At 41.7% G+C, this 288,358-nt stretch overlaps 1 protein-coding gene across 2 annotated transcripts; it reads left to right on the top strand.

Moving 5' to 3' along the window:
• Positions 1-92,096: 92,096 nt before the first annotated feature.
• ENOX1 (ecto-NOX disulfide-thiol exchanger 1) lies at positions 92,097-282,366 on the top strand. Of its 2 annotated transcripts, XM_040991044.1 has the most exons (16): positions 92,097-92,231; positions 150,006-150,179; positions 151,367-151,573; positions 155,162-155,395; positions 165,695-165,907; positions 183,472-183,578; positions 187,550-187,667; positions 190,237-190,254; positions 197,503-197,531; positions 201,872-201,881; positions 210,779-210,963; positions 241,663-241,770; positions 246,048-246,104; positions 264,517-264,619; positions 273,776-273,861; positions 281,399-282,366. In XM_040991044.1, exons 1-16 carry the CDS (start codon positions 92,141-92,143, stop codon positions 281,528-281,530), a joined length of 1,872 nt encoding a protein of 623 aa, XP_040846978.1. In that variant the 5' UTR covers positions 92,097-92,140; the 3' UTR covers positions 281,531-282,366. The 2 variants fall into 2 exon arrangements, with proteins under 2 accessions (XP_040846978.1, XP_040846977.1); XM_040991043.1 differs by lacking the exons at positions 190,237-190,254; positions 197,503-197,531; positions 201,872-201,881.
• The last annotated feature ends 5,992 nt before the right edge of the window (positions 282,367-288,358 follow it).

Raw genomic sequence — 288,358 nt, 5'->3', positions numbered from 1 at the left:
CCATGTTGTATAACTGTAGGCGTAGGGTATGGCCAGAAACGAAGAGGTTAGGAGCAACCTTCCGCGGCCCTCAGAGTCAAGAAGGGTTTTTGTGTCATTTTAAAGATCCAGATCTGTGCAGCCTCTGCATCTCACAGAAAAGATTGACTAAATCTTAGATAAACGGTCAGTCAACACACACATGTAAGAGAATACTGTAAAAAGTTCATGAAATGAAAAAAGCTTACGAAATGATTTATTTTGACACCACTTTTTAAAAAAATCCATGTATAGTTTCCTCACAATAGGATTTATCACAAAATTTCTAAAGACCCCTTCACATGTAAAGGCTGGAAGTGAACCCAGGCAGTATGATTCAGAAATTTAGACGCAGAATGATTTGTATTTTGAAAATAATAAATCTAAATTTAGCGTATTTAAATTTAATATGTTTAAATTTAATGTGTTTAATATACATCAATATGCACATTCACACTTGCCAGTTTCACGTGGCAGTGTTTCCCATGGAAAGGCTAAGCCTGGTGTTTTCCTGTTGAATCTTTGAGAACGCACCTAGGAGATGATCTCTGCTTGAAGCAGCAGCTGCTACCGACAATCTTCCCCTGCCTGGAGGGGAAATGATGCCCATGCATGGTCCAACATTTCCCCTGCACTTAGAAAGGATGAACCGGAACCAGTGAAATAGCATACTGCTTTATGTCTTATTTTTGAAGTTTTACAATTTTGTCAAACTACTTTTCCCAAGAGAATTCCTCGACCCAATTTACCAAGTTGTAACTGAAAGGTCTTCCTCGGAGCAGAGTGTGAGGTTCAGCAGTGGTGCATTGCTTTGTTTGGGGGTTTTTCTTTAAAAGCGTCGGTAGAAATCCAGGTCGGACTAATCTGTTTACATTGATGTAAACTTATATTTGGCTTTCAAGACTATTGGAGCCAGGAATCCATGCAAAATGTGATTGTGTAGACCCTAGCATGTGTACAATAATCCATAAGCAAAGTTATTCACAATAAAAATATTGTCTGAAAATGTATCAGTTACCAGGACGGAGAATGTTTCTAAAGCAAATCTCTGTGAAAATTAAAATTGTTTTATGTTTAAAGAAACTCGTCATACCCAAGTAACTTTAAAAGAATTTCTTCATGAAAGAAAACACATCTAGTACTGTACTTTGAAAAAGGCATAGAGACCCTGAGGCTGCCTCTGTGATTACATGCCACAACTCACACGCTAATTTATCCAAAACGTACACCTTATTGAGCTGTAGTTGCACTGCGCTCTTAAAGGAGCTAAGTATGTAGAAGAATAGTACATCAGGCTGAAACTTCAGAGGAATCTAGGAGCATAAAATAAAGCCTTAAGCTTGTAAAACATTAGTAGAAAAAAAATCACAGTGTGGATGCTGCTGAATTCCTTTATATTGTAACTCTGTATTCCTGCAATAATAGGAGTTGTAGCAGCAACACTAGCAGAAGCACTTAATGCTAATGTTGCACAAGAATCTGTTTCCAATGACTTCCACATGGTAATCTGTTTAATTCTCACAGGAACCCTGTAAATCAAGCACACTTATGATCTCTCAATTTATTGGTAAGAAAACTAAGCATAAAGATAGTATGCAACTTTCCTAAGCATACAGATAATAATTCATAAAGCTAATATATACTTGACAATTAGTACACTGATGGTTCATACACAGGAAAACAGGCTTTCCAGCTGATGCTCTGAACAACTGCCCTGCTTCACATGTCACCCCTAGGTGAACCTCATTATTGCTCAGTATCAGGATTCAAAATGTAGAGTGTGGCTTTGTCAGCTAGACACAACGGGGATTGGATTATGTGGAAGAACAACTAGACTCACATCTTAAAATGTTTAAGAATTTGCAAAGAAGTTTCTTCTGGACTTATTCCTTTGCTCTTTACAATGAATGTATGAGATAGCTGCTCATTTAAATACCTTTCTAAATACATTTATGTCTGACCCTCTTGTAGACAGTTGATGACTATAAACGAGACAATGTCTGTGTTATTAAATGTCGATTCTTACAGAACTGTGTAATAATTAGAAAATTAGTAACCACAATATCTTTATGTAAATGCATCTGACACAGGAGTGTGGAGCTGTCAAGGAGTCAAAACTTTGTTCCTACCAAATCCACAATGCCCATAAAAGCTTTTAGTGAGTAGTCTGCAGTTTCTTAAAGTTTCATCTGCAGTAAGATGGTTCTAGAAAATCAGTAGATTACTCTTTTTAAAAAATCAGATTTATTTATTTTTTTATTTGAAAGGCAGATTTATGGAAAGGAGAGACAAAGAGGTATTTCATTCTCCAGTCCATTCCCCAAATGGTCTGGAGTGGCCAGAGCTGGGCCAATCTGAAGCACAGGAGCCAGCAGCTTCTTCTTGGTTTCCCATATGGGTACAGGAACCCAAGGACATAGGCCACCCTCTGCTGTTTTTCCAGACTGTTTGAAGGAAGGTGAATGGGAGGTAGAGCAGCTAGGACATGAACCAGAATCCATATGAGATGCTGGGACTGCAGGCTGGAGGATTAACCTGTTGAGCCACCATACCAGCCCCAGATTAGTTACTTTTTTGATATACTAGTTAGAACATTTGGGTAATTTGGATAACTTTCCTAGTTAGATTTATATGATGTGTATATATGTGTTTCATGCACACACGCATAACAGAACATGGAATTCCATCTAGGTCTCCCATGTAGGCAGTAATGTCTTAGCCAAATATTTGGGCCCTCTTCCACTTCTTTCTTAGGAGCATTAGCAGGTACCTGGATTTGAAGCAGAGCAGCTGGGAATCCACCCAACATTCATATGGGATGCTGATGTTACAGGCAGCAGCTTGTGCCAGGCCTTTATTCCATTATTTGTATCACATTATTATAAGTAGTATCTGATGATTTGTAAGATAAGAATGTTATTTTGTTTGTTATAACTAATTGCTTTACATAAAATTTAAAAAGAACAGGAATTTATTTCACCTCTGACAACTGCAACGTCTAAAAAGCAGTAGTCTATGAGCAGTCTGGTCAGCACCTGTTCCATTGAGTTTAGGTTCTTCCAGCTAAACCACTCATGAGGATGCTGCAGCCCATCTCAAAAGGCTCTACCCTTTTTTCCTTTCTAATTTATTTCTGATTTTTTTAAAGATTTATTTTTATTATTTTTTAATTGGAAAGGCGGATATACAGAGAGGAGAGACAGAGAGGAAGATCTTCCGTCCGATGATTCACTCCCCAAGTGAGCGCAACGGGCCGATACTATGCCGATCCGAAGCCAGGAGCCTCTTCCGGGTCTCCCACGTGGGTGCAGGTTCCCAAAGCTTTGGGCCGTCCTTGACTGCTTTCCCAGGCCACAGGCAGGGAGCTGGAAGGGAAGCGGGGCTGCCGGGGATTAGAACCGGCGCCCATATGGGATCCCGGGCGTGCAAGGTGAGGACCTTTAACCACTTGCGCCACCACGCCGGGCCCTTATTTTTAATTTTATGATACAGTTCCATAGGCTCCGGAATTTCCTTTACTTCCTCCCCAAATTTCCCAGCTGATTTCCCCCTATTATTACAATAGTATAGTCTTTAATTTAAGTATGTCCTGACATTGCTGGTGCAGACCAGGGCAGACAGTCCAGCATGCTATTGTCTAGAAACATCAACAGTCTCATTGGGAGTCCTTCTTTGATTTGCAAGCTGAATGCATACTGTACCGTATCTTCACATCTGGATATATAAGTCTGTGTTATACCTTTACTGTACATTCCCTTAAATGAAAAGCAATAAAACAAAATCCTCAACAGAAATAAAGTTTTAAAACTTTATAATACCATGGATTAAATAACATGCTACCAAATAACTAATGTGTCGATGAAAAGAAAACAAAAAATAAAAAACATTCTTGGAGAAAATGGTGCTACTGTATGATCTATGAGTCAATGACTATTTAATAAGAGAAAATAAACTATTTTGAAGAAATGAAAGTAAAATCAAAATATCAAAACCCATGGATTGCAGAAAAAACTATTGAAAGGGTTATTAATCTTTTGCATAAAGTTAGGCTTACTTCAGAGAGAACATATGGTCTTTGTTTTTTTGTGATTGACATATTTCACTGAGCATAATGGTCTCTAGTTTGCACCATTTGGTTATAAATGGTAGAATTCCATTCTTTTTAATGGCTGAGTAGGATTCCATGGAATAGATGTACCACAGTTTCTTTAACTACTCTTCTTTGGACGGGAATCTGGGTTGTTTCCATGCCTTTGCTGTTGTAGATTGTAAATATAGGATTACAGATCTCCTTCATTTTCATTTCCTTTGGGTATATTCCTAGGAGTGCCATAGCTGGTTCATGTGGTGGGTTTATTTGCGGTTGTTTAAGCACTCTCCACACTGATTTCCATAGTGATTGTGCTGGCCTGCACTCCCACCAGCAGTGAAGGAGGGTCCTTCTCCCCACATCCACACCAGCAGGTGTTGTTAGTAGAGTTCTGAATGTAGGCCAATCTCACTAAAGTTAGGTGGAATCTCAGTGTTTTCATTTGTATCTTCCTAACTGCTAGGGAAGGCTTTGCCTCTTATTACCACAACAATGGAAATTAAGTTTTAACGCATTTTAGTATTTTCATATGCTACAAGAGATCCTCGTTGTGTCATCACAGGTTAAGACACTGCCTGTGACACCAGGATCTCATACAGGTGCAGATTTGAGTCCCGGCTGCTCAATTTCCCATTCAGCTTCCTGCTAATGTGCCTGGTAAAGCAGTAGAAGATGGCCCTAGTGTTCGGATCCCTGCTGCTCATGTGGGAAATCTGAATGAAGCTCCGGGCTCCTGGCTTTGGCCTGTCCCAACCCTGGCCATTATGGCCATTTTAGGGAATGAGGCAGAGCATAAAAGAGCTTTCTCCATCTTTCCCATCTTTCTCTGTGAAATGTTGCCTTTCAAATAAAACAGATTTTTCTTAAACTGAGAAGAAAAAACAAAAATGCTAAAAAATTGTACACTACAGAAACTGATATAATTTATTATTTATTTGAAATTATACTAGGAATTTAGTATTTGATAGAGTTATACACAAGTGTCATTAGTGATACAGGTACGCTTTTATCATTTTTTTTCTAGAATTTGTGATGCTTTATTTGTTTATGTATTTATTGAGTTGAAGACATCTTGGCATCCTTAAATACTTCTACCTGCTAAGGAAAGTCAAAGAAATTTTTAGAATTCTTTTTTTTTTCCCTGGATATCTCCCTTTGTCCTGGCCTGGAATAACTGGTACTTGTGTGTGGGTATCTTGTCTAGTATTGCTTTTTCCTGACCCACGCCATCATTTTTCACACTTTAATCTCATATATTGCTTAAGCATACCCCAAGAACCTTCTTAAGAAGTACATACATCTCCACACATCTGAAAGTGCTGTGATAGAACTGTTAGGTTAAAAATAACTTCACTTTGAATTCTGGAGACATTGCTTTATTATTATTATTATTTTAGCATCTAGTATTGCTGGGCAATATGATTCTTGGAGTGGGTGTTTGATGCAGCAGTTAAGGTGTTACTTATGCAGTCCACGTGTCCTGCTGCAGTGCTTGCCTGCGAGTCCTGGCTCTGCTTCTGATCCCAGCTCCCTGCTGAGTACCCAAGAAGACAGCAGAAAATGTCTCAAGTAGCTGGATCCCTACATGCGAGACTCAGATTTGAATTCTGCACTCTTGATTCTAATTGTGTCCATTCTCAGCTGTTGTAGGTATTTGGGTGATTAGCCAACACATGGGAGATCTGTTTGTTTTGCTGTCTCTGTCTGTCTCTACTTTACAAATAAAGTTTTAAATGATTCCGAATTGTCTTTGAGTTTATAAACTTGGCTCTAGGCTTCAGTGTGGTACAGCCAGTAAAGCTGGAGCCTACAGTGCCAGGATCCCATCTGGGTGCCAGTTAACAACCTAGATGCTACACTTTGTATGCAGCTCCCTGCTAATACACTTTGGATTGGAGTGAATTATAGGTCAAGTTCTTGGACCTTTGCCACCAACATGGGTGATCAGAGGAAGCTCCTGGCTTCTGCCTGGCACACTGTGGCCATCGTGGTCATTTGTGGAATGAACCAGTGGATGGAAGATCAATCTCTTTTGCTCTCACCTTTCTTTTTGTAACTGTTTTTCAAATAAATAAAAATTAAACTTTGATTTGCTCTAGAACCAAACACAAAACACATGTTCCTCCTGATGATGTTCACCGGTTAATGGATGCTTTCAGTTGGAAGACTGATCATTCGCTGTAGGAATTTCTTTTCAGTTGTTCCTTTAAATATTTCCTCTCCTGTTTTTGTTTTTGCAAATCTGTTTGGCATTTCTGGTACTTGGGTCTTCTGATTGGATTCTCTATGCATTTTGACATTTTCCTTGTGCTCCCATCTCTTTCTTTCTGCGGGGCAGACTTTGTGACAGTTATTTTCTTCCTTTACAGAATGTTTACTTATTGTGCTTTCAGTTCCTGCACTAGTTAATTCATTCTTCAATCAGTTCTTTTTTTATGGAGTCTTTTTATAATCTCTTGAGTTTCAAAAGTTTTTTTTCTTGGTCCCAGAATTTCCTCAGGAGTTGTTTTTGTTTGCTTATTGAAGGTCTCTTATTTTATTCTCACCTTTCTTCAAGTGTCTCTTAGTAGCTGTTATCCAATTATTTTCAAGAGTGAAAATTTAACTCTGAAGTGTGTATCATCGGGGGTGATAGCCTGAGGTTCTGCTTTTTTATGGTGTCAGAAATTGGCTCATTTAACTGTAGGATTCTTCCAAGTTTCTGCTTCATGTTAATCAGCGTCTGTGTCACATGTCACAGCTTGTATAAAGCTAGTAAACTAGCTTAACTGGTTTCTCCTTTTTCTCCCCCCAGAATTATTCTTGGATCTTGCATCGATTTTTGTCGTCTTAGACTTTGTTGGTTTGTGACCATACAGTTCCTTGTCTTTAATATTAAGAAGTACCTGAAAAGGCATGGGATAAGCTAATGTTACCTGTTTGCCATGTTCAGCTGAATGTGCATAAATCTCATGTCTCTTTACAGTTGCTTCAAAGCTAAAATGTGAAGCAATTTGATTGCTATCAGTTTCTCTTACCTAGTTATTTCCTGAGATTCAGTATTATCTCCTGACTTTAGAAGTCAGAATGGTTTTTTAAATATTGACCTTCTAAAAGTGTAAGGCAAGATTGAACGACATAAAAATGCTATATATTTACTGTATATAACTTGATTTGTTTGAAGATGAGTCTGTTACCTATGAAATCATCACAATAGTTTGTGCCATAAACCTATCATATCATGTATAAAAGCTGCATATCATTTTGGTATTATTTTGTGAAGTGACCACCCTCTATATTTTAAGTGAGAAAATATTGTTACCCTTGAATAATGCACCATATAGCAGATCTTTAGGACATGTTCATTTTTTGCACTTGAGACATTTTATAGTATGATGAGTACTTTCCCATGTTGACCCCAGCAGCCCCTTGCAGCCACCATCCTGCTGACTACATGATCTGAGTCTCACAGTGTCACATTTCTCTTTCTGTTTCAGGCTTATTACACTTAGCATAACGTGTTCCAGGTTCTTTCATGTTGTTGCAAATGGCCATTTTTCCTTATTTTTAAAAGAGGAATAATCTTCCATGGTGTGGTACATAGTACCCTTTCTGTATCTGCCTGTGGATATTTAAGCTGTTTCTACATCTTGGCTGTTGGTGGGTCATACTGCAATGACCGTGAGAGTGCAGACATTGCTTTTAGATCAGATTTCAATCCCATTGAATAGATACGTGGAAGCAGGATTGCTGCTTTATAGTGGCATTCTTTCAGTTATGCTGAGGACTCGTCCTGCTTTTCCATAGTAGCTGTATCAGTCTACATTCCTAGGAAGAATGTGTAAAGATTTCCTGTTTTCCAGATCTTCATCTCTATGCATTATCTGTTTATTAGTAATATCTGATTTGATAAATGAGTAATATATTGATTCACATACTTCTGGTAACTAGTGATGTTGAACACATCTTACACACGACTGTCTACTTTAGAGAACTGTTTTCATTTGCTTTGCCCGCTTTCATTGTATGTTTTAATTGTATTGAGTTATAGAAATTGCTAATGTATTTTAGATATTAACGTATTATAGAATAACATCCAAGAGGGTTTTCTAGAATTCTGTGGATTGTCTTTTCATCTTGTTTTTTCCCTTGAATTTTAGATTTTTCCCTGCCTTTTTCTTTTTTTCCAGGCTTCTTCCTTCCTTCCTTCCTTTACTTTTTAAAAAATGATTTGTTTATTTTTATTGTAAAGTCAGGTATATAGAGAGAGGAAGAGAGACAGAGAGAAATATCTTCTGTCTGATGATTCACTCCTCAAGTGACCGCAACAGCCAGTGCTGTGCCCAACCGAAGCCAGGAGCCAGGAGGTCTTCTGGTCTCCCACATGGGTGCAGGGTCCCAAGACTTTGGGCCATCCTCCACTGCTTTCCCAGGCCACAAACAGGGAGCTGGATGGGAAGAGGGGCCGCCGAGATTAGAACCATTGCCCGTATGGGGTCCTGGCACTTTTAAGGTAAGGACTTTAGTTGCCATGCTACTGAACTGGGTCCCCGTCCTTTACTTCTTTGTTCTTCTTCCTCATTCTTGTCTCCCTCTGCCCACCCTCTTCCTCCTCTGCCTTCTTTTTCATTGTTGCAGTATATTCCAAAGGGATTTTGATGGAAATTTTATTGGATCCATAGATTGCTTTGGATAGTGTAAACATGTTAGGAATGTTAAGTCTCCCGATTTTAACATAACATAATATTTTCATTTATTTTTGTAAGTTTTCTTTCATTAGTGTTTTATAGATTTGTACTTTGTATTTTCTCCTCCTTGGTTAATCTTATTGCTAAGTATTTATTCTGTTTTGGTATTATTGGAAATGGGATGGCTTTCTTAATCTCTTGTTCAGATGCTTTATTGTTAGTGTGTAGAAACAGCTGATTTTTTCTGATGATTTTGTAGCCTGTAACTTGTATTGAATTCATGTATCCTAGTAATTTTTGTGGAGAGCTTTCAACATGACTTTCAACATCAGCAAACAGAGACTTCCTAATTGTGATTTTTTTTTTTTTTTGCCTGATTGCTCTGGCTAGAATTCCCACACTCTGATGAGATGAAAGTGAACCTCTTGCCCATTTCTAAAGAATAGCTTTTTATCAGAGAAAACCTTTATTCCATTAAGGCAGCTCCTTTCTTTACCTAACGTGTTGGCTGATCTTGTGATGGAAGGATTCCGAATCTTGTTTCGTCATGTAGTTTTTCTGCCTTAAGATGATAATGTGATTTGTTAAGAATCTGCATTCTGGTGATGTGGCTTATCACGTTGATTTTCATATGCTGGGTCATAGTTGCATCCCCAGGATGGATACCGTTTAGTTTAGCACGTTTTAAATGCACTATTAAGTTTGGTTTGCTATTATTTTCTTGAGGATTTTTGAATCCAGACTCAACACACAAATGAGCCTGTTGTTTTGTTTTCTTGTGATGTTTTTGCTAGGTTGACTGGCCTTGTAAAATGAGTTTGGAAGTACTACCTTTTTTCTGTTTTTGGAGGCTTTCAGTTTTTTTTTTTTTTACATTTATTTTATTTTTATTAAAAAGTCAGATATACAGAGAGGAGAAAATATAGAGAGGAAGATCTTTGATCCATTAATTCACTCTCCAAGTGGCTTCAAGGGTCATAGCTGTGCCTATCTGAAACCAGGAGCCAGGAACTTCTTTCAGGGCCCCCACGCAGGTAAAGGGTCCCAAGGCTTGGGCCATCCTCGCCTGCTGTCAAAGGCCACACGCAGGGAGTGGATGCGAAGTGGGGCCACTGGGATTAGAACTGGTGCCCATATGTGACTGGTGCAAGCAAGGCTAGGGCTTTAGCCATTAGGCTACAGCACTGGGCCTTTGGAGACTTTTAATATTAGCATTAAATGTCTGATAAAATCCACTTGTAAAGCCATCTGGTATTGGGATTTTATTTGTTGGGAAAATTTTTAATGATTCATTTTGTCCCGTTTTTTGTTACTAACCTGTTTGGGTTTTCTAGTCCATGATTTTTTCTAGTAACCTGTATGTTTTTAGGAATTATCTCTTTATTTTAGCTGTTCAGTCTGTTAGGATAGAATTTTTTATAATAGTTCCTTATGATTTTTTTCTTTCTGTGATGTCAGTTGTAATGTCCCTTCTTTCAATTCTGATTGTATATATTTGAGTTTTTTCCCTTCTTTTTCTTCGTTTAAATAGGGGTTGTCGATTCTATTTATCCTTTAGGAATCTAATTCTTAGTTTTCTTGGTTTTTGTTAAGCCATGAATGATTCCCTTAGCTGATCGCTGACAACTGTTGTCTTCTTCTGTAATTTGATAACATCTTGTATGTAGCGATGTGCTTTGATTCTCTTCTCCTCATTTTTTTTACTTATTTTTTGCATCTACTAGAGATTTTTCTTTGTAATCAGCAAGAGGCCTGTTTCCAGCTTCTGTCATACTCTATTACAGGCGATAACATAATTCCAATTGTATACAGCAAGTATCTTCTTATTCTACAGATACACATATCTTATTGTCAGTATCCAGAGTTAGTTCTTGTTATATCCTCTAATGAAATTTTGTTATTTTAACTATTGTAAATACTTTGTTTCATTTTTGTAAACTAGTCTTAAACATGAACTACACTGTGACATCACAATATGTGTTCCTAGTCCGTCTTTTTTTTTTTTACTTTTTTTTTTTTTTTTTTACTTTTTTTTACTTTTGCCAGGGAGACTGCCATATTCTCTCATGTTTCGTATTTTTTCATTTCTCCTTAAAGAACTCATTTTAGCACTTGCTGTAATACAGGACTAGTGGAGACAAACTCCTTTGGTTGATGTTTTGCTTTTCTCGTGTTGTGACATCTTTCTCTGTCATTTGTTTAAAGAGAGTGTTGTGAGCTGTAGTTATCCCAATGACAGTTTTTTTCACCTGACGCTTGATGTAGGTTGTCCCACACTTTAGGCCTTCAGCAGTTTTGCTGAGAAGTGTGGTGGTTGTTTGGTGGAATTTTACTTGTGTTTGATGAGACCTTTTTTTCATCTTGTTGTTCTTGATATTTTCAGAATTTAATTGTATGTTTCATACTTCTTTAGGTTTAACCCGATAGGGTATTCTGAAATTAGGGAATCTGGTTTTTCTGGTTCTCTATCCACATCTGAAAGATATAATCACTGCTCCTCAATATAAGACCCTTTTCCTATTTCTTCTTGAATTTTCCATTATATGTATACTGGTTTGCCCTATCACATTCCATAATTCTAGCAGACTTTCTTCATTCATTTTTTTCAATCTTTTTTCTTTATGATACTCTATCAAATGACCTGCCTTTGAGTTTGTTGATTATTTGTTTTGCATGATCTCCTTTGATGTTAGCATTCTCTAAAATTTTAAATCAGTAATTGTTAGTTGAGTTTCAGGGTTTGTATGTGGCTCTTTTTGGTATAATTTTTATCTTTTTATTTATTTATTTATTAAAGATTTATTTATTATTGGAAAGTCAGATATACAGAGAGGAGGAGAGACAGAGAGGAAGATCTTCCATCCGATGATTCACTCCCCAAGTGAGCACAACGGCCGGTGCCAGGAGCCAGGAGCCAGGAGCCAGGAACTTCTTCCGGGTCTCCCACGTGGGTGCAGGGACCCAAAACTTTAGGCCGTCCTCAACTGCTTTCCCAGGCCACAAGCAGGGAGCTGGATGGGAAGTGGAGCTGCCGGGATTAGAACCAGTGCCCATATGCGATCCCGGGGCGGGTTCAAGGTGAGGACTTTAGCTGCTAGGCCACGCTGCTGGGCCCTATCTTTTTATTGAACTTCTAATTTTGTTCATTTATTGTTTAATTGATTCATTTTAATTTATGTGTGCTCCCTGGTGTTTTAGTGAACTTCTTTCACAGGGTTGTTTTGAATTCTTTGTCAAGAAGTTCATAGATCTCCGTCTCTTCAGAGTTGGTGACTTTAATTTTCTCGTGTTGATGGTGTGAAGATTACCTGGTTCTGTGTGATCCTTGTGATCAGACGTTGATGTCTGGACATCTTCAGGTCGCTTCTTCTGCTCTGTGTAGGCAGACATAGGAGCAAACTCACTTCTTTGGTCAGCTTGGCCTGAGATTCTGGGAACATACTTGACAGGTGAGTCATTTGTTAAAGTTCATGTGTAGGCCTGCTCTTGGTGTCCACGGGCAGATGGATGTACTGTTAGGGTCTGTTTGCATAGCCAAGCACCTTCATTAATTTGGTGGTACCCTGCATCCTTTTTGGAAATACTTGTCATAACTTGTCCTCACAGTGTTACTACTCATTCACTCCTGTTTGTCTTTTTTTCTGGTGCATTTATCAAAACTAAGAAATTAATATTGATACAATATAGTTAACTGTGGCCCATATTTATTTTGTTATATCTGTTTTTCAGATTTGTCATTTTTTGTTTGAGGTTTGAGCACAGAATTCCACAGAAATCCTATTCATGTTTCTCTAATTTCTGTCACTCTTTGGTCCTTTCACAGTTTTTTGTGACTAATGCTTTTGAGAAATACTAGTCTATTCTTCATTCTTTCCTTGAATGTGTTGTCAGAGTTCGGCTAGGGTTGTATATTTCAAGCTAAGGGTATCACAGAGCTGAAGTGTGTTTCTCTTCGTATCAAAGGCACAAAACTATCAATGTGACTTTTTTATGTGAGCTTTGATCACTTGGTTAAGGCTAAGGTGTCTGCAAGTACTGTTTTCCTTTTCCATGTTATATCCCCGTCAAGAAAGGATAGTACACAGTTAAAGAAGTTAAACTCTGTAACCAAGACATATATTAAAACCACCAAATGTAATTAGATAATATTTTAGGAGGGCTGCTTTGAGACTGTTTAAGTTTCTGCTTCTCGTTAATGTTTGATCATGAATTTTGGTAGTCATCATTGGATCCTTTCTGTAACAGTTACTGCTGGGTATTCTAATCATTGTTTTCCTCAGTCCTTTTATTTTATTCTTTGGATTACTGTGGTGCAGTGCTTCATTATTTGATTTCTCCAATGATTCTGTTTTTGGCTATTGGGAGCTCTTTCAGGTTGTGAATTCCTGTGAATTTCCCACCTTAATTATTATCCTTAGTGTTAACACTTGCATGTTCTTATCACTCTAAAAGGCTCATCTACAATGGAAGTTAAAATGCAAGAAGTAGACAGTTAAGCAATTCCAGAAATATTAATTGAATATAAAAAGATTGCTAAGTGCTATGGAGAACAATGAAATTTAAAATACAGTTTGTGGGCCTGGTGCAGTAACCTAGTGGCTAAAGTCCTTGCCTTGAACGTGCCAGGATCCCATATAGTCGCAGGTTCTAATCTTAGTGGCCCTACTTCCCATCCAGCTCCCTGCTTGTGGCCTGGGAAAGCAGTGGAGGACAGCCCAAAGTTTTGGGACCCTGCACCCACGTGGGAGCCCTGGAGGAAGTTCCTGGCTCCTGGCTTCAGATTGGCTCGGCACCGGCCATTGTGGCCGCTTGGGGAGTGAATCATCGGATGGAAGATCTTCCTCTCTGTCTCTCCTCCTCTCTGTATATCTGACTTTCCAATAAAAATAAATAAAATCTTTAAAATAAATAAATAAATAAATAAATAAAATATAGTTTGTGCCTTCAGGAATCCTCTGTTCTATTTTTCAGAGATTAAATAAACTAAGGAATGAAAATAAACAACAACAAAAAACTTCAGATGACAATAAGACATTGAATTAATAGTGATTGCTCTGAGCTCTGAGAAGACAAAAAATGTTGAACTTAATGTCAGATGAGAAGTCCAGGAAAGTAGATATGATGTAGTCAAGTGAAATGAAAGGAAAAAAAAAGACATAAGAATTGTTATAGGACATATGAAGCTGTACTAGATAACAAAAATTATCTTAGATGTAAGATTCATTTTTAGTGTGATAAAATTTACCAATGAGGAAGAGAAAATGGGATTAGCTCTATATTTTTAAGATAAATCCGATTTTTAATTAGAAGTTTCCTTCAAAAGAAATTCCCACTAATGAAAAAAAAATGTGAATGCTTCCAATAATTTTAGAATATAATAATGTTAATCTCTATCAAGTACAGAAATTACAGCTATGGAGAACAATTTTTAAGTTTACATAGTTGCTGGCATTTTATCATAGTGGGTTAAGCCACCACCGACAACTCTTAAAATATGGGCTCAGGTTCAGTTCCCAGCTACTCCACTTCCTATCTAGCTCCCTGCTAATTAACCTGGGAAAATCAGAAGAATATGGCCCAAGATTCCAGACACCTGTCACCCACATGGGAGACCTGGATGAAGTTCCTGAACCTGATTTGGGCCTGGTGCAATTCAGGCTGTTATGGCTTCATGCAGAGTAAACCAGTGGGTGGAGATTCGCTATCTGTTTCTGTCTCTATCTCTTTCTCACATAGTCACTGAAGTGATGTACAAAAACTACATTATGACCTATTTATATTTATCCCAGATATTTAAATATGTATTAATGTTTAAAATTAATTGCCATTAATATACTACCTAATGTTAAAAATCACATGATTATCTTCTATTTATGGAAATAGCAGTTGATCAAGTTGTATCACTTAATCAGTCAAGTAAATGGGTTCTTCTTTAATCTCTGTAAGCAAATAAATGAAAAGCCTACAGCAAATTATGTTGAAAACAATTAATGTTTTCCTTCTAACGCAGCATAAATGTGTGAATGTTTACTCTTATTTCAATCAATACTGTGCTATGTGTAGGTCTAGCAGTAGGGCCTGTAAAAAGAAATAAAACCATACAGATTGGAAGGGAAAAATAATAAACCTGTCTTTTTTCAAGTAGTAAATAGGAATTCTGTGTAGAAAAATAATTGTATAGGGCCCTAAGATGCAAGAATGAACTCACAATGAAATGACAGTCTCCTGCATGGTTGGGAGACAGTTCAGCGGCAGCATGATGGACTTGGGAAAATTTACAAAAGATACACATTGTAGAACCGGAGGGGAGAGCAGAAGGGAGGGGAGGAACCTTGGCGGAGGGTGAAGGGAGAGCCCAGTGCCAACTAAATTGTACCAAAAAGCAATAATAAAAAAAAAAAAAAGATTTATGTAATCAGTTGAATTTAGCAAGCCTTACAATTCAAGGTCAATATAAAATACCAATTTAATATCTACAAATTAATAAAATGAAAATTTAAAATCTATCACTGTGGTAGTATTTAGACCATAACATACTGAATATATTTAAAGAGTGAATGACCTACATATTGAAAATTATATTTATATGAAAAATTTGGGGAGGCTTAATAGATGGGGAGATAGAATTATTATACAAAGAAATACAATTAAAATGTTGTTTTTCTCAAAAACTGTGCAGTCCTAAAGGAAAATTTTAATTTTTGCTTTTAGTATAAATTGAAACATCTAAAATTTACTTAAGTAATAGAACAAGGACTTGAAAGTATCAAATCATTTTCAAATGAAGAATGACAATGTTGTGGGACTAAGCCCTAATTTTAAGACTTAACAACAAGAGTAAAGGAAGAATACATTAAGAAACTGTCAACTGTAATGAAATGTATATGTATGTGTAAATATAAAGACCGTAAACCTAAAAATGCTACTTTAATGTTTTGGGAAGATGACAGTTTTTCTTGGTATACAAAAGACAATTGCATAATTGAAAAAAAATGTTACTTCACAAAAATTAAAAGTTAATCACTTAAAGACTGTACGTAAACAAACTACATTGTAAAAAAAAAAATTCCCATACCTATTTATGACAAAGGAGTTGTATCCATAATACATAATCTCTATAGTTTGATTTAAAGGCAACTCATTCCCCTGTGGGAAAATTACTCAAGTAAAACCTTCCCAAATGAAAGTACAGAATTTTCTAATAAGCATCAAACACCTAATAGTGAAATCAGTAGACATGAGGAAAGTGCAGGTTTATGTACCATTTCATACCCATTAGAATCACAAAAACAAGATGACTAAATATTTTTGAGGCTGTGGTAATAGAGAAACTCTGATATAGTACTGATAAGAGGGTAAAATAATATAGACATTTTTGGATTGTTCCCTATAAACTTAAGCTTGTGCCTGTACTAAATCTCCTCAAACTCACACCTTGTTAAGTGAAAGCTTTGTATAACACTATAATGCCTTGTAAAAATGTCTGTGGTAACTATATTTTGTAAAAGCCAAATATGGAATTGTAATAAATTATCAGATGTACATGCAATGGGATACCACATCCTTATGCAGTATAATAATACTCATTAATTCATTGCTGATAAGTTTAACAACAAGGATGATTACTCTCAGACTAGCCAGACATGAACAAATATGTATTACATGATACAATTCTATGTCTTTAGTATTTGAAGACATGGAAAAATGTCTACAATGAGACAAATTAGAACATTCTGTTTGTTCTACGGGCTTGGTCTTCTGGGATGGTATAAATGCCCTTCCTCTTCCTCTTAACTTGAGTGTAGATACTACTAATATCAATGTGCCTTGTGGCCTATGAATTATACACTCACTGAAAAAGATTGGAGATACAGTCTTTGATATAGCCTATCAGATAAACCTCTGCTGAGTTCTAGAAATCATGAACATTGGAACAAGTGTGGCATTTCTCAAAGCAAACCAAGTTCAGAGCAGTCATGGCTGATTTGCACTCTGCAGTCACACACACAAACACTCATATTGGCCCCCCCTCTTGAATTTCTGCATTCTCCCAGGGTTTTCACAACTTCTGCAGACCAAGGCTCAAGGTAGTCTTACAGTCTTGAGCTGTGTTTTCTCATACTTCAATTTCATCTGATTGTGCAATTTGTTTTTATTCTCTGCATTTTTTTCTAGCCAGCCTTTCCTTTATATTCTCACTGCTGTCTAACTCACTGTTAACATTAATCTCCTTTTTTCCTTACTCCAGGTACTGTTTCTATATGTGCATTCAAAACACACTCCTCATCAAAAACTGTATAATACAAAAATACTTCTAATAGCAACAAGGCAATCTAGAGCAAAGTTTAGTATTTGTTATTCTTGAATTCTCATTCTAGTTTTATCCTCTAATTCCATAAAACTTCCATTTCAATCTCCAGTGTGCCATGATTTGTTTCATCTATATTTGTTAGCTCAGTATGGCAAAAGAATACAGTTTTCATGTTTATTTGTACCTTTTTAAAAGGCATTTAGAAATAATTAGAATCCAGTGTGATAAGTGCTGTGAAGTTGTCTCATCTCACAGTAGGTGTTGGTCAGTGCATTAGTCAGTTGTGATTATTGTGATGGTTGATTTTGGGTGGCAGCTGAACTGGATTGATACATAGACAGATAGCTGGTAAAACATTATTTTATTTTCAGTGATTTAGTAGGCACTGAGCCCATCTTTCTTCTGCTGGAAGGAAAGCCCAGATGGTTTGGCATTTGGTTAGAACAATTGGCTGTTCTCAGTGTGTCTGTGAGGGTGTTTTTAAAGATGGCTGGTATTTGAGATGGTGGACTGAGTGGGGAAGCTCTGTTTTCATTGTAGTTGAGCATCATCCAATCAGCTGGGGGATCCAGATGGAGCAAAAGGCAGAAGGAAGGCAAATTTACATTCTGTGTCCAAGATGAAGACATTTTTCCTTCTGCCCTTGCATGTCAAAAAAGGGTCCCAACCTTTGAGCTGTATGACTCACACCAGTGGGTCCCTAGGTTCTGGGCTTTTAGCTTTGGATGGAAGAGAGTTATCCCACTGGCTCAGTTGGGTGCTGAGGGCTTCACATTTGGACTGAGTCGTGCTGTGGGCTCTCCTGGTTCTCTAGCTTGTGGATGGTTCATCATGGGACTTCTCAGACTTTATAACTGAACATGCCAATTACCTGGTATATCCCACGCAGACACACAAAAAAATGGAAGTAAAGGTACTTTAAAGGGTTAGATAGCATGATTGTGATCAAATCTCGATCTGCTGGGTAGTCCAGCAAACTGGAGACACGGGGAAGAATTGATAAACTAGCACAAGTCCCACATGTCCTGATGGCAGAATTCTTTCTTTGCTTGGGGAATCCAGATCTGTTTTTTTGGTTTGTTTTTAAAGATTTCGGTTGACTAGGTAAGATTCATTCACTTTATAGACGGTAACCTTTATTGAGATTAAATATTATTCTTTTGGTTCAGATGTTAATTTCATCTATAAATAACCTTTATAGCAACAGCCAGACTCATATGACTCATATATCTGATCTAATATTTCAGTCCTCTAGGCCCAGCCAAGTAGAAAAATGAAAGAAACAATCCCAGTAACCTGCCCTTTACTTAGCTAGACCTTAGCTCTGGGTCTTAGAAGGCATTGGCAAGGCCCAAAGTCATGCAGGTTCAATCAGGGTCTGCAATCAGTTTGTTCCACTGTGGTAGATTGTATTCCACTTGTTGGTTAATGGTACGATTCAGTTCTTCGGGTTGAAGGACCAAGGACTTCTCTTCTGTGTCCTATTGACTGCAGCCTCAGAAACTTCCATCTGTTCCAAGGTTTATCCATAGAGTAGTACGCATCATGGAATCCAGCATCAACAGAGAAGGCAAGAGGCATTTGATTTTCCATCACTTTGATCATATTCTAATTGTTTAATCATCACTAGATCTAGTTAACATTCAAGGTACATGGGTAGGCAGGGTAAGTAGATACATGATGGGGTAAAAAGTTGTACAAAGTCAGGTAACAAGTAGTATATGAAATAGACTTCCTAGAAGACTTTGATTAATCTTGCCTGGAGGTGAGGGAAAAGGGGAGAGTCTTTTCCAAACACGAAGAATTACAGGTGAAAAAGCCCAGGGTTGAGAGAGGGCATAGCTGTAAGGATGGTAATTGTTCTTAGTAAAAGGAGGAACACTGTGTCCTCATAAGGCAGAAATATATGTAGCAGCACAGCTGTGAAATTTTGCAACTCAGTGGAGTTTGTGCTGTGTGATTTCTCCAGTATGTATAATGTATGCTTTTGCAGTGGTGGTTCAAGTTATTGAACCACAGCAGCCAAAAGCAGTTCTGGGGCACCTAGTAGTAAGGCAGATGGCCCTGTTCAGAATCTTGGAGGTCCCATGGAAGCCATGAGTTTTTTCCTTGAAATAACTCAAGGGTGTGATATTTTGAGATTGTGATGGCTGTAGTGATCTTGGCAACTCCCAGTCCTCCATTGTCTTGATTCCAATTTATGCTATCTAACATGCTTCTGTACCTCCTAATCTTGATACTGACTGGTTGTTTGCTGATGCTAGGTATTCCATCATCAACATTTTTTTTTCATTCTTTACATGATCAGGTTGAGAATTTCCCAAATCCTACATTCTGCTTCCCTTTCAATTGTAAGTTCTGCCAACGCATTTCCATCATCTTGCATTTTATAATAAGCAGTTAGCAGATTGTACAGAGCACTCTGAATGCTCTTCTGAATAGAGATGCTGTCTCAACCACATTTCTTAGTTCACTGCTCTTATGCATTCCAAAGAATTCATAATTTGGCTACTTAAACAAAACAACATTGGCTCTTCCTCCAGTTTCCATCATCCTATGTCTTGTTCCTGAGATAGCAGCCTAACAACCTTCATGTTCATATTTGTATCAACATTCTATTCACAACCACCTGAGCAATCTCAAAGAAGAATGAGCCCTGCTGTACAGTATTCCTTACCTCCTGAGCCCTATTTCTGCTTTCTCTATTGCTGCTTTCATCACCATGTGTGGCTGTTCCCAGAAATCATCTTAAAACTCATCCAGCCCATACCTACTGTTACCCAAAGTCATGCCACATCTTTAATTGTTTGTTATAATTGCATTCCATTTCAGTGGTAGCAGTTTATCTTAGTTCATTTCGTACTGTTTTGACAAAATATCATGGGATGGATATTTTACAAAAAAAAAAGTTATTTTCTCATAGTTCTGATGATTGGGAAGTCTAAGATCAAGGTTGTCTGGTTCGGATTGCTGTCTGATTCCAGATGATAGTGAGGTGGGAGGAATACTTCATCTCATCAGACAGAGGAGCAAGATACTAAGTACCAAGTGAAGCCTCTTTTATCAGACTGTAAGTCTTGTTGGGAAAGAAAATCTCATGACCTTAGCACCTTCTGAAAATTCTACCTCTGTGCAATAACACGCTGGCAGCATGTCGGTTTTGGAGGGGGGGAATTCAAAATATAGCACTGCCCTTGAGTAAGTGTTCTCGCGCTAAGAAGCAAGGCTAGAATTGGAGAATTTAAGCTTCTGTGTCTTGCTCTTCTGTCCAGTATAATGCTTACATGGGTCTCCAGGTTAGTACATCATTGTATGGATATGGCAAAGGCAATGTGGCTTGTCTCAGCCAGCCATTAAAAAGGGAGTGTATTCAGAGAGTGTGCATTTTATGTCTATAACTGGTGAAGTGCCTGTCAAGCTCCTTTTGATTAAATAGAATCCAGAATATGAAGGAAGAAGGAATTCACTAATGCAATAAGGCAACAATTCTAAATGACTGATGCTAAGTCAAATAGAGGTTTAGTTTTCTTGACTTGTAGAGAATCACAGCCATCATCATTTTGCAGTTCTGTGTTGGTAACAATACAGCGCATCTATGCCTTGCACTTTGTAGAAGGAAAAGGGTGTATGGTTTCTCTCCACAGTGACAGACATGTTTTCTTGAACAATACCCAGTAAAGGTCACATTGACGATTTGAGTCACAAGCTCTATGATTTAAATTTGAAGCTCAGTTTAAAAATGGTATGTGTAGGGCTTGCCAAGTTCCATTAAAAGCTATGGTGTCATTTTGGATTATAGTTGAATAGAACAGGGGCCTGTGGGACAATGCACCTCTCTTAGCTGCAGTACACAGCCCTTCATCTTTGCCTTGTTTCCCAGCTGCGTGATTGTGGTAGCAATCTATTTGTAGCACAAAGTTTTGTAAAATAATCTCTGATTTCTCAAACTTTTTTTGTTCCAAAATGCCTTATTTACTTACTTTTCCATTACCACCAGAGGATGCGTATTTGCTGGAAGTTGATCTTACACAGTGACTTCCTCACTGACAACCTGCTGTACTCCTACCTGCCCGGAAGCCCTAAACCATTTTTACCCTCTCTGCTGGCACATATGCTTTATGGTACAAGCAGAACACTACTGTTTCCTAACATCCCAAACTCTGTGCTTCACAGTCAGGGTATCTTACTAAATCCTCAAAACAGTCGCAAATGAAAATGTGTCATGTACCTGAGGAAGCTAAAGTTTAAAAACTCGAGTGCATTGCTGAAGTCATATGGCTAGGTGATGAAACCAGAGTACTGCCAACAGTCTGATTCCAAATCCCATTCTTTAAATACTAATTGGTACTAAATTGTGGTATCTTAATTGTATCCCTTCATAAGACAGTAAGTTGCTTTAGGAAGCATCTGTTTCTTGGAATCCTCTGACACTGATTTATTCATGAGTATCCAATAAATAGTGGCTGCTTGAATACTTGCGAATTACCATTGGGGTTTCCTGGCAAACAGGTCCTTTAGTTTAGACATAAAACATGAAACTTGCCTATACATGATATATAAAGAAAATTAACGTTAGTATATTCAATTTTAGGAAGTTCCTATATTCTTGCCACTTGGGTTATATTTTTTGGTACTTTGCTCCCCTATTTCTTGTCAGGATCTTCTTTGATGCAGAGGTAAACTGATTCTGTTTTGCTGTTTGTTTCTTTTTCTTTTCTTTGTAAAATCCCAGACTTGAGTTCTGCATAACTTGAAAAGACCATCAATCATTTTCCCCTGTATTTTCATGTTTTAAGCTTCTGTTGTGAAAAAAACAATGCACTCAAAATGTTAAAAGTTATGCATGACCTTCACAACTGTATCATTTTCCTGCATATTGTAGAAATGGGCTGCAAGTTCTAATATCCAGACAAAAGTCCAGAGCATAAAAAGCTGGGAAATTTTGTACACTTTGAAAATGTCTCATTGGTGAGCTCTGACCCTGAAACATACTGTAAAAGTACGTGTTGGGAGAGCTTCTTGGGGAAAGTTGTGGGACTGACCACCAGGAACATACAGATAATGGACTACAAACAAGAAGAGGAATCCAGATAGAACCCTGTGGTGCCGTGCTCCGTCACCTTCAGCCATTAAGACGGATGTAGCCACAGGGAGATGTGGTAAAAGCACTCAGTGACATCCACAGAGGATGTGGGCTTTGTTGCTAACTGCATTAGGAAAGCTAAGTGTTCTTTTCCACCCAAAAAACAGAGGAACTATGAGTCACATGTAGAGGCCAGAGAAAGGCGAGACATTTTCATTACACGTGAACTCTGATGTAGCACAAACCACACACTTGTGCCATATGCAAAGGACCACCTTGATTTCCAATGAGCCATCTCTCCCTACCTAAAGAGGAAAAGTGGGAGGAAAAAGCACACTACCTAAACCTGGAAGTTTGTTATTGTGCCTGATTGAACTTGACAATAATTTATATAAAATTAAAATTAGGGAAGATGATCTCTGCATTGATTTTGTAATGTTTGTGTTAATTGAATATATGGCAGCATTATCTGCTCGCTCATAAATTCTGTTTCGGAAGTATTTTCCTATGATCACTTACACCACAGTGGGAGGCGAAGGATTGAGCCAGCGTTAACTCCATTGACTTGAGTTCAGCCATCCTGTGTTAAAGTGTTCACATCTGTAAAACAGAGCCAGGGCTCTCAAAATTGAGGGCATTTGTGCAGATCAAAGAGTCCATGTGTACTAGGCAACAAAAGTAGTGCCTGTTGTGAGCTAGATACTCAGGAAACACTTGCTGCCTGGGTGCTCACGGACCCAGCATGATTAGATGGCGTGGGCACAGGGAAAGAGGAGAGGTAATGCTTTGTTACAGATGATTTCTCACCTTCAGAATTTCTAAATGCAATACCGAAGGGTTAATGGTTACCCTGTTGTTGATAGGGTTTGGGGGGAGGCTGTGGTACAAAACTAATAGAAGTTAATAACATCATGCATTAGTACCTTGGGAATCCAAGCAGTACTTTTTATTGTGATGGCTGGGACTGGGAGTGATGGCTAGGGCTTGGTTGTTTTCTAATGGCGTGTTTTTCTTTGCTTCCAGCAGCATCTCGCATGTCAGAGCTGCACTTTCTTCAAAGGGACTTTCCTGGTGAACAGCTTTCATCTAAAAGACTGCTATAAATAGGTTGTTTCAGTCAAGTCCCCCCAAAGCATATTTGTCTTCTGATCTTCCGTCAGTTGCAAGGTATGTATTAATTTCTTTTTTATTTTTACTTCTGTAGTTACTTTGAATTTTGGAAGTAGATTATTCATAGGTTCTAATCCTTTTATTTTATTGGGAGATAAATATAAATGAAAAGAAACATAACATTCTATTTGTCACACTTAATGTATAGTATTTGTGTTCATAAAATTTAACATGGTGGATTTACAAATTGGCATTAAGTTTCTACATAGATGATAATTTCATTAAGTTAATACCTTATGGATAAATTATTTCGTGACTATCAAAAAGGACAATAGTATTTGTCAATTTCAACCAGTCTTACAGTATTTTCCCAATTATGGAATCTCAATGGAGAAAATATTTTTGTTTGTTTCCACTAGGGTCCTTAACCTTATTTTTTATTAATGATGGAATGAGGTTGGCTTGGGTTTATGTGTATGTGTGAATTAACAGTTTAGAAAATAATAATATTGCTTAAGGAATAAGTCTGCTATTAGAGCAAGCATTTTCATTTTGGAAACGTGTTTGCTGTTGAAGTAGTACCAAGAGGAGCACTTTTATTTTGAAGGCACTTTTTGACAGACCTCACCAAAAGCTCAATTCACCCCATGCATCCTTCACAACTGGAGAAAGAGGGTATAGGGTAAGGTTTAGTGCGCTGAGTGGATGAGAACAAGATGAAGAACAAATGAGAAGGAACACGGTAGGTTCTAGCCTGACATGTCTTTCCCAAAGGCACTTATTTCATTTGGTGCGACTTTTATTCTGTCCACAGTGACAAATGTTTTCTCCCTTAATGGCCCTTTACTGTGGTTTTACTTTTTTTTATTTCTTTTATTTCTACAGAGAAATCAAAGTAGATTTTACTGCAGTGCTGGGCTAAATTCCAGGTTTCTTGCTGTACCCTTCCTGGTTGGGCTTCATGATTAACTCGGCAGGGAGTGTTTATTATGGGATGTGGTGGCTGGGAAGCGATGCCTCCATCTTCAGCTCTGCAGATTGTATCTTTGGTAGAATACCGCAGTGTGCACAAGCTGAGGGCTGAGCCCGTAGAAACACAAGGGTTGGAAACAGCTTAGGAAGCTACCTAAATGCTCTCCCTACTCTGTCAGTGAAAACGGTAGAACTGTAAGGCACCAGTAAGAATGTGCTTTTTTTTTTCATTTTATTTTTAAATATTTATTTTGTTTTTAATAGCAAGTCAGATGTACAGAGAGGAGGAGAGACAGAGAGCAAGATCTTCCATCCAATTATTCACTCCCGAAGTAGCTGCTACGCTTGGAGTTGTGCCAATCGGAAGCCAGGAGCCAGTAGACTCTTCCAGGTCTCCCCTGCAGGTCAGAGTCCCATGACTTTGGGCTATTCTTGACTGTTTCCCAGGCCACAAGGAGAGAGCTGGATGGGAAGTGGAGCCACTGGGTTCGAACCGGCGCCCATATGGGATCCTGGTGCATGCAGTGCAAGGACTTTAGCTGCTAGGCTACTGTGCTGGGCCCTGTCATTTTATTTTTAAAACTTTTGATTAAAATATAATATTATATGGGGCACAGTGTACTATCTTAATACATATATACACATTGAAGCAAATCAAAGTAGGCAACAAGCCTTTCCATTTGTTGATTATTTTTTTCTCTGCATGCAGAGCCTGCATAGGAGACTCCTAGCCTCCTCCTATTCTCCTTTTAAGATTTATTTATTATTATTGGAAAGGAGATTTACAAAGAGAAGAGGCAGAGAAAGATCTTCCATCTATAGTTCCCTGCTGAAATGACCACAATGGCCAAAGCTAAGCTGATCTGAAACCAGGAGCTTCTTCCAAGTCTCCTAAGAGGTACAGGATTCCAAGGACTAAGGCCATCGTCTGCTGCTTTCCCAGGGCTCAAGCAGGGAGCTGGATCTGAAATGGAACAGCCAGGACAGCAGCCATGAACTGGCATCCAAATGGGATGCTGGCACATGTAGGCAGAGGACTGTCCTGTTGAGCCATCACGCCACACACTTTATATGGCATATAATGCAGACTTTATTTCAATCATTCTGCAGCACAATGGGACACTGGAACTTGATATTTCTATCTTTGTTTTGGTTCTTGTTTATACAACCCCATGCCATCAGTGATAGCACCACCTTTTCCAACCTCTAGTAATCCGTATTTTAATTTGAATTTAACCTCCTTTTTTTTTTTTTCACTTCCAATTGAGAGAACATGCAGCGTTTATGTTTCTCTGTCTGGCTTCCTTTATTAAACACAAACATCTCCAGTTTCATCCATTTGGCTGCAGTTGTTATGATGTTATTCCTATTGTGGCCAAATAATACTCCATTGTGTATTTATACCAAACCTTCTCCATCCATTCATCCGCTGATGGACTTATAGCCTGATTTAGTACCTTGATTATGATGTAAGTGTTGCAGTGTACATAGGAGTACAAGTATCTCTTTGGTGTGTTAATTTCCATACCCTGTGAAATACAGCCAGAAGTAGAATAGGATGGTCATATACTTTACATGTTTTTAGTTTTTTGTGGAGCCTCCATACTGCTCTCTGTAAAAGCTCAAATAATATTCATTCCCACTATTAGTGTTTGTGAGCTCTTTGTCTACACATTCTTGTCTGCTTTTGTTACTTTTTGTCTTTTGGTAGAAGCCATTCAAACTGGAGTGAGTGACATCGCATTCTGATTTTTATTTCAATGTTTCTGATGTCTACTAATATTGATTTTTTTCTAACATATTAGGTTCATATTCAGAGTTTTTTTTAATAGAGTAAAAAGCAGGGAGTAAGTCTGAGTTAGTCTTGCACATCTGGATATCCAGTGTGCATTCAGGGTCCCTATGCTGTGCCTTTAGTCTGCTTGTCATTGGTATGTCAGTACCCTGTGTTTGGTTACCGTAATTACCTAATATGGCTTGAAACATTACGGTGTTGTGATGCCTCTAACATTATTCTTATTGTTCAAGGTTATACTTTGACTGAGGTCTTTTGTGCTTCCGGATGAATTTTTTATTGTTTCTCTATCAATGAAGAATGCCATTGGTGGGCCTGGCACAATAGGCTACTGGCTAAAGTACTCACCTTGCAACCATGTGGGCTCCAGTTAGTATCCCAGATACTCTAGTTCCCAGACAGTTCCCTGCTTGTAGCTTTTGTAAAAGCAGTAGAGAATGGCCCACAGCCTTGGGAGCCTAAGCCCATGTGGGAGACTTGGAAGAAGCTCTTGGCTTCTGGCTTTGCATCAGCTCAGCTCTAGCTGTTGCAGCCATTTGGGGAATGGACAGGCAGTTGGAAGAATTTTCTGTTTCTCTTTCTCTCTAAATCTGACTATCCAATAAAAATAAATATGTAAAAAAAATGCCGTTGATGTTTTGCTGGGCATTATGTTCAATCCTTAAATCACTTTGGATAATGTAGATTTTGTATCATATTGATTATTCTAAACCATGAACATGAAAAAACTTCCCATTTGTTTTTGTGCTTCGTGTGCTTTCTTTCACTATTGTTTTATAATTTTCATTGAAAAGGTTTTTCATGAACTTGATTAAATTTATTCAGTGGTGTTTTATTTTTGTAGTTGTTTTGACTGGAGTTTTTTTTTTATTATGGGTTCTTTCATAATATGTTCATTATTGGTGTATCAAATGCTACTAAATTTTATGTGTTTATTTTGTATCCTATAGCTTTACAGAATTATTTTTTCAGTGTTAATGCTCTCTTGATAGACCTTGATAGGCCTCTATTTCTCTACATACAGCATCATTTCCTTGGGAAATAGGAATAATTTCCTTTCTTCCTATATTTATGTCTTTAATTTCTCTCTCTTGCCTAATAAGTGCAATAAGAGTAGGCATCCCTGATGGTTCTTCTTTCATTTTTTTTCCTCAGTCATTGTGTTGTGTGGGGATTTTATATGTTATTTTGAAATATCTTCCTTCTATATATAATTAGAGAAAGTTTTAATCGCAAATGGCTTGAATTTTATAAAATGCTTTTTCTTTGTGTATTGAAATATTATATAATTTTTATCTTTCCTTTTGATGATTGTTTGTAATGCATGTCACATTTCTTGACTTATGTATGTTGCACCATCCCTACATCTATGGAAAAATAGCACTTGATTCGATGAATAATTTTTTCATGTTGTGTTGCATTTTTAATATATTTTTCTATAATGTGTATTTGGAATCTGTTGAATGAATGATTTTGCAAATATCAGGTGCAGTTGATTGATATCACGGTGAAACTCACATTTCTTTGTTGACTCTGTGTCTGGAGGACCTATCTTTTGATGAATGTGAAATGTTGAAATCTTCCCCTTCTATTGTATTGGAATTCATCTCTTCCCATAGGTCTAGTTCGTTTATAAAACATCCAGCATTAGGTGTGTCTGTTTGTAATAGTTACATGCCTTTGTCGGAGTCCTTGTTCATCATAAAAGGATTTTCTTTTTCTTTTTTTCTTTTTATATTTTCAGTCTTAAAGTCTGTTTTGAATTTAACTCTCCCTGCTTGCTTTTGGTTGGTGTGTGCCTGAAATATCTTTGTCCATTTTGCCACTCTCAAGTTGTATATGCTTTTACTGGTAACATCAGTTTCTTATAGATATATTGGATCTTGTTTTACTTATTTAATCCTGTCAGCCTATCTGTGTGTTTTATTTAGGAAATTTAATATATTTAATGTAAAAATTAATATTGATGTTATGATTTTTCTGCCATTTAAAACCTTTTCTTCCGTTTACTTTGTTGTCCTTTTGTATTTCTTGTGAGTTTTACAATGCCGTGTTTGCATGATGAAAAGTATCTTTCATTTCTATAAACTGGATTCCCTTAAGTGGCTTTTGTTAAGACTGATCTTATTGTGATAAATTCTCTCTGTTTTACTTGTCATGCAAAGTCTTTAATTCTTCCTGAAATATTGATTATTTGGAGCAGTCCAGAGATTCAGTGTAGTCCAAGTAATGAACATTTTAAAAATTTTTGAATGTTATTACAAACGATATTTTTTCTTAATTATATTTGTAGGCTATTTGTTGTCCAATATATTGTGTTGATGTTACATCCTATACCTTTGTTCAATTTATTTAGTAGTTCTAGTAACTACTTATGAAATCTTTAAAATCCCTTACAAATAGGATTCTTTCATTAGAATACAGAGTATTTTGCTTCTTCCTCTTTGGTTTTAATGTCTTTTTTTTTTTTTGCCCAATTTGCTCAGGCTAGGACTCTCAGTATTATGTTGTATAGATGTGGCAAGACTGTGTGTCCTTGTTTTATTCTTGTTATCAGGAGAAATTTTTCCATTTTTTTTTATGGTTTGGCAATAATGGTTGCTATGAACTTTCCCAATATGAACTTTATTTTACTGAAGTAATTTGCTGATATGCCTCATTTGCTGGTGTTTCTTTACTCATGAAAGAGTGTTGAATTTTGTCAAGGATTTCGGTGCCTCTATCAATATTGATATGTGATAATTATCATGCTTTGATGAACATGGTATAACTCAATGAGTAATTCTTGTATGTTGAACTATCATTATATCCTAGAAATAGATGCCTCTTGGTAATGTTATATGATCCTGTTCATGTAATTTTGAATTTGGTTAGTGTTTCCTTGGGGATTTTTGCATTTAAATTCATCAGGTATACTGTCACATAGGCTTATTTTCTTAAATGTCTTTGTGAGCATTAGTATCAGGGTTATATTGTCCACATATAATAAATTTGGGGGCATGACATTTACTTCAGTTGTTTAAAAGCATTTGAGAAGTATTGGAGTTAATTCCTAAAATTTTTCTTTGAATTACCCAAAGAAGCTATTTAAACGAAGACTTATATTTGTTGGAAGGTTTTTAATTGCTGATTTAGTCTCCTCACTAGTTACAGATCTATTCAGACTTTCTGCTTCTTCTTACTCAGTTTTGGAAGACTTTTGGTTTCTTGGAATGCATCCTTCGCATCTTAGTTGTTCAATTTGTTTTTGAATAATTATCTTATAGTCACTTTTAATTTTGGATATCAGTTTTAATATCTCTAATTTCATTCTGATTTTGAGGTTTATTTTTCAAGGAAACCTGTTTTGTTCATTTGCTTTAGTCTTCTGCAGAGAAAAATGTTTTGACCAGAGTCCACTTGCACCATAATAGACTGTTTTTGAATCATTCTTTTTTGGTTTGAAAGATAAACCCATTCTTATAAACTTTTCTTATAAAATTGTGTAATTCAAAATTTCATTTGACTTATATTCCTTCTTTGAGTCCATTAAGCATCCCATGTTGCAGATAAATTTGGTTAACTAGGAAAGTTGAGAAAGCATTAGAAGTTTATCTGTTTTAACTTCTCAGGACATTTCAGCATTTGGGATAGGACATTTTTTGTGATGTGTGTTTGCTTTGTCCATTGTGGAATGTCTAATAATAGACCTGTTTTTTAAGAAATAAAGGCCTACAGCTCTCCCAGTTCCCCTGTCCCCGTCAATGTGGTATCCGGACTCAAGTCTTCCTTTCAGTGATCCTGCAGAGAAGGTCTGCGTTCGCCCAGGCTACAGCCTCCTCACCTCAAGTTGGAAATGCTGGTGGGGAGAAGTCTAGGGTGAAGTTAAGGCCTAGCCTCTGAACTTTATTTTCCTCCCGCTCTCTCAGACTTCTATCCTGAGCTGACACTCATCTTCCAGTTGTTTCAATGTACATTAATATGCTTATAGAAATATACACAGAAAACTCTTGGAGAACTGAAAGTCCTATATTTGCTGTTTTAAGGAAATCAATTTCATTTGATACTGGAATTTGAGTAAGAAAAAAAATTAAAGTTCAGTACAGGAAAATGGCAGAGAAAAGACACCTCTTAGGATGGAGGGAAGCAACTGAGCCTGGATCTCTATAGAAGTGGGATTTATGCCACAACAAAAGCAGGTCAGTTCCTGAGAGTAGAAGGGGTGGGAAATCTAAAATCAGAAAGGGTTGATGAAAGGCAAATAATGAAGTGAATTTTTTAAAAATTTGTTTGAAGAGCAAGGAGACACGCCGGCTTCTACTGGTTCACTCCCCAAATGCCAGCAATATTTGGGGCTGAGCTGAGGCAAGAGCCAGGAAGCAGAAACTCATCCTAAGTCTCCTATACTGGTGATGGGGACCCGGATATTTCAGCCATCTCTGCCACCTCCTGGGGGCTGTACTGGCAGGAAGCTTGGATTGGAAATCAGAGCCAGGAGTCACAGCCGGGCGTTGGTTGTGGGACATGGGCGTCCTAACCACTAAGCCAGGTACCCAGCCCTCAAGTAGTGTTTTCATTACTTGCTTCCATCAAGTACCCTAATCACAACTTACTTCTCCAGGCCAAATGCTTCCTCAGAAATCCCAACATCAGTTTGTGGACAGCCTTAGGAGTCCTGGCTGCCAGCTGAAATCCTTTCCTTTGGCTTGCAGCATCCTTGCTTCACTACCCAGCCTGTCTCCTTTAGCGTTTCTGGCTCCTTCCTCTCTTGCCTTTTACTCCATTCTTCATGCATGCACAGTCTGGTCTCCTAATTGTCCCATGGGATCAAGGTAAATCATAAATTATAAGGAACATATGTAGAAATCCTCAGCATGAAAGTATTTTTTCCTGATGGTTTTGTAAGACTTTCATGATCTTGGGCCCAGCATGATAGCATAGTTGGTTAATTAATGTCCGCGCCTTGCATGTGCCTGGATTCCCATATGGGTGCCGGTTCTAATCCCGGCAGCCCTGTCTCCCATCCAGCTCCCTGCTTGTGGCCTGGAAGGCAGTTGAGGACGGCCCAAAGCCTTGGGACCCTGCACCCATGTGGGAAACCTGGAAGAGCTCGAGGCTCCTGGCTTTGGACTGGCTCAGCTCCAGCTGTTGCATTCACTTGTGGCGTGAACCATCAGATGGAAGATTTTCCTCTCTGTCTTTCTTCCTCTCTGTATATCTGACTTTCCAATAAAAATAAATAGATCTTTAAAAAAAAAAAGACTTTCATGATCTTGATATATTTTCCATTAATATGGGTGCAATCTCTCTGTGGAAAAAAATAAATTCTCATTCACTACATTGATCACTGTTTTATTAAAGTTTAATAGAAGATTAATTGAATTCCTAATGCAGAAGTTACTTAATAAGAAAGTGAGAATAAACATAATTTTAGGATGCAGTTCTAAGCAGTAGTGGTGGTTCAGTTTTTTATATGAGATTATATTTCATCTCTGCCGTGGTGTTACACTTGACAGTAAGTACAGCGTGCAATGAACTGAAAGAAACTTCACTCTGCCATCTAGTAAAATGAGGAGCCCTAAATGATAAGATTTATCATCTGTTAAAGGATATGTTTATGAAGACAGAAGAAAAATATTATCAAAGGGCTTCCATTATCTTGTCTTATTTAATTTATGAAAGCTTTAGGACGGAGTTCCCTGAGTCTGGTTTCTAAGATGCGGTCATTGTCCTGCCCTGTCTTCTTGACACCTAGGACATGAAGTTACCTTTGACTTTCTCATTTCCTCATACACCCTGCCTGCTCTATAAACATGGAAGAATAAATATTAGCTTTATGAGGACAGGTTCCCATGCTTGCTGAAAATGTGGCATATAATAAAAAAATAAAACAAAGTAATATTGAAAATTATAGATCGATTTGCCCTCTTACTCTGGGTATATATATCTAATCCTCACTTGCATATCTGCTTCTTCAGGCAGCTGCGTGCTGTGTAATGCCACTTGTGTCTGGTATATTTCTGTCCCTCCCATTTAACCGTATGTTTCAAGTGATTCCTGTCTCACTAGTGAAATATTTTAGGCTTATTTTCAACTAATTTTTTAAAGATTTATTTATTTTTATTGGAAAGTCATGTATACAGAGATGAGGGGGGACAGAGAAGAATATCTTCTGTCCATAGATTCACTCCTCAAGTGACTGCAATGGCTAAAGCTGCGCAGATCTAAAGCCTGGAGCCATGAGACTCTTCTGGGTCTCCCATGCAAGTGCAGAGTCCCAAGGCTTTGGGCCATCTTCGACTGCTTTCCCAGGCCACAAGCATGGAGCTAGATGGGAAGTAGAGGAGCCAGGATTAGAACAAGCACAAATATGGGATCCCAATGAGTGCAAGGCCATAACTTCAGCCACTAGGCTCTGTGCCAGGCCCTTATTTTCAACTATTAAAAAGCTGGTGGTTGCAATTGTTGGGTTGGTTCTGTTTCCATCCCTGTCTTCCACTGGAACCAATGGATGCCGCAGTCCATGTCATTCCTTCCTTAAATAAATGATTCAGAAAATAGCATTCTTTTGATAATTAAAAATGAACAAACAAAAAACCTTCTGGCTCCATACCATTATCCTATTAAGTCAAAGAATTCTACATGATTTGAAGTTAAAATGTTGAAATGTTTCTGTTTCCTTTCTACTAGAATCTGCCAATAGTCCACAAAGGAAACTCCTTGAGAGCTATACTAGAAAATATTAATTAGCGATTTTGAAAGAAAACCAATTCTTTGTGAGGTTGAAGAAAAATGTAACTTGTGTTCATTAATACTTAAATGTGTGTAGATTATTCCAAAACCCAGACTTCAATAATACATTTGTATAGGTAATGTAATATGACAGCCATTAGCTGTGTCCCTTAAACATTTCATTTATATTCCATAAGGACAGCAAAGAGTGGCCCACATGAGTAACTACATGAGTAGAAACATTCTTTTAATGCTAGGAAATTCAACAGAATTACGTTCACATAATGTGCTTCCATCTGGAAATGGCCATCCATTTCCCAAAAGTGCCAATGACTTCCCATATCAAGAATAGTCTTTGCTTCTACATTAGCCCTCTGATGCTCCTTTCTGAAAGTGGGAAATATTCAGCTTTATAGGTTCCTGCCTCCAAAGCAAGAAGGTTAGACTGTCAGAGGAGCTCCTTAGAATTGTCTAAATACCTACAGATTTCCTCTTTTAAATGACAAATTTTAAAATACATATGTTGTGATATACAGAAAATAAGGCTTACATATCCTCATATTTTAAAATGTTGACACTACCATATTTGTTTTTACAGTTTTTGGTTTTGTCAGTTTTACTAATTTTACTTGGATAGTCAAAAGTTATAAAGAGAGAAGGAGAGGCAGAGAAAGAGAGAAAGAGAAAGATAAAGAGAGAGATCTTCCATCACTGGCTTACTTCCCAATTGGCTGCACTGGCCAGATATGGGCCATTGTGAAGCTAGGAGCCAGCAGTTTCTTCCAGTTATCCATCCCACGTGAGTGCAGGATCCCAGGGACTTGAACCATCCTCCGCTGCTTTCCCAGACCACAAGTTGAGAACTGGATTAGGTAGTGGAGCAACTGGGACTAGAATGGGTTCTACTATGGGATGCCAATGCCGTCAGGCAGAGTATTAGCCTATTATGCCTCCTTGCTGGCCCCTACAGCTTTTTTAAAAATTTCTATTTTATTTTTAATTCCCTAGTTTGCATGATACAGTTCTTCAGACTCAGGGATTTCCCCTTCTACCCTCACCACCCTTCCTAATCTTTCATCCCTAGAGGACCCATCACTGCAATACTATTGTTTATTATTCCTTATTTAGATCTCTGTCTAGATTGATGGATGTATAGTATTCAGTTTACTTGCTTATTGAGAGGATTCTATCAAATAAATGTCTTTACATTTTATTTTCCCTTAATGCCATTTTAACAGAATTATCTGTATTAATATATTTCTGCAATAAACAAATATAACTCATTCATTCCTAGTAGTTAGTTGTTATATAGTTTTCGGCAAATGGAGTACAATATGTCTTAGTAGAACATCGATCAGCCTTTTGCTTTTTCTGGACAATCATTTGCCTGTCCCTCTATCACACAGTTGATGGTATTCACAGTTTTTTTTTTACTATGTTGTACTACTATATCCCACCTGCCAAGGAAACATCAGTCCTTTATGTCTTACTATGAAGTCTTCGGTTTACTTCTTCTTTACAAATTTTTTGTTCTGCTTTATTATCAGTGTTAGATTTGCCTCTACACTGTTTCTATTGATTTGTTTTTTCCTGGGAAGTTGCTAACATGGCTTCACCAGTTTCATGTAAATCAAAAATAATTGTGTCTAAAGAGTGAGAAATGACACAAGAATAGAAAAAAAAGAGGGAGAGACAAACTAAAGAACGTGCAAGAAAGAAGAAGGAAGAAGGACTTATGTCCACTCCATAGCTCTGGAGGATCCTCTGGTGACCAAAAAAGCTATACTTGTTGACGTTCCTTGGTGCATTCTGTTATACTCCATTATTTTGAAGGTCAGCTTGCTTTAGCATCTTTTCTCTTCCATTAGACCCAGAAAAAGTTGTTATTCTTTGTTTCACAAAAACAATGTAGAACCTATTTGTACGCTTTTAAAAGGTTGGAAATATTGAGAGGCTGCTGTGGTAGCTCTGGAGAGACAGAGTGGTTAGGAAGATCCTCCATCCACTGGTTCACACCCCAAATAGATGCAACAGCTAGAGCTGAGCTGATCTGAAGCCCAGAGCCAGGAGCTTCTTCCGGGTCTCCAGCACAGATACAGGTTCCTAAGGCTTTGTGTGGTTCTTGAGTGCTTCCCTAGGCCACAAGCAGGGTACTGACTGGGAAGTGGAGCAGCTAGTACACAAACCAGCACCCATGTGGAATTTAGTTACTAGGGCATCACATTGGGACCACAATTTTAAAATTTTCAAAGATTAGGGACAACCATTGGTGATGCACCAGGGTAAACTACTGCTTTGGACATCTGCAAATCATATTAAAAATAGTAGGAGACTCAGATGGAGATCTGGGTCCCTAATTTCAACCTGGTACAGCCCCTGGCTATTTCAGGCATGGGTCAGTGAACCTGCAGATGAGATGATGTGTCTGTCTTTTTCTCTCTCCCACACCTCTTCTCCCTATCCTCCTTGTTCCATCTCTCTCTCTCACTTATTTTTACTTTCACGGGAATTAAAATTAATAGATAAATTAATAAAACATTAAAAATATCAAAGAGTGAAAGGAATTATTTCTAGAATGGACACAAACATCACTGGATTAGATTATTGTTGTTTTCAGCTATTTATTCCCCCCTAAGACACTGGAAATTATTACAGTATGTGTGATTTTACCACTACTTAAGATATTTCCTAAGTAGAAATATTAATGAGTGTTAAGAACTGACTATGGTCTCCCCTTGTGAAAGCTCTGGTCCTTCCTGAAGTCAAGTGTATAGGATTTCCTCTCCCTTCTCTATTTTTGTTGTATTTGATGGAATTTTATGATGTTGAGATTTGTGTCAAGTACAGTTTTCAACAGACTTTTGTAAGTGGATTGAAGTCCTCAGAAAATACGGTTTCTGTCAGGAGTTCTGACACACGTTTCCTGTTGCTGTTTCATTGAGGGTTTTTGGATGTATGAAATCATAAGGGAAATGCTTTTCAGTCTTGGCTCAGGAATGTTTTAAGTAGAATTTGTTCCAGGCTAGCACTAATATTCCCAACAGGAGGTTATTAATACTACTTTCTCAGCTGTAAATTTCTGATTTATCAATATCATAATGATAGATCTGCTGATACCCTTGAGGTAATGGAATTCCCACAAATTAAAAAGTATACCTCTGGTGGGTTGTGCTGTAGAATCTCAGGTAGTTGTTCTGCTTTCAAGTCATTGCATCTGGATTCAGCTCCTCCTGTTACACCTCCTTGGCAGCCTTTGCCTGCTCTGTGGACCCAGAGTCTCAGTAGCAAGAGTGAAGGGGCTCGGGTTGGATACTAGGCAAGAAGACCAAAAGGTAACATGTCTAGTGATGTTCCTGTTGTTATCCCTCTCTCTTTATGTATATATTTTTTCCTTTCACTTCAGAGTCTATATGAACTTTCAAAACATGATAATACTCACACCACCAGTGGTTCAGCAGAAGGAAAGTTGACCATACTGTTGGATTATAAATTTTGCAAGTAAGATCTAAGAACATACCCACTACAATTTGGAATGTAATGGAAAAGAGTGAAAAAGCTAATCACAGTCCTTCATTCAGATTAAAGGGTCAGCAATTTCATTTTGAATAAAATAAAACCTGGATCTGGATGCTTTAATTCGGAAACAGCTATGCAAAGTTTAAAGACAAGCAATACGTTTTTCCCCAAAGTGTTGAGAACATAAAATTAGATTAACAGGTCTAGGCAGAAAACAAAGCTGGTAAGTGTTGGCAACTGGGAGAAATTTTCAATTTCAAGTGTACTTTTAACACTTGAGACATAGATATAAATAATAAAGACGAAGGATCTCAAGGGTGCTTGTGTGTGAGACAAAATTAATACAGAGAAGCCTCCCTGATTTCAATGAACGAGGGAGAAACACGCTTGCTGGAATTAGGAGGTGTTTGATTTCAACAGCAGTTGTGCACTTTCAAGTGAATTCAGCAGGATAACCTTGTAACTGATGAAACCTCAACAATAACAACAGAATATTCTCTCTCCTCAATGAATGCCAATTTTCTCCCTATTCATTATATTTTAAGATGATTTACACTGGGAGGAATTATACAAGTTTGGTCTTTTACCAACTTAAGCAATGGAAAAAAAATTAGAAAATAGGAAATTTTCCTAAAACCCATGGTGAACTTAATGTAATTTGGGGTCTTCCAATACATTTGTTTGACAATTTCATTATAATTAAAATTGAAAGGTTATTTTGAAAGTACAGTTGGATTAGCAGTGTAACCCAGAAAGATGAACTTAAAGGGACTGTTCTCACTCACACATGACAGTTGATATGCTCTTAAAAAGGAGAGGAATGAGGAACATTAAAGTGGAGGGTCTCTAATTCACTGCTTCTCTCCCCACTCAGAGGTCAAGGTTATCAATTGAGGGATGCCAACACCCCTAGCTAGGGAGAGATGAAGAGGAAGACAAAGTAAGGACCAAGAGAGGTGGCAGCCAACCCGCTTTCTCTTGCCTATCAATCCCATTCTCTAGCTTTTGTCTGTAGCACGGAGCCTGTACCATGTGTGCTACGGGTCAGAAAGAGAGCTCCTTTTGAAAGAGACATTAAGGCATGCGCGTATTTTTGTGAATATGTTGTTTCTAAATTCTTTCCTAAAATATGGACTACTCTTAAATAAATACTGTAGGTGAAAGTTTTCTGGATAAATTTTCTGAGACTGTTTCTATTCACTTGAGATTTTTCTCACAGGGAGACTGTTATTTAGTGAACAATGCCATTGCTGTTATAAATCCTATGCAAAATCTTAGTGGACAGTGGATGACCCTCCTCTGTCCCCTCCCAAACGATAAACTGAGAGTATGGAATGTGCTTTTCATTTCATTTTAAAAGGTTTTGTAATTCTGGGCAAAAATGCATTAATCACAGTTCCTTAGAATTACCCCAAGCGTATATTTTTGACAGCTCAGAGGCTGGTGGTCGCAATAGGATGAACCCATTTTCAACATTCTTTATCTCAGTATTGTTATCAGAAACATTATCACGTTGAGAGCAATTGAATGCTATGATCAGAAATTTCACTTGCATGGCAAATATCTATTTATGAAAGTGACAACCCCAATCCTGTAGAAAATATGATTTGTAAAACTACTCTCACTTATGCTCTTCTTAACGAAAATGAGTGTAACCCATGTAGGAAATTCTGGCACGTTTTTTTTTCTGTCTGAAAATTCCTGTTATTTGTGTAAGATATGCAGTTGCATAATCTGTTGATGGAAAAATGCTAAAGTTGTATCTTTGAAGCGAATATTGAAAAGGGAGGCCGCAAGATGACCTTCCATTAAGTTCTATTTACAAGTTTAGTTTTTCTGAAATTACCTTACTCAGTTTCATTTTTGCTGAAGTCCTGGAAGGCATGCATAGAACTTGGCTAAAATTAGGTTATGATATAAATGTTTGCTGAACAAATAAATAACAAAATTCATACTGGTGTACTAGAAAGGCAAATTTTCCAAAATCTCACAACTTGAAAGGGCTGAATGCCGGACAGAAAGGGGTTCTCCTTTTCTGTTTTGTCTCCAAGGCCCTACGCTGTTGATTCATGCGGCATCTGGTGGATTCCTTCCTGGGCCGCATGCTCCAAGTCATGTGTTAACATTGTCTTGGTATGAGAGTCAACGAAGTAACCTTTCTAAAAATATGTTTTGTGGGTTTTAAAAATATAATATTTCACTTCCAGCTCATTCACTTGGATCCTGGTAAATAAATTCACACAGAGAAAAGAAGTACCAGTGAATATAATTTTTTTTAAAGATTTATTTTTATTATTTTTTTTTATTGGAAAGGTGGATATACAGAGAGGAGAGACAGAGAGGAAGATCTTCCCTCCGATGATTCACTCCCCAAGTGAGCGCAACGGCCAATGCTATGCCGGTCCGAAGCCAGGAGCCTCTTCTGGGTCTCCCACACGGGTGCAGGGTCCCAAAGCTTTGGGCAGTCCTCCACTGCTTTCCCAGGCCACAGGCAGGGAGCTGGAAGGGAAGCGGGGCTGCCAGGATAGAACCGGCGCCCATATGGGATCCTGGGCGTGCAAGGTGAGGACCTTAACCACTGCGCCACCGTGCCGGGCCCAGTGAATATAATTTTGTGCAGCAAGTGGTTGTTTTAAGAAAGCATGGAAATCTTGTCCACTGTCATCATTGAGAAATTATACATTTTTGAGGTTTTATGACCACAGCCTTAGCAAAAATAGTAGCTAAAATATTCACTCAGTGTTACTTATACCAGGATCTGGTCTGTACATGAGTTAGCAAATTATCATTTAACAATCCTGCATATTATTACCTATAAGGTTACTTCAAAAAAATTTGTGGAAAAAGAGAATTAAAAAATATTTGTTCTAGTGCAAAAAATTCAAAGTCCACACATTGGTATTTCATAATACATATTTTACGAACTAATTAATGACTTCATTTATTATTTTTATTTTATAAAATATAAATAAAATATGCCTTGCTTTTATTTTTTCCTTTTATGTATTTTTATTGTAAAAACCCCTCCGTTTTTTAAAAAAAAATTCCAATATTATTTTATGAAAATATTTAACCACATAGAATATACAGGGCACATATATATATATAATATATCCTCCACTGTGCACTGTTCCATCTTTCTACTCATCCATTAATCCATTTTATTTGGGAGGCACTTTTCAAAGGAGGTGTAGACATCAGCATATTTCCTCTTTTAATCCTTTGAAATATGATTTCTGTAACTCTGTTTATAATGTTTAGATAAACTGTACGTATTATTATATACACAGTTCTTATGTGTGAATTTCCACGGTTCTGACAGAAGTACACATCCGTGCCACCCCAGTGAGACTCACTCTCATCCTCCTTCCTAAAAAACCTTTCTTTCCACACCAAGTAAGGGCTCAGCTTTGAGCTTCATGTTAATGGGCTGCAACATTATGGACTCTTGTGAGATTTCTGTGAAATAATGGCATGATGTCTTTGAGGCAAATGGTGAAATACTCATGTTTATGCAAAGCTAAATTTAATAAGATGTCAGTGCTCCCCAATATTGTCTACAGATTCATTGCAATGCCTACCAAAATTCATCCTGGCTGACTCTAATGTGTGTGCATGCACGTGCCTGCATTAACAGGAAGCTGAAGTCTAAAGCAAGTGGCAAGTCTTGAACTCAGAGCCTCTGGAATGGGATATGGGCACCTCAATTGCTAGGCTAAAGACCCTTTTGATAGCTTCTTTTTTTTTTAATTTATTTTATTTTTATTGGAAAGGCGGATATACAGAGAGGAGAGTCAGAGAGGAAGATCTTCCGTCTGATGATTCACTCCCCAGGCGGCCGCAACAGCTGGAGCTGAGCCAATCCGAAGCCAGGAGCCTCTTCCGGGTCTCCCATGCAGGTGCAGGATCCCAAAGCTTTGGGCCGTCCTTGACTGCTTTCCCAGGCCACAGGCAGGGAGCTGGAAGGGAAGCAGGGCTCCCGGGATTAGAACCGGCACCTATATGGGATCCCGGGCATGCAAGCAAGGACCTTAACCACTGCACCATCGTGCCAGGCCCGATAGCTTCTTTTTAAAAAGAAATTCATAGGGATATCTTCAGCTTCATTCAGAAAAGCAAGGCATTCAAAATAGTCACAACAATTGTAAAAAAGAAAAATGTTGAAAAACTCACACTTCCCAATTTCAAAATTTATTATAAACAGGTGTAATCAAGATTTGGTGATGCTGGCACAGGAATTAGACATATGTATAAATCACTGGAATAAGAATTGAGAATCCAGAAATAAAGCCATGTTTTCATGGCCATTTGATTTTCTAACAAAGGTTCCAGGATATCTTGTTGCAAGATGGGAAAAAACTACTTTCAACAAATAGTATGGAACAGCTAGGTTTCCTTAAACCAGAGAATGTTGATCCTTGTGTTGTGACAATTATACAAAAACTAACTCAAGGTAGACTGATATTTAGTAGCAAATATTCAAACTATGAACCTCTTATATGGTTGAATATGTCAGAACCCTGTTTAACAAAAATCAAAACAAAAGAAATCATACCCCATATAGGCAGGTGAATAAATACATGGGCTTGAATATCTGCTTAGAATCCTAGCACTTCTGTTGAGAGACTCCAGGAGCAGTGATACCCTGATAGCACTGAACACATGCAGTGCCCAGATCTTATTTTCTAATTATCATCCTCTAGTAAGAATAGGAACTAAAAACCCTTGGAGAAATGATTGATTCTATACTGGACAATAAATGACAAGATGATCCTGGAGCATCTGAGATGCCTTAAAAAATTAACATGCTCAAAAATCAAAAGGATAGGGCATACTAAAGGCACACAAAAACCACCCTGAAAGAGCTCCCAAAGGCCAAAAATAAGACGGCTTGGATCAGCAAATAACATGGTATTTGATTGCAAGCCAAAGTGTAAAATAAATGTGCATGAGTTCTTCGCAATGTGAATTAAGAAATAGGAAAATAGACTAGGAAGGACAAGTATTCTCTATAGAAGAATTCCTAACAGTAGAGAGACATGCCAGTTCTAGAAAATAGAGTATATCCCCCCTGTTGAAGTGTTGGACTCACATCCAAAGAGGAAAAAGAGCATGTTCCGGTGAAGAAAACTGGGAAACTCCACCTCATCCAAGAGTCGAGTTTTCCATCACCAGTCATAAGGCATGTTAAATCATTCCCTAGCTCCTGCTGTTACCCGACAATGGGTACCATGTCTGGGTGACATCCTACCCAGCCTTAGTCAGTGATGAGGAAAAATGCCAGCAGCCCACACAGGAAAGACAGGAGGTAAAATACTTAGCCCAAATTTCTCAATGTCTATGGGAAAGAAGGAAAGACAGAAAAATTGTCACAGACCAAAACAGACAGGATGAGTCATTACAATGTGAAGTTCTGAACTGGTTCCTGGAATAGAGAAAGGACTTGCACAGAAAGACTGATGAAATCCGGGTGAAGCCTTCAGTGAACAGTGATGCCTCAGCATTAGTGTCCTAATTGTGACAAGATGGTAGCATTAGGAGGATTGTGGGAGGGGAGGATTATATGGGAAACTTCTTAGTTATCTTTTCATCTTCTCTGTGATTCCAAAATTATCTCCAAATAAAAAAGTTAATTAATAATAATAATAAGGCGACCCAGTACATGAAACACACATTTGCCAAGCTACTGTGCTTGTGATATATTTGTACACCAATTGTCCACTGTCCCACCTCTCCTCGTTTCTCTCACCCCCTTCCTAGGCTGCCTCTTCCCATCCTGTCCTAGGAACCTAGAGTTCCCTGGAATGTTCTGAAAACCACTGCTTTTCCGGGTTAATTCTAAACTCCTTGGTTTGTCTTGATGACCCTTCATGTTCTCACCCTTGCCTGGCTTCTGTCTTCATCACCTGTTGACCACTTCTCTCCTGTGTTGATTTCCTTCCTGTGTTTGGAAGATGATTTTGTCACCTCAGCAGATGTGAGACCTTCCTGGTGATTTTGTATGTGCCTTTCTGTCAGCTCAGGAGACAGTTGTCAAGCTTATTCACCTTAGAAAACTCTTTAGAAATCATCTCAGAATTAATCTCAAAGTGAGTTTTCTCCCATTAAAAGACTTCCAGGTGGGAAACAACCCAGAACCATTTCTGCAATAGCATACAGTCCTTCTTTATCATTTGCTTGGGTGGTCCTTTTCTGGAATAGTTCACACATTCCTTAAGAAAATGTCATTTCTTTATGGCAAATGTCAATCACCATGCTCGATACTTAGGAATTATCCAGTAATTTTCAAACAAGTGGATGAATGAAAGCGAGGGTAAATGGACAGATGGATGGATCAGTAATAACATATTTGTTAATAAGACATTCCCTTTCATAGCTTTTAAATGTATTAGAATGTGGTTTTCATGAGACTGTGAATCAAATGTTATGGTAAGCAAATTGATTTCAGCCTGCAAGCTTAAAAAAGAAATGCATTGAGTTTTTAAAAATACAAAGTAGTGCTAATTCAGCCAGGATCTATATGCAAGCTGTTGAGGGTAGTTAGGTGTCATTCCTTGAAATAACGAGAAGTCTACCTGATGTGTAATTTATAGTAAGTGAAATAGATACAATATTCACACTTTCTTAGTTGGCCAGTGTTTGGAGGAGTTGTCAGTGAAGCTTCCTGCATACATTTATCTTCATTAGCTTTTACAAGGTGATGCTTTTTGATTCAGGTGGCCCATCCACTCTCAAGAACTTTAATTTGCCAATTGTACTCAGGGCCAAGAACAGATAGTTATTAGTTTCACATTTTGCTCACTGGGCAGCTTAATGTTCTTGTCACCTTACATTGAGTTTTAAATGTGCAGAGCACAAAGAATGTCAAACATGCTTCTGAGACTTGGGGGGGTAGGAGTCAAGCCTGCTAGCTTGAATTGCTTTAAAAATGAAAATAAAGGACTAGTGATTGATCAAGTTTGAAAACACATAATACCACAAACATGTATCTCGGAAGACAAGGGTGTGTGTATGCGTGTGTGTGTGTGTAAAGGCCTACATGTATCTTAATGTTCTTTCAGAAAAGCATCATTTGCTAAATTACCTTGCCGGTTTATAATACTATCAGATTAGGAGAGAGAGAGTGCTTGGATCTTCTTGATTAAATACCATTCAATGTTAATAGTGTTCTTCTTTTGGTATTCTAAAAAGCAAAGGTCACAAAAAACAGAGAATATGAAGCACCAATTTTGAGTATAAAGAATATTCATCATCTTATATATTTTGAATAGGTTTGCTTAAACTGTTATTCGCTAACGACTTTTTACAAAGAAAATTTATTTTCATAGAATGTGGGAACTTTCCTTTGGAAAAGTCAGAACCATATTTGGCAGTCTGCCTGCTGTTCTTTTGCTTAATTGCTGGGGAGTGAAGTTGACTTGTTTATGAAGATTTAACCCAGCGCCTGTATTAGCAGAAAAGATTATTCAACATTTTAAGAAGGCATGGGGAAATGTCAGGCACATAACATCCCAAATATAAACTTTATTTACTAGCCTCTTAAAGAATTTGTTTGCTTATAATGTTGCTCACACCACTGATAAGAGAAAATGTGCCTAATAACTACTCAGAATTAATATGCTGTTGTATGCATGGCTGCCTAATTTAATTTATCTTTGATTAAGCCTATTATGTTTGAGATCACTTTACAGAAGAGATTTTTTTTTTGCCAGCTGTAAGCTTATTTGAATTGTAATATAAGTTAATAATGTGTGAAATAATCAGTGGTGCCTACTTCTAAATGTTAATTTTGCCAGCTGACTTCCTGAGTTGATGCAGACTCAGACAACTCACTGGCATTTAGTTAATGTCTTATATGAAGACCAGATACTGAAATAAATATGAAAACTGTTTTAGAAGGCAAAGATAAAATGAAGAACAGTATTCTAATTCCTAGCTCCAGAGAAAACATCATTTTGTTACAAAGGGAACTGAAAAGCAATGCTCAGTCAATCTCATAATATGGTATACAAATATGACAATACCTATCTGTTTAAGATTTATGTTCTTAGTCCTCCAATATTCACTTATCATTGGCTCAGATGGAGTGGGTAGCCCATGGGCTTGTCAATTACCGGTGCAGTTAACACTCGAATGCTCGTGTGGTCATGTCTCTAGTGGGCCCCACCCATGAGTGGAAGAGCTTGGGCTTGGGCTGCTTAGGGGCTTGTTCTCCATCTTACAGAACAACATTGTTCTCACAATCACAGTGAATTTGCTGTTCCTTTAGTTGACTTATTCTACTTTTCAGTCTCCTGAATGGTTTTCCCCTAAAATGTGATTGGCTGATCATTTTCCCTTGCTCAACATTTGATCCCGTTAGAGAGCTTTGTGCTTCCTTAGATATAGTTCTCATTACTCAGTATGTGAATTTTATCATTTGTACGTATAATTAAATTTGGCAACCTGATTACGTCTTCCCCACTCTGAAACAGCTTTTCTTGGGCAAGATGCCTTTTCTGGCCCTTTAATTGAAATTGTAGCCAGTATGAAGGCCCTCGTGAAATCCTACCACTTGAGTACGGTTCTCCCAGCCATCTCAGGTGATGGCTGCTTCCTCTTCAGGCTCCTCTGGAGGACATTTGCTGTGATCACTTTATGAACTTTTATATATTCCTACTACATGCCACCTGAAAGCATAATCCTTGAGTTTTACATCTTCATTAACACACAGGACCTATCCAAAATGGTTTCATCTTTCTCAGAAAAGTCAAAGTCAAGTCAAAGTCCTGATATCAGAATGTAGATGTGATTAAGGAGGAAATTGTGTATATAAATACAGGTGGCACCAGTAAGGTATCTAGTGGCTAAAGTGGCCTTGCTATGAGATCCCATACTGGTGCCGGTTCATGTTTTAGTAGCTCTAGCTGTCACAGATGGAGGGTCTTTCTCTGTCTCTCTTCTCTGTAAAACTAACTTTCTAATAAAAAATAAATAAATGTGTAAGAACCTATGCGTGAGGGCCCAGCCTGGTAGGCTAGCAGCTAAAGTCCTCACCTCGCATGTGCCAGGTTCACATATGGATGTCAGTTCTAATCCCTGTGGCCCCCCTTCCCGTCCAGCTCCCTGCTTGTGGCCTGGGAAAGCAGTCAAGGATGACCCAAAGCTTTGGGACCCTGCACCCATGTAGGAGACCCAGAAGAGACTCTGGACTCCTGGCTTTTGATTGGCTCAGCTCTGGCTGTTGTGGCTGCTTGGGGAGTAAATCAGTGGAAGGAAGATCTACCTCTCTGTCTTTCCTCCTCTCTGTATATCTGACTGTCCGCTAAAAATAAATCTTAAAAAAAAAAAGAAAGAAAATATAGGTGAATAAATGTAAACACAGTTTGTATATTCTTATTTCTTTTTAAGTGTAAAGTAAAAACTTTAAGTGCTGTTTAAAGAGACCATACAGTGGATATCTCCTTGCTTTGAACAGCTTTGCTAGATATATAGCTAAAATTTTAATTTATGTAAAGTGATATTTCTTAGTGGATTACGTGAGATAGACTTGGGGACTTCAGACACATATGCCAATGACAGTGACTCACCTTCAGGCCTTTTAAGTCCAGGAAAAGTATCATTTTTGAAAAAGCTAACCTGATGATTTTAGTAAGAAGGCAGAATTGAGACTCACTGATGTAAATAAAATTTAAAGGTCGTTAAATTCTTTCATCCATCTGCTACATGATTGCTTTTTTATAGCTGTTTAGCCATGGAAGAAGACTACTTCTAATAGGAAGATTAAAATTGCAACTTTGTGATTCAGGTATCCATGGGCAACCCCAGGATTTCAGTCACAGTGCCACCAAGGTGACCCATCAAGTTGGTTTGCAGGGGGCCGTGCTGGCTTTATCATGCAAAGTCCCAAATGGTTTGAAATCTCTCAATCCTGGACAAACCAAGACCATTGGTCACCTTCCTACCAACCTACTCATTTCTTTTTTTTTTTAAAGATTTATTTTTATTATTATTTTTTTTTATTGGAAAGGCGGATATACAGAGAGGAGAGACAGAGAGGAAGATCTTCCCTCCGATGATTCACTCCCCAAGTGAGCGCAACGGGCCAATGCTATGCCGGTCCGAAGCCAGGAGCCTCTTCTGGGTCTCCCACGCGGGTGCAGGGTCCCAAAGCTTTGGGCAGTCCTCCACTGCTCTCCCTGGCCACAGGCAGGGAGCTGGAAGGGAAGCGGGGCTGCCAGGATAGAACCGGCGCCCATATGGGATCCTGGGCGTGCAAGGTGAGGACCTTAACCACTGCGCCACCGTGCCGGGCCCCTACTCATTTCTTTTTAACAGCACTGAGTTGAGTTATGACACATTTCCTTCTGAATAAAGGATGATGGCTGGCTTGTGGGGTGTTTGGGGGGAGGGCGGGGGGACGGTGATCTTGAGGTTAATAAAAAGATTGAAATAATTACAGTACTTTGAAATTTTTTCAGCCTTGAGGGAAAAGAAACAGACATATCAAGAGAAAAAAAGGAAGATATTGCAGTTGAAATGAAGGGCAGGGCTTATCAAAGGATAGCAAAATATTCATTTTGTTTCTGTTATATAGAAAAATTAATAATTATTTTGTGAAGTAAAATGGCATTAAGTGAGAAATATTACATTTAAATTACCTTCAGGATGATTTTACAAATGAGTTAGTGAAGGTTTGTTGAAGGCTACCCAAGTAGTTACCACCAGGACTGACGCTGATTCTTCCATCTTTGTCATGTAGGTCCTTTGTTTTTTATTTTCTCTCACCAAACACTCTTCTGTTTCCAGCAATATTTGGCAGCATCCCTTCCTTGCAAATAAAAGTTGATAGATTGAAAGGCAATGTGAAAACTTTTCACGGTTCAGTGAATGATGATAACCCTAAAAGTTATTTACCAGACATGTGTATTTGAGTTTTACTCTGATTTCCTAGTTTTGTCCTGGAACCTAAGAATCCATTGATTGTGTAGTTATTTCCAATTTTGGCCACTCCAGTCACTGAGCAGTTGGTCTGTTAGCTGCATGACAGATTCATTTCATTCATTCATTGCCCAAATTGCCAAATGTGCCCTGGTAATCTGACTGCGTTCATAACCAACTCTAATTAACTGTGCAGCAGTTCAACCAATGATGTAGTATTCAGCTATCTAAGATATTGATGGTGCCACACAATAACTGTACTTAGAAGCATCTACCTTTATTGAAATTATAGTGGCTTTTTCTCCCAGTCTAAAATGCATATGCAAGTAGGGAGGAAGCCTCAATAAATAAAATAGTTTAATATACTGCCTTGTTTCTCCTTAATGAAATATTTAACTAAAGTTATAAAAACTAGGGAAACTGGGACAGGCATGGTAGTCTAGTGACTAAAGTCCTTACCTTGCATGCACCAGGATCCCATTGGGTGCAGATTCATGTGTTGGCAGCCCCACTTCCCATCCAGCTCTCTGCTTGTGGCCTGGAAAAAGAGGCGAGGGCAGCACAAAATTCTGACCCTGCACCCGTGTGTGAGACCCGACAGAGGCTCCTGGGTGCTGGCTTTTGATTGGCTCAGCTCTGGCCATTGCAGCCACTTGGGGAGTGAATCAGTGGATAAAGATCCACCTCTCTGTCTCTTCTCCTCTCTGTATATCTGACTTTTCAATTAACAAAAAAAACTTTAAAAAGAAAAAACTCAGGAAGACATGCCAGAATAGGAAGTTGCAGATGAACTAACCCTGTATTTCTACAGTATGTTCAGAAACACTGCCTAAAAGAGAAAAAGTGAGCAGGATCTATTGTCAAATAAGTTTGCATAATGCTACAACCAAACGGATGCTTTGGATGTACTAAATGGATTATAGAGCTTTAAGCACAGAGCAGGGAATTTGATGTAGGAAGTGTGTTCTGAAATTATCTGTCTGCAGAAACCTCAACCTCCTGATTTTGTAGGCCAACAAACTGGATTCCAATGAGGTTAAGAATTATAATCAGAGTCAAATACATTTTAGTTTTTGTTTGTTTGTTTCCTTTTGTCCTGGCCTCCTTCTTAGCAGCACCCAGCCTCCACCCCACCTCTGCCATTCACACACTTCTGTATGGAGATACTATGTATGGTCTGTAAAGCACTTTCCCTGCCACTCATCAGAGGTTAGCTGACAAGTTGCTTGCTGGTGACCAGCTTACAAGGATGTGATATTTGAAAATGGGATGGAAAGACTATTCCTTTGGAAAAGATCTGCTTTCAGACAGTTCAAAGTTTCAATAGTGTCTCATGTTCTGCTTTCTATTCATTTAGCACCTGCAACTTGTCAGCTCCTTAATATGCACTGTGTGATTCAATCCTCGTAAAAACCTGAAAAACATCATGTTACTTGCTTTGCCTTATTGAGGAGTATATTTAGTCTGTAAAGGCAGAGAGATGGAAGTAAGTGAAAGGGCTGGGATTTAAAGCGAGTCCCCTATTACTTGTGTAGTGTGCAAAAATTTTCTCCCATTCTGTTGGTTGCTTCTTCACTTTGTTAATTGTTTCCTTTGCTGTACAGAAGCTTTTTAGTTTGATGTAGTCCCATTTGTTCATTTTGGCTTTGGTTGCCTTTGCTTTTGGCTACACAAGGTTTTCCAAATGATAGAGAGCAATCCTTCCAAACTCTTTGTGTGAAGCTAATATCACCTTAATACCAAAGCCAGATAGAGAAACAACAGAAAAAGAGAACTACAGACCGATATTCTTGATGAACATAGATGCAGAGATCCTCAATAAATTACTAGCCAACAGAATTCAACAGCAGATCATTCACCCACACCAGGTGGGATTCATCCCAGGCATGCAGGGATAGTTCAACATTTGTAAATCAATAAATGTGATACATCACATCAACAAATTGAAAAATAAAAACCATATGATCTTCTCAATAGATGCAGAAAAGGTATTTGATGAAACCCAACACCACTTCATGCTGAAAACCCTAAGCAAAATAGGCGTATAAGGAACATTCTACAATATGATCAGAGCAATTTATGAAAAACTCAATGCCAGCATCATACCAAATGGGGAAAGATTGGAAGCCTGCCCACTAAAATCCGGAATTAGACAGGGATGTCCACTGTCTAGTATAGCTGATCTCTTTCCATCATTTTGTCTTGATAGAAACTCACTGTTCTCTTGGTGGAAGAAGTGTACACCAAAATCAGTTTCAGGGAGATGCCACACCAGTTTGTGAATAGGACTGAGTGGAGGGAGACAGGGAGTGGAGGAAGAAAGGGAGGGAATTACACATGTGCACATTAGTGTATGCACAAATGCATTCTTTCCTGAGCCCAAAATGAAAACCTATCAGCACAGTAAAAATCAGTATTTAACTGGACAGAAATCTTGGGCATGTAATTTTGAAAATTTGTACAATAATATTATAATAGAGTTGTTTGTTGCTGAATGTGGTACTTTCCAAGAGTTTCTTGGGTACATGTTGTTGAATGACAGATGGAATTTGACAACTAACATTCCAAGCTGTAAATTGTTCAACCCTTTTCTCAACCAATGATCATTTTTTTAGAGTTATCCTAAAGCTAGGTGATTTTCTGAAAATTTTTCTCTTTGTTTAATACATACACATACATAGATTCTGTTAGTAAAGTTACTCTAGATGCATTGCTCTTATTGAAGACCTAGTTTTAATTTTTCTTATATCTGTTTCCCATACATCCCTCTTTCCTTTTTTCCCTTCCTTCCTTCCCATTCACAAATTGATGTGGCGTCTCCCTCAAACTGATTGTTTGCCTGCACTTCTTGAGCCAAGAGGACAGTGAATTGCTGTCAAGGTAAAATTATGGAAGGATGGCAGCCACACTTTGCCTAATGTTCCCTAGAAAACGAAAGGGAATTAAGATGATTTTGGCAATATATTCTCTGAAAGTAATTGTGAGGTAGTTAGTTGATCTTGAAAAATACATAAAGTTCTCTGGATGAGAAAACCAGACTAGGATGAAATGCATAATAAGCACAATAAAATAAAATTTTTAAGATGAGGAGCTTTTCATTTTATTAGGTTGAATACATGGTTTTGTCTTCCTGGTCTAGGTATTTCAATAGCGTAACAGAAAAGGTTTTCTTACATCCTACAACGCAGAGAAGCAGAATAAACAAGAGAAGACAAACATGCTGCTAAACAAGACGTCAGTCAGTGTTTGAAAGGTGGCAGTGATTGCCAAGGAGTAGCTGAGGTGACTGTGAAGCCCACAGGTTCATGTTAGGACACTGTGGAGGCCGAGATATCCCACTGTGAGAGACGACACTGGGAAAGGGTTAAGTGTCAGTCATTACAGAGCAGTTAGTCCTGGGGAGTGTCCAGGATAGGGGGTAGTTAAGCCCTCCTCACCATGCCACTAGTCTCTACTTGGAGGCTGGGAGTTAGTTTGGGGGCTGCATGGAATCAGAGATGCTTTGCCCTCAGGGCCTGGGTCCATGCATTCAGGTGAAACTCCACACAGTGAGCAGATGACACCCTTCTGGGCTATTCCTTGACATACCTCCCAGAGTGCCTACAGCTCCTAGGTAGGAGTTTAAAGGTTTTTATCAAGAGAAACTAAGTAGTCCAAACAAACCTGATGGGCATTTGATGTTTCTATCAAAATGTCTGCTTCCCTTCCCTGGCATCTCACTGGGATGCCCATCAGTGGAAATTGGACTTAATGTGTCTGAAGGTACATGTGTTTGTATTTGTTTTACCACACGGTTGTCTTAAATATAAATGAATAGTAAAGAGTCATCAGAAAGAATGGAACAAAAATAAATGTTGAAACGAGGGGTTGTGTGTTCGGTGCAGAAGTGAAGATGCCACTTCTGATACATGCATTCCATACCATAGTACCTCGCTTTGAGTCCCAGCTCCACTTAATAGTCTAATACACACACTGGGAGATGGCAGATGATTATTTGAGTATTTTGGCCCCTGATATGGGAGAGAATAAGGTTTAGTTCAATGCTTCTGGCTTCAGCCTGACACTGTGCTGGCTATTATAGACATTTGGTGAGTAAACCAGTGGATGGGAGTGTTAAGCTGGGCAGAGCAGGATGCTGGCCTGAGGCAGACTGAAAGTGAGTTCCAAACCCCAGACCTTGCCTCAGCCCACCTTGTCTCAGACACTGTGCTATAGGTCACTTGCATGTGCACAAATAAGGAGCTGACACCTTCCCCCATGCCCCGCAAGTAAGATGTATAAAACCCCAGTGCTGTATACCTTGGGTGGCCATTTCCCTCATGCGGTCACTCCACCATGTGGAGTGGTTCTAGGCCATCGCCTACAAGGGAGAAGTCCATCAGGCTATCTCCTCTAATTACTAAAACCCTTTTCCTGCACAAAAAACCTCTCTAGCTAGTCTGAGCAAATCCGACTCTAACGAAGGGAGTGCTCTGTCTGTCTGGTTTTCACAATGGCTCTGTCTCTAGGCCTTTCAAATAAATGAAATAAATAAATAATGAGTTTTAAAAGCATAAATTAGGAGAGAGAGAGAAAGGGATTAAGCAGATTCAAAAGTAGGGGGAGAGGACTCAGGAAACAAAAATATTTTCAGGTCTGTAATAGATACAGAAAGATGCAAAGCGCTTTTCTATCCAAATAATAAATGAGCATTCTAAAGAATAGTCTGATGATAAGAATGAGGTCTTACAAATTGAATGTATTTTTTTAAAATATTCAAAGGTGTAGAAGATAAAGTGAAGTAAATGTTCCAGAAAGAAGATTAATGGGCAAAGATGGAGATGGGCTAGAGTAAAGATAAGAAAGGTCACAGATCAGCCCGTAGGGTTCAGCATTTTACTACAGGAATCCAAAAAGAGAGCCAAGGAAAATCTATGAAATGACAAGGATCAAGAAGTAATGCATGGAAAAAATTCAAAATGGAGCAATAGGAATTTCCAGATTTAAAAAAAAAACTGGAAAGCTCCCTGAGCAGTGAATAAAGAAAGAGCCCTAACAGGATTTTTTACTGTAAAATTTCAAAGAACTAGGATTGAAAAAGAAGACTTCTAAACCCTCCAGAGAAGCAAAAACAGGTCACACATAAAAAAGATCAGGAATTTCTATGGCATGAGACTTCTCAACTGAAGATTGGAAGCTAGACAACTATGAAAGACAGCCTTAAAATTTCAAGGAAAAGTATGTTTTTAGTTTTAAAATTTTTTTCTAGAAAGTATGTTTTAATTAGTATCCAGTTACAAGCAAAACTAGCAAGCATGTATGATAGTAGAACCAAGACTTTTTCAGACACTTAAGGCCTTAGCAAATCTACCTTTTCTCAAGAAACTACTAGAGAATGAGCTTCCCAAAATAGAGGATATAAATCTGTAAAGAGGAAACTGTTAGGTCCAGGAAATGGGGACCCACTCAGAATGGTTTTCTCAAGGTGGTAGTAAAGCTGAGCCCCCAGAGAGCACCCCACCTGGAGAAACAGACTGGTCACATGGGGGGGGTTACTGGAGCTTGGGGTCGGGGGATGGAAAAGTGATAGTTACACTGACTGGCTTAATCGTGTAAAAACTTGTTTTTTTGGAGGGAGTTTAGTAGTCTTTTTGATAGTTCAGAAATAGTAAAAGACATACAAAAAGGGCCTGGTGTGGTAGACTATTAGTTAAAGTCCTTGCCTTGAACGTGCAAGGATCCCACATGGACACCAGTTGTAATCCCAGAAGCCCCGCTTCCTTCTACCTCCCTGCTTTTGGCCTGGGAAAGCAGTCGAGGACAGCCCAAAGCTTTGGGACCCTGTACCTGTGTGAGAGACTCAGAGGAGGCTCTGGGCTCCTAGCTTCAGATCAGATTAGCTCTGGCCATTGTGGCCACTTGGGAAGTGAATCAATGGATGGAAGATCTTCCTCTGTCTCTCCTCCTCTCTATATATCTGACTTTGCAATAAAAATAAAGACATCTTTTAAAAAAAGACATACAAAGAAGTAAGCAAATAAAGATAACACCAGGATAACCAAGATGAAAACAAATAGTGTGCTATCACACAGTGTGTCTCAGTTGTACACATGGTTGCACGATCATTGTAATAGAAACACAGAATGTTGACTGGACCCCAAATTTACTTTCCACTCACTGGAAAGAGGGGGAAGAAAGCTAGTTGGGAGGTGATGGCAATATGTAAATTTTCCTTGTTTTACATCGCAGTAACACATCAGATAATCTCTATAAGTGGTGACCTAAGAAACATCAACATACACATGTTGTGGCCTAGATTTAGGTCAAATACTTTTTTTCTTGTTTTTTACCTCTTAACTTAAAAAACATTTTAAGCATGGGTATCAACACAACTTAAACAAGTGGTAAAGTTTATTCAGGGAGTGAGGGCCATATTCAGGGAGAGTGAGCCAAAAGGGGAAAGGGTAAGAGATAGATATTGCTGTCTCTGAAAGCAAAAGAGCAAGCTGGTCCTCAGAAGGCCAAGAGCCTGCGTGGTGAAGCGTAGGACGAGGCACCAGAGCCAGAGCCCTAGCCCTATCCATGTTGTGGGCTTCAAGGGTCTTGGGAGAAGAGTGGTCACTCAACAATACAATTTCACACACACACCCCACCCCAGGTTCCAGGTAGTGATAGGTGAGCGTCGTATTACTCACAGCTAAGCAGAAAGAATTACATTGGTGGGCATGTGTGGCTTCCAAACTTATGACCCTGAACTAGCTGCTTAAGACCATATCAGATGTACAGAACTTAAATATAGGGAGGCAGTTATCAGAGTTACAAGTTATGAGGCCTATTTTCCCATTGGGGGATTTGACCTCCTGGCTGAGGGTCGGAGCTACTAGACAGTGAGTTTTCCTGGTGTGGGCAAGGTCATGGATGAACTCTAAGCTGAGATAAGTTGGCCTGGGCGAAAGTCCTACCTGCATTGGCAGTGAGTTACTCTGGATATTAAACGCTTTTCATTATAAAAGAGGAGAAAAGGGCTACTTCTCTGAGGAGCAAAGAGGAGTAGTGCTGAGCGGCAGAGCAGCCATTGCTGTTGTTGGTTATGTGCCTTACAATACTACTTACCTTTCAAATCTATGAGCATATAACACTTTGATAAATATTAAGCTGGTTTTAAAATCACTGGAACCAGAAATAGAGTTTATAACAGCAAAATTACCCTTCCCCCTCCCAAAAAAAAGCAGAAGCAGAAATAGGAAAAGGAGAAGCTTGTGGTACTCTTCCAGTTATCTTTCAGAACTCACTCATTTATCCCATGTCTAATAGAAAAGGACCCTGACCCCTCTGCCAGTCTGACTCCAGCCAACATTTCCTGTCTTTACCCATGCCCTATACCTGTTTTGCATTTTAGCTGTATAGGATTACTTCATGTTTTCTTTTTATTTTCTGTATTTTTCCCTTATCTGGACCTCTGATTGTTCCTCACCTTCTATTCACACACATTACCAACACACACACACACACACACACACACACACACACACACACACACACACACTTCCCCAGATCCTCTTGGACCACCTCCACCTGATGTTTACAAATGAGCCTAGCTGTCTCTTTTTCACTCCTGCTCTCTCTTTCTCCAAGACATCTATGAGGGCTGTAGATTCCAGCAGTCTTCGCTTTCTTCCCAGTCCTATTGCTCTTGGCACTACTCCCCACATACTGTTTGAAATCATGGTTGTCACTTGTCTGTCCTGCTTTGGTTTGGGGTGAGGAAGGTGACAAGGGCTGATGCCCCTTTGCACTGGCCCTGGTTCCTCCCTTGGGATCCAGCATAGGTTGGCTATAGCCCAGGTGATCCCTCTGATAATAATTAAAGGAATAAGATGATCTTTCATAAAGGAGAAATCCAGTTAGTAATGTGGACCAGGGTTAAATGTCTGGGTATCTGAATGAGTAAATATTACTGGAGGATCAGGATTAGCTACTAAGGAAGCCAATGAGCTTTCCTCCTAAGTAGGCAGATCATGATGTTAACATCAAACATCTCCCCAAAATGTCAGCCTGTGCTCACTTCATGGAGTATATGGAAAATTTACTAGCTTGAAAGGTAGTTTGTCTTGGACATTGCAAGGGTCCCAGGAAGGCTGCACTGAGAAAGAAAAGGTTGCAGTCAGATGTCACTTCAATCTCAAGTGGAGAGGTCCCTACACAACCCCCTGACCTGGGCATGAGCTCACTCTGCTTCTGGGTGGCAGGAGAAGGGAAACCCTCTCCTGAGGCTAGAATGCTAGTACCAACTGGAAGGTGCACAGAACCACAGTATGAGTGGGGCTGGGACTGATAGCTTCTCACACCTACTTTAGATGCCTTTCGATTTAATTAGGTTTTATACTACAAGCCATAAATCTCTTTACAGCTACTAAGCTGATCATCTTAAACATTGTCACCAGATTAATCTCAAGCTTGTGTTAAGGGAGTGGCAATGGGCATCCAGCAATGGATTGGGATGTGCCATGGAGGCTCTGCAAAGTCAGGTGGGTCTATGAGTCCTGGTGCTGTGAGGCCTTTAAAACATGTTGCTAAGGGAGAAAAAGCAAGTGTGCAGTAAGACAAGCTCCTTCCCAGCCTCACTGTGAAACTGCCTTATCAGTAGGCATCCCAGACTGCTATATAACTAACTACAACACTTGCTTCATTCCTAAGCTTTCCCTCCATCAAAGAGATATCCTGACAGCGTGTGAGTTTCACTTGTTTATGATCCATCTTCCCTGAAATGTAGGATGTGTGAGGAGTGCTATCTATTTTATCTATGGATTGCCCTGAAGTACCTTGGAATGACCAAATGAATGAATTGATAAGCAGGGGAAAATAACCCAAAAACATTTATTGTTTGCATAGAAGAATTCTGGAAAGCCACATAGATCTGTAATCATTATTTCTGCCTGATAGTCTAGGCGGATCAGAAGAGGACTAACTTCATCGTTTGCATTCTAGCAAAGGTGTGTGCTATTTTTTTCTTTAATAAAGCACTTGTTGAATAGAGGAATAAGGAATTGTGCTTAAAGACTGTGGTGGGTGGCTACACTGAGCCCTCAGTTATTTCATGAATACCTTTCCCCCTGGGCCTGCGATAGTGAGTTCTTTGAGTTGTCTTTCTTTCTAAAAATCAGTTTTGCATGGCCCACGGTTCAAAGCCAAGAGCACCACACTTCATGAGGTGTTTATTCACAAACACCTTTTATTTTCCATCAGATCAATGTCATCTGTGCATTTGAGGAGAAGTGGATTTTTAGGCTAGATGCATTTATATCTTCTGACTTTTAGCCAGATGCCCAGGGCTGGTTTACACTACAGGATCTCTATTCCCTTACCTGGGAAATTTGGATAAATTTTCCCCAAGAGCTAAGACTTGTAATTCAAGCAAAACAAGATCAAATGTGTTCTCATATGTTCCATGCGTAGCAGTGTCAGGCTCAAGGCAAGGCTCAATAAATAAAATAGGGTCCTTGCCATCTCTTTGAAAAAATGAACCAAAAAGAGGACTCTTTGTGATCTCTTTATCATTGACTGTTCAGAGCGTGCCTCTGACGAAAGCAGGAAGTTTGTTTGAAATGAAGAGCTGCAACCCCTGCTGACCTAATATTATGAAGAAAATTGATATTTCATACAATACCCACATGACCTCTGTGCAGTTAGGTTTGAGACATTCTGCTTCTGTGTTACTTATGGTAGTGTTCAGCCAGGCTTGTATCCATTGTGTATTTTATTTTCTGTATCTCATGATGTTTTATTGTCTTGTTTGGGGGGGGGGGCAGGGTGAGAGAGGGGAGCCAGGCTTTCCCAGACAGCTAGTTCCTGGAGAGAGCAGGTGACTTGCCCCTGAACTAATTTTGGGAATGCAAACCCAACAACTCAGAATCCTTATCTGCAGCCCCCTCCTAGTGTCAGATTCCTGCAGGCCCATATCACTGATGGCTACATCCTGCCCAACTCAGAAACCTCCCTAAACTGTGAAGCTGTCTGGAAAACAGCATTCAGATCAGCCAGTCATCCCTGGCCTTGCCTTTCTCCTGGAAACCAGAGGCCCTTCCCTGTGTTTTCCTTTCACTCTCTCTTCCTCCTGACCAACACCGGTACATTTTCTTTGGCTCTGCAAAGCCTTTTCAATGGCAGCCATCTCCTGAGCTGTTGGCCTCAGCACTTGTCAATCAAACCAGATCCCAGCACATTTGATGCCCCTTGAAGCATCATTCCTCAGCAGAATCCTCCTTGCAGCTGCCCTGCCCCCTGCTTCAATGCTGCTTCACCTGGCAAATACTAGGGCCCTTTGAAGAAGGGAGAAAGCTGCAGCAAAGCCAGATGCTGCCACATAGTGCAACTCAGGAGCTTTGACTCAGCCTGCTCAGAGGCCTGCGTGGTCAAGGGTAATCATACAGAAGGCTGTGAAGCTGCATTATGTGGCATGGTCATGTTGAATGCCAGCAGTACTCCTTAAGCTAAAGCTTTGAACACTTTGGAAACAGCTAGTATCCATGATTAATACCCCCAAGATAATGAAACTGTTAGAATTGAAACACACAAACTTATTTGTAATATTTGTAATATGATGTCCAGGAAACATTCAATCCTATCCCCGACCCCATTGGTTTCCCTTTGTAGCTTCTTCATATGGTATAGATGCTTAAGATGGGAAGAGCTCCAGCGCTGGGGGCATTCAGCTCTAATCTCTTCTGTTTGGGGAAGAATCCTGATACATGGAAAACAGCTAACAGCAGTCAAGGTTAATACAAGCAAATATTAAAAGAGCATAAAATTGACTATTCTTATGACTCTGAAGAAAAATCCAAACAGGAATATCTATTTCTGAAACACTCTGTGCTTGCCAAATAAGATGGTTAGAATAAAACACACCAATTTAATAGTGATCTTTCCCTGACAAAAGTTCTTTTGGTGGACATACGTTGGAGTATTGAGTTAAGTTGCCACCTTAGACACTGGCATCCTGTATGGACACTAATTTGTGCCTCAGCTGGTCTCAACTTCCAATCCAGCTCCTGCGTAAATTTCCTGAGGAAACAGTGGAAGACATTCCAAGCACTTGGGCCCCTGCCACCCAAGTGGTAGACCAAGATGAAGCTTCTGGTTCCTGGCTTTGGTCTGGCTGCCATAAGCCATTTGGGGAGTGAACTAGTAGGTGGAAGATCTCTCTCAGTCTCTCCTTCTCATTGTAACTCTTGACCTTCAAATAACTAAATCTTTTTAAAAATAAGTCCTTCTAGGGAGGGAGCATGATGCCTGGCACTTTAGATACCTGTGTCCCATATCAGGGTTCCTGGGTTCAGTTCCTGACTCTGGCTCCTGACTTATTTCCCACCAGTGGTGATGCTGGGAGGCAACGGTGATGACTCAAGTATTGGGTTCTTATCACTTCTGGAACAAGGGGAGCTCTCTTTATCTCCTTACCAGTCTGTCTCTACCTCTCAAAGTGTTTTAAATCTTATGAAATTATGGTTTTCTAGGTAATTAAAATGTGATTAACCTCTTCTGATTAGAAATATTCATAAGAAACTTTTAAAAACTGGTTTCTCACCTTCTAATTCATACCCACAGATTTGTTGTGATCATGGAAAGGAGATGCCTGAATTAGTTGCAGATGCCCTGTCAGGTGCAGCCATTGTCTCAAATTTGACCTGCAGCCTATAGGAATGATTGTGTTCCTCTGGAACCACAGGCTTCTCTCTAGTAGGTGTTTTGGTTTGATCACTCCTTGACACTTTTCCAAGAAAGCTCGTTTGCCCAAGGGAGTCTGGCACTGGAAAAGTGTGTTTGCATCTGCTTAGGGAAATATGCTGAAATAATGGCTTACTGGAAACCAAGAACAGATTGGAATGGGCCGGAAGGATAAGCTAGTTTGAGCAGGCAGAGAGAAACCCAGCCTTCTTTGAACCCTTATAAAGGCTCTGCGGCAAAGCAGTTGGCAAAGATTGAATTTGGCTAAACCCATCTTCATTCAAAAAACGTCTGGATAAAGCTCCACGTGCAAAACTCTTACTCTTACAAGTGCTGGAAGGCATGCTGTCTTGTTTCAAGTTTCACTTACACTTCTAAGATGGTGCGGATTTCTCGATTCAGCCCTGCAGACAGCTTCGTAGAAATCAATCTCCCAGGTATGTTACCCGTTTGGAACTCAGCCCCGTCCTTTCGATGACTGCGGAGTGCTGGCTGGTCCTGATGCTGCCTGCCTGAGATACAGGACTATCTGGGCTGCCAGGAAAATAGACCATTGTGCTGACACATGGGTCACCTGCAGAGAGGACTTGACTCTGCTTCTCCCTCACCTACTGAACTGAAAATGAACCAGATGTCCAAAGTAGGGAGCTGATATCTCATTTAGAGGAATGAAGAATGAGATGATGCCAAAAAAAGAAAAAAAAAGAAAAAAAAGGCAGAATATTGCCACTTCATGGCTTTTTGGTGCTATTTTTCTCCTCTTCATGTTTCTCAAAAAAAAAAATATAGTTCATTTGTTTTAATCATGGCCTCAGCACCAGGAACTCTGAAATGACAAGAAAGCTTCTAAATTAAAAAAAAAAAAAAAGGACCCAAGGTAGAATAGTTTCTGCTGTCATTTCTATCCCCTCTTTTTTCAAATGCAAGTTTTGACCATATTTAAATTTGCATGGTTAAGTAAGTACCAACAGGGTCTTATTTAGTTATGTTGGTAATGAGAGTTTACCTATTTTTCCGATTTAAGTGTATCTTTACACAATTAGCAAATTATTAAATGACCTTTCCTTCAAAGTTTGCAAGCAATCGCCTGTTTCCACTAATGCGAGAACATGTTTTACAAGGTACATGTTGATTAATTGACAAATGCTGATAAAATCAAAGCAGTGCTAAAATGCAGTGTGCCACACGCAGCATAAATTACATTTGTTCAATAGTGTTTCAAGGGGCTTTACGTTTATGGTTTACCTTTCAATAAATATCACTGTCTTAATTGAAACATCCATTATAGGAATTTATTTCCAAAGATGATTGTCAGGAACCACAGCTAGGAGTATAGGTTCCTGTGTCTGTGGGTACTTTGCTCCCCAATTAAAAGCATTGATTGCTGGGGACATTTTAGAAACAAATGCTTTGTGTTTTGCCTGGAAGGAATACAACCACATTTTAATACAGCACTTGGAAAGTCTCACAATTTTGGTTGCCCTTAGTGTCCCCTATTTTTCTAGCAGCTTCAACTATTTTAAAAAATTACAGATTTTGAACCCCTAACTTCACCCTGTGCACCAAGAGCACTGCATTGTTAGCCCATTTTCGCCCAGCAGCGCAGCAACTAGGATGGATTCCTGCGGCAAGCCTGTAGCTGACTGTGCTGTGCCTCTGTGTGTTTTGCTATCAGAAAGGCATGGCTAGGACCAGATTCCTACATTTCCACAGGACTGAGTTGCTGGCCAGAACAGTCTGCCCCAGAGGCAGCTATCCAAAGGATGTTAGCAGAAGAGGATTGAAGTGGGTCAGGGTGGATTGGAGTTCGGGATCACCAGACAGACTGTCCTCCAGCGTTCACACTCCTCTTCAGTTGTGGCCATTTCTCATGTCAGGTGCCCACACACACTGCCTCAAGAACACCAGAGCCTGTATATTTAGGGGCCCAACCAAACTGTCAGTTTTATTCAGACAGCACAATTTCCCTGCTTTATCTGTTCTCTTGGGAAATTGGAGACTTTGTCATGCTTTTGTAAATGAATGTCATCAATGCAAGTGCCTACCGAACTGTCTGGTGAGCCTTGGAGATAAGCAGGAGCCAGACATTGTCTCCATCATGAAGTAGCTTATACCATCCAACCGTATGTTTTAACACTTGCAATTTGCTATTTGAAGGATGACTACATGCACTTTTCCATTTTGTGGAGATCTTTCATTGAATACTAGGCTTGATTCTAGATGTTTGGTAAATAATATACTTTTTTTCTTTCTTTAGTATTTGTCAAAGGCCATGATATTTTCCTGACCCTATCAGGCAAGTCTCATTTCCAGTTTCCTGCGTAAGATGCCTCAGCTGCTGGTCACCCATACATAATAATACTTGAGATTATTGCAGTTGCTGAACCTGGGTGAAGACTGGAATTTGACCAGTGAGATTAAACAAGAGAATATCACTCTAAACTCTAGTAAAAGGGTGTGTTGTCCTCAGGTCTGGCATGAAGTTTGTGAGCAGAACATGGGCATGGGGTAAGGGAAGACAATTTGGGACCAAAGGGGATGAACCTGATTTGGGAATGTAGTTCCCAAAAGAGGCAGATTAAACTTTGAAACCAAGGCCAAAAGTTGGGCAGTAGTTGGTTGAAACTACTAAGTGGAAGAGTACCAAGTGAGTGACTAGAAGGTAAGACTAGAAGGAAGACTTGTAATGATGATTGCCAAGAGGCAGCTAGTCAGAGCAGATGATAAGTTAATAGTCTAGGAGCAGCCAGGACAGCAGTGAAACCACTGAAGGGACAAAGTGCAGATGCAGTGATTTCACAGCTTTTGAAAACTCTCAGATTTAAGGGCAGAAAATGAAGGAAATGCTTGCTCTGAGAACTTGGGTTGCCAGAAGTAAAATGTTCTCATGGCAGCTCTGAGCAGTACTTGCAGCAAGGTGGAAGGTTCCAGGTACTTGTGTGGTTTTCACCCCAATACCATTACGACCAAGTCTGGTGTGCAGTCACCCTGCACAGATATCCCATTGCACCAGCCTGGGTTTTGAAGAGTAGGCAAGTTCCAAAATGATCTGATTTTTAGATGGCAATATAAAAATGAAATTGCAAGGGGGAACTTAATGATGGAGAAACAGCAAGATGCAGGATAAGCACACAAGAGGAAGATGATGATTTGTTTCACTGATGTCTGCATTTGTCCCAGCACCTAGATTGGTTTCCTGGCTTGGTTTCTTTTCTTCTGGTTTGGTGCTTTGCAACAAGGAAGGCAGAACAGTGGAGACCTGAGCAGTTCTGAATGCACATTTAACTGTTAACTTTCTTGAAGACATTTTGCCTTGTGAGAGCATTTGGAAAAAACAGAAATGGCAAGAGAAGGATTTAAGCCTGTGAAAATCTCAGTGAGATGCCAGAATCTGGCTACATGGCTTGAGCTTCTTGTCTCCCATCAGCAAGGTGCATGCTATCCCTCAGTTGCTATCTCTTGGTCTCTACTGCTGTGGGAAGGTGATTGCTGACAGAGAAAATAGTAAGATTGGTGGTTCTTTGTAACCTTGAACAAAGTACTATTGTGCTGATGTCCTCACTTCAGACACCAAATTTGTAAAAGAATATTTTCAAAAATGCCCAGGTTCATTAAGTTGGGTCAGTGGGATGTCAAGAAGACCCCCATTTGAAGCCCCTAGCCATGAAAGACTGAAATACCACTCCTCATTCTGTGATCCTTAACCAGCATTCCCTATATAGACACTATATAGACACTTTGTTGTTATTGCAGTGATTCATAAAAGTAGTAAATATGTCAAACTTAGAAGGACAAAAAATTCTCTGTAGGACATAATATAGTTGTATAGAATTAGAATATCAAAGTTGGAAATAGTCATGAAAAATGTTTCATCCAAAGCCTTAGTTTTTTGTACATAGCTGAGAAAGCTGCAGCCAGCCCAGGTTCGTACCGTGAGTCAGATTCAGAGGAACTAAGTGTAGTCCCTCATGACAGTGCACCCAGGGCATTCAGGGGCCACCTAGGCCTAAACACACCACCTTGGTTATGTGGAGAATAATGACAGCATCCAAGGCATGCCCTGCCTGCATTCCTCCTACAACCTTACTACATGCACATGACTGAAAGTCAGCAATGAACACAAGCCAAGCGTAGTTTATTATTTTATTATTCACACACACACTCATATATATGAATTAAAAGAATACCCAGGTGAACAAATGAACTTTTTTATAAAATGTGAAGAAGCAAAACATAACAAATATAATAAGCAAAGCTAGCTTTGCCTCCTTTGATTTAGGTTTAACCCTAGGCTTGTTAGCCTATAACTCTGTGAAACAAGTCAGCATCAGCCTCTGCTGATCTCTCCTACCATTCACCGACTGTGTTCACTTGGGCACTGGAATCCCAGGGGCTTCCAGCCTGTGCCATTACATTCCAGCCTTTGAGTAGAAGCCAGCAGAGAAAAAATGATGTCTCAGCACCCAGGAATATCCCAGAATGCCTTTCCTTCACAAAGCTCACCCAGGAGTCCTTGCTTCCCTCCCCCCCATTCCTTTTCCTTTTTTTGGCAAAAGAACATGATCCACAACATGAATTCTGCCACATGCAGATTAAACGCCACTCAAGATATCAGTGTGATTAGATTTCAAGATGACTGGGTCCAGCATAGAGCAGAATCCTTACAGATGCTGTTGTGAAAAACCCTTCCAGGACATTTTTTCTTTTTAAAAGCAGCTGTTTCTTCTTAGGAAGATTAACATAAGTTGTGTCATAAATGGACTGAGAAGGGATGCCACTACAGCATGCACTTTCTCAGCACTGTAAACACATCCCTCACTTACAGACCTACCATGGTTCTCCTGATCTTTATTTTGCTTATTGAAACATTCTTACTCTCTCAGTGTCTATCAAATCACTTTAACTTCTCTCCTCTTTAATTTTTATTTATTCTCACAGTAATTTGGCCAGGCTGAAGTTGGGGGCTGGAAATTCAATACAATATGCCCGTGTGGGTGGTGTACTTGGTCAGTCACCTGTCTCTTCATAGGGTATCAACAGGGAGCTGGAATTAAGAGCAGAGCCAGGGTTGGAACACAAGGCACTCCAATATGGGATCCAATATAGGACGTGAACATCTTCTGCCTTTTAGCTAACTGGCTAAATGCCAGTCTCACTTCTTTCCTTCTTTTTAGCAACATGTTCTTTCTTAAACTTGTGGGATTCCTGGAAAAAGTACAGGCAACTCTTCATGAAGCCATGCAGATTGTAATTTTTTTTCTTTCATGTTAGATATTGTAAGCTTATACCTTTTTGAAGTCCTCACTTGAAAGTCTGATTTGAAAAACTTGCTGTGTGTGGGCAGAGCAGGCTTTTTCCTTACTTGCAGTAACTCCCCCAAACCTACCTGGATTAATCCTGTTGCTCCTTTGAGATCCAACTGAAATGTCACCTCCCCACTGAATATTCTGCCTTTTCCATGTCCACATCTCCTTCTAGAAGCCTCATCCTTAATTCTGTGCTCCCAGAACACCCCGTACCAGTAGTGGTTAGCGTTTGACTCTAGTTCATTACAGTCAGCTGTGGACATCTCCCTCCTTCCCAGCAAGAAGAGCACGGGATGGTGCCCGTATCGTCCTGCGTTGCGTGTGCCCAGCATGGTGGATGAGGTGCTCTGAGAATTCTATCCATATTTATGGGGCTGAAACAAATCGTGTGAACACTGGCTCTTTTACTGTATCAGCTTTTGGAAGGTGTGTCAAAGGAAAGTGTAATTTAGAAGTCATAGTCTTCTGAAGTCCTTGAAGGGCTTAAATTTTATATATTCTTATTTTAAAGGTAAAAGTGTTACACAAATCAGGCATATATTACTACATATATGGGGATTCCAGTCATGTATTTGTTTACCGCATTTGAATGGAACAGGATGTTTTTGTCACAAATTTACTTTCTGCAAAAGATGTGTACTGGATGAATTGTATGGAAATGTAATGTTATAAGTCTGATTGTCAAAATGCACCATGAGTGGTGCTTAAAAAGAACATTTCCAAGTGAACAATATTCATATGGAAAGAATATTTTCTGAACTTACCAAAAAACTTTCTTTCATAGAATAATATTTTTTTTCTAGAATGTTAAAGAGACTTCTGTAGTCCAGTCAGAATTTTCCTGGCATTACATTTTATGCTTTTCCATAATGTATTTAAAACACTGGGCTCAGGAAGAGTTTTAATTTATGCAACAGGTATTCTTGGCTTACTAAAGTTAATAACTCCTCTTGCTATCATAAAATGGTATGTTATGTGTATTATTTCTGGTTCAGTTAATAAAAAATTACTTGTGTGGGCATATAATGGTTTTAACACAAATATTGTTTGAAGGAAGTCATATATTATTCTCTTGATTTGCAAGAACTGAGGGCTGATGTGAACAAATGTTGGTGCTGTGTCAGAATGTGGGAAAAGACATGAGGCAGAAATAGTGAGATGCTTACTGCCAGAAAACTCTTGTGCTTACAGCTGAAGTTTTATGTAATTTTTATCTGTTTCTGTTTTCGTTATATTTGAAGAGTGAGAGGGTGGCATGGAGGGGTGTGGGTGGGGACATCACTGTTAGAGTTTACAGAATGAGAGGCAGCCCAAGTGTCTCTGCATTCCAAATGCTGGTCAGTGCGGCCTCTTCTTCCTTCTACCCAAGGTGGGCACAGTAGAGGTCTTTTATTAATAATGCATTCACAGAGTTGAAAAATAATATTCTTGGCTCTAGACCCACATATTTAACATATTCTCAGCATACACCACATGGAAAAGCCCAGTGCTTTTAGACGGAGGTTCTGCTGTGCATAAATAAAACACTGGAGTGTTGACCTTTCTTGGTAAACAACGCTAGAAATGTTGAGTGCCTTTAACATTCAAATGCAGCTTTTAAAATGGGCTCTCATTTTTCTGGACAGCTGAGACCTGCCTGCACTAATACCCAGTTAATCTGAGGTCTTGCAAAGAGCTCGGCAATCAGTCAGACTCGGCTCATCTGTGCTTGTTTTAGCTCCACGTGCACGGACTCTGGGTCCCTGTGGTTCCCTTCTCCCCACACCAGCGTGCGTGTTAATTTCCCAGGAGAGTCTCCTCGTGTCTAAGCATCTGCATTGTGAGCATCACATTTGGACCTATAGATATGCCTCCACCCAATTTTAATGAAGTAGCAGAGCTGATCTTTATTTATTAGAATTTCAAACATAGCCCTCCTCCTACCTCTACATTCAAAAATATTTTATTGGCTGTATCTTCTCTTACACCTTCTCTTTCCTCCCACCCCCTCCTAATTGTGAGGGCTCATCCAACTTCCCCTACTGGTTCTTGAGATCACAGTTTGCAGACCTGAGATGCTGAGTGGAAGTGACGTTTACCCAAAGGTGACCATTACTAGGAGACCAGCGGTCCTGCAGGGGGCAGGTAGGTTCTGGGAGGTAGACTGCAGGTGGAAGAGTGACATCTGACCTCTTCCACTGGATTAAAAATTAAAATCTATTAAGAAGCAGGTCTGTTTACTTGTAGCCTCGAGCATCTAGAAATTTCTGAAGCCAGCCACATATGCTTGAAGGGAGTGGTGTTTTCTCACTTCACTGGTCCCTGCTTTTTGTTTGACTTTTGTCTGTCCTCTTGCTTGGATGATGAAAATAGCCCTGCTACTTGTAATAATCAGAGTTGAGAGACTGATTTAGAAAGAATACAACTTTGACAAGAAAGGACAGATGTGAATTGTGCTTACTGCTGTGGAATTCGCCATCATTTCGTTTATTTAATAGGAGATTCTGTTTTGATTATAATCCATTAGCGGGAAATTGCAAATCATAAAGAAAAAGCAGGTTTGCCTGATAGAATTTAGCTAATACTTTCGCTGTAATGTGGAATTACTCCAGTTTCTCAGTGCGACATGTATGTATTGCGTGCTGGGTGTTGCTATGCTTTGGAATCTCTGATCTGAATGCATCTGATATATCAGCCATCAGTACTACAGTCCTTCACTCTTTGTCTTTCATGATTAGTATTTGTGAACAGCAGCAGTTATTCTGTAGAATGTACTGGATTTTGGTTTGTCCCATATTCTCTCCCGATTAAATTGAGGTTGTACAGTTTTGACCAGAGTACAGCTGATGTGATATAACCTCAGGCTATCCTATCAGAAGTCACAATGTATCAGTGGGTCCTGTTAATGCTGTCAATATTTGTTGGATAGCATCAATTAAAAGAGGATTTTCTTCTTGGCTAAATTATATCATTAATTAGAACATTGTATTGGCCTGCCATTCTGATGGTTGAGGTTCATGTGTTGTATTTTATAATTTGTATTTTCATAATTCTACATTGATAACATGGAATAAATAATGTTTCAGAAATGTTTGTTATGAGTGACGGTTTGAATAGAATTCCCTATTGCAAAGGTGGCTCTGACACTTAGTTTCCTGAAAGATAAATCACAGTTTGCATGAGATTCTTAGGAGATAACTCAGGTGAAAGTGGATAGGAAGCAGTTTAGTTGCCTGATGTCTGCTAGATTTCATCATTAGATACACACTTCTAGGCTGAGGCCTCTTCCATCTAGATAAGGAGCCAGGAACAAGTTTAAAATTTCATTTCTGTGGCTAAACACTTGTGTCTGTTTCACCATTTTAAAATATTTGTTCCATATTTTTCATGTGATTTTTTTTAATGTAAAGTGGTTCTTATATCAAAGTTTCAAGAACCAAAGAGGTTTAAAATTGTTTTTAAAAAATGTCTTGTCTGTAGCTGTATGTTTTTGGCTTTTTTTGAAACCATGTTTCTGGATCTGTAGCACTCAATTACAAATCTGTAGGTGTATTGAAAGTTTTTGTGGTGCAGCCTATAATTTCTTACAAGAAAAAAAGCTGGCTCATCAATTTGTCTACTCTCTGAACACCTGTCTTTTCCTAAGTAGGTGCTAAGTACACAGTAGTGAACAAGAGAAAAGGAATGCCTGCCTCCATGGGACTTCTGTCTAGTAGGAGGGCTCGGCACTGTGGAGAAGGTAAGAGCAAGATATGTGTGCATAGTACACCAAACATAGGCAGTTAGTGAACCAGCTTCTCTAAGAGGATGGGCATCACTAAGACACGACACAAAGGATGAGATTCATGGAGTCACACCAGTGACCTCCTAGCCATTAGCCCTGTGCTTAAAATGGGGAGACAGGAAAGGCCCTCATGCACATATCCACCAATGCTCTAGCAAGTATGGAAGGTCATCCAGCATCTTCTAAAATATCAGAAAGCCTTCACTACTTCCCTTCATCCTTTTAATTCACCAGTTATTTGTTGACTATATACTACAATGAATATCAAATCTAGGTGCATATCTGATACTCCTTTGATGCTCTTGGTAAAAATGCCTGGTGTTGACATCAAACACACTGAAGTCAAAGTCTTGTGGGGAGGAGAGCTCCATATGTATTTGTAAAGCCCTTCCCAGGTGATCCCTCTCCTGTCCAGCAAAGGTTGCAGCCATCATATGGCAGGCAAAGGACCCTCTTTGTCACCACAGAAAGAAACAGCCCCCTTGGGATGGAGTATTGTTGTTTGTCTGTCTAAGGTTAGTATGAAAATACTTGATTGCCCTATAGAAAGCTCACATTTTTCTTCTGAACAATATTTTTTTGTAGCTTATGCCCTGGAAATCCCCCATTTTAATCCATCAAATTCCCTGAGAATTTTACCTAAAAATCATTTCTGAATCATTATTTCTGGCTCTATCACACTTTATTCTCTCCTTCTCACTTCCCCATTCCAGCTGTGTGCCAAGTCCTTTCTGTTCTATTTCCAGAAATAGCTCTCAACTCTGTTCCCTCTCCGCATGTCCATTGCCAGGGCCTCATCTTGCCTGGTCTCTGGTAATCACCTCCAAGTATGTTAAATCTCTTTGAGTTTCTCTTCCTGTAGTACCTTTCCTCGTCATTCTCAATGACAACTTGATCCTGTCCATCATAACTTAAAGTACTGTGTTAAATGCTGTGGGAATGAAACTGTTTCAACATCAGCCCCCACCATGTCACCATTTGCCCCTTAAACTCTTAAATGTTAGTCAAACCAAAACCCTCATTTTCTGTGACATGCCACACCCTTTACACACCTGTGTGCTTTTAATCTTTATTGTATTAGTAATCCAAATGCTTTTATATTCCCTTCGAATATTCCTCTTTGTCAACTTTTACCTTTGTTGATCCCTCAAGAAAACATGAGCTCACCTTCACTAGTAGTGTTCTGTGGGGCCCTTTCTCTGGTGTGTCTGTTACCTGAGGTTTAATAAATCTACTCGTTTATTTACATAGCTGCCTATAATATGCTGCTCTCTCCATCTGGGTCTCCCTTCTCTGGACTGCTACACATGGTAGAAACTAACTCACTCTTAACTGAATTGATGGAAGGCACAGTGAATGAGCCTAAACCTGTCTTCTGAAACCCCTTCCCCACTAGTGCTAATTCCATGCTTTGGAGTTTTGCCAACCAGTCTAGTAGGCCTTCTGCTGCTACTTCCCATTGAATAGCCAAAAATCATTCTACTACATCTTTCTCCCCAGGCCACAGAGCATCAGTTCGAGGCACTGTTATGGGCAGCCTCTAACATTCTGTCAAGTTCTCAAGGTCAAATGATGAGATCCTTATTTACTTGGTTTAAACTCAAATTTTGAAAAGAAAAACCTGGGAAGCATTTAGCTCAGTGTCACATTATGTTAGCCTGTGCTGGCTTGTTCCAAGAACATCTACTGGGCTCCCCCCTCACCACTACCACACTGCGTGGCTTCTACCCCTCCTCATGTATCCATTATTTTGCTTGCAGGGGTAGACTCACAAAATGACACGAACAATTCTGCTATCTTTACTCTTCTTGATTAATGGCCTTCAAAATCATTGCTATTTTTTCCTCCTTTTTCATTGCTATTTGATCTTCCTAATGGATTGTTCTAAAATATGTACCAGCTTTGGCATTTCCATTGAAATGCTTGATCACCTTCCTTCAGGAGTCTTCCAGGAATTATTCCCCCACATGTATAATAATTCTATTTCCTTTTGTGGTCTTCTTTCCACTTGGATTTGTCCCTTTAGAAGCAGAATTCATTAGAGAAATTCTTGTAAAGGTAATCATTTCTATTGTAGCTCCCTCTTTGTCTTCTACTGAGATCGTATCAGTCTAGTTATGTAAAGTTATGTAATCCAAACATTGTTTTTATGAGTCGTCACTTATTAGTGCTGACACCTATGTGTTGATATTTTATTTTCTCAAGCCAGTGGTGACATGATGAGAACTAATGTTCTCTATCTTTACCTTTGTGTTCCTTGGTCATAAGATAAGTTTCTTCTGAAAGTCTTGTCTTCTTGCTTTTTTTGCTGACTTCTATCTCAGCAAGATAGTATTAAGGCTTTCATATAGTTCTCCCCTGTCTTCGATGTACGTGAATAGACTCCTGTCCTTCCCATCCTGATTTAATTAAAGCATTGTAAATGTGCTGTCTAAGATTTTATCTGAAGCTCTCAAAAATATATGGCTAGTTGTATGTTGTTTTGGTCTCCCAGTTAATGATTTCTGGAATGACTTTTCTGCTCTAAAAGTGCGCTTTATCTTCTTTATACTAAAATGATTCCTTTTATGCCTTGAGCAGTAAACCCTACTTTTAGCATCCCTTGAGTTGGTAAATTCATGTTTATATTGTCAAGGCTTCCCTAATCTTTCCAGTCAATCTTTTATAAGGGAGCTGACTTTAAAGGAGCGTACTTCAGTTTCCTCATTGATAAACTAGCATCTCTATATCAGAAAACAAATTTAAATCTCTAAACATTGTCCCAAAGTAACATTTTGGAAAATAAATCTCCTATTGCTGTTGCCTGTGTAGAGGGTGTAATATTACTTGAATACCTTCACTTACTTGTAGCATAGTAAAGAAGAGGCAGCAGTGCTGACACCATGCCATTGCAGGGTAAGGCTCTGCCTGCGGTTCCTGCACTGACCGCCCATTGGACACTGGTTCGAGTTCCAGCGGTTCCACTTCTGATCCAGCTTTCTGCTTGTTTGTGCAGGAAAGCAGAGGAAGATAGCCCAAATCTTTGGGGCGCTGGGAGACCTAGAAGAAGATCCAGGCTCTGGGGTTTCAACCTGCTTTGCTTTAGCCACTACAGCAGTTTGTTGGAATATCTCTTCCTGTCTCTCCTCCCTGTCTGCAGATCTACTTTTCAGATACAAAATTACTAAATCTTGAAAGAGGTGAGGAGGCAGCTGTGTCCTTTCAGCAGAATCCAGTGCCCAAGCTGTGCACACACATGGGATTCCTGTTGCCTGAGCTTCCCACCCACCTTCCCCCAACTTTCCACTGATCATTGTTTCTGCTTTTGAGACTCAGCCTACATCCTTCTGTTGGTGTTGGTTACCTGACACCCCAGAAAAAGAAAAAATTTTCCTATCCTTTAACCATACGTGTCTATGGGAAAAGATTTTTCTTTAATATTGTTTCTTTCAACTTCTAGTGCTGACCATGTACCATGGCAACACTCCACTCTACCCAACTGTATTCCTATCAGAAATACAAACTGATTAGTAGTCAGAATTTTATTTTTTTAACCACCTTGTTTTTTTTTAAAGCATATGTGACAAAACGTTTCATAATCTGGGCAACATATTGCTTATATATAAGTGAAATCCATAGATGGTGTAAATTTTACTAGCATTTTTTTTTAAATATGTGAGTTCTCATTATCTCTGTGCATTTCAACGGATTAGGACATCATTTAGTGAAGGATGGTGTTAAACAGAAGCTGTGGCTCATTGCAGGGGTCAATTGCTGACAGAAAGGGCAGATGCCCACAGGATATCACAGGCAAGCTGGCTTCCTACAGCCTCTACTTCCTCACCTTGACATTGTCAGCTGAGATCTGGAAGGAGAGTATAGGTGCTATGCTGCGAAATAGAATGCACCCAGATTGCCAGCCCATGTTGTAATCTACAGATCATGCTACCTCGCCATGGCCAAGCAAGAACCCAAAATGCAGAACTAATAGGAATTCTGTGTTTTAAAGTGTTCAGCGTGGAAAGCTTCCTGGCGTGGAAGGCACGCTCCAGTGCGTGGCCCATCAGTTTCCAAGGTTGGAATGAACAGAAAGGGAAACGGTTTCTGGTGAAATGTCATCATCCTGGAAGACCAGGCAAATGCTGATGATGGTTTGTGTGTAGAGTAGAGAATATTTTGCCCAGAGGTTGAATAGTTAAAATTGGCCCTTGCCTCCAGATGTCTAGGGAACTAGTTGAAGTGGAAAACACAAATATAAAGATACTCAAAGAAAATAAGCACAACACCTCCCTTTCCATCACACGACTTCCCGCCACAAGGCGGTCCATGTCAATCAGATACTTAGAACACTGAAAAGTTGTTCTGTTCAGCAGTTAATTGTGGATTATGAGCTTAATAATTTTTGCCATAGCCATACCATCAAAAGGTAAAATGTACCATCAAAATGTCAAAATATACTTATTTATATATGCCTCATCTTAAGTAAGTCACTAAAATCCTTTGATTGTCTTTTAATGCATATTTTGCTGGTACATTATGAATTTGAACTCAATGAAACTGACACTATTTGACATTTTTTAAAAATCCACAGAAACCTTAGTTTCACTTGGCTCAAATAATGCTGTCATTAGAAATGAAAATGATAGTTATGCGTTTCATGTGAAATCTCCTGACATACCACCCTTGGGAAGCTCTGATGGTTTGAACGAACAAGCATGGGTGAAGAATTGATCTTGTAAGATGTCTTAGGGGAGGTTGGCCTAGAAGGAGAGGTATACTGAGAAGAAAAGGAAGTAGAGTCCCAGGGGAGCAACTCTTGACAGTGGTGTGGGGGAAGCATTGTGTGCAGCAGCCATCAGGGGAAAAGCTGGCCGACTAGAGCGAGGACCCCTGCCTTGTTTGATGAGAATCCTCATACTTGCATTTACTTGATGATATTTTCAATGCGTGTGAGCCCAGTTTTGAGACCTCTCTGAAATCTCCTGGAAAGTTGTTCTGTCACTGTTAACTGATACCTTGGGCAGGGTCATAGATTCCTGCTGTAGAGTGTGTGGTTGTTGCCAGGCTAGTTGTGTTGGCGAAAGCTTTGCAATGGAAGAAGGCATGCATCTGACTGCCCGCGGACAGCTGCACAGGCTGTCATATCTCAGAGAAGGCACTCCTGCCACTGTTAGCAGTGGAGAGGGCTCAAAGTCCCCGAGCCCCATTCTGGAAGCTCCGTGAGCCCTTGCTCTGGACTTCTGTATATCTTTACGGTTCATCTTGATACAGACTCCAGCATCCAGCCAGGTGCAGGTAGTTGGTAACCACTTGAAATGTGCCTCTGAGCTCACTGTGAGATTCACCAAAGAACAGTTTCTTAGGATCAATTTCTACAATTGCCACACCCTTCCCAGGCCCTGGTGTTAGCCATACCCAAAGTGTGTTCTAACAGAGAACATTGAGCCATCCAACCAATGGTCTGTGAAAGAACATGAGCTATGTTTTCAGAATGAAAAGAGAACAACTGTGCTATAATGTGCTGGTTAAACTCATTGAGTGCTTCAAGTAATGAAAATATGTGCTTGCTATTAGAAATTGAGGGTGGAATTTATTATCAGGATTCAATGTGTATGTGTGTGTTAAGTTTAGGAAAACATTGAGAAAGAAATGCTGATAAGAAATTACATTGTGATATGCCTGTCATATCAAGAGAGCATTGTACATTTTCAACCAAAAAATGCTAGTAGAAGGGAATTTTTAAATGTTTGCACCAAACAGAAATGATGTTTGTAGAGACAGATATATTTACCTTGATTCGAACCTGTATTAAAATCTCCTCACATTACCCCATAAATATGTGCAATTCTTATGCCTTCATTTAAAAAAAGATATTGTACAGAAAAACTGGAAATTTGTCTGAAATTTCTGTTCTCATTATTAATATGTCCTGCTGAGTGATGCATTTACTTACTGTTGATGAATCCACGTTAGCACTTCATAATCCAAAGTTCATAATGTGTACACATTTTATTGACAGTTTGATGATTTTTGAATCTAAGGCTAATGATTTGTTTCTGGGGAAAAGGATGTGTTAGAGTTGCTCCTTTTAGTTGGTGGTGTCTAAATTCAGCCAAAGCAGTACATATGTTACTTTCAGGACTGAGAGAGGACTTATATTACATAGAGGTCTTTGAAATGTCAGAGTAATTTTATTTCTTCCAAATATAGGGAAGCTATAACTCCTGTTGATTATGTTTCCTTTTTCTTGAAGACATCATCAATATCATTTGTTATTTGAGTCACCCAACAAATTCATGTTTGTATTTTTAGGTACAGTTTTATTATTATTTAGATTTGGTAAGCCCATTGAAAAAGATACCTTGGGCCCAATGCTGAAGCCTAGTGGTTAAAGTCTTTGCCTTGCACCCTCTGTGATCCCATATGGACATCGGATCTAATCCTGGCAGCCATGCTTCCCTCCAGCTTCCTGCTGTTGCTTGGGAAAGCAGTCAAGGATGGCCCAAGGCCTTGAGACCCTGCACTGGCGTGGGGGACCTGGAGGAAGCTCCTGGCACTTGACTTCAGATCAGCTCAGTTCCAGCCAGTGAGGTCACTTGGGGAGCGAATCAGTGGGATGAGGATCTTCCTCTCTGTCTCTCCTTCTCTGGATATCTGACCTTTCAATAAAATAATAAATCTTTTAAAAAAAGATATTACTTGTAGCTTCCAAGAACAGAGCACACACACACTACACCACATGGGTACCGTGTTCTCTAGGAAGCTCCAGGTCAGGAGTGGTCAGAAGAGAGGAAGTGAGAAGAAAGCATGTGCAAGGTTCTTCATTGTGGTTTCTCTGGGAGAGAATGGGAAGGCTCTGGGTCTGGCTCCAATGGAGAACTTAGAGGAACTGTAGCATGAAAAGGCCGTCCCTTGCTGTCTGATAACTGGCCTTGGCAAGATGAGAGCAAAAGGGTGGCTCAGCCGGTGGGAGCCCAATGAAGGCAAAGGCTGGGGGCTGGGTTGTTTTGCATTTGAAGAGGGCACTCCTGGCAAGTGGTTTGCTATCTCTAGGCCTGGTCAGCCCTGGGAAGAGCTAGCACTTCAGTGTCAGCAAAGCCTAGATGCTAAGGCTTGAGAAAAACAGAAAAAGTGTGTGTGTGTCTGCCTGTGTGTATCCCTGTACACTCAATGAACTTGTGTATGTAAGGGTGGGAGAGTGTATCTATTAAGATAAGGCTGGTATTTTTGCCCTTGTGTGAGTATGTCAGGAATTTTTTTTTTTTTTTTTGCTCAATGATTAGAGTTAGTCAGCCCATATAGAAAACTGCCCTATCAATGAAATAACTATGTAATGAAATCTCAGATACTGAGAAATTTTGTGGAGAAAAATAAGGCCTGTGGAGGGACCCAGGTGAACTAAAGTCACTATTTTGAATTGAGGTCTGTGGAAGTCTCCTCATGGGGGTGGTATGTCTGCAGAGAAGGTTCTAGTGAGGGGGCATGGTGGTTGTCCAGGTGTCTGTGAGACTGCCAAAGAGCATCTCCTTCCCGGCAGGCTCGAGGGAGAATAACCAGCCTTGTGTGCTGTGAGCACTGTGAGCAGAGCCGCCTGTGGGACATGAGCTTGCAGAGGTGACCAGGAGGCAAGTCCTGAAGGACCATGGAGACCAGCTAAGAACGCATGCTTCTGTGATGCTGGAAACTTAAGGCATTCTAAGCCCCAGGAGCTACAGTTTAGTCTCCAAATGCAAAGTAGCTATCACTCCAGTCTATTTTCTTATTTTCTACACTATTAAATTTTTCATATTCTTTTGAAATGGTTTCGTTTGCAAGTGGGGAATCCAAAGATCTTTCCCCATGAAGATCTACATTTAGAAGTGATTTCCACAGGTTAAAGCAAATCAAACAAATAGAAGCTTCTCTGTACTCTGTGAAAACTTCTCCATACAAAGGAAAGCTTTCAGCCTTGACTCTAAATGATTTTCTGCACCTTTGAGTGCTTTGGTGTATGTATGGCATTTAAATAAAATGAAACACAATTTTAAAACCTGCCACCCTTCTATAAATCTAGAAGGAAAAAAAGACTACGAACAATCATCAATTGACTTTTATTTTCTATTAAACTGTTGTTTTTTTGCATTTGGTATCACTTACTGAATGCCAAATAAAATCCACCCACACTCCACTTACTGTAAGAGCGCTCACAAAAAAAATCTCATTTCAAATCTAATTGTGGACATTGTTCCTTCATTAGAAATTCATAGGATTTGCGAATATGTTACATACATACTAGAGTCTCCATTATTTTTCCAGCTCTTTTCCTACCATCAGTTCTAATCAGAATTTTAAAACAGTCATATCTAGAAAGGTGTTTTCTAGAGAACAACAGCAGAAATAACCAAGCAGAAAAGAAAAAAACCCATTAAAGTAAACAGAAAGCCATGATGACCAGATATGCTAGTTTCCTGATTGCGTTTCAGTAGATGTAGGAAAATGGACAGGGGCAACCGACCTTCCGTTACCCTCTTCATGCTGTTATTGCTATGAACTGCTTCCTCTCAGTACTGATTTAATTAGTATCTAATCGGTTGTTGCTGATTTAGGTAGAGAGAAAAAAACTATTAGACTTGGTTTCTTCTCTGCTCCAGTTCTGATGCCTCCTCATTCACATCAGTCAAACTTAAGACCCCTGCCACCATTAATACTCTGTATAATTTTTTTGCTGCAATGGACAAGATATGCAGTGTTATGCAGCCAAATACTTCAGTTAAGGTTCTTATTATGCCCCTATTGTTCATATTGTATATGATATCATTGTTTTTTGATTTGCATTGAGAATCTGTAATGATACTGCAGTCTTTTTTGGTCACCACTGGCCCCTCACTATAAATACATTATGGTGGTTTCTTAAGATAAAAAAGGTGCTGAAAAATTCCCACCGCCACTAAGTAAGCCATCATAGTATCTTAGCGTAATGCAGAACTCATATGTTTCTAGTGATGCTTGTGTAAACACACCTACTGCACAGCTAGTGCAATACTGTACAATATGTCATAGTATATTTTGATTGTCATCTTAGAAAATATTTCTTCTACTTATAAAAACATGTGCTATAAAGTAGAATGCCATGATAGACTGGCAGTAGCTTCATACATTGTATGTTGACCCAGTTTTTTGAAAGCAAAAATATGAGGCCAGGTTGAACAATTAACCTATGCCAGGAAGATATTCATACAGTGAGAACAATCTTCTTAAAACACATTTATCAAACCATATTCCCATTGTCAAGCAATACATGAGGATAAGAAAATTGTGAATAACAAAATATGAATATGTAACAAAATTATGATCACATGGCCTAGAGAAAATACATTTTTCTGTTTTATATATAAATTTGCAGTAATTCTGTTATGTTTTAACATGTTCCAGAAATCACACTTTCTAATAATATAAACATGTTTTTACAATTTAACTCATCGGGGAGCTTACAAATTTGTAAACATTTTCAGGTCCATGAGCCTCTAATTGGGAGGACACAACTGTAAACCCTCATTTTATTCTGTAGCAGATTTGATATTTTTCCCTCTTTAAAATATGTGTATTTTTTCATGTGCTTGAAAAGCAGTGCAATAGAGGAGGGAGAAAGAGAAAGAAGGAGAGAAGGCTAGAGGAAGAAAAAAGTGGGACTGTCTTTGTATCAACTGGCTTACTGCCCAGCATTCCCCTAAGTGCCCCAAATAGCCGGGGTTGATCCAGGCCCAAATCAGGAGCCAGAAATTCCATCAGGATCTTTCAGTGGGTGACAAGGAGTGGTGGGGGCCAAGCATTTGAGCCATCACCTGCTGTTTCCTAAGATACATTTGCAGGAAGCAATATCTGAAACAGAGGAGCCACGATGGCACCAGTGCTCCAGTATGGGATGCTAGCATCTCGGGTGACATCCCACTGTGCCACAATGCCTGTTAAACATGTTCTCTTTAACCTGCTACCCTTCCTAATGTGGCCTGCTCATGTCCTTCTTTCCTAAGTATGTAATCTATCCAGAAGGTCCTCATCATTGCTGGCCATTGCTCTTGATTTAGGGAGCTGAATTAAGACATTGTCTCTCCCTCTCTTTTATGTGTTAGGCTACAGGAGGAGTTTTTAATGGGACCACAATCTACTCCCTTCCTCCCCTCCCACACAGACACTCCAGCAGTCTACTTACTTATTTTGCTCTCATCTGTGCCAACAATGAAGCAACCCGGAATATAGAAAAAATAACCTGAAGGACCAGAATAGATTATTTACATGGGGGAATCAATCGCTATGAAGATGCACTTAGGAAACTACCCTTGGTGGGGCTTTTGCTGTAGTTGCAGCCAACAGCATTCCTTACAGGGGACCTGGCTTATAAATGTCAAATTATCTGCCAGTTGTGCCAGTAATGTTTCATTTTTTTCTCAGCTTCTCCAAAAGACATTCTATATCAACCTCTCCAATGACTTGTGAGATGGAATTTGAAAGCATAAAGTGGAAAAGCTCGGGAAACTAGCCCTCGGGGAACTTGTGACAAGAGCTCTTCTCTGGTATGCAAATTGTGCTACCAAACTGATTTGAACATTTCACAGATGAGGCAGGGAAAGCCATGTACCCTGATCAGTCCTTAGGGTTTATCTTTGGGCATGAAACCGAAGCTGCCAAAAATGGTAATGACTCTGGGACATACAGTGTGGGGCCCTAGATGCAAGTGCGTCATGCTGTAGTGAATATAGACAGACCCTCATGCTTTCAGAATCTCCCAAATGTCAGTGATCTTGGGAGTAGGATGCATAGGGGGTCTTCCTGGTTTGTTCTGCTGGGGACTCTGGCCAGCTGTACCATGCCTCCCATTGCCAGTTTCTGCAGCTCTTATTCACTATATTAGCTGGAAAAGAAAACTGAATTCTAGGCTCTTGCCTCATGGCCAGTTGCCATTGTCATGACATAACTTGGGTTAGAGATATTGCACTGGGTATAACCCAGTACAAGATAGAAAGGAATTTGGCTGAGAGGAGGCAGGGCAACAAAAAGTAACAACAACCCAGCTACTTCCCTACATTCTCACCCTGACAGTCTTACTGTGGAACTGTGGCTGGGGTGTGTGGGAGCCCCAAAGTCACATGGGGAGAACAATCATGGCAGTCCTTGATGGAGTGCCACTTACACCAAGCTCTTGCCTTGAACCATTGTTTTACCCTCAGTAAATGTCAAATTTTTAGAAAAGCTAGGCCCAAATTTGGCTGCAGATGAGCCCCAAGTAGAGACGTTTTGCATTTTTCTCTTTTTTTTTGACTAAATTTTTCCTTGTTGCTCTAAGGAAAAACGTGCTTCTCAAGACAACATGAGTCCTAGCTTGCTTTCCAGGAGTGAGTCCCATGATTTTGCCCACTTCTCACCACTTTCTTAATTCTATGACTAAGTAGGAGGGTCAGAGATGCTAACAGGGCCAGGGCCATGTCAGAATACAGCGAAGCTCCAAGTCCTGACTGCCATGAACACAGCTCCCGGGGCCTGGTCTCATGTTCTGGCATTTTCCTTCCAAGCACCCAAGTCTTTATTTCGCTTTTCACTCATGGCTCGTTCTGCTAGTGTGCTCAATTTGTCGAACATTCAGCCTGCTATGTTCTTTATATTTTCTTTCTTTTAGTGGGGATGGAAGGCCTTAGAGCAGCTCATTTGCAAGCCTAGCAATGCATGAATACATAGTTTGCTCCAGAATCAACATGTTTTCTTGCAATAGGCATGCTCCTGAGAGCATCTAGTTCGATACAGGGGTGCAAGCTCAAGTTTTTCCCTTTTCTTTGTGGTTCCATTATATTCCTATAGACTCCATGAGGGTATGGTGCTTCCTCACGCTTATGTTCTTGATATCAAGCACAGTGACTTGCCTACAGGTAGCATTTAAGAATGATCTACAGAGTGAAGGCATCAGCAGGCAATGGAGCTAATCCTTTACTCAGGATTCCCCTGTCTTCAGGTGCATCTGGCTCTTACCTGGAGAAAACCCTACCTCCTCCATTCATCAGATATGTAAAGGCCAGAGGGCCAGACTAGATCTCCCTCAATCCTAGGCTCTGTCGTGCAGGAGGTTTCTGAGCTTGGGGAAATGATCCTATATCTTAACAAGCCAGACCTTTGTTTCTTTCCATTTGTAAAACATTCCTAATATGAGCTCTCTTACAGGTGGTGTGAGTTTTATTAGTGAGTTCCAGGATGTAGCTGCCTCCCACATGGACTGTTAGATACTGAGTTGATTTCCCAGTGGAGGCTGTGGGGAGAATGACTGGCTTTGGGAGAAGTGGAGAAGGGAAAGAATCGTCCCTTTTGCTTAACAGACTTCAGCTTTGTTTGAACTCACTGCATGCATTAGTGTTAATATCTTTAAAATAAAGATCTCCTTATAAAAATATTAGTGGCATCTCCCTACTGTATATTAATGCTTATTCTCAGATTGAACTGTGTCATTGCATTTCCATACCAGTTTTTCCCTGCTAACATAAAAAATGACAGATGAATTAGCCAGTAACTAAGAATGGTAGCAAGTGTCTGAGAGTGTGTTTGAATGAAGAAAGGTTTGAGACATGTTAGGAGATTGTGATGTGGGAATCTGCATTTTGGTTTATGTTGATTATGTATCTTACTATTACCTTTTTCTTTATGTTCACCTTATTAATAGAAGTCCATGTTGTAGAGACCATGTTGATATGTTGAATAAGTGCTACAAGCACATGCCTGTTTCATTACGCAAGTAATAAAATCATTATTCTAATTGCCATAATAGCCAAGGCCTGGTGGATCCTTGTAGTTGACAGCATTGCATTTCCCAGATGCCAGCACTTCATACATTGCACTGTTTAACCACCACGAGTTGCTGATTATTTTCTTAAGTCATTATTTTACAATAAATATTATCATAAGCCATAAAATTTAAAATTGCTCATGAATAAGGATATCGAAGGCCTTTAAAGCAAAAGAATTTTCATTAAGATGAGAAAGGGAAAAATCTGATGACAGAAGTGGCAGTTTTTAAAAGAATATTTGTTTAGGTTGTGTTTAAGCCATCTAGCTGTGAAATAATAAAGCCTGGCAGCAGTAGCAATATATTACCATTCCCACAAAGTATATTCAGCATAATTTCTTTTTTATAAATAATAAAACCATAAATAAATATGGTGACTCTAGGCTAACATGAAATTCTGTTCAGTACCATGGGCCAGATATTTTCTCCTCTATCTTTTTTTTAAAAGTGTTTTTATTTGGCAAGAGAGAAGAAGAGACAGGGAGAGAAATCTTCTATCTGCTGGTTCACTCACCAGATGACCACAAAGGTTGGAGTGGGGCCAGTCCAAAGCCACGAGCCAGGAGCTTCTTTCAGATCTCCCACGTGGGTTCAGGGGCCCTACTATTTGAGCCATCCTCAGCTTCTTTCCCAGTCCAATATCAGGAAACTCAATTGGAAGCAAACAGCTGGAACACAAACTAGTGCCCATATAAGATACCAATGCTGCAAGCAGTTGCTTAGCATACTCACGATGGCACTGGTCCCCATCTTTGTTTTCATTGGTCAATTTTGGCTTACTCCTTCTTCTGCTTTCTCCTGATGGTTTAAGTAATGTATGAATTAATAACAGGGCAGCATTTGATCCTGTTACTGGAGATAGGCTGCTCAGAGGATCTTGTTTTTGTACAAGAAAGAATTCAGAAGTGAGACAGTGAGTAGTAGTCACACCAGGTAGGAAAGTTTGATGAAGAAAAGTACAGCAGAGAGTAAGGCTGGTTTCTCAGTAAAGGATTGAGTGTTGTTGGCATTTAGAATGGCGCTTATAAGGGAATAGCATCCAGCTTTCCTGATGCTTTTTCTTCCCCTCCTCCATCCTCTGGACAAACGATTTGCTGGTGGCAGTAAGGATGGTTCCTCTCAACATTTCATTACCCAGGAATATCAGACTGAGTAGCCCACATGGCCCCTGGCAAGGGAGATTCTTCTAGGGTCCCACTTTTTGTTGAAGGGGTAAGGGAGGGGCTGGGACTACCTGTAAAGGTCCCGGGGTATGAGTAAGACTTTGTAAAGTGCTGAGTTTCTTTCAAGGCTGCTAGAGGCTGCCACGTTGCTTCCCACAGAGGCCTCTGTCATACAAAGGCTAAAATCTTCTATCTCATAATCATAAACTGAGTTTGGTGCCCTTGAGAAATGGAGCCTTCTTTATCTCACACATGGTAGGCAGGAAGGAACCAGAGAGTACCTCAAACCGCAGCCCTTGAAACCTGATGTTGGCCACCCCAGCTTTCCTTTTGGAAATCCCATCCCATAACACATCCAGCATAGGCAGTACATTCACATCCAACATTCAATATAATTCTGTCTGTAGGAACATTAGAAAGCATTTTTATAATTCCATTTTCAAAATGATTTGCCCACCAAGTTATTCCTTTTGCTGTACACTAGGCCTGCTATCTCCAGAATGGTACAGACTAAACACTGCCTGGCAAGTGAGCAGGCCCACTTACAAAGGATTTCCAAGTGTAGATGCTTTTATCAGAATGCTAAATTTGGTAGTGCTGTCACAATACTACATGTGTGGATGTTGAACCACATAATTACTTTAGGTAACATGTTTTCACAAAACATTTTTAGTTCTCCAACATTACCACAGACCACTTTGCCTCTAGTCCCTAATTAATAATGTTGCTGTCATTAGAATATATCAGCTGGTTTTCCAGAGGCAGACAGGTCCTTTGCTCTGGAAGACTAGTAGGGAAAGACATTCTGTTGGAGAAGCTCTGGCCTCCAGATGCCATCCCCTTGATGAGTGAGCCCACAGTTTCGTGTGATGTCCTGATGTCCATAAGAGACAGAGTCTCCTCCTGATGGCAGAGCAAGTGAATGTTGATGGGCAACAGTGGAGGTGGAGGGGAGGTGCTTCTGCAGTTTTTTGTGGAAACGGGGGCATTTCTCTAGATGGAGAGGGGATAGAGGAAGCGCAGCTGTAACAGTAGTATTTTGTGGTGACCCACAGCCCTGGAAGACTCAACATGGGATATTTCTGACTTACTGTGACCTCCCTGAGATCACCATGTGCCAACAATCCTGACGATGCCAATGCAGTCAGAAGTAGAGACTGTCTCTGGATCCTGAATTTCCCTTGATGGTAGAACACTACTCTGTCCCTCCCAGCTTTCTAATGAGCACCTTCATTTGTATCTTGCTAAAGGTGCCCAGGAACACCAGGGGTCTGATTCCTTTCGTCAGAAGCTGCCTGCCAGACAAGAACTTTCCAACTGGATATCCTACGACATATACTTTTTCTAAATAGCCCTTTTGCTTCCACAAATCTTACAGTAACTACCCCCAGTCAGCCTTAAAGGTCACCACATTGCCAGACCATGAATGAGGCCACGAGGCACAATAAACATCATCCTGAGAGGACCTGAGGCTCCCGCTCCTTGCTCAGAGATCCCCAAGAAGGAACAAGGGATGTGGATGTCACTAGGAGTGAGAGGAAACAAGGTCTGTGGCCTCGTCCAACACATTGGAAGAAGATAGGCCCTACTAAGTCTTTAAGGCCTGCAGTGCTAATGCCTTATTCATTGGGGTGCAATGATATCATTAAGAACACATTAGTTTAAAGAGTAACCAACATGGGTTTTGTAACCCTACCTAGAGAAAGGTTAAACAGGATGAGCTACTGGCTCAGGCCGGTTGTGGTAAGAACTAAGTTTTATTGCGAGCAGATTTCCATGGATGAAAGGGCTGTAATGGAGGCCTTTTGGAAAACAGATAACTCATTTACTAGAGTTTGCAGCCATTTATGGGTCAGTTATTTACCCACAACAATCCAAATGTTACACTCTGTAGCTTAATATGTTCTCCATGGTTGAGTCCAGGTGTAAAATGAATACATAAAGAAAAAACTGAGCATGAAACAGCACAAATTTTAGATTCATTTATTGTCTTCTTTCCTTTATTTAAGAAGGTAACAACATTTACAGAAATTCATTTTTGTATTTCAGTGTAGCCAAAAAAGACCGGTTTGAGACCAGTAGTGCCTTTCTATATCATGCATTCATTAAAAACAATAGGATTTTTGGCTGCATCCAGGGTTTAAAGACTTGACCTCTGCTGATAGCTGCATCTTTGAAGCCTAGAGGACAACTAAAGTCATGTTCCAGAGCCATTCTTCTGATTTGCAAATGCGTTCTTTCCACTGACGACTCTTGCTCTTTCCCAGCAGTCCATAGCTTATTTTATTACATTGTTCTGTTTACTTCACTTTCCTCTACTGAACTCTTTTTTTAAAAGATTTTTAAATTTTTATTGAGAAGTCAGATATACAGAGAGGAGGAGAGACAGAGAGGAAGATCCTCCATCCGATGATTCACTCCCCAAGTGACCGCAACAGCCGGTGCTGCGCCAATCCAAAGCCAGGGGCCCAGAGCTTCTTTCAGATCTCCCACACGGATTCAGGATCCCAAGGCTTTGGGCCGTCCTCGGCTGCTTCCCAGGTCACAACCAGAGAGCTGGATGGGAAGCAGTACTTCTGGGATTAGAACCAGTGCCCATATGGAATCCTGGCACATTAAAGGCGAGGACTTTAGCCGCTAGGCCACCACGCTGGACCCCTCTGCTGAACTTTTAAAATGTAAATGTGAAGAGGAGAGTGCAGACTTAGAAAGGAAAGATGATGGCCTGTCAGTTGCCCAGAAGCAAGAATTATCTGGGATAACCTTAATCCCGTTCACACATTTGTCTTACCTAGGTGACAGTTAAGCCTTACTGGATCTATTCTGGAAATGAAAGAATCATTAAATGACCAAGCATCACTGTAGGAGTAGAATTTGAGGACAGAATTCTTCTGTTATCCTCCAGATAAGGGTTCCCACAGAGGGAGAACTGCCACGTGTGTCTTAGAGACATTGGAATTGGTGGACTCCTAGCTTTTGACCAGTTGTTCCAAAGCCTTGATGCTCCATGAACCTGAGTGTTCTGGTCCTGAAATCCAAGGGCTCAGAAAAACTTGGCTTCAAGAGAGACTCTGCTAGTTTTAATGGATCTACAGTGAGATCATCAGTGGTCTTGCTGCCTTTACTAACCTGCCCACTAGCACAGTGAAGCAATGACAGGTTTTCCTGTAAGAGGTACATTTTAGAAGGTAGAAAACAACAAGGTCTGACCATTGAATAAGTGGCTGATCCATTATCAGGAGGAATGTGTTGGGACTTTACATATTTCACAAGCAGTCTGCAAGTGTAATGTTATTCCTCCTAGAAAATCTAAAGTAGTCTAAACGAGGCAGATACTGTATTCTGAAACCTGTCTATAGAAAGACTTTGAAATGACCTGTTATCACACTAACAACAATGCCTGCCTTCTTTGTTCTGTTCCTAATGGAAAGAGTTATATTTGGTCTCAAGATTATTCTTTTAGTGTACATAAATATGTAGATATGTACTTTAATAAATATGTACAGTATTTTTCTGCCAAAATTATGCAGCATTTTTCTGACAAGAGCAAAGATTTCTTGAGGAAAACCACCATTTTACCTTTGTTATTTTTCCACATTTATGTATTTAATGTATAAATCCATTTAAGTGCTAACATTCTTTTTTGTTGTCTGTGAAGATAATTGCCTTCTATATTATCCTGATCTTGCTGATTGAGTTATCTTTTGGGAAAATTTGTTAGTTTTGTTTGATCGCATGGTTTCAAAGGGAGGTTTATCTCTTTCTCTCCATCCTCCCTCTTTGGGTGCTTTTTTAAAAAGTTCTCTCTCTTTTTCTTGCTCCCTTTAATCTTCCTTTCCTTCCTTCTCTCCCTCTCTCTCTTTCCCTCTCTGGAGTTCTTTGAAGACAGACATGTCTTAGGTAAGAACTGATCCATTCAGTAACCAGCTCTTCTTAAGAGGCAAAGAAGATAAATTACAGCTTAAAACTGGCTGCTAGGCAAAGTTAGAAAACCAACGATGTAATCACAAACCCATAATGGGATTTTGTGTTTGAGAAATGACTAGATCTGCTTTGTGTCTCAGTGGTGCGTTGCCAAATTGAAACTTCTCCTTTCTTCCAATGATTTTACTTCCCTAGTACTGTACATATATGCCTTTGTTACACGAATACACTGCTGAATGGGTCTGGAGATTCAGTTATTTATACATTTCAGCTCAAAGAGCAGCTGCAAGAAGATTCACAAATGAAGAACAGTGCTGTAATCTGTTTATGACCCTATATCAGTTGCTAGGGAGGGGTGGAGTAGAATCTTAAATCATAGGGTATGACTTGTTAAGTACACCAAAAGCTTATCTTGAAGTTTGACAGTTTAGGTTGTCTGTCTTTGATATTTGAATTTCGTTTGTGTTCTGATTTCTAGGATAAATTTTCCTCTCTGTGTTATCTTTCAAACGTTAAAGCTTTAAAATTGATCCCTGGAACTGAAGTTTTATTTTTCTTTTGGTGCCTTTATTACTTCCTCTTTTTTAATTTCTTCATTTTTACCTTGCTCCATGAATCCACTTTAAAATACATAAATTTATAATCCATACACGGCTTTTCATAATGTTAATTTGTCATGAAATATTTAACTTTTCTTATGCAGTGGTTTCAGAATTTATTGCACCAAAATGAATTTGAATTCTCATCATATACGCATATATATGTATTTGTGTATATTTAGAGCAAGATAAAAGTAGAGATAGATAGGTATGGATAAAGAGTACCTGTCACATTCTAGGTACTGTGCTTTTGCAAAGATGGTTGGTATTTTCTTAATTATCCTAACCTTGTTGTTTACTAGAGAGATAGAAGTAAACAGCTTACTGAAGTGTGAAGCAACAAGTGGTACAGAAAAAGTGAAGGATGCTGTGGGAACAGAGGAGGGAGTCCCCTTCTCTTTTGTCTTGCTTTACAGAGAAACTGAAAATACAACTTTAAACAGAAGTGATCTCTTCTTAGTTACACTGTGATGTGATCTACATAAAACCATGACAGTTTTCATTTCCTGTGAAAATCACTTCTTTGGTGATTTTATAAATATGTGAGTACAGGTTAGATTTTTTAAAAATACCTTTTGATCTCATGGGTTTGCTAGAAAGTATCAGAGTGACTCCTGCCTGAACTTACTACTTTTGCCAACTGCAGGCTCTGTCCTTACCATTCCTTACCATTCCCAAGAGGTAACATATCCCATTATCTCTCAGTTGGTATGTGTTGGCTTCATTTGGGACAGGATTCCTACCTGGCCATCCTCTGACCAGAAATTTCCCATCACCTTGTTGATTTCAGTTTCTTTCTTAAAACCTAAATTCTATTCTTACTTAAAAATTAGATATTGATCATTAATAAATAGAACCTTATGATAGATTTGAATATGTTATCATGCTTTATTATATAAATTCTCAGATTAGGCCTCTCAATTTTCAGCTACTTCTTCATTATTTTCTCAAAGCCGTCAACTCAAATACAATCCCCAGTACTCAAGACTGTGTTCCTAAGATTTAAGGAACAATGTGGACTTGAGGACATTTCTGTAGATGGACACAGGAGATGATTACAATGTAATTTCCCAAAGGAGACTTTTTCTGCTGTTGTTTCTTATTATTTCTGTAACCCACTTTTTTATTTAAAAAAACATTATTTGAGAGGCAGAGAACTAGATAAACAAGGAAAGACAGAATCCCATGTAATGGTTCACACATGTATGCCCACAGGGTTGGAAACAGGCCACACCTAAGCCTGGGAGCTGGGAACCCAGTGGGTAGCAAGGATTCAACAACTGGAGCTGCCATTTGCTGCCTCCCAAGGCACACATTAGCAGAAAGCTGGAATTATGAGCTGGAACTGGGAACTGATGCTGAGAATACTCTTGATATGGGATACATGTGTCCCAACCAAGTCTTAACTGCTGTGACAAATGCCTATCCCTATATCCATTTTTGATAGGAGTCTGTATCTTGAAAACAATTACAGATGGGTTTTATTGTCCAGAATGTGTATCTTTGGTTTACTTGTAAATATTTCAAAGATTAAGAAGTGTTGCCATTAAGAGTGAGAGCAGTCTTTTCAATTTTTTAAAGCTAAATACTATTTTGCACAGGTTTTCTAGGTTTCAAAACTATTTGCCACATTAAATTAGTCTAATGAAACACTAACTGTAAGTATATTTTGTTGAATGGTTGTGAAATTGGGCATGGTTTTGTGAATGGATATGTCTTAGCAAAGAACAGGCTCTATATCCATTAAGCCCCGGACAAAGCTGTTCTGTTATCCTTGACATTTTGTACAGCTGATTGTTTTGTAATGATCACACCACACTAAAAGCTGAAAATAGATGCTGCCAATTTCATAATTGGTCATGAATCTCTTTGAAAGCTTTTATAGTTGCGTAGAGGGAAAAAAACCAAGAGGGAAAAAAAATCATACATCTTTTAAATTGTATTAGATGATTTCTAAAAGAATTGTGGAAAATGAAATTCTGCTGCAGTTTAGGTATGGCACAAAAAAACAAGGCAATACTTACTTTTGGAAATATCAAGTGTTATTCACTCTTTTAGAATTAATTACATAATTACTCACCAGAATACAAAGATCCCAGGGCACCCTAATGGAAACACTACACTTCCAAATAAAATAATACTAATTATCACCTACTATACTCAAAGTGCTTTATTAGCCATAATTTTTAACTCCCCACATCTCTGTGTGTAAATAAACATCATTAAGAATATTAATCTTCCCTCTAGTTTAGAAATAAGAAAACTAAGGCTGAGAAATTGATTTCAGTGGAGCCCAAAAATAGCTCTTCCAACTATTCATAAATGACTAGGTAGTAATTAATTTAAAAGTACTACCTTTCTTCAAAGATGATTGATCAAATTAGATTAATTTTTGTAATGAGTGTCATGGCAGTCTTAAGACTATTGAAAATGCCCAAGATTTGGCAGAAGTTATCTTATACTCACTCTCTTAGATACATGGTAACCACATGAAGTTCATGCCATTAAAGCTATTAGATTGGGAGATTAAAAAGTTGTAACAAATTGAATGTTACAGAATCTTATTAGGGGATAATACCAGGTTTACAAACTCTATCTTATCATGAGGACATTGCTTTCTTTTTCTTTCTCTGAGGAAACAATTGCTGTTTATTAAAAAGGCCATGAAAAGTGCTAGTAGAAGGCAAGTGTTGCTGGGTTATTTCATGCCCAGTGTAGTCACCACTAGGGTGAGAGCTACCACTGGAACACGGTTACAGAGCTACAAAAAAGGAGCATCCTTAAAACATCGTAGCAGAAACTCAAGGAGAAATGTGACCCTTTGTCTCAGGTCATAAAGCTCACTTTTTAAAGGATATCCTGTGATACAGTGTCCCAAGTCTGCAGGCTTATTAGACAAGACAAAGATGTGATCAAAACTCATTTGACAAGAATTGGATTTCAGAGAAATCCAACTGATCAAACTTGGGATGAGGAGACCAGTAGGACAGTGACCTTGCGGATATTCAAATGTCTTTACCTCAGGACCATTTTTAGCAGAAGGAAATCACATGCTAGCCTGACTCCGAACAGAAGTGGGCAGGAAAAAAATGCTCTAAAAATTCCTCATCAAAACATAGCTGGTCAGTGGAGAGTTCACAGGGAAGGCATATAGGTTAGCTGTGCGTTTCTCATGACAGTGATTTGATTTAGGTGGTAAGAGTCTCTATCTGATGGTACCCATGGCTTATAATAATTGATGGATAAAGTATGAGCAAGGTGTGACTGCTTTTGGGTAATGGGATTGAATGGCTAGTGTAAAGAATGTTTTTTCGGGGTATAATTTGCACCTAAATTTAGAATCATTCATTGCTGGAAGATGATGTTCCATCCTCCAGATAGACAAACAGGAAACGATCCTCCGCAAGGCCTATCTAGTTGGAGCCCAGAGACAAATGGAGCCCACAGGAACCGTTTTCTTGTTACCCATCTAGTCTTGAAATATTAAAATTTGAGGTACCATGTGAACTAAACTTTGGCTCAACTGGCAAGAAGTTCTTTTTGATGGTATGGTTCATAAAGGATTGCTTGTTCTTGCACCCAAGAACCAAAGAAATATAAAACTTGCCATATAGGATTCTAACTTCACCTTGAATATAGTGACAAATTACCATAACATTTAATTCTGAAGTAGTCATTCACAGAAACACAGTTCAGAAAAATTCCTAAATACCTCCTTAAATGAAAATAAACATTTGATAAACATTGTTATATGCAGGGTGCTTTGTCCCATTTTTTCACACAGGGTTTGAACTGGTGAAAGAGCTCTTAAAATAGGAATGCTCTGTGTTTTCATATTGTCCAGAGCAGAGAGGAGTTGTAGCATTTTATAAATAGTGTGAAAGCAGTGTAACTTCATTTAATGCTTTATTGTTACTTGCATTTATTAGAAATATGCTTTAAAATATAATGGAAATTCATATGTACATGCTGTGTGAATCTAAGGAAAATTGAGACCAAATGAATTGTGGCCATTTAAATTTATCTTTCTGTAGAGCTGAAGAAACAAATACTTGCCTGCTTCCTCAGCCCTCTCGCACTTCTTTCAAGAACCACACGCTATTCTATTCTTCCCCTTTGCTTTTTCTCACCATTGTCCTGGTGGAAGTGCCTTCCATTTCCAGTCTTACAGTGAATCAGTCCTTGCTTTTTTCTTCTTCATCCCATTTTTTTTCTTTGCCTTCCTGAATATATTTCACAGACGGCCGTCTTCCAAAATAACAACATCAATTAATTTTTAACTTAAAAAAAATCACATTGAGCCCTGAGTCTGCCCTGCCATTGATGTGTAATAAATGGAAGAGGCTGTGCAGGGACTGATAAGCCCCCATTTGTGCAGGCTCTTCAGAAGGAACCAAACGCCCGGTGCACTCACACGTGCCGCTGTCTGCTCAGCCAGCGGGGCTGTGGGCTTGTGTGTAAGTTGACCTACAAACCTCCAATGTGAGCCATGATACGGATGGAAGTAACTTTGCTTGGGTGCCTGAGACTGAAAGTTGTTGGCATGTTTTTATATTTGCACAGACAACAGCTTCTCCCTTGAAGTTTTCTCCTGGGTTAACTGGGATGGTGTATCACAGCACACCTGTTCCCCTTTTGCAGAGTCTGATGATCTCCGAGGGAAACTTGCACCCGGCCATCAGAGCACTCCTGGCCCTGGAGAGGCTCACAGTTCAGTGGTAGATGCAGGTGGTGTTGAGAGCATCACCCATTGTCCTCCGAAGATTCCTCAGATGATGGCTGCAGGTAAATGTGCATCGTCCTCACGCCTCACAGACAGGGCACTGTAACCTTCCGGATGGCACAGCTTCCTCCGCTGTGGAATTGCGCACTGTCCTGGGAATCTGGACCCTGGAACAAATCAGGCCACGGGGCCCATGTAATTCAAAGAGCATGAAGGCAAATTTCACACGCTCCATGGTTCTCTTTGTTCCTCTCTGATATTTGCTTTTTAATTTTATTTATTCATCATGGTTTGGTTTATAATAAAAATCAGTGCTTTAAGAAATAATTTGGAAAAAAATTTCTTTAGGCAGACATCTGCATTTTTTATGTAAATGTTTTAAAAATTAGTTAAGGTGTTGGCAGGGGCAGACATGGAACAGAGTATCTCTTAATAAAGCCGGTGGGGACTAGTTCTACTAGTTGGTAGTTGTCCTTCTGTTCGATAGTTAGAAGCTGTGCTACTCCAGAATTACACTTGGAAACATGGCTTTATTTATTTTTAGTTCACTAAGGCATCTGACTTGTTTTTACCCAGAGGGTGTTAACTGCTTTGTCTCTCAGCCTTGTCATTTCTGTGATGTTGCCTCACTGGGAGAAGGAAGCGATCCTTCAGGCTTTTTCTAGGGGTAACTTTGCAATGGCATGCTGTGTATATTGTAAACTACATGTCATTAAGTTCCCTCCCAGAAACTGGGAATGCTTTTATATTTATATCTGCAGGAAACACTGCTGATGATTATAGTGCTTTAATTTGTTTGTGTGTGTGTCAGGGCGGAGGGAGGTGGGGTGGGCTGGATTGTGCCACATGAAGCCTCAAGTCTTCAAGAAGCATGATTTCTTTCAAAACATAGCATCCTTGCTTATCGATTCTAAATCTCAGTTTCTTTTCCCCTCCGGCAGCCGATGGTTTGGGGAGTATAGCAATAGACACGACCCAGCTCAACATGTCTGTGACAGATCCCACAGCCTGGGCCACAGCCATGAACAACTTGGGCATGGTTCCCGTGGGGTTGCCTGGACAGCAGCTTGTGTCTGGTAAGCTTTCCCTTGGTTGTGGGGTTGCCCGAGGCAGTGCCAGAGGGTGTGGGTGACAGGTGCCCGGTAATCTCTGCACTTGGTGAGCGCTGCCCACACAGCCTGAGATTTATGACTAGGGCGCGCTTGGCAGATCATGCTGGGAATGCTTCTACACATCTCCTTGCTCCCCTGCCTCATAACTGTTTTCACAAAAAGTCGCCTTCGCTGTTACTGCAATGTTGTTAATCCCTGTAACCCTGAAACCTCAACTATGGTTTTAAATTTATTTGGTTAAATACAATGGCTAGTATGTGCTGGCCCGTTTGCAAAACCTATTTATTTACATTATTGTATTGGATAGCACAGTCTTGCCTCTGAAATAAACACAAACTTAGTTTTGTTGTTGCTTATGCTAATGCTCTGAGTTTACAAATTGGGACCCAAGACTATAGTTTAGACGGCTTTACCACCAGTGAAGTAGCCGCACTTAAAAGCTCAGTGCATCTTCTGCAAAAGTCTTTATTTTGTCTTTGCCAAACTGTGAAATCATAATACAAGACATTCCCTAACGAGAATGTTTAGAAATATCACAGCTTTGAAGGATTTGTTGAGGATTTTGCTTGCATCCTGTAGAAAGTGCTTTGGAAAAGTGTGTCTGTGTGTGTGTCCCCTTGAGGGGCATGTTTCCCTAAATTGTAAAGAAAGAAAACAACCAGAAAAAAACAGCAATAAAAACAATGTGAAGAAGCAGGTGCTAAGTGGTGTAGGAGACCGCTAATGTAATAATTTCTACTTCAATCTCTAGGGCCCAGGGGTGAAAGTGGAGCTGTGTCTAGGGGGATAAATAGGATTTACATATTCACTCCCTTATTCATTGCTTACACGTGCCAGATCCAGGTCTCCAGCAGTCAGCACAGCAGGTTACATCCTCCTGGAACCCGCCCTGGGGGAGGTGGCAGGCATTACCTGAGGTGCTATAATGGCAGGAAAACAAATTCACCTATAACCCTAAGCTAGGTGAGGGCTGATGGGCCTAAGAAGCCAGTGCTTTGGAAGGTTTCTCAGTTCTGCCACACAGCAAGCACAGCACACTCTGCTGAGTTAGCTAAACATTTAGTTTCTTGTTTCTTTTTACTTTTCTGAACAGAAGTCATAGATGAATAATTCTAATTTAGCTGTAGTACATTTCGGATAGGCAAAATTACTCCATTGTGGAGTGTGATGAAAACTTCCTGCGTTGTACTTTGAGGATTCAGTGTAGGGATATACCAAAAGTCTTCAAAAGAGTCATGCAAATGCATATTATGAAAAGCTATATACAGATTTCCAAAAATTACTGCGTGAAAATAAGCACGTCTTTAAAATTTCTATTTATTTAAGAGGCAGAGAGTTAGAGCGACACAGCCTGCAACTGCTGCTTCACTCTAGGGCTTGACTAGGCCAGGCCAAACTCAGAAACTGAGAACTTAATCCAGGTTGCCCACAGAGGTGGCAGAGATCCAGCTACTTAAGCCTGTACCAGCTGCTTCCCAGGGTGTGTTCTATCTGGTCCTTGGAGTTAGGAGTGGAGCTGGGGCTTGAATCCAGCTTGTAGGATGTGCTCATCTCCAATGGCATCCTAACTGCTGTGCGAAAGCTAGTTGTGAAACATGCACTTCAATTGTCTTTTAATTCCTTTTCCACAGTTTTTTTTTTAAGACTTATTTATTTTTATTGGAAAGGAATGTTAACAGATACAAAGTTCTTCCTTTGCTGGTTCACTCCTCAAGTGGCCACAACAGCCAGAACTGAGCTGGTAGAAAGCCAGGAGCCAGGAGCTTCTTCTGGGTCTCCCATGTGGGTGCAGGGTTTCAAAGCATTGGGTCATCCTTGACTGTTTTCCCAGGCCACAAGCAGGGAGCTGGCTGGGAAGTGGAGCATCTGGACACGAACTGCTGCCCATGTGGGATCCTGGCACATGTAAGGCAAGGAATAAGCCATGAGGCCACCAAGCCAGGACCTCCACAAGATTTTTGAGAAACTCTTCTGTATGCACGCTCATATATGACTCTGTATATATATAAATCCATTTGTGTGTATGTGTGTAAGGTTACTTGCAGTAACATAAAAAAAAAAAAAGACCATGAGATTGGACAGGAAAGAAGGTAAAATGAGAGACAGAGAAAAAAAGACAAACATTGGATTATAGGGCCCAAAGTGATAGCCTAGTGGCTGTTAAGTCCTCATCTTGCTCGTGCTGAGATCCCATATGAGCACCAATTCTAACCCCGGCAGCTCCACTTTCCTTCTGGCTCCCTGATTGTGGCCTGGGAAAGCAATCAAGACAGCCCAAAGCCTTGGGACCCTAGCACCTGTGTGGGAGACCTGGAAGAAGCTCCTGGCTCCTGGCTTTGGATTGGCTCAGCTCCAGCTATTGCAGCCACTTGGTGATTAAATCAATCGACACGATTTTCCTTTCTGTCTCCCCTCCTCTCTGTATATCTGCCTTTCCAATAAAAATAGATAAATCTTTTTGAAAAGATTGGGTTATAAAACATACTTACAAGGTTGACATTATGGCATAATACATAAGCCACCACCTACAATATTGTGATTCCTTTTGGGCAACTTTTCATGTCTCAGCTGCTCCCCTTTTCAACCAGCTGCATGTTAATGCACTTGAGAGAGCAGCAAGACAACCCAAGTGCTTTGGCCCTTGTACCCATGAGGGAGATCTGGGCCTGCCCCAGCAAGGCTATTGGGTCCATTTACAGAATGAACTAGAGAATAAAGATGTCTTTCTCTTTCCCTCAGTTCTCTGTAATTCTGCCTTTCAAATAAACAAATTAAAAAAAAAACCCACACACTTAGGAAATTTATAAAAGGCTCCCAAAATGTTATAAATTTCATACAGTTGAACATCAGTCTACTTCCAGGCTATGTGTGTACACATAAATAACATTTTCTATGGTTTGGCTATGTTTATCCAGGCTCTTTTATCCTAAAGCTGATCTGTCAGATTCGTCCTTCTAGTAACTTGAAAGTAAAGATTTGCATTTTTTCCACTCAAGTTTTCCCAGTGCCTAATTTGAAATATTCACATAGCAGAAATTACTTTACACATCTCACCTCCCACTTCTGTCAGAGAATGTTGTGTGACTTCTGGAATAATCCAAAAAAGCTCAATAATTCATTTTTTTCTCATAATTTTGAGCCTTCTCACATTTTAACCATGACCAATTTATGATTTTCCCAGCAACTCACCATGAAAAGAATTACAGCCCTCCTTGTTATAGATGATTTGCTGTATCTGCCCTGAATTACAGTCCTTATCTCCTGCATTAGCCAAACTGTTGAACCTGTTTCTGAGCCTCTCGGGCTCTAGATGGGCGTCCTGCAATCATTCCCACAGCCTGTGCTTTCACTGTAGTTGGTTTGGTATGCAGGGGCCCCACTGACTACATTTGTTGGCTTGACCTCAGGGTCAGGGTCACGTGTGTGTGATTAGTGAGTACTTATTTTCTTCCCATCTTTTCACTACAGAAATGTTTTCAGTTATACAAAATGTAACATCAACTATACTAAATGTAATTTCAGTTATACTAAATATAATTATAACTATGCATTTTGTTGTCATCCTCAACTGCTTTCCCATTCTAAAATTTTAGATTAATCATATGCAAATATCTTCAGTAGTTTACTTAACCACTGTACAGTTTAATTTAGGCTGTTTCTCTTTGTTGAATACACTAGTGAAATTTGTAGAAACTCTAGCATCTCTAAGTACATGGAAATATCTTACCTTTTCTTTTTGCCTTAAGCACTTTGGTTTTTTTTTCTATTTTTTTTAATTATTTTTTTATGACACAGCTCCATAGGTTCTGAGATTTCCTTTGCCTTCTCCCTAAATCCCCTCCTACCTCCCACTGAGTTCCCCTATATTATTACGATAGTATGGTTCTTCATGAAGTCATAAAACCATCACTGATGGCATGGAAAATGGCAGAGTGCAAAATCCTATTGTCAAGATATGTTGAATAGTTTCATTGAGGGTCCGTCTTTGATCTGGAAGGAGAGATGCATACTACATTATATCCTCATATCTGGACATGAGAGTCTCCATTACTCAGTTATTATACATCCCCTTAATTGAAAAGTCATGAAACAAAATCAACAACAGGAAGAAAAATAGAAATTTACAATGTCATGAATTTAAATAACATGCTACCAAAGACTAATGTGTCACTAAAGAAATGAAAAAAGAAATCAAGAATATTGAAGAAAATGATGCCACTGTGTACCTGTGTTCTGACCTTCTTTTTTCTGCCTCCTTCATTCTGTTTTGGAATTTTCCATAGAATTTTTAATTTGCACTGTTGCATCTTTAATTTTTAATGATTTGGCTTGATTTTGTTTCAACATTGATATTTACTGTGTGATATATTCCTTAAACTCTTTAAGTTATTGTATGTACTTCTGATTGTTAACAAGAAGCTTTATAATGAGTTTTCTGAATGCTGTATCCCCCATTTCCTTGATGTATTCCTCAAGTAACTCTGAAATTGGTAAAGGCTTTTGTTCCTTCACAGGGGAGTGTTCAGTAATACTCAATGTGCCTCTGTCTCCTCTTTTGCTTTTGGTCTTTGTACTTCTGGTTAGCATATTCTTCTCCATGGACCATGTTTCTAAGGTGTGTCGCCCACAGATCTACAGTTCAATTTTGCTTTATTGCATGTGGGTACCCAGTTCTTTGTTTGCAGTCACTTGTGCCAGTCCCTCCAGCATGTTTCAAGTCTGGGCTCTTGGTTTAGACTTCCACCACAGTTTCTGTAGCCCCAGCTCCTGGCTCACCACTCTCCATCTCCTGTGATCCTCTGCTTTGGCTGCACCATTGTCTTTACAACCTTTCTCCCACTTCCAGTTCGAACAGTTCTCAGGAATAGGGAGACACCAGTTGTCCTGCATAACCAGGTTACTGGTGATGCTGATCTTGCCAGAACCTGCTGGCCATTAGATCTGAGAGTCACACAGACCTATTTTGAATCATAGGGTGTCAAAGTTGGTAATATTTTCCTTGTTGAACCAGTGCAATGCTCAGAGCTGAAAGTGAATTTGCTCCTAGCTCAGCGTATGTCCACCTCACTGTTGCCACTGCAGTCTCAGCCTTTGCCACACTGTGCAAAATTGTGCCTGATGTGCCACTTGTAGAGTTCTGGATCTGCTGACCACTACGTTTGGGGTTCTATCCAGATCATTTTGGGTGGAACCTGTAGGATGCCACGTTCATGCACTTCACTGAGCCGGAAATGAGTTTATTTCCAGGTTAGTGCATGCACAATCCCATTCCACAGCCTTTGCCTCCCTTTTCAAAACAGCAACAGATGCAACTTTGTTGGGGTTCTAGACTATGAAATCCAGCCTATTCCCATACCGCCTGTTTGAGATCTGCTGCTCTGTCTTTGCTTCTGGTCAAATCAAATTAACAGGACGGGCAGTTCTTGGTCTGGGTTCACCTGCTGAGCTCCTGGTGAACCCTCCTTCCACCTGGTTGCTGGTGGAACTCCAGCTGACAGTGGAGCTCAGTTTGTCATTCACTGACTACCATGGGGTATCTAGTCACTGCAGTACCACACCATTGTCTCTCCTGCTTTCCTGTGCCTGCCAGTTTCCAGGTGCCCCTCTGCCTTCAACCTTTCTTCTCCTATTTCCTGGAATGTGCACTGTGCTTCACCCTGGCTAATGATTCTCCATCTGTTTAAACGTGCCGTTACTCTATTCTGCCATCTTAATTTTCCAGTATCTTACATTTTCTATGAAGTAATTATCCTATGTTTTTCAGATTTCTTAAGACATACAAATGGGATAACTTATGTGAAATAACATATCATAACTGCATATAATAGGCATACATTAAATAGTAGTTCTCATTCCTCCCTTTACGTTTGTTCTTATTTTTTACAAGTATTATTATAGTGAAAACTTTTATTGCTAGTGCATTTTAGCACTTTTACTAGTTTTTCCAAACTAGTAGAACAAAATAAATAAACATTTTATAGTTTCTTTTTATGTAATGGGCAGTTAACTTTCTAAGACATTTGTATGTATATACATATGTGTGTGAGTGTGTCTATATTTAATATTTGCTAATTTGAAATGCAGAAATAACATCCTGTTAGTTTACCTTAAATTCATTCATAGCTATCCTTATTTATTTTTTTGGTTCCCTTTATTTTTTGCCCAGATCTTCTCTTTTGTGGTGAAATTTTCATTTTAACAGCCTATTTATTTATTTACTTATTTGAAAGTCGGAGTTATTGAAAGGATGGAGGAAGAGACAGAGAATGTCTTCCATTTGCTAGCACACTGTACTCATGGCTGCATTGGTCAGGTGGGGCCAGTCAGTAGCCAGAATCCTGTAACCCCATCCTTGTCTCCCTTGTAGACGACAGGGGCCAAGGCAGTTGGGATATCTTCTACTACTTTCAGAGGCATATTAGCAGGGAGCTGGATTAGAAGTGGAGTGGCTGAGATTCTACTCAGGTTAATGGGATGCTGATGTCTCAGGCAACTGCTTAACCCACTACATCACGATGCTGGCCCAAGTACAGAATTATCTTTTGCTGTACCCATTTATCAGCTAGGATATTTTGTCATTTTAAAAATTGGGTTGTATTTGGTCATTTGTGACATATTTAATCATTGGATGTTTTAAAAATATTTATCTAGACTTCTTTGTCTCCTGATTGGCTCTTAAATGACTCTCATATAATTTTGTTGAATTTCTTCTTTATGAATTATCACATTCTAATTGCAGATTGGGTTACTGGTTTTGAAGTTGATATACAAATATATGCTCAAATTTCAATCTCCCCCCCCCTTGATTTAGTTTTGTAGTTTTTAAAGATCCATTTATTTTTATTGGAAAGACAGATTTACAGAGAAAAAGAGAGACAGAAAAGATCTTCCATCCACTGATTCACTCCCCAAGTGACCACAATGGCCAGAGCTGAACCAATCCAAAGGCAAAAGTCAGGAGCCTCGAGCCTCCTCCAGGCCTCCCACGTAAGTCCAGGGTCCCAAGACTCTGAGTCATGCTCCACTACCTTCGCAGGCCACAACCAGGGAGCTGGAAAGGAAGTGAAGCAGCTGAGGTGTGAGCCAGTGCCCAAAGGGGGTCCTGGAGCTTGCATGGGAAGGATAATCCAATGGCGCCTTCCCACCAGGCAGCTACTTCTGAGTTTTATTGAAGTAAAGTTTGTATGTGTATATTTCTTTTTCCAGAAAATCTGTTATGTACCACTGACCTGGTTTGGCTTTAGCACCGGATTGTTCCCATACTTAGACTTCTGTGATACAGTTCTGTGAAGTAGCTTAGGCTCTTTTTACTGTACCCAAGGTATAGCACTATTTATGTCTTTTCAAGAAACCTAGGATTTTGTTCAGTATGCATGCTGGCCACCCGTGGTGTTTGTCATTGTAACTGGAATGGTAGAGGCAGCCTTTAATATTTGAGAATGGACTTACAAGATTATTTAGTGTGCATTCCTTCCAAGAAACCAGCTCTAAAATGTCTCTGACAGGATTATAGGGAGCTGTGCTTTATGAGTAGTTGCCTTTCTCCAGAAGTTTCTTATATTTCTAAATGACCAGCCACTCTTCCCATATTTGTTAAAATTAAACTGACACCAACTCCCATTCCTCATTGCTTCTTCAATTTATTGAGAGATTAAAATTACCAGTAAAGTAAAGCATACATTTTTCATATCCTTTGATTTTATCAGAAGGATTGCTCAGGAAATCAAACTACTCATTACTGTCATATCATGCCCTTCTGATGGGCTGTTGTGTGTTATAAATACACCCCTTACGTTCTCCTCCCCTCTTTTCATCACAAAATGTTTTCCACCATGATTCCACTCCACTTTCAAGAGCTTCCTGTTTCTTTTTATGAAGTGCTATTTTAGACCCTTAATCCAAATCTCCTTTATCTGCAACACACCATTGTATTGTTAAGATCAGGCTTAAATCTCATACTCAAAGATCTTAATTTCTCTATGAGTTAATTTGTACTACCACTAAAGTTTCATGTTTGCTTTATTTTAATTTTTAAAAGTCCCTTTTAGTTTGAGAAAGAGAGAAGGAAAGAGACAGAGAGAGAAAGATACCTTCCATATCTTCCATCTGCTGGTTCACTTCCCCAAAACCCACAATAGTCAGAGCTGTTTCAGGTAAAAGTTAGGAGTCCATAACTCCAGGAGGACCTCCCCCCTGGGTAGCAAGAGTCTGAGCACTTGAGCCATCATCTGCTGCCTCCCAGGATTTTTCAGAAGGAAGTTGGTTCCGAAGCAAAGGATTCCAAAGTCAAACCAGTAGTTCAGTATGGGATGCAGACATGCTAAGCAATGTCTTAACATACTATACCACAGCATCCACCCAATTCTTTGCTTTAATATTGTGAAGGCTTTTTTTGTTGTTGCTTCTGCTGCTAATTTGTTCTTATTTTGAATACTCTGTAAATTGGTATAATTCAGCTTTTTAGAATTTATTTTTTGAGATGTTAGAGTACTACAGTTATTGTCAAATACCACGTGAGTATTGGTTTTGGAAAACTCTGAGTTAAACACGGGTTTCCTTTCTTTATGCGTTTTCTCAAAACCTTCACAATGCTAATATGCAATGTGCAGTTTTCAAAGAATAGGTTCACTACGTGAGATTCCCCAAACCTAATTTAGCCTGAGAAAAAGCACATGCTAACATCTACCAAGAGATTGAATTATCCTGGAACTCTTGAAGTTTTTCTCCATCCCGCCATTGACTGTGCATAATACCCTCTGCATGACCTGCCTGACAAATTTGTCTTTTGTGTTTTAGTCAAATAGCATCACTCCCTATTGTTAAGTTTCAAAAAGTTTCTTGTGGTCAGAGATCACTGAAGCTCTTCTTGGTTTTCTGTGATGAACATTGTTCATTTCCAGGAGTCCCTGTCTCTGGCATCATATGCCAAAATCTAGAATATCAAATCATGAGCTTTGAAATCATATCTGCGACCAGCTTCTCTGTCTGGATACCCTGGAAACCCAGGATACCCAGGATACCCTGATTTCTTTTGCAAAGTTTTAATCATTTGCTAGAAGGAGACCTGAAAAACAAGAGCTGGTCCCCCATACTTAAAATCTCTATCCAGACCTGTGTGGAAGTACTTTCTGTACATTCCACGGGTATGACCTTGCTCTTCTCTAAACTTGTTAAAAATCTCCTTTCCTAATGCCAGCAGTCCTCCTTCCCTTAACTGTTACTGACTTCAAACTGACATTTATCTGTTACCCCAAGTTTCTTAGCAAGCCATTAGTCCTACTTCAAGTACACATTGCAAAAAAGCCATCACACTTCTCTGTTCTCTGTGATGGAATGATTGCTTCCAAGATAGTGAGTACCCAATCATGATCATTGATTCACTGGGAGCAAATACAGGACTACTGCGTGCTTACAGGTGTCTAGTAGCAGCTTTCATTGTTCTTCTGGCTCACACATGCTGTTTCTCCTTCTCAAGCTCCAAGTTCACTGTTACTACTTGCTTCTTGCTACTCTGAGAAAAGCTTAGCTTTCTTTGGGGGCAACTAAGATTGTCACATTCCCTTCACTGGTGCTCTTCATGGACTCTTCCCAGTCATTGATGTTTCCACTCATTGTAATTCTTCTGAGCTTCCTTTGAATAGCATTTTTTAATATATTGGTTTCTTTCTTGATTTGTTTAATCCTCCCAGGAACACCTTGATCCTCTTTAATATGCCCAGATATGATGAGGCATTTGTTAAATCCTTTCATCTCCTCAAGCATCACTCTTTTAACTGGGATTAACCGCACCAGATGTTGTGCTGAGCACCAGGAATGCAAGGCCTTTCTGTCATGTTTTTGAGTAGGGGTATACACAGAAGAGTTGATAAGCAAATGCAAATCAATATGATAAGTGGTTAAACATACTTAATAAATAAAGGATGCAGTAGGATGTTACTGCAAAGTAAGAAGCAGAGGAGCAGTAGAATTGGGACTGTGTGTATGGTGCATTTGTGTAAACTTTACAGACACCTGATGGGGTTGTGGAGAGGTGGGCAGCAGGAAATGAGATCAGAGGCCAAAGAAGATAGGCTGGCAGTGCTGCCAAGTTGTGATCCTGTGAGTGCAAATGCAGTGATGGGCGGTTGACTCCTGAAACATTTATTGGTGGAAGCAGCAGGAATGGATGAAGTCCACACGGATTGTAAGGAAAGCGGGGAATCAACATCACTCTCTCTCAAGTTGCTAACTTTGTACGTCAGACAAGTGGCAGGGTGACTTGCTGAGAAGAGTAGGTAGGGAACCTAGCAATGATGAGGTGAGGGAAGAGAAGAGACTGACTTCTTTTGAGTTTAAGTAATCTGTTGACAGGACACATGTGGTGGGCAGTCCAGTCTGTGCTGCTCGAGCCCAGGAATGTAGCGTTAGCAGCCACACCAAGTGGGCTGACATGGATGTTCTAGGGAGCTTTCTGCCCCACCACACTTGTGCTGTGAAATTAGAGTCCTCAGATACGTGCTTGACCACGTATCAGTCTAACCTCTGCTGGTCACTCCACATCTGTCCTTCATCTATTTTCCTTCTTCAATCCACTGGGCTCTGTCCATTGTTGAGCTCTAAGGTGTGAACTAAAAGATGTGGGGAGAGAGAAAAATATGTAATCTTTTAAAAAATTTACTTATATAAAGTGAACATGTTTCATGCATTTCACCATAGTTTTTTTTTTCAAGATTTATTTATTATTTTTTTTTTATTGCAAAGTCAGATACAGAGAGGGAGGGACAGAGAAGGAAGAGCTTTCATCTGTTTGTTGATTCACTTCCCAAGTGGCCACAACAGCCAGAGCTGAACCAATCTAAAGGCAGGAGCCAGGAGCTTTTTCTGGGTCTCCCATGTGGGTACAGGGCCCCAAGGCTTTGGGCCGTCCTAGACGGCTTTCCCAGCCCACAAGCAGGGAGTTGGATGGGAAGCAGGGCTGCCGGGATTAGAACCAGTGATCATATGGGATCCCAGTGCATGTAAGGTGAGGGATTTTAGCTGTGAGGCTACCTCACCAGGCCCCCTTACAGTACAGTTTAAGAATACAGTAATGTTTCCCATTCTCTCTCTTGTCTGTGCTCCACCCTCTTTCCTCATTGATTTTCTTCTTGATTTTCATGATGACATGCTTTAACTTTACTTCACAATCACAGGCTGAACTCTCCATTAGGTAATGAATTCAACAAATAGCAAACAGAAAAAAACACTGTTTCTAAAGAGTGCAAAGGTTATAAACAATATCTCAAAATGTCAATTCTGTTCATAAACATTTTTTCTACTCTGTATATTTCTTAGTCAAGATCAAGGACCATATGTATTTGTCTTTCTGGGTCTGGCTTATTTCACTAAGCCTAATGGTTTTTAGTTGTATCAATTTTACTGTAAAGGACAGAAAGGATTTCATTCTTTTTAATGGCTGAGCAGTATTCCATAGTGTAATATGTACATTTTCTTCATCTAGTCATCATCTTACAGATATCTTAACTGATTCCGTGTGTTAGCCATTGTGCTTTGATTTGCTATAAACATAGGAGTGCAGGTGACTCCCATATAGTGATTTCATTTTCTCTGGGTGAATTCCCAGGAGTAGAATGACTGGGTCATGTGATGGATCTATTTTCAGATTTTGAAGCATCTCCATACTGTCTTCCATAATGGTTGTACTGGTTTACATTCCATCATCAGAAAATTGGGGTACCTTTCTTCCTACATTCTCACCAGTATTTTCCCCTCATTTTTGTATGATAGCCAGTCTACTGGAGTGAGGCAAAATGTCATTATGGTTTTTATTTGCATTTCCCTGATGGCAAGTGACATGTATCAGTTGGCTATTTGGATTTGATCCTTTAAGAAATGCCAGTATATATCCTCTACCCATTTCTTAGCTGGACTGTTGTTGTGTTTCTTGAGCTCCTTACAGATTCTAGATAATAAATCCTTTAACAGCTGCATAGTTTGCAAATATTGTTTCCCATTTTGCCTGCTGCCTCTTCACTTTGTTGGATTTCCTTTGCAGTGCAGAGGCTTCTTAGCGTGGTATGACCCCATGTGTTTGTTTTTTCTATTGTTTTGTGTGCTTCTGGATTCTTTCCCGTGTCTCTGCCTATGCCAGTGTGTTACAGTGTTTACCCAGGTTTTCCTCTAGTCATTTGATGGTGTCAAGTTTTAGATTTAAAACCATGAGCCACTTTGAATTAAGTTTTGTATAAGGTGTGAGCTAGGAATCTTGTTTCACACTATTGTGTTGTGACATTGAATTTTTCCTGTACCACTCATTCAAGAGACTGTCCTCTTGAGAGACTGATTTTACTTCTCTTGTCAAAGATTAGTTGGTTGCAGATGGATGGATTAATTTCTGGGGTTTCTCTTCTGTTCCATCGGACTACGTGTGTGTGTGCGTGCGCGCGTGTGCACACACACGCCAGTGCCAGGTCATTTTGATTATTACTTCCTTCTAGTTTGTTCTGAAATTTGATATTGTAATGCCTTCAAATTTTTATTTGTTTTTTTAAAGATTGCTTTAGCTATTCAGGATCTCTCGTGTTTGCATACAAATAGCATAATTTTTACTACAGCTGGTATTTTTATAATTTTTACTATTGCTGGTGTTCTGACTGGAATCTCATTGAATCTATAAATTGCTTTGGATATTTGGGGCAATATTTGATATTATTTCTACCAATCCAGGAATATGAGAAATTCTTCTACTCTTTTGTGTCTTCTTTTATTTCTTTTTAAAAAATATTCTGTAATTTTCTTTGTAGAGATCTTTCACATTCTTGGTTAGACTTATTCTAGGGTATCTTGAAATCCTGCCTGTACCATTACTTCAGTTTACTGAGACATTCATGAATCTGTTGAGAACTCATGCCACAAACCTGTTTTTAAAATTAAGGTGGTACCAGATTTGCATGATTCCTTGTATGAGTCCCTTCAGACATTTCTGGTGACAATGACACAAGCATGGTTGAGGGGCTCCAGACGGCCTGGAGGGCAGTGGGATGACAGTGGAGCTGCCTACAAGATGATGCTCTGAGCTCCCACTTGTCTTTATTTTCCATATTGTTGAAAGATTTCTCATTATCCAGTGCCTGCAAGCAAACAAGCCATTGAATATGTTTCACACCGTATCAGCCTGATTCCCCGTATTTTTGATAGTTCGCTTATACTTTGCAATTTTTTCCCCTCTTCTCTGTAAAATCAGAACAGAACAATGGTAGATTATTCATTCTTCACATTATTACGAAAGGCTAAAAAAATTCAGCCTATTTCACAAAGTACTAGGAAAATAGTGGTTTAGTTTACATGGCAGAGGTGATGCTTTTTGGGGCATTTGTGTTTCCAGAAAAAGCAGATGTTACCTGAATAGCTGTGTGATTAGAGGCAGTTGTGATATGACGAGTAAAAAGGGAAAGCCTAATTTGGCCTGGAGATATGGGGTGATGGTGCTTCAGAAAAGGTTCCTCTAATGATATCATTAAATGTCTATCTTTTAGTCTAAGATCTAAAAGATAAATACAATTAACCAGGTAGAAGGCAGGAAGTAGGACAGAAAGAGAAGTTTGTAAAGATAAGATGATCCTAGAAGGAGAAAGTGAAAAGACCTAAGGTGTCAGGACCTTACAGAAAGTGGAGAAAGTGAGTTATGTGGGCAAGAGGTAGTGGTTAGAATGGCCTCAGATGTATAGGTTGATGCCTAACATAAGTCTGGAAATGTTGCTTTGGGCCATATCAGGCCTTCCGATGTTTGAAGTACAGATATTACTGGAGTACAAATGATGGAAATATTTGAATTCTGACACACTTGGAAAAAAATAGTCACCCATTTGTTTTACAGGGATTGGACTGGAGAGTGCTAAGATGAGAGGCTGAAGGTCCCCATGTAGAACTGCAGGTCCAAAAAGGGATTTTGACAGAGGGTTCAGATATGTCCGTTTGGGCCTGTAGCATTGATCTGTTGGCAATACACATGCTCTCTAGGAACTTGCATTTCATTGCTGTCCTTAGGATGGATTTGTCTGCAGAAATTCTCATAGCAACAGAGTTGGTGGAAAATTGTTTCCACAAAAATATTTGCTTCTTTCTGTACCATGTTCTCAGTAAGGTAATTGACATCACTTAAAACAAGTCAAGGATTGCTCTCAGATATCTCCCCATAAGTGACATTGGCCAGATGTTACAAAATGAAATTCCTTGTCAAATCCTTAATATAATTTAATCCTTTGAATGCAATATAATATAGCCATTTTCTCTCTCTTGAATGAGCAAGACAAATTTGTTTTGTATTCAATCCTTCTGAGTAATGAATGTGTATTTTAGCTTTCTGTACATAGTACCACAAATATTTCAAAAACTTTTTGCACAAGTTTTTACCTCTTGATTAATTTAGTCTTTAATTTAGGCTTTTTGTCATGTTCTGGCATATGTGCTACATACTAACCCTTAGAACTATGCTAGTCACTTTTGTTACCAACATAACAGAAATCACAGAAAATATTTTTAGATAATTACCTGTGTTTATATATGCATATGTAAAACATCAAAAAGTTGTTGGAAATGGAATTGAAAGATAAATTCATTCTTCAAACAAAAATGTTTAAAGTCCATGAATATTTTGGGTGTGAGACATATTTATATTTAAAACTATTTATTTTTTATTTTCCACAATAGTTTTATAAGTATAGGGGTTCATCCCTCCCTGTCTCCCCCCACACACTGTGTGTCCCCATGTCATATATGTTTCACGTGAGTGTTTTGAAGAGCCAATGTATTTATATATATATATATAAACATATATATATAAATAGATAGATAAATAGATAGATATTCCATACACTCTACAATGTGTAAGGATGTCTACACATCAGTCACATACATTCACTGAGTTTTTCTTGTTTACTCTACAATAGAGGTGCTTCCACATCCAACAATTCTGTAAGCAGAGGGAAAATATTTGCAGTGCACAGGAGACAGCTGGATCCTTCCCTCAGAGTATACATTAGAATTCAGCAAAGGACAAAGAAGAAAAGCCAAACAGTTAACTTTGCATGTTAAAATTGCATTTGCATGTTCTCATTCTGGTGTGTGTGTGTGTCTGTACCTTATAATATGTTGGATTTTTGTCCTAGACAAAAAGAAGCCAAAGATTTTATTTTTAATAACTTAATTGCACACTTGACTTTTCTATCACTTGTTTCCTTTTTATTATTCTGCAGCCTTAGCATTTACTGTGTGTTGCAGTGTTCTTGAGTCTTAGATCTATCATATTCTGTGTGCATATAACTGTTCTATCATTTATGTAATGGACTTTGCTTGGCACCTTCTATGGAAAAAATCCCGATGTAATTTATCTTTGCATTTCTTCTGTCACCAGTAGCAGAGAAAGGTGCTCAGTAACTCTATTGGTGAATGAATATACCATTCGATTCATTTCTATAAATCCTTAAATGACAGCATATTGTATTTGGAAAAGTCCTATTTCATACCTATTTTTCAGACTGTCCCGGAATGGAGATTGTATGTCTTTAATCATGGCTAGGGATAAAGCATAACCACTATCCCCACCCCCCATTACTTGACATTTGTAATGTATTTTTCTGGTAATTGAGCATTATCTTTCCAGACGACTTCTGTTTTTTAAAATAAAAAGAAGATGTATCTTGACTGCTCCTCCTTTATCGTGTTTATGCCGCATCTGCCTTCCTGTACATGTGCCAAATGTTTGTCCTGTTTCAGTGTGCTTGTCTACTAATTCTTTTACCCATGACATCTCTAAGCCTTACGATTTTTCTTTCTTTAGTGTTCCACTGCCTCCATCTCTTTTTGTGCCTGTTAATTTTCACAGGTGCATTTAGTGTTGTCATAATTTTTCGATAGGTTTTTTTAGTGAATTTGATGTCAGGTGCTGTGTTTTTCTGTATTCCTCAAAGTATCTGGGAGATTGGTTCAGAGATGCAGTCAGGTTCTGCAGAATATCCCCAGGCTTGTGTGGAGGCTCGAGTCATTGGTCCAGCTGGGCCTGAAACCCAGAGATGACCCAGTCCAACTGGTCCTCAGTATGTGTTAAGGTTTCTGCTCTTTGGCTGTAGGGATCTTGACCTGTCCCCAGTCCACTGGAAGCCCCAGCAGTCATTCCTACTAGCTGTTTCCTTGGGGCTTGTCGTCAGACTCAGCCCTTACCTTAATGTGCCTGTCCTGCTGAGGCATAGCCAGAGACTCTGGGGAGGAACTCCTGCGAGTCTTGAGGGCTCTGGCTCAGTTTGAGCTCCTTCCTCTGAAGTATGGTGTCAGACAGACATGGCCCTCACTAACGTTGAACTCAGGTAGATCTCAGGCTGCATTTAGTTTCTCTTTTTTGCAATAAGTCCTGCAAGCTTTCGAGACCATGACACAGAGCCTACTGTAGGGCTTAGTTCATCTCTTTTCCTTCTCTTAGTAAAGACTGCCCTGCACCTCTTGTTTTCCTGGGCCTGAGAACTAATTTTGCATAATTCGTGTGATTTCTTTTTTTAGCTGCTGAAGGCAGGGGGATAAATTCCATTCCTGCTACTTTCTTGTAGCTCAAAGCAGTTTTCAAGGCTTTAAAAAATGTTTGTATGTATTTCCTGGAGGTACAATCAGAATAAATCTGAGGCTATAAAATGAATGACTTACTAGGAATGCAAAGGAGGAGTAATAAAACCTATCAATTATTGAGCACCTAATATATGCCAAGTACTCTTAAGTATCTTGCTGCATTTAATCTTCTGAGAGTCAAATATCAAGAACTCCATTCTGTAGAAGAAAACTGAGCTTGGGTGACATAACTCTCCCACAGTTACCAAGGTCAGAGAAGGTAGTGCTGAAATTGATACCCAGATCTGTTTTCCCAACCAGTTTGCACTAGATTAGAACTTGGGAGAGAAAATCACTACAGCCAAAAAAAAAAAAAAAAACGCCCTGCATTTTTGCCTCAGGTTAGTCTTATATTTTACATAAAAACTCCTTTGATAGAAATGTATCACTGAAGGGGAAACCATAGACATGTTTATATTATATTGAGATTTGAAAACATTTCAGTGCTTAAGCTTTTAACACTTGTCATTTTTAAATCAATTAATTTTAGTTATTTAAGAGAAGATTTCATGTATTCATATTTATTAACCTCATAATGATATTTCCTATCCTCCCTCTTCTTCCTCCCATCCTCCCTCCTACCCTCCCTTACTTCTTTCCTCTCTCTCTCTCTCTCTCTCTCTCTGTCTCACTCTCTCTCTCTCTCTTGCTCTCTTTTAATTTTTGTGGCAACATACTTTCAACTTATTTTGAAGTCATAGGCGTGTGCTTGTCGTTTTTTATTTTGCCTGAAATCTGGAGATTTCTGTGAAGGCTCAATAGTTTTGAATCTGGATTCTAATGATGTAGAACTTGTGCTAAAGCTTAGCCAAGAACAGTTTAGAAATATCAAGTAGACTACCAGGAATAAGACCATGAAAGTAACCAAGAAAAAAAATTTTTTAATTATGGAGAGGATAGAGACATTTCAGTCTAAAAATCAATAGAAAGATCCAATTTAAAGAAGAATAACTTATAGTTAACATAGTTAAGATGGACTTGGATCAATTCCAGTAATCACTGCAGGGATATAGAAGTGTAGAACACGTGGGCTTGGTTAGCTACCTACTGAGAGAATTCGTAGTGGATGACCTCAGTTTTTTAGAAAAATAGGAGGCAAGATCATCTGCTGAGAAATGGGCTGGTGGCGAATGGAGACTGTGACAGGGGAGAACCCTTCAAGGCAGTCGCTGGGATAGGAGAGAGAAGCCAGACAGTGAAGTATGTAGTAAGGCTGCTAAAGATTGCTGGAAGTCCTACTTGGTTTGTGACAGGAATATTTTGTCTGTTCAGGAGACAGACACAGAGAAGGAATATGGGTTTTATCCAAGATTGGGTTCAGTACTCATCACTGCAGTAAAAGGATGGGGGTACAAAGATAGAAGGCCACATTTACAGGAGGGAAATAGCAGAGCTGGACTCCAGCACAAATATGAGGTGGAGAAATGAAGAAAGGGGAGGGAGTGGTAAAGGCAATGGTGACAGCAAGCAGGAAGCTAGCAGGGGAGGAAGGCAGGAAGAAGGAGGTGCGGTAGCAGTGATACAGGGGTGAGAGGACTTGCTGTGATATTTGCAGACGAAATAAAATTTCCCATACATGTTGAGAAACTGTTTTCAGGAGGCAAAGATGACCCTCAAGCCTGAACTCTTAGATTTGAATCCAAACTCCTTCCCTTACCTATGTAGGCTTGAAAAAACGATTTTACTTCTCTGAGTTGTTTGTCTATAAAGCAAGAGATGGTAATGTCAATATTAGAGAATTGTTGGCAGTTTCCAAAATGAGTAATAAAAAGTATAGCACATATTGTAGGCAATATGTTAGTTTTTCTCAGATTGAAGAATAGTTTAGGAAAAAGTATGAAAGGGAACAAGAATAACCTCTTTTAAAAAGATTATTACTGATTTGACAGATGCACTGTATACACACACACAGAGAGAGAGAGAGAGAGAGAGAGAGAGAATGAATAGAAGAGAGATTTTCCATCCTTCTGGTTCACTCCATGTATGACCACAATGACCAGGGCTGGGCCAAACCAAAGCCAGGAATCAAGTCTCCCACATGGGCAGCAGGGACCCAAACACTTGAGCCATCTTCCACCGCTTCTCCAACACAATAAACAGGGAGCTGGATTGGAAGTGGTACAGCTGGGACACAAGCCAGAGCACGTATGCAATGCTGGCACCACGGATGGTGGCTTTATCCTCTTTGCCACAATGCTGTGCCCCAAAACACAGTAGATGATTGCATTATATAGTATGAACATCTTAGTAATGCTAATTCTTCTAAGCCAATAACAAAAGATACCTTTCTGTTCGTTTTGTATTTGTCCTTGATAGCTTCATTCATTAGTATTTTATACTTGTCATTTCAGAGATCTTTGACTTTCTTAGTTAAATTTATTCCTAAATATTGGAATTTTGGGTGGTAGTGTAAAGGGATTTTTTAATCTCTCTTTCAGCAAGATCATTATTGGTATATAGAAATGCTGCTGTCTGTATTTTGGGTTTGTATCCTGCTAGTTTAATGAATGGGTGCATTAGTTCTAACAACAATCACATTTTCCTTCAGCAAAATCATGTCATCAACCAACATGAATATGTTGACTTGCTCCTTTCCAATTTTGATGTCCTTTAATTCTTTCTGTTCTCTAATTATTTTCACTAACACTCCAAATACTTAATTGAATAAGATTGGCATAAGTGGACAACTTTGTCTTGTTCTAGAAATACAAGGAAGTGCTTTCAGTTTTCCCCCATTTGGTATGATGCTGGTTGTGAACTTATCAAATAAGATTTGTTGAAATATGCTGTTTCTATGCTTTATTTGCTGAGATTTTGTTGTTGTTGTTATGAAGACAGTTATTTTTCTGCATTTATGTATTGTTTTATTTTGCGTCTAACATGCTTTTATTCTTCATTTTGTTGATGTGATTTATGATACATATTGGGAATGTTAAACCACCTCTGACTCCATGGGATAAATACAATTCGACTGTGATGTATCATCTTTTTGTGTAATGTTGAATTTGTTTTCCTAATATTCTGTGAATTTCTGCATTTGTGTTCATTCAAAATGTCAGTGCATGTTGTGTGTGTGTGTGTTGTGCCTTTGTTGGGCTTTGGTATCTGAGTAAAATTGGCATCATAAAAAGAGAGATTGGCAAGTTTAAATCCTTTCTAATATTTTGGAATAGTTTATTAAGTATTAGAATTAATTCCTCTAAGTCTTTTATAGGCTCCGTGAGTAAAGCCATTGGATCTTGAACTTTCCTTTGATGACAGATTTTTATTTATTTTTCAGTCTCATTACTTGTGTGAGCGATCTGTTTTAATTTTCTGCATCTTCCTATTTAGTCTTAAACCATATGTATGCAGCAATGTAGGAATTTGCCTTTTTCACAGCGTAGAATTGTTCATAGCAGTTTTTTCTTTGTATTTCTGTGTATTTTTGTGATGCCTTTTTTACCTCTGGTTTATATACCTGGCTTTCTTTTATTTTTCTTTTTTCTTTTTGTTTCTCAGTTTGGGTAAAGGTTTGTCTACTTCACCTATTTTTTAAAAATTAGATCATTGCTTGATCTTTTTCAGTTTTTTAAATTTTGATTTTATTAATTCCTGTCCTTATGTTTATTATTTCTTGCCTTCTGCTAATTTGGGATTTGTGCGTAAGTGGTAGATGCAAATGCTTTCAAGTCTTGTGTGGAAGATCTAGTTTGCTCAACAATTATGTTACGGTCTATATGTTTATGACCATTCAGAATTTATCATGGAATAATAAAATAAAGAAGTTTTTAAAATTTAGCTGTGGAATATTTCCTCACAGGTGATATATTAGGACATGTGGTTCTTTGGGTGGTGATTAGGTCAGGAAGGCAGAGGCCCTGTGAATGGGATTAGTAACCTGTGTTCTGGCTGCTCCAATTCCCTGCTAATGTCCTGAGAAGATAGTAGATAATGGCTCAAGTCTGTGGGCTCCTGCACCCATGTGGAGATGCTGAAGATTCTCCTGGCACCTGACTTCATATAGGCTCAGCTCTGCTATTGTGGTCTCGTGGGAATGAATCAGTGGCTGGAAAATCTCTCTGTTGCTCTTTCTGTACCTCTGCCATTATAATTAAAGAGAAGAAAAGAGAAAAGGTGAGGGTCAATCAGCCATATACCTCCCTCCCTCGCCTCCCTTGATAGGATATAAAAAGCCGAGGTCATCTAGGAAATAGACCTATACTAGTCATCAGATCAGCCAGCACCTTAATGTTGTACTTCCCCATTCCAGAACTGTTTAAAAAATCAACTTCCAATGCATATAATAAGCTTACCAGGCTGCGGTGTTTTGTTATAACAGCCTAAGCAGACTAAGACACACTGTACGTAAAATCTCTTTGATTCATTTTAACCTTGAAAAAAGATGTGTTGAGCACCAAGACATGCATTGTGTAGCTGTAATAAATTTTGTTCCTTTCTCATCAGGACCCCGGCTTTGCTGTCGTAGAAGATACAGTTTTCACCTTGAGCCCTTGCTTCTAGAAGTTTATGGTTGCAGGGTAGAGGGACACTTTATCCTTAAGGGGAAGGAGAAATACTGTAGTCTTCAAGTTCCATTAAATCTTTGTGACCACAAGGGCATCTTTAAGGAAATATTCTTCACTTCACTGGATGGCACCCCTGTGACCTCCACTGGTTAATGCTTCCTAGTCATTTATTCCATCTCAGCAGGAAAAACAGGCCACGGCGCCCTAACGGGAGGCGACTAAAGTCTCCACAGGGAACCCCTCACACAGAATGAATCATTGCTGATGAGGTTCTAACCAGAGACATTTTTATGAGCTGTGCAATCACTCAAAAACGCTCGTTTCAGATTTTCAAGTCTTAGTAGCCTCTCTTCTAGAAACCATGTATTTGAGAACATTTCTTTGAATTTCTTCATCCCCGACTGTGAGAAAATACTGCCTAGTCATGGGTAGCAAAAAGGCAATTTAGAAAAATAATAGAGGAAGATGATGATTTCATCCTTGTCTGGGTTTTCTGTCATCCTTGCTGCGACTTGGCCAGGAGAGGTGCAGGCTGGAGATTTGGCAAGAGCAGGGCCAGGAGTCTATTGGCAATGGACAGAGAAGACTTGGAATGTGCAGGAAGGGAGGTAGCTAGTAATGGCTCAAGTAGCTGTGCTCCTGCCATGCACAGGGGAAACCTGAATTGGCTTCTGCGATCCTGGGTTTCGTCTGGACCATTTTGCAGGCTTTGAGTAATGACTCCTCATATGGAAGTTTAGTTTGTTGTCTGATTCTCTTTGTGTGTGTGTTTCTCTCAAATGAATAAACAAATAAACTTGTGTTTTAATCCTAACATTCTATGACTAAGGAAATTGTAATCAAGGATACCAAGCATTTTTATGTACGGTGCTGAACTGCCTGGCATCCAGCACTGAGGAAATAAAACAAAATGGTAACTTTTAACAGCAACCCCGGAAGATTGTCATTATAATTAAGGCAAGCTTCTTGGTGTGGTTGGTGGTGTGAGTGTGTATGTGTGTGTATTCTTTAATGAATTCAGAGAGCCCCTGCTGAGTTAATCACACATAGGGCCCTGTGAGTGATGTATCAGTCACCAGGAGGAATTCTAGTGTGTCTGGGCTTTGAAGGAGCAAGTTACAAGAAAAGGAAGGACACAGTGCTGCCCGTTTCAGGGTTTGGGTTTTGCAGTGATAGTCTACCGAATAACAGACAGACGGAAGGAGAACTGATGAGAGGCTCGCAGCTTGAGCATCTTCCATAAAAGGTGGAATCCGTTTCTTACCAATAGAAAGTAATGAGGGCACAGACTATCTAAAATCCCATATAAGCAACCTTGGATATTTTTGTGTCATTGCCATTCATCATCACTGTGACTCATTTCTGTATTTATAATTTTCTTAAGAAAATTAGAAACTTTCTTAAAGTACCTGAGTGGTAAAAAAAAAAAAATGATAGTTTCTCATTTTCTTCCATTTACTAAGTTCCTTTTGGTGGTATTATTATTATTGTTGTTGTTGTTTGCTTTGTTTTGGTTTGGCTTTTAGGAGGCACAGAGAGAAAGAGAGATTGCTCCCATCCACTAGTTCACACCTTCAATATAGACAACAGTTGTATCTGGGTCAGACTGAAGCCAAGAAACAGGTACAAGTCCATGCAGGCAGCAGGGACTCAGCTTCCTCCCTGGCTATACAATAGCTCAATGTTAGAATTGGAAATAGAGCTAGAACGTGAACCCAGGAACTCTGAAACTAGATGCAAGTGTCCCTGGAATAGCACCTTAACTGCTAAGCCAAATTCCTGCTGAACTTGACTCCATGCGCTAACCAAAGATAAAGCATCTAGAACATTCTTTGAAGTCCTTAGGTGATGGGCCCCTTTGAGGATGAGTAAATGCAACATTCTGGCCTTAAGTGACCTCCTGCTGGCTCTATAACAAGGAAGAGTATAGGAGATCCTGCTGCTTCTGATTTCTTAATGAGAAACCTGAAGGCCAAGAGTAACTGAAGCACAAGTGAGGAATCTTTGTGCTATAGCATCTACTGTGTAAGCAGCTAGGGTTACAGTGCTTCACAAGGTTCATGGAAAATGGAATTAAAGGTGTTTATTTTAGTGCAAAAGTGTTTTTAAACTTTCATTTCTGTCTTTCTCAAACTGATACATTTTTGTGAGCTTTTTGAAGACCTCTCAACTGTATGGATTTCAAAATGCTTTTGCACCTGAATACTGAAAAATTACCTTTTTATTTCATTTTTCACATACCCTTTGAAGTCTCCTCACAGTCTTAGTTCAGTGTTAGTGGAAATCACCAGATTTAGGAGTTAGAAAGCACTTGAGATAAGATGTCACACCGATCACTATTGAACACATAGGAACAGTTTGCATTGACAGAAAGCAATGTGCTCTGTCCTGATTTTGTGATGCACACTGGGGTTTTAGTTCTGTCTGTCATTCTCTCTCTCTTCACTTGGCAATACTGAGAACCAACTGTTGGTAAGTGACAGTTTTCAGAGAAATTCAAGCAACAGTATCCCATTTAAACCCTGGCGTTCAGCTCCACAGACAGCAGGTGCCTGGTGCTCTTCCACACACAGGGCAGGTAATGCCTACCTGTCAGAGGAATACACTTTGCTCATGAGTAGGGTGTGTCCTTACCAGCAGCCTCAACCCATAGACATGTGATGCCACTGGGAGCCCAGGCCTTCCCAGCAGCCACTTTCCTCCTCTTCTCCCTTGCTGATCTAACTACTGTCTTACAGACCCTAAGTAGTGCCATGGCATGCCACTCAGGAGCAAGCCACACCTCTTTCCTGTCAGTCTCCTGTGGACTTGGTGTGCTTGGTGAGGACCCCAGAATGGCAGCTGTGTCTCCTGAGCTCACGCATGTTGATGGTCCCCTTGTAGGGGTGATGCGCAAACGTGGTCCCAGTTCCTCCATGCTGTGGCCCTTTTGTTCTATGCATGGAGACAGAGGTGTGGAGAGGGCTGAGTGACTGTGTAAAGGATGTGCCTTGACCACCTTCTCCGTTCTCAGTAGGGTTGAGAGGAATACCTGCAAGCACTGTTACCTCTTCCCTTGCATGCCTGATGAAGAATGGACTGGGCTTGCCAGTGCTTTTGTAGTTTTCACTGAAAAATCAGAGTGGCCAGAAAGGAACAGCTGAACCCTAACTGGCTGCTTTCACACAAGTTTGAACAAAGAGAAGTCTACACTTGTCATTCACTTGCTGTAAGAATGTTTTAGACATTGAAATAAAGGAAACACCTATGGTTAATACATAAGGCCAATGAAGTGGGAATCAACTTAATCAAATTGCTCATTTCTTCACATTCATAGTCAGAATCTTTGTAACTCTCTTTTGTTTCATTTCTAACTCTTGCTAACTTCTTTTTGGTAGAACACCGTACTTCGTCATTTATTCTTTTTGCTTCGTGCTGTATCTATCTGTTTGTCCCTCCATCCATCTATCCTTGGTATCCTCAGTGCAAGCCTCTTACAGGAAGGGGACAGCCATGTGTCATCCCTCATTGCTCCCCTTGTGCCTCCTGGCACAGTTACAATGAGGAATTGGTATTCCAGTACATAGGCATTAAATGAAAGAATCATTTGCTTTTGGTTCTGACCCTGCCACTCACTCTTTTTTTGTTTTACTTTGCTTTGCTTATTGGATGGTAAAAATCGTTTGTTCTTTTGCTCTTCAATTTGAAAACAGAAAAATTTAAAATGCCTTCCTTAAAGGCTTATGATTACTTTTTGTTGGAGTTTAGGCTGGAGGACAGATAGCAGATGTCTCCGGGAAGCAGTGAAGTTGTTGGAGCTGGTTGCTCTTGCTTTCAGCCGACTACATGTCAGAGGGGTGAAGTACTATTTTGTTTTGGCTACAAATTAATTTTCTAAGAGCAGTAACTTAAAAACGCAAGCTGTTTCACGTTGTTCTCTCTTACTAGTTGTGGTTCACCTTTCCATACGAATTATTTGTAGTGACTAACGTAAAATACCAGAGCTACCTGCAAAGGCATGGCTGTTTTTGTCTGATAGGCTCAGAGAGGAGAGTCACCACCCTCTAGCAGCTTCACACCAGTGTTTGCTCTTCTGAGGACCAAAGAAAGAGAGGCAGACATAACTTATCTAAAGCACTTTAAGGGGGTGTCATTCATTACACACTTTGAATGAAAAGCATATTTGTAAGGAAATTATTATTTTCAAAAGGAAAACATTATATTAATGTGTATATAAAATAAAACTAGTATATTTGAGAATATTAATGGTAAAATTTTATTCTCAAGAAAAATAAAAGTATTTTAAAGTCATGTTTCATCTCTTCTCTTCAATTTTAGGTTTCCTGCTAGTTTTCTTAATGATTTGTGTATTTATTCATTTACTTGAAAGGAAATTATGCAGGAAGAAAGTTGTCTTCCATCCACTGTTTCACTCCTTAAATGCTGTATGTATCATCTGGAGCTGGATAAGGTTAAAACTCGGGGACCTGGACATCCATCCAGGTTCCAGGAGCCTGAGCACTTGAACTTTCCTCTGTTGCCTATCCTGGCACATTATCAGGGAGCTGAATCAGCAGTGGAGCAGCTGGGATTCCAACCCGTATTAAGATATGGGATGCTGACACTGCAGGAGGTAGCTTAAGCCCCTGCCCAAGCCGGTCCCAGGGTTTCGTACTGTTTATAATTTCAAAGCTTGAAGAAATAAAGTTGTCTTTCTCTCATGCAGTCATACTCTGATAGCAGTGACAGATAGGAAGCAAATAAACAAGGGTGCCAGAGAGACCACAATCATGACCATGAAGGAGGTCATACACATGCTGTGCCATGTCAGAACAAAAACAGGCAGTGCCCCAGGAGGCTTCAGTGGACCCGCAAGACAGCATATAGGCTGAGACCCTGTGGGGTGGGAGAGAGCCAGCTCTGGAGAAGGTAGACTGAAGAGAGCATGGAAGGACCCCAAAGGTCAATAGGCTTTTTCAAAGAAATACAGAGGACTGGTTGGATGAGGTAGAGTTACAGTAGCTTGAAGGGGCAGCTAAGGGCCAGGTAAGTCTTAAAAGAATTTGAACTTAATTCTAAGTTTAATAATTGAAGGTTGTTGAATTATTCATTCATTTCTTTCAGAAAGGGGTTTTGTGATTGAATTAACATGTTCAATGATTACATTTTTAAGAAGGAGATGGGAATAAAAACTAGAAGGCCATGTTTTTTTTAAATTTATATATTTTGCTTATTAGAAAATCAGATATACAGAGAGAAGGAGAGACTAAAAGGAAGATCTTCTGTCTGTTAATTCACTCCCCAATAACCACAACAGCTGGAGCTGAGCTGATCTCAAGCCAGCAGCCCGGAGCTTCTTCCCGGTCTACCGCAATGCAGGTGCAGGGTCCCAAGGCTTTGGACCATCCTCAACTGCTTTCCCAGGCCACAAGCAGGGAGTTGGATGGGAAGCAGGGCTGTTGGGGTTAGAACTGGTGCCCCTATGGGATACCAGCATGTACAAAGTTAAGACTCTAGCTTCTAGGCTATTGCACCAAGCTCTGGGAGACCATATTTAGCAGGAAAAAGACCAGCATGGTTTTTATTTCAGAAAATTTTAAGAAATCTGAGAAATGAGGACAAATTTAAGGTGTGAGACTTAGGACTTTATAATGGCATGATTTCAGATGAATCTTGGATTTCTAGCTGTTGCAAAGGAATAAATGGCAGAGTCATTTCATAAGATGAGATATCCAGTAGGAACAAGTACAGGTTGAACATGGTGAGGTCTGGAATCTCAGATGTTTTGTGCATTGCATGATGCTCAAGATAGTTTTGATTTCCAAGCATTTGGGATACTAGATTTTCATAGAGATGCTCACTTGGTAAAGTACATACAAATAGTCTGCAAACTGAAAAATTTTAAAATCTGAAACACTTCTGGTCTCAAGAACCTTAGTTCTTTCTTTCTTTCTTTCTTTCTTTCTTTCTTTCTTTCTTTCTTTCTTTCTTTCAAGATTTGTTTTTTTTTTTTGGAAAGGAAGATTGAATAGAGAGAAGGATAGATAGAAGGATCCTCCATCCACTGGTTCACTCCCCAAGTGGCTGCAACAGCTGGAGCTGAGCCAATCTGAAGCCAGGGTCCAGGAGTTTCTTCTGGGTCTTCCACGCAGGTGCAGGAGCCCAAGGTTATCAGCCGTCCTCAACTACTTTTCCGGGCCATAAGTAGGAAGTAGGAAGCTGTATGGGAAGTGGAACAGCCGGGACATGAACCAACACATGCAAGGCAATGATTTAGCTGCTAGGCCACTACACCAGGCCCTCAAGCATTTTCAGTGAGAGATCAACCTATGCAGTTGGCAGTGAGGTAGAAGGCAATCATGGCAGTCGCATGTGTGCACTTTTGCATCCAGGCTTTGAGCTCCTATGAAGACTCTGAGTGATGATATTTCCTTAGCAGTGGGACATCCATGTCTGCAGGAGAAGCCCGGTGGGCCAGAAACATTGGTGTCTAGAAACAACTGTTCATCAGCCTAGGGAGCAGTAATGACACTGCGAATATGGGTGAGATGGCACAGAGAACAGAGGGAAAAGAGGAGGTAAGAGCAAGCACTTTGCAAGCTCCTAGCAGTTAAAATTGAGGCATGTGATATGGCAGCAGAAGGGAGTGACAAGTAGCAGACTGCCAGAAAATTAGAAGGAAAAAGAAGTGTGCATTGTCACAGGACTCAAGGCACTTATCTCAGGCACATAGCAGCCAGCATGACCGATTCAGTCCGAGAGATAAAGCAAAAAAATTGTGAGGGAAGAGGAGGTCATAGATGAACATAACAGGAACTATTTGAGTGGAGTTGCCAGGGCAGAAGGCAGATTGGTAGGCTCAACATGGAAGAGTTAGGGAAGGGGCAAGTATGATAAGGTACAGGGCAAATGGGCTACAACAAAGGGTGAATAATTATACCTTTGTGGTACTAAGTGATTCATCATTTTTCATTTTTGTTTCACATTAATTGTAGAACAAGTCTTTAAAAATCAAATAAGAGATAGCAGAAAGAGGAAGAATAATAAAAAAAATTAATAATGCCTTGAATAGGCAATTCTTGAAGTTACCTGTCCAGAAGTCTGGCAGACAAATTGAAAGGTAACTTGAGGGGGGTATTGGATCAAAGACAAACTAGAACAAGCTAGGATATGCTGTACACTTTGCAGAATGGGCCCTGAGATAGAGAGAAGTGTCTGATTTAGGACCTTGGGAAGAAAGAGCCCCAAACTCTGTTTCCCAGCACATCATAGAGACAGTCAAATCGAAACAGAGCAATAAGGAATCCTTGGAAGAGGATCAAATGACAAACCCCTGGGAGTAGGGGCTCTTAAAACTCAAAACGAAATACACTGCTGGCTGACACAGCCTTGTGCTTGCCAACATTCTGTGTACTTACTGAATTTTTGCAGGTGTTGTCGTTGATAAATAATTGAGCACATATAATAAGTGTCCACTGAAGTTATTATTAGGCACAGCCATCTGGAGCAATCCTTCTCCTTCCTTTTGAGTAGCCTCTCCTTCTGCAGACTAAGTATACATGTCTAGAGCTCATTTATATGCCATGATTTCATATCTTTGTGCTGGAACTCACTCTAAATATTTACTTTAGTTAATTAATTGATTATTGAGAAATCCATTGAAATCCACAGGGCTTTTCAAAACAAGGGGAAGTTTTGCTTCCCCTGCTGTGAAATTAGAATGCCTCACTTGCCTGTCTGAAGCTGCTTTGCAAGTCTATACAATACCTCTGAGTAACACCTCCCGCCCTCCTCACCTAAGCACCCTTCCTGCACCTTGCATTTCCATGTAAGTTTATTTTTATTTGTTTCTTCGCACAAGCTGGGTTGGAAGACTAACAAATCGCCTCTTTCTCCTACTCTCTCCCCTTCCCTGCATCCCTCCGGCCCCACCCTACCACTTCTTTACTCCTCTCCTTCTTTTTCTTTCTGCCAAGTATAGAAAAACCAGTGCCATCATCCTAAGGGAAGAACGGAATGCCATCTGTTGTTTCCTAGACCCTACTGATATGCTCCCATGAAATGGGGTTCCGTGCCTAAACGAGATCTTTTCACATAATCTAGATGACTGTATTGGGCCTTTGGAAATGCACACCTTCTTAGAGTGGAATACTATTGAAAGATTTTAGTTCCACTTGTTAGGAATCTGAACATAGGGATGGTGGAAAGTAAATCCTGTGACTTTGAACTCTAGGTTCCTCACCACAAAATGGGCCTTTCAGAAGGTTTTGTGCCAAGATAAATTAATGTTTTAGTTCCATTTCTCCATTGAGTTTTTGAAGTACCTCTGATTTTCATTGCTTTGACTACTTTGCCTTTTGAGTTATCCCCAATTTTCAGAGAGTATAAATAACTCTATAATTAGTACCTTTGGCTTTGTATTTCCCATTTGGATTGCTTCTCTAAGATCAATTTCCAGGTCAACAGGTGCTACAGTCATTTCAATTCACAAAATTACTTCCTGGAGGATTTTTTTTTCATTTAAATTCTGTGAGCAGATTTGTCTATTTTTTTTTATAGCATAATTGCTAAATTGTGGTGTTACTTAATATTTTTTTTGCTAGTTTAGTAAATGAAAGTTGTTTTTGCCTTCCTTTCATTGTCCAGGATTTGCAGTTTTAAGGACCTCCTGGGGCAAGCATTTGGCATGGCACTTAAATGCCTACTTGGTAGGTCAGTGTCACATATCAGAGTACCTAGGTTTGAGTCCAGGCTCTATATTTCAGTCCAGCCTCCTGCTGATGTGCACCCTTGATGGCACAAGTGCTTGGGTAATACACATATACAGGGCAACTGGATTAAGTTCCTAACCCCTGCTGCAGGCCTGGCTCAGCCCAGCTGTTGTGGGTATTTGGAGAGTAAATCATAAGATGACAAATATCTCTCTCCTCTCTCTTTCTGTCTGCTTTCCAATAAAATAAAAATATATAAATTTTAAAATAAAGGCCCTCCTGATGGCAGTGCTGCCTGATAAAAGCCTGGTAGTGACACCATTGGCTTGTGTTCTCCTCTGTTGCCTGCTAGTCAGTAATTGGACAATATTGCCTGACTCATTGTTAGAGCAGAGAGCTGCTTGAGTTCTGCTGTTGATTAGTCAGCAACAACGTTCTCTGCCTATCCACCTATCTAAATTGTGTCAGCTCTTCCAAGGGCAGGCTCATGCCCCACCTCGTTAGCACAGCCTTCCCTGGTATCCCCCAGCCAATTTCAGCCATGCTCTTTCCTGCCCAGCCCAAAGCCATTACTGCTCACACTACAGTTTGACCCTAGGCTGTAGTCAATTTGTTCCCATCATTTGCTGCGGTGATAGGATTCTGTAAGTTGGACACACTCTACATGTCAAGTGGTGATCACATCATGTGTTTTGTCGTTAGGTTTCAGTCTTTATGAGTAGAGGCACTGCTAGCACAGCGCTAGCTGCACGAAGGTGTGCTGTTGGTCCTGTCGGTCATTTCTGAGGCCCCTGTCAAACCGTTTTTACCCAACTTGGAAATGGGAGTTCCTATGAGAAACACTGTTCTGTCCCCTGACAGGGCATCTCTCGAGTGTTGAGTAAGCACGCCAGAATTATTGCGATGCTCAGCTTTCAGGTGGGATCATTTTCAAACTATTGCTGATGGGGCTTTTAGCTCCGTTACCCTAATGGTCTCTCCCTGTTTACTTCTATGGCCGATGCCCGGGAGCAGGTTAGTTTCTCCTCCAACAAAAATATCTCAGGCATTTTCACACAGGGGATTCAGTTTCCTACTGTTTATGCCATGTTTTGCAAGTGATGGCAGTCCGCTTCGTTCTGGCTGCTTTCATTGTTGATACTGACTTGGTCTCTGATATGAGCGCTTTTTGACCCTGCTATTCTCAGAATATACCTGTTCATGTCATTCACCAGTCTTTCATCTGTAGCATTGGTTTCATTGACATAATGGGCTTCTCTAACTGGGAGAAAGCTTCTGTTACCCTACCTACCAATGGCCAACCTTGGCATGAAATACTTCCAAGTCATGAATGTTCGAGTTCACCTCCTGTCTCCTGCCCTATGAGGGCCAAGCCTCTGGTTCACAGGTGTAATCCTTGTCAGTTGTTCAGAAGCACCTGTGTGCTTGTGTGTGTCTGTTGTATATATTTGTGCATGAATGTATTTACATATTACAAATTTTGTGTGTGTGTGTGTGTGTATCCTCTAGCAATTAGAATAGACTTAAAGCAATGGTGATTTTGAAATTGTTCTTTTTAACCTGAGAACTGTTTGGAATGACTACTGAAACAGAAAGTCAATAAGAGTAAAAGATAGTGATGATCCAGTTGAATCATGGGATTGAGGAGGCCCTTGGGAGCCCTCACCTGAGCCTCGTATCTCTTCACTGTGCCCTGACCCACTAGCCTCCATCTACACTGGCCTCCTTTCACTTCCATAACATTCTAAGCTTTTTCTTGCCCCTACTCTCACCCTGGTAAAAAGTGGCCTTTGATGAATGTTGATTTTTGTCAACTTTCTTCCACTTTAAAGAAATACTGAATTGGACAAGTTATTACATGCAACTTTTTTTGGGAAAATAAGCATAATATTGCATTGTGATTTTTTTTTCCTTTCATTCTTTTATTATGGAGAAGTTTGCCCGTGCTGAACTGTACTTCAAAAAAGTATTTTCCATAAAAGCTAAATTTTCCAGTATAGCTAACAATCCAGTCTTTAATGAACCTCTTGAGAAAACAGCAACAATATGATCTCAAAGTGACTGTGGCTGTGCTCTGTCCCAGTGACAGAGGGAGGGCTGTGTAGCTGGCATCCTGCCTCACCCACTCACAACCAAAGATGCTTTTGCTATAAATGTGCAAACAAATGTTTTTAATTCTTTTTAAAATTGTATGCTTTCAAACATTTAGCTAATGATGATTAAAAAAAAAACTTTACTTAATTAAGAGAAGAATCGCAGAAGGAAGACACAAGACATTACCCCATCTACCGTTTTCCTCCCCCTAAGGCCTGTACTCCTTAGGACAGGGACCCGTCAGAGCCAGGGGGCTGTAGCTTAACTCTAGGTCTGGCCTGTAGGCAGCAAGGGTCCCTGCACTGGTGCTATGCCCTGCTGCCTCCCCAGGGGTCCGGAGCAGAGCTTTGATTCAAACCAAGGCACTCTGTCCTGGATGTCTTTTTTGCCACCTTGACACCTGCTCACCCTTGTTCTTCCTTTTTTTTTTCTTTTACTTGTGGGGGAAAAATTACTGAGGTTTTTTTTTTTTCACATAAGCACATAGTCTTTGGATGTGCAGTGAACTGAGCCACACGAAGGAATGGTTGATGACTTAAGTCCTTATTAAAATTACTACTGTTACTTTTTTAATTATTTGCGTTCAAGATAAAAGTGTCTTGCTTTATCTGAATGTTTTCAAGTCTTAATTGACCAGATATTTTCTCTCATATATACTATATGGATTTTTATTTTTTTACTTTGTCTTGAAACCTCTTTTTACTTTTTTTTTTAACTTTTGGTTTCTTAGAGTAATTTGCATGTTGAAGACTTTCCCACTATGCAATATGACATATATTTTGATGCTACGGTCATGTTTTACTGGTTTGGGGCTTAAAGTTTTTTTCAACTGTTGTGCTTTTTATAGAATTGTAGCATAAGATCAAAGTTCATCATTCAGTCTTCCTTCAGAATTTATCTCGAGAATATTCCAATAGTTTATTGCCATGTTTAGATAAAAATTCTCTCCTGCTTATGAGTCCTTTATAACTTTCCCTCATGTCACATTCCTAAGCCTCCCCCCCTGCTAAAAAAAAAGTCAGGATGTTTAAAAAGGATGTTTCTCTTTTTGCCAACAGCAGGGTATGTGGCTCCAGGTCTAGATGCCCCAGTTTTTCAGTGATGTCTTTGTGGCACTGGGAATGCCACATATTTCTTGGCACTGAGTAGCCTTTTCTGAGGAAGTGGGCACTGAGCAACCATGCTGGCTTGCATTTCAGTACCAACCAAAGGACAAGGAAAAGCCAGTCAACAGTTGGTTGTCCTTTCGGGTGGATTACCCTCCTGGCTAAAGGTGACCGGCAGTACTGCTGGTGATGCCTTGCCTCAGGTGCCACCCAGGAACCTGTTTGGTGGACAGCTTACACCTGTCCTTTCAGTGGTTTCCAAGGACTGAGCCCCACGGGAAAGGCTACCTACCGACAGATTTACTTTCCTCCTGAAATGCCTTTGCTTGGAACATACCACAGCCTTTTGGACTAAAAATCCTCAGGGCATCATAGAAAAAAAAAAAACACTGTGAGGCAGTTCTGTCCCAGGAACAGTCTTACAAGCCATGGGAAATGAAGCAAATAATTAAAGTTCCCTGCAGCTCAGTTTGTCTCTCTGGAAAATGGGAGTTCTATCATCATTTTATGTAGGGGGTTTGGGGTTTAGTAAGATCATGTGTATGATGCTCTTTCTATGCTGCAGCGTATGCAGAAGGCACCGAATAAATAGGTGGCGTTGCTGTTACCTACTGCTGTGGGACACAGTAGTCTTATCTTCTCATTCCCAGATGATTCTGCTGAATTGTTGAAGAAAGTGCTTCTGTTTCTTTTAACCGTGCTGGCTATAAGGAACTGGTTCTGAGTTATTGCTATCATCATCCTTGCTTCCATGGTTTACAAATGCTGTTGTGTCAACCAAGCTGTGTTTAAGCAGCGCCGCTTGTGTTGAGTTTGTGGGTGGAAGTGGGGGTGGTGGTGTTTTTCTAAGCATCTTATGGTTATTATCTTACCTAATCTGCACCCAGTGAAATAGTTACTATTATTATCTCATTTTTATAAACAAGCACAGCCAGGCACAGAGAGGCGAGGTAACCTGCTGGGAGTCACACTGCTGGTGAGAGGCACAGCCCAGGTGTGAAGGTATGCAGCTAGCTCCACAGCCTGTCATTCTCTGTGTTTCGCTCTCCCTGTAAAAGCAGCCTTTGCATTCCAGTTTGCTTCACTTAGTAAGGTGTGGAAACACCTGCTGGAGGGAGAGAAGATGGATGTTTAGTATTGAGCGGCATCAACCTGTGGGGAGTGTCCGGAAGGAGCACAGCCATTGCCAAGCAAATCCCTGCACTCTGCTAACAGTGACCTGGCTTTGGGTTGCTTCTGATAAAGAATTGCCACGGTGCCTGGAGAGTTCCTGGTGGGGGTAATGGTGTCATTTCTTGTGTTGCTGAGAACTCTTTGTGTAATTGCAGTGCTATAAACAGCAGCAGCAGGAGGCCACGGGGGAAGCCTTTGTGGATAGAACTGTGGGGTCTGTCGCCTTTGAGTAAATAAACAGGCCTTATTTATTAAGCATGTAGAATTTAAAGTATCAATTATGAAAGAAGCCATAGAAGGATGCCTGGATTTCTTACGAGTTGCAAACCAAAAAATAATAAGTTTGCAATTTTTTAACATCTAAGCTAGCTTTGTGTTAATATTCACTTTAACACCCAAGATGATGATATTTCTCTCCTCAATTCCATTTTAATCTGAAATGCAAACAGCTTAAGTTTTACTTGCCTTGAATCATTATTACCAGGAGGTTGAGCCATCTGTGTTTTCCTTATTCTGCTCATGGCTCCAAGGAAAAGTCTTGAAATTTAACAATTTGAAAGAACAATTTCTGTGGCGCAAATTCAGATACACACTGACATCTAAAACCCTGCAAGTCTTTATGTCCCTTAGGAGGCATTTTCTCTCTCTCAGATTGAGTTGAAAGTGGGAATTAATCTTATCCTACCCAATCATCTGCAGTTCTCAAGGCCTTTAGAGGTCTGTGATCATGTTTCATGCTTAATGTTGTTCAGTTCTTGCCCCAGTATGCTTCTTGCTGAGTTCTAACATTAAAAAATGGGTGCATAGTTGATTTTTTTTTCTTTATATTAAGGTCTATTGAAGTCACTTTTTGGGAAAGTGACAAAGTTTTACAGACACAACTGGTGCTTTTACTGGTGTCACAGAGGACAGCCATGTCCTCCTATAATACATCCTCCCTTTGTTGAGAACAAGACCTTAACTGGATTCCAATGTGATTCACTGTGGTGCTTATGTTTTTACAGATGCCCTAAATCATCTATTTTATTTTACAGTATTAATTATGCATAATTGGTAAACAATAAACAATATAGTTAAGTTGTATAACTTGATGCCTTTTGACATATGTATGCCCTTGTGATATCATCAGCATAATTAATGTAAAGAGCCTATCAGTCACATCAAAATCTTTCCTGTTCCATTTATAATCTCTTCCTCCTACCCTTTCACCCTCCCCAATCACCCTTACCCCCCGGGGGACCACTGATCTATCTATCTCTAGATGATTTTGTATTTCCCAGAATTTTATTTATATAAAGCCATATAGAATGCACTAGATTTCTGGCTCCTTTGATTTATATACTTATTCTGAAAATCATCTGCTTTATCACAAACACTGATAACTGAACAAAAGCAGGAACAGTGTGTTACTTGTGTCTGATGATTTTTGGAAACATCATTAAATATCAGAATATATTTGGGTTTTATGTACTTTGCCTCTAGTGAGTTGAATTTTCCACAGAATTTTAGTTTGCTAGGAGAACAAATGTTGTATTTTATCAAGTGTTTTTATTCGTCTGGCAATAACAGTCATGTTTTGGGGGCTGGCGCACTGGCATAGCAGGCTAATTCCCTGTATACAAGTGTCAGCATCCAATTTGGGCACCAGTTCATGTTCCAGCTGCTCCACTTCTGATCCGACTCTCTGCTTACACACTGAGAAAGCAGTGAAGGATAGCTCAAGTCCTTGGGTGGCTACATCCACATATGAGACCGAGAGGAAGCTCCTGGCTTCCTGGCTTGTTGACCTCAGATTGGCTCAGCTCCCAGCACTTGTGGCCACTTGGAGAGTAAATAAGCAAATGGAAGATTCTCTCTCTCTCTCTCTCTCTCTCTCTCTCTTGTTCGCTCTCACTCTCTCATTCTCACTCTCTCATTCTCACTCTCTGTCTTTCCTTCTCCCTGTAAAAACTGCCTTTCAAATAGAAGGTAAATCTTTGTAAATCAATCATGTTTTAAGTCTACTGCTTTTCTAATTCTTGATTGCTTTTTAATGTTAAAACAGCTTTCATGCCTAGCATAAATCCTCCTTGATTGTGATCTGTTATACATTACATAGATTATGAGATTCAGTTTGGCAATATTTAATTGAAAACTTTGAATCAAAATTCATAACATATATTCTATAAATGTCTGCAAATATATTTATCTATATTTGCTCTCAGAGCAATGATAGAATCGTGAGGTGAATTGGGAAGTATTTTATCTTCTTCAGACTCCTGAAACAGTTTGTGTTGAATTAGTATTATTTTTCAGGAACATTTAATTTCTACTCTGCTGAAATTACCAAGTTTAGTCATCTGGGCTTGGAATTTCCTGGTGGGAATAATTATAGCTACAAATTACAAATTCAATTTCTTTAATAGAGGAAGGGCTATTAGATTACTTATTCCTCTTACACTGAGCTTGATCGCTTGTATTTTTTTAAGGATTTTCTTTCATCTAAGTTGACAAATAACGTATAAAGTTTTCATGTTATTCCTTTACATTTACAATATGTAGAATCTATAGTTTTACTGTTGTTCTCATGCCTAATATTATCAGTTGGTATCTTCTCTCTTTTCCTTCCTAAAGAATGCTAGAACTTTTCTCAGTTTCATTGATCTTTCCAAAAGAGTTCATGTTTAATTTCAGTGACTTTATCTATAGATTTCCTGCTTTATATTTCACTGATATTCTTTATTTCCTGTTTTAAATACACGAGGCTTAATTCATCCTTATTTTTCTAGTTTTTAAAGATTTGAGATCTGTCTTATTTGTGAATATGTTATTAGTGTCATAAATTTCTCTTTAAGTGGTATAATTATACCGCATGGATTGTAAATTTCTATTTGCACTTAATTCAAAACATTTTTTCCCATTTGAACACTCTTTGTGTGACTGCACTCTTATAAACAACAGCAGGATATTATTCATGAATTTATTATTTAGTTTAGAATTCCCTGAAATGCTCGGGTATCTCTGAATAATTTCTTATTGGATTTCATTGTGGATCCAGAATATGCTTTGTGTGATTTGTGTTTTTTGAGATTTTGTTGAGATTTTATTTATCCCCAGAATATGGCCTCTTCTGGTAAAGGTGTCATGTATACTTGAAAATAAAGTGCTTTCTGTTGTTGGATGAAGCACTCTGTAAATGTCAATTAGATCACATTGGCTGATTGTATTATATAATTTTTCTGTATCTGTAGTGACTCTTTCCTCTAGCAGTTACTGAGCAAGGATTGTTGAAACTTTTTACAGTTAGAGTGGACTAGTCTAATTTGTCTTTCTTTTCCATCAGTTTGTACTTCGTGAATTTTAAAGTCATGCTATTCAGTGAGTACACGTTTGGGGGTTTTATGTTTTCGATTTTTCTGTTAACCTCTTTTGAAAAAAGATTTTTTTTTTCATCTGAAAGGCAGAATTACAGAGAAAATGAGAGACTCAGAGAGAGAGATTGAGAGAGATTTTCCATCCACTGGTTCACTCCCTAAATGGGCGCAGCAACTGGAACTGAGCCAGTCTGAAGCCAGGAAGCTCCTCCAGGTCTCCCAAATGGGTGCAGGAGCCCAAAGACTTGGCCATCCTTTGTTGCTTTCTCAGGCTGTAAACAGGGAGCAGGATCAGAAGCGGAGTACCCAAGACACGAACCGGTACTCAAAGGAGACCTGGCACTGCAAAGCTGAGGATCACCCTGTTGAGCCATTGTGCCAACCCCAAGTTAACCTCTTTATCGATGAGAAATGATGTTTTTATTCCTCTTAATATTTTCTTAGGGCAAATCAGGATTTCCCTGATAGCAATAAAGCCCCTTTCAGCTTTGTTTTAATTGGTGGTAGCATGGTTCACATTTTTCTTGTCCTTCCATGTTAAAACTATTTCTGACTTTTTACATTAAGTGATTTCTTGTAGATATCATATACTTGCATCTTAATTTTATAACGTCAATCTGATGATCTCTGCCTTTCATTTGGTAATTTATATCACTTATATTTAATGTGCTTATCAGTATGTTCCAGTTAAACAATTTTACCAAGTGATTTATGTCTCTGTTTCTTATTATAATTGTTTTATTTTTCTGCCTTTTTTGAATTGAATATATTCTTGATCACTCTTTTATCTCAATTGTTAATTTATTACTTCATGTAGCATATGATAATTATTTTCTTGTACTATGTGTTCTTTGTTGTTTTATATTTTACTTCTATAAGTCCAAGATATAAAAACTAATGCTTTTTTCAATCAGTTATCTTTTAGAAATTAAAAATAGTGTAAGACTTTTATACTTAGCAACACATTTGGGCCCAGCATGATGGCCTAGTGACCAAATCCTCACCTTACAACCATCAGGATCCTATATATGGGACCTGGTTTGTGTCACAGCTACTTCACTTCCCATCCAGCTCCCTACTTGTGGCCTGGGGAAACAATAGAGAATGGCCCAAGTCTTGGGATCATGCACATTCGTGGGAGACCCAGAAGAGGCTTGCTGGCCCCTGACTTAAGATAAACTCAGGTCTGGCCATTGAGACTACCTGGGGGAGTCAGCCATCAGACAGAACATCCTTCTCTCTGTCTTTTCTTTTCTCTGTAAGTCTGCCTTTCCAATGAAAATAAATCTACCTGTAAAAATATATTTTTATTCATTTTTGAAGATTTAGTTTTACATCTCATATCATTATGTCAGAAGGACATCTTTTTTGTGTTAGAGTGTGGATATGCTGTTGATGAACTTTTCAAGTGTGTGAAAAAATCTTATCACTTTTACTTTTGAAAGATGTTTTCACTGAGCATAGGACCAACATTGACTTTTCTTTTCAGTTCTTTAAAGGTGTTAAACCAGTATCTTCTGGATTGATTGCATTGTTTCCATTTTTATCTTCTTCCCCCGTATGTAATTCTCAGCCTGTTTCTAAGAGTCTGTTGGTGGTTTTAAGTATCTGGATTCTGATGTGCATTCATAGAGCTTTATTTATGGTGCTTGTAACTTATCTTCTTGAGTTCCTCCAACTTCTGAATTTATAGTTTAACTCAAATTTAGATAGTCCTCAACCATTTTTCCTTTAGCTTTTAGTCCTGCTCTTTTCCTCCGTTAAATTTAATTATAAATATATTCAGCTGCTTGAAGTCAATTCAGTTCTCTTATGGTCTTTCTATTCTATTATGATTATTCTTTTCCCTTTCTTTCATTTTGGGCTATTTCTGTTCAAGGCCACTAATCTTTAAGTAAAATCTCATCTTGTGTTATATCTTTATATCATACACCAACCTCTTAAAGTTGATTTTCAGCCTCTTTTTAATCTTCCATGACTATGTATAGTTTGTTCAGCCTTCTACTTTCTTGAACATATGGAATATCACTACCTTCATTCAATAGCTTTGTCTACTGTTCCTGTGGTGTTATTTATGGTTTTCTTCCTACTGATTGATTATTTTCCTTACCGTGGCCATGTTTCCCTACTGCTTGGTTTGCCCAATGTGTTGATTCTTATTCTCCTATTACTGTAAAGAATATTCACGAATTCTGTGGCCTAGAAAAATATAAGTTTATTACATTGTAGCTGTACCTGTTAGAAATCTATTATGGGTCTCTATGCCATCAAGGACACGTTGCTTCCTGGGACCCAAGAGAGGATCTAACATCTCTAACTTCTAGCAGCTGCCTACAATTTTTAGCTTCTTTAAAACCAGGAGTAGTAGATTGAATGACTGTCATATCAAGTTAACTCCAGCGTTCTCTTCTTCCTCTCTCTTTCTCTTTTAAGGGCTCTTGGGAGTACACTGGGTCCCATGGAATAATGCCACAAAACCTGTAAGGAGGTCAGTGGATTACCGATTTTTATGCCATCTAGAACTTTATTGCTCTTGGCATGTAGCACAGGATATCCTGTTTTAGGATTAGTCTATTACATATTGTGATTTTTCTTGCTGGTTGCCAGAAATTGTGACTTGTACTTTGTTAGGTGATATATATATATCAAAATACAAAATATATATATTTTGTATGCCTATAAATGGTAGTTGAGGTTTATTCCAGGACACATTTAAGAGAGTGGGAAGCAGTCTGACCTTCAGGGGCTTACTCTGAATCTTTCTTGTACAAGATCAGAGCAGCCTGTAGTCTAGAACTAATTTTGCCCTATTCCTAAAGTAATGCCATGTTGAGGGATCCACCTGATAGCAGAGACGTTAGGAAAGATTTATCCCTTCCTTAACTGATGAGAACATACTTTCTTCCACACCCTTTTGTTCTCCACCTAGATTATTCCTTCTAATCAGGTGCATGGTTTTTCCCAACAGCAGCCTTGTGTGATATTCCACTCCAAGCCCTCAGCTTTCAACTTAAACTTGAGGCAGACACCCTTCTGAATGGAAGATGTATGTGTGTGGGGGTGGGTACACGTGTGTACACACACATGCATTCACAGTTCTTTCTCTGGTTCTGTGCCCTGTGAATTCCACCTGCTTGGGCTTCTCTAAATTGCTAGCCATGTCTTTCTTTTGGGGCAGGGCATCAATGCCAGGAATGTCCAGGGTTCCTTCTCACAGTGCTGCAGCCTGCAGCTTCTCCTGGCACTAGGCTGCAGTCAGTCAGATGGTCCACGTTGGCTGCCCTTTGCCCAGGAATCATCATCTTGCATTGCTTCATGCCCGTTTCTGAAAGCTACATGCCATGCATTCTATCTGTATTTTTAGGTGTTTCAGTTCTGAAGAGTGTATTTGATTGCTATTACTATCTCCTTGCCAGAAGTATAAGTCAAACATTTACTGTTTGCCACATATTTCACTCTGATAAGGTAACAGTGATACCCAAATATTTAACAACTGGATAGGTCTTGGGTTCTGACCAAACAGAACAGATGCTGGCCTGAAACAGTGATATGCCACACTAGTGTTTACCAGCTGAAGATCAGTCCTCCCTGTCCTGTGTAGTGGCCAAACCCCATAATCCATCCAATTACACATTTGTCATTGGCTGCCCTGGTGAGACAAAACAGGCTTTGCATTAGGACTGATTTTGATTTTCATTCCACTTGACTTAAATTTTCTTCATTTCCTGAGTTCCTCTACAATTTCAAAGAGAGGAACAGACAGACATAGATTGCGTGTGCACTGGTTCCCTTCCCAAAATGCTGATAATGGCTCCTGGCTGGAGGCTGAAGCCAAGAGCTTAGAACTCAGCCCAGGCCTCCCAGGTAAGTGGCAAGGCCCCAATTACCTTGTGCCATTACCTGATGCCTCCCAGGATGTGCCTTAGCAGGAAACCACAGTCAGGACTCCAATGCAGGCACTCTGATATGGGATGTGATGTTCAAACTGGCTGCAAAATTGCTGTGACAAATACCCACCCCATCCTCTGACTGTTATCATGACGATTCTATAGGCAGGTATGTTAAAGTGCCTAGTGTCTTGACCAGCACCTAGAAAATGAGGGAAAAAGAATGTTCTTGTCCATCCCATGTCATCCTCCAGGAGCCATCTGCAATCCCCATGGACAAGCTCAGTGTCACTAACACAGGATTTTGTTCAAAAAGTGATTATTCATCCAAAGAAAAAAGAGAGGCAGACTCAGGAGCTAGCTCCATGTGTGGGGACAAAATCCAAAAGCATCACAGCTGTGAGGTGGAAACATTGAACGCTGGGCACCATAGCCAAAAGCTGGCCTCCAGGTCAGCTTACTGTGAAGGCTAACAGGGAGCTGTTGTCCACAGCCAAAGGAGAGGTCCATGCAAGTCAGGCAGCCCTGCAGGTGTGGGCAGGCCAGCAAGGGGAGAGATGGCCAAACTTGGAAGAGCTTGGTGGGATCTATCTGAACCAGCTTCCTCTAGTCCTCCCTCTGCTTCCTATGGTGACACCCAGCAGGGTTGGCCTGGTACTGCCCAAGGACCACTTTATAAATGGTGCCAGAGGGAGCAGCGAGAAGGAGACGTGGCAAGACTTGATTCTTTCACACTGTCCTCTGGGATCAGGGCTTTCTTTTTGTAAGTGATGGTGGCTCTATCAAGCCTCTAATTCTCAGTATATTGTTAGCACTTTATTCTAGGATTTTATTTTATCTGTATATCGAGATGTCTTTATTGTTTATGTTACTCACATTGCTTTTGACAATCTCTTCCCCATCCAAGCAAGAAATCCAGACACTCATTTTCAACATTGGGTGCTTCTGGCACCTGTGATGCCTGACTACATGAGCTTCTAGCTGACAGAATCTAATGAGAATATTATGATTGCTCCTTGGTATGCAAGAGGGATCGATGCTAGAACCCCCTAATTGATGGGCACCAATTACAGTTCCAAATATAAAATATTACAGTGTTTGCATAGAACGTGTGCATATATTCCTGTATACTTTGAAAAGCATCTTTAGATTCCCTTTTCCTGCAGGATACAATGCAAATGCTGAGTAAACGCTGGCATACTGTATTGTTTAGGAAATAATGGTGTGGGAAGTCTGTATATGTTCAGTACAGGTGCATTATTTTCCCAATACTGTTGAACTGTGGTTGTTTGACTCCATGAATACAAAATCCACAGATACAGAGCCCTTGGACACAGAGGGTGAACCTGTATCAGGTTCTGTGCTCAAGAAAAGAATCTCAACAGGAAGGAGTGCAGGGTGCATACACTTGACACACACTTGATACGTCCTCCTGATTTATTCTTTTTATTTTCCCTTAACTCAGCTCTGTTGAACAAAAATCTCTACTGAAATGGTTCACTTCCCTCGTGTCTCAGCCCCATCACTGTGTGAGGCAGGGAACTTAAATACTTGCAGTAGGATTTTCAGATCCTTTTGACTGACTGACCAAATGTATTTGGGGGAAAAAACTGTGAAGCTCAGATTTTTGTTACAGTCAAAAAAGCATAATTGAAGTAGGGCATGAATGCCCAAGCCAACGTTTGTATTGCAACTTTTCTGGCATGTGTAAATTGCCTGTTTGGTTGCAGCAAGAAGATGTAAATTAGCCGGCTCTAAGCCTCTGGTCCAAGAACACATCTGCCCTCAGGAATGACAATCCTAGCCACTCTGGGGCTCTTTTGACGTACAGCAGCCTGAAAGAAGCATGCTGACCCGGGGTGTCTCATGTTGAGAAGACAAAGGAGGGAGGTGTGATGCAGCAGGCTCAGCCTTTCAACCTTGGCTTTGGACTCCCACACCTTATAATGGAGTCCAGGTTCAATTCTAGTCATTCTACTTCTGACCCAGCTTCCTGCTAAGTACCAAGGGAAGGAAGCTGATGATCGCTCAAGTACTTGGTCCCTGCCACCCATGTGGGAGACCCAGATATACTTCCTGGCCCCTGGCTTTGACTTGGCCCAGCCCTGGCTGTTTGCAGTATTTAGGGAGTGAACCAGTGGATGGAAGATTCTTGCCTTTCTGTGCCTCTCTACCTGTAACACCCTGTCTTACAAACAAATAAAAAGAAAAGTTACACTATTTTTTGAAAGAGGGGAAAAGTAAATAACAATACAGATAAAGATAAGAGGCAAAACATCCACCATTAGCTTCCCCCTGGGAGTCCATCCATGCTGTGGTTACATGTCTACAGTCATCCCAGCTTCAACTTTCTTATTCATGTATAGGTAGGGGAAAATAATCCTGCAGGGATATTATGAGGACCAGACAATTAAATGGCTGAAAAGCTGTTTGAAGAAACAGCAGTATATAAAGGCTTACTAAGAACTCAAAGCTAGAAGTTTCTGGAAATAGGAAAGGGATACAGGTCCCAGATCAAGAACTAAAGCATTTTATGAATTGATGTAAGTGGGCAGAAAATAATTAAAGTGAAAATCCAGCTAATAATCTCCATTCCCTCCCCCGAATTGCCAGTAAAATAATGTCTGTGACATGTTTTTCATGCAGGAAATTAGTCCCTGTGTTGAGGGATTGATGCCAAGAGGGAAAATGTACACAAACAAGTCGCAAAGGAATGTTTCTCCAAGTACACCGCTCTTAGCCCAGAAGGCTAAATGACTCCTAATGGCAATTTGGTAGTTAGATTATTCTGCCTTAGTTTACTGCTCTGAAAAAAATAGCCACTGAAGTTATTCAGGATGCTGCCAGACGTGACAAGCTGTGGGAGACCGTGGGCGGGCATTGGCACTTGCTAAGGAGAAGGCACGTCACCATGTAACCGATTGAGTCTGACCAGGCTCTCATACATACCGAGGTATTGTTAAAGTCTGCTGCTACTTAATCTTAATTGGCTAAAAAGACATGCATGTCTGCATGCAAAAAGACATGTTCATTTAGATGAATGAGGTAGGACTACAGAGAGAAAATGAAATTTAAGGGGAAAGCAGATATGCCTAACATAGAGATGAGCACAGCTGGCATGTTTGGATATAGCATTGAATATTTTCTGGTGGAAAAAGCAGAGCAAACAGCTCCAAATGCTGTGACGCTTGTTTCCAGGCACAGGAAAGCATCTTGGACCCAGTGAGGGAAGGCAGAGGAGGAAGAGGGGGTGGTCCTAGTACTAATCTCTTAGAGAAATTTCTCCTGAAGGGAAATGGTATGGCACTGCCAGCTCTGTTGTTCTCCTGGAAGATGGCCTGATTTCTGCCTTTCAGAATTGCTCCTTGAAATTAGGCAATACAATATCACTTTATGAAAGTAGCTGAGAATGGGGATTAGACAAAAGAAGGGCCCTGAAGCCATGTTGTTACATGGAAATGAATATACCTATGTTTGTAACCCCCATCAAAGTGATGGCCACGATGCAGCAGATTCTCATGAGGTGGCAGGCACTACTTGTAGCTATGGTGTATAAGCCTCAGAACAACCCTGCTAGAGTCAGTGATCCTTTTGGCTCTCACTTTTTGCAGGTTGCAAGTCGAGGCACAAAGGGACAGTGAGCAGGGAAGGGGAGGGGGAGCCCTGCAGACGGTCCTTCCCTTTCCCTTGCTACCTTTCCTGCAGCTACTCTCTTCTTCCCCTTGCTCCTAATTTCTACAGGGAATCAAAAGTTTCTATAAAAACAAAACAAAACAAAACAAAAATGTTATTTTTACTTCAATTGGCCTCAATGTAGAATTGAAGACGGCGTTCATGCTTCTTTTAAAATGCTGTCATAGGATGCTTAAAGATTTTTTGGTTTTTCTCTGCTACAAGCCTGTTTCGGTTAGGTCATAGCTACTGCCGTTGGAGAGTGGAATTCACTTGTCCTGTCCTGGATATTTTACAAGTGCCCCCACACAGATAAGTAATGATTCTATGTGATATTTGTAAAAACAAACAAAAAATATTTACTCATTTGATGGCAGAGCAGCAGAGAGAGAATGGAAGAGATCGAGAGATCTTCTGTCTGCTGGTTCATTCCCCAAAATGGCTGCAACATCCAAATCTGACCCAGGCTGAACCCAGGAGCCAGGAACTCTGATTTTCCCAGGTAGAGAGATTACAGGGGCCCAAGCTCTCAGTTCATCTTTTCATGCATTCCCAGACAGTTTAGTTGACAGCTGGGTCCAAAGTAGTACTGTGGGAATTTATATAGGATGCTGGTATTGAGGCATTGGCTCATCCAACTGCACAATACTGGTGCTGTGTATAGATTTAAACAAGATTGTATTTAGCCTGCTGCCTCTCTGCCTGCACCTTTGGGATCAGATCTGTGATCTGGTAGCCAAGAGCCAGGAGAAGGGGAATATCTTGTATGGAACAACTAAATACTGCTTTATCTCATCCCTTTAGCATGACTCTAAATTCTGTGAATTTGCAATTTTTTGTATTAAATTGACCAATACTAACTGAAGGCAACATTGTATGCCAAGGTAATAGTTAAGCTTCCCACTTTACCTTGCCTTCCCATTCTAATGGAAAAATAAAGTCAATGTGAGATGAGTCCATGATGTGGAAACCACACATGGCTTGCAGGTTCCTTGAGGAGCGCTAAGGATGTTTACTCTCCACATTAAACTCTCTGTTCTCTCCACATCCATGGAGCTATGTTGATCTTATTTAAAGGAGAACATCTCTGTGTGATTTTAAACCCTCCAACAATAAGGTTAAATTGAGACAAAAAGTGTCTAAAAATAATGTGATATGAATTTTTTCTGTGAAGCAAAAACATGGAATACATTTTCCTTTGTTCTTTTCCAAATATGGGAGATGCTATACATCTCTCAAGTGCCTTACTAAACTGAAATCGAAGTTGTTAAATGAAATCAAAAGGTTAGTCCCTAATACTACATCACAGAGAATCAGATTTAAAGGGCAAGATCCCTTTAGAAGCAGGTGCATGCTGTGAAGTGTTATCCCTGCTGTCTTGGTCAGCTCACTTCCCGACTTTCCGTCAGTGCCACATCACCCAGACTTACAGCAAATGGAGTAAGGAGCAACAAGAAGCAAGGAAGCATTGAATGCCAGAAAGAAATATGTTTACATAGTTACTTAGTGTTTTTATATATACTCAGGGAATCCTTGCTCCTTAGAAAATTAGATAAAAGGACAAATAGATGTTCAAAAGTTAAAAAGTAACTTTAGGGGAACATTCAAAACTATTTCTCCATATTCAGTACTTCTTTTTTTGCCTCTTTTGTATGCTCCTGTACTATGAGCCTGTCAGTTAGGACAAAGCCGAGAATACCAAGAGCCGATTCAGGCCTTTTTTTTCTATCATTATGTAACAGTCCTGTTGCACAAAGTCACACAACATCGTACAGAGAGAAAATTAATCATCGGCTAATGAGATAGGGATGTGAAAAGAAGTTTCAAAGAAGTTATTTAGAAGCCCCAATTAGGGTCTATTCTTATGGGCCTCCCATGGGCATCTGTGGCTGATCCCGGGTCCAGGGATGTGAGAAGCGCTTAGGGGAGGAAAGGGAGAAAGATGGGGAGGGAGGAGAGAGCTCTTGGGAGCAAAAAGAAGCTTTTACAGAGTGCCAGGTGAGAGCTATGGAGCACCTGAATTAGCAATTGGAACAAAAAGATGATGATACACAGCTCCTTTCAGAGGTGGGTGTGACTGTGAGGGCGTGCACATGGCCACTTAGAGAGCTTTTAAACTAGGAGCTGAGCACAAGGGCCATTGTCATTGGAAGAAACAGACAACCCTGAAGTTCTTTCACCTGCTTGGAAGTGTTTAATGGGAAAGGAGTGGGATGAAGAGTTCGCAGTTCAACCCATTCAGAGGGAACCAGGAGCAGGGAAAATAACTTGAGTGTGTGTGTGAACTTCTGACATGACCCTGTGTGTGTCCCTGAGATGTGACGGTGACCCTCGGAATAGGAGACCAAAGACAAAGGATCAGAAGAAAGAACCTCACAGAATTTGCCTAGGAAGGTATTTATTTTTTGAAAGATTTATTTTATTTCTATTTGAACGGCAATTATAAAGAGAAGAGGAAAGAGGAAGATCTTTTGTCCGATGGTTCACTCCCCAAGTGGCTGCAATGGCCAGCACTGAGACATTCCAAAGCCAGGAGCCCAGAGCTTTTTCTGGGTTACTCATGCATTGCAGGCGTGGCTTAACCCATTGTACCAAAATGCCAATCCCTGACTGGCTTCTGAACCTTTTCTGGGCTTTAGTTTGTCCTCAACAGATGAGTGTGAACATGACCTATCCCTGCCACAATACAGGAGTGTCCCAAGACCAGCTGGGTGAAACCTAGATATCATATGTAAGTGTGCAGAGCTCAAGTGTGCAGATGCACCTGTCACCATGTGCATCCTGGATCTCCCATACCCTGGCTGTGTGACCTCAGGAATGTAATCCTTCTAAGCCTCACTTATCGTCTGTAAGATGCAGTAATAATATTTGCCTCTTAATGTTCCTGTGAGGAGGAAATGTGAGCTCAAAAACCTAAAAGTGTTTAGCATAATGTCCAGCATATGGTAAGCATTCAATAAAGGGTAGCAATTACATACAACATTAATGAATGCATTTATATGTGTAATGAATATTTATGTAAACTTCTATAATGCTGTTACCACTGAATGCACATAGACGATCATAGTGACGAGAATGAAGTGTTTCATTTAACAAACACCTGCATGCCTAGTAGGTGTCGGATATTTGGCCAAAAAGCTTGCCTCCAAAGACATAACCAGATACCAGCCTTTCCTTCATGGGTATGGTAGTTCAGTGACAGAAACAGCTTATCAAAAAAATGACGATACTGTATGATGGCTGTCATTAGACACTGAAACAAGGAGTGATATAGAAGGGAGACAGCTAAGCCAGCCTGGGGCGATTTATGGTATGGGTTGAATGGTGCCCTCCCAAATACACTCCCTACATTCTTGCTAAAATGCCCCAGAGATTAAAGCCCTAAGCTTTTGCATCTGTACATGTTACTGATCCTACCTGGTTGGAAATAGGGTTTTTGTGGATATAATCAAGTTAAAATGGAGTCATATTTGGCTAGGAGGGGATTTGTCTAATGTACCTTGTATGCTTATGAGAACAAAGAGACACAGACAGACGTGGGGAGAATGGCATGCCACGGCCAAGGCAGTGAGTGAAACACAGTGAACCCCCACAGGCTGAGAGGAAGGCAGGGGCAAGCTGTTCACTAGAAAGAGACCCTGTCGCCCAGCTCAGGCATTGTGGTATGGCAGCCCTTTGCACATGGAGTGGGGTAGTGTTAGGGAGATGAGCCCAGAGGAAGAGAGAATGCACCAGCTCTTTGACAGGATGACTTGCGTCTAAGCAATGGGTATGTAAAAGAGGTCTGTCTACAACACACTTCCTGGGCTCCTGACTACAAAGATGCTTCTCTGTGTGTTCCTGGAAGCACCGCTCAAAGCCGATCCCCTGGAGGCTGAACTGCTCTCAGATTTTCTCCCTCTGTGAAAAACCAAACCTCCAAAGATGGCTGCAGATGTGTGGGGGAACAAATCAACCACGCAGATTCTATGTTAACATAAAAGAGCATTTTATGAGACAAGTGGATGCCTACAAGCAGGAAGGATCTTTAGGAAGTGAAATTGAAAATGCTTTTGTGATTTTTCCAAAGAGACCCAAAGGCGCAGAGGTAGGTGTTCCATTTAAACACAAGACGCACATCCAGAGCGAGCTCCTGGAGCTTTGCCATGCACACTTCATCAACAGAGACCTCATTCTATCAATAAAAGCCTCCGTCTCTGCTGACGGGAGATGCAAGGCCTGCATAAGGGAGGCACATCAACATCAACTGCTATTTAAACACGGTTGACCCAGGCAAGGGAGATTTGTGTCCGCACTCCAAAATACGACATGACATGAACTCAAGATTGTTTCAGAACCCCTGACCATAGCAGGCTCAGAGAAGAACTGATTGCTCATAGCAGTCTCTAAAATGTGCTGCACATCTTGACCCCCAAAGGGGCTCTGGTTAGCAGGACATTAAGAGATCTTCAAAGGTTCTGGGGGAAGGGCCCCACACTAGGGACCAGGGATGCCAGAGGAGTCTGCACCCTTGTTCCTCATCTGCCACACTCAGAACAGGCTGTGTCATGTTGTCCTGGGCCATGTGAGACAGGTGGTGGTAGACCTCCCAGCTGAGGTATGACAACCATGCTGGCACACACTGGGCAGGCATGGTGGGGTTTGCTATGCCAAGGAAGCAGTGAACACAGGACATAACCAAGGAAGCAATTTCAAAGCAGAAAGACTTGGGCATCGCCTGGTCCTGCCGTCTCAGTTTAGAGAAAAGGAGAGTGATGCCCAGAGAAGTTCAGGAACTTAGCTAAGATTAGAGCTTTAGCTGCAACCCAGCGTCCTGCTGCTTCATCATGCATTTGAATTCCTAGACCTCCCAACCAGCCTTCCCCATAGATCCCTCTAGGGATGGTGCCCTAATTGCCACCTGCCACAGCACAATCCACTTCCTAATGGTTTGTTCAGTGACAAACCTGTCTGCATAGGGTTTGGAACAATGGCTTAATTTGCTAATCTTCCACCTTCAGGAACTGGGATCTCATAAGGGTGCTAGTTCATGTTCTGGCTGTTCCACTTTGCATCCAGCTCCCTGTGTGTAGCCTGAGAAAGCAGTGAAGGATGGCCAAAGTTCTTGGGACCACGTACCCATGTGAGATAACTAGGAGCAAGCCCCTGGCTTCGGATTTGTTCAACTTCAGCTGTTGTGGCCATTTGGGGAGTGAACCAGCAGATGGAAGAGCTTTCTCTGTCTCTCTTTCTTTCTACAAATCTGCCTTCAAATAAAAACACATCAATCTTACAAAAAAATCTGCATATCTTGACCCAGGCCCCCGTAAGCCTTGGCTTCATCTAATGTCCTGTCTGCTTTCATGAGCTATACTAACAAGTATAGTTCATTCTATCTGTCTGTCTGCCTCTCCATTTTTCTCTCCTCCAATGGCAGTCAAATGTATGAAGAAAACTTTTGGAAACACCTGAGTCCTCAGTTGGTACCAGCAGCCTGTTCTCCCAAGTCCTTCTTTAAAAACCTGCCTCTTCTTAGGTCCAGGTATTCTTAGGAAAAGGCCAAGTAGAAACTGACCAACTGGTCAACTATAGTATTAACCTTTCTTCATTATAAATCCTGTATTCTTTATTTTAAAGCAGTTTATGTAATAGAGAAGCAGAGGCAGACAGACAGCCTGCCTCAGAGCTCGCCTTTGGAACCATCTTGGGGTGAACCAGCAGAGGGAAGATCTCTGTCTCTGTCCCTGTCTCTCCCACTCTAAAAAAAAAAAATAGCTTTTTATAAAAAGAGTCAAGAAATGGAGAATATGTAATGACAAAATAATCATTGTTTACAAACTTGACAAAGAAAAAAACTTTACAAAGGGCTTGGGGATTCAATTGGAGACCATTCTAAGACAGTTGCTTCATCCTAAACCTCCAGCAAACTGAATGCCATCATGTACTACCTGGCCTCTTGGTAGAGTGAGGATCAGTCATATTTTGATCAGGAGAAGGAAGTACTATGTGTGTGATGGAGCTCCTGCAGCCTGTCTCTTGCCCCATGTCCTCAGCAGCTCCTTGGACTTGACCTCCCATCTGGACTTGGACAGGAGGGAAGAGGCCATCTGATACTTGGCCTCCAAGTGACCTTGATGCTGGCAGGTGCTAAGAGCTGGAATGAAGAGAGAGAAGTATGTGCCTCTTACCCAAATTCAGCCTTCACTCTTTGTGACTGGGTCCTATGTTAGGTGACCTAAAAGGTGGCCTCATCTCTCAGTGTGTGACCCCAGGGATGTTGTTACCAAACCCTATTTCCCCCTGGACTGAGAGTGAACTCTGGACCAGGCTAATGAAAGTCCAGTGACCTGTGGTCGGGTTTTGTGTGTCTGCTGCTAATGATCTCTGTATCCAGCCACTTCATGAGGGTACCCTGGGTGCTGGACTTTCTTACCATCAGCCTGATTGTGGACTTTCTTGTTATTCTGTTAGAACAGTCTTCTTCCTTCTGGACAAGATTTGTTCCTGGCTCCCATGACTTAATCTCATTCGCTCAGCCCCAGCCCCCACACATACCTAAAAGCACACATCCAAGCCTTGTCTAGCAGGAGAATCCTGCTGCCTTTTTTTTTTTTTTTAGCAAAATCTGAATCTCTTCTCTTATTAAGACTGTTTCCTGAGGCATCATTAGGAAAGAAACACTCCACTGCCAGTGGCAGCAGACAGAGAAAGGAGGCTGCAGGACCCAGATGGTGTGGGGTCTCTGGGCTGCCAAGTAAACCTCTGACCTTTGGGATTTGTTGCCATTTCTTAAAAAGATTCATTTATTTTCATTTGAAAAGCCCACTTTTCAGAGAGAGAAGGAAACACGGAGAGCATGTTTCACTTACTGGTTCTATCCCCAAATGGCCACAGCAATTAGAGCTGAGCCTATCTGAAGCCATGAGCCAGGGAGCTTCTTTGGGTCTCCCATGTGAGTCCAGGGTCCCTAAGCTTTGGGTCATCCTCTGCTGTTTTCCCAGGCCACAGGCAGGGAGCTGAACCAGATGTGGAGCAGCTGGGACACCAACAGATACCCATTAAGGATGCCAGCACTACAGGGAGAATATTAGCCTTAAACACCACCCCACCAAGCCCTGGCGCCATTTTTTTTTTTATTCCCCAATTATCCCTGTGACTCCAGATCCTCATAGTATTACATACCCAGGAAATGCTGAATGAACTAGTGAATGAATTCACTGATTAATGAAGCAATTTAACTACCATGTCTCTAAAATCTCAAACAAGCAACTTCCCAACCCCTGGAAGAAAAAAATGTGCATCTCTTTGAAAAAAAAAACAAAAACTCTGCCCGGTGAATCAGGAAGCAGGCTTTGTGTTTTGTCTTTGTCTCCTCCAGCCCAGAGTGAATGTGCCGCGCCAGAACCTCTGCCTTTGATCTCTGGGCTCAGAGCCAATAGTACAGGGAGGAGCAAGACCAGGCCACAGTGTGCAGTGAACAACTTTTGCTCTTCTTCAAAGACAATGGGCAAAAAGTGCTTCAGCTCCTTTAACTGTGTTCTTCCTTACTGCCATCCAGGTGGCCCTCCTCTTCCCCTAAGTAGAATCCTAACCTATTAGTTCTGAAGCTCACAGGACAGATTTCCCACACAAGGCAAGCAATCAACTCCTAGGGCTTGTGATGTTTCTTCAATCTCCTCCTGGGTATGTCTTTCTCAAGGTCCCCCCCCCCAGAAGACTGTATTTTTGCTTTAATGATGTAGTACATAATATGCTCTTATGTTGTTGGAGAAAACAATTTCCATCTGTTCATATATTGTTTTTTTTTTTAAGATTTATTTTTATTATTTTTTCATTGGAAAGGCGGATATACAGAGAGGAGAGACAGAGAGGAAGATCTTCCGTCCGATGATTCACTCCCCAAGTGAGCGCAACGGGCCGATACTATGCCGATCCGAAGCCAGGAGCCTCTTCTGGGTCTCCCACACGGGTGCAGGTTCCCAAAGCTTTGGGCCGTCCTCGACTGCTTTCCCAGGCCACAAGCAGGGAGCTGGAAGGGAAGCGGGGCTGCCGGGATTAGAACCGGCGCCCATATGGGATCCCGGGCGTGCAAGGCGAGGACTTAACCACTTGCGCCACCGCGCCGGGCCCTGTTCATATATTGTTAAATGAGTTCTTCTTCTTTTTTTTTTTCCAAAAAGTTCTAGGACCAGTGGTGTGGTGCAGTAAGTTTAACCATCACTTGAGATACCTGGATCTCATATCAGAACACTGATTCAACTCCCAGCTGCTTCACTTGGGAATTTCTGCCCTGTTAGTGCACCCAGGAAGCAGTGGACAGTGGCCCAAGTGCTTGGACTTCATAAGCTGCTGCTTACATAGGAAAAGTGGGATGGAGTTGCTGACTCCTGGCTTTGGTTTGGCTTTCCCAGTGGATGAATGGATGAAAGATCTCTGTCTCTCCTTTCTCTCATCTTTGCCTTTCTATCACTCTGCATTCCAAGTATATAAATGCATCTTTTAAAAAATACTTATTTATTTTATTGGAAAGGCAGATGTACAGAGAGGAGGAGAGACAGAGAGGAAGATCTTCCGTCCAATGATTCACTCCCCAAGTCACCACAACGGGAGGTGGAAAGCCAGGAGCCAGGAACTTCTTCCAGATCTCCCACATGGGTGCAGGGTCTCAAGGCTTTGGGCCATCTTCAACTGCTTTTCCCAGGCCACAAGCAGGGAGCTGGATGGGAAGTGGAGCTGCCGGGATTAGAACCGGCACCCATATGGGATGCCAGTGCATTCAAGGCGAGGACTTTAACCATTAGGCGTTATCGCACCGGGCCCTACAAATGCACCTTTAAAAATTTTTTTTCATCCTCTCCCACCTCCTCTCCTGGAATCCTAAATCTTATTTCCTTTAAGGCCCAGCGTAATTTAAGCATTAATTCCTTCCTAAGCTGTTTTCAAGTTACTGCTCTCACCATGCAGATTGCATTCAGCCTCATAACCTCTCCACTTCATTGTGGAAAGCAAAGTAACACTTGGTATAGAGTAAAATTTTCTGCTCAAGAACAGTGTCTTTTTGTCCCCACTTCTGACAACATGATGTATTTATTTGGCCTTCAGAAAGAAAACAGAATTCTCTTACAATTAACAGAGAATGCAAGCTCTGAGCTTCTCATCTCCTTTGTAAGAAAACATCTGTTTTTTCACAGAGCTCTTATTCCATGGTCTGCAATCCTAACAGATTTCAGCCTTAAATTATCCTGGGTTGGAAACCAGCAGTGAGGGCCAGGCCAGGGAAGACACAGACGAGGCTCCTGTACAGTGTGAGATAGAACAGAGGCAGAGGCAGGCCAGCATTCCCACTGTTCATGTTTCTGCTTCTGATGTGTTCACCTCAGATGCCCAGATGTTAAACAAATGATCACGATGCTGAAAGTCACTCCATCTTGCAGTATGATGTGCTCTTAGCATCTGGATCAGCAGGAAAATCTGTGAATTGTTTTCTATTTGGGAGACAAAGTAAATGTTTAGAAGTAGTGAAATGTGTTAGGTGAATGATCAGGTTGGGTCATCCAAAGTGGAAAGTTTTGAAATAGTCCCATGTGTACTCAACTGTATAAACATGGAGCCAGGGAACTGGGCCTAGTTCTGGCTCTGCCATGTGTTTGCTTTATGCAGTATGAAAATTTTCACTGAACTGCTTTTCTTTCACAGATTTATTTTTATTTTATTTGCGAGGTGGAGTTACAAAGAGGAGAGAGGGTTCTCCCACCTGCTTATTCACTCCCCAAATGGCCTCAATGGCCAGAGCTGAGCCAGTCTGAAACCAGGAGCTTTTTCCAGATCTGCCACATGGGTGCAGGGGCCCAAGAACTTGGCCTGTTCTCCATGGCTTTCCCAGGCTGTTAGCAGGGAGCTGGATGGGAAGTGGAGCAGCTGGGACTTGAACCATATGGGATGCCCATACCATTAGAGGAAGTATAGCCTGTTAGACCACAGTCCAGGCCCTTCACTTAACTGTTTTTATTCTCAGTTTCTTTTACCATAAAATAGGAATAATGCCTGTCAGAATTTTTGAGAATTTGATGAATAACCAGAGTGTGAATCTTATTCTAGTCACTTCTAAGCTTTGATGTTTTTTGAGTTTTGGAATGCTGGTACTCAGAGGAGTCACTCAATCACATAGCCCCATGTTACAGAAGAAACTGAGAATCAATATTATAGAGGGAGGATCTAGAATGTACACACACACACACACACACACACACACATATTTTGCATTTACATTTACAGTTGGGGGAAAAAAGACCCTCGTTTTACAGAGGTTACAGTTGTATACTTTCTAGAAAATGGGACCCATTTCTTCTTCAGGGTGGGTATGAACATCACACATTTGATTCCATTCAACCCAGAAAAGGAGTAGAAATGTCCATATTAGCTGGAGCAATGCACCAGAGCATCCCATCCCAGGAAGGAAAGGTGTGGGACACACCTTCTACATCCTCTGGAGTTTCTTAGTGAACAGAGGGTATAGCGGTCCTATCACCTGACCCTGTACTTACCTTGCAACTTAGGTTAAGCAAATAGTGTAGCCTATGCATGGGGGGGGGGGGGATGTTTTCTACAAACAGAAAAACTCTCAGGAGAAGAAAGCCCCTATGTCTGCACCAGAAACTCAGTACAGTGTTTCAACATCACCCTCTCTCCTTAGCAAGGTGTTAATTTTTGTAAGTTTTAATTTATGGATTAAGATGACATAGGCTTCTTGAATGCAACAAGATTTCTTGGAAATTCTTGTAAATTGTAGATTGACCAAATCTTGCTCATAAGAAAATGTACAACTTCTCAGTTAACATTTCTTTTTGTGGTGAGAATACTGATATATTGTTTTTGTGTGTTTCAAGAATATAGTATCTGGGTCAGGTATAATGGTCAAGACATCACTTGGATCTACAGCATCCCATGTCAGAGTACCTAGGTTTGAGTCCTGCCTCGTCTTCTAATCTAGCTTCCTGTTACTGTGCACCCTGGGAGATAGCAGGTGCTTGCTCAGGTGCTTGAGTTCCTGCAGTCCCTGTGGAAAACCTGCATTGATTGCATGGCTCCTGCCCTTCAGCTACAGCCAGCCTGGCTGTTACAGCATTTGGAAAGTGAACCAACAGATAGATGGACGATCTCCCTGTGTGTACGCCTCTCTCTGCCTTTCATGTAAATAAAAATAGAAAAGTATACAATAGCGCCATTACTTATGGCCACATGTACAAAAGATCTCTTAATTTAATCCTCCTGTCAAATTGTAATTATGTAGCCTTTAGCCAATATTTTCCCAACTCTCTATCCCCATTAAATTCCCCAGCCTCTACTAGCCACCATTCTACCCTGTCCTGTGCTTCCATGAGATCAACTTTTAGAGTCCACATATGAGTGAGATCATGCAGTGTTTGGCACTCTGTGCCTGGCCTATTTTACCCAACAGTGTGTCCTCCAGTTTCATTCACATTGTCAGAAAATAAAATCCCTTCCTTAGTATGGGCAAGTTGTATTTTACTGTCTACATATACCACATTTTCTTAATCCATTTATCTATTGAGAAGCACATAGGTGATTGCATATCTTGACTTTTGCAAATACATTGAACATGGAAATGACCATGTTATCTTTGATTTCATTGTGTTTGCTATATGCTTAATGGTGACATTGTTGGATCATTTTTCAGAAACTCTCTATTTTGCACAATGGCTGCTATATCAATTTACACTTATGCTGACAATCTCTAAGGGTTCCCTTTATTCCATGTCTTCACCGACACTTTTATCTATTATCTTGTTTTTAAAATAATAAACTCTTGTATATAACCTTTGGAATTACTTCATCATCATGCTGAAAAACAATTCTATATTTCTGCTGAAAAGTTGATGCTTTCTGTGCCCTTTTCGTTTGCTTTCATTTTTTTTTAAAGTCATACAGATTTCAGGAGGATGGGCTAATGGTTTGTTGATTGAATTATAAGAAAGAAGTGTGATTAGCCAAAGAATTAAGAAATATACATAGCCAATTTCATGCCTGTACATATCTACGACATGGTAATTATAATCAGTCATTGCCCTTCCCTGCTCCCCATGTACCCCAGGAGAAATAAGTTAGGTAGGATTTGAATGCATCCTTATAAAGTATGTACATATATATTAAACTTTCCCAAATGTAGGTCACTTGGCTAAGAAGACTCCTGTTATAAAAACAAGTTCACTATTAAATTCGTAGGGCACTTCAATATTAAATGATATTCTCTCCACATTCTGGGTCATAAGGCAATGTAAACAACACAGGACGTGAAGAAACAGAAAGTGGCATTCATGGTAATAGGGAAGCTTCACGGTGCATGGTTTTACACATTAACACGCTGTGTTCAGTTCTGCTGTGTTAGTATTTTAAGTAACATAATTTCCTTTTTCATGTAAGTTTAGGTTTGTCTTTTTTCTCTCACTCTCTCTCTCTCTTCTTCTGAATTAATTTTCAGTAATGCTGTATCTTATGCCAGGAGCAATTCCTGAAAAAAATAGAAAATGTAAAAATCAAATAAATTTTATGAGAAAACAGCAACAACAAAAACGACAACAGATTTAAGATTACCCAACCATAATCTCATCCTGTGTTCTTTGCAGACTCAATCTGTGTCCCAGGCTTTGATCCAAGCCTCAACATGATGACTGGAATCACCCCCATCAACCCAATGATCCCAGGCCTGGGGCTAGTCCCACCACCTCCACCAACCGAGGTGGCTGTGGTCAAAGAAATCATCCACTGCAAGAGCTGTACTCTGTTCCCTCAGAATCCAAGTAGGTAACACTGAGCAGAAGCACTGGCTCACATCTTACACCCCCTTTTCTTTTTGAAAACTGGAAATAACATTGCACTCATACTGAGGTATGGCTCATAGAAAACTGTACAGAGGAAGAGTGCATTCTATGGAACGCCTCTGTCACTGGATAGAACACGTGTACACATGTGCCCAAGGGTCTATCCAGGAGCTGAATGATCAACTCCGTGAAACCCCATGCAATACAAGGAAAGATCATTGAGAATCTTTCTTTTTTCCTACAATTTGCTACAGAACCTGTTGTGAAATATAGAAGCCATTGCATCCGTCTTCACATGTGTGGGAGAAAAATTCTAAAATGTGCTTTGCTGGATAGCAAATGGAATTAATTTGGCAGCTAGCAATATGGAGGCGGGGGCAACCTGCTTCCCAGAATTTCTGGACCAAATTGCATTTGCTTGAAGGACACATATAATTGATGAAGCCAATGGGCCTTTTTTTTTCTTAATTTAGCCCCAGATACTAAGTGTTTGGGTTTCTGAAGCTAGGATTTTTTTTTTAATTCCTATTAATCAAGTGTATTCTCTTTGAAGTGGACTTTTCAGGAGATTGCTTTAGTAATCTACATATAAACTAGGTAAAATGTTGTGACAATGTGCACTTTTATCTTTTTGTGCAGCCTCCCCTACATTTAATAGTGTGCGCATTTAAATGTTAATAATAACAAAGTGTTTTTTCAGGCGCGGTGTTTCACAGCCAAGTAAGTATTGTGTGGCTTCCCTGGGTTGTGCCTCCCCTGTTGCTGGCTACCTTGCTGCTTCTTTATCTGGCACCAAGACAAAGCCAAGAGCAAGCCGAGGTTCTTCATCATGTTGTCATTTCACCACGTCTTGTAGTTGAAGTTCCCTGCTCTCCCCATATTCCGGCTTCTGTGTGACTTGCACGCACACATGCTCATTGTTTGCAGACAAGTATAGCCCCTTGCTGTACAAATGAATATACTTAGCAGAGGTTGGTAGGGGTGGGCAGAGGAAGTAGGGTGGGAAAGCCAGTAAGCCAGGCCTGGGACAAAGGTGAGTTGGCACAGAAACCGAGCCAGGCTCGGGCTGGAGCATGCTGCCCAGCAAGGCTACCTTTTGTTGGGGACCCGAGGAAGAAACCCCAAGGCATGCAGGACAAAACTCTCTGCTCTGCTATGATTACCAGATCTCCCACCTCCGTCCACAAGAGAACGACCTCCTGGGTGCAAGACCGTGTTTGTGGGAGGATTGCCTGAAAATGCAACTGAGGAAATTATCCAAGAGGTCTTTGAGCAGTGCGGTGACATCACAGCCATCCGGAAGAGCAAGAAGAACTTTTGCCACATCCGCTTTGCAGAGGAATTCATGGTGGATAAAGCCATTTACCTTTCTGGTACTTTGCATCCCTTTAGGGGTTTTTCCAGGCATCCTGTTTGCTTTGTGATGTTAATATAAGCATGTATCCCCTTTTGCTTTAATGACAGAATAAAGTCCTCAAAGTCTGGGACTGAAAAGGGAGGCATTGTGCCTCTTCTCTTGGCTGCCAGAAGTACTATGAAAATCTGCAAATGCGTACCTCTCCTCAGGTTTTCCACCACCAGTCTTCAGAAATTCCTTTGTGTTTCTAATTAATGCTCTGGAGTGCTTATTAGAGGAGAAGGTTTATCATGAATACTGAGTGCCATTATTATTATTACTGGATGTCAACCTCTTGGGCATGGGGAGTGAAGGACTGGCTCAGAACAGATTTTCTTTTCCAGAAGGTGGATTCACCTTCTAGACCCTAGAGTACGAAAGCAAGAATTCCCCGTGGGAGAGCAGTTAGTTCCACGTTCCTCAGAAGGAGGTTCACTATGGCACTCAGCATTGGGTAGTTCAGTGATCCTACTCCCAGCCCAGCCTTGTTCCTTGGTGCCAGTTTTTGTTAAATGTTGAATTCGGGCCTGATGCTATTTGCCATTCCATTAACATTGAAGCAAGCTTGTAGAGTCCATCACTGAGGCGTTTGCCAGACTTAAATCTTACAAGGCTAATACTGACTGGTGGTGTGTGGTTTTGGAAGGCCATAGTTTTGCATTCTAAGTTTTGTTCTACCTGCACGTGCTCCAGCTACAGTCCTCAGATCATCACTCTCAGTATTCCACCTCCTTACTCTTGAAGCTAATGGAGGAAGGTGGGAAAACAACAACAACAAAAAATCTGTGCTTCACTGCCAGGTTTACTGTTTTTCATCCCAACATTCTGAGGTTGTGCCCAAACCATAGACTTCCCTGAGTTAGAACATGAAGCAGAGAGCTTCAAAAGGCTTACTGCAGTAACACTGTAAGTCACCATCCCCAAAGCTAATTCCAGCTGGCCGGTGGTTACAGCAGAGTCAACAGCTGCTGCTCAGAGAGAGGATGTCTCTTAGAGTGACCTCCTGGAGGAAGGACTCTGGGGTCCCAAGTACTGCACCTCTTCCAGTGGCAAGCCAGCAGGGCAGACTTTGATAGGAGAAAGGGCAGTTGGTGCCAGTAAAGAAGACAGTGGATCACAGGTGAGTCATTTGTTAAATGTCTGAAAGCATTTCCAAAATGGAGAGATGGAGACAAAGCATGCGCTAGACAATTTATAGCACACAGATAACCACTAGACAGTTGGAGATTCTGGTGAGTACATGGCAGGAGATTTCTCCCTGCCTTGGTCTACCTAACCTGTCTGCCAACCTTCCTCCTCCCATCTGCAGAATGGAAAGAGTCAACAGCACTCCCTTGTAGGCTTGTTGGGAGGAATCACTCAGTTGGTGTTACAGGGCACCTGTAATGCATGAGCCAGTCTGTTAGTGGCTAGTTTTGAACAATGTTAGCCTGAGGAGGAACTGATTCTTGTTTCCCTGGGCACTGCTCTCAGGACCTGGGCTCCAGTTTATGGCTCAGAAATAAAACCGTTCCACCTGATTCAGATGGAGAGTAATGGTAGATCAGAGCTCCTTTTCCACTCTAACCCAACTAATCTAACAAGGTCGAGTCCCACTCAGAAGTCCCATGAGACTCTGAGAAGGATCATGAGATTGAAGCATATAGAAAGTAGCCCTTTATTTGATGCTGTGCTTAAATGCTGTGCTTCACCCAGCCTGGGCCCTGATGATTCTGCTTCTCTCAGCAAGGCTGCCATGGATCCTGGGTCTGCCCCATTGGAGCATGAGGAGATGGCAGCAAAGGTCTCACCTCTGATCTCCTTGCCTAGGAGTGGAGGAAAGCCTCCCAGCTCTTCCTTGAACCCCTTCCAGAGACTGCAGCATTGGTCCTGGGCTGTCTGAAAGGCAGATTAATTGGAGGGGCAGGCAGGAAGGAAGGCTGCCTCTCCTGCCTGCCAGCACTTGCTAGCCCAAGCCCAGCTGGAAGGAAGGCCTGTCTAATTTTAGGATGGCATTCACGTGGAAGGCGGAGCTAATTTTAGTCTCAGCTTCATCAGGGTCTCTTTTAAGGCCTTAATGATGATGTTTTGTGAAAGAGAGGCCGCTTCTAGAAGGGGAAATGTTTGGAAAGTGACTCTCCAAATGTGTGCAGGCTATGTGACTTGGACTTGGTGGGATGCCTGGCCAGCCTCCACCTGCTGTTATGTATGCATCAGCATGGCACACACCCAAGACACGTTTGGCTTGAGCATTAATCCTGTTCAACTGTGAGGACATAGTTGGCTTTTGATTGGTACTGCTATATCTTTTCACGTTCAGATAACACTGGAGAAGGGGTCAGTGGCTTTGGAGGGATCCGAAGTGAGATGTGTGTCTTCCTTACAGTGTTTCAAAGGTATGAAGTGCCCTACTGGGGAAAAGCAAGGCTTTTTCACCATGCTTTAACTCAAAGTGCTAAGCGGATCATCGAAATCTACCATGAGATCTTGAACACGAGTGAAGCGTACCCTAGCCATTTTACAGTTGTATCTCATTTGCAAAGCTCTACACAGCAAAAGTGCTTATTTTGTGCTGTCTCCTCTGGCAGCCATGTTCCTGCTGGGACCTGCATTTATGCTCTGAGAATCCGAGTACCCCAAACTGAAGAACGACCTCAAAGTCCACGCTACTTCATTTGAAACTAGGCTGGCTGGCTGGTTTCAGTTCTCTGTTGATTCCTCAGATCATGTTTTTGCTCCTAATCTTTAGGAGTTAGGCAGCTCACAGCAAATCCCCCAAAGATTTACAGGACTTTTTTTTTCTGATCTTGCTCTGGGCTCTTGCAAGGGGCTCCTGTGGCCTTCAAAGATTGCATGGACAATTTGTGTGGTGCTGCATGCCAGATGAGGTGCTGCCAGGCTGCAGTAGCAGGCAGCAGTGAGGCCTCTTGATTGAAGGTGAAATACTCTCCTGCGTGTCCGAGAGGATAAGTGGAAATAAAGCAGCATTACAAAATTGCCCTGGTAATTGTGGCTTTCGCAAGCTGCTGAGAGAGCCAAAGAATCAGGAGACAGCATTTTCTGGGAGAAGGGAGTGGTAGCCTCTGAGTGAGTTGTTCTGGAATGTGTGTTGTCGCTCTTTTTAAACATCATAAACATCCTTTATTTACGCGTACATCTTTTTAAGTGGAGTTTAAGAGGGCTTCTGCACTAGAGTCACAATAAATGGGAAACAGAAAATCAAAGCCATGCAAGAATAGAGAGGAAGCAAACAAAAGGAACCAGCCAAAAATGTTTCTGAGCTTCTTAGCAGCCAAAGAGAAGGAGTTGTGATGATAATTGCCCGTTGTCTTGAGACCTTCGGCAGGTGTAGTGGTTTGGAACTTAAGGGGCGCCCTCAGAATCGCCCAGGGTAGGTTCAGCCTCCCATCTGTAACAGGTGTAGCTTCATGTTTCACAATTGCTCCAGGCAAGGGTAACTCATCCGCACCTATGGTAAACATGGCTTTCATTGGGAAGGACACTTAGCCAGCACCTTGAAGGCCTGGGGCAAATCAGGGTAGCTCTGGAGTCAGGGTGCCATGACCAAACTTTCTGCTGGTTTCAGGTTACCGGATGCGATTAGGTTCCAGCACCGACAAGAAGGACTCAGGCCGCCTCCATGTGGACTTTGCGCAGGCCAGGGACGACTTCTATGAATGGGAGTGCAAGCAGCGGATGCGTGCGCGTGAAGAGCGGCACAGGCGCAAGCTGGAGGAGGACCGGCTGCGGCCGCCATCGCCTCCAGCCATCATGCACTACTCAGAGCACGAGGCTGCCCTGCTGGCAGAAAAGCTAAAAGGTAGGACGGCCCTGGCCTGACTTCCTCCCATCCTGTTAGCCATGACCTGCTGTAGGAGACATACAGGGATCCCCTGGCTCTAAATCCAGAGCTGCTTTTCTCCTCTGTATGCTCGTGTCAACAGGCATCACCTGAAACCTGCAGACACCTAGATTGCTGCCTCGTAGTTGGTGCAAAGCTCCAACTGTCTCCCGCGATGGCACCCCTGTGCTCCTTGTTTGTGCAGTGTCATTCACCCCAACTCACTGAATGCCAGGCAGAGGGTGGGCAGTGCTAAACCCAAAGGCAGGTGGCTGTCGACTAACCCCAGCATCCTAGGGTGAGCCGAGCAAGCATAGCTGCCCCGGGCAGCCCAGGATTCCTTGGAGCCTTGCTGAGAATTTGCAGGTCCTTCCTAATACACTTTGGATACTATACTGAGGTCCATGGCAGGTGGCAGAAGATGCCTACACTAGGATTCCTGTCTTCAAAGATGTGATTAAAGTGACACTTTCCACACCTGCGAGGGTGGCTACCCACAGAGAAGCTGGTGTTTCATCCTTTCTTGTGTGTTTGACAAGTGGAGGCTAAAACACCTGTTGCAGGGGAGTCAGTGATGCCTGGAAGGATGCTGGGTTTGGAGGATAGGACAGTTTGTGTGTGTGTGAGAGAGAGACAGAGACAGAGAATGAAGTTTTGTACTTGACAAAAGTTGCATGAGCCGAGTGACATCTAGGTATTTCAAAGGTAAGTGATGGGCAGACCTCCACAGGTTGTTGCATGCTGTCTGGATTTACTGAGAGAGCTCAGTTCACACTTGCTAGGCCATGCAGGTGCCTGTGAGTAAACATTTGACTATACTACAAAGTGAGTGCTGAGACTGCCAACCCAGGTGTGTACAGCCTGCTTCCGAAACACTGGGATAAGGGCAAATGGTTATGAAGGCATCAAGAAAATCTTCACAGAGCAGACAGAATCTGAACATTGCAGGATAAGTCTTTTTTTCCCCAGAAGCAGAAGGAGCACAGCGGCAGTCTAGTTAGAGACTGCACTCTAGGAATAAAGACACTTAGAAATAGGCAGGCACTGGACAATGAAGCTGCGTATCTGGAACACAGTGATTCTGGGAAAATCCTGGAGGCCACTGTGAGTGGTGGAGAAGGCACAACAGATGGCTGGTGGGAGGAGGCTGGGACCGATCCTTCCAGTGTTCTGCAGAGTAGGTGCTATTGATGGCAGCATGTCAAGTGGGTTGGAAGTTTTCATTCTAATCCGTGTATGAAAAGCTGGCCAACGCCTAGGTTAGGGAGTTAGGAAACTGACATTCTAGGCTTGAAAGGCAGCTTGTGAACTCCAGCCCTCATCCCAGGCCTGACCTTGGACACTCCCCCATCCACCCAAGCACTGTTCACCTGCAGTTGCCCCAGAAATTCTTCTACCGTTTCTTGCTGATGCTCTCATTCTGAGAAGGCATGTTTCACACGTGCAGATACACAGTCTGTGGCTGTCCCTTTAACAAAAAGCATCTACAATGCAAATTTGGACAGACTCTGACTTTATTGTTCAGCCCAGAAACCGTAAGGAGTGACTCAAATGAGAAAGAGCAATGTTCTTAGGTATGACTGTTCCCTGGAACACAGCATTTTGTTTTCCTGAATGTCCAGTGTGTGGTGTGATATTATTTTATGATCTACATGCACTGAACTGCATTTAATTGTATGCACACCTAGCAGTGAGAGAACTTTGACCTGTGGCCTCATAAAGGACTGTCTTGTAAGTTTGGCATTGAAATTGCTATTTTTAACAAATGGACACAGAAGTGTCTATGCTTATGTGAGGTGGATGGCATTCGCCACTCCTTTCCAGAAGATAGCAGATTGGAATGTCAGTTTGGTAAAGCAATTTGCAAGCCTTGCCATTTCAAAAATATATATTTATATAGAGGAGTATAATTTACCGAATTCGGAAGCTGCACCTCTGCCAAGTGCTGTGTGATCCCTTGAGGAGAGAACAGATTGGAAATTTTAATAGATGGCTGTTACAGTAGAATGAACCAGCAGAGGGTATGTCTTAGGCAAGAGTCAGGTAATATCAAGCTTGACTATTTCAAGTCAAGCACAGAGTTTGGAAAATTAGCAGCATTTAATTGCTTAGGAAATTGGTTGCCTCGAAGAGGAAACCCACCCTGTGTTCCTTATAACGTTAACACACCAGGCAGGAGGAGCTGAGAAACTGCTGCCCTGAAGATGGTTTCATCGATGTGAGGATATAAAATGCAGTCGAGACCCAAGGTAAAGAAACGTGCGTACGAGAGGAAGGGCAAATGCAATCTGAAAATACTTAATTGGATTTGATCTCTTTCCCTCCCCCTGAGAAATCTTACTGTTTTTGGTTTATTACAGACACATCCCTCCAGCACCCCACTTCCCATTGTACTTTTCACTCTCACCATTTCTGTTTGAATAATCAGCTTTATTCTACAAAAATCTGTATAAGCAAAGTCTTTATCATAACCCACAAGGCTGTCTTTGTCCCTGCTAGTGTGAAAATCTTGCAGGTGCAAAGTAGAGTCTTGGTGCATTAATGCATCTTGTTCTTCAGTTGTGTGGACTTGTGAACTTACTGAGTCTTTGGCTAGTGCCGTCTCAGGGTGAGACTGGATGTATGTGAAGGTGATACAAGCATGGCCGTCTTGGCAGTCACTCCAGAAGCAGCTGATGGGCATTATTACTGTATGACCAGCACCATACTCAGCCCTGGTGGAAGGAAAGCAAACAGCCCACAAAACCCTGCTCTGGCCCAGAGTGAGGCATCTTGAGAGGTGGAGCCACAACCAAATCACTCTGCCCTTGCCACCCACAATAGTGAGGCACCATAATCACATATGTATGACAATCCTACTGCTAAAGGTGAGAAGTGCCAAGTGCTGACCTGGGAGAGAAAGTCAGCTGGCCAGGGCAGGGCCTGAGTGAGAGGGGCACCATCTCATGGGATCAAGTCACCCCAGTTCCCTGGCCGCTTGGCTTCCTGAACTCAGGGAGGCACCAGTGTCTGTTCCATTAGCACACATTCTGAAAAAGACAATGAGCAGGTCTCCTGGTGATTCAATAGATATTGTTTTGAGACAATTGAGCTTAATGAAGACTGACTGGGAAGTAACTGCTCTCACCCTAAAGTGTATAGCCTGGCTTGGCAAAAGTGAGAAGGAGCTCAATAGCACCATAATTACACTTTATTGGAAACAGTGGCACCAGGCAGATGAGATAATGAATTTCCATGTGGCTGACACAGGCCTTCGTCCTCCCCTGGAGAAAGCGTGCGTCTGGACTGTGGGGGAAGAAGTAGATTGATTAGACAGTAAGGAAGGATTATACCGCACTCACGGGAGAGCGGCTTTGGATAAGGGCAATGAGCAGGTTCCATGTACATGTCCCCTCCCGCCCCCTTTGAAACACAGCCTTGCTTCACGTGATGGCATCAAGAGTTTCCTCTGCATCAGGTGAGGACCTGACCAAGCTTCCCTGGTGAGACATTCCTGGACCCTGAGTGGCATTTGGAATGACCTAGTGTCAGTCTGCTGGAGGGAGGACAGAGTGGAAGGGACCGGTGTGGTGCTCAGTGTTTCCGTTTCTGTGAAAGTGAAACTGAAGCATGAGATGAGCCAAGTAGAAATCCCATTAAGTACAAACTAGGCTTCGTTTTTAGGGTGAGGGAGCCTGTTCAAGAATTCCCCTTCCTTAGGAGTTGTTGACCTCCAGAGCGGCAAGATAGGCCATGTCATCTAGCATCATTTTTGCTTCACCCAAAAGCAGGAATAATCAGTATATTTTTGGTATCCCCAAACCCTTAGTTTTCTTACTTTTGTTGATACTCAGTAGCTGGGGAGATGTGTGTATATTTGGTGGAAGCTGGGGTCAGAGGAGAATGTTTAACATGTTGTCTACCCTCTTATCTGATCTGCTACTTGATTAATAGGTGATTAATTGAGCAGCCAGAAAATGGAGACACATGTAGGGAAACATGAACTTTGGGGGATACCTCCATTCTCTTGGAATTCCCAACCTACTTGGTTAGTAAGTGACTATACTGTGTAAGAAGTTCCCAGCTATGATCCAAGCCAGCGATTAGTTCTGCTGAGGCAGATATTGAATGTAGCAGTTTGGATTCCCTCTGGGAAGCCAGGATTGCATATCCAAGTGCCTGTTTCAAGTCCCAACTCCACTCCATTTCAGCTTTATGACAATGTGCACCTTCAAAAACAACAATGTTGGCTCAAGCTATTAGCTTCCTACTGTCTGTATGGGAGATCTGGGTTATCTTTTAGCTCTGGTCTTTAGTCTGGCCCAGCCTCAGCCTTTGTGTGTGTTTAGTGAATAAACAGGCAGGTGGTAGTGTGTGTGTGTGTGTGTGTGTGTGTGTGTGTGTGTGTGTTGCTGCCTTTCAACTGAATAAAAATGAACATTTAAGAAAAAAGAGTATCTAAGTATATAAATGCCCCATTCATTGAGTGTGTGTCCTTGTTTCTTTGGAAAGAATAGTATTCTGTAACCTCTTTTTTTTTCCTCTTTCTGGAAATATGAAATCTCTCCTTTTATTGTCCCTTTACAAACCCTTCTGTAAGAATATTAGAGCCCACCTAAACCTTAGACTCAGTGCTCATGGCTCACTTGTATTCCATCTGCTGTTCTAAAACCCAAGACTGAGTATCCCTATACACATAAAGGAAGAAGAGAAAACACCTTTCCAGTTTGTTTCAATTCCCCCACCAACCTATGAGATACATACATACATACCAACATACATACAAAGATGTAGAGATAGAGATCGGATTAAATTTCGGCCGGGGTCTGTGATTCTGTAGCCCAGCCCCACATTTAGAGATGACTGGCCTGGGCCCACCTTTGAGGAACATTGCTGTTCACTAGTTGTTAAAGAACACAAGAATGGTGAAATTGTGACTGTCTTAGTTATATACAGTGAAAGTATACCAATGATGTAATGCATTAACTACTGAGGGAACTAGCAAGATATTAAAGTTGACTCAGAAAAATGTGCCTTTTATAATTCATTTATATTGCAACCTGTCTTTGGCTGTTAAGAGTTCTCTTCCCACAGGGTTGGAAAGTAGCCTAGTCAAAGGTTTGAAGGTCCCTACTCCCGGAAGGATCTTCCAGTCCATGCCCAGCATCACTTTGCAGAGGCGGAGGGAATCTCTGCCCATCTCCAATTTAGGCATCTTTTCCCCTGATAATTTCTTTTTACTGTGGTTGGAGTTTAGGGCCATTGCATCACAAAACTCTTAGGCATCATATCAAAGCTTCTGATGCTCTCCATCAGCTTGGTTACTCTTTGACATTTGAGGTTTTCATTATCTTTCAACCTGGATTTTCCGTCAGCCAGAATACTTGGCCATCACTGATTCATTTCTTCTAGTGTTTGTCTTCATTGTGCATGAGTCATCTGGAGTAAAATGCAGATTCCCAACCAGGAGCTCTCAGAGAGGGTCGCATCTGCCTTTTTCACAAGCTCCCAAATGATGCTCACACATGTGGTCTTTGAATAGCAAAGATTTTCCTACCTTTGGTGTTTGAATGCTAAGTATATGCCAGCCAGGTGCTCACTAAACACAGAAGAGGGAAAAGTAAGTTGTCAAGTCTCAGAGCCCGGGAATGAAATAAAATGGGAGAGACTGAGAGGTAATAAACCCTTACAATACTATCCATTCATCACAAAGCTAAGTAGTGCCCACCACTTTCCCAGAATGGAAAGTGCTTTCAAAAATACTTTTGAATTACTTTGATAAGCTGATTGGTGCCTTACTCCAGAAGGCATTTGCTCCTATGGGATTAGCTGACAGCGCTGTCAACTTGATTCGCTGGTGGTAATGACCACCAGGACCTGAAAGGTGAAACCTAGTCAGCTTAAATGCTGTGGGGGCATTTAGTTCTCCAACAGACAATGGCCACTGGGAAAATACGCTTAAACATGAAATTAAAATGCTTATTAACAACTGTGCTGCTTACCAACATTTAACCATTAAATTTATAGTATCCTGGTACCAATCGCTGCAAATCTATCAGAAGTAGAGTGTAATAAAATGTAAACAATATAAAGGAAAAAACTCAGAAGGTTGAGGTTAAATCTTGGAAGTTTTATTAGTCCCTCGGAATGCTGACACCTGGTTCAACCAGGGTGCAGAAGGGTTCCTCGATGAAGGAGCACTTCAGCTGAATCCAAGCAGAGCCTGGCAGGTGGCCAGGGCTACAGGACCGAGAGGGCATGACCCTAGGGTGAATGCAAGGTGTGCATGCCCATTGTGTTGAACGGATACCATACCATACGGGTTGGCACAGGAATGAGGAAGCATGTGAGGAGAAAAAAAACTGTCAATCAAAATGTCAGCCGGAGAGGAGGGCTGCTAAGCAAAGGTTGGTGGTAAGCCAGGTGAGATGTTGAGAGGCCCTTATTAGAAAACACAGGGCCATCTCTCCTGAGTGGCTCCTGTTTACACCATTCCATCTTGGGCTGCCCACTTCTTCCTGCATGTGCCAGTTCCTAGACAGCACTCCTGTTTGGAGATACACCTGAGCCTGTTCACCGGAAGTGTTTGGAATTTTTGTAAGCGCTTCTTTAATGTGATTTTTATGAGCAGTGTTAATTTCTTTCCACATGAATAGCTTTAATAATGCTGCAATTTAAATCCTGTTTAAATTAGTTTATATTGTTTTCTACTTTCCCAGTGATCTTTCCACCGGATACAAAATTGAATTTATAGTTGAATACCAAAAATGACCTCTCCCCATATGCTCCTACCACCACACAGAGGGAGCTAGTGGCTTAGGCTTAATTAAAATAAATTAAAGTGACTTCTTACATGGCAACAAATATTGACTGGAGTTACCAAGCATGCCTTAACTAATGTTTCTGAAATTTAATTTGAATGTCAGTACATCAATCACACACTGGCCTGTCAGTTTCAGACAGTTCAGAAATGAAGATGGAATTTGAAGTTTGCACAAGTATATGCTTCCTTTCAGCTAATGGGATTCTGTTATTAACCTGAGAAGATATTGGAAACTCCAGGCTATTTGCCTCTTAAAAATAGTACATTTTCTCCCTTTTGGGGATTCATTTGTAGATTGGAAAATCAGTTATACAGAGAGAAGTAGTAACAGAAAAAGAATACTTACATCTGCTGCTTTAATTCCCAGATTTCTAGGCTGGCCAAAGCCAGGACTCCAGTACTTCTGGGTCTCCCATGTAGATGGCAGGGGCCCAGCGCTTGGGTCATCTTCTGCCTTTCCTATGCATATTAGCAGGAGAACCGATCAGAAGTGGAGCAGCAGGATGCAAACCAGTACCTTTACAACATGACCAACAACGTTGCAGGCAGTTTAAGCATCATTGTGCCTCAGTGCTGGCCACATTGTACAATTTTCAACTGCTTAATCCTAAGGATGTTGATCCCCCTCTCTAAAAGCTGTAAATTATTATTAAGCTGCTGCTTACTAGCCAGCTGGTCCTCTAGGTCAGTCAGTGGTGAGGAATAAAGGAATAAAATGTGACTCTCAGGCCCCGTGAACACACTTTACACACTTTTTATTTTGTAAATTCAGGTACCATCTTTCTGACAATAAATTTTTTAAAGATTTATTTTTTGGGGGGCCCAGCGCAATGGCGCAGTGGTTAAGGTCCTTGCCTTGCACGCCCAGGATCCCATATGGGCACCGGTTCTAATCCCAGCAGCCCCGCTTCCCTTCCAGCTCCCTGCCTGTGGCCCAGGAAAGCAGTCGAGGACGGCCCAAAGCTTTGGGACCCTGCACCCGCGTGGGAGACCCGGAAGAGGTTCCTGGCTTCAGATCGGCTCAATAAAAGGCAGATATACAGAAAGGAGAGACAGAGAGGAAGATCTTCCATCCGATGATTCACTCCCTAAGTGGCCTCAATGGCCAGAGCTGAGCCAATCCAAAGCTAGGAAGCAGGAGCAGCTTCTGGGTCTCCCAAGTGGGTGCAGGGTCCCAAGGCCCTTGCGCTGTCCTCAACTGCTTTCCCAGGCCATAAGCAGGGAGCTGGATGGGAAGCAGAGCCGCCAGGATTAGAATTGGTGCCCATATGGGATCCCAGCGTTTTCAAGGCGAGGACTTTAACTGCGAGACTACCATGCTGGGTTCTAGATTTATTTATTTATGAAACTGAATGAAAGCAGGCACAAGAGAAGGGGGAGTGAGTAGAGAAGAAAAGGAAGAGGATCAGCACAGCTCTGTTCTCAGAGCCCCATACAAATGAGAGTGTCATGCTTTCTCCTTGCCAAGGAGCCAAGGGACACAATAAAAGGAAAACTCCCAACACAAAGTCTGTCCTCTCTGTTTTGGTGGTGGTATTTTTTAAGAAAAAGGGAGGACGATGTCTTGGAAGCATTTGGTTTGTTTTTGCCCTCTGTGCCAAGGTCGTATTGGCAGAGAGAGGAGCATAGAGTGCAGAGGGAGGCAGGGTTTATTCCACTTACAATGGTTGTGGCCAGCCTCACAGATATAGTGCAAAGTTACAGTCTGTCCCAGGGGCTGCAGGAGGACTTGTCTCACTAAAGCCATTTCGGTCCTTGGAATGAGACAAGAGGCTGCCCGCTGCAGCTAGAGTTCATGGAGGTTCAGTTGAACTTGGGCTGAAATCCCAGGGGATCAGCAAATGACACAAGCGAGCCACAAACCCCCAAGCAAGTGTGTGCCCATGGACAGAGACATTCAGGGAGACTCAGGGCTTCCACTGACAAGAGAGAGTGTGGGCGTTTCCAGGCCAGTTTCCTACTGTGGCTAAAGTGTGGGGGCTGAAGGGGCAGCATGGCTACGAAAAGAAAAGCAGCTTTGAGGTTCATGTCCAGTGGGCAGCTGCTTCAGCCAGGAAAGAGCCCGGCATGCCAGCATGCTCAACAGGACCTGGAGTTAGGCTGGGTCCTGCTTTCCCTCAGTGCTCCTGCCTCCTTGGCAAAATAGCAGCCACACTATAGAGATTGCGCCTTAGTCCAGGAGGACGTCTCTGGCAGACTCTAAGAAGTCCTCAAGGTACTTGGGCAGCACCCTGAGATGTTTTAAAAATGTGCCACAAATGGAATACAAAAGGCAATCCTATTTTTGATTTTTAAAATCCGATGAGTAAAATGAAATGCTCTCATCCCACATGAGGTGGCCTGTTCTTCTGGAGCACGTACCTATTTCCAGAAGTGTAGACAGAGTGTGAGGATGTCTACCAGACCATGGGCGGCCATAGTGCTTTGCACACAGCTGGTGCTCATTATTTGTCCAGTGGGTAACAATCTGCGCCCTCCTCATTTTGCTGCTGATTGGTAAGAGTTGGGAGTCTCTCTGATTTACTTGGAGGAAAAAAAATGTAACTCATTATTCCTAAGTCACAGGTTTGCAGGGGTAGAACACAAAAGCAAAGGCTTCTCCCCTCAAATTTGCCTGGAAACCATGAAGTGAACCTTCAGCAGAAGAATCGATTGGTGTTGTAATGGCTGGCATATAGCTTCTAGCCCTAATTCACTTTGTCACCCTCAGCCTTGCTTTTTCTTCACCTCCAATCTTCACAGCACAGGTTTCTTCCTAGTATGCGTCCCCCCAGCAGGCAAGTCACTGTGTGTTCAATAAACTTTATTTGCAGGTGAACCGCGTGCCCGCCTTCCTATGTCACCCCTCCCTAAACACAGCCCAAAGCAGCCTCAGTTGAGCTTTCCAGCAGCCATCCAGTGAAAGACTGGCCACTTTAGTGAAAAGATCCTGTTGTGACAGACAAAGCACTATTTTATTTTCCAACATAATTAAGTGTGCATATTAGCCTTAAAGTGAAATCAGCCTTGAACTACAGTTGAACAAGAATTTACATATTCCTAGCCTGTCTCAGGAACTGGTTTTTAAAGCAATTTATTCTGTCGTCCCGATTAAAGGTTGACACTTAGCTGACTTTGCAAATCAGAAAACAGGTATCACTGTATAATGTTTCTGAAAGAAGAATAAGGAAATGAGTGGAGATCAAATAGGATAGTAAGAATTCTTAGAGTTCATCTTAAAGAGAAATTAAGGTTTGATGGAAGAATGAGGATGTATCTTCTAGAGTAAGAATCCCCACACCAAGTATCCTAACGTTGGCCTGCTCAAGTTTGCAGGTTAGAGGGTACGCCATCTGGTGCCATGGAGTTAACCAGAATTCTCCGGGAAGGCTCTGGGAAACTGGTGGAGCTCAGCAGATGCAGCCCTCAGCAGAGCTCAACTTTTGGAACCAAAATAAAGTGGTCTGATCCATATTGGGCGGTTTTTCCGTTTCCAGATGATAGCAAGTTCTCTGAGGCTATCACTGTGCTGCTTTCTTGGATTGAACGCGGGGAGGTCAACCGGCGCTCTGCGAACCAGTTCTATTCCATGGTGCAGTCGGCCAACAGCCACGTCCGGCGGCTCATGAACGAGAAGGCCACCCACGAGCAAGAGATGGAGGAAGCCAAGGAGAATTTCAAAAATGCCTTAACTGGAATCCTCACTCAATGTAAGTAAAGTTTTGGGAGCCATCTCTTTTGATTTTTTCCCCCTTCTCTCTCTTTTTTAAATATTCATTTTATCTCATTTTTTTTTGGTTGTTATCATTTGGGGGTAAGTAGTTCAATAATCTCCCATTTTACCTCATATCGAATGCCAACCTCATAACCTATTTCATGTTCTGTGGCAACTTGGAGGACTACGGACCCTTCCCCGAGAGCTTACTTCTCAAGGTGAGCAAAGTTTCTGTAGCTTTTCCTCAGGGCACTGTGCCTGGCCCTCAGGACGGGGCAGCCAGGTGCACCTGTGCTTGCAGGCCAGGTGCGCACACACACACACACATACCCCCACATGTGCTCCCAGTGCTGGCGGTGGCAAGCAGGCCCTGACCACAGTGTCCTGGGGCTCTCTCTGGGAAGAAGGTACCGTCAGAAAAACTTCCTCCTCGGGATCCTCTGTCAGAGGTGAGCGGTGGCTTCCCACTCGGGCAACTCAGACTCAGGGAGAGAGAATTTTTTTTTGTACTTTCTTCACTGGGAGAGCAAATTGCCTTAAGTACTTAATGCTGGTGATTTTTCATGTCCAGATCCCAAACTGGTGAAAACGGAGCTTTCTCCTTGAACAATAGTCAGGGTAATTACCCAGGGCTTTACTGAGGAAACAAAAAAAAGGGGTGTCTATGTATTTTGTGGACACTCTGTCTGCATGGTTAATGTCACAGCTGCCGATGTTCCCTTGCTGGTAAAAGCCACTGACTGGCACTGTAACAATGCCGGGCTCCATTACATACCAGGTGCAGGGGCCCATGCACGATAGCGACATATGTAATTTCCATATTCATTCTACGGATAAGTGTTATTTACAGGGATAAGATGTGCCAAACGCCTGTCACCTCTTTCATCAGCGAAAACCTGCAGGATAATGTGTTGATGGAGGATGGAGCAAGAGACAGGCGTTTGAATTCCCTAGAGTCCGTCTTTCCTGCAGCACAGTGACATCACAGGTTCCCAGCCATCACCCCTGAGAAGGGACCAGAAACCCACTGCAAGACTCTTCTGGCTACAGAGAAAAGGAATAGGCAAAAGACAAGTGCCACTTGGGCTGTCATCAGCCACACCTGCCCCAGCTGAGCCAGACCTGTGAAAGGGCCCAGTGTCCAACCGAGCAGGCCCAACAGTTCCAACATTCAGGTGATTGGAGAGAGAATAAAGGAGACTGACACTAGCTTCTGAAGGAGGGAACCCCTGACTAGATTAGCAAATGGGCAGAGGGCAAGGAAGGGTAAACTGGCAAGAAAGAAAAGTGACGGCAAGACAGTTCAAATGATGCAGGTCACACCAAGGTACGGCAGGAACACATATCCTGGGACGGTAGAATGATTAAGTTTGCCTGTCACTCACTAGCTCCAGCTTTGAGTAAGTTCTCATTCCACACAGTTTGCAAACCTACCTGGCAGAGAAGACTAAGCCTTTAAGGGTAGGAGATCAGACCTGGTTGAAACTAGGAGAAATCTTCATTTGCTTTAGCAACAGCTGTTGGAAGAGGCACCTCTGAAAAAGGCGTCTCCTGTGATACAGCAGGAAGGAAAACAAAGCTCTTTATGCAGTCATGAGTCAGCCCAAGTTTGAAACACCTGAGACAGACAAAAGAGAAAAAAAAATTCAAGTGTAATTCTTCAGGATTCATATACCAGCTTTTGCTTACTGATAAAATCAAATTGGAAAGTGAGGCTCGGACATGCCATGATAATGAACTTCCTACTGCTGAGCTGTGGGACTGAGCTTCCAGTCTCAGGTAGTTCCGAAGACCACAGGCCCCTGAGCCCTGAAGCAGAAAGTAGAAGGGTGCAGGCTGCAGCAGGCTGGCTTGCTCGGCCCAGAGAAGGAACGAGGGAGAGTTGCAGTGGGCTCAGTGGTGCCCCTTGGAAACCACAGGAAACACCAGGAAACACCAGGACTGCAGAGTACCTTAGCAACTACCCTTTCAACACCTCAACTTGAAAATACCCAACAGAGGGTTCTTGCTTTTAGTCTTCAAACGTGTTCCTTTTCTGGTTTCCTCTTCCCATCTAAATACATTCTTAGGCCAAATTCTTTTTCGTTTTTTAAGTTTTATTTGAAAGGTAGAGCAACAGATAAAGGAGTGTGAATGATCTTACATCAGCTGTTCCTCTTCCCAAATGGTGCCCATTGGCCAGGCCAGGCTGGGCCAGACTGGAAGCAGCAACAGAAATCACATCCTGGTCTCCCACAGTGGACGGCAGGGCCTCAAGCTCTTGGGCCATATTCCATTGACTTCCCAGGTGCATTAGCAGGATGTTGGTGCAAAGGCAAAGCAGAATAGCTGGGACTTCAACTGGCACTCTGGTATGGGATCCTGGTGTCATATGCCACATGGCTTTAACCCTCTGTGCCCCATTGTCAGCCTCTCCAGCCAAAATCTTAGGAATAACACCTAACAGTTCATACCACCAAACTCTATATCTATCATTAAGAAACTCTTTGTTTTCTATCTTCAAAAATCCATTCCTGTTTGGCCCACTTATCTTAATTTTTAACAGCTCCCACTCGAGACCCACTGGTCTGAACTACTGTCACGGCCTGGTGGGTCAGGTGTGGCACCACTTAGGAATCACAGGAAACTGCCAAACTGTATCTTACAGGGAACATTTTGTGGTTTCTGCCATGTGCAGAAACCCTGTCTTTTCTGCTTTTACTTGACTCACTCAATCGCACATCATCTGATAGAAATCAGATTGTGTCTTTTCCATCACTCAAGCAGCTTCCCCACGCTCAGCATCAGTTTCCCTGTGAATGTCCTTGGTTTCCTCTCCTGGGGTCCCTTCCCTCTGGTCTCAGCCTTCACACCTTCTTGTCTCTCTTCCTGGGATGCTGCTCTTGCCTTGACACTTTGTGAGGATGAATCTTTCTGACACTCTCAATCATGGCTGTAAGACCAGCCATTCAGACAAGTGTCTCTGGGTCACTCTTCTGGTAGATTCACCATCATTGTGCATTATTAAGGTCCTTTGTGGCATTTATCCAAATGTGTAATGACTTTGTGATTTACCTGCTCTTCATCATCTTAACATGTTTTTTCCCCTCATTCATATATATCAAGTACCTGGAACACAGAACTGTTCCACAAACATTTGGTGGACAAATGAATAAACTGGAAGGCAGGGAGGAAGGAAACCTGAAGCTCAGTTCAGAAATCTCTGGTGACACCATGGAGTAGTTTGGCACCAGTGCTGCCACCACCCAGAAGCCATGGTGTTCCAGCTAGTGTGTGTAATGAAGCAGATCCACTGCAGAGCTTAGGACCTGCACTTTAATGAGGGAAATCGCTACACTTTGCATTGGTAGCAAACCAAGGGATTTTAGGAGAGTTGGCGCCAGAAAGTTAACAGGAAAATCTATGTCAGAACATCCTCACTTGCTCCCAACAACCTTCACGTGTATCATCTACCTATTCTTGTTGGAGAAATGTCCAGCATCCTTATCATTTGATGCAGGGAGTTGTTTTTCACAGGAGGTAGATAATCATGGGCGATGGTGAAAAATCCCACTGCGCTAGCTGAGGGATGCTGTCCTAGCCATGTGCTGAGTGTTGGAGAGATCATCAGTGGTGTCTTTGAGGATCAGCCTGGGGTGAAGTGAAGTCTGTGAATTACAGCAGTACCAATGCATATTTTGGGAAGCAGCCTCAAAATGTTCTTTTCTCTCCCATGTGCTTTCAGACATATAAGGGATAGCCAAATTCTAACATCTGGGGTGAAAACACAAGGATACTTCAAAAAGCTTACAAAAACAGTGGAGTTAAAAATGCCTTAATTTTGTTGCCAGGCTAAACTACACACATGGTCTTTCTTATAACATACATTTTCCATGAGCATTTTTGAAAGAGCCCTCCCCTTAGCAGAAGCCTGACCAGTGTGGAAGTTATACACACCTTTCCTCAAACTGTGAATTCAAAATATGTCTCATTTCCTGTTAGAACTGTCTCAAGTCTTTGTGTCTCAGCTGCCTTTGCTACTTTCCCCAGCTTGGTTCAGAGACTTTGGGCTGCTTAAGGCCACAGTGATGGGCACAGTTGCTGTTTTTCCAAAAGCAGAGCCATTTGGCTTGTGTTAATAGTCCTGGCAAATAGCATGGAGATCACATTTTGCCTTTCTCACTTAGAATGAATAAGCACTCATCTCCAAGAATGGCATCCCAGCTGCCTTGCTCCTCAGCAGTTTGGTATCTCATGGGTTTTTACCATGGCCCTGAGAAGCACTTCCCATACAGAAGGGATCCATGGTTTCTGGGCCATCATTTTCAGTATTTCACATCAGCCTGCTCAATAGCAAAAGTGACTTGAGGCGTGTTGCAGGTAGGTGAATCAGCACATTAGCTTACAGCAAGTAGAGTAGAACTGGCATCTTAAACAAAGCATTCATTTCCCATGCTTCAGGAAATGTGAGTCACATTGCATAATAATAGCATGTGTGTCTCTTTATGGATTTTTCTGGAAATGGGTTGAGCAAAATAACAGAAACTTCAGATATACACCATGAAACTAGAATAAAATGCAATATCTCTTTGCGTTGCTTGTAATATCTGACCTTGCTTTCATCTGAAAAGCATCCATTTGCTTTAAGCGGGTTTTCTAGATGCTCTCTCTAGTTGTCAAGGGAAAAGTAAGTTGAGACACCATCCCTGAGTTTTTAGGGAAAAAGTAAATCTAGGGCCATTAATGATAGCCGAAAGAACAAGTTGTGATCTGTTTCAAGGTTGGTATCAAAACCTAACAGTTCCCTCCCAGGCTTGATGGTTTAGTATTGCCAATATCTATGTGAGTTCTCACCATCTTCTTATCTCTGGTCTTCAACCCAGGACCAGCTCTCAAACTCAGTCCAGTAGACACTGCTCTCATCTGAGCCTTGGCTTTAAATATCAAGAAGCAGTGGCTAAGTCCTACCAGGAATTTAGGGGTGCAGCTTCCCTTCACTTCTATGTTTAGGGTAATTTCTCACGTTCAACCATTGATGCAGAATTCTCAAAGATGCTAGATGAGGACATTGTCCTGGTGTGGTCCCTGGGGTCTTCCCTCCCTTTTTATGCTTGCAGGATCAATTGCATTTGCTGCACACAAAGCAAAGACAAATCATTTGCATCCCTGGTGAATCATCCCCTCCTCCTGTCAGCTCATCCTCATCTCATCTTTACGTCATTTCTTAACCTGACAGCTTGGCAGACACTTCCTTGGGTTTTCCAGCTCGGAGACTTTTGGGTTTTGATCTTCCCAGCTTTTTAAAAATGTATGCTCCCTGGGAGCTCTCCACAAGCCTGCCCACTTTTAGTTTTTCAGTTACGAGCAGAATGTGTCATTTCAAAGCTTAGGCAGCAGATGTTTATTAACTTCAGGAAACATGTACCACTGTGCCTAGTTATTAATGCGCATGCCAAGGTGATCTGTGCATGCCTTGGTATCTCTCTCTGTCTCTCTCTCTCTCTCTCTCTCTCTCTCTCTCTCTCACACACACACACACACACACACACACACACACACACACATGCATCTAATAAAAGTTTAAACACCCCATGATATTCCCACCTTGATATTTTCCCAACAAACTTCCTGGTCAGAGAGATAGGAGTAAAGTGGAGGAAAGGCAATTGGGAAAGTGATGGAGGTGGATGAGGGTCTATCAACTTGAGACCACATGCTGCAGATGTAATGAGGGCACATGGAATACCAGAGTGAGTAGGGCCATCAGAGACCTATGCATTTTGCAGATAAGGAGATGGACTTGGGAAGCAGACCTGATAGGCCATGCTCACTGAGCAAATTTTGGGCAGATTAGAGCATGAACCCTGTCTTCTTGTGTGGTTTTCTTCTTAAGACAACAGGATCTTTTTTTTTTTAAGATGTATTTTACTTATTTCAAAGGCGATTACAGAGAGAGTGAGAGATCTTATATCTGCCAGTTCACACTCCAGTGACTGTAATGGCTGAGGCTGGGCCAGGCTGCAGACAGGAGCCTGGACCTCCTCCCGGGTCTTTCTCATGGGTGCTAAGGTCCCAAGTACCTCGGCCTACTTCTGTTGCTCTCTCAGGTCCATTAACAGGGAACTGCATCAAATGCAGAACAGTGCTCATATAGGATGCTGCAATTGCAAAAGGCCCCTTAATCTACTGTGCAATAATAGTAGTCCAATTTTTTTAAAATGAGATGAAAGTGACCAGAGAAAGATATTGAAACTGTAAATCTCCAGCTAATAGAGGACTGAGAAGATGTGCTGAAATCACACTGAATATGATTTTCTTCTAGCACTTTCCTATTTCTCACTTTCTCACCATCACCATACCCTTTTCTCCTGTCTTACATAGCACTTGTTAGCATCATACACTGGAGTGCTTAATTATTTACTAATTATTTTATGAGCATGAAGCTTGTTTGTTTTTTTCTAAAGATAAGATTTTAGACTAAATGTAGATATGGATCATTTCCTAATCTGTTTTTCATATCTCAACATAGCATACCTGAGCCTGGCACAATTCTTATAAGCACAGAGAAGAGCTGAGTGGAAATATTGGTCAGTCAGAGATGGAAATGAGAGTGTGATTAGAAAATAAGCAGGAACCTAATAAATGTAAACCTACTCCTTACACACTGCACTTTTGCATAACCCATAGTCTTAACTGACATCGCTGCTATGCCGTTCTGTTTTGGGTATGACATGTAGAATAAACTTTTGCTGTGAATTTCACAGCAGCAGCATAAAATACTGCAGTTAATGTTAATTCATCCTGGATATTGTATATTGTGCATAATATCAGCCTCATCTTAAGTCTTAGAAACAGCAGAAGATCAATGGGCGAGGATGCAAGGGCTCTGACTGGACACCTAGGCTGCTTTGCCATCTCAGGCTTTCATTGGCCACGAAACTTTGGGAGAGCATTCTAAGCTCCTGGAGTCTCCATTTTCTTCTCATCTCTTCAGAGAAAAGGCTTGACCCAATTATCCACTAAGGTTCTCTAAAACACTGGAGTCTTCATCCCACCAACGGCTTAACATCCTTTCACATCTCTGGATATTTCAATACGACAACTGTGTGTCCCAGGGCCCAAGTGTGATGTCAGAAGCTCCTACAGAGATCACAGAGCAGAGAACTCGCTGCCCTGCCTGCAGAAGTCCCGCCTGCAGAGCCTCAGGGCCTGGGCTGCATTGTGAGTTGGGGAGTTGCATTTTCACTCCGAGTAGGCATGTGTGTGTGCGCGCGGCAGCCAGCAAGCTTGGTGAACTGGTAAGAGTTATTGCCAGAGACGGCTCCGCGGGGCCCTGCCACTCTCCTGTCACGTCCTTATCTGTCTTCTCAGCCAAAATTGTAAAAACCTGAGTGTTTGAATGAATGATTAAGTCTGTTTCAAAAATATTTTTTGAGTGTCTTTTAAGTGCCAGGTCATGTGCTAAGTGCTGGTGCTGGAGTGAAAGAGGGAGGGGTGGATGGTTTCTGATCTCTGCAGGGGTGGTGAGGCGAACCCCCTTCCAGTCAGGTTGGTGTCATCTTCCACATTTCTTCTGCCTGAAAAGCTCTCTCCAAGATCATTTACTTCTCAGAACATCTCAGCTAAACATTTTTTATTTCCGCCAAGGGAAATTTGGCTTCTGTGTCCCCTGCTGTTGAAAAAGAGTTTTATGGAGTGTTAGAATGTTTTCCCATGTCTGGAGTAGTCATTGCTGTAGTTCATCCATGAGAGGAAGAAATCTCTGCAACTGCTTCAGCAACTGGAAGATTCCTGTTGCGCCAAAGTCATACTGACTGGAGTGCTGGAAGCATTAATTCCACATGGTTGGAGGAGGGGAAAGCATGTATTTAGTGTAAAGGAATAAACATCCAGATAAAATCATTTTTTTTTCTTTTTCTTTGAGAAACAGAGATGAGGAGAAAGGAACAGATAGATGGACAAACTGACAATCAGAGCCCCAGACTGCTAGTTGGATCTCCCAATGTCCTCAGTGGCTGTCTGGGGCTGAGGCTGGGGCTCGAGCTGGGCCAGGATGAAAAGCCAGGAACTCAATCCAGGTCTCCTATGTGGATGAGAGGAACCTGAGGACTTGAGCCATCACCTGCTGCCTCGTGGGGTACACATTAGCAGGAAGCAGGAGTTGAAAATGGAGCCAAAGCTCAAACCAGGCGCACGCATGTGAGATATGTGAATGCTGACCAGTGGTCTGCTCAGCCACTGGACCAAATACCTGCCCTACAAAACTCATTTTTAATAAAACCTCTGAAACCAAGAATGGGCACAAAATGTTCTGTTTCAAGGGCCAGCTAAAACTGAGCTGAGTTTTAGGTAGTTTTCTTCTTTTCGGTTTCACCCTACCACCACCACCAAAAGAATTAAAAAGTCTACTCATAAATCAAATAATGATGTTAGCATTTTACAAAGGATTTTAATGAAACTAGGATGCATACTCTAGAGCAGTAGAAAATTGTGGAGGGCTAGATTACAAGATTTAACAGCAAGTGTTGAGTGGAATATAGTAATTCAAGAAGGATAGAACTTCTTGAGGCTAAAGATGAAAAACCTGAGCCCCTGACTAGGGACTAGAAAGCAAGCAACCACCAAGTGTCAGGGAGCGAGGGTATGTACTGGTGGGGAACTGGACCGTAAGAAACAGTGTCTGAGCTCTGTTGGACAGAAACCACACAAAACACCATTTCATACCATTGTATTTAAAGTCAAGCCACCTTGCAATCAAGGAAAAGTGAGCTGTCAGGAGAGTAGCTACAGGCAGAGATGATGTATTCTTGATTCCATAGGCTGAACAAGGAGTCCAGCTTGGAGTCTTTGATCCAACAGGGAAAGAACAACAGCAACAACAACAAGTCCAAGGCAAAGCGAGAAGGCAGAGGGTCCCCACTGAGGGAGGCTGCGTGCTCTGTTTGCAGCCATCTCCCCCAGCAGGGCAGACACAGCACCCACCAAGCCCCAAGTGCTTCCCCTTCATCCCTTGTGGAGACGTTGGCTCCGCTGCATTAGAGCCTCAGAGAGTAGCAGTCAGGAGGGATTCAGGATTGCCCGGTGTAGCCCCCTCAGTTTTGGGACTCAGCTTGACAGAGGATTAGTGGTAAAGACAAGACATGATTCTCTTTCCCCTCTCATAGTCCCCAGAATAGCATAGAGTTCCTGAAAGCAGCCCCATGGTTAAGATTCCACTGCTGGGGCTTATTACTCAATAACTTCCATTTCAACAAAGGTAAAACAGGATGTGGGACTAGAAAGAGAATAACAATGAAGGCTGAGAATCCCTTTGTGGCTTTCTCTAGACACTCTCATTCTTTGGCCCTGTGGCTTGGATTGCTCCATAAAACGCTTGTTAAACATTAACTTTATTTGGGCCCTGCGCAGTGGCACAAATGGTTAAGGTCCTCGCCTTGCACACCCGGGATCCCATATGGGCGCCGGTTCTAATCCCGGCAGCCCCGCTTCCCTTCCAGCTCCCTGCCTGTGGCCCTGGAAAGCAGTCGAGGACAGCCCAAAGCTTTGGGACCCTGCACCCACGTGGGAGACCTGGAAGAGTCTCCTGGCTTCGGATCGGCATAGCATCTGCCATTGCGCTCACTTGGGGAGTGAATCATCGGACGGAAGATCTTCCTCTCTGTCTCTCCTCTCTGTATATCCGCCTTTCCAATAATAATAATAATAATAATAATAAATTTAAAAAACATTAACTTTATTTGTTTGAAAGAGGCACAGAGGAGACAGAGCTTCCATCCTTGGGGTCACTCCCCAAACGGTCACAACAACCAGGGTTAGTGGCAGTCCAAAGCCAGGAGCTTATATGCACAGCAGGAATCTGAGGGCTCTAATCACCTGAGCTAGTGTCTGATGCTTCCCCAGGCATATTATTAGGCAGGAGCTGGTTCATTTATAAAGCAACCAAGACTAGAATTTGTATTCCAGTATAGAATGCTTGTAGCACAAAGTGGTAACTTAACCTGCTGTACCGCAAGACAAGCCATCCTCCATACAACTCTGTGAAAAAGTAAAGGCGGCTTCTCAGTCTGTCTCAGACTCCGACTCAAAGGGTCGGAGTTTGCATTAGAAAATGTGATTGGTTTGCAAGCCTCAGCGGAGAGATCGTTTAAGGCTTTCTGGCCTCCGATGGCATGCTCAGCAAGCATCCTTGCAGCAGTTCTCATGCTGAGATTCAGGCAAGTTCTGGTGCAGAGCTGGTTCCTTCCTGGGCCTGAGCCTGAGGACTGGCCGTATCTTTGACTACATCATGATTCACATTGTCTGGTATGTCATCTGGCAGTATACACACCATAGTGTTTCTGAGATGTGGGTACCATACAGCGGTGATAAAGGCATGATTTGAAGTTGGACACATGCAGTTTCCATTCCCAAGTTCATCCCTTCCTCAGTATGTGACCTTGGACAAATAGCTGTTCCTTTTCATGCATTTCAATTTCTTGATCAGTGAACACACAGTAATAATGGCATTTATCTCGGAATATGGCTAGGAAATTCAAATGAAATAATATTTAAAAGTAGAGGTTTGGAGGGCTTGCTAAAGCACAGTTTGCAGCCGCCCCCCTCTTCCCAGGGTCTGATTTGGTGGTCTAGAGGCTGAGCTTGTACACTTCTAAGGAGTTCCTGTGTGACTCTGGGGATGCTGCTCTTGGACCATGCTTTGAAAAGTGGTGCTTTTAAATAATCAAACATAGCACCTGGCCCAGCACATGCTGAGAAATGTGAAATAGTCACTCACCATGACGTGATTTTCAAAACCCCAGCTATCTGGCTGGGGGAGATCCAGAAGAAGTCAGTCATTGGTGTCAGCAAGAAGAGATACGCAAGAGGCCAGTGTTGTGGCACAGCGAGTTATACCTCTGCTTGGGATGACAGCTGGTCCAAGTCCTGGCTGTTACACTTCTGACCAGCTCTCTGGTAAGGTGCAGGGAAAGGCAATGAAAGATGGACCAAATATTTGGGTCCCTTCAACCCATGTGAATGATACAGATGAAGGTCCAGACTCCTGGCTTCTGTCTGGCGCAGGTCTGGTTGTTGTACTCAGTTGTGGAGTGAACCAAATAATGAAAAATCTCAATCTTTCTCTCTTCTCTCCCTCTCCCATATATCCCTTTTTTCCCCCTGTCATTCTGCCTTCCAAATAAATAAACCTAAAAGAATAAAAAAGATCCCCAGAAATCAGACCTGTCTGTGCCCTTGCTACTGGATGTCTGCTCTTAACGAGTCAGCTGTTGATGAAAGAGCCAGGTTTGTTTCCATCACTTGCAGTGGGAGCTACAAACATTGACACTGCTGGTGCAGGGACTTGGCTGCCATATGACTGCTGCCTTTTCTTATCCACCAGGAATGCAAAATGAAATTTGATTATCCACTGTTGGCACCAGGCAAACAACACTGAGTAGGTATAAATTGGGGTACAATTTTGTTAGGAGCTCTCAAAATTAGAAATTTGGATCCTCTTTTATCTTCACTGCTGAGGACTTTGTAAAAAGTTCTTTGGAGAAGGGTGTCAGAAGGTGTGTCTGAGGGTGTTCATTGCAGCTTTGTTTAAAACACACAATGACAGACGTACACATCTCCAAGTGAAAAGCAACTGGGGCAGAACAGTGTAGGAAACACAGAAACAACAAACACAACGTATTCTCTAGGAAGTTTTTCTCTGGATGGATTTACTGCCATCCGTTTGCAGTGATTACTGAAAAGAGGAAGCGACAGGAGGCTCAAGATGGGAAGGTGGATGTATGCTTTCCCTCCTCATAAGCTCATATTTTATTTAGTCAAGAGGGATAATCTAGGCAGGAGATTCATGGGATTTGAAAAGTCCAAGAAGCGTTAGGACTATAATCTCATTGATTTTTGTTTTGTTGTTTTCCGAAACATTTGTACATAGGCCCTAATAAGGGGATTTGTAGTACCCTTACCTCTGCTGAAATGTATACAAGTCTCAAAAAAAAATCACTATCTGCCAAATGTCTTTGTGCTTGAACAATTGGATCATTTTCTGTTTGCCTGGAGTTTGCTAAGACATCATGTCCCTTTTTTTTGACAGTTTGGTCACAGTTTGATCCTCTTTCTTTGGCCCACACCCCATACCCCTGAAGGAACCAAATGTCTGGCCTCATCTCTCAGGGAAGTGCAGAAATACTCCCAGGCTGCTATTCCTGTGTTGGCTGTGAATTCAACAGGCCTGTAATGTCACACAGTGCTCCTTTTACTCATCTTGAGACAAAACCCCAGAATGCCTTCTTTCCTCCTCAACTTGAAATTCCAGTCCATGCTTCTGTTCCCTGGGCTTCCCGCCAGGCGACTTGGCACACACTCCAGGCTGAGGACTCAGCCCAGAGGGAACATGCAGAAGTCCATCCGTCCTGGAGTGTCTTGTATAGCAGCTTCCTCCGGTGTCTGACAATTACCACACTCCTGGACCTGTCTTCTCCGGATGTCCCAAAAGCTAAACCCTTGCTGCAATCCCTCTGTCATTGTTCTTCAGGCCCAGCACTATGTAGAATGTCGTACAGTTTCTTTGGTTTAGAAACAGCTGGACCAAGCTGGGTTGGGAGAGTAGCTATCTCATTTGTTGTATGTCTTTGAAAATCTCACAGCTTTTCAGAGAGGATTTGGAAAGATGTTGTCCCTTAAAGGAACAAAATAAAGTTTCCTCTGAATCCTACAGAGTTAAGGCTCTCTCACAAGCCCAGAATGCATTAGAAACAAGACTCCAGCGTGGGAGATTTGTTTGAGGTGCTTTCCTTAGGCAGCCTACTGCCTGTAAGAAGTTAATCTGTTTCTCTAGATATTTGGGACACTAAATGGATTTAAGGATCTTTCGCAGCTACTTAACTGGAATGAGAGATGCCTGAGGTACAGAGGCCGGCAGAAAGAATGCAGTGAAGGAGAAAGGGCTGTGGATGTTCTCTGGGCGAGCGTAACCCTGCGCTGCCACCACTTGCAGTGCTCTTCTGTTCAGAGCTCACGATGGAGCAGCAGGTGCAGCCCAGCACTCTGGAGTTTTGTGTTTGGCGGCCTGCTCTGTCCAGAGAACTTGTTGAAGTGTGATATGTTCCAAGAACAAAGACAAGTGCTTCTTCAGGTACTTCATAAAGTTCGCCAGCAATGAAGAAGCACGCTTCAACTCAATACATGTCCAAATGTCGGGGGTGAGGGAAAGCATATTAAGTTGTTCAAGTACTTAGTTTTGTGAAATTTAAAAAATCTGAAGCATAGATACTTGTATGTGTGTTCTGTGGGCATGTGTATCCACACATGTTTATGTATAAGCTGATAACAGTGCATGGCAGGGCTCTGCAGCTGTGCAGTGTTTAGTGATGTTGTGTCATTCGCACCTCTGCATGCATAAGGGGCCTGTTTTTGACATCTAAGACTAACGTTCATGCAGACTTTTGAAGAAACATCACTTTATCTTGTGATGCTCAAATTATCTAATTAAGGCATAATACTGAAAATAGGACTGGGGAGGGATTTGTAAGATATGGAAGGGTGAAGTTACACCTGCTGACTGCTCTTTCTGCTGATACTTTCAAAGCCTTTGAGTATTCTTTCTAGATCAAGTGTTTCACCATTGCAGAATAGCCTTGATCCTTTTTAATCTAATGCAGGGCTAGGTGAGCCTCCCCACTGCTATTCTGAAAGTCACCACGGTGATAAACGCCTTAGGGAGGGGGACTGCCTGCAGCATAACTTGTATGAAAGCTGGTTTGCTTTTCTGCAATGGATGTCAGTGTCATTTTGTTTCTGTCTTTGAGAAGCAGAGTTCTGAAGATATTCTTGTGCTTTAGTTAGTAGCTACTTGTAGCTTGATTATACATAGAAGCAGTAGTATAAGTTATACTAGAAAAGTCATTAAGTCATGTCCTAATTCTCTGGTGTCTGTTACTGAAGACAGTAAGGTAGGGTCTCTATTGGTCACATCAATACCAGCAATCCACAAAAAAACAAAAAAACAAAAAACAACAGTCATCCTGATTTATGATTTTTAAAATGTGTTGTCTTTGAATCACATTCATTAGGGCATACTCATGGAGGTGGTTTTCCCCTAATGATGATGAATACATGCTGATCCAAGCACTCTTTTCAGAGTCTCTTTATTTTTCTCAGGAACTTTCATTTGCAAGACAAATGGCTGGCTCAGGGGCACTCTGCAGAAGTGGGAGAAGTACATAGGGCCATGTAAATATTGCAAGAATATCTTTCAAGCCTATTTGATTTACAAGTATGTGAGAACAAAGTATAAAAGTTCCTAAGAAAACAACATTCAGTTTTGCTGGCATTGTTGAAAAGGATACAATCATAAGAAATAGAAAATGGCCCAGAAAATGTCAAACAACTTTGCCATCCTCAAACCATATTTCAGCTCCATTCAGATGACCAAAAGGCAAGCTTTAACTCATCATGTCCAAAAAGCAAATTCCTCTTCTACTTTCTCTGTCTTTGCTCCCTTCATTCACTTGATCTCTGCCATGCTGTCCATGCTCCAGGTCTGCTGCTCTCCTTCCTCTCCCCTTCAGTGCAGCCATGCCTTGGGCTGTCACCTCTTCGTGTCAGGCGGCCGTTTGTTTCACCTTCTACTCTGCCTTAATGCAGGTTGACACAGCCACTCCTCACTCACTGCAAGCAAATCCAATTCATGTCTCCTGACCTAGGATATTAAGGTCACAATCTGTATTAATAGCCAGCATTAACTTCATCCTCCACCAGCTACTTCCTTGCAAAGTCCTTTCACCACTCCTTGACAACCTTTGTGTAAGTGGCTTCTGGAACACATTGCCTTTTCTGGAGATTGTCCCCTCATTCTACAGTTACTCCATCCTCTGGGTCTCTAGAGCTCTGACCCCTACCTCTCTTGCATAGATTAGTGGTCTGCTTGTCTTTCTTTCTCCTTGGAGACTGTGATTCCATCACAGGTAAACAATATGCCCTGATCATCTATTTCTAGCCATCAGTCAAGCCTCTAGTACCTATTAGGACCCCAGATATTTGTTAAATTAGTGAGGAATGAATTAAACTCATGCCCTGGAATGTGTTAGTCACATGAGGCACTTACCTCAATCAGGGAATATCTGCAACATGCATATGGTTGGAATAGATATTAGAGGATCTATTTGACCCTTGGCCTGTGCATTATTAGGCCATTCGGTTTGGGGAATCTAAGTATCTGCCCTTCTGTCATCCTCCATATGCCTTACTAGTCTCTTGCCTTTACACACACACAGTTTATAAACATGCATGATTTTCTCTTCAGTGTCTTCTTTATTAATAGCTTCTCCTGAAAGAATGCCCAATTTTGGCTATCAGTATCCAGATAGTTTGCCTCAACACTCAGTATCCTTTCCCTTCTGTCCTGGTATCAAGACACCATTGCTCGTCCTCTTCTCAGTGACAGCAAATGGCTCTGCTGAGGCAGGCATCCGGCATACGGAGAAGATGCTGGTTGGAACGTTCACATCCCATGTCAGCGTGTCTGAGTTTGAGTCCTAGCTTCACTTTCAAGCCCTGCTTACTGCCACAATACAACTTTGTGAGCTAGTATGTGATGGCTCTAATAATTCGGTCCTTCTCAATCCCTTGGGAGACCTAGGATTGAATCCCAAGATCCAGGCTGCAGTTGAGCCTAACCCTAGCTATTGTGCGCCTTTCGAAGAGTGAACCATCAGATGGAAAATTGATCTTTCTCTGTCTCTGCCTTTTGTAGCATTAAAATATTTGATTTAAAAAATAGCTCTGCTATTAAAAGCAGGAAACTTATTTTTTCATAATCTTTCATAATTTTATGACTACCACCATGCCACAGACAATCTCATCTGACAGTGAATTTAGGGTTGCAAAGAGCAGTTGAATTCCTCAATGATCCCAGCATGCGTGCAGACAGGCAGCATATAGAAAGTCTAGGTGGTGGAGCCAGACAGGTTCTCTTCTCCGCTAACCATGCCGCACCCTGAGGGCTGGTGGTCAGGTGAAGTTCAGCATTTTGGAGCATCTCAAGGTGACAAGTCTAGAAGTGCGACTTCCTCTAGGTGAGGTTGGTGAAGGGAGAAGACACATGCACTCAAAGAGAGTACAAGCTAAGGTGGAGAAGTCTCCTGTTCAAATTGGATGAACAACTTCTTGTGAGATAATGATGAAGTTTGCTGAATAAGGACAACTGGAGTTGGGGTTTTTCTGAGGTGGAAAATGGGCAACATAAAAGCCTCTTGAGAAAATTACCTTTAGAGCTTGAGAAGTAGTTGCATAATAGCATTTTAAGATTTTCATTGTACTACTAGTGAATAGAATTTTCCTTTCTCTCTCTGCTCTGTCATATACTTATTTTGTGTGCTAGTTTTTAGGATTGTATGAGCATGTGTTATTTTTCTTCCATGGGGATTATTCTATTATTCTGTAACATTCTTTGGATACTAAAAGAATTTTTTTAGAAGATCTTTGATGTCCTTTTTATGAGAGCCCTGGGAGTCAAAGATTTATGTTGATGGGAGTTAGCATTTATGAGACCCTAATTTCACTTGTGCCTTTCTAAATATTGAGAGTCTCAAACTTAATTATATGATTAGTTCAGTACTCTAGTTTTCTTAATCCCATGCTTGCTAGATCAATATCTGCTTAAGTGAGATCAAGTTGGTTTGCCCAACCCCAAACATCCATTACTAAGAATCCATTCCTTTTCCTATATAGTTTTGTTCACAACCTGTACTTGAAAGCATTGGATGCACTAAATGAAATGAAGCTGATAGAACTGGAACTTTAAGTGACTTTAAAACCAGAGGGGAGCTTATTTAAAGTGATAATGGAATGATCCCAGATACAAATGTTGGGTGGTACCTAAGGGTATTGAAATCAGACCTGGTTGCTCATTGTTGCTGGTCGGGTGAGCATCGTTCAGTTTTGAGGTGCATGTGGAGGCTTTTGTTCTCTGCCAGTGGGCAGCAGCATTAGCTGGAGTTGGTGCAACAGGAGAAGAAAAAGGACCCTGGAGTGAGAACCGATCCCTAAGGTTGATGGGATGTATGATGATAACTGTCCATTGCTCTTGCTTGGAACCTAGACTTGATACTGTCTTGAGAGAGCTATAGTGAAGTCCTTGAGATGGAGACCAACCATACAAGGGGAAGATTCCCCACTCAGCCACTATACCACAGTTTCACTTCTAAGTACCCAATCAGGCATTGCTTTCATGCATTTATCTATTTCTGTATGCCCACACTACTGACTGTGTATCCATAGTTCTAGGTATATAGATCTGTCAAAACACACTTTAAAGCAAGAACTAAACAATGCTTGGAAGTAAATGCCCATAACTTTTTCCCAGACATGTCTAGAATTCATTTTAACCTAAAGTTATGGAGACAGTCTTGAAGGGAGACCTCCCCAACCTTGCTAAAATGTAAGTACAAAAAGACACAAATGGGATGGATATTGATGATGTTGCTTCACTGTGACATCATCCATAGACTCCTCGTGTCTTTGCTTTGCTTCCCTATGGTGATCACAACATAAATTACTTGTCTTGTTTGACTTCCTTGTTCACCAAAGTTGAGCAGATTGTGGCCGTTTTCAACGCTTCTACCAGACAAAAAGCTTGGGACCATTTCTCGAAAGCCCAGCGCAAGAACATAGACATTTGGCGAAAGCACTCTGAGGTTGGTGATTTTATGATTATTTTTTAACCACCATCACACAGCTGGATTAGCAGGGAGTAGCATGGCTGTAGCCCTTAGGGTTTCTGTTACAAGGGACAGTCTCCTTGTCATTGCCCTGTCTCATGGTCAGCTCCAATTCCAGCTCAGATTGATCCCTTGTGCAGAAAAGCAGCTGACTTAATACATAAAGGACAGAGCATGTTTCTCCTCTGCAAAGGAGGAAGATAATCTCTTCCATTCATCGTATAGAACTTGAAGATAAGACACTTTGCTTAATACATTATTTTGAAGAGAATGTAATTTAACACAGAAAGCCAGTGTTTTAAGTATCAGAGTTTTTTTTCAATGTCCTGTGTGATGATGATGGTTTACTCTTTGGGCTAGAAATGGCAAGTATGCCTTTCCATCTAAGTCTTCTCATTATTCGCAGTGTGCTTCCCACTGTGCTAGCCATTATGTCCACCCTTTCACTCCCTGCCCAGAGCAAATGCCTCATTGCATGTGTGAAGTGTGAGTATCTACCCCCAGGAAAGAGGACAGACTCTGACCTTCATTGCCACCTAGAAACACCAACATGTGCCGTTAGCCATGGTCATCCAGCTGTTATTTTTAACTCCACAGTGTAGTGTACGCATTGAACCTGTAATTTAAAAGTAAGTATACTGTCTTTGTTTGCTTGTTTTTTTACTTTGTAATGAGAGAATGTTTTTCATGTGGGTGCTTCTCCATCTCTGAGCTTGTTAACATTAAAGTTCTCTAAATGATAGTCCCCTCTTTCAAAATCCCAAACTCATAGAAGGTAAGGTTTATATATCTAATGATTTTTCCTCATACTGGCAAAATAGTGTTTTATATTAAGTTTGAGGAACCACAAAGTCTTGTGATATCAATCATTTGGGTGGCATTTTAAGTACCCATTTACTAATGCTAAATTACAGTAGAATACCAATGGCACTAGTATAACATCCACATGAATACCAAATGAATTCCTTATTATCACTGTTGTCATGGTACATACTGAGTGAGTTCACAATAATGGGACACTTAAAATGCTAGTGCAATTTATTGTTGAGAACAGGATTTAAAAAAAAATGTTCACTAATGCCAGAGAAGTTGATTTGGTGATTAATATAATTCTACTCCTCCATTCAGGATTATGAGCTAAGGAGGGGTGGGAAATCTAGTTTTTTCAAGGACCAGAAAAAGGAAGAGTTCTTCCCTGGATTTGAGACTCACACTAATCTTGATTTAAACACACATCTGCACCTATGACATGAGACACAAACTGGGGAATCATGAAAATAGAAAGCGAAATCCATAAACTTTTATCTCATTTGGGGATGATCAATCTATGAGATGCTTACATATTTTTTCCACGTCACATAAAGCCAAACATGGTTAAAAGAAATACCTAGAGAAAGGCAGGTGACATGATGCTGAATAAGCCCCAAGCACAGGAAGGCCATCATTAGTTAATGAGTGTCAGTTTATGTCTTGAGTCCTGGCCTGCGTCACTCAACTTCTGCAGTCCCTTACTCTGGCTCACCTGGCATTGGTATTGTCCGGAGAAGGGCTTGAGAAGGCTCGCACTGGGGTCTGAGGAAGCCTGCCAACTTGCCCTGGCACCAAGAGGTTGCAGAGGAAGCTCAAAAAGAACGGATGGTTTGCAGTCTGCAAAGGTGCGCCTGTAAATGGTTCTAGCACCTTCCTGCCACTTCCAAAACCTCTTTTGATACATGTTAGGAATTCTCAATTACCTTTGATTTTCTCTCCTACATGTTGCCTAATTGATTAAATACCTGCTGGCAATTTAGCATTGTGGATGATTTCTCAGTTGCATATAAGCTTGATAATTGGCTTGATTATTTTTTTTACTGCATTCCCATGTACAGTATCTGCTAATTATCTGCAACACCTCTACAGATGTATTAGAGTGTGCCATGATTTACTGCTGAACTGGAAGCACTCTGTGCAAACACCCTCCTTTTATTGTCCTATTTTTCCCACTTCCTTATACCCATCCCCCACAATAACTGCAGTATGGCAGTTGTTCGCTCCTTGTGGGGACTGAGCAACAGATCCTTCCAAGCTTATTTCTTTCCCTTTCACTTGTCCTTGTTTCCAATATTTCTAAGCCATCTCCATGGGGATTGGGCTCTTTGTCAGTGGAAAACTTAGCTGTCCACAACCTAAACACTTCTCTACTAATCACAGGTGGCACCTGCTTCCAAGACCAGAGGGTGTCAATGAGGGCAGACCTGGTGCCTCCTGCCTCTGGGTGGTACAGTCCAGTAAAGGGGCATTGTCTGTCCAACCAGGGACCTCTCAGGACTTCCCAGTAATTAGTGTCCCTGACCCTACCCAACCCAAACTTCGCCTCTTGGCCTTGTCCCCTTCCCTGACCTCAGCCATGGTGAGTGCCACAGTACAGTGTTAACTAATCAGATACTGCTCACAGTAAATAATCTGCTTTCCACCATGCCGCCATTCCAATCTGTACACTCAGGAGAAAACAGAATTGAGAGAACCTCTACATATATGCACAACCTTGAATAAGCTCTGTATTTAAAATTAAGTTAAGTGAGGTAATCTAGGTTTATTGTTACTCGCAAGTGTACTTATTATAGTGATTTTTTTTTGCATAGACTTCAGTTTAAAAATGGGAGAAGGAGTAATGGAGCTTCCTCCCTTTTTCAAATCTGAGAATAACATGTAAGAGGACAGAATGAATAAGGATGCACAAACAGGAGAGTACTCCCAATGCCTCCTGGAATTTAAAAAAGAAAGAAACATATTTTGGCACTAAAAATATTGATATCCATCCATCATTTTTTTCAGAATATACATTTTCTGTGAACCCTTTGAAGTTCACATTATTTGGTACAAAATAATGATAAATAATTTCAATGTCCTGAATTTAGGGACCGTAGTGAAAAATCCACTGCATGATTGTAATTTGTACAATGAATTTTCACATATATTATTACATGCTAATTGCCTTGTAGTTATATTAGTGCCAATTCCCCATCCAGGATGAGTTGCCAGTCTCGGAGAAATAAAATGGCTTGCTTATGGTCACACATCAATAAGTAGAAAAAACAGGGAATGTCCAAAATCTATGGCTCTTAGTTTAAAATTATATTAAAGCAGCCATTACCACAGAAATCAGTAGCCTTACGTGATAGCATGGGAAACAAAAAAGAAGTGTCTGTTTTTGTTTTGCTCCCAAACACTTTTTGGATTTTCAGCTTCAGATATCTGAATGGTCTGTGCATTTTAGGTGAGTGTTGAGGAGGCAGTGTTGTGATCATGTACAGGCACAAACACACATGCAGGGGCACTCTGTGTAGGTGACAGATAATAGTGGCTGACAGCAGCTTAGCAGGCCAGGTGTCAGACTTGATGCTACGTCTCTTATATGCATTCACTCATTTCATGCTCAAAATTATCACAGTATTGCACTGGGCAAAATGAGGCCAAGAGAGAGGAAGTTATTATTGCACAAGTTACACAGCAGGTCAGTGGCAAACTATAACAGACCTCAATAAAATTCAGTTGCTCATCCACATTAGCTGTGGGTCCTTCCGGGGTGCCAGCCACGTAATAGGCCTTGCTATGTGAACCTTGGGATAGCCCCTCTAGGTGGATGCTGCTATCTGCTTGCTGACCAATGAGGAAATAGAGGCTCAGGAGAGATCAGCAACTTACAGTGAGGAGTCCTTAGCTCATTGCAGATGAGCAGGGATTTTTCCCAGGTGTGAATCTTCCCAAGGCCTCCATTTGTAACTGGGCCACTACACCCCTCCCCCAGCAGCCCTTCATTCCACATTAGATGAGGCAGTGTTGGGAAGGTCAAGACTTAAGGCTTGTCAGCGATGCACGGTCAGTTGTAACATGTCCTGAGACCAGTGCGAAAAACCTGCCGAGGCATGTCCTGGGCTCTGACAGCGCTGTGTGTCCTCTGCTTTCAGGAGCTCCGCAATGCTCAAAGCGAGCAGCTCATGGGCATCCGCCGCGAGGAGGAAATGGAAATGTCTGACGATGAGAACTGTGACAGCCCCACCAAGAAAATGAGAGTCGACGAATCAGGTAACGCCCGTCACTGCTCCATTCCCAGGAGGTATCATAAGGATCTTCCACGCCTCAGATGGGGACTGTACGTTGGGAAATAGCCACGTCACTCACTTTCATTTGAGTTACACTGAACTTTCATCTTGGAGCTACTCTGCCTTTTATTAATAGAAACTCGAAGCTCCTTTTAGGAGTAGGGAGACTGAAATTGCTCCGGTTGTTTCCCCACATGTTTTAGCTGGGACTCTGATCCATTTCTCAGGGATGCCTCCCTGTCCCATAAAAATCCTTTTCCAGAGTGTGGCAGTCGCAGTTGCGGCTGAAACACAGATAAAATTTGGTTTCAGTCATTGGACTTCTTATTTAGGAATGACTTAATCCCTAAAGAAGCTTTCTAGCTTCCGAGCCAGCATGCTGGAAAATTAGTCATTTTTTCCTGATAAATTGGAGTTCACCTAACCGGTAATCGAGGGGGTGGACTCCCTTGGTTCCGAGTGAGGGCTGTCCCTCCTGGAGTGGTGAAAGGGAGAGAAACTGAGAGGATCTTGCTTTGTGTGCTCTCTCACACCTGGGATGCTGATGAAACTTCTGTGCTGGACTTGGAAATGAATTCCTTGGTAGGGCAAACACAGGCAAGCTCATTCCCAATGGAGACACCAAGGCAGATTGATGGCTGGGTCAAGGGTGCCATGTGTTGAGATGAGGGAAGAGTCACGGTTGCCACTGTGGTCAAAAAAGAAAACTATTCAAGTGAATTGGATCTATCTCCTGTCTCGGGGTTTTTAACAAAAAGACTGTAGTTGACCATGAGGCTGCTTGACTCACTTAGTGGTCAGTGGAAGAATCAAGATGGCAGAAGGGTGAGCTCCCTGCAGCTGCATGTGGTCAAGTTGCTCTGCATCTCTAGAGCTTGAGGAGTAAATGCCAGAGGTATCAGTGAGGCTCTTGGGAGAAAGCTCTTACAGACCTTCTTTTTAAAACTGGGGTCCCCAGCCCTGTAATAGGAGTGTCACCCCAGAACTCATCAGGAAAAGAAATCCTCAGGCTCCACCCAAAGCATGCTAAACCAGAAGCTTCTAAGGATAGGCAGTGGAGAAGTGAGAAGCAGCAACGTGTGAGAACCACTACTATCCAGACTTGCCCTTCATCCTCTGGTTCCATTCATTCAAGTCTTCTTTTCCCTAGGGGACTTGAAGTGTTTATTATGCGAGTGGAGAGGCTTGCTCCTTCCAGTTGGCCACTTTCCCTATAGAGGCCAAGACACTGCTCAGTCTGTTCTACTTCTTGGTCAGGATGTGTGTCGGCACCCTTTCCTTGATGAACTTGAGGGCCCATTTGTTCTTATAGACCTTGGACAGTTCATGGCTCTGCACTCCTAGGGGACAAAGCCACACACATGCCAAATGGCATCCTGCACCAATTTAGTGTCCTTGGTACAGCACCCACACCCACGCCTGCTGGCAGCACCTATGCCTCTGCTGGCTCCCATTCTTGATCACCTTTTGTCCTTTGTTGAGGTCCATGGCCATAGGGTTGTGTGTAGCCAGAGTTGCTGCTTCTCTGTGATTGCTAGAGAGGAAGTCACTAATTTAAATCCGTTGGAAACTTAGCATCCAAGTGAGGTTATGTCACTGCTGTCTGGAATCATGTGTATCATTTGTCTGACGGCTAAACCCACCAGCATCAGTAAGATCGTCAGATAAGTAAATATGTTTTTTTTTTTAAAAAAAAAAACAAAACCTGACTATTTTCCTGATGTTTACCTACAGGTAAGTGGCAAGTAAGTTTACATGAAGCTTGCGTTGATTTCCCAAGTAGAAATTTCATGTGATTTCATAGCCTGCCTTGAACCAGAATAGTAATGGCCCTGAGCAGGATGCCCACTGAGAAGATGTGATGCACCATGACAACAAACATGTAGCTGCAGGATTGCCACCACTGCCCCCTGTGCTACAGAGGCATGCAGGGCAAGTCAAGGACCCCACAAATGGCAGAGACCAGAGGTCCTCCCTGGAGGTTTGATTCCAGAACCCTTCTTCCCAGCCCTCTAGTGGTTCACTCCACAGGCATCTGCTGAGAGCCAGAACCAGATAAAGCCTGAACTTTGTGAAACTTCTGCCAGGCTTGTTACTTGATTAGCAGAATCACTGAGCAAAATACAGCACGTGTCATAAAACCGAGTGTTATAGGAGCACATGAAAGAACGGGAGTTCAGAGTCTTTTCTTTGCTCTTCTAAAAGAGGTGGTCCAGAGGACATGGTGTGTGGTTTCTGTAGAAAGCACAAGGTTGGCAAAGGGGAGGGAGAACGGCTGACCTTATTTTTAAATCTGTGTGTCCCAAAAGATCACACCGATAAGCCGAACAGTTTTCCTTTCCTTGTGGTTATGGAGCGTGGAGGAAGCATTTGCAGCCCTTCTTCTGACCACACGGGGAGACAAATCCCTGCTACCTGCTGCTGGAAGCCAGGCAAAGAAATCCTGGCCTGAGAGATACTCCTCTCAGCTTTTCTCACCTTTGCTACTGCTTAGGGACCAGTTTCCAGTCACAGATAAAGGAGCAAGCCCCCAGGATGCAGGAAATTGTCAGAGGCTACAGTGGAAGGATTTGCTCAGAGCTTTAGGAAATTCTTTGCCTATGTTTGCTCTTATCAAAACCGTGAGATTTTTGTCTCAGGTCCCCCTGAGGAGTAATTGACCCAGAATTCTGAGGAATTTCAGAGAGAACAGTCCATGGGGTGGGGAACACTTGCATTGGCAGACTATGGTGACCGCTCCTTCTCACACCCCTGGTAAGACTGCTGGTCCAATGCCTTACAAATACCCCTGCATGCCTTTCATTTCGTGGTAAGAATTGACCTGATTTGGTTTCTATAAAAGGCACAATTGATGATGTAGGAACCTGTAGGACATCTTGACTTGGTTCTTTAGAACAACAACAACAAAAAATCAGAGTTTTGTAACTGTAACTCTGTTGAACATCCTCCTAGACCATACATGCTCATTTACAACATGTCTGTGGCTGGAGATTTCCAGGGCCACTGTGGCTGTAGTTCTGGATAGACTATTCTCTGCCTCACTCATTGGGTCTTGAAGGGGAGAGGGGATTTGGTGGAGCAGAACTAAGATGCTCGTGTAAACAAACAAACAAAAAAAACCCATATATTTTCTTGATAAATTTGAAAATCACAACAGGTTTATCAAAGCCCACTCAAAAAGACTGGCATTCACCATGACCATAATTTTTTGATAACTCGAAGTTGCTGTTTAGTGTTCCTCTTCCTGAAATCTAGCCAGAGTTTTCAATTCAGACCTATTCCTTCTACCTACCCTGCTCCTCTCTCTTCCACTGCCTGTCCTCCTCCTCCCTCGTCTTTTACTCTCCCCACTACCACCCAACCCTTGCTGGTGGGAATACATTGTAGCTATCAACATGTGGGGAGCACTGTGTTGGTGTTTCCTCCTTTGTTATATTGTATTACGTTCCTGAAATGGGATGTATGTAAAGAGCAGAAGTTTATGGAGTTCACAGTAGTAAAGGTTGGAGAGTATGGTGCCCTAGTCAGACCCTCCTGGGTGCTGCCGTCACAGTGAGGGCCCTTCAAAAAGAAATGCCATCACAAGACCAGACAACAGAAAGGGTCAGCCAGCCTTGCTCTTACTCTTAGCAGTTCTCTCAAGAATTTTGCCAGAGATGATGTTTCCTTCCCTCCTAAGGGAAGGCCCCAGTGATTTGGCCACTCCTATTGGACCCTGCCTCTCAAAGACTTCCCCATCTGTAAATCACTGGAGACCAAGCCACTGAAAACATGAACCCTTGAGAAACAAGCCACATGCAAGCCCGTAGCAGGCACCTTCTGGTGTCCAGGGCTCTATGGACCCTGGAGGAATGGCACTCCCTGCCCTAGAAGGCATAAGACTGAAGAAAATAAACATTTTAATATAAACACCATCTCTAACATCAAAAATATCCTCAAGGCAATGAGTTAAATTCACTTTAAACCAAAATGAATGTCGTTGCCTACTGTATGAGTGTGTGAACATCATCCAGTACTTGATGAGGCAGACAATGAACACAAATTTCAGAAGAATAAAACTTAAAAGGCCCTGACTTCATGATTGACAATCCTCAGACCACTCTGTAAAACATAAACAGATGTCCTTGGATTTTAATTTACATCTCGTTTAAACCCTGGGCTCTTTAGAGGAGCAAATATTTTCAATTTTGAAGACTTATTTCCTAGGTTATTCATTTTCCATGGAAATTTGCCACAATACCAGTATGGATTCTGTTTTTAAAATTTCCATAAGAAGTCATAGATTTTCAACATCTTTCATCCAACTAAATCTAAGTAGGGACCGTTAGAATTAGAGGTATTCAGTCTGAGCAGTTGGATATGTAGCTGTAAGCCTTTGGTCAAAAAAAATTGTTAAGACTGACTGTGGCTGTCCTTTCGATTTCTTTGCTACAAGGACTGCCTAATTTTTCTGCTCTAGTGGATTTCTTGCTTGGTGGTGCTTTTGAAGGATTCTGAAAGGTGCCTAGCAGGGAGATTGCAAGCAGGCACAGGCCTAAGGGGAGGTTTGCTGCCAAGCACACACCAGCAGGCCAAGAGAAGGCTCCCAAGCACAGGCTGGTGTCTCGCAGCCCTTGCAGCTGGTTGAGGCTTCCTTTTCCAAAGTGTTGAATCTGATACAAAGCAGGCTCACTCGCAGTAGTTGGCAGAGGGAAAAAAGCATTCAGAATGTATGTATGTATGAATGTACAGAATGTAAGGTGGCCCAGTCTCTAGCTATGTGCCAGGGTCTAAGCTCCAAGCAGCAGCTGACCCCCAGAGCAGGAGCACCCATGTGGAGTGGATGAGATATTTCTCACACGTGATGACAGTCTGAGACACTAACCACTGTAAAAGGCAAGAGTAGTGGTATGTGTCCATCGGCAACCACAGAATTAAAGCTTTTTCCTTTCGGCCACAATCCACCATCTTCTAGAAGCCAAGTGGCAAGGAAGGCAGTGTGATGAATCAAAGGCGTCCGGTGGGAGGAGACGGACACTGTCTTCCAAGGTGGGCTCAGTAGCCTGCCCGCTACAGAGCTCAAGCCTGTGTTCGTTGGCTTTTCTTTTCTCTGTGTTGTTGTTTTTCTTTCTCTCTCTCTTAAATCTTAATTAATCTTGCCCAAAGAAATAAATGAATGTTTATTTGGGATTGACCTTTCATCTCCCCGATTTCAGATACTTGGAATTCCCTTTCTATAACAAACATGCTTCTGCAAGGATGGAAAGTGTATCTGTTAATTACATTCAATGTAAAAAGACAAATGCTGCTGAATCCATCCTGCAGTAGGGGATTCCTCCCTCCTGGAAGCCCTCCTTCGGAGCAGCAGGGCTGTGTCAACCTGCTGTGTAAATTCACGGTTCACACCTACGCTGCCTTCAAGCTTAGCCGCCTTCCGGTCCTGTTTTGTCTGGTGCCCCCAATAGTACCATAACTCCTGACAACTCTCAGGCACCAACTTGTCATAGTCTTGTGTTTGGGGTGTGGCTGAATTTGCATTGTGCCTGGATACCAAGGATTTTACGTAAGACTTAACCACTCCACTGTATGGTCCCTCCCCTTAGGTCCCAGCCTAGGTTCTCTAACAGTCCATGTTTTATGTTGGATGTAAGCTTGGGGCTGGGTGGGTTCTCCATATGCCTTGCATGAGTGTGTAGCAGGCCAGCCCTTTTTCCCTGTGTTTCACTAAGCAGGCTATGGTTGTGTTAGGTTCTGGCTCCTTGCCTGTGGTGACAAGGTGCTTGAACCTGGCACAGGGCATAGGTAGGTAAGTGATTGGCAGGCAGAGGAAGAGAATTAGGAAATTAACCAGCGATCTTCCAGAAGGGAGCGCTGTAGACCTTGGCGTGGGTGAGGGTTTAAACATGTGGCCAGTGAGTGGTGGGAGTTGCAGTGCTGAGTGCAGCCCCCAGAGCCCCAATGCGTCCCCACTGCCAGGAACACCATTATCTAGATTACAGTTTATTATGCTTTCTGGGCATTTCATCCTGGTAAGGCCTAATGCAGGATCATTACGCAGGAGAGTAGATTTAATCCTGTTTCCTTAGCAGGCTTTAAAGACAGGAAGGGAATATTTATGTAATAAGATGCAAAGTTGCTATGGAAAATACTATAGCAACCCAACATCTTCCCAGAGCCAAGCAGCCACTTGTACCAGCAATCTAAATTTACATTTATTTTAGTGTCATTTTATTGACACTCTTAGTATCTCATTCTGACAGGATGTTAAAATATGTTTTCAGCTAGCATTTGAGCAAAATTAACACAGTGTTGTTGGAATTGGTATGTATAACTTCTGGGGAAAAAAACCAGAAAAATCAGAATATTTTTGAGGGAGTTTAGAGGACAGAATCCAGGTAAGTTTGTAAGCTTTTTTTCCTGGTTGCCAAAATATAGAGAATAATTTCTTGATGGCTTTTATTCCTAATTTTCTCTTTCAACTTGCAAGCAGTTAGAAACTTTTCATTGTGAGGATTATCATTCTAATTATTGACCTGTTGCGTGACGTGCTCACCTGTGATGCTAACAGATACTTCTAGAAAACGCTTTAGCAGCTCAGCTCATTGCCTCTAAGAGAGTATGTCATATCAAAAATAAAATTTGCTCACCTTCTAAACAACAGGACCTGGTTGTTTTAAAAAGCCTTACAGTTAAAAATTATGAAGAAATAAAATAAAACTGTTACCACACTCTAAAGTGTTTTGGTTTCTAAATTTTTCATCTGCTCAGCTTAACTATGTAAATATTTTCTGTGTATTTTCTAATGCTCAGGGCCAAATATATGTGAGTGTGGGTTTTGACCTCTTATTGTAACAAACATTTTTTATATAAAAATATCTAATATAAAAAATCTTACATTAGTGAAATTGAAAATTCAGCGTGAATGAATGTGTATGCTTTGTGAATCATGGGTTGTTTCTCATGAACCTCTAAAAGTTGAATCTGAAATCTTTCACATGGTCAGAATATGTTCCTGAGCTTCTTAAAAAGCCTGGCAAAACTCAGCCAGCCCTTCCAGGAGCATCTTTTGGATTCCTTAAATGTGGGCATAGCAAAGAAGCTATAGATACAGAATCCAGTTGGTGGCAGGAAGATAGTATCCATTGATTTTCTTCTAGACCTATCCATCTAAAATCTTGAAGTGTGACTATAATACTGTTAAAATGGAACATTGACCAAAAGGATCAATACTAGACCATATTAAAACATATACCATTACCAACTCCTTAGCAATGTGATATACTGTCTATGAACATCATTGTCTTAGTTCTTGTTGGCTTTTGCAGTGCTCGTCAAAGCCCACTTGATGACATAAAGCTATTATCCCTTGATGAAAGTGTGTCTTGTGAAATCCAGCTAGCCATGCACAGTTAATGACCACATAACTATTAGAAAATGGGATTCAGAGAAGTAATTACTTTCTTCCTTTCCTCAGAACTTCCACTTGCTATTATGTGATATTTATTCTCATACTTAGCAGCCTAGAAATGGAAACTTATAATAATGCCGACATTTTTACCCTAGTAAGCTCTTCTCCTTCTAAATAGCATTGAGATGCCTGTCTTTCACTTATTGAATGCCCTCTGCATCAGACAGAGATGCAGTGCCTGGTGACTCTTCTCCCAGTGCCAGGACAGAAGATAAGAAACCTTCAGCGAAGTTGGTGGAGAAAGACACTTTGACTTAGGCACCTCAGGACCAGAGAGTAGGGGAGAACTTGTCTGGGCAAACATGCAAGGTGGAGTCTAGGAAAACAGTGTTTCAGGCAACATGGTACTAATTCCTCAGTACACCCACCCCAACTTCTGGGCTTGATTTATGCCAGAGACCCTTGAGTTCCTCTTCAGGCATGTTGGGTGATCTTTGCAGCTTGAAGCAGTTGTCTAAATTTTTGCTTATCAGAGTTACTTTAAAAGCATGTAAATATTCAGATACCAGAGTGTTGGGAAAGGCGTAGCTATGATGCATCTTGGAAAAATATATAGAAATATTATTTTAGGAGACCATGTGAAGGGTCTCGCAGTTTATAGAAACTGTGTGTTATCTTTTAATTCAATTTTAAATGAATATTTTGGAGTACTCTTATAGAATGATAGGTATTAGATAATGTTTCAATAAATTGCAAAGCGATAAAAGCAGTTACAAATCAATATATTATTCAGACAATTTTGACTTCCTCTCTCTTTGAGTGTGTTATTTTCACAGTTTATAGGGAGAAATATGCAAGGCTATGGGTCAGAATAGTCAGAGTGATTATCTCTAGTGTGGTTAAAGGTGATTTTTTTTTTTTTGGTCCTTTGTGTAGTTGAAAGATGTCCACATGTTTATATAAGTATTATTTTAACAATATTGTAGTAAACCTTTAAAGGAGAATATGTGGTCACATTAATGGCATTTGAGGACTAATGCCTGGGTGTTTCCAGCCAGTCTGTAAAATCTAAAGTAGTGACAGCAACTAGTGTTAGAGGATGGAAGCTGACTGTCTTGTCTTGCTTTAACTTAAGAGAATTTCCACATGTAGCTTGCCATATGTAATATGCTTACCTTCTTAGAACCTGTCATCCTAGTTTCCTATTACAACGGCTAATTATATTTGCATAACTACTTAAAGGAAGGATTGAAGAAAGAATGCAAATTCTAAACCAGACAGTATCTTTGAGCTCTTACCCAGAGCAAGATCAACAATGCCGAGTGTCGAGATTAAAAGAAGTCTTAAAGATGTTGTTCCTCCTCTTTTTTGTTTGTAACAAATAGGAAAATGTAGTCCCATGGTAAGAATATGCCTGCTCAAGAAAAACTACACTTCAACATGACCTTTTTTGTTTCCAGGCTAATACCTTTCCCCTGGCACCACTGACTTCTGTGGGGAAAAGATTGCAGACTGTCTTTCAGATACCTTAAGTGACATAAGAATCATCAACCAAAGAAAATCAACATGCTAAAGGCATGAAACTTTGATACCAGTTAGGGTGAAGGTTGACTGGAGACATTTAACAACTTGGAATGTTGATCCAGACAGTGCTGACCAGGACTTATACTTAAGTCTTCTTAGAATTTACTAGAAAGAGTTTCACTTCAACATAGGTAGTGAACCCAATAAACTACTTTTAAGTCTATTGCAACAGAAAGGCCACCTTTCAAGAAATATTCAGGAAATTGGCCCCTGTCCATTTTTATTATAAGATTTATTTATTTTTATTGGAAAGTCAGATATACAGAGAGAAGGAAATAGAGAGATCTTCCATCTGCTGGTTCACTCCCCTAGTGACTGCAACAGCCGGAGCTGAACCCATCTGAAGCCAGAAGCTAGGAGCTTCTTCTGAGTCTCCTACACAGATGCTGGGTCTCAAAGCTTTGGCCCATCCTCTGCAGCTTTCCCAGGACACAGACAGGGAGCTGGATAGGAAGTGGAGCAGCCAGAACATGAATCAGCACCAATATGGGATCCCAGTGCATGTAAGGAGAAGACTTCAGCCACTAGGCTATCGCATCAGGCCCAGCCCCCAGCCTTTTATAGTTAAGTGATAATTATTTCTTCGAAACAGTGTCTACCGTATGATTTTAGACAAGAGGAAGAAATGTTTTGAGGAAGTGAAGTACACTGGGAATGAGGAGAGCCTTGTCACATGTTTCCTTTGTAAGCTGCACATACCACACAACCAGTGTGTTCAGTTTCCTAACTCTCAAAGAAAGACAAAGAGAAAAGCAAGCCATTTCACAAACACAGGCTCACATTTAATGGTCGATCTGAAATAATCCGAGCTACAATATCATCCCCGTGTTCTCACTGTACCCGCAGGGCCTGGGAGAGCCTACCTCAAGATCACTAGTTTATTGACTCTCCATCTAATTTAAAAGCTTATTGAAGTGGTCTCTCTGCTTCCATGTTCCCAAGGCTTTTCTTTATGAGATATACCTCTCAATATATCTTAAAAATAGAAGTCTGAGCGAGAGCATCTTCAGTAATGGAAGTCATTTCGAGATTCACAGATGCAGGGAAGTTTTGATCTAGACAAGGTTGCGGAAGTAATATCTTCTCCCTCCGCACAGTGTTGTCCAACTTCATGGGAAAACTGAGTTTTGGTACCCCCAGCATTAATCAGTTGATTTGCATATTTGTAGATACTAGAAGTACATGCTGGATACGTGTGGCATTTTTATGGTTACAAGTTTTGGGAAAGAACGTAATCTTCACCTCACATTTTGCAAATCTGTTGGTAGTAGTATGAGAGATTGCATTCTTCTGATGACTTATCAGTCAGCTCTTTTTGAACATGCCCCTCCTGTGGTAGTAGATTTTTCTGGTATCCTGTCGCCAGCCATTTCTTTATCCTTAGCTCTTTGCTGCTGTGGATCATCTTAAGGATGCTCAGTGAATTTTTATAATGTACACAGACGTGGAGCATGTGGCTTGCAGTGCCAGACAAAGGCAAGAAGTGGGGAAGAATGAATTAGACTATCTACTGAAACCCAGTCTTTGATGGAATTGTGTTGCTCATCAGTTAAGAAGACCTGACAGCGTAGCCTCTGTCCCCGTTCTCCTGGACAGGCATCTGATAGTGGGTCCACGCAGCCTGCCCTCTGTGCTGTCACATGCCACAACCATCACCAGCAGAGAGACCCTTGAGAGCAGAGAATACCTGGACAGTTTTGTACATCTTCTCATCTGAGTTTGGTCAGCCCTTGGAGAAACCTTGGATGCTCGTTAAGGAAGCAGCAAGAAGCATGTGCTGAGTTGGGATGACCTTGTACCCCACATGCTGCTTCAAGGTCAGCTTAGGATGTCTTCCTCTCCAGATGCTCACCGCTTTGTACTGTATACGATAAAGAGACAAAAATGTTTTAGGGAAATGGTTGGGAAATTGAAAGTAAGATAATTTAAAGTTTGATCAGTTAATTAATTGTTTTGGTTTGTTTTTTGCTCAGTACCAATGGGGGGGGGTTGGAAATTCCTGCTACCCATGAAGAGTTTTTTTAAAAAGTTCATGGAAATGTATATAAGGAAAAAAAATGAATTTCAAAGCATTTTGCACAAAATGCGCTAATCATTGAACACCCTTCTCCACAAACTTCTGGAAGTTCCCCTATGTTTAATTCTCACAGCAATGATTAAATGGTTTCTGGGATGAGGATCCTGCAGTCCCATGGAAGGTCTGTTCCTTCCCACGGTTTCATAGGTCCTGTCTCTCGACCCTGCCTCTGCTTCCTTCTTGTCCACAAGCCCTTGAAGCTGAGGGGAGCAAAAACTCAAGACACTAGACACCATGACCAGAGCTCTCCTCAAGTAAGCTGCTCCTGAGGAACACTCCACGGTCCCCGAACGGCAGCACGTGTCTGTCCTCTGCTCGGGGACCCTGCCTTGTCCTATCAGACTCTTCCGTGTGTTGTTCTACAGGGCAGCAACGCCGAGACCTTCCAGATTGTGAAACCACCAGGGCTGGTTGCAAGCTAGAGTGATACCAAGAAGTTACCACACGTGAAAAACTTACCTTGATTTTTTAAAAAAGAATAATTGAAAGTTTTTTAGGTCTTTGGGCTGTTTAATATAGAAACTAAGACTTAAGTTCGATCTTTTGCTTCTTCTGTATGACCTCTAGAGAAGAAAGGAATATTTTCGCTGATGCTAGATGGCCAGTGCTATGTTCACAAAGCATGCTACCTACAACCAATCACTGTGCCTCCTCTCTTATACTCAATGAAAAGCTGGGAACAATAGGAATTATTGTAACCTTTCAGAAACAAAACATTTCATGCTAATTTGCGTTTAATTGGAAGGAAGCCATTTTTTTTAATCGTCCACTGTGGATTTGAAGCCTGTCCTATCACTGACCTCTTTAATTCAATGAAGGTCACCCTATGAACTTACCCGGGCAGCTCTTTTTCTCAATTAACAAAAAGGTAGAGCCATTTCAAAGCATTTTAAGTTTGATAAATTGTGCTTAAGTGGTGCTTCAGCACTTGCTAGGGCTTTTGTAAGGAGTTGCTAGGAAGACTAAAGCAGTGCTACCTGAAAATAGCTCTGATCAGAAACTCCAAACAAATCAATGTAATGAGCAAAGCAAAAGTGCATAAGTTTAACTTTGGGGAGGATGTGAAAAATAATATAATCGTGTTTAGTATACAGTGGATTTTAATGTCTGAACAGGCTGTCCCAAGGAAAAATTGGTTTAACTTGGCCATCCAGACAATTTATGAAATACTTTGCTGCCCAAGGACTCAGAGAAAACAAATGCTGAGTTTGTGAAGCCAGAATTTTGAAGCCATCTGAGTCCAAGGATGAAAACAAATAATGAGGAGACATGTCCAACGAAAGAATGTGATCTGGAGCCCTTGGTGTAGCAAGAAATGAGGAATCCTGGACACCAGCCCCTGGCTTCCTTTCATGTTTCGTTTCTACTCCCGAGGTCTAGGTGAGGACCCCTCAACTCCCTCCAGTGCTGTTTTGAAGAGAGGTCCATTGGTGTAGTGAGGAACAGCTGTTACAAAGGAGACTGCCAGAGTGACAACCTGTGTCCTGGAGAGCCTTCAATTCAATTCAATTCAATTCAATTCAATTCAATTCAATTCAATTCAATTCAATTCAATTCAATTCAATTCAATTCAAGGCATGCACTGAAGAAACAAGGTCAGAGGTCTGTCCAAGTAGGGCAGCAGCTCTGGTTCCAGTGTGCTTGCAAAGGATGTCCCTTTTCTGAACAATTGAGCAGTGACATTTGGTTCATCTTAAGAGATTTTGCTTAATCGGGTTGTGAGAAATACCCCAATTAAGGAGTTTCCTGGCATTTTGCAAATACCAGGAACCCTGGCAATGTGGGACACTGATACTGGTGAGCAAGAACAGTTCAGAGTCCTGCTGCACTTGGGAGTCACCTGGGGAACTCTGTACAAACACCAGTCCATGGGCAGCTGTGTCACTCAGATCCTTACTCTGCTGATTCTGGTGCTCAGAGAACTGATAACCACTGGTCTGTCACATGAGGCTGGATGGCTGGATGGGAAACAATGTGTGATATGTGAGAATGGAGGAGGGGATAAATACGTTCAGTGGTCAGAGTGACTAAATGTGGCACTCATAAAGAGATAAAAGAAAAAGGAGAAATGAGAGTCTAGCATGCAAGATTCAGGCAGAAGATTCCTCTAATCAGGTCTTTGGATAACAGGAAGAAATGGTTACTGGGATGGGAAAGGAGGGTGGCCTGATACAGCAAATTGTGATGCAAGCCAGGAACAGAGTCCCTGCCTGGCTCTGAGTCTAGGAAGCCAGCCAAGGACTGCTTTCTCATCCATCAGGGATGAGAGGGAAGCGGGTATGCTGGACGCTTGCCAAAGAGAAGAGCCCCGTGACATTGAGCCACTCTCCTGGTGTCAAGAGAGCTGGTCTGGGGGGCCCCTGGTCAAGGGTGATTAGTTCTAGAAGCTCAGCCTGGCCTCCCCTGGGTACCAGCCACAAACCTGCCACAGCAGAAACTTTGCACAGAAATACAGCTGCGAAGAAAAGGAATGCGCGACAACACCTAGTAGATCAGAACAGTGTGTTTTGGAGACGCTGCCTGGAGGATTTATGAAAGCATTCAGTCCCAATCTCACCACAGGAGAAGCCGTCAGTAGCATTCAGAGAGACGCAGCTAGACAGATGAATGGAATGTGAGCAGACACCAGAGAAGGCAGAGACGCCCAGAAAGCCAAGGAGGGTAAAAGCTAGAGAGGGGCAGAAGGTTCTGTTGCTAATACAGAAGCCATTGGCAAAGTGCCAGAAAGCCAGTGCCCCCAAATAATAACAATGTTAATGAAACAAAGAGGAGACTGGGAGGAGGCATTAAGGAATGGGAAACAGTCCCTAAAGAGAAAAGGGCTTGGGGCATGGTTATATACGTGAGCATGTATTAGGATCTACCCAGAAACTTGGGATGCTCCTTCCCAGGCTCCAAGGCTGCATCTCAGATTCAGGGGGTTTGGGACAGACCCAGGATTTCCCATCAAAGATGGGATACAGAGAGCCGATGATGGCAGCTGGCTGCTCACACCAATGTCACCCTTGGTCAGCCAATCAGGGATGATATTATTTCTGTCCCAGTGCCAGCCACAAATACATGTCCATAAATCAGTTTCAGTGTTGGTGACAAGGACAGCAGGGAGAGGATACGATTTCAGACAGCCCAAGTGTCAGAGCACAGTGTGGGTTCCCACTCAATGTTCTGGTTGGTTAGGGTTTATGCAAAGCACAAGTGACAAACTCCTCTGCCGCTCACCCTGCTTATCTCAAGCATTTGGTGTTAGAAAATAGAGGCTTTTGGAAGGACTAGCTAGTCCTTGTAGGAAGCAGTGCCCATAAGTGTGGACATACTTGAGAGCTGGGCTTCAGTTCGTGTTCCACGGTATGCACACAGTGTGCTGGAAAGGCTGGTGCACATCATGTGTGTGCAAATGTGTGCGTATGTGCCAGGTGTGTGGCAAAAGCAAAGTATCATGTTTGGAAAGGCATGTTTTGAAGAACATTATGAGTGAACATTTGTTGAAAAGGAAAGAAAAAATTGTAGTTGGGGTAGGGCTAGATACATTACAGGCTGATACGGGAATGGGGGGCCGTGTTTTCAGGGAAAGGAATCCTGTCTATTTCTTTTTAGAAATAATGTACTTATTTATTCATTATTTTAAAGGCAGAGTTACAGAGAAGGTGAGAGACAGACATCTTCCATCTACTGGTTCACTCCTCAAATGGCTCCAATGGCCAGGGCAGGACAGGAGCCTGGAGCTTCACCCTAGTCCCCCATGTGGGTGACAAAGACCCAAGCACTTGAGCCATCTTCCGCTGCTTTTCCCAGACAGAGAGACAGATCAGAAGCAGAGCAACCAAGACATGAACCAGCACCCCTATGGAATGCAGTGTGGCAGACTGCAGCCCAACCCTCTATGCTGCAGCGTTGGCGCCAGGAATGCTGTTTAAACACAAGACACTCCTCTCTTTGAATAAGACTATATACTAGTTAAGATGAAGTCACACAAAGCAAAACCCAATGGTGGGTGGTTAGGACACTGTTTCAGGGCAGGACCCCAGCGAGGAGTTGCTGTTTCTACAAGCCAGTATCCTTTTGAGATGTGTGCTGGGTCAGTGAAGGCTGATGGCCATAGAACAGAATCTCTCAGACTTTCGGTGGGCTGGAGGACTGGGGGTGGGTAAGTCACCTTAATGTGTTAGAAATTGAAATGGGGATTAAAGATGAAAAAGCAAGTAGAAATATAACCAAAAAAGAGAGTAGGGACCAAACGCCTGCTACCTTCTTTTTACTTCTCCTGCCTGGCTTTGGGGTCCCTGTAGAAGCCAGTCTCCTCTCTCCCTTATCTCCTCTTGCCCTGCCAGCCCTGGCACCTTCTCCTGGATATGGCTGAGTCCCTAGTCATAGCAGCTGCCAATGTACAATGCCACTCCCCACTCCTGCTTCTTCATGGGTGGTCCAAACTCAAGGTTTAGGCCAGTCACACCTTCTCCAACTTCTCCCCCTTCCTTCTTAACACCAAGAGCATGGTGCGCTGTAGCCGCTGTCCAGACAGAGCATCCTTCAGTGACATTTTCCCTGACAGACTAGCCTGGCTGGCTGTTGGAAGACATGAGCACACCTCTTGCCTTTGCTGATTTTCCTCGGGGGAAGATGGGACGGCCAGGGGAGGTAACAGAGGGTAAGAATATCACTACAGAACTGATGAAACAGTGACGTGAATCCTCAACAATGTCAGCCATCCAGAAGCACCTCACAGTCCCCCCACTGGGACAGATGGCTTGGTTAAGAAGAGGAGGCAGAGGAAGGGATTCTCATCTTCCTCATTCTTCCCCACCACCACCCCCACAGTTCACCTGCTGTCAGTTGTGCTTCCAGAGTCACACTGAAGCCATTATAATAACAGGATCCTGTTTCCCTGTGCTTCCCAAATTACTCTTATTCCACTGGCCTCACACAAAGATGGAAATAGACACTGCTTTGTGCTTCTGTTTAGCTCTCCCTAATAATAGCTAATGTGCAGACTATAATACACACTGCAAATATAAAATGTTATGTCAATGCTAAGTTGTAATAATAATAATCCTGTAAAAATGTAGCAGGAGAAATTTCCATGAGCAATTTGAGGAAGATTGCTGCTTCAATAGTGTGGTACAGGTATTGCCAAGAAACAGATCGATTGTACATTGTTGGGACTGTAAAGGCCTTTGTCGTGACAGACAGGCTGCTGGGCAGACATCCCACAAAGCTTTCAGTTTGGTGCCTGGCATGGACACTGAAAGCACCCTGGGGTACCCAGTGCCTTCATTTGGTCTCCTAAGGGTGTGGCAGCAGGTCCTTGTCTCTGACTCCCATGAGTCCACTGAGAGGGCAACAGAAGCAGCATGCAGGATGCTTCTCTGCCTCTATTGTGCACACTCTCTTGCTTTCTCTTTCTCTGGAACTTCAGTTTTCAAAATGAATAAGTAAATCTTTAAAAAATATATATCAGATATGGTTCAAGTGAATAGGGGATGCGCTTGAACTTTGCTTCTTCAGGAGTCCCTAAATCAGCATGAATCCTCAGATTCAAGTCGCTTGATGAAGACTTATTTTTAATTAATTTTTTAATTATTTGAGAGGCAGAGACAGACAGGGAACTCCCACTGCCAACATGGCAGAGACTAAGGCACAGAGTTGGGAGCCTGGAATTTAGTGCAGGTCCCCTAGGAGGCAGGCAAGAACCCAGTTGCTGGAGCCAGTTGCTGCTGCCTCCCAGGGTCTGGTTGACAAGAAGCTAGAATCAGGAGTGGAGCCAGGTATTGAACTGTGGGACATGGTTGCCTGAACTGCTGAAGCAAGGGGATGCTCAGTTAAGCATTGCTAACAAGCAAGGCTTATGGGCTGTGGGATTAGTACTTTGTCAAGGCCTTCTCAGAGGTGAAACACAGTGGAAACAAAGACAGGTCCCCTTTCTCTGGTTTGGATCAAGCCCTCAAGGCTTCCAAAAGGATGAGTTTAGTTTCCACATGGATCCTCTCCTAGATGTCTCCTGGAGAAAATATACCTGTGTTTTGTTAAGACAAATTTGTCCTCTGCTTGCTTAGTGAAGCCTCTTCTCAGTAAAGCCCTCTGTTCAGAACCAACCAGCTACTGTAGTAGGGTCCCTGGCATCTCAGGCTGAGGCACCCTTTTGACTCAGGCCACTTTGAGGGCCTTATGTCCACCAATGAGATTTGAGAATTACATCCTACACCTGCAACTAGCTGTGCTTGTAAAATAGAAACATTGTGTGCCCTGTCACAGTGTACAGTGTACAGATATCATAGGCTTTGCAGTGGTTGGCATCTACAATCTTGGCAGCTATGACTGCCACTGTTACTGCTCCTGGTATTTGGGATGATGGGGCAGTGACAGTATCTGTTGCCCAGTGCCCAGGACAGTGCCCAGGTAGAGCTTGGACCACAGATCCTGGGCACTGGGACTGCCTATGCAGGTGCAGAGCCTGGCTTCAGACTACACAAGGTCAAGGGAAACAACTGGAACACAAGCCAAGCACAGGGCTTCCTCAGAAGTGTTTGCCCAAACAAGCCTGCCACAGCCCTGGTTCAGGAGCCAGGGTGTTGAACAGGCAGCCATCTAAGTAGAGTTCCACAACACCAGCTGCCCCAGCACCACCTAGCTTCAGAAGCAGTGCAGATTCCCAAGTTTCATCCCAGACCCATCAACGTGGCAGCTCTAGGAGCAGGGCCCAGAGGCGTATCTGTGTTGATTTGCTCATCCGGAGAATAGTGTAGGCTACCATTTTGAGGAATGATGATTTAGAGTAACACCAGTTGCCCCGAATGTTGGTGGCTGTACACACAGAAGTTTATATCTTGGGCCCAGCATAGTCCAAGGCTGATACAACTTTGAGCTCTAAGCCACTACCCACAGCAGCAGCAGGAAGAGCTTGATGGAAAGTGGATATCACTCCTTACCCACCCGCCCAGAAGAAGCTCTGGAGCAGTGGCCTCTGGTGAGCCATGCAGACTATGCAAAGAGAAGCACAAGTTCTGGGCACCCAGTTCCAGTCCTGGGCCACAGAAGCGCAGCTGTGGACCTTGAAGCACACCTCCCTCCTCCATGGATTCAGAGCCAGTTTCAGAGAGGCAGTCCCTAAGCCCCTGGGCTTTGACCATAGCTCCCTTCCACAGGGGACTGCTAGGCATGTTCATGGTGCAGGAAGGAGACTTGGAAGGCACACACACACCATGGAACTGTCTTCTGTGCTTTGAGCCCATCCCCACCTTCCCGTGCACTGAACTTGATGGAGAACTGCCCACCTGGATGGCAGCCAGTGAAATCCTTGCAGACTTTTTGTGCTTGGGAAAGAAACACACCGCAGGAGAACATCCAGCAGAGAGCGGGGAGACTGCTCAGCAGAGTTCCCCAAAGACATAGAGACTTAACAGTTCCAGAGAAACCCAGATCCTGTTAGAAACAATATGTTAAAGTGCCTTATTACTTAGCTACATATTGCCTAAGCCTGAAAAAGATATTAACACACTGTCAGCTTACTGGGACATAACCCAAAATAACTTACATTTTTCATATGTTGCTAATTATTTTTCTGAGGCTGGCTCAGACTGGTAAGAGAGAGATTTGAAGGCTTTTACCAGATTATTTACTTAAAGAACTTAAGCATGCCATTATTGGTTCCCATGGAAACAGAGTAATACAGGAGACAGAGGAGGTCATTTTGACCATAATTAATGTATAAGAAGAATACTTTATATGGACTTTAGTCAAGGATACAATGAGATGCTGTAATACTTTGAACCTTTCCTTCAGCAAAGTAATTTGATCTGGAGTTCAGTTTTTATACACCAATGTTACCTTTGGTTTGCCTCATCTGTAACTAATTTTGAGTTGTAAATTAAGCTTGTTTCACAGATTTTTTTTCTTTTCCAATGTCATCATTTGACTTTTGACTCAATAGGAATATTCCAGGGTACAGAATTTTCCCAAATTTCTTAGCACCTACAAATGCATGATTCCACTGGGCTCACCTTTTCTGCATGTGCTACAGTTCTGTGCTGTGAGTGTTCAATAAATGTTTGATCAACGAGTTAATTAACCATAACCCAAAGGCACGACACAATTCAGCAATGCCTTTATAAAATCACCAAGGAAAGATTTAATTTCAGTGTGTTGTATGTTGAAGGTGTCTTTCTGTAGTCTCCCTGAAAAGTAGTCATCCACAGTACATTTATTTCACTGGAGGTTCTGTGTTTTGGCACATAGTATACTCCTTGGGGATTCTAACCAAAAGATACAAACCAAAAGATGTGGTTTGTATTTCATCTTTCCACTAATGTTTAACAGTGGATTTGCAGTACTGTCTCATAGGATAAACTTTCTCATGGGAGCCTGATGACAATTTTATGAAAAAATTTTAATTGACTACAATGTGTCCCAAAAGAACTAAAGAGAAGAGAAATCAAGAGTTGACCTTCCAAGTTTCTGAGGTTTTAACACACTGAAACATTGCATTAGGTCAGAAATTACTAGGATTTTGTTTCGTTTAGAGCTGTAGTCCAAGAAGCACAGCTTCACCCAGGCAGCCCCGAGGGAGGGACATGACGTGGGCTACAGTGTAACATTGAATCATGTCTAAGAACAGGTGGCCTGAAGCTAAGTGGAGTCAGCACACAGTATCTTAGTGGGTAGCCAGTAAGTATAATGCCTCATGAGTGACCAACATTTTGCTTTTGTAAATATGAAGCTTGAAATCATTTAACAAGAAATGTAAATCCAGTTATATGCCCCGGTTACAAAAATGTTGATGGGATTGGCAATGGTATTGATTTTCTTTCTTCCTTTTTAATTTACTGATATTTGGGGGAAAGGGAAAGTAGTGGGAATTATAGCTGGGGTGTGTGTGCGTGTGTGTTTGTAGTCACATTCCTCTTCCAGGAGTACAAAAATAACATTCTATTCTGCTTGATAGGCACCATGATTGCCAAGAGTTCGGATTCGCAGCAGTACTGTTCCATAGGCTTGGGAGAGAGTGCCTAAAATAATGGATGGTGTACTTTCCTGTGTGTATTTATGTTCAGATAATTTATTTAAATAATGTTGCTGGCACATGCTTTATAGCTGCTTGCATTTTGTTACACAGATTTCAGCATATCTTGCAGACTATGCAATTCATTTGGAAAATGTAATTTCCATCCCTGCATACTAATCGATTTCTTCACAAACACCTGCTATCAGTTATGATAATAAAAATGCCACTCTGAATTGAAAAAGGTCCAAATAGAGCTTCCTAAGGAAATGACTTAAGTGTCTTTGAATGCTACTAAATGTAGTAATATGCTTGTGTAGTGCCAACACTTTTCTCATCATTTGCATTTTCCATGCTTTTTGCCCCATTACCAGTTACCATATTCTCTCAAAAGAAGTGTCATAACCATGTTCACATGGGTTGGTAAACTGAGTTATTAGGAGCCAGTATCTCAGGGCGTAGGCAGGATTTGACATTGAAGTGCACAGTGTTAAAGAGCGTGGACAGACTTTGCTCCTGGGAGTGTCCTGGATCATCCTTGATTTTGTGTGCCCTTCTCCTGAGAACTGTAATAGTGGCTGCTCCTGACTTTTATGCACACAGACCCCAAATTACATTCCCTTCATTCATTGTCTTCAGCGTCCAGTTCATTCCATGCACCACTGCCAAACTAATCTTCCTAAATCACCGATTTCACTGTGTCCTTCAGCTATCCCAGGAAACTCCCATTGCTCCCAATCAGCCACCTCCTTGACCATAACCTTCCCCTCCTGCCTCAATGCCGTGCGGGGCTCTCCTTGACCACCCCCTTGACCATAACCTTCCCCTCCTGCCTCAATGCCGTGCGGGGCTCTCCTTGACCACCCCCTTGACCATAACCTTCCCCTCCTGCCTCAATGCCGTGCAGGGCTCTCCTTGACCACCCCCTTGACCATAACCTTCCCCTCCTGCCTCAATGCCGTGCGGGGCTCTCCTTGACCACCCCCTTGACCATAACCTTCCTCTCCTGCCCCAGTGCCTGTGCTCTCCCCTCTCTCACTTCTCCCAAGGAAGCACTTGCTTCTTGGTTCAAGCTTCCCTTCTTCCTGACCCAAATATTCTCTCTTCAGTATTTACCCCTGAGTTTCTGCTTCTGCTATACCCTGGGGTTTCCCTCTTCTAAATTCCTCTCTTGATCCTGCAGTCTTCATTTGACCTTCTCTCCTTTGAACTCCTTCTTCATGAATCAGGAGCTATTAAGTTGCTCCTTTTTTTTATTCATCCAACTACCTTTTGTTGAGTGTGTACTACATGCCAGGCATCACACTATTCCTCCCTCCTTTGAAAGCATTAGTTTCATTTTAACCATCCCATCATCTGCTAGATTTTTAAGCTCCCTGAGCAAAGAAGCATATTTCTTCTGCCCTATTTGAAATCCAACATGCCCATGCAGACCTGGGTGCAGGATCATGTGTAGTAAATGCTTGTTGACTAATTGCTCCTTAGTGAAGTGAGATGGGAGCTTTCTGATTAATGTGTTTTTTTCTTTGATGAGTAGTAAATCAGCATGTACTGTGTTTGTATTGCCATTTTGCAAAATGTAATATCTTCAAACACTCAAGTGTGAAACTGACAGTGTAACTTGCTGTTTACTATATGAGGAGAGAATTCCCTGAGGTCTCACTGCATCTCAGGCTATGCCAGCCGTATATGCAGTGTGAACGCAGACTATCCATAGGTCTTCCTCCATCTGAGTGTCCAGCACTGGGCATGGGAAACAGTGCATGGAAATGAGTGTGTACCAAGAACCTAGTGTGCTTTTGAAAGGCTCCATACCATATTCACATACCAGGACTAAAGGACTTTAAACAAGTTTATGGTAATAAGCGTTTCAAATTTTCCTTCATTTTTTTTTCTTGCTTGTAAAAGTGGAGAATGACTTCTCTGGACTGGGAGCAAGTTTGGGACCCTGGTATAAGAGCAGCAGTAGAGAACAGACATTGGTTTTGTAAGAACAAGGAATTCATGGACTGACAGCTGCACAGGAACTGAGAGCTGACTCTGGCAGTCCCCTCACTCTGCTACTTCATGTGGCTGGACAATCATTACACTTCTTTGGGCTTTGCTTTTCTCCTTGGTAAAGGCAGGGTTAACATGGTGCCCCTGTTGTAGGCTTCTTGGAGGGACTGAGTTGGTTCATACAAGGCTCTGGGCTCCGTGTCTATAACTTTATGAGTACTCAGCAAACTCTAGATGCTGTTAGAGACACCACTGGGCAACACTGTGGAAATCTGGGGGAAGGCATTGGCCATGATCAGTTTCTGTTTTGTGCCTTACACATCTCTCTTTAATTCAGTGTCAGCTGTTTCTGAAGCCTTGTGATGTGTATATAAGACCCTGCATTCCCTGCCTTGGTTTCCCAGTAAGATGGGACGGAACTGAAGTCTCAATATCTGCTTTTAGGTTTCAGGAGGACTGTAGAGTCACCACTCCATCTTGGAGGTAGTTTAATTTGCTTGTAAAATGGGTGAGACTAGGGTACAATTGTGAAAGGAATTAGATACAAGAATTTGCATGATGAGGAAGGAATGGTTTGTATGTAATACCCTCTGATCTGTGGCTGTGGTTGTTGCTGCTGTTCCTGCTTCTCCCGTGCCCTGCCTCAGGCTACAGAACTATAACCTGTTGGAAAGGCGGCACCATTCCAAGGAGCCAGGCAGCCCTGTAGGAAGGGAGCAGACAGTAACACAGTAGGAAGGATTGGGGCCTGGAGTTCTGAATGTTGTCGTCACCTAGCAGTGCACACTGATTTCTATAAGGGTGTTAGGCGATGAGATCAAGAAATTATAATTTGAAAGGAATTAATCATGTGCTCAAAAGAAAGAGTCACACGTAAGATCAAATAGAATAGAAAACAATTCTAAAGAGGCCACATACACCCAGTAAAAAGTAAGAGTCCCCAGGTAAGGCCTTGCTGTTTTGTTTTCTGGGCTAATCTGAACTTTAAGAATCTGGATGAGAAACTCCCTTTTGTAGAAGGCCTCTCAGCTTGCACCTGTTCTGTTTGTCCTCCAGCCCTGGCTGCGCAGGCCTACGCTCTGAAAGAAGAGAATGACAGCCTCCGCTGGCAGCTGGATGCCTACAGGAACGAGGTGGAGTTGCTGAAGCAAGAGAAAGAACAGCTCTTTCGGACGGAAGACAACCTTACCAAGGATCAGCAGCTACAGTTCCTGCAGCAAACAATGCAAGGCATGCAGCAGGTACTAGTTCAGACATAATTATTTTTTCTTGTTTCAAAAAAAAAAATTAACTATATTAAAGAAAAGTGACTTGGCAGTCATTTGCTGGAACAAACATGCACCAGTAACTTAATTCCAAAGACAAAGGAGTGCTTATGACTATCTGTAGAGTGGAGGAATCTGGCGGAAAACCAAGGTAAAGAAATGTGGTGAAAGACTGTGTGCTGGAGGTAGGAAATGAAGGCAGAGGTAGGGGAGTGAATGGTTGTACATGGGACATCGCTGGAAGCAGGAAGAACATCCAGGGGTGCTGGTCTCGCTTGTGTGCCCATGGAAACTTGGAGGCAGCAGTTTGAGCTCTAAGCCCTGAGGCATTTACTGGGCTCCTCAAATAAGAAGTAAGATGATCTGGGCACCAAAAACAAAACCAAACACAAAACTAGGAAACTAGGCCTCCTGACCAGACAAGAGTTACAAGTTTTACAGAACTTGCTTCCTAGGACGTTAAACATATTTTGTAAGAGTTTGGGAGATTAGGACAAATTTGAGCCTATTCAGAAGAGATGAGAGGGCTGACTAACGTTACATAGGTCCCATGTTTAATTGAAAGTGAAAACTTAAGTCCTATAGTCAAAGAGGGTTAGAGGTGGCAAGAGATAACATAAATTCCTCAAGTTGTCCACAGCTGGATTGGAAGCCGTATTATCTACTGTATTGTGTCTTCATCCGTTTGCAGCCATGTATCTGTCTGAGAGCTCCTGGCCAGTCTCACTTCATTTTGGTCTAGACTGGGTCATTTCTTAGACAGGTGGTACAGCCACTTCAAGGCACATGCTCGCTGCTAGTGTTTTGTCATCGTGGTTCAAAGTAGGACAGCTGCTTTTTGTTCGCTTTGTTTGAGGTCAGCCTAGTGTAATCTCCACTGTTTCCACTTGTGCCAGGTTGTATAAGATCTCATCAGAGCCTGCAAACGTGCTGGATAGAAATGCTTGTTGGTGGACTAGATGAAGCACCAGCATTTTGAGGGAAGGGTGACTGGAGAGATGGGAGCAGCAGGCCTGCTTTTGTTAAGGTGTGCCAGATTTGAACCTGGCAAATGTACTTTGATGTTACTTGATGGCATTTGCTAGAAAGGAGGCAAGTGCTGCAGGCTGCAGAGCTGGGGAAAGGAACTTGGATTGTGGGAAAGGAGATGAGGGGAAAGGAAAACCTAAATGTTGTTGGCCTTGGGCAGATAGAATCAAAGCAAGGTTTATGCCTGAAGCCATCAACCTTAGTTGGTGTTCTTAAGGTGTTTGGGCCTGTGAATAACAAATCAAAAGTTACCGTTTTTCATACATGAGTATTTCTTAGGACCTATTTTTTTGAAAAGCAGAGTGACAGAAAAAGGAAGAGAGAGCACACCCGTGCAAGAGTGAGCGTGAGAGCGAAAGAGGATGCTCCAATTGGCTGGGTCACTCTCCAGATGTCTTCAACAGCTGGGTGTGGGAGATGCATCCAAAGCTAGGAAATGCACATGGGTCTCTCACATTGGATGGCAGAGACTCCAGTACTTGGAGCACCATTTGTGGGCTCCCTGGCATATCAGCAGGAAGCTAAATTAGAAGAGCATAGTTAAAACTCAGACAAAGCGCCCTGCTATGGGATGCTTGCATCCCTAAAGGCAACTTCACGCACTGTACCACAACACCCACCATGCCTGTGAGCAGTTTAAAATTACTCCCCCTGGATGTACCAACCTAACCACTGCTTCCTGAAAGTCAGAATAAATGAGTGCTTTTAAACAATGGAAATGCAGTAAAGTGATGAGAAGTTAAAATGAATCATTGCCACACTATTTTTAAAAGCCCCCAATCACGTTTACCTCTGAGATTGGCGCTTTTGAATTGCCTCCAAAATGTCTTAGCAGTTAGAGGTAACTACTAGAGAAGCAAGAGCCCAACAGGGAGAAGTAACAGAAGGAGAGATATAAAAAGGAGTCACGAATCGGAAACTGAGCAGCTAATGATCAAGTCACAGAAACTGCGTCTTAAACATCCCTTGGCCATCTTAGAGCGATTTTTGAGTGCTGGCTTAGAGTCCTCACTGGTTCATGTTCACAGTGTGTGTTAGACTCATCAGTGAGATTCAGAGGTCAGAGCCAGCCAGGAAAATTTCATTACACACATTGCTCAGGTCCCTGCACTTGGAAATTGATGTAACAGCTGCTGTGTGAGGCCCCCAGGGTTGTCCATATGCCTTCACATTGGGTGTGTGCGGGAGCCTTTGGAAGAGCCAGTCTGTGGATGTCCCCAAAGAGCATGACGCCAGAACCCAGCCTACATGCTCCTGTCAGGCTTCAAGCCAATAGGCCCTCTTCTCCTGATTACTCCGATAGCTTTAAAAGTAATAAAAAGCCCTGAGGGCTGCTGAACATCTCAGTCAGAAGGAAAGCAAAAGGAGAGGAGGATGAGCCGCACCACTCAAGGAGGCCCAAGTTGGGGTGTCAGTGTCAGGACGCCCAGAGCCACAAGCCTGGGCTGAGCCCCGTGCCCTTGAAGGAGAGAGATTTAGCTGTCAGAGCTACCCTGAGAGTGGGAAACATGCCTTTCTATGGCTGTTTTCCTGTTTTCCTTTTGCTGTGGTCGTAGTTCCAAAGGCTTCAAGGCCAAGATCCAGGCTTCCATGGGACTGGTTTCCTGTCAGGGCTGTCAGGGAATATTTTGTTCCCTGCCCTTCCCAGCCTCTCCCAGACTCTAGGGGTTTGCTGAATTCTTTGGCCTTCCTTAACTTGCAGTTGTATTACTTTCCTTCTCCCTATCTTCATCTCCACAGCATTGTGTGTGTGTCCAGACTGCTGGCTTTTCTGAGAATATAGCTCCTATAGAGTTAGGAGCCTACCCTACACAGGATGATCTCAGGTGCACCATGTTTGAATGAGTCAATCTGTGAATATGGGCACTCTGCACGGTAACATTAGGATCAGGGGCAAGCATAGTTCAGTCCCAAGCAGAGACATGCTAGGCAGTCACACACTGGTTGGGGAATGAATAGAAGAAAGCCTAAGGGCTAAAACTAACCACTAGCCACTAACCTGAGAACTGCAGGGAGTGCTGGGTGGTTGAGAATCCTTGGCTCATAAAGAGCAGGGCAGGGAGTGGTGAGAGCTGGTGCTAGCAGGCAGGATTCATGCCTTCTCACCTAATCCACTTCGACTACCACGATTTTTTAAAAAAAGATTTGTATATTTTTATTGAAAGGCAGATTTACAGAGAGAATGAGAGACAGAAAGAAGAATCTTCCATCTGCTAGTTTACTCCCCAAGTGGCCACAATGGCAGGAGCTGAGCTGATCTGAAGCCAGAAACCAGGAGCCTCTCCTGGATCTCCCACACATGGGTGCATGGTCCCAAGGCTTTGGTCCATCCTCTACTGCTTTCTCAGGCCACAAGCAGGGAACTGGATGGGAAGTGAAGCAGCCAGGACATGAACTGGTGCCCATATGGGATCCTGGCACTTGCAGGAGGAGTGTTAGCCAATTAAGCCATCACACCAGGCCTGACTGCCATGATTTTAACTTTTTCTGATAGTTAGATGGACTCGTGGCTATGTCTATGGCCACACATCCTATAAGTGCTTTTCTGGGAGTTTCTGCTATATTCTGTTTCTGTTACAACTTACCAAAAGATTTATTTATTTTACTTGAGAGAGAGAGAGAGAGAGAGAATGAATCTTATATCTGCTGGCTTACTCCCCAAATGACTACAATGGCAAAAACCAGGCTGGTCTGAAGCTGGGATTCAGAAATTTTCTCCAGGTCAACCATCTGCCTATAGGGACCCCACAACTTGGGCCATACTTTGCTGCTTCCCCAGGCTATTAGCAGGGAGCTTGATCCGGAAGTGGAGCAACAGGGACTCAAACCAGCACGTACATAGGATGCCTGCACCACAAACGAGGATTAGCTTGCTGTGTCACTGTGCAGCTCCACCAATTTGAATCCAACTCCAAAGAATTGCCCCAATTTAAAAACCCACCTGCAGTCTGCCCATTATCTGGGTCATCAATTACAAAATCATAGTGTCACATGCAAGTCATCAGAGAGAGCAGGGGTTACAACCTGTCTACATTTGGGAAATAACTTGTGTATCAAAAACAGAAAAGGAACCTGAATGACTTCAAAAGTAGTGGGGAATTTTTAGAGTTGCCTTCAAGTTTAGCCAAAAACCTCCCAGCCTTTCTTTTTTTAATCCCTTAAGGAATGTTCACTAACATCACACAGTTTCTCATGTATTCATGAAGAAAGCATTATGGGCAGGTTCCTAAAAATGAAAACCGTGGGGGGACTTTGAATGTTTCTGCATTTACTTCTGCACTGCGTGTGAGTCAGGATTTAATCATTTCAGAGGCTCCACACAAAAGGGAAGAGTCGCTTGTATTCACGTAATATGGCAACCTTTCCTGGAGCTGAGGCTGGCGGTGAAGTTATCCTATCTGTGCCACAAGGATGGGGGAGTTTTATTTTGTATTTTCATCTGTGTCTTTGAGTACACAAGTAAAGAATGTAGATCTTTTGCACCCCTGTTTGTTTTCAGGTTCCTACACTGAATTGTTCCATTAGGTGTATTGTGGTAAAATTTATATGCAAGAAGATACACTCTTTTTAGATTTGTAAAACGCATGCAGTTGTGTTACCATTGCTCCTCCGTGAGTGTATGAATGAATTCTGTCGCCTATCCCCTAATGCCTTGAGACAACCCTGTTCCCAACACCAGTGATATTTATTTATTCATTTTCATTTTCAGAATGTCCTTTATAGAGTATCCTACAGTATTAAATCTCTGTGATCTGGTGTCTTTCACAGTATCTCTGTATTCATTCCTGATGAGAAGATAATATATTGGAAAAGCTTAAAATAGTAAAATGTTAAGATCTGAATTTTTTTTGATGAATATGTAAATCATAAACATATTGAGTGATAAATATGCTGAAAACAACAGAGTATCATTCAGATCTGCTGATCATAAAACTGTGAATGACTGCTGATTATTATGTCAGGGAGTTATTTCCTGCATCGTTTAAGCCAGTGCTTGTTAGTAGACTTAGCAGGTCTAGCTGAAGACCAGCTATCCCAGCCTAGTGTGCCATTGGCCTATGCAGGGCAATGACTCTTGAACTTTCTTATCTCAACATTAGTGAGGCCCAGGGCTAGTAAGCTGTCCTGAGAACTTTTAACAAAGGATAGTCAGGGAAAAAATTGGAAAGGAAAGATTATTAAAATCAATACCATCTTAGAAATAGTTTGCTCAAAGTAGAACATGTTTATGATTTTCTATTTTTTCCAAAATTTCACTTATTTAGTAATTTTACTGAAGGTGGAAAAATACATCACTGCTTTCCTAGAATAGAAAATAGCTCAATTTTTAAAAAAAAATTGTTAAATAAGATTTTCTCTTTGCAATGTATATTAAGAAATAAATGAAAGTGTGTAGAAATTAGAGCTTCAGTGAGTTCATCTGACCACTTGAGTCAGTTCAGCGTGTTATCTGAAATCTTGCTCATGCTATACTATCAAATCACTTGGCAAGTATTTTTTTCAATGGTAGAAGAAAGTCTACACTCTATGATATGAGTATGTCAAAATCAAGATCATGTTAATGGCAGTGGGGGTAGTCCACAGGGTGGTGGTGGCCTCCACCATGATAGTGAAGAAACCTTTGTGGTGACGATGGTTGTGGTGACATGTGTTGGCTGCAGCGGTAATTGTGATGTGTGGGTTGGCTGTGGTGGTGGTGGTGGTGGTGCAGGTAACTACAGCTACAACAGCAAAGATGATTGTGACAGTGAAGATGACTGGTAATCATCCTGGACGAGATGGTAAAAGAAGCTGTGGTGACCAGGGTGGCTGTTAAGAGAAAGCTGGTTGTGATTCGGAATGTAGCTTTCATAGAAAAGTTAATTGTGGTGGTTGGTGAAGGTAGCTGTCATAGGTATGTTGGTACTTTTGATGACTAGAACATTTTAGAGCAACAGTTAAAATGAACACGTTCAAGGCTATTAAAAGGGACTTTTAAAACGTTTCTGAAGAAATTGCATGTCTTGGGCCCGGCGCGGTGGCGCAAGTGGTTAAGTCCTCGCCTTGCACACCCGGGATCCCATATGGGCGCCGGTTCTAATCCCGGCAGCCCCGCTTCCCTTCCAGCTCCCTGCCTGTGGCCTGGGAAAGCAGTTGAGGACAGCCCAAAGCTTTGGGACCCTGCACCCACGTGGGAGACCCAGAAGAGGCTCCTGGCTTCGGATCGGCATAGTATCGGCCCGTTGTGCTCACTTGGGGAGTGAATCATCGGATGGAAGATCTTCCTCTCTGTCTCTCCTCTCTGTATATCCGCCTTTCCAATAAAAAATAATAAAAAAATAAATCTTTAAAAAAAGAAATTGCATGTCTTTGGAAAGTTGCGGCAACCACTGAGAGCATAGTGGTCCCAGTGCTCTTGGGCGACTTCAGAATAGAGGACCACAGAGAAGCGGGAGATCCGTCAGCACATAAGAACCCTGCAGAATGTATCAGGAACCTACTGGCACCAGGGGTCTCTCCTCGGGGCCAGCTAGTGGGTACCCTGTGCCTGCTATCCTCTTCCTCATACTTTTTTTGTTTTGTGTTTTTTCATCTCTTCCACTGAAGTTTCTGCTTGGTAATCATTTTATCCCCAGAATTTTCTTTATCTCCCAATTAATACATTTTCCTGCAATCTGATTTTATGATTGAAGTATCTTAAGTCCTTTTGAGAATACTAATTAGAATTTTTACAAGTTCTTTTTATTGCTGAGTCACTTCTGTGTATCCCAGGACTGAGTGCTGGACTTTTGTGTTTCAGTTACTGTCTTCTGTGCAAGTTTCTTTGCAGGGAGGCATGTGGGTGTCTGGGTGTAGGAAGGAAGGCCTTGCTTTAGTATTCTAGGAAGCTGTGGAGGTTTCACTTATATCCAGGTTTCCTACTTCGAGTCCGCTGCCCTCAGGGGTTCACTTACAGCTCATGGGCTGGCAAACTATTTTAAAGGGAATCAGCAATCTGACAGATACCTGAATCTGTCACACACTGAGAACTCTCTGGAACAGCCCTCCTGTTCTCTTTGTTTTTACAAATATATTAATTGATGACATTTGAATTTTCTGCATGAAAGTAACACACACATGTGCAGGCACAGCTGTATGTGCCTGTGTTGCATCTGATATATTTACACAAGCCTATCTTCTCTGGCTTTTGATTTTAGCCCAGTCTTGGGATGTATCCTCAGTTCGCATGTGTACCAGGATGGTGGGGTGGAATGTGGGTGAAGTATGGCAGATTACTCTGCCTCTTCAGAAACATGGAGAAAGAAATGACAAAAGGCAAACTATTTCTCTTTTTTTGGTTTCTGCTTGTAATACATTTTTTCTTAATATAAAGAAAATGTGTTTATGAATGTCTAAGAGAAAGCACTGGAACTTTAAGCAGCATATTTAGAGTAAGAGCAACTGTTTAAGGGTAATGTAGCAAATGCATACATAAGGAGTTTTAGAAAAAGAGAAAGTCGGACAAATAGTCAAGAAAACATGGCACAAAGAAAATGAAATATGTAATAAAGATGAAGAAATTGAACATTAATACCCAGAGACACTTGCATTGGGAACCTCAGAGGACGTGGGTTGATTTGTCTCTGACTTCTGATTTTTGACTCCTAACTCCAACTTCACACTAATGCAGACCTCGAATGACGATGCCTGACACCCATGTGGGAGACCTGGGTAGCATTCCAGGATCCTGGTCCCAGCTTAGTCCCAGTCCAGCTTTGACAGTTGAAGGGATTTGGAGAGAAAACTCTCAGAAAGTGGTTCTCTGTTTCTCTCTGTGTATGTTTATGTACCTCTCAAATACTAAATACATAAAATTTTAAAGAGCAAAAAGTAGTTAACTGTTAACCTTTCTCTCTCTGTTTTCTTGTCTTAAAAAAAGAGAACCAAGGAGACAGAGCTGATGGTCAGGATGATGGCATGTTGATTCAGAAATGGACATGCAGAGGGGAGCAGGGGAGAGCTGGACCAGGTCACAAGAGAAGGGTGAAAGAGAAGGGTCAGGAGGATGCAGGGGAAGGACAGATAGTTATTCCTCTAAAACTCTTCTCATTTTTTCTTAAGAAGTAAAATGGAACATAGAACAAGGAAAGGGGGGGTATCCAAACACTCTCTAAAAGAACAAATTTTATGATTTTATAATGTGATGCTGTAACTTATGAAACATTGAGAAACAAACAAAATATAGAATATGAAGAAACTAAGGATTGCTCAGGTTAGAACTGCAGTTGCAGTGTTAGTTTGAGGGCTATACCTTCTAAGAGTTTACGAACCTTAAAAACAGTTCAAAAGAAGAAGTAATACATCCATGATCTTGCTGATTCATTCAGGAAGAAGCTTTTACCAACAGGATCATAATATGGGCAGCATATAAAAATATTGTTCAATAGAGAGAGGAAGTCAGGAAAACTTCATTATAATACAGAAGAAACAACTTTGTTCAGAAATTCCATATATGTATAAGCAGATACTCCTGCACTTATAAAGTCCTGGAGTTTTACAAGGTGTTGCTACAGAGATATACTCCAATCATTTCTGGTTCTATTTCAACAGTTCAAGTGAAGTTCTTTTCTGAATGAAAAATAATGCATGAAAATTATCCATATCTGTATTAAAACCCACGGTCCTTTTACTGAGAATCAGGAAAATCACAAAACACATATTTTCCTCAAATGATGTCTGTGTAAGAAAGCTAGTGACCAAATGTGTGTCAGGATCCTACAGCCTGCCAGACTTGGAATCCGCCATGGTCTTCCCTTCTTTTCATTGAACCACAACAGAGTTTGTCGTTTCTTTTTCTCCCCATCCTCCAGCCAAGTAGCTTGACATGGTGCATCACCATAGCAGCCCACATGCTAAAAATCCACCTCTATAATGCCACAGCACCTTGCATTTGACCCCGCAAGGGCATGGGTAGAGTCACTGCATGTGCCGGATCTGATGTTGGCAGACTGCATCCGCCGTACAGCTGAAGAAGGTGTGCATCACGCTTCAGAGTGAGACTGCGGGAGCTTCTTGACTACACTGGTAGTTAGAAATGAAAGCCAGTTCTCCGATTCTTGGACCAGGACATTGCATTACCAAGTCCTACCAGTTTGAATTGATTATGACTGATATCTGTTAGAGGTTTGGGAATTTTCCAAATACTTTCCTATTTGATTCTGAACAAGATGCAGGGAGTAAAAGTGAAGATAACAGGAGATGCACTTCCTTTCTCCTTTTTGGTTTAGCAGTCTCAGTACCTTGCTCTTTTCCCCTGACAGAGCTCAGAAAATAAGGAAGGAAATGGGCTGTGTTGGCGTCACCTAAAGGCATGGAGAGTACAATGGAAACCCTGAACTAGTGGAAGAAAAAGTGGCTCCAGCTTGAACAATTTTTTGCCCCACTTTGAGAGAGTCTGGCTGTCTAGCCTTGGATTCCTCCTCCGGAGAAGGGGTCCTGCCAAATGCAGTAAGGCTTGGCTATAATGAAATGAGATCACACATGAGGTCTCCCTTTGAGATGTTATTTCTCAGACACAAGACATGATTTTCACATTCTGGGTTGAAAATCTGAAAGATCACACAGATTTAAGGAAAGACAGAATTCATACAGTTAAGTGTGATCCTCAGGTGTCTGCACTGTGGCTTCTACTCACTTGTTACTAGGAAAGGCCCATTCTCTCATTAACTCTTAAAGCAGCTGTGCTTTGACTTAATCCTCACTACGGCTCAGGAATACGATCCTATCCCAGTCTGGCAGGAAAGAAATTGAACTCTGGACGTTTCAAGTGATTGGCCCAGGGCACAGTCACACTTGGGAGCATGCAAACTTTGCAGATCTATCCCTGACCACAGTCCCTATATTCTCTCTAACTGTTCCTCCATAGCGTTCTGAATTGCACCCTGACCCAGTGCTTCAGATGTGAAGCAATCATGGGAGCAGGAGGCTGGGACATTCTTTGCCTCAAACACTTGTGGATTGCTAAAAATATTCTTGGCAAAAAAAAAAAAAATTGTCTGTCTCCTGGCTTTCTAGTCCCTCATTTGGTCTTTGCGTTAACAGAGCAAGAGCCAGCAAAAGGAAAATAACATAGATGCAGCTTTTATTTATGAAATTTGAGCTGCAAAAATAAATTTCTTTGCTCCTGGGAAGGGAAAGAGAAGCCCTGATAAAATTTAACTATGGGTGACTCTATCTCATCATTAGTTACCCTGCTCAGCCATTAATTAATCTGATCATCAGATGCATCCTCATTAGTAATCATTCCTTCTGAAAATAATGAGTCCAGGAGATGAATCAATGCAGGAGTCAGGGGCAGAAATGATGGCATTGCCCTGCAAGCCATTCACATCATTTGCCTTCTGCCTTTTGCTGCTCTCTTGTGAACTCAGAAATGGCTAATCTCCAGTAGACTTGCTGCCATTCCCATGTTAAAGGGACTCAGCCTTTCCAACTCTGTGTGGGCAGCAGTGGCTGGATGACCATTGAATGACCTTCCCCTTCTCCTCCTCCTTTGGAAATTGCTTCCTGACTCATTGGCCATATCACACAGAGTACCAGATTTATAGTGAAATGGCTCTCAGAGGCAGTAAATCAAAACGGACTTTTGCTGCAGACACTCTGGACTTCTCGGTTTGACCATTGGCGTCTCTCTCCCTCCAGCCACAGACACTAAAACGAATCCTGTGGCCTTGATTTCATTGCTTTACAGTCTGCCAGTGCAGACTCTTGAGAAGCCTGCTCATTCCCGCTGATGCCCTGGATGCTGCTGGCGCCAGGGCTGCCCTTAGATGGCAGGTGTCTTGCTCCAGGCTGATGTCATTACCCAACTCACAGATCTCACCCATTACCCTGCATTTGGGAGGGTACCAACCACCAGGGCTTTGTATGCAGCCAGTCAGGAGCTGCAACCTGGGGATTAGGAAGAGCAGCCAGTTTCCTTCTCATGAGAAATGGAGACTGTGGAGACAAAGCTGGGAGAAGCATGGTGAGGGCAAAAGAACACAGCACAGAAACAAAGACAAAGCCAGAGAATGAGTCAGGAAAGGAGTCGTCACTGTCTGAGTAAGAGAATACTTTGAGAAGGAGATGGGTAGGTGGAAGTCAGCTCTTCTGGGTCGAGGTTTGTCATTTTAGTTTTTGTTTTATTTTTCCTGTTTGCAAAGCAACATATGCTCATTGGCAAAACAAGTTTAGAAGCATAAAAGAGTTATTCAGAATATCCCTACCCAGATATAACGACTTTGGCATCTACGTATTATTCTTTCAGTCTTTCTCCCTAGGCACCTACCTTGTAAACATGGAGTGCGGATCATTTCTAAATCCAGACCAAGAAAGTGGCCAAATTCAGTCAGAAGTCTCTGGAACTGTAACCAAAGTATGGAATTGGGAATTGAGTTTCAAGACGTTAGCTGTTTAGTTAAAACTAAGGCTTTCTCTTCTGCTTAACAAGGCACCCTGAATTGTCATCAAGGGAAACTTAAAGTTAGTGCCCAATCTGGTCCTCACTTCACTCAGTTGAATAGTGAAGATACTCAGTGTCCCGAGCCCTTGTCTCCGTGCAATTTCCTCAGTCTGGAAACTGCCTCTCCAGTTTGCATGCTTTGTGTGTCTTCTCTGTGTGTGTGTGCACACGCACGTGTGTGTACATATCTCCATCTTTCTATTTTCTTCAAAAATTCATTTATATTTCTGGGAAAGTCAGATATACAAAGAGAAGGAGAGATAGACAGGAAGATCTTTCATCTGTTGGTTCACTCCCCAAGCTGCTGCAATGCCTGACCCAATCCAAAGCCAAGAGCCCAGGGCCACCTCTGGTTCTACCATGTGAGTGCAGGGTCCCAGGTCCCAAGGCTTTGGGGCAGTCCTTGACTGCTTTCCCAGGCCACAAGCAGGGAGCTGGATGGGAAGCGGGGCTGCCGGGACATGAACTGGTACCCATATGGGATCCTAGCAGTGCATGCAGGATAAGGACTCTAGCTGCTAGGCTACCATACTGGGCCTATTCTCCATCTTTTTGTATTAATAGTCTTGGCCACACTCCTAGCCCCACCCTTCAACAAATACAACAAACTTGTTGTTCTGGAAATACTGATTTATATGGAAAAGGAAAACTATGAGTCCCCCACGGGCCAGGATAATGGCTCAATTGACTAATCCTCTACCTTCAAGTACTATCATCCCATGTGGGCAACAGTCCCCATCCTGATTGCTGTACTACCAATCCAGCTCCCTGCTTATGGCCTGGGAAATAAGCCGAGGATGGACCAAAGCCTTGGGACCCTGCACACACATGGAAGATCAAGAGTAAACTCCTAGAGAATCAAGATGGCAGAATAGGGTAAGGACACGTTTAAACGGACAGAAAAACATTCAATCAGAATGAAGCAGAGAGGACATATTTCAGGAAATAGGAAAGGACAGAACAGCAGCAGAGGGGTACCCAGAGACTGACAGACACAGGAAAGCAGTGGACACAGCAGTGTGGTATTGCAGTGACTGATACTCCAGCACGGCAATCTGAACTCCACCAGCAGCAGGAACTCCACCAGCAACCAGGCGGGAAGGGACTTTCACTGGGAGCTTGGGAGGTGAATCCAGACAAAGAACTGTCCGTCCTGCTGGTCCGTTTGATTTGACCAGGAGCAGAGACAGAGCAGCAGATCTCAGGCAGGCAGTGCGAGAACAGAGTGGATTTCATAGTCCCCTAGAGCTGAATTGGGTGCCATTTTGTGTAAGGAGGAAAGGGCAAGGGGAAGGACGGAGCATGCACTGAGCTGGGAGTGACCTCATTTCTGATTCAGTGAACTGCAACGAATGGCATTCTGTGGGCACCACCCGGGGCGGGTCTGGGTAGCCCTCAGATCTGACGGCCAGCAGATCAAGAACTGTAGTGGTGGTACATCAGGCACCATTTTGCACACTGTGGCAATAGCTTTGGCACTACAGGGGACAACAGTGAACTGCACATGTGCTGAGCTTGCGAGAACTCGCTGAGGTCCTTGGATTGCACTGCTCCTGCAGGAAAATAATACCAACTGTGGCATCATACAGGTCAAAATAGATCCGTGTGGCACCCAGACCTAACATCCAACAGGTTCCAACAAGATCAGCACCACCAACAACTTAATTATATAGGACACCTGGTGTCTCTCTAATCCTGGGACTTGCTCCAACCGGAAGTGGGAGAAAGGTTGCAGAGACTATGGTGCAGCCTCAGCATGGTATCACAGGAGGTGGAGAGTGGTGAGCCAAGAGCTGGGGCTGTGGAGACCATGGTGGAAATCTGACGTAAGAACCCAGACCAGGAACTCACTGGAGGTTGTGGCACAAGTGGCTGCAAGCGAAAAGTTGTGTACCAACTGCAATAAGTAAAATTGCATTGTAGACCTGTGGGTGACACAGCTTAGAAACCTGCACCAAGGAGAACAATCTGATAACTGGAAGTACAATGATCAAGAGAAAAAGAAGAGGCAGAGGCACAATGAATATTACTGAAAACACCACTGCAAAAGGAGCAAAACCCTGTGCCAACCTCAGTTAACTGAGGAAGACATCGAGAAAATGGGGGACACAGAATCCATAAGACTCATTTTAAAGACTCTCATCAAAAATGAGAAGCTCATGCGAGAGCTCAAAGAATTTAAGGAAGCAGTAAAGCAAATCAAGGCTGGTACATCAGAAATTAAGAACACAGTAGAGCAAATGAAAAGTACAGTGGAGAATCTCCAAAATAGAAGGAAGCAAGCAGAACAAAGAATCTCAGAATTGGAAGATAGTTCCTGTCACCAGGGGGAAGCAAACAAAAAGCTGGAAGCAGAGCTGGATCAGGCCAAAAAAAGTATTCAAGAATTGAAAGACTATTAAGAGGACAAATATAAGAGTTATGGGAGTCCCAGAAGGTGCAGAAAGAGAAGCTGAGTTTGCAAATGTATGTAATGAAGTAATAAAGGAAAATTTCCCTAATCTGGAGAAAGAATTGGGAAACAACATCCATGAGGGGCACAGAGCTGCCAACAGGCTTGATCAAAAGTGATCTTTACCATGACATATGATAATCAAGCTCTCTTCAATTGAACATAAGGAAGAGATCCTTAAATATGTACGTGAAAAACATCAATTGACATATAAAGGAATGCCAATTAAGCTCACAGGAGATCTCTCACAGGAAACTCTATAGGCAAGAAGAGAATGGGGTGACATAGTCCACATTCTAAAAGATAAGTTGACTGCCTAGGATAACATATCCAGCAAAGCTTTCTTTCGTCTTGGAAAATGAAATTAAATTTTTCCAGAGTGAAGAAAAGCTAAAAGAATTTGCCTCTTCCAAACCTGCCCTACAAATGATACTTCAAGATGTTCTCTTGACAGAGAAGAGGAATAGCACCTACCAAAAACCAAAGGCAAATGGGAAGAATATCCCAGTAAAATGACAACAGAAGACTAAACCAATGGAACAACCCATTCCTAAAATGACAGGACCAAAGTACCACCCATGTATATTAAACTCTGAATGTAAGTAGCTTAAGCTCAATCAAACGTCATAGATTAGTAGACTGGATTAAAAAACAAAACAACATCTATTTATTGTCTAGAAGATAATAAATCTATATTTATTAGACTATATAGCATGGGTTTTGTTGTTTTTGGTTAGTTTCATCTCTTCAAAACACTTTCTTCTGATTAAATCACTCAGTGACTCGTAGATCATGCAGTGGCATCATTTTCTTCAAGAAGGTTCTTGATTTTCATTTCTTCAGCTACACATTAGTCATTTAGTAGCATGTTATTTAACTTCTTGGTGTTGTTAATTTCTTTTTTCTCCCTGTTGTTGATTTTGTTTTGTGGCTTTTCATTTAAGGGGATGTATAGTAGCTGTGTAATGGAGACTGTCATATCTAGTAACATGTCATTTAACTTCATGGCATTGTAAATTTCTATTTTTCTTTCTATTGTTGATTTTGTATTATGACTTTTCATTTAAGGGGATGTACAGTAGCTGTGAAATGGAGACTAACATCCAGATGTGAGGATGCAGTGTGGTATGCATTTCTGCTTCCAAAGATAGACTTACAATGAAACTGTTTACTATATCTTGACAATAGGATTCTGGGCTCGGCCATTGTCCATGACAATGATGGACATATGACTGAGTATGAAGAATTGTATGTTAGTAATGATATAGAGAAATTAGGTGGGGGGAGGGCATTGGGGAGGGGATAAGGGAATATGGAACTGTATCATAAAATGATAGCAGTAATAATAAAATGTAATAAAAAAAAAAAAGAGTAAGCTGCTGGCTTCACGATTCCGATCAGCTAAGCCCTGACTGTTGCGGTCATTTGGGAAGTGAACCAGTGGGTGGAAAATCTTTCTCAAATGTTTCAAAAGAAAGAAAGGAAGAAAAAGAGAAAGAGAATCAGAAATAGATTTGAACTTTGGTTGTAGATTTTCAAGAAAGGGTATAACAACTAGTGTTTAAAAATGAAAGAGCAACGTGATGACATTTCTAAGCTTTGTTTCTCCCCCCCCCACCCCCCCCCGTACATCCTGCTGTTGAGCCATTCACATCCACATTACCTCCCACCTTCATCTTAATTTACTTGGAGCCAGTGTCCCAGTGTCCTTCAGATTTCTTTGGCAAGCATGCAAACTTGCATTCACACTGATAGAGCTGTATATTTGCACCCTTGACTGACATTTTGTTCTGAGTGAGTCCTCTGCCAAGCGGGTACTTGGTGGATTTTTCCATGTTTGACACCCGGAGTGGGACCCTGCAGTGTAGTCCTTCACGGATTCTCTGTGCACCTTGTCTTCTTTTCACCAATGTTTGTATTTCTTCCCTGGCGGTTTGTATTTATTATCTTCAGTGGGACTCACAATTTATTTCTGGAGGTTGTTGGTAATGGCCTAACTGTAAAGTCCATTAAAAAAAATAAAGCTGTCATGCCAAGTTCCTCTTCACAATGTAACTTTTGCTGCCCCCCACCCACCCACAATCCTTCTGTTTATCACTTGGAGAGGAAGAAAGCAAAAGGATGTTCATGGTGTAGTTTTGTCACCCTTCATGTCGTAGTAGGATCTCAAATTGGTTTGGTCAAATTTCCAGGGCCTGGAAGAAGAGCTTCAAGTCTTTTGGCCCCTGGGCCCTGGCAGCTCAGTTAGCTAGGTTGATCTTTCCAGTTGGCTCTTCCTCTGCCTAGCTGGAGATTGGCTTGTTTGAGTCCAAGTCCACAGTTTTGTGGGCATTTCTCATGTGAAACCTCATGCTTCTATTTGGTGACCTAACCCCACAGGTGGGAAAAAAAAAAATAAGCAAGGTAAACTGCAATCACAATTGGAAAGTTTGTTTCAGGTATGCAATTAAACTGGCTATAACTTTATGTTTTCACCATTCTAAAGCAAGAGGGCTGGCAACTAGAAAATGTTAAAACTAGAAAGGGAGTTAGCAATCCCTGAATTCAGCTCTCCTCTTGGATACTTTTTATTTTAAGTGGGAGGTCACCTCTGCAATGAACCCAACCACTCACCCCCAGTGTCACCTGCTGTGGTCTGGGGGCCCTGCTTACTGCTCCTCAGCCCCTACTCTGCCTGCTTGTGCTTCTCTGCATTCAGACCATCTTTCCCTTTTACACTGGTTCCTCTCTATGAGTTGAGACACAAGGGCTGTCATTTCTTGCCACTTTCAAGATCTTTTACTATTGAAACTAATTCTGATACATATGACCAGGCTTTCTTGGCTAATTAAGTAGTTCATGCCCAGCTACCATCTGAATGCAGGAGAACAAGAACTCCATGAGTCTCCTCAAGTGTTACTCTAACCCAGCCTGTCCCTGATGCTTTGCATCTGCTATTTTCCCCACACATGCCCACATCAGTAATATGTGCCTTCACGCATGCTGAGTGGCTTTCTGGGGTGCCTGCTGAAGTGTGAGGATGGATGGGGTTGTCTCTCTCAGGAGGTCACGACTGCTTGTCTGCTTGTGTGAAATATCCTGGGAGCCTGGTAGTCATTGGCCTCCTGCAGCGCAGCCTGCCGTGCATAGTGGCTGGGAAACAGCCTTGTAACCCCCTCTCCTGGGATGGGGGCCACTGTCACGTGGCTGCAGTGACACTGAATGAGAACACAGGTGTGTATGTGAGACCCTAAATGTCTCTTGAGATGAATGTCAGTAGACTATGCACCTGCTTTAAGACCCATGATTAGTTCTGGGAGATGACATTTTTATTTATATCTAGCTTACCCAAGGACCAAAACTTAGAAATGTTAGAAACTTTAAGCAATACAATGCTGGAAATTCCTTCTTAATTGCTTTTGCTGATGTGAAAAGTGAGATTACAGCACAATATGAGGGAATGGTGACTCTCCTACAGCACTTCCGCTGTTTCACCTTCTGGCTGTGACTGTGTCCCAGTGGAGTATTTCCATGGAAGTGGCCACTGTCAGTTGGGTCTGCAGGACACGTAAAGAAAGCTGAGCTCTTTAAATATAGCTAGAGCCATTAAGAAAAGGTATCACATTCCAATTCTTAGTGCAGATCTCAACAAATTTCAAAGGAGTGGCATCCTATTTCTGACAGCAGTAAAATTGTTAGACATGAGTGCCAAAATCGATAAACTGTCATAAACCCCAAATATTTGAAAATTTTAAAATATACATCTAAGCTCACAAATCCAAAAATGATTCTAAGATGTAATTTAAAAGTACTTAGAAGCAATTAGCTAATGAAATGCAACACATCAAAACTTGTTGGGTGCATTTAAAGCAGAATTTAGAGGCAGAATTTTAAATGTCAAATGTTTCAGGGAAAAAGGGAAGCAGGTATCACCTGCCTCCTGTCTTAAAAGAATAAACACAAGAATGGATAAATGAAGAATGAAATGACTCAACATTGCAAGCAGCCATGCATCAGGGAAGATCAGCAAAGCCAGCTCTTGTCTGAAAAGACTAGCAGGTTGGAAACTCTTTAGCAATATTGATGAAGCAGAAAAAATTGAAGAGAAATAACAGTACTTTAAAAAAAATTTTTTTTTAGTTTTCTTTGAAAGGCAGATTTACAGAGAGAAGGAGATACACAGAAAGAAAGATCTTCTGTCTGCTGATTTTACTCCTCAAGTGGCCACCACAGCCAGAGCTGAGCTGATCCAAAGCTAGGAGCCCAGAGCTCCTTCTGGATCTCCCACCTGGGTGCAGGATCCCAAGGCTTTGGGTCATCCCCTGCCACCCGTCCTGGCCACAAGTAGGGAGCTGGATGGAAAGTGGGTCAGTGGGGATATGAACCAGCACCTGTGTGGGATCCCGGCAGATGCAAGGCAAGGATTTAGCCACTGAGCCATAGGACTGAGCCCCAAGAAATAACAGTATTAAAAATTGCTTTATGGCAGATTTTTAAACCTAGATGATATAGATAAATTTCTACTGGGGAGAAAATACCTCATCAAAATTGAATCTCAAAATTTGAGAGTCTGTGTAATCTCATTTTAATAAATTGAATTAGTAGTTTAAATTTTATGTTAAACCAATAGATTCAAAACTGCTTTACTGGCAAATTCTGTGAAACACTCAAGGGCGAGTTCTACAAGTCTTTGACAAGCTCATCCAGAGAATACAAAAGAGAGAACAAATTCCAATTTGCAAGTTGTATAGGTGCACTTGATGCAAAAACGGAACAAGGACATAAAATATATATGAATAGATTATATTTTATATATGTGAATAGATTGTAGTTAGCCTCACTTTTGAACATAGATTTTAAATTCCCTTGAAATATAGTATGTAACCTGGTATTTTTAAACCATTCAGTTGTATGTATTCTGGGAATGCAAGGTTGGTTGAACATTAAGAAACTATTAATGTGATCTGTCTCAGTAACGAATTAAGCCAGAATTAAGCAGTATTTCTCACAGGCACAGAATATCTATTCATGATTTAAAACTAAAACAACTGAAGAAAAATATGAAGCTTTTAACTACTTGAAATTAAATGAGAGCTTTCTTATCTTACTCAAGGTTATCCACAGTGAACTCAGTTTCAAAACAAGATTTTCCTTTTAATTCTCCCAAACTAATCCAGATATAGTCCTTTTTTTATCCCAGTAATCTCCCCTTGGATTAAAATGTAACTGCTGTGTGTCTTTTGTTTTGTGTAGTGACTTATATGTTCCAATTCTTACCTGAAAGGAAAAGAAAAGATTGCTGTGGTTGCTGGACAAGGCTTTCTTGCAAACACAAGAAACCTAGTCAGCTGGTTGTTGTTTCCCAGAAGTCATCAACACCAACCTGGTTGATGTCCCTTCCCTAGTTCTGTGATGCAAACCGAAGTAGCCAGCGGTCACAACCTTTCAGCTGACTTCAGCAAAACCTGAGCCTTTCATAGAAGGGCATGAGTAGAAACCGCATGCCCTGTGAAATTGCAGGTAGTCAAAGATGGAGAGGAGGGTGGCTGCCAAGGCTGGCAGAGCAGCACTTCATCAGAGGGTTGGCTGATCCCATGTGGGGCTACAGCTGTCGTTTCTCTGCATCTGTGTGCCCTGAGAGTCCTTTGTGCTGATTCTGCTCGTGGCCAGGCTGACGCCGTTTGTTGAAATATCTCTGTGGAGCCCAGCTCAGTCTGTGAGTCAGTGGTTCCAAAACACAGAAAACTGGTGGAGGAAGTTCCTTTTCCATCTCAATGTGCTTTGAGCAACTGTGCAAGATGGTGATGCTGTATTGTATTTTATTGGATACATCTCAGCCCCAGAGAGTGAAAGTTTTTGGCACCTTTTACAGTGGCAAGGTTTGCTCAGATTTTTTCTAGTTTTGCTGCTGTTATTTTTCCTTTAAAGGAGTCTCCAGTTAAAACAGAACTTAAATAGTCCTGAAGCCAAACAGCCCCCACAGAGCCACGCACAGGTGGGTGAAAGCCCCTCCAGAAACATCTTGTCTGCTGCAGCCCTCACCTCACCACCCAAGGCTTGACCCTGGGATGGGGAGTGATTTATTTTATTTTTTTTTTATTGGAAAGGCAGATATACAGAGAGGAGAGACAGAGAGGAAGATCTTCCGTCCAATGATTCACTCCCTAAGTGAGCGCAATGGCCGATGCTATGCCGGTCCGAAGCCAGGAGACTCTTCTGGCTCCCAAAACTTTCCCGGGCCACAGGCAGGGAGCTGGAAGGGAAGCGGGGCTGCCAGGATAGAACCGGCGCCCATATGGGATCCTGGGCGTGCAAGGCGAGGACCTTAACCACTGCGCCACCGCACTGGGCCCATCTCTAGAGGTTTGAGTGTACTCTGAGTTCTAACATGAATGGGTAGCAGACGTAGCAAAATTTGCTAAAACTAAGTTGGAACAGATTCATTCTGGCTCTCACTTTTCTGTGACAAATTAATGTACCCATTTATTCATACAGTCGTTCCACAGACATCAGAAAATTGAGAGTGAATTTCTGTAACTATTCTCTCCTTACCAGAACCCTGGATGTATGATTCCATCTCTCTCACCCCTTCAATCATAAGAAAAGGTTTACCTGCAGTCACAGAGAAAAACTGAGACTATTGTAATCATGTCATTAGCTTCACTTGTTAGAGTAACCACTACACGTGAGGGGAAACTTCTAGATGCACAGTGAATTTCTACATCATTTATTAGACATCTGTGACTGATGTACAGAAAAGCCCCCAATTCTCTTCTTTGTTTATCTGCAGAATATGCTAGATCATTACAACTTTGTCACTTGAGATTCTGTATAAGCTCTCATGACTCCCATGCCTGCTTCTGTCCCACGACCATTAAGTCAAAAGCTATTCTGCTAAAAATGCAGCCACAGAGGCCAGTGATGGTAGTAATATCTGTGTTAATGAAGCTATAATGAGTTACAGTTTGGCCCTTGGTGGATAAGCTGGATGAATCCCAGAATGCTTACAAGACACTTCCAAAGATGGCCAAAGGATTTGAGCATCACCCATAAAAGGCTCTGCTAGTTATAATGCCTGTTCATGACTGGGTTATCAACCCCCACAAAGGAAGAACACATTTCTGTTAATCCTTCAGGGCATGATGCAAGCCCCAGCTGTTCAGTCAGTTTCTTGTTTGATTGAAGGAAATGAGCTGCCCTGGCTGGAAAACATGCCAATATTTTAAATTTCTACCTTAGCAACCATACATCTGCCCAGAGGTTGGGGTGATAGCCACCTCATATAATTGTGAGGAAAAAAAAAAGTAGTCGGAATAAATAAATCTCAGCAAATTAAGTTGTCATTTGCAGTGATTTCGCCAGCAATGTCAATTGGTGAAAATAACACTGATAAGTATTCTTACTTCAGCAAGGCACCTGACACCTCCCCTTGTGAGTTACGCGAATAGCGTTGATTCGAGTTGGCTGGCGTATGTTTTAGAAACTGGCTAAAGGAGGGCAACCAGCATTGCTAGGGTGGGACCGAACAGCAGAGCTTTCTCTCTGAATATTAATCCTCCATCCTGCCTGCTGCTGTTAGCTAAAAGTCACTTGACCTTGCTAACTAAGTCTTAGTCTCTCCATTTTTACAAAGAGGATAATGATGGCACTTTCATTTAACACCGTGCCTTTCACTATTCAAGGAGCCTAACATCTTAATAGGTGTTCCTCGGTCTCACACTATCCCACTGGTAAGAATTGTTATCTTTATTGAACATGTGAAGAAAGTAAGACACAGGAAGCTGAGCCAACCCCAGTAATTACACTATCAAAGAAGCCCCATCTGAAGATGAGAAAATAGGTTTTAGTCTTCCAAGCTGTGTCTCTATCCTCTTCTGTGTTGAGTAATTCTGGTGTATTGCTTTGCAAATGATGACTTACTTCTCATGAGACAGCTGTAAAGATAAAAGAATTAGAAAAATGGAGAACAGAGCAGTGAAGTGGCTCATCCAAGATTTCATACCAAGTTAATGCTAACCTTGGAAATGCTGATTGGCTTCAATTTTGCCATTTTTGCCTCTCCTTGGTTATTTTTACTTTCAGAATAATGTTGTTATTGGGATATATGCTATATGACAAGGAATTTCAGTGGAATAGATGAAAACCAAGAAAGATTGATTTTTTCACACGCAAGTTATTCCTAAGAATATATTCAAAGGATATATATTCTAAAATCATACCTGATAAAACACTGCCCCCCCCCCCCCGGGCCAACAATCCAAGGCCATGACCTTCCCTCTTGGGCACTAGCCTATCTGAAAGGGTCCTGTACCCAGTGTAGGATGGCATCCTCTTTTTAAACATTTTATTCCTCTACGTGAAAACATTCTTTTCAGTACTAGTAATATGAAACAAATGATAAAAATGGCCAAGAAAAAGAAAAAATTACAGACTGGAAATTTTTCTTTTATTTAACTTTGTTCTGTGCCAGTAGTACACACACACACACACACAGTACAATAAAATAAAACATGACAAAACAATCTGTTCCATAGTTTTCTTTAGTCCTCTTAATAGTCTGAACTTTGGTCCTTACAGTTAATCTAGTTCTGAATGTTAATAATTGTACAGTAAATAAGTGAATTTTAATGAAATCCAATGTAAACGGCACAACTAATTATGTCACTGTGTGAATTTGTCCTTTAGTATTAAAGCAAGCAGTTAACCATTTTAGAAGTATATAGCATAACTTTCCGACTATTAAAATTCAGTAAAAAATATTTCATGCTCATAATTCTCCGTCTTACTGTTTTAACTTCTGGCTATAAAAAGTCTGTAACAGGGTCCTGTAGCTCAGGTTGTAGCTCGTAGTCTTTGCAGTAATTGTCCTCTTTTTATTTCAGATCTACTATAGAAAAACTAAGTGTATGTTGCTTTTTAAATGTCCACAGTAGGATCAAACGATCCTGGATCAGAACTTGGGTGTGCATCACTGAGTCCTGGTGTCTTATGCGGGAGTAGAAGCAGACTGTTGAACTGGAAGTTGTCCAGATCAATTTCCATATAAAATGTGTTTCAGGACAAATTCATGAAAACGTACCCATTTGATCATTACATCTATATCATTAAATCCTAACAGTTTGGGCAACTATTAGAATGTAGTTCAACAAAAAGTTTTCATCACTGATTTTGCTAGAGTTCTGGTGCAGGGAGATAATAGATGGAGAGACCTTTAGTAGTAGGGTTCGTGATTTTAGATTTATTACAGTGTTACCAACAGCTCCCAGGCCCCATGCAGGAGGACTCCCTTCCCTTTGCTGCAGGCCTGGGCCCTCCTGCAACTATGTCAGTAGCTGTCTGGGGTTTCCCTACTTCTCCATGCTGCTTGAGGTCCTATAAGAAGCAATCCTCTTCCTCTTGAAAATGTTGGCATGGCACAGAAGGGTCTTAGATAGTTTTTCCCTCCTTGTCTATTCATCAGGAGCAATCCCACTCTGTTAGAGGCTAACCTCCAAGGAACCTGAAAATATTCCAGCTCTAAGTTCCGGTCTGGAGTTCCCTTCTATTCTCTTCCTTCCCTTTCTCCCCTGTAGACTGGAGAATACACAGCCTTTCCTTGTGCCGTGCCTGTCGTCCTCCCACTCTCTGCCACCTGTAGGCCCTAGGAAGTCTGGCTCAAATGCAGTGTTTTTGTGTGTGAATCCTTCTGTTCTGGTCCTTGCTCCTCACAAGAAGGGAGTTCTTGCCAGGGAGCAGCCTCGGTCATGGTCTGGGATGGGGTGATTTGGCAAGTAGGGGATAGCATGAAGCTCAGGGACTCAGCTCCTTAAAGCACTGATTCCTGCTTTTTGGCAGTCCCAAGCTCCAAGACTGACAGGGACAGGCACCTGAGCTATCTGGTTCAGGCCAGTATCAGGATTTTAGCGAGCAGGGACACTGCCCTGGTAGCTCCTTGCTGTAAACCCAACCCGATCACATCAAGAACAAGAGATTGCCTTTCTGCCTAGCAATGAGAATAGCATTTAAAATTCAATATCAGAAAAGATATTGACGAGATTAAGGGCCTGAAGGAATTGATTTATGAGGAAAGACCCAAGGAATTAAATATGTATAGCCTGGTGTAATAGGATATTAAGCTCTGAACAGTTTCATTTCTGCAACCCAGCGTCCCTGTTATTAGTCATCTGTGTGGCAGAGTTCTTGCCCAGAGATGTTTTCTTCCCTGGAGTGTTCACCACACCAGAGGCAGCAAGGGAGGCACCAGGATTGATAGGCCAGGTCACAGGCTTGGTTCCCCTCCTACCTTGGTCTAGTTGGAAGTACATTTTCATCCTCAGGTGGAATGACATTTTAGAGGAGAAAAGATCTTGAGTACTCTTGCCACCCACCCTGTGATAAGACTCAATCCCATCTTTGCAGGTACTGGACAATAAATGACAGCCCTTACCCTGAGCCACACTTCTCTGCTTTGTTAGAAATACCCCTTCCTATACATTTGCCTTGAGGCAAAGCCTCACGATGAGTTTGTGATGGTGTGCACTAACACACCTCAGGCCCTCTCACCATAAGCCCATCTGAGACTGACATGCCTACATTATTCTGAAGTCAGCAAGAACTGGCACAGGAAGGAGCAAGCAGAGGGTCGGAGTTGGGGTACCAGGAGATGGGCAGAAACAGTAAACTGTATAGAGGGACAGTGGACAACATCCCACCAAGGGGACAGGGATCTGGTAATGCATCTTCCCACTCCTGGAACCTGCGGCAGGACAAGAAACTACTAGCAGAGGTAGCTACAGGTGAGGTACAGATTGCAGGCGGGAATATTTGGAAAAATCAGGTAGCAGACAGGGTATAAAGTCAGGATAAGGCTGTGTGCTCATGAGTATCACCACATGGACCAGAGGTTAAGAGGACTGCTGGGCTCATTCATTCAGTTCCATCCACCAAGGCCTTTGGTAGAAATTCTTTGACAGTCCTTGGGTCTCATTTCCTTAGGTAATAGAATCCTGACCTTAAAGGTGTATCCCATTTGGTGGGGCATTTGACGTAACAACAAAGTTTCAGGGATGGAAAGACATTTATAAGAACTGAATCAAAAAGGCAGGAGTGCACTGTGTTTAAATGGATGGCACTCATGGGCTTAGTGATTTCCAGGCCTTTACCTTGAATAATCAGTGGCCCATTTCCAAAAAGTAGAACAAGTTTATGATTCAGAATAGCTCTCTTGAGCTCATTCTCCCCAACCCCTACACCGACTCCTATGGGGCTTTCCCCAATTGTCTCGATTATTTCTGAAGCGCATGCCTCCTTGAATTAAATATCTTAAGCAGCATTTAAGCAGACAGGGACCTAAGGGTGATCCTTTGATAGTCTCCAACCCTGTGAAAATAGGAGGAGCTTGTATTGATGGAAGGAATGAGAACAAACTTTCAGAATTGAGCAAGGCACCAAGCACTGAGAAAATCCTGATGCACAGGCAGAAAGGACAGAGAGTACATGCCTGTGTTTGAGTGTGTTTGTGTGTATTTTATTCACCCTCAGTGTGTAACTGCCCAGTGTCATGAGTTCACCCAGCCCACATCAGCTTACACTGAGAGAGGATACTTAGCCTCCCACCACCAGGGAAGACACACGGTCATTTAAAGATCCTCTCCATTTCATGCCAGCCACTGCCTCCATCCCCTGCCGCCCACCATCCTGCCCAAGATTTCCAAATCCTCAGTGGTTGGAGTGTCAATTGGTAATGAGATATTTCTGATATATCTCACCTCTAGAAATCATCTGTCCTGTTTTCTGCGACTGTCATGGACTCTAAACCTAAATAATAACTACCCATATGGAAATTTCATCATGGTTACAGAATTAGATAAGATTGAAGGAGTGGAGAGCTTGGAGATAAGCAAAGGGTTATATTTTTTTGGAGGAAACTGAAATGCACCACACTGACCCCAGGAAGAAAGAGAATAGCAGGCTCTAGCAGTGTTCTGCAAAGTGGGAATGTTAAATGCCAAGGTAGAAGCCCTCGCCAGGAGGATGCTAAGTTTGACATGACATGCCCCAATTTCCATGTCAAACTGACAGTGTAATGTGACTGCCACCGTAGAAAGCACAGTTTTTAGGTAGGAAAATTGAGCTGTGCAAATGGCAGGTCTCTCCCACATCTTGAACCTGTGTGTGTCTATGAATTTCCCATCTGCACGAATGGAAGTATGACCTCACTTATTCTGGGGCTCCACATAATATTGGTAATGCTGTTTGCATTAGATCCATTAGACACCGAAGGCCACATCCCCAAAGTGCATTATGAATGACCCTATTAAGTCAGTGGCCTGGAAATATCAAGATGTGTCAGGTACAGCATTTATTTACCTGCATATTGTCCGTCTGAGTGTTTCCACCTGATTGGCATATGGATAATCGCCTAATTGGAACACACACAGTTATAACCACCAAAGAATGTAACAGTGCATCTGCTTAATGCCATACTCTCAAATGTTAAATTCAAATTATGCTGTAGTCAGCCAATCCAACCAAGAGACACTTCTGATTAAGTTCTGGCCGCTTGTGAACTTGCGTAATTGAGGCACTCTGGTATTTAAAAATTCAAGCTAGAACAGGCGTTATGCCATCTCATACATTTCCAAGGAAAGCGACCAGCGAAGCAGACTTAAATTCTCTGGTTGTGAACTATCTTGCTGTCTTACAGGGCATCCAGTCAAGTGAAAACTAGCAGTTTTGAGTCACTGCTGTTTTGAATACATAAACATCAGATTCTGAAGTTTATACTTTGTAAACCAAAGACACGTTAATTCTGGAGAATGCAAGAAACAGTCCAGAAACACTGATTTTATTTACCCTCTCTCAATGGTTTTGTTCTTTGTGTATTTGTGGTAGAATATATACAATAGACTAGGTTATATAGTCAAAATTCACTAATTAGGTTTCCTTAACCTTTTAATAACTCCTCCTCCTCAGATTAAGAAGGCTATCTGACACTGCCAGGGCAATGAATCAAGATGTCTTAAATGGAGCAGCTATTTTCCTCTGAAAGCTTTATATCTGCAAATGCCTGCAACAATAAATTATCCTGTGATAGGGTCTCAAGTGAGGAGCTGGCATTGGACAGCCATCACAGCAGGTTAAGTAACTACCCACAAGCTGGCACCCCATATAAGTGCTGGTGAAAATCCCGGCTGCTCTACTTCCCATCCAGTTCCCTGCTGATGGCCCAGGAGGGCAAGGGACATGACCAAAGAGCTTAAGCTCTACCGTCAAGGCAGGGTGGAATTCCTGATTCCTGCCTTTGAGCTGGCCCCGACCTTGCTATTGTGGCTATTTGTGGAATGAGCCAGCAGATAGAAGATCCCATTAATTCTCATTTTCATTCTCTCTCTCTCTCTCTCTCTCTCTCTCACACACACACACACACACACACACACACAAATAGAGATAATATGTAATGGGAAAGATATTTGATATGTTATTGAATGTACTTTGAGGGTAAAGAAAGCAAGTGAACTGACTTACCTTGGGTTATTAGAGGACATTTTTAATGGGGAAGAACCCAAGGCCACTGCTTAGAACTGTGTATGTGGAGTACTAGAGATTGCAGTCACCATGTAATATACTGGGGATTAAATCAGCATTTGGAGACTGGTTTGCATCCCTGCTTACACATTAGAATTAATTGTGATGGTGTTTTTCTTTTTTAAGTTAACAATATCTAGGTCTCACCACTGTTTAGTTAACTGATCTTCTGGCCAGAATTCAGTAGTTTTTAAAAGCTTCCCAACTAAACACAATATAAACAAGGTTGAATCTTAGGAAATAATCTTATTTAACAATATAGCAAACTGGGACTAGCACTGTGGTATAGTGAGTAAAGCCATCACACTGGATGCTGGCTTTACACACAATGTCTAAGCTGCTCCATTTCTGATCCAGCTCCCTGTTAATGATCTGGGAAAGCAGCAAAAGATGGTCCAATTGCCTGACACCCATATAGGAGACTGAGAAGAAGCTCATAGTGCCTGGCATTGTCCTAACCCAGCTCTGGCCATCGCAGCCATCTGGGGAGTGAGCTAGCAGATGGAAGCTCTTTTTTCCTCCCTCCCTTCCTCCCTTCCTCTCTCTCTCTCTCTCCCCTTCCCTCTCTCCCTTTCTTTCCCTCCCTTTCTTTCCCTCCCTCCCTCCTTTCTCATTACCAAAACAGTGCCTGTTCTCAACTGATACACCAGAAAAATGACCACCAAAACTGAGAGGGTCAAAAGGCCACTTACCTAGAGGTAGTATCCAAATCCTTCTTGAGGGAGTATTTTACAAAATTAATTAAAATCCTCTTAATCCTTTTTTTTCTGAATGGTACATTGTGAACTTCCTCAACAAATGTCTGGAGATGTTTGTGCAGTCTCCTTTTTATTGGATGCATCATGCCCTACCACACAGATGCACCCTTACAGATGCCCCAACTCCACTTCACCTTACATCTATGCTCTCTAAACTTTGCTGTTTCAGCCACCGTAGTGAACAAAATACACTGCCTACCCTTAAAGACACTTTCTTGTTCTTATTTTGGTTTATCTTTAAAAAGGTTTGATGATTGGATTGGAAATTGTCTTATCAAGTACAGATTCACACAGCCATCACTTAAGTCCACACCAGTTCCCCAGGGAGCTGTTCTGGGACCAATCATGAGTGAAAAAGAAGGAATAGGATCATTCATAACTGTTTCAAGCACTTGTCACTCTGCCAGAAGATAATGTGGACCCTCTGATGATTTGGCCTTTGATTAGACAATAGACAATTATCTCACGAAAATTGTTGAGGGGGGCACTGTGAGATGTGTATGTGATGATGATAGAAGCAGGTGAAGAAATAGGAGCCAATGAATTTAGAAAACTATTAACATGACACTGTTTATGCTAGAAACACGAATCAAGTCTAAAAAGCAGAGAAACAGAGATCTCCCATTCTTTGGTTCACTTTCCAGATGTCCGTGACAGCCAGGCCTGGACCAGACCAAAGCCAGGATCTTGAAGCTTACTCTGGGTCTCCCAAAGGAGTGACAGGAGCCCAAGTGCTTGAACCATCACCTGCTGCCTCCCATGCTACACACTAGCAGCAAACTAGTAACAGGATCAGAGCCAGGACTTGAACCAAAGCACTTCACTAGGAGATGTAGATGTCTACAGAGATATCAGACCTTTGAGCCAAACACCACCTCCCAAAGTAGGTTTTTAGATTTAGGCCCAGGGCTACAGCACAAGCAAGCAAAAGGAAAGCACAGTGTGGTTTTTAGAATACATCCTGTACCCAAGATCCCCCACCAAAGCTAGTCATTTTGAGGTTTTAACTTAATCCTTCCAGTAGGTAGGTCTAAAGAGGAGAAATCACCTATCAGTGTTTCTTTCAGTTCATTTAGTTAGAAACTGGCCAGGCAGTTCTGCAGCCAACTCGCAGGAGCCTTGTAGGAGGCAGCCTGGATAGTAGGAGCATGTCCCTTCCAGATAGAAACACGATAACGTCTCTGCATCAGCAGAGCAGCGCTTGTTAGGGGCAGCAGCAGGAAGGGGCTGCTGTGTCTTCCCAAACTACTCCTTTGCTGTCAAGATGCTCTAAATAGGCCTGCCTGTGGCCAGAGTCTGTTTGGAAGCTCTGGAATGTCTCCCGCAGCCTGTGTATATATTAACATATAGCCACATCCCAAAGAATTAGTGCTGGGCAGCGCTGTGCACCTGGCAGACAAGGTAAGCTGCCACATGAGTTACAGTTGGTAGGGCAAGGAAAGCTCAAGGCTTACAAAAATCCCTTCAGTGGCCCTGTTTAAAAATAGCAGTGCAGGCCATAGCTTAGTATTTTGACAGCTTATATCAGCAGTTTTCCAGGCTGATATATTGATTGCAGTTTGGACTTCAGTCCTGCTGATCTAATAAAACATCCCCGTCATAACAGAGAAAGTAGAAGGATCTTTTGTGGTGCCAGCCACTCAGAGAAGTAGCTCTGCAGAGAAACCATAAAGCTCCCTTTACTGTACAATGTAAAAATGAAATGAAACTGGGCAAATTGGCTAATCACTCTTTTACTTTATTATTTCTTTGATTCTTCATCTTTCAAAATGTGGTTTATTGACTCTACATAATTTATAAACATGTTTATGCATTTGCTCAAAGAAATCCTCTTAGAGGGCATCCTCGCCAGTACTTAAGAGAAGCGTTATGCATTACTGACACAAACAGGGTGGGCATGGGGTACAGCAAGTTAAGCTGCCACTTGGAATTCCTGCATCCCATATTGAAGTGCTTGGATTTCAGTCCTGACTCTGCTCCTAATCCAGCTTCCTGCTAATGTGTGTTCTAGGAGTTAGCTGATGATGGCTCAAGTACTTGGATCCCTGCCACCCACATGGGAGACTTGGATGTAGTCCTGGTACCTGGCTTAAGCCGGCCCAGCCCTTGCTAACATGGGGGCTTGGAGCATGAACCAACGAATTTAAAATCTGTCTCTCCCTCTCTTGATTCTCACCCTTTTTCCATTTCAAATAATATCGGCAAAGAAAACTTGGAACACAGATTTTCTTTTTTAATCACAGCCTAATAGTGTGTCAAAAACTGTGATTGTCTTTACACCCAGTGGAGAAATTGCACACAAAATCAACTCGGCATTAAGCAACAAGACATGAAAAAACTCCTCTCTGAATTGGGAACAAGTGTTTGGAACATTTTAGAATCTCTGATCTTTGTTCCTCCTTCACACTCACCATCTTTTCCTTTCACAGCAATTGCTTACCATCCAGGAGGAGTTAAACAATAAGAAGTCAGAACTGGAACAGGCGAAGGAAGAACAGTCACACACACAAGCATTACTCAAAGTCCTCCAGGAACAAGTAAGTGAATGAAACTGCCCTGATTTATAAATCAACACAAACATCCTCAGTGAGCCCCAGCTGGGGGTGCAAACATCATGGAAGACAATGGACAGTGTCCTTAACCCTAACCCTCGGAAACATAGACCTCAGGCAGCTTTGCAATGTGCAATGTGTGGCATCACTCCCAGCCTCTTTGTCTTTCCCTGTCCTCCTTCAGTCTGCCCCCAAGCCTGTCAGTTTCTACTGACAAATGAATTTGAGAAAAGTTGAAAATATTGACAGTTGGGGTATGTTGCAAAGTAAGCAGCTCGTTTCCTCTTTAGTCTCTTGGGGAGGAAAACAAGTTGACTGTAACCACAGCATCAATGCTGACCTCCAAATAGGAGGGACTGATTCACAGCATTATCAAGAAACTATCTTCCCTGTGCCTAAGGCCTTTAGATAGCCACAGTGCACACCAGGCTGTTTACACTGCATGGGTAAAGCTGACCGGTCCATTCTAGCTGCCTTTGATATGAAAGTGTGACCTGACATTGATAAATGGATTAGAAAGTATTGTCTTACAGCAGGATAAGATGGATCACTGGGCAACCAGCAGAGTGAAATCCAAGCCCACTATTTGCTCTGGAGGAGCTTGGAAAGCTCTTGAACTGCTCTGCTGTTTCTAGCCTTCACTCAGTGCCAACATTGTAGTGAATGGTAATTAGAAGGAAGGGTTAAATCACATTATGATAAGCTATATAGAGTGTAGTGCCTCTGCTGGAAATCAAACATAGGCTCTTTTCTATTTTTCACGCATATTGTGGTTTATGAGATGGTTATTTATGCAGTATAAATAACCTCAAGGGCAGTATTATAGAATATATGAAGTAGGGAGAGATGACCCTATTCAACTGTGATGTGTCGTCACTTGACAAGTGAGCTTAAAGAAAAGATGGCTTAGAATCAAGAAAAGAAAAACATATTTTAACTGTTTTCCCTCTGAAAATAAAGAGGAGCAATGAAGATATTACAAATACTTGGAGAAAATGCTCTATAAAACTAGTAATAATTTGATGAATATGGATTTGGGAACTGACAAGATAAGCAAAGTTGAATGCAAAGATGCGGTCAACCTCTATGAGCCACCAGCCAGGGGGCCTGATGTCACTGTCCTGCCCCCTTTGGCTGTGCTGAGGGACCAGCCCTATGGGCTCATCAGGTCCACATCTTCCTCTTCCCTGCTTTTTGATTTTGTTTTCTTGTAGCTTTACCCAGCCTGGAGAGAAACTAATTTTCTTTTATTCTGCCTGACTTACTTCCTTTATTTTGATCTGAGTCCAAAACAGTCACAAAAATGGATGCAAAATTTTGCAGAAAGTGGACATCATCTTGCGGTGCCATGCTTATGTAAAGCACCAAGCACACTCAGCCCCCGAGTTGGTGGAGCATCACACTTCATTCATCCCAACTTGGAAAAAAAAAAGAAGAAGAGGATTCAGAACAATTAAATGTTCAGGGACCCGGACAACACCACTGAGAAGGCAGTGCTTTTTCAATCTTTAGTATTAACTTCAATGGGGATGGCTTTTCCAAGCAAAGGCACCAAAGACGAAGAGGGTCAGGGGCTGTGCAGTGGCTCAAGACATTTGAGTGCCACCACCAGCTGTGTTCCAGGGCACTGCTGGCCCCTGACCTGGGGATGTGTAACCTGGAGGTGTGCAGAACACGTGTCACCTCCTTCTCCCTTGGCAGCCACCCCCACACATGGCCACATACACCTCTCACCTCCAGGAACATTCGCTCATATGGTTTGCTTTAGATCCCTGCAGAGTAACTGCATATGTATACATGGATATGATGGAAACAGATGATACCACGTCTGTGTACATGCATGTGCATACAAACACAGAGCAAGAGATTTATGTTTATATATACATCCTTGTCTAGAGACTTGGAAGTCTCCTCTTCAAAGCAGCTGCCACTTACTGCAAATTCTAACAAGAAAAGAGTTCTTGAAGGCAGGTCGTTCCCACCAGAAGGCCTCTCACCCCCTCTAGGGAAGGTAGCCTCATTCCCGTGCTCTCAAATCCTGCCTGCTGGTGCTGGAGGAGACAGAGCTTCTTGAGACCTCTCCAGGCACCACTGACTCCTGCTTTTCAGTTCCTGAACAAGCACAGGTGTGTCCTGTTCCTGGGGCTTGATCACAACCCTAAGTGTCATCCAACACTACATTCCACATGAGAGAAAGTGGAACAGCTAGAGGAGAGAACAGGAAGGGGCCCTGAGAGGAAGCAGAATGATGGGCCCAGAGTGGCCACAGCAAGGAGACCTCTACAGAGGCACAGTGGCTGCTGGTACTCCTGGCAGAGAACAGAGAGAGTGGTCGAGGGAACCACACCCAAATTCAGAAAGTAGGTTGGGAGGAGAGGAGGCAGAGTGCAAGAGCAGGCAGACTTGTAAGATGATCAGGGGCACAAGATCATGCCCAAGAACAGCAAGTGTATTGATCCTGGTGAACAGCCAGAAGAGGAAGGTACCCTAACACATCATGGTCCCAAACTTCTTCTAGGCAGGCACAGAAGCCTCCAAGAGAACCTCTGCTCTAACTCACAGCGGCACAGGGGACAGACCTCAGGTGGGATGAGCAAGAGGGGGTTGAAGAACGAGAGGAAGACTAGGAACACCTTCAGCAAGAAGCCAGTGCTGGGGAAAGACACAGCGCTGTGCTTGCGTCCCTTTGTGCACTGTACTGGGGGAGTCAGGGGTGTTACTGGGTCTGCAGTGCAATTTCTCCCATTCCCACAAATCATACATTGCTCCATGCCTCTTTGCATGTTACAAACAGAAACAACAGGGAAGTATCCCTAAAAACCAGTGGGCAGATTTTTTTTCCTCAGTGGGAGTTACATGAAAAGGAGCCCCTTACCTTCAATCAGCCATGCCATGCCCATGTTCTTCCTGCCACCATTGCTTTGACAAAACCCTTCCCTTGGCATGGAGAGGCTTTGATTTTCTTACTGAAACCAAGACTGCCTTGAAAACGTGAAGCGTCTTGCAGCTGTCATATGCACAAATAGCCAGTGCTCTAGAGCTGCCGTGCATTTTTTTTTTCAATTTGTCAGTGTTTATTTCCCGCTAGAAACACCTTACCCTAAGCCTGAAACCAGTCATGGGGAAGTGCAGCTTGCTAAGCATAATAAGCCAGCCAATAGCTCCAAGTCCAGCTCAACCCTTTGCTTTTGCTCTTTGCCTCCAGATACCTATTTTGAGTCAGGATAGGATAAAATACCAATGAAAGGCTTCCTAGAAATTTCCTGTAGACTGATCTCTGCCTCTCCTAAGCAGTCTCATTTGTAAAGGTTTTTTCTTTTCAATGGCTAAATCCTTACCTTGTAAGTGCTGGGATCCCATATGGGCACTGGTTCAGGTCCCAGCTGTCCCACTTACCATCCAGCTCCCTGCTTGTGGCCTGGGAAAGCAGAAGAGGATGCCTCAAAGCCTTGGGACCCTGTACCTGTGTAGGAGACCTGGAAGAAGCCACTTATGGCCACTTGGGGAATGAATCAGCGGATGGAAGATTTTTCTCCCTGTCTTTCTTGATTTCTAAATCTCCCTTTCTAATATACATTAAATAGATAGATAGATAGATAGATAGATAGATAGATGGATAGTAACAAAAACAAAAGGATTTTTCCCCTAATCTCTCTGCAGCACAAGGTGATATCTTCCTAATTCTCTCTCTCTGTCTCTCTCTCTGTCTCTCTCTGTCTCTCTCTCTCTCACACACACACACACACACACACACACACACACAAGCAAAGAAGTCACCTTTCCTGTCTGGGCTCCTGTGATGAGAGCAATCAGGCACACGAGTCCTGAGGTGGACATGTCCGTCCACCCCGCATTGCCATTTCCTGTGAAGTCATTTAGCTGGTGGCAGCTGCCAAACACTGCAGGGTTTAAATTAACAGCAAAGCAACTAGGAAATGGAATTGTTTATTAGTCTTAAGAACCACTTTTATGCGTTCTTATGCCCATGAAACTGCCTTCTAATATTATTTTTAAGATGATGACCAGGCTTCATGTTTTTTATATTTTTGACAGCCATCAAGCTTCAAAAAATATTGGTCTTAAATTGGTTTCAAGACGACCCATTAGAATTATGTGCTCCATCTGTTTTCCCCTCTTTGGAAGTTTTATAAAATGCAACCTCAGATAAATCAGAGTTAACTAGATGATGCATACCTAACAGAGACATTCACTGATTAACTTTTTTGTTGTTCTTATGTTTTGTTTTTCCCTAACATTTACAGTTGAAAGGTACCAAGGAATTGGTGGAGACCAATGGTCACAGTCATGAAGATGCAAATGTAGGTACCACACCTGGTGTTTGTTCTTTATGTTGAATGTTGATTGAACACTTGAGGTTGTAAAGCTGTTTTGTTTTGTTTTGTTTTTTGTAACATAAAAGAAACCATGGGACGGGTGTTTGGCTCAGTGGTTAAGATCCCCCTTGGGACACCTGCTTCCTGTATTATAAAGGGTCAGGGTTCCAATCCCTTATTCTGTTTCTGATGTGGCTTCCTGCTAACGTGTATTCTGGGAAGCAGCAGATGACAGCTAAGTACTTGGGTCCTTGTCACCCATGTGGGTGACCCGGCTGGAGATCTGGGCTGCTGGCTTCAGCCTAGCTCAACCTAATTTGTAGGCAGCTGGGGAGTGAACAAGCAATGAGCAGATCTCTCCCTCTTTATCACTGTGTCTGTCAAATAAATACAAATAAAGGTTTAATTAAAAAATAGGATTCCTGCCTCTTGGCAGTTTATTACATAGAATTGGGCTATGCATGTGGTGAATGGACATTGCTATTTTTAGCTTCGTTTGCCAGCTGTCAGTTTAGAGATGCTTGAGCTAATCCTCACCGACAAAAATTCTAATCTCTGTGAACTGAGCCCTTTAAATTTCCAAAGCCGTGAAGTAATGATCTGTTGGGAAGGCAAATGGAATGAGACCTGACAAAGTAATCAGTTGTATATTGTGAGTATATTTAATCAATTTGCCAGCCAGTGAAGTTGACAGTTAAATGATCGCTGTGCTAAGAATGTGCCAGAGCACCCTCCTTCTCCCAGTGCAGCCTTTGGAAGTGTTACATCTCTTCTGTTTCTGACCTAGAATGCATCGTAGTGTGACACATCTGTCTTGGCAAAGCATAATGTGTCATAGTGCAGGATCCCAGCTGCCACCAGGGCTTTCTTTCCTCGTGCTCGCTGAATATCCAGTTGCCAGAAGGCAGACAAGTGTTCCTCTTGCCTTGCAAGTTCTTTAGACTCGGATCATTGCAGCGCTGTGTCTCTCTGTGTCAGATTCACGATTGTGCTTCTGTCTTGTCTTCAAACTCTCTGATATCTGCATGGATTTGATTATCCTCATCACAGAAAATGCTTACTTAGCTTTCCTTTTCACATAACCCAGAATCAGATGTGGTAATGAATACCTGATGAAGTTAGAGCTAGGAGAGATTAATATGTGTGTATGTGCATTCTGGTTTTAATTATATATAGCAGAGAGCCTAATTCTCAGACTACCAAAAAACAAAGTCTGATTTAATAATTACCATTCTACCCAGCAGATTCTTAACTTAAGATGCTTCCTGGTGCTGAGCTGACCTCTGGGGCAGTTGGAGTGGGGAATACAAAGAAGCACAGGCTTGCTGTCTGCCCTGCAGGACCTCAGAGGCAAGCTGAGGCATAAGGGGCCCATGGCAATACACAGAATGACCCGAGTACAGAAAGGCAAAGCAGTATGTGCTGTAGTTCCAGCCTGACCAGCAGCAGCCTCACCTCTCTGATCAGCCTTTTTCTTGTGTGTTGAAAAGATACCTCTAGTACGTATCTAACTGGAATGAACTGGGGCCTCTGAAAGCCTCAGGGTGCTGTGATTATGGTTTCTTTTTGCTGAATAATCAAGGAAAGGCTTAATGGATCTGTAGGCTTTGGATTTGGCTCTGAAGAGTGGGTAGAATTGGTAAGGCAGAAAACCCGTTTTTGCAGATGTGTCTGTATGTAATATTATGGTGAGTTTATGTTTGCTCCTTCATCCTAATCCTAAAACCCTTCTTAAGGACTCTGTTTCCCAGGAACATAAAACTGTCACATTGCCCACCAAATTTTTAGAACGGCTCCACACAATCCCTCAGTGCCTTCCAATCCAGTAAGTGAGACTAAGTGACAGAGTCCTTAGTTTCCTGGTGTGTAAAATGGGAATGTTTCCTGCCTCTCCTTGTCAAACAAGCTCATGAATGTGGAAGCATTTTATAATTGTGACATGCCATCTGGCTGTTATGTCGTTACGATTATAAACTCGTCTTCTAATTGGGCTAAGTGCTGTCACCATCAGCCCAACACTGTATGTCACCCCTTTTTGGAGTCCTTGATTAGTAAGTGGAAAAAGTGAAGCAGCCTCGTCTTGGAGATGTTCTGTCTCTTCTGAGATCTTTTGTCTGCTAGAGAGATTTTGGCTGTTGATAATACTTCTAGAGTCAGAGATGAAGGTTTTAGAATCAGTGCAAGGAAATGGCCCCTAAGCAGGTAGGAGGGAGGAAGCAGCACTGTGAGCACAGGCCTGAGACACACCTGGGAGTCCTTGCTGCGCACTGCTGAGGGCCACCTTCCGCACTGGTGAGAGAGCTAAGCTGAACTTTACTGTTGTTCTGGGCTTTGTCAGGGTTTCCCAGGAGACACATTATTTCTTAACTTTGTCTCTCTTTGGCAGTTTCCCTGGTTATCCCCATCAGAGTTATTGAAAGAAAATAAACAAAAATCAATAAGTTTGACCACACATTAGGAAGTCTAGCAGAGTACTTAATGAAGATTTTTTTTAAGGTCTGCAATGAAGGTGAGGTCTCTTCTGAAGGTTCCACCAACCCCATGGGTGGCCAGAAGAGAAACCTTTCCAACCAGGATGACTAAATTTTCCTCCAGTTTGATCACTGAATAGCCATGTGACCAGGGCAAGTTACTGGATCTTTCTGAACTTCACCTTGCCCATTTATAAACTTGTCAAGTAAAGTCTTGTACATAAACATGTAGCCTGGAGTTTGTATCCAACAACTATTAATTTCCTCTTGATGCATTCGTATTTAGTGTAAGCAGACAGGATGGTGGCAGATGAATTTCAATGTATATCATGAGCTGTAAAGCCTGGCCCAGAGGCTATTGACTAAGATGTATGGATTTTTTTCATTGATTCCATATCTTGGGGGCAGAGATTTTATATATTATCATTTATTAATAATAATTATACAAGGTATTGATGGTGGTTAGTTGGGTATTCTTATGAGAGCCAACAATTGCTCTTAAAAAAATGGTATATCTTTAAATACAAGGGATTTTTTTAAGAAACTGCATTTAAACCTTGCAAATTATGGAAAAGCACACAGAGCTAAAGAAAAATAACTTAGTGTCTTATTACTTAGAAATAGGCAGTATTAACATTTCATTTTAATTATTTCTAGTCTCATACACGTGTATGTGTGTGTAAAACCAAAGGGAAAACACATAAACTGTCACATAAACACTGTCCTCAGTGTGGTGCCTTTCAGATTTCTCATTATATCATAAATATTTATCTTCAAACCAAATGTTTCTCCAAAGCATGATTTTTAATGGCTGTATCGTGTTGGTGTGAAATCATACAACCACGCACCTATGTGTCAGATACACAGCATCCCGTTTATTTGGTGTTTGAGCAATATTGTGATTTTATATAATACTGTTTCCTCTTGGGTCAATCTCTTCTGTTTGTTTCTGGGCTGTTACTGTGTATGTACAGTAGTGGCTTGGGATCTGGCAGGGAGCCTGACCAATAGGGCATCATTATGACACCTGCACCCTCACAGTACCCATCAGCCAACCCAAAAGACCCAAAAGACCTACTAGCAGACATGCCACATCTTGTGATTCGCTCTGTGGCCTTAGTTGCCAATCATCCAATTTGTGTGTTCCTGTAGCTTTCCTGTAGTTTGTACATTTTATTGACACTGACAGTGTCTTGTCTGACATTCTAGAAGTCTCCAAATGAAACAACCTGCGTCCCTGCTTCTAAGAGAAAAGTTTCTTGAAGACTGATTTCAATCCAGCAGGGCCCGAGATGGAATCAGCTGCAAAAGCTTGTTGGCCTTGAGGCTGTACATAGTCCAGGCTCTCACTTGCTAGGTGTAAATGGATTTTTTGAGGCTTTGGAACTGGGTATATTAATGATAGATTTCCATCCTGTCATGTGTAAGTGTGTTTAAAAACTAGTTCTTATTCCAGTTCCTTTACGGATTTCACTGATTCCAGCCCTAGTTTCCTTTCCCAGCAAGTGAAGGTGTGAATTCTCTGCCTCTGAGCCTGTCTCCTTATCCCCACAACTGCCAAATAAGTATCTTGACCCTTGGAAGTGAAGCGCCACCGACATCAATCCCTGACATTGAAAAACAGACAACCTATCCTCACCATGCATCTTTCTTTTGTCTTCTGTCATAGTTTTGTTACAGGGATTCTGTGCTTACACACTTCAGGAGCCCACACTAGTGTTAAAAGAACCAACTTGCAATCTATGGAGAGGTTTTATGGATCATAGTGAAGGTTACCACTACCAAACAGAGCACCCTTCCCATCTACCAATAAAGCAGGCACAAAAAGAAAAGACTTTCCAGTTTTTCCACAGTGAATCTTACAAAAGTTGATCCTCATAGCTGCGTTTAAAACTGTCAGTGTAAAAATGTTAGAGGGGCGAGGAAGTGATACTGTGTAAAGATCATTCTTCAGCTTTCCTACACTTCAGCCAAAAGCCATTGTTAATTGTGCATTTTAATGATGCATGGGAGAGAAGCTTTATAGGTGCAGGGTCCTATGCCCAGTTAGTCCCCAGTGGCTTTCATCCTTAGTCAGGTAAGTCCGAGAGAAAAGAGGGCTTGCTGAGGAGCCACCCAGATGAGGGAGAGAGCAAAACACTCCATAGAGTAAGGAGTCCTAGCCTCAGCTCAGACTCTGTCCTTTCCACTTGCTGCCCGTCTGTAGGCCCAGATCTTGAACTAGAAATAGAACCGAGACAGCAAGAGGCAGAATAAAGAGTTACAGCTACCTCAGCTGGTCTCAGGCAGGGTTGCCATTGAAACTGGGCACTCCTGTGATGCAGGACCAGGGATAGCAAAGGCCCTCCCAGAGCCCCGGGCCTGCTGCAACACTGTCTGCTCTCCTTCTTATACCCTGCAAACCCACACCTGGATGCAATGGGCAGGCAGCAGGGTGGAAGAATTTAAAACTCAAATGGGTGCTGAGCAGCTTGGATTCAATCCTGGCTCTGCCATTCACTGTCCGGGGCAGACCCTGAAGAGTATGCTGCTCTCCTCTACCTGTTTTCCATGGTCACCTGGCAGGGCTAATGTGAGCTAGCTCTGTGGTGCTGACATGATTCTCTTTGCTGGGCCTTGCTTACACTGGACCGTGTGTTGCGTCCCGAGGCCCATTGGTAAGAGGATATGTGGTCCCTGCTCCCAGCAAAACAGACTTCCTGGTTCTTCTGTCCTGTACTTCCCAAGCCTACTGATCCTACTTCACCTCACCAGGCCTCACAACTTACCCTGAAAGAGTCACAGTGGGAATAGGACAACTCCCTATAGGCAAAACTTTTATTTTTTAAAGTTTTATTTATGCTTATTAGAAAGTCAGATATACTGAGAGTAGGAGAGACAGAGAGGAAAGTCTTCTGTCTGCTGATTCACGCCCCAAGTGGCTGCAATGGCCGGAGCTATACCAATCCAAAGCCAGGAGCTTCTTCTGGGTCTCCCAAGCAGGTACAGGGTCCCAAGGCTTTGGACCAACCTCTACTGCTTTCCCAGGCCACAAGCTGGGAGCTGGATGCGTGCAGCGTGGGATCACATCTGGAAAGGCCAGTGACTAGAAACAATCTCATTGGGGTACCCCCAGTCCAGTCTATGCAGAACTGCCAAGAGGATTTAACAGAGAAAATGGCTGTCCAAGTGGGCAGAACTGGCTCTGATTTGCCCAGGAAAAATTTCCTTTCAAATCGGCTCACCATCTACAGATGGTACCTCTCCACAGCTGGAGTGCAGGGCTGCTTTTGTCTGCTGTGGAAGAACAGAAGTTGGTGGCACCTGCTGGGCCATGAGTGGATTTGGACCATGTAACACGATTAGCACCTGTTTAATAAAGCTAACAGGTTGAGTAAAGAGAAGTGAGAATACCTTCTACCCCGCAGGGCAGTTAGAGAAAAAGCAGGCATAAGAAATACAAATTTCAGCGCAGTGTGAAATGGTCTGACATGGCTATAAAACCCTGATCTGAACCAAAGGTTGCCACTTGGAAAACAGACTGTACTTCCTCAGAAAGGTCTGGGAGATCCTACCTGATGCAAAAGCCAAAGCAGATTGGTCCTTCCTTCAAGCCCGTGCGCATACATTTAAATATCCATGAATGCTTTCATCTCAGAAGTTCTGTCCTGTTTCCATGGAAAAGTTGGAACTGCAAAAAGGCATGAATAATAAAATAACTGTGTGCAATCTCACTACTCAGAAATTAGTGTTGCTACTTCCTGATAATTCCTGTCTCCATCAGTGTGTGCATATCTGTTTATAGCACACTTAGAGCATATCATCTAGATAATTTTACAACCCACTTTTTTTCCTTTACAAATCATGAGCATCCCCCCACGTTGTTAAATAGGTGTTCTTAATGTGATTTTTAATGACTGTCTAGTATTTCATGCTTCAGCTGCACTCCCATTTATTTTATCAGTCTCTGCTGTGAAGCTTTCAAATACCATTTGTTTTCACTGTTTTGGATAGTGTGAAATGAATGCAGCATAACAAATGTATCAGTTCATTCATCTACCACTTAAGCACCTTATAACTGGGGAGGCATTTGTGGCTGATGGGAAATGAGGGATAGATCAAGATGCACTGATTCTTTAGCCAGATTAAAGCTCACCCCATTTGGTAGCTGATAGAATATAGATCCCATACTGATGTCTGGATTTTACCACATAGAAAAGATACAGAGGTCCCCAATAAATAAAGAAAATAACATTCAAGAAAATTTGCATATTAAACATAAAGGCAAATTATACAAGCCCGTTAAGTCTTTTGGAAGAACAATTCTTAGATTCTTGGGTGAGCTTCAGGATCTTGTGCTGTGACCTGTAAATCAGAGACTACTTTGTGGCCAAGGGGTTACAGAATCTGTGCTCTGTGTGGATTCAAGGCTAATTGAATCAGGACACCACTCTCCAGGTGGGGCTTGTTCACTGTCTCCAAGGAATCTGTGAGATTGACAAGAGTGATTGATTAAAAGTTAACAAAACGACTCCTAACCCCAACCAGAAAATGAAGCTTTCATTTCTAATTATGGCCAAGAAGTTACATGCAAGCTCCAAACCATCCAGAGACATACAGACATGACTTGAATACAAGCAATGTCGTTTTGAATTCCAATAAGCCCAGAGGGCTCCATCCCTGTATTCCTACCTCCCCTGACAGAGATTAACACGCTGAGATCCTGACCAAAGGTGATCAAGAGAAATGCTTAATAGCATCTGTGAAAGGGGCCAGGAGCCCAAAGAAAGAGACAGATTGCTCTAGTGCCTCATGGAGCCAGCGAGAGAGATCAGGGACTTCCCCCTGCTTAACTTGGGCTCCTTCAGATGTGCAGAACCGAGTGCCGGGATGATGTTCTCTACACAGCAAGCAGCAAGGATGCCTCAGCACATATGCCAGGTTTCTCAGTCCTGAGTGTTGCCCAGAAGCCACAAGGCTTCCTAAACATTTGCTTTTGTTACTTAGAATAACAGATTTGCAACCATGATTTCCACATTGTGTGATTTCTGCTAGCTACACGTGAGCCCAGAAAAAGAAGAGATGTGATGCACTGGTCCAGCCTGCCTGGGTTAGCTCTCTGTACAGGACTGCAAAGGGCAGCCTTTCTTGATGTCTGCATACACCATTCATCTTCATGAGCCCTCCCATCGTATTGCCACATAAAGTGCTTGGCAGTGGCCACTCCTGCCAGGAAATAATGTATGAAGATGGCAAAGAAGAAACAAAGATAAAGATGGGAAGAAAGAAAAGGGAGGGGAAAAGGGCAGAAATGTCCAGAACAAGAACAGTTCCCTAGGTTCCCTGGTGCTCTCCAGGAGTCAGCCCTTCTCAATTGACCCTGGTCCTTTGAAGTAACAGTTTCTTTTTCTCATTTTGCCATTCTATGCCAGCCCTAGTCATGAAAGCTGCTCTCCCTGAAAGTGTGTTCCCATGGCGTCAGCACTCGCCCCTCACGAGAGGCTGATCCAAGGATAAGGCTCTGCAATGCAAAGTGTAAAACCCAAGCAGGTGTCCATCTGCACGTCAGATTATTGGCAGGCTTCCTGGGAGAAACTATGAAGATTGAGTCTTGAAATGATCAAACTGTCCACAACCAAATGAACTGTGCCCCTGAGCCTTCCAGCCTCACGAGTCTTGTTGGACTCTGCAAAGACTCCATTCTCCATTCTCTCCCTTCCCTTGATGAGGCCAAGAGGTGCCAATGAATCATTCCTGGGCTCCTACCAGCATGGACAGCAGCAGCAGCAACACCTGCCCTCCTTCCCTGACCTTCCTTGGGGTACTCAACACTCTGTTTATAGCCCCTAGGCATCCACTGAGTATTTTAATAAAACCTCCAAGAAGGTTACAGACCTCATTCCAGTTGCACTAAATAGAACGTAGGGTGTCATCAAGTTTCAGGGATGCAATAAACCACACCTCAACATGCAGCCCCTCCAGGTGTTTCTATTTTAGGCAGAACAGAAGTTGAACCAAAAGGTGCTATCCAAAGGATGAGGCAGCCATGCATTTTTCTTGTTCAGCTATCCACTTTGTGCAGTTTCAGTGCTTTGTAGAAGTACAGAGAGACTTTTCCTGCAAGATTGGGCCTGCAATTCTTCACTGTGCACATCTTGACATGTCACCCTCCCTCCACAGCACCAGCAGCCACCTATTCAACACATCGGAGTCACCAGGGACATGAGGCAGCCCCTAGCTGGGTGTACGGCTAGGATTCCAGGTTCCCTTTGAAATGACCACCTGTAGAATCTTCCAGTTGACTTTTTTCCCCTGGGTTTTTGTCTATTTAATTTTATTTGTTTTCAGAAACTCCTCTAAGCCCTGACCTTCCCAACCCTGAATTTGCCCTTGTCAGGAGAAGTGTCTGGGCCACGAGGTTCAGTGTCACATCGTATGCTGTTAATGCCAGCTTCCCCAAGGAATCACACTGTGGCTTTCCCTGCCTGGACCATTTCCAGATTGTTCAGTATACGCTGATGAGCTACTTATGCTAATGAGACTGACAGAATCTAATTTACACAGGAACTTTCTTTCTATGCCAAATCTGAGACAGACGACTTGAAACTCTGATATCCAGAGGCACAAGCTGTGCAAACCGCCCAATACCTGGGTAGATGCCGGTCCCTGTCCCCTGTCGCTACCTGTATCATTATATCCATACAGCACACATGAGTAACATACAAGCCTCACAGCCGTAAGTGTGTATTCCATCCCTGCCATGTTTTACCACAATGTTCAAATTAGTCTCCTTGATAAGAACAGAAAAATAAATGATTGCTCTGATATTGAAAATAACGATAAGCCTGGTATCCTGAAAAATGGCTTTAGTTAACAGGTCGAATTCAGCTAGGTGCACCATTCATTAAAAATTCTAAATAATTAGATTCTTTATTGATAATTAAGTTTCCTTCATCTATCATGTCATCCTTTTTTGCCCATAATGCAAATTTTACCAATCTTTTAAGTCTAGCTCGATTCCCATTTCTTGGGGCTTTACCCTGAATCAGCCCAAATCAATTACCGTCTTCTCCAGAGTCTCAAGGATTTATCTTCATTTTAACCAGTTTAAACAACCCCCGTTAACACAGGCTTATTTTTCCAATTCCATATCATCTCCTTAGAGCAGGGAATTTGTGTTTCTTACAAAACCAAACCTGAGAGTGACCCTATGTTGATAGAGATGTTGTAATAATTTCTTCCAAAAAGTTCCAGGAAAATGTTTATTATGAAAAAAAATTGCACCAAAATAAATTGACATTATAATTCCATCTTGCTTGAATGCTTTTGAAGTATCCTTTGTACTAGTTTACTGATGGTTACCTTGATGTATGAATTCCAAAAGCTTCAGGCAGCTTCTACTGCTTAGGTTGACATGGAAAAGACATTGACTTGGCATGGAAGGACTCTTCCTTCTGCGTGTTATCTAAAGGTGTCCCCCCATGATAAACATGCTTAATTCCAGTTCACTGTGATGTGCCTTATAGACTGGGGAAGTTAGAATTGAGGTGGATGGGTCATTTCATCCAGCATCTTTCTCTTTCAGGTTGTAATTTTATCTGTGTTTTCTTGTCCAATTGTTGTATTTCTGTTGGTCTTTCATTCTTCAATGTGATGTTCCTAAAACCTTAACAAGCAGTACAAACAGAGAACTTCAAAACACAGGTGCTGGGCTCTATCCCACAGTTTTTGGTTCGGAAGGGTTAGATGAGTTAGATGGGGGAAAGGGCAGTGCATTTGCATTTTTAATAGGTTCCCAGCCCACAGATCTGTGAGAAACACTTCCGGCTACTCTCCAGCCCAGGTCAGGTTAGATGCCATTCTGGTGTTCTACAGCACGAGGCCCATTGTGTATTTTAATATGTGTCACAAGGCCAGCTGTCTTCTCACCTCTTAGATATTTGGAGAGCAAGAATTCACATCTTATTGTCTAACATAAAGGCTACCAGGAGAGTAGATAGTCAGTAAAAGAATGGCAGAGACCGAATGAATTCCAATCAGATTATACTAAAATGGGCATGTCCAGGTAATTTTTGAGTCCATATTTCAGTTTAGTTCATATTTTCAACCCTGAAAAAGGAAATACATAATCAGTAATTGCCAGACTGTGGTTAATTTAAAAATATGTTTATCATATCACTTTAGAGAGTGTGAAAAAGATTTGTGGACCCACAAATGGCAGCTTCCAGTTGGGTCCATCTAAACCCACAGTTCAAGGCAGTATGGTGTAGCAGCACAATGCTGCCTGCCTGTCAGAAGCACACACAGCCCAGCATGGTCCCCACCCTCTGGGAGCACACAGACCACTGAGGAGAGTGTGTGCACCTGCAAAGGGAACTCTTGCAGCACTGGTGTCCATGTTCTGAGTAAGGGAGAGGGCTTTGGAAAAGATAAAGGATTTAATCCAGTGAGAGCAACGATGCTTTCCTGTGCAGTGATTCAAGATGGGAGGCAGCATAAGGTATCCTTCGGGGGTCTGACTGCTGGGGGCTAGGTCCTGCACTGCTGTTATTCAAATACCTGAACCTAGGAAAGCTACTTACCTTCTTTGTGCCTCAGTTTCTCAACTGCCAGCTGGGGCTAATAATAACAGTACCATCATCTGTCAACCAGCAAGTACTCAGGGGTGACTAGTAGTTGGCATCATAATGATATGTATTCTCTGCTTTGGGTTCAGAGAGGATTTCAAATGCCATGTGCCTCACACACCCTGTAGCAACATCCTCATATTCTTGGAGTATCTCTTGGGTATGGCATATTCAAGAAAGCAGAAAGAAGAGAATTCATTTTGGATGTGTTGGGAGGAGGTTGTTTACTAAGATCTCACAGTATATGCAAGCAAACCATATGGAATTCTGTTCCACTTTAATAATAAACAAATGCCACTTTCCCCAACTTATTAGGTGGCATCCCACCTATTCCCGTGACCTAATTTACCACCATGAAGGTCACACAACTCTAAATCTTAATATTATCATTAGTAACGTAAGCTCAGCAGGTGAAAATTATGATAGCTGGTGCTTTGTAGCAGAGAAAAATAAGAAATGTCATACTGAGAAATGAACTGAGAAAATAACATGCCAAGAGCACCATAATACAATTAATCTTTAACCAGCAATAGAGTCAGCATCATACAAGATAAATCAAACCGACTAATTCTGGATGCACATACATACATTTAAAAAAGTGATTCACTTTAGTTTCTTCTGTTTGCTGCTCCATTTTTATTGGCTAAGATTTTTCATGTCAGGACTTTTTCAAGCTCTGAAGGATATGGACTTGCATGGATACAGCAGCATGGGTTACATTTTTCTCTTTTTACATATTGAAGAGAAACAGCCATTTTGAGATCAAGTATATGTTTTTTAATTTGGCAATGTCTACAAGTGGCATGTAGTAAAACTAAGCAAAAGAAATACAACTTATATACTTAAAGTAATGGATAGTTATTGGAATACAAAGGGATTTTTCTTAGTTTTAGATCGTTTTTATTTAAAAATTGCTCTAAGCTGTGCCAAAAGAAAGCCCATTAATTGCTATCTTGAGGCCACAGTTTAAGCATGGTGTAAACTGCAGTAGCCATAATTAAGCTATGACACAGGCAGAAGCAATGCTCACAGTATTTAATTGGGAAAAAAAAACCAAATGACTCTTTACTGACAAACACTTTGCTCCTTTTGTGAAAAATTCTAGATTGAAGTTTATGTGTAGAATGATCCTATGTTTTGAAATTAGAACTAAGGAGCAATAAAGTATACATAGGCCTAAGTAATAAGGCCAGATACATTCAAAGAATATCTATTCTGTGTGTAGGAGGAGGGCTATGTATAAAATTTAAAAAGGTAACTCAAAACCATTTACTTGTAGGTGTAGAGCTTGAGTTACCTTGCATTTTCTTCCTACAAATAATCACACATTTTTGTATGAGTACATACAAGTATGTATGCATTACATTTGTAATGAGAAGCAAATTAAAGAAATGTCTGATATTTTAGAAAGGAAATGAAAAAGGTAATGGACATATATGTGTATTTAAACTAAAAGCATTGAAAGCATAAATAATAGATACAAACTAAAATATAACTTCTCTTCCTCCTTTGTAAGATAGTGTTCCTTTAGAATAATGCTGAAACACATGTACTTTGGAACCAAAAGACAGCAAGACACCGAACCCATTGCAGCCTATGTTGCATAATCCGCTCCACAGGTTCCTCTCGGGTGTCCCGATGGTTGCTTGGGACAAGGACTCTGGCCAAGTCCTTTTGATTGGCAGTCCATTTCACCTACAGGCTTTATCCTTTTTACCTGCACAGCCACAGATTCATTTGATGTCATTCGGCAAATATTGCCAAGGGTCTATGAGTTATTTTTCACAAAATATTGATTACTGTTACGTAGAGCACTGTAATGGATACACAAGTATTGCTGCTGTATAAAGAAGCGCTTGTAGGAGGAGTGGTCAGGTTAATCCTGATGGGGCCTCGTTGAGGGAATGCTGTTAGACCCTGTGCTGGGCCACAGAGGTGTGCACCTGGATGTGTGCAAGACAACAGAAAAGCAGCACAAGAGAGAGCCATCCCAGCCCAGATACTCTCCTGAGCTCACCTTTCACATTTGCAGCCGTCTTTCCAAGACCTCAAAGCCACGGTTTTTAAAGTATTAGAGTCAGCACATGATCTCTGGTGCCATTTCTCTACCAGCCAGACTTGACATGTCTGAAATTCTTCACAACTGTCCGTCTTTCCTCTGTGTTGCACTTGTAACACACCTGTTCTTTCACACTGGCTCTGTGTCCTCCTTTTCTCTCTCATTACCTCATTGCTACCTCCAGGATGCCACCCACCAGGTGTGCGACTGGAGGTACACTCTGGGTCTCCCTGCTGAGCCTTTTGCCTGTTCCAGCCAGTCACACCAGTGGCCCAACCTTTGTTCCTTGCAATGCTGCTTTGTCCACATCCTTCCTCTGCCTACATATTTCAAACCAGGAGAGCCTGTTTACCACTTCCTTAGAAAGCAGACAAGTAATTTCAGAGCAGGCAGGCACTACAGGGATCATCTGCTTTAAAAACATCCCTCTTTTGACAAAGAAAGCAAAATACAAAAGGACAACTACTCAGTGGTAATTAGAATGCATTTTCTGTGTGTAGATCCATCATTTTTCTCATCATTTCAGACCAATAATTATGAGCCCTTCCTCCCTTTGTCAGTCACTGGGTACTTGATGTGTGCCACTCTCTGACTCATTAAGGAAAATGTGCAAGTTCTAGCAGGTCACTGTTCTAATCCCATGCAGAATTGCTCTGAGGGTTTAGGAACTTGGACATTGCTGGATGCATTGCATGTAATACTTTGCAAAAAGAGAGAGAGAGATGAGTAATGAAGGGGAAAGTAGCTGATTGGCATCTTGACTCTTTTCTCCAGCACCCCTGATTTCCTGAAGTGTGATGTTTTAAGAATAGAGTCTATGGGCAAATAGCAGGACAAGATCAGGACGAAGAAAGTAGGGAAGGAATGTGAACCATGTGGTGTGGCATTACAGAAGTGGAAGATGACAGGGCGAATGTTTGCCATGGATGTCTGTTGGCTGTCCCGTTCACCTTGCACCAACACCTGTGGAGCCTAGCAGACCTGGGAGGATCCTGGTGGGCATCTTCCTAGTTAGGAGAGGGGTGTCAGGGCGGGTGTTACAGAGTGAAGTATTTATCTACTACCTGTGCTTTCATATGTTCCTTCAAAGTGACATCTCTGTGCCACTAGTTTTATTGCTTCTTTTTTATTACAAAGAATACAGTATAAAAATATTGGCATAGAAAACCAGCAAAACAGGAAATGGTTGTTATTAGAATACAACTATATTATCTGTTTTGCATATAGGTTCTTCCACAGAATTCTTACAAAAATTGGCCCCCCCAAGTGTGTGTTAATCACCAGCTCTGATTCTAGTCAATCTGCAATTAATAAAATGAACAGTGATCATGCCACAGTGTATTCCTAATTTGCAGTTTTCAGGTATAGTCCTCACTACAACTCTGGTGGGGTACACACATAATATTTTTTGTGTTCTACCTAAAAGCAAATAAAGGTTTAGAGAGATTCTGTCTGTAAATAATGGTGGCAAAGCTAGACACCGGTTCCTCTGAACCCATGTGGCCTCATTTGCTTGGATGTGGTACCTGCCCCAGCAGAGCTGGTGGCTTTGTTGAGGAAACATGCACAGATTAGATGAAAATGAGTTGTATCCCTCAGCAGTGGCCCAAGAGAGGTGTCCAGGGAAGGAAGCTTTCCAGGTTGGCTGAAACAGGCAGCTCCTGAGGCAATGAAATTCACATCATACACAGCACAGAAAGGGGTTAAGCAGTATTGATACTGGAGGAGAGCTGGGACTTGAACCCAGGGACTGTCATATGGATATGGGTTTCCCATCTCACACTGTAACTACTATGCTGAGTGCTTATTCTTACCAATTTAAAAGTAGACAGAGACCTGTAGCACATAATTCAGCTCTCTGTTTTTCAAGATGAAACATAAACTGTTAGGTCCTCTGTACCCTGGAAAATGCTCCCCCTGTATGTCTACCATCACAATGAAGTAGCCCCTTGTGTGAGGAGTTATTCCTAGAAGGGTCCTGGCAGGTGCCCCTTGGAATTATTATCTTGTGCTGCCAGGCTTCCTAGCATCACCATGCTGAGGCTTGGTAGATCTTACAGTCTGAATCCCTCCCTGCTGAGGAGCCGGTGGGGATGCCTGTATATAAAATGCCTTGCATTCCTGGGGAGAAGCACCAAGTCTGGGGAATCCACAGTTTTAGATCAGACATAAGCAAGCCTGCTCTGTATCCCAGAAGAAAATGTCAAAGTCGCTTGCTGCCAACACAGACCGGAGTAACATCCCTATGAAAGGAGCTGTTAGGGCAAGCCCTTGATTCTAAGCTTTCAAATTTATGCATTCTGTCTCCTCCCATTTCCTATGATAAGATGCCAATGAAACTTCAAGGTCAGCATTTTTTAAACTGAACACATCGTCATCTCCCAAACTGGCTTTGTTCTTTGCCTTCTTATTCACTATAGTACCTAAACATTCTCAGCATTTGTCTCACCCTCCACCTCACCAGTTCTGTTTTTCTTTTTCTTTCAGTTTTCCCTCTTAAATATCTTGTCTGTCTGCACGGTGGGTGGCCCACAACCTTGAATGTTACTATAGATGCAATATGGATACTAGCTAATATGCTTGCATGCACCGTTGGCTATACTAGGAATGATTTGTTTCTCGTTTGGAGATTCTTGAGGCCAATTTATTATGCAATGCAAGCACTCCTTGGAGCCTTCCTTATTCTTTTATTGACTCCTATACTACTTCCCAGCATAGTTCTGAATTCATAATTCCCCTTCTGGAAGAATCAGAAAAGTTGCCTCACCCCTGCCCTGGAAAGAACTCACTGAGTACAGAAATAAAGAGTGTAGCAACTGCCATGTTTTAGGTTTCCATCATATTCTAGTCTTCTAGGTTTTTTAGTCTTCGGACAATATTGGAGCTGTATTGAACAGCGTACCTGCTCATAGTTACTGTCCATAACAATGCAAGAGTACATCATTTGTGGTTAGCACAGCATAATTACAGTGTGCAATCTCAAGATATGTTTCTATAGAAAAAAATAGTTATGGAGTTTCTTTATGGCTCCATATGCATTTGTTCAACCCTAAAATATTACCAAAGCAAGAGTAACTGGGAAACTATATCTGATTCCTTGAAGACGTGACAGATTCAGTCATATTTGTTGGGATCCACCTCAAAGTCCCCTTTGTTCATGACGCTGGCTTTGGACACCAGGAGCAGGTGCCTGCCAGCACTCTTGGGTCATCCCAGTCACTTCTGCACTTGCCACTCTCTGCTGGCTCCTGATGTTATCTGCCCTGTATTGTCCATTTCCCTCACCAAACCTGAATCCTCCACCATGTGATGGCCCCAGGACACCACTCAGTCTTAGCAATTACTGCAGGCCTGTTGTCTGTTAAACTCTTGTGAGTAATTTCATTTGGCTCCAATTATCATCTAGGCTGTGAACAGATCACCCTCTCTTGGAGATATTATTTCCACTTAGCTCTGAGGTTCATTACTGATATTTTTTTAGCGATGCAATCATCATCCTAGCTGACGTTGCTCTGTGTTTTTTCCTAAGCCTCTCTTGGGAGACAGTTGCAGAGCCCTCTACCTGCATTCTTCTCAGCAGTGTTACCCTCTGGTTCATGGAAGCCCTGTGCTGTGTCCCTGTGAGACCCATGTGGCCTCAAGGCATACCACAAATGAAGCTTGGCAGGCTGCTTGACCCTTACCTCCCCAGAGAAATGAAGTGCACACCAATGGAGACAGTCTAATCAGAAAGCAGCATATGTTATTTCATTGCATAAGTGTTTTTGATCCCCCTCCCTACAACTCTGTAAAATATTTCAGTCCTGACTGCATAACCTTTGGATTTGTTCTGTTTCGTAGTCCTTCATTGTGTATCCCAAGATCACCTTTTTGTGAAGATAAGAACACCCTTCATGTCCCATTCTCCAGACCCATTGGACCCCTGGCCTAAAAGAGACAGTCCAGTCGTCAGCCCCAGGCCTCAGCTGACACCATCTAGTCCTGTCTTTTGTCACTGTGTTCCCTCTGTCATTTTCTCTTACTCATGTTCTCTTCACCCAGTCTTAGTCACTCAGTATTCAGACATTAAGTGAAACCTCCATAATGCTCACTGGGAATCATCAATCACAATTTCACAGTAGAGTCTTCTTCCCTAGCGATTTCTGGTAACTCCTGACTTACTTATGAAACAATAGCTTATCAGTTGCATTAAGCTCATAGATCTATTTTAATTGCTATGTGCTAAGGTTGTTTCTTCCCCCCAGTGCCTTCAAATGAGATTTGTGTCTTGATATGCTTAGCATACTCTTGAAAGTTTCTGTAGCTTTATATCAGGCCAGTCTGGTTCATTTTTGTAACTAGTTAACTGTTTTTCTTAAAACCATGTCCAGTTCTTATGGGCAGTACCTGTAAAACCGTTTATCCAGATCATCAAAAGCCTCTGTCTGTTTGGCCATTCATACTTATGTGCCATCATTCCTGGAGCTCTCCCAGCGGGATCCTTAACTCATTGTTGAATATGCTAGTTCTTTGTAGTCATTGTCCCTTCAATGAGACAACTTCCTAAGAAGTCATCCCTCCCCTGTATTTAGATAATATATGCAGATCGCTTGCCCTGCTGTTACATCACTCTGCATTGTGAGTTCCAGTCACATGTCTGTGAAGATTCTTCAGTCTTAATTTTAAATAAAAAATGCATTCAAATAAAATTGCCCACATCGTCCTCAATGTTTCATGTGTTATTGGCCCGTTATACAATACTTCATTTTTAATTTACAAAGAAAATTAATTTCCCAACCTTTGCTTTCTCTGCCTTTTGCAATTGTGCATGAGGAGCCATTTCCACACAACTTAAAACACCACAAATACTTCTAGCTCAGTGTCCCAGTAGATTCACACAGTCACACAAATTATTAGCAGTTTCCCCTACAAAAATTATTGACAGTCTACTATATACTTTTGCAGAAATTTTTTTGGTGTTTGAAATAAAACATGTTCAAGTACCAAAGCCAGTTAGTTTTAGTAAATAGAATTTAATCAAAACCTAGCCAAAGGTCTAAGATGACTTGTATGTACCATGTTGTGCCGAAAGGTACTTGGTTTGCTGGGAGCAGAGACTAGAAGCCTAGATTCTAGAATGACTTTTCTATTGTTGAATAAATAGATGTGCAGTTGCAAAAGGAAATTATCATTTCATACACTTAAAGGGAGCTAGCAGTTTTTCCTGAAATGTACAGAATTTATGTAAACATATATGTGTTTTTTGTTTTTTAATTTTATAGGAAATGAATGTTTTGACAGTAGCATTAGTCAATCAAGACCGAGAGAATAATACTGAGAAAAGAAGCCAAGGCTTAAAATCTGAGAAAGAAGCTCTGCTAATAGGTAAGGAAATTTTTGTCTTCTTCTATTCTCTCTTCAAGAATTCTCTTAGGTAATTAATTTACATAACATTTTAGTAATTCACTTCCAACCTGCTAAGAGTCAAAATACCTTTGCCTTCTGGTCAGAAGTGAGAGCGATTTCATCAAGATTATATTACATAAATTTCCAGCTTGTGGAATACAAAATAATGGAAATTTTGCTTTTCTGTAACCATATCATCAGTTGATTGTCAAACATAAAGTTTGAGTTCCAGAACACAAATTAATGTGCACATCATATGCCAGAAATCTGGGTTTTAAAATTTGAACACATCACTTCTAGCTGGAGGCCAGAAGTTCATTGTAGTTGAAAAATTCCAGTGCAGACCAGATCACCCAGCCTGGGCGCAGCCTTGAGCCCTGACATTCATCTAAGCCTCTCAGCAGAATCCACATGGCAGGGCCAGCCCCAAGGCCAACCCTGGAATGCTGATGAAACCAGAACATCCTCACTTGTAGTGCTAGTCTAACCAAGATGATCTAATCCAGGCTCTCATGTTCCAGTGTGGGTACATGGATGCAAGATGAACAAAAATTGGCCTCTAGAAAAGGGAAGGAATTCTTAGTTTACCTGGAAATATCCCATTGTCCCTACAAAATGCATCCAGGCTGGCTTTTTCTTTAATTGGAGCAGAGAAAGACAAAGCTCTGAAGGTTCATCTCCCTTGATGTCATCAGTACATGTCACACCTCACTCTCATCAGGAAGAGTCCTAGATGTGTTAGCTGTGTGCCTGGAACCCCACTGTGCAAGGCTGTGTGTGAAGAAAGGCTGTCTCTGGAACCCTCATATGCAGAGAAGGAGAATACACAGCACTGATGCAGGCAGAACCCTGGAAGCTGGCCTGGTGCAGGGTTCCAAGTTTACCTTGGCTCCGCTGCAGCCTGGTGGAAGGTACAGACATGTGAGACAAACTGTTCCTCTGCAGTTTCATTATCTGGCCAAAGTAGCGCCTCTGGTTGCATTTTCTAAATACTGCATGTGCTCACCTCAAAATGACAGGTGCACCATAGCCTGTGGAAGCTGGCACTGGAGGAATTAAATTCAAAAGATAGTCCAAACTTCATCCATCATATATAGATTTTTCAACTACAGGGTTATTGAATATGACATCAACTTAGAGATACACCAAGGAAAAGCAATTATTTTTTTTCTCTGATGATATACGGCTGTAATAACATGCCAGACACAAGTCTCGGAAGACATGCTGACATGCTATCAGTTCCAGGAACCTGAAACGAACCCAGCTGTAGTTGGTAACTGGATTTTTCTTCTTGTGGACAATGTGTCCACCAACTCCCACAGCTGTTTTTCTTTCACTTGCTGTGGCAAAGGAGTGACTTCTGCATATTGTTTTTGGAGTATGAACAAAGCAGATGATGAGCTGCAGTAAGAGTGCCTCGTGGTTTGAGTGTGAATTATGCTGATCACTTGGAGGCTCAAAACAATAGAAAAAAGTCTCCATTTAATTTCCTTCTGCTCACTAGAGATTGCTTCCCTTTATTTGATGTTCTTGTGGGAAAACACAGCTCATTTAGAGAGCCTTCAACCTACTGACTGGGTTATGTGCCTGCACATTTGCATGAACATATGTGTATGCATTTTGTCATTTGCTTAAAAGCTTTTAAAAACCATAAGCTTTACATACTGTACATTAACAATAGATAGAAAGGTTAGGTTACATTTATAACATGCCACTTCTACTGATGGCTCTTTTTTAAAGAATCTGTTTTACAAATTTTATTTGATACATACAGTTGGAAAAAGACAGACAGACATGCATCAATTTTCTATCAGCTTGTTCTCTCAAAATGGCCAGAATAGCTGGGGCAGGGCCATGTCATAGCCAAGAGCCTGAAACGCCATTCCCAGCATATGGGTGGCAGCTGGATTGGAAGTGGAGCAGCCAGGACTTGAACCCACATTCATATTGGGGATGCAACTGGCATTACAGGTTGAGATTTAAACCATTACGCAAGGATACTGGTCCCCACTGATGTCTTTATCATAAGACAAAAATTAGAAGTCTCTCTAATTCCAGTGTATTAGAAGGGAAATTATTAGTCCAGAGTTTCAATAGAAAACACGAAGTCAACTCTAAATTTTCCATCTCCTTTTCGCATGTGAAGGTTGGGACTGAACAACAGAACTGTAGGGTGACATTCATTTTGAATCAGTGTCTGAGAATGTTCTGGTAGAGAAGAAGCTAGATATACCTGATGAAAAATAGAGTGTAATTTTTTTCGTTCAATTCCCCTTGATTGCTACTTTTCTCAATATTTTACTCTCATTAATGCCAGTTTGATAGCATGTATGACATCTTGCCACACCCATCCATAGAATACTTACGTACAAATACTTTATTGTGATCAAAGAAAGAAAAATCCTCCTAAATACTGCCACAATTTAGAAGAGTTTCTAAGATTGGGCGAGTGACTGCTACCAAAGAATGATGCTGCTATTGGCCTTTAAAGAATAGAATTTGGTTATCCATCCTTGGTAGGTACCTGAATATCATAGATGTAAAGAGCTCCCTTACAGCCTCTGGGATCTAAACATACAGTGTGCTGCAGAGAAAACTTCTCTGAACTAGGATGGAGAAGGAGGGAGTTCCCAGCCCAGAGCTGGGATATTTATTTTTTTTTTTTTTAAGAATTCTTGTAGACTGAGTGATCTGAGGAGTCCCATGATGCTGTGGAAATCTGCGGCCATCAGCAATTCTCCTTGCACTTTGTGTGGAGTCTTCCCCTGGAATAATCAAGCTGGAGGAGAGGACACAGTGGGATTTTTTTTTTTAGCCATTCTAGCCCAGAAGCACAGCAAAAAGTTTTCCTCAGCTTGGAAGTAAGAACTGGCTAATCTTTATCACATCTAGATGTCCAATGCATATGTTAGATGCTGATATATTCAGTTGAACCAAGATTGTCTTGGGAACATATATGTTATATAGGAAATGAATGTTGACACAACTTTTGATTGCTCAGAAGAGAAGAGGATTGAGAAAGGAACCACCACTGTGTGCCATCCACAGCAAATGCAAAACCAAAACTAGAGCTTTTTAAGCTAGAACTTGCCAGGTAGTTGTAAGTAATTGTGTTACTGATTTATCTGGACCAGCAATATATATTCCACTCAGAAATTCTCAAGATGAGTTTATAAAATTGCAGTCTATTTAGAGGCATACAAGCTGATACTTATTAGAGAGGAACAGTGCAGTCTCATGGATGACTTTATTTGGAGTTTTGCAGGTATGGATTCTGATGCTTTTGAGATAGAAGTTTCTAGGAGCAAAAGACAGGAGGGGACTGGACTCACCCTGTGACAAATCACAAAACCTGTGATCCCTAGGCAGTGTGAGGTGACAGAACAATTCTGAGTATTTACAGATTTTGTCTGCTCAGTCATCTCGAGCCTTACATTCACCCGCTGTAACCCTCAAGTCCTCTTGTTACACATCAAGTTAGGATGCTTGATTCAATGATTATTTTCAACTTAATCTTCCATAATCTGTGAGGACGATCATGAAAGCCACATCACCCCATAGATAGTGATTGTGTATATAAGTATAGAAACATAAGTATCCACATACAAAACCTGAACTCTGTTGTACCTTAAAACTAAAGAGGAGGAGGAAACCGCTCCTGACTCCTTGGCCTCTTTTTTATTATTATTATTATTGGAAAATCATATATACAGAGAGAAGGAGAGACAGAGAGGAAGATCTTCCATCCATTGATTCACATCTCAAGTGACCACAACGGCTAGAGCCGAGCCAACCTGAAACCAAGAACCAGGGGCCTCTTCCGGGTCTCCCACACACACGAATGTAGGATCCCAAAGATTTGGACTGTCCTTAATTGCTTTCCCAAGCCACAAGCAGGGAACTGGATGGGAAGCAGGGCCACTGGGATTAGAACTGGCACTCATATGGCATCCCAATGTGTGCAAAGAGAGGACTTTAGTCTCTAGGCTGTATCATGTCGAGTCCTCCTTGGCCTCTGTTCAACCAGCCACTTTTCTATTTCATGCATGTTACCTTTCTTTTTTCGCCTCTCTCTGTAGTTCACTGCAGTCTGGCTTGCATCCTCCTGTGGAAATACTTGTTGTCCTCAGGATCAGAGAACTTCATGGTGCCAGTTTCCCATCTCCCTCCATTTGTCAGCTGAGCTTTATGTACCTGACAACCTCTCACGGGAATATAAGAGTGCTCACGCTTCCTTTCTGGATCATCACAACATGGCCACTCACTCTTACCAATACCATCTCTCACTTGCTTTGGTAGGATTTCCTTGTCTTTATCTCTGTTGTAATTAGGGCTTCAGAGCTCAGTCTTGAAGCTTCTTAACCTGGTTGATCTCAGAGATCACCTTGTCTTCAAATCCTCTTTGTGCTGCCATGAAGCACACACCTATACCACCTCCAGCTGTCAGTCATTATCTCCATTTAGATGGCAGTGGGCATCTCAAACTTCAGGCTATAGCAGGCCTCTTGTTTCCATGTTTTGCCTGTCCTTTATGCTCCCAGAATCTGATAGAACGGTTCTTTCCAGTGGTTGCACCCAGAAACTGTGGACTCAGCCTAGACAGTTCCCTAGCCTTGCCACTTACATGAAACCCACAGTTACTGCCTCCAGTGGACTGTACCATCTTTGTAGCCCAGATCACTGCTTACCACTTCTGATCTTATCCTTACACTTTTTACTGGGGTCCTAATCTCCCTCTGGTCTCTCTCCCTGCAGCAGCTTAAGTGAAATTGTTATCATGTAATGCCCCTCCTTAGAGCCCCTCTTTTGGTTTCCTACTGAGTTTAGAATTTGTTACAGATTACAAACCCCTTTCCCTGGTATCCAAGATCCCACATGACCTGTCCACACCTACAGCTTTACACTGTCTGTAGCCCATAGAGTCATTGTCCCCATGACTTTCTGTGGCTGGCTCCTTCCTGCCTCATACTCCAGAACATTCAGTTTCTGAGAGCTGAGAGAGGCCTTCCCCAGACCTCCCAGGGTAAAGTAGTTCTCTACTAAGTGCAAACCTTTCTTACCACTACCTGAAAAGATTTACTTCTTTAGAAAGAAGAGAGGTCATCCATCTGCTGGTTTACTCCCAATATAGCAATACTAGAGCCAGGGTTGGTCCAAGCCAGAGCCAGGAATCAATCCAGGTCTTCCATGTGAATGGAAAAAAATATAATCTGCTGCCTCCCCAGGTGCTCATTAGGAGAAAGCTGAATCAAAAGTGGAAGAGCCAGGGCTGGAACTAAGGCTCAAGTGGGATACAGGCATCCTAACCCATACCTTAACTGTTGTGCCACACCCCCATTTACCTGTTTTTATGCTGTGTTTCTTATCTAGCAGGTGTGCTTTCTGTCACACAGTGTTTCTAAGCCCTTGGCACTCCATTGCTGCTGAACAAGTCATTAAAGTGTTTAAAGCCAGTGAATGACGCAGTAAAAATATAGTGACACTTGGTTGATTTAAATGTCTCTTTTTTAGTCTTTAGATCCAAAATTGAGAATAACTGGGATGGTTTTGATGGGGAATGCCAAGAATGTGTGATGTACAGCCTGTTTAAATGGACATCCCAGTAATGTGAAGGTTCTGAGACATGCAGCAGCCTCAAGGTGCTGATCATCTCCTCACCTACCTTTTATTTTACTACATCAGCCACTTACAGCTGTAATTTCTGCCATTGGAAAGCCCATTCTGAAATATGGAAGTCTACTTTGTCACGGATATGACCAAGAAGATTGTTGTTGAGACTGTCTCTTTGGAAACAGACTCTAGTTCAGATGTAGCTAACTTCCCCCCCACCGCAGTTCCTTGTGTTCCTGTAACACGCCTTTAGGTCCCTTCCAGAGTACCATAAAATAGGCTCCATTTTCAGGGGTGAGAAGACTTTCCATTAGCTTTTGATTTGCAGCTATCCCTTTTATCCATTCCCAGGGAATATCTCAGTCCCCTTAAAGGAGCTGCAAAGAGGCTTTTGTTATTTATTTAGGAATCTACTCAGAAATGAATCTTTATAATTTTTTTTAATAGGGCATAGAAACTGCATTCTCTTGGATGGCACAGGTGATGCGTGTGAGATGCTGCCGAGATGGGCGGGCCCAGGCTAAGGAGTAGGAGTGAGGGAAGACAGTGATCCCACACTGCTTCCCTTTTTGCTGTAACTCTACCAAGAGGGCAGAGCTGGGCTGCTACCTACAGAAAAGCGTGGGCAGCCTGTATTTACCTCCCCGCCTTGGCCCCACATGTATCTAGTAGCAATTGCTAAACTCCTTTAAAACAAAATAACGCCTTGTTAATATTAGCTGCAATGGAGATGCTTCTGAATGTCTTCCTAAGAAAATTCAGTCAGGAGATTATATATTTTTCCTTTAGTTTTAGAAGCAAATCATTTCAGTGAAAATGTTTCACACCTAAAACACAATAGTTATTCCAGTATTTAAAATCAGTAACAGGTTAAAGGCAAAGTCTTCTGTGAGTAAACCTCAACATTCCATTTTTTGAAATAGTTAACACATCATTAGTCACTACTTGCAGAAATGTTAAGGTTCTTGTGTAGTCCCATTTGTCACTAATAAACTAATACGAATTTTAAACGCATATGCTGGCCACTAACCAATAAATTTATCTGACGTGTATCTGTATGCATGTATCTACGTATGACAGGGTTCTAGTTCTACACCAGAACACACAAAGGCCAATTAAGGGCAGGGCTCCTGGGGTACAGATGTGGGACTGAGTTTGAGGGCCAGTGTGCAATAGTGGGGCAGATGTGTGGATGTAGAGCACTGCCAGCTTCACAGAGGCAACATGAGCACTCCAGCTCTCCTCCTTTCCTACATTCTGAGCTTCCCATGTAACCCTCCCCCTTCCTGGCCAAGCATGATCAGCCTCTTCCAGCCCCACCTCCACCCCCTTGTGCTGTCCCTGCTGTTGAAGGCATTTAAATTCACTTCACAGGCCCTTCGACACTCTTGGGAGAGGCTTGCTTGTCAGGAGATGTTGAGGGGGTCTTGAAGAAGGGATAGCGTGAGGAAAGTATTGTCAGTATGTTTTCAAGCCTCTGGGTAGTTTATTTGTAAGAGTTCTCAAGGGCATCTGCTTTCTGAGGTGCACGCCAGTCCATTAGGAGACACCTGCCTGGGTCGCCCCCAAGGCTGCAGTGCTGCCTGCACTGGAAGGGTAGAGGTCAGCTTGGCCAGCCTCCCGCCTGAGCAGTGTTCAGCCAGCAGCAGCAATGCTGCTCCCAGTACCCGCTGTCTTAGAGTACCCACACATGCTCACCAAGAGAGAGCTGGAGTTCTCTTCTCCCTCTCTTGTCCTCCTAATGGCTGAAGGTTCTGCCTGCCTATGGCTGGATTGTCTCCATGGAAAATGGTGAACATTGTTCCACTTGTCCTCAGCCTGGGTCAGCCAGGTCTCCACCCAGCAGCTTGAAAGGACAGTTTCCTGTGCATGAGCTGCAACCCTAACCCCTGTCTGCCATCTAAGGGATACAAAAAAGGGCAATAGTACAGAACTCCTTGTTCTAGTGTTTCCTAACCTTTTGCTACCAACTCACTGTTGAGATTTCCAGACATAGAGAAGTACTGGCCAGGTGGAAAAAAAGTTACATGGACATAAACTGAGCTTGGAAGCTGGAGAGGTGGGGGGCACACAGTGCATCTTCAGTATCTTTTCCATTTTGCCACTTTAAGATACTAACACTACGGTCATTACCTTCCAGCATCACCAGTATTTCATAACAGATACGTTAGCCAAAAACAGAGGGAGAATGGTAACTTCGGCCTAAAGATGGCCATTCTTAGTATCTGAGGAAGTACAGGTCAATCTCTGAGCACCAAGATTTTTAACTTTGTAGGGCGATGCAGTGTGGTGCTTCTGGCTTCGTCCTCTCCTTGTAACAACTGTAAATGTCACCATCAGAGCATCATCAGAGTTCATGCTTTCCTAGCCCTTTGTTCTCTGCTCTCAGCCCAAGAGTAAACTGACATTGCAGCAGCTAAGCTTACATGGAAGGGCTGGGAACCATGAGACCCTGCTTCACATCAAGCCAGGGCCACCTGCAAATATAGCAGGACCTGGGGCATAAATGACGTGTTCACTTGGGCTCCATGTGATTATATTTCACACAAGTAAAGGTCTTCTTGAACTGTGGCTCCTAAGCACCAACACTTGGAATAAAAAGATTGTGGAATTTATTCCATCTCGAAACCTGCTTGAAAGAGACCTTTAAAAAATGTCTGAACACAACTTCTTAATGAAGAGCTTTTGGTCTATGGAACTGGCATCATCATTTGCACTATTTTGGCATTAGCTATATGAGGCGGTGAGGATGGGAAGGCAATGTGTTTTTTTGTTGTTGGTGGTGGTTTTTTTCTCTCTCTTTTTTTGCCTCAGCCTGACAGCAGCTTTTCATTTGTCTGTACTCTGCTGACAGCTGATTTTCACAATGGAAACGCCTTCTGATTTATCATCCAACTCCAGCCAAGTCATTCATCCCCAGACCTTTAAAAATGATCTTGTAAATTTTAGCAGAAAGAAGGGGCGAGTGAGCTGGGCCCCTCCCTTTACACAGCAGTCACAAGTAGGGAGTAGCAAGTGTTTCAGGAGGAATCTATGTTTTCTTAAGCGGCAGTTAAGGGAAATATGGATTAAATACTTTTCATAACTAGCAGCTATAATTATCAGGAGAATTTGAGGCAGTGTGGTTTCTGACACAGCTGTGTGAGCCATTGGCACACCGCAGTCTACTGAGGAAAAGAAAAGAGATAATTTTATCCTTCCAATAACTACAATTTTCCATTGGTAAATCAAGCATAAAATTAGTAGTTGAAATATTTCCAGGAGCCTTTGTTTAGTAATACCTCTGTCCGTCTACCTGTTATCACCGAGTCTAGCTTTGCTGACTTCCGGCATTCCAGCAGAGAGTGTGTTGTTCTGGTTGCCCCGTTACTGGGACTGTCCAGTAATAGGTCCTGTTGAAGAAAGGCCAATTGGGAACAATGGCAGTCCCGTAATGGCAATGGCGTTGAGGCCAGACGACATTGCTTCACAAGAGCTCTTGCGTACCCTGAAATAATTTTCTTGATGTTTGTGTTTTTCCTTCAGGCATCATCTCAACGTTCCTTCACGTCCATCCTTTTGGAGCCAACATAGAGTATCTCTGGTCATACATGCAGCAGCTGGACTCCAAGGTAAGTTGCTGCCACACAGCGTGTCAGTGGCTGGCTGCAGGTTTGCTGCCTGAAAGCTGCACTTAGGAATCCAAAGACATACGAGGTTGATCAACCCTTCTCCCTCGCAGGGACCTGCCTTCTTGGCAGAGCCTTGTCTTTTCATTGCCTTTTGTCTTTATGAGGAAAAAAAACATTTAAAAACGGTCATCTAGAAGTGACAGTGATCTCAGCAGATGCCAAATTACATTGGAAAGCTTACAAAGGATTTACAATTCCAGGCTGACTTGAGCCACAGGGAGAAAGGAGGTGAAAGGTGGGCTATCAGGGCGTTACCCTCAGACCTTACTCACACAAGATTCCACATCAAGGATTCACACAATACAGGGAAATCCCTCTCACAGGATAGAAAATCTGAGTGAAGCTCCGAGGAACCAAGAGACTAAAGAGAGAGGGACAGGAGGACACCCCATTGGTGTCTGGAATTTCAGTGGACAGGCACAGGGGTCCCGTGAAAAGAAAGTGAGGCCATTGAGCCAGAGGCTCAGGGAGGGGTGCACAAGACCACAAGCCAGAGCAGTCCCTATGGCTCCTGGGAAGTCCCCACCACCAGGAAGGAAAACAGCAGTGCATGAGAGGCCCCTGCACACAGCCCAGGCGATGGTGTGGCCTTGGTCCAGGCACACCCAGGGCCTCAAGTTCCATGTTCTGGCGAGGATGCCTCTGAGCCAAGCTGAATGTTCTGTGGTTCACAAGGATTTAAATTACAACGTCGCCTTCTCACTTGGTCGCAGAGGATCCTGCTAGTGACTTTGTGATGGTGGAACTGTTTCACTTTCTAAGCCGGCCTGACACTTCCCCTCCTAAAGAAATTACCTGGAAACAAAACAATAGTTTTCCATCCCAGAGGGGGTTGAACCAAAGCAGGGTACAGGACTGCAGCCACTGCAGTATTTCTGAAGCTTCATGTGGGCTCCCCACACATGGATAAGGGTGGAGATGGAAGCTGCTTGTGTGAAACATGAAATCAGAGGAACCTGCCGCATAATCGGCCCAGGCTGTAAAAAGACACTGTCTGTGAGGGTGGCTGCCATGTGCTCGGGAGTGTCTGTGAAATTGAATAGTCTTGGGCTGTTGCCTGGTGTCTCCCTTAATGGCTAACAAGTAATTGCTTAGACTATGATGTTAGCCATTACAGCACATCTGGAATACACATAGCAGTGTAGGCAGCAATGCTCCCACTTGACTAAACAGAGGGGCAGCTGCTTACCTATTAGCAAGAGGAACTGAAAAGGTTCCTAGGGACCAAGTGAAGGAGGCAGACGATGATAACAGGCCCAGCACCATCGTAGGACCCACAGAAGAACTTGGGATGGCCAGGGCACAAAAAAAGACCTAGAACAGAACACTGCTCACACAGCCAGCTCGTGGTCCCACCTGAGGAAACACTGTCATCTTTATCAGTTATGAGCTACTCAAGTGTGAAGCTGAGCAGGGCAGGTATGTAAAGCAGAAAGCAGTGACACAGGACTCAAGGCCACATCCTGGAGAGTGGTGATAGTCAGGGTAGCACCCTGCAGCTCACGGTCCTGCCTGTGGCTGTCTGAGCCACTTTGCCTTGTGAGGGTCTCCCTCTTGGTGCCCGCTGGCTCTTCCTCCAGAGCCTCTTCATCCCCTTCAGGTTCTTCTCGCCCTTTCCTTTTCCCATCCCTCTTCCTTTTCTCCAGTTTCTTTTTTTGTTCTGGGTTCCTCATGTCCCTTCATCTTCTCACCTTCCCTTTTCTAGCTTCTCGCTTTCTTTCCTTCCTTCCTGCCTGCCCCTTTCTCTGTTTCCATCCACCAGTGCCCATCACACAGCATCCATGCTAACACAGGCCCCTGCCCAGAGTCAGGCAGAATGAGCAAGATTTACATGTGCACTGAGGGCCCAGTGTCGGCTCACCTCGTGAGAGGAAATCCAGGTCTGCAGGAGGCTTCCCTGACCACCATTCCCCTCCCTGGCCTTGACAAACCTCTCTGAGCATCTTTGCAATGCCTCAGACAAGAACCCCACTTCACCCAACTTCCCCAACCTGGATAGAAGTGACCTGGAGCCTGCCATCATGATGCTAAGAATGCTTTATGTGTGCCTATGCCAGTCTGCACATGTTCTGGGAGGCCTGTCAGGGAGGCAGTGGGCTTGGACAAGCATCAGCAGGTCAGAAAACAAATCAAGAAGATCTTGTCAGCTACCTCTGCAGCATGAATACTGCACAAGCACCTTAGTTCTGCGGAGCCTGCTCATCTCGCCTTTGGTTTTAATTGCAGCCCGTCAGCCCTTCCTGAAAGACTAAGTGACAGATTGGAAAACTTGGGAACATGCAGACTAGCCATTTCTAATCATGAGGTTTGTGATGATCTTCCCTACATTGCAGAGGGCCAAACTCTGTGTGTGAAAGAGCAAGACGTCGAAGGAGTCTGGCACCTGCTCCAACAGTGCCCGAGTGCTGCCTCGTCCTCACACATGCTGCTGAGGGAGGCAGCACCTTGCTCTGAGAGTGGGCTGGACGAGGCACCAGGAGCCTTGTTCCACTCCCTGTTGCTCCTCTCACTGGGCAGACAAGCAGTGGTCCTGTCCTCTACCCTAGTACCCTACCTGTGAAATTGTGGAGCTGAGAAGGAACACCTGACCTCAGGGAAGGAACTCGCACACAAGATGAGTAACTAGGCAAATCTCATCCCAAGGTTGGCCAGCAAGGTCTGGTGCTTTGCTTTACATGACAACTCCATGTCTCAGAGCATCTCAAGAGCAAAAAGGGACTAGTAGGAAGGGGCACACATGAACACAAAGTTACAAAAGAACTCTCAAAAGATTTGGAACGGAAGAAAGCAGAATTACAGGGACAGGGTTTTTATTGTTCATCTCCAAGAGGGTTGTCGGTATAGCGACTTCCCTGCTCCATCTCTCCTTCCTCTCTTCCGATTCTCCCTCTGCCCTTGTCACCTCATCATTACCTCCCCCCATATTATTACCATAGTACAGTCCGTTAGCATCAGTGACAAGTCCAGCATTCTGCTATTTAAGTGTATTATGGCATTGTAGGTATTGGCAATGGTGGAAAATCTAATACGTTGCCAAAGCATATTTAAACGGTTTCATTGGGAGTAAAGGGACAGTTTCCAAAGCAAAATTCTTTGGCCATTTAATTTTCTCTTGAGAAATCATAAAATGTAAAATGCCATAAAGCTGATTTTGCCAGGATGTGGAAAAGCCCAGAACACATCAAATTAATGAAAAGACAGTTTTTCCTTGTTCTTTCTTCTGGCATGCAACGTGAATGTCTTTTAAGAAAATTTTCTGGAATTTAGCTGAGAGCCGTATTGAGGAGCTATGGGACGTAGGAGTTCATTTGCAGCAGTCGGTTCTGTAATCATGCAGTACCTCTGTCCACATCATGTACATCTCCATGGCATAATCAAGCTGTCATCATGCATTACCCGCAGAAGCTTAGCGTTCCTCCCTTACACATGCGGAGGCTCATTTCCCATACAGAGTTCGTCAAAACACGAGGCCTAACCAATTTTGGCTCTCCAGATAAACTAATTATGACAATTTCAAACCCTGGTTTCATCACTTAGCTGTATGACATGGGACAACTTACTGAACATCTGAGAGCCTCGGTTTACCATCTGTGAAATGGGCTTTCACGAATTATCAAATTTTTCTAAGTGTCTGAATTATGTAAAGCTTCCAGAACAGTAGCTAGCACATAGTAACCACCATTTAAGTACTGTTTGTATAGAGTTTTGGAGAGCCCAAAACACCTTCATTCTGTAATCTTTGCCACAACCTAGAGCACAGATATATTCTGCATGTCTGCCCCTACAACTGCTAGCTAGTGTACAGAGAGCTCAGCCCTCTGACCAACTTGTAAGAGCTTCGCTGGGTTTTTCACCGAGTCTTCTGTCTTGCAAATGAGCAAATCGGTCCACAAGGTCAGTGTTGAAAGAGAGTTAACGCAGGTTGCTCATTAGAGTCCATGTCTTTTGTGCCTACATTACTTTCTCCCAGCAGGTGAAGGGTGTGTTCGCTTGTTTCATGAGCTTTGTGGTGATGAGGTCACTTACACACAGTCCTTAGCCTATACTAGGCCCACAGAGAGGAATCAGTGGATGCCATCATCACCATCTTGCTGCTTCCTCAGTAGTGCAAGTCTAGGTTCAGGGCAAAAGACACCATGAGGAACAAGATGTTGCTGAGCTTCAGTCTGTGCCAGCCAGGACTCCCCTGGGATGCTAACTGGCTTGATGTGTTGATAAAGGAATGCGTATGAGCCAGCTGAGTTGGAAGTGTGCAGGATTTTGCTGTTGGTGTTGACATCGCACAGAAGAGCCTTGGCTGTTGAGGTAGTACAGACTCCCACCATGGTCTCCCCGACTCCTGTTCTCTCTCCGTGGCCAGAGAGGCAGTGACCATGGCTATGATTTCCATTTGTCTCTCCACAGCCCTTGGCCTTCTTGCAGGTAGGCGTAGATGACTCAGAGTGAGACCCCTCAGCCAGACTGCCTGGATCGGACTCAGACCACACAAACTTACTGCCTGGGTTTTGCTATATTAGTTCCCCAGATACCCTGCACTTTGGTTTCTGCATTCACAAGTGATTTCCTGTGTTTAGAGAGTATAGTGCAACATAAATAAAGTGTTGTCAGGAGACTCTGACAAGGAACTGATCTTCGTCCATTTGCTGTTGGTAAAACACTAAAGACCAGGGAAGAACAGAAGTTGATCATGATTACATGCCAATCCACAATCTATTGATAGACAAGAAAGGATAGCTTATTTGGTTCACAGTTCCAGAGACTGGGACATCCAGGAGTGTGGTGCCAGCTTCTGGTGAGGGTCTTCTTGCCTGATCATCATGGCGGTCATCACATGACAGGACAGAGCAGGCATGCTGGCCTGGGTCTCAGCCTGGTGACTTCTTCCAGCCGTATTACCTTGCAGTATCAGTGTGTGATTTGGGGATTAGGTTTCTAGTACGCAACCTTCCAAGACATCAAACCCATAGAAGAGAGTTTCTCGAGGGTCTTCAGTTGTTACACTTGCTGCAAGATGGGACCCTGCCCCATTCCAGCTGGCACTCCTTCAGTCCCCTTAATCTGGACAAGGACAGCTACCACAAATGAGCTGAGGAAGACAGGGAGTTGGCTAAAAGGATAAGAGCCTCACACAGCTTGAAAAATCCTACCTGCTGGAGCAATTGGAAGCTGGATTTGACCTCACCTCTCACCACTTGTCCACCTTGGCTTAATGAGCACACAGCTTGGCCATAAAAGTCTGATAGCACAGAGTCATTTTCTGCCGGTATTACTGTGTGTGTTTATGTGTGTGCGTATCTAGATATACATTTCTGTGCCTAGCACGGTGTTCCATTTTACATATAATCCTCAGGATTACATTTCTATGATGCACATGCGGACAGTGAGAACTATAAATATGAAGTGATTGAGGTTATGCAGCTTGAGGCCCAGCCCAGAGTGAAAGCCAGACCTGTCTGATGGAAACCCCCACACTTCACCCAAGTCTGCCTGACCGTAAGAACGGCCTGAGATGGGAGTTACAAGTGACTCACCCAGGCTACCCCTCACCCAGTTGAATCAGGGCCACCTGAGAAGATGCCTGGGCTTCTGCCTCATTGACAAAGTACCCAAGGCCACATCTCTTCAGAAGGCTGCGCCCCTGGCTGCTGTCAGACACAGGGAGTGCTTTCCCCGCACCGATGGCCAAGACCCCGGCAATGAGCAAGAAATCCTGTCCCAAGTTTTGCCTTTGCAAGACCACGTAACCCTCTGTAAGTCACTCAGTTTCCTCAGCTATTAAGTAGAGCAACATCATAATAGGAGCATAGTGCAAGAAGTTGGTATGAAAATGGAATTGAAAGATAAATTCAGGTGCAAAAATTGTTTTAGAAATTCATGCTTTGTTTTTTGATAACACATTTGCCCTGAACTTCTTGAAGTCTCTCATGTCTGCATCAGGCATTTCACAAGAATGTGGTGGGAATGAAGTGAAGATATCATGAAGGTGTTTTACACAGTGCTCGTTGAAAGAAAACGGGCTTTTCAAAGTCACAGTGAACCTTTTGCTAATCTGTTTCGTGGGTTGACCTGGGAAACTAACAATCCTGCCATCCTGGTTTTGTGGAGAAAAAAAAAATGCATTCAGATTTCAAATCAACTCATGTGCAAATTTTAAAATGCGAGTTTATTTTAACTTTCATGACTGACGCAATGCAAAATTTTGAATTATATATCCAAGGATAGCAAATACATCGTTTGTAATATTTTCCTAGTGAATAGAAAATAACAGTTGATTTGACTTCCTGGGCTGTTTGGTGTCTCTTCTAAGTAAATATTTATATCACTAGATGGAAAGTACAGTGTTCAAAATGCCATTTCTACAGTGATTGTACCAGAAAAAAAATTAGTACCACTCTTATTGAGAATTTCTCTGTCCCCAAATTTGTGCTCAGTCAGCAGTTTTCACACCATCCTAATTAAATGCCATTCCCATTTACCAAGACTTAGAGAGACCAGTCATCTTTGTATTGGACATTTAACTCATTAAATAATGGATACAAGATTCAAACAGACATCGCACCCCAAATTAGCTACCCTGCTCATGCCATATTACACACATGGACTAGGATGCACCCAGAGGAAAATCAGAGCCATGACTGTGTAAGAACAGAGGATTACAGTTCATATGTTCTTTCTCTGGAACAAAAAATCATCCATGTAAAAAGATCATGCAAAACAAAGCAAAGAGCAGAGGAGAGAGGAAGAGAAGAGAAATACTGTTGGGATGCAGGCATCTCATACCAGAGTGCCTGGGTTCAAGTCCCAGTTCTGCTTCTGAGACTTCTGCCCCACCTGTAATTCCAGTCTCCTGCTAGAGCCCCTCTTAAGGCATCAGTGATAGCCCAGGTCCTTGGTGGCCTGCTACCCACACAGAAGACCTTTATCAAGGTCTTGGTTATTTAGCTTCAGTCTGACCCAGCCCAGGGCTGTGTTGTGGGCATTTGGAGAATAAACCAAAGAAGAAAAATTATGTACATATGAACTCTACCTGGACTTTATGACTGGTTGTCAAGATTTTATTGTCATAGGCTTGGGATTTTGTTTCCGTGCCCCAAATGTTCTCTTGCACCTCTGAAAGTTCAAGGAAAAGAAACAAGTTAGGGATGTTGAGAAATCTACCCTGAGGCTCTCTGTCTTTGCTGAGTTAAAGACCTCTGCTTCAAAGGGTAAGGAGGAAAAGATAGAGCAGGAGGAGGAAGATGTCAGTAACTCCAGAGTGGTGATGAATTTGCTCTGAGCCCAAGCTATTCCCTGCCTGGCACCCTCTGAATTGAGGGAGAAGGTTTGGGTGTGGTGCTGCAGGTAAGATCACCATCCCCTTCCCTAAGGACATTCCTTTACGGCCAACTAGAAAACCAAGGGCTGTCTGCGCACTCCCCCAAATCATCCTTTCCGATGAGTCCCTTGCCCTTGAGTGACGTTTCTTCCTGTCTGACAGATCTCTGCCAACGAAATTGAAATGCTCTTGATGCGGCTGCCACGCATGTTCAAACAAGAGTTCACAGGTGTCGGGGCCACGCTGGAAAAACGCTGGAAGTTGTGTGCCTTTGAAGGGATTAAGACTACCTAACTGTGAAGAGCAGGAAAGAAAACAAACAAAACCCCTATCTCTGAAAACGCAAGTGTGTGGAGGCGGCCGGGGCCACAGGGCCTGAGAACAGGAGGTTTGCGACTGGCCAGTCCAGGGCCTTGGTGGAGCCATCACAGCCCCGACCTTTCTGACATCTGTGGCATCCTCTTGTGAGTGGAAACGTAGTTGTGTAGCAGCTCCTTCAACTCAACCAAGCTTCATACTGTGACAGAGCTGTCTCCTCTGAAAATACCAGACAGTGAGTCCACAGGCATGGTGACAGCACAGTGGTAAAAATATACTACCTTTGAGAATTAGCTCGTCCAGCAAAATATCTAAAGTTAATGATGGTGTAGCAATGGTTGTTGCTAGGCTGCAAAGTTGTGTATGTTATGTATAGCCAAAATCATTCAATGACATTTTCCTGAAAGTCTATCTTCCTGTTTCAGAAAAAAAAAAAGTAATTTTACAACAAGGGAAAAAAATCATACCAAAAGAAAACTTGAATATGTGTCTGAACAGTTATTGTATTTTGTAAATTAAGTTATATGTTGTTCCAGGGACTTTTGCCTTATTGGAGAGGCAGAAAATATGATTGGACTCCTTGAGAATGCTTTATCAAGAATATTATTTTTCTAATGTAACAATTCTCCATCATACGTTCTTTCAACATGGACTGCATAACAATTTTCATAAAAATGTACATAAAGGAAAAATTAGTGCTACCGTCTTGTACTGTCTTGTAACATTCAGGTTTATGCATCAAAATAAACATTCAGTTACTATTCCTGTTACAAATTTTATAGCAAAGATATTAATTTTTTTCAATAAATACAACTTCTGCCATATCAGTTGTGCCAGTCCCTCTTCGATGCATTATAGTGTTTTCCTTAAAAACAGAAAACAAAAAAGCACTTTTCTCATCATTAAATCCTATAGTATATCCTGCCATTTTTCAGTTATTAAATAGGTGCATAACATACACAGGGGAGCATTCGGCCCTACAGTTTCAGTAGTGGTTTAGACACCTGTACTCCACACCAGCATGCCTGTCTTGGAGTCCTGGCTCCACTTCCTGCTAAACTGAATCTGGGAGACAGCAGATGATGGTTCAGTCAGTTGGATCTTTGCACCCATAAGGGAGAGAGCTGCATTGAGTTCCTAGCTCCTGGCGTCAGCTTGGCCCAGCTGTGGCCATAGCAGACACTTAGAGAATGAACCGGCAAGAACACACACACACACACACACACACACACAAACTCTCTCTCTCTCTCTCCACCTCTATCTCTCTCTTTCTCTGCATGTATTTCCCTGTCTTCCTTTCAAATGAATAAAATAATTAAGTGTAGTTTTAGAAATGAATCCAGCATTATGACAGAGTGTGTTAAGCTTCCACTTGTAATCCCAGCAACTCATAATGGAGTACTGGTTTGTGTCCCAGCTACTTTACTTCTGATCCAGATTTCATGCTAATGTGATAGGAAAACAGCACAAGATGGCTCACATACTTGAGCTGCTGCCATCCATATGGGCTGGAAGACCATGTGGGCTTCTGGCTTTGGTCTGCCCCAAACCTGGCTATGGCAGTCAGAGAGTGACCCAGCAGATAGAAGATCCCTGACTTCGTCTCTCTGTCATTCTGCCTTTGAAATAAATACGAAAACATATATTAAAAAGAAATGGAATCTTATTTTTAAAAAGAATATATAAAAATTATACAGTGGAGAGGTAGCAGGAAAGATTTTGTGGCATTAGAATAGATATTGTTGAAAATACTAAGAAAACAGCATACAGAATGTGAGTCCCATAAATTTTACCTCTGGGTACTCACGGGCAGGTACAAAGTAGCTAATTAGTTCATCTTATGCCGGGATTTATGTTTTCTGAAATACATACACATTAGAAAGTAAATTAAAGAATTCATAAGACTACAATTTAGATAGAATTTGGACTACTTTCTTTGAATAACAAACAGGATAGTGCTTTATCTTCCTCCCCTACCCCACTGCCATTCCACTGCTTTCTTAGATAAAAACACAGAAAGGACAAATATTCGAGATGTCAGCCAATTTTAAATAGCATGCTTGTTAGGAAGACAAAGAAACAATGGTTCTCTTTGTGCAAAGAAGCTCGTCATTTCCCATTGGACATTATTGTCCTCACATTCTTTTTACTGAGCACTAAGAAATTAAGGCACTGCTGCTCACCTCCCTCGAGTACCTACAGATACATTTGCTCAAACTAGGTAACACTGAACATGGAGCTAAATAACTTGTTTGTTAAAAGTTTTCATGTGATGTAAGGAGAGTGACAACAGTAACAACAGTGCTATGACATTCAAGCTAAATGCCAATACGACAGTAAACACCAGAAAGTGTCCCTTGCCACCTGTTGCTGCCCAAAATGCTGCCACCTCCCTAAGTCAGGCGATAATAGCAAGGGCACAACAGAATAGAGAAGACTTAGTTTACAGTTAAGGTTATCATAAAATAGGAAACCTACAAGGTTTACCTACAAAACAGTGGCTTAAAAAACGAGTTCAACAAACTCAAGAATTATAAAGACAAGGTTTTGGAGGAACCACGAGAGAAGGTACTATGGCCTATGTTACATGTATTATAAGCACCATGGATGTTTTCAAATATGGATTCTACCTTCGAAGTATTTTTGGCAGTCCTTTTAGCAGAAGAATCTCTGGCTCAGAGCTTGGTACATACATGCAGCTGTTGTGTGATTGAGCAGGGATATGGGAAGGACCTCAAATGAGATCACACAAGAACATACCGTTCCGTAATCTAACATGGCACTGGGTCCTGCATGGCAACTCAGAAGAATGAAATGGTTAATTTGGCCTCCAAAAATATTCCTGGAGATCAGTTCCTGCACAAGAAGGATCTATATGGCTTGTGCTGTTTTGTTTATACTTGAAATTAATCACATTACTTGTATAGAAAAACGTTAATTATACATTTCTGCCTATAATTATGTGAAAATATTTTTTAAAACATTTTTGAAGAGAAAAATTACCATTATTTCATATGCTATCAGGTTAGGATGAGAATTTAAAAATCGCCTAGGGGAGCAACTAACAGCGGCACCCCTGGGAGATGTCTAGGGTGCATCTATCTGCCACTCCATCTTCTGTAAACCTTGTAATAACCCTGTATGAACAAATGTTGTTGCCCCCAAGTTGTCACACAAGGAAAATGAGGCTTTAAACTTTTAAGAAATTTGACCTTCTTTGAAGTGTGTCCATTTTAAATCTAGGATTTCAACCAAAGGCTGACTTCAACACTTAGTATTTTTTTTAAAGATTTATTTTTATTATTTTTTTTAATTGGAAAGGCGGATATACAGAGAGGAGAGACAGAGAGGAAGATCTTCCGTCCGATGATTCACTCCCCAAGTGAGTGCAACGGCCGATGCTATGTCAATCCAAAGCCAGGAGACTCTTCCGGGTCTCCCAGACGGGTGCAGGGTCCCAAAGCTTTGGGCTGTCTTAGACTGCCTTCCTGGGCCACAGGCAGGGAGCTGGAAGGGAAGCAGGGCTGCCAGGATAGAACTGGCACCCATATGGGATCCTGGGCGTGCAAGGCGAGGACCTTAACCACTTGCGCCATCGCGCCGGGCCCAACACTTAGTATTTTGATTGTTCCTGTTTCTAACTTAATTGTTGCCCATCCACTCTGCCCTAACCCCACATCTCCAGTCCAGTGCGCTTCCAGTTCCCTTTTAACATGGCTCTCCTTTTTGCCTCTGCCATTCCCTGTACAGGAGTGAGAACACAAAAACTCCTTGGCACTTTCTCTCGCAGATCTACTCAGTGCCAAATCCTGACTCACGGTTTCAAGAAGAAGGAGAGTAGTGGAGGTTTGAGATCATTGTGATCTGCTTTTTCTCTGCTTCCCGGGGCAGCACTATTTTTTGCCATTCTGCTCTATGCAAGTGCGCATTCCTATCTTGTCCTGATTCTGCACAGCCCTAAATGGGAAAGCCCAAGGGCCCGGCCCCTCCTTGGAGCTTCTATCTGTTGTTTCCTGTCTCGGCTTAGCTGTCTCACACCAACTGCTTCTTAAGGTTGTCACCATCAGCTGCCCCTGCCTTAATCCCCCACTTGCGTTACAGAGGAGGCTCTTTAGGGGATCAAATCCCATATCGTTTACTTTGAACTATTGGGCAAAGCGGTTTTGCTTATGCATATTTAGAAAGTAGGGCAGAGAGTAAACAAGGATGTCGTTCTGCCTCCAGGGACCAGTTTGCTTACATACACCCAAGGGGAAAATGTTTGAATAGGTTGAAAACATCTTACATCCAGTATTTCAAGGGAGGAAATGTGAATAGTAATACACTGCATATCATTAAAAAAAAAAGGTAACCAGACCACTTCCTGCAAACATCAAATCCAGATCCATGATCACCTTTTCTGAGAAGCCGTTTCCGTCCTCTTCTCCTGTGTCCTCACCACTGCTTATATTTATAGTACAACTTTTTACTGGAGTTTACTTATTTGGGAATGTGACTGTCATTCCTAGTCTTGAAGGCAGGAGACCTCTGTTCCTCTTTTTCTACTGCTCTGAGTCCAATATGACCTGACATTTTTATATAAATAAATCAATGATGAGCCCAGCATAATGACTCAGTGGCTTAAGTCCTTGCCTTTCATGCACCAGCATCCCATTGGGTGCTGGGTCATGTCCTGCATGCTCCACTTCCCATTCAGCTTCCTCCTTGTGACCTGGGAGAACAGTGAAGGATGGCCCAAAGCCTTGGAACCCTATACCCACATGGAGACCCAGAAGAAGCTCCTGGCTCCTGGCTTTGGATCAGCTCACCTCCAGCCATCACAACCACTTGAGGAGTGAAAAAGTGGACAGAAGATCTTTTTGTCTCTCCTCTCTCTAAATTTGCCTTTTAAAAAAGGATAAATCTTTTCTAAAAAATCTGCCTCTCAAACAAAAAATAATAATCTTTAAAATAAACAAACAAAATGAAACAAAAGGAAACAAAATGAACAAAATGAAAAAAGAAAACCCTACAAAGGAACTGTGTAAGATCAAATTGGAACATGTTAGATTCAATAATAGCATCTAGAACGTTCTGCCCTCAGTTGTAATGTCTCTGTAGAACTTTTACCTTTTTATACTTTTTTAATGGAAAGATATATAGAACACTTCGCTTTGCAACCATTCATAAGTGTAAAATCTGGCCACATCAAATACTTTTGCCATGCTATCTGACGAATCATCATTTCCAGTAAAAACTTTTTTTTACCTATTAATAATTCACTATTGCTATTCTATTCCAGCCCCAGGGAACTTCTGCTTCATATGTCTTTGAGTTTGCCTAGTTTTTGTGTATCTCAGGTAAGTGGAAACATCCTGCATTTCTGCATCTGGCTGCTTTGACTCATTTTGATGCCTTCCATGCTCATCCCTATATAGATGAATTGGATTTCGATGTAAAGCTAACAAGAATTTCATTTTATGAGAACTCTTCTTCCTGGCTTAGGTTACCTATTCCTGTGGTCACCTGCCGAAGCAAGGAAGAGTCATTGATCATGTTTGACAATGCTTAAATACCACATGCAACACAATGCATGGAAGCTTACAAAGCTTGGGTGCATCTAGATGCACTTCACATTTTCATCAAGAATAATAAAGCTGAAATGACAGAAGTAGAAAACGTTGGTCACAATTGCAAAAAAAAATGAGACTGATGAAACAAATACTCATCTGACAAAAGCAGGAAGCTCAGCAAGTTTCTTTGTTCTTTGTAAAGATTGAGGATGTTGTATTTGGAGAATGGTTTTTGTTTGGGGAAGGTTTCTTCAGTCTTTCTAAAAATGGATGCTGCATTTTTGTGTTAGACTCCATAAAAAGTAGCTTATCCCTAAAATACAAGGATGTTTTTTCCATAGTTTCCATAGCTTCTTCTCATAAGCTGAGAAAATAGAGACATTAAATTTCTAATATTTTATAGCTCAGTTCATTTTATATCAAAATCCCAAAAGATAAACATGTATTTTCTTTTAGTCTTGCATTGGTAGTTACAGAAACTGTACATAAATTGAACCATGCAAGAACATGTCAGAGTTAGGCTATAATAAATGTGTTTATCTATTAGATCACTAAAAATATCATGTCTGTAGTTTCACCACCTCCAAATAGCCTTTTCTGCATTGAAATAGATTCTTTGGTCATTTCCAGGCTTCTAATGTTTGGCAATTTCACAGAATATGGGTGAGGGGGACATCAAGTTATGTTGGAGTTGAGTCCCAGCTGGCAAATTCATTGACCTAGAGCCTCTGGCATTTAATCACATTGAGGTGCCAGTCAGAGTTAGTATCATGAAAATGTTGCCTACCTCCTAATGCTGTGGTGATGACTCACTAAAATAGCATATAGAATCACCTGACTGAGAGCCAGGGAGCCCAAAAACATCTTCGTGAATGGTACTTTAGTTATATCATCCCCATCAAAATAGGCAAGCTCTTTGCCTGCTACCATTCTCTGGCCTGACTGTTGATAAGCAGGCAACCATAGGTTTCTCTATATTAAGAGTACCATCCATGTAAGATAAGCACAGTCCCCGCCAACAGCCCGTTAAACATAAGACTAAGCAAGATCACAGCAATTCTGCAACCTTCAAAGATGGTCACACCTCTTTCAAGCCATGAGCAGTCACACTCCCCTCATCACAAAGAAAACAGAGTCTGAGTTCTTTGTCACAGCTTCCTTTTTACTTCTTTGATGTATTTCCAATAAGTAGCAATTAGGGTCAAATAAGTTCAACTGTGAAGAAACCATATAGCCCTGGGCAAGTGCCATT

This window comes from Ochotona curzoniae, unplaced genomic scaffold, assembly GCF_017591425.1.
Source record: "Ochotona curzoniae isolate NIBS_2020 unplaced genomic scaffold, NIBS_Ocur_1.0 contig_64, whole genome shotgun sequence".
NCBI classification, from domain to species: domain Eukaryota; kingdom Metazoa; phylum Chordata; class Mammalia; order Lagomorpha; family Ochotonidae; genus Ochotona; species Ochotona curzoniae.
The sequence above is the reverse complement of the archived record's forward strand: the minus strand, read 5'-3'. Positions and strand labels throughout refer to the sequence as shown.

Coding starts and splice junctions, on each gene's coding strand:
- ENOX1 (XM_040991044.1), top strand. CDS start 92,141: ATGTCTGTGACAGATCCCACAGCCTGGGCCACAGCCATGAACAACTTG. Junction 92,232..150,005: donor TGGACAGCAGCTTGTGTCTG/GTAAGCTTTCCC, acceptor TGTTCTTTGCAG/ACTCAATCTGTGTCCCAGGC. Junction 165,908..183,471: donor AACTGGAATCCTCACTCAAT/GTAAGTAAAGTT, acceptor TGTTCACCAAAG/TTGAGCAGATTGTGGCCGTT.